Here is a 275,628-nt window from a genome sequence, read left to right as displayed (position 1 = left end):
AATTTCAGCTCAGCACAGGGCAGGGTTTGCAGTCTTGCCCGTGCTGGACACTCCAGCCGGTATTTAGGCACCCCAGGAGTGGCTCTGGGGTCCCACAGGCACCAGATGGGGACATCCAACCTCAGCCCTAGAGCTGGGTGGCTCTGTGGGCACAGCTGGGCCGGGGCTCTGTGACACAAGGCAGCTTGTGGGCTGACCTGCTGCTCAGGGGGACAGCCCTTGTGCCTTGGAGAGCAGGGTGCTCCACAAACACCCAAAGTGCAAACGTGGGAGCAGCAGGGGCCAAGGTGAACCTCCCTTGTGCTCTGCACCGACTGCAGCTCACACACATGGCACCCTCCCTCTGCATCATCCTCTGCTGAGGGGCAGCACATCTGGCAGGGACTGCTCCCTGCTGCAGAGCTGCAGGGACCAGATTTGGCTGCAGAGTGGCTTCATGATGGGAACACAGCTCTGCTGGCCACTGCCCTGTGCCTGGTCTGAAGATACAGACAGAATTATTTGTCACTGCCTGAGCTCTCATAGCCACACTCCCTCCTGAGCAGCTCCTGTGGGTCTGTGGGGTGGTGGCTGATGCCTGGCACAGAAATGTCACCCAGCCAGGACAACCACCCCCATTATAGTGCTGCTGGCTCAGTCCAAACCCCACCAGTACCTGGGGAGCAGACCAAAATCTCGTGTGACTCAGGCCCAGGAGTCATCACCTCTCAGGATCCTGGCTGAGGCAGTCCCCATGCTGTCCCAAGGTGTCCTGTGACCCTGCCTCAGAGGGACACAGAGTGCCCTGTGTCCCCAGAATGTGTGGTGACTGAACAATGTCCCCCCACAGCAAGCCCATGTTCCTGAGCTGGTGGAGCCACACTCTTGGGACTGGAATCCCACCTGCCTTCTCTTGAGGAGATTTTTCAATTTTTGAAACTTCTCAAGAAAATTCAGACATGTGGGACCTGCCTCCCCTGCGCAGAGAGACAAAAAAGGTCTCAGTCCAGAAGGGAAGGAAGGAAGGAGCGCTCAGTGTTCACACAAGGTGAACAAGCCTTGGGGTGCACAGGTGCCAGCGTTCCTCGGGTGAGGAAGTGGTGTGCCATGTTCCCAGGAAGCTCCTGATCTCTGGCTCCATCTCAGGACAGCACGACAGCCATGGCACAGCTCAGCCACACTCTGTGGCCCACAGCAGATGTTTGCAGTGCTCTTGCGCCAGGAATATCCCCTGAGCTCCCCCCAGACCTCCAGCCTTAAGGAAGAGGAGGTGGTTCTTTGTCTTTAATAACCCAAAGGATTTTTCTTCCATGAATTCATCCAGTTCCTGTTGAAATGCTTTGCATCTGTCACATCCTGTGGCGGGGAGCTCCACGGTTTAACTACACCTTGCACCAAGAACCACTTCCTTTTCCTTGTCCCAAACTTCCCTCCGGGTAGTTTCGTTTGGAGCTGTACTCCTGCAGGGGCAGAGCTGTGAGTAATCAGCCTCCCTGCCCTCACACGCCTCCCAAGGCAGGGCAGGTCTGCATCACACCCCTTCTCCTGCCCACGGTGCCATTCCTCATGCAGAGGTTGCTGCAGAGCTTGGGGCACCCCTGCTTCCCTCCCTGAGCCCCTTCCACACCCCTCTGGAGACAAGGAAGCAGGGAGAGCTGCAGGCAGCATCCTCAGCGTGGGCACAGCCCAGCTCACACGGTGCCAGGGCTTCCTTTCTCATCCTCTGCTTCTTCCCTGCTCGTTTCCAGCAGTCGATTTTCTGCTTTCTCTGCTCCAGGCGTTTTGAAATCATCACTTAGCACAACCCCCAAGATTCCCTTCCTGAGAGGAGATGCACCACTCAGAGTCTATCACTGGGCTACCAGTGTTAGGACTGGGTTTTTTTGTGTTTTCCCTGTCCTTTCCTGAGTTCCCTTGGCTGTCCCCTGCTCAGGGACATGGACCAGCAGCCCCAAAGAGCTCGGTGCTGGTGTCAAACACAGTCACTTTGCTGGCCCTGCCCTTTTCCAGATAATTTGTGGACAAACTCAGTGGCTCCCCACAGGTAACATCCCCTAGCTGTGAAAACAAACCCTTTATTTCAGCCCTTCCTTTCCTGCCTGTAACAACTGCTCTGCCTGGCAGGTTTTTCCTCTGGCCCTCCCCTGTCCCTGAGGGGCTCTGCTGGGAGGCCTGGGTGGACATCTCACAATCCAGCTTTCCTTCCCCATCCCTGCAGGGTGGTCCCTGATCCCCCTGGCCCAGAGCAGGAGCCTGGCACAGGGTGTCAGGGCTGGTGGCTCTCCCCAGCATGGCCTGGGGAGGAGCTGGGGCGTGGGCTGGTGAGTCAGGGCAGCTGCAAGAGCCATTATCTCATTAATAATGGAGACTCATTAATAATGGACACGTCCTTCTGACACTGCAGCCACCCTGTGGCTGGAGGGAGGAGGTGAAGCAATGGCTGCTGGCACACAGGGGAGCTCTGCTTTCAGCAGAAGCAGTGGACAGGCAGAGTAACCTTGGACAGGCACTGCCACTTGGGCAGGAAGCTCCACACGGCCAGAGCTGGGCTAACCCCACAGCTATGGGGGATGCTGAGCTGTGCCTGGCACCCAGGCTGGGCTAACCCCACAGCTATGGGGGATGCTGAGCTGTGCCTGGCACCCAGGCTGGGCTAACCCCACAGCTATGGGGGATGCTGAGCTGTACCAGGCTGAGCTGGCAGACCTCAGTCCCACCACAACTGGGATTCCTGGCTGTCATTTTATATTCCATGGCATGAGCTGCTGGGGTTTTTCCACAACAAACTCCTCTTCAGTAAAACACCCTCCCTGCTCTGATGTGACGTGGTGGGGAGAGGAGGACGTGTGGGCAACACCATGAGCTGGCCCTGCAGCCTCTCTGCTGCTGCTGAGGCTCCAGGCACCTCTGGAGCTTTCCTTCCACCTCCACCACTTCTCATCCCTTCTGGCTTTGCTCAGCCACATCTTCCTGCTTTCTCAGCCTTGGCACCTGGCAGCCCCACCAGCCCCAGCTCTCTGAAGCCTCTGGTGATCATTTCTCCCAAAATGAAGGGGGACCCAGGCATGAAAGAGCTCATGGCCATGAGCTTCCCCAGGCTGTAGCACAAAGCCCAGGGCTGCCCAGCCCTGCCCTCCTTCCCAGCAGAGCCTGGAGCTGGTGACCTGCCAGGTCTTTGCTTTAGGTGTCCTCACCGTGCTGTGAGCCCAGCTGAGCCCCCTGGGCTGGGTTTCTGCCCTCAGCAGTGAAACAAGCACCCAGTGGCTCTCACATTTGTCTGTGGCAGAGACACGAGCCCTATCATGGCACAGCCACTCCTGGGTGCACCAGTGGGCAAAGGGATGGGGAGGTTGCCCAGGGACAGGCTCGGCAGCTTGAAGGGGCTCTCGCCTCCCTGCCACCCCTCCTTTCTCTCTGAAGCAAGAGAAGCCAGCTCCTGCAGCTCCTCCTGCGCAGGCAGCACTGCTGCTGTGGCTCCAGAACAACCACTGCTGCAGGAGTTTGCCTGGAGGAGCTGGTGGGACTCCAGAGGTGTCTGATCCCAAAGCAGAAGGTGACTCTCGAGGGGATGTTCCTCCCCTGGCTTCTCACTCCCTCACCTTGCACAGGAGAGCGGCAGCACCCGGGGGTGGCTGTGGGCAGGGGGTGCCCGGGGTGCCCGGGGGTGTGGGGTGCCCACAGGGAGGAGGAGGAGGAGCTCACGTGGAGTTCCAGCTCCATGGGTGGGTGGTTGTGATGACGCAGCAGGAGCAGAAATCCTACAAAGTCAGGCAGGGAGGAGATCATATTGGATCAGTGGAAATGAGTAATCAGCAGAAACCACCAGAATTTTCTGAGCTCTTCTTACTTTTCTCACGTCTTGTTTCCTCCTTGCTGCAGGCAGAAGGTCCTCAGTGGGTGCCTTGTGGATGTTTTGGGCAAGGAGTGTTGTCACTGGCACTGCCACATGGGGTGTGTGTGGCCCTGTGTGGGGCTGGACTGGCCTGGGGACATCTGTCCTTCCTGCCAGAGCTGCAGGGTGCTGAGACACCTCCATCTCTGCCTGCATTCCAGCCAGGTGCCCATGGACTGTGCCCACCTCTGCATGCTCCAAGATGTTCCTGAGAGCAGGATCCTCTGTCAGGGCAGAAATATGAATATCTCAGTGCTCTCACACCAGCTCTGGCTTTCTCCTTGAGCTGTTGGCAGCACCAGCTGGCTCAGCTGGCTACAGGGATTTGTGACAAGTGGGTGAAAGGCCCAGAGGCACCAGCCCTGGGAGAGAAATGGAGATCTTGGTGTAGGAAAGCAAGGCAGGGCAGCAGAGGAGAGAGGGAAGGACCTCAGAGGCTGGTGGACATGAAGCTTCAACCACAAAAACACGGATCCAGGAGGATCCATGCTGCAGCCTCAGAGAGGCGCAGAGGGGCTGATGCCTCCTGCATGAAGGACACCTCTAGGCCCATAAATAACCCTCTTGCAAATAAAGAGCTGACTCTTCATTTATTCTGCCTAGATCTAATCCTATCTGCTTATTTTTAGGCTGTGCTCTGCCTCGTGGTGCAGGCAGGGCTGGAGGCTGCAGCTCCATCCAGACCCCTGGAGCTGACACCGTTTCCCCCTCCCTGGGAGCCCTGGCCGAGCACCTGGCTGGGGTCATCCCCAGCAGGCAGGCACAGCCTCCTCCCCTCCTAAGCACATTAGCTGGGCAGGGAAGGAGGAAGAGGCAGCAAGGACATCCCTGTGGTTATTCAGGAGCTGCTCATGCTGGTGGCGAGCACAGCAGAATGAAAATCTTTAATTTCACAGGCTTTTTCCTCCTTTCCAGTGGCTGGAGCTGCACAGCACACACAGACAGTGGAGCTGCAGGCAAAGTCCACTCCCGAGCCCTGCCTCCCTGCGTGGGAGGAAGTTTTGTGATTAGGGTGCACCTGGGAACACATTCTTGAGCTGCTGTTTTTCTCCCTGTGTTTTCCTTCCCACCAGGTCCTTTCTAGACAGGAAAGAAATCCCAAGAACAGTAAGAATGGAAGAGATTAAATGGAGGAAATGCAACTTTCCTGTACAAACCTGCTGCTGGGGGAGGAACCCCCACCTGCTGTTTTCAGGCAGAGCCTGAGCTGTGGTGCTTTGCACGACTGGAAGCTGTGTTTATTTTCTGAGCAAGCCCTGTGTAACTCCCAGCTTGTCTGGAGCGCTCCCAGAGAGCCCCCTGATGGCTTTAGCTTTCATCCCAATATCCTGAGCGTTAATGTTTGGAGTAGCTGGGAAGAGGCAGAACAGCAGAAGGCTTTGCAGGAGCCAGCAAGTTCAGGGTGAGATGTGGGGTGGAGATAACCCCATTCCAGGGTGAGTGACGCCTTCTGCCTGGATGCTCCTGCCTCCCATCCAGCTCCCTCTTCCCGAGGCTTTCAGCACGTCCTGTTTTGAGCCAGGACCATCATCAGGTGCTTCTCCAGCCCTGGCTGGGGCTGTGCTCATCACACAAGGAGTGTCCCAGGGGACTGAGTCCCACCAGCCTCATGGGGTTGGGTTTTTCCTTAAATACTGCCAGAGGAGGGCTGGCAGAGCTCTCCTGCTGTGGCAGTGGGTGTGGAGAGGGCTGGGCAGTGCCGTGGAGGTGGCTCACCCTGCTCTGTGAGAAGCAGTTTTGCAATGAGGTTGCACAAAGCTGGCTCTGCTGCAGGAGGAGCCAGTCCTGCCTCCCGGCAGGATCCCACACACGGTCCCACAGGACACCCCACTCCCTGCCACAGCTTGCCAGGTTGGTGTTGGCAGGGTGGGGGCACACCCAGCTGGGTGCCAGGGGACAGCCCACCCTGCTGGGACACTTCAGACGCTGAGCACAGCCTGGGACACACACACACACACACACACACACACACACACACACACACACACACCAGTGCTCGACCAGCCGGCGCCTGTTTGTTTTCCTCGTGTAAGGAGAGCCGGGCCAGGGCAGCCAGCCTACTGCCACACCTCCTGGAGAGCCTGGAGTGGTGACAGCACTGTCACACCGCTGCCGGTGCTCCCTGTGCCACCCAGGTGAGGCGAGGGGAGCCCCAGCCCAGCCCGGGCTGGACGGGAGGTGTGAGGTGCCAGCAGCAGGGCAGGAAGGAAACAGCTTGTGCTGAGGGAAGGAGCTGTCAGGAAGGAGGACAAGCCCATCCTGCAAGGAACTCGCTGGAGCCAGGCTATCCTGCCTCTGAAAAAGCAGACTGGAATGGGAAATATGCCTGAGGGATATTTCACACCCGTGGTGTGAGCTGGCCGGGGAGGAGCTGGGGCTGGGGGTGTTGGTCCTGCCCGGTGGGATGAAGATGCTGGGGGAGGAGGGAGCTCTGCCCTGCTGGGATTCCCTCGTGGTTCCTGTTCTGGATCTTCCACAATGTGCTGATGGGAGCAAAGCAGCTGCGATGTGTCCCCATGGCTTTGTTGGACATCGCAGTAAGATGGAGCTGAGAACTCCTGGCATCGGAGCAGTGCCAGCCCAAAGTTCCTCTTGCTGCTTCAGAGAGCACCTGGGCAAGGACTGAAGCCCTCTGCCACCTGAAGGGAGGAAGGACATCTGTGTGCCCAAGGCCACAGCCAGGTAATGCCCTCGCTGCCCAGCCATGTGTGGGTCCCTCCTGTGGCCGTGTCACTCCCTAAGCCCATGTGGCACAGACCAGCCTGGGATGATCCTCCTGGGGGCTTTACCCCAGCCACCCACCCAGCCAGTTCCATGAGTTTTGTCTCTGTGGGCAGGATGGGAGGCAGGCAGGACAAGCAGAGGGACAGGTGGCCTTTGTGGCAGGACAAGCAGAGGGACAGGATGGCCCTTGTGGCATCAGCACTGGCTGGGAGCCAGTGCAGCAGGTGCATGTGGGTCCCCGTGCTGCCCTGTCCAGCCCATACCAGAAAGGGTCCCACAAAGGGACCAAGAGGTGCCAGAGAGCTTGTCCTGGCCCATGGGGAGTTTTGGATCCGGTCACAGACGCTGCCTTGTCCTGCGTGAGTCACTGAAAAACTCAGAGTTCTTTTCACAGTGACACTTTCTGCACACTGTGGGCCAGCCTGGAAAAACCCCGGTGCTGCCATCCCCTCCCTGTGGTCAGGACAAGGGAGCAGCCTCACAGCCTCGCTCTTCTCAATAGCTTGTTTATAAGAATGCAAACACCTCACCGAGAAAAAAATAACCAACTTCATGCCAAGTAGGCACTGGTTCCCCATGTCCTAATCTTGGCAAGAGCTTCCTCGGTTATATTTTCATTTCTGTTTTCTCTGCCCCCGTTCCCGAGGCTGAGCAGCTGCTAAGGGACGGCAGAGCAGAGGGGCAGTGCCGGGAACACGCCTGACCTTGGGATAACGCGGCGGGAGCCCTGTGCTTTGGGACGGGCTGTGGGGACAGCGGGGACCGCTGGGGCTGTCCATCCGAGCCGGGGACACAGGGGGGACCTGTCCCTCTTACCGGTGGCAGGGGCGAGTTTGTGTCCCCTGCCCTCTCGGTGTGTCCCTGCTCTGCCGGTGTGTCCCCTGCCCTCCCGGTGTGTCCCTGCCCTCCCCATGTGTCCCCTGCCCTCCCGGTGTGTCCCTGCCCTCCCGGTGTGTCCCCTGCCCTCCCGGTGTGTCCCCTGCCCTCCCGGTGTCCCCTGCCCTCCCGGTGTGTCCCCTGCCCTCCCGGTGTCCCCTGCCCGGCACCCGCTGCCGGCACAGCGCACCGGGGGCGGGATGGACGCGGGCACGGCGGCACCGGGGGCCGATGCAGAGCGGGGCCGTTCTCTCGGACGGGATCCCGTGCCGGTGCCGGTGCCGGTGCCGGTGCCGGTGCCGGGGCGGCTCTCCCGGGGCCAGCCGGTGCCAGCCGGGCCGGCCGCCAGCCCCCCCCGCCCGCCGGGCGTGCGCAGGGACCGCCCCGCTCCGCCTGCCACCGACCGACCGAGCGGCAGACCGAGCGGCGGCTGCCGCGGCCGGACCGGCGGGATCGGCCCTGCTGGGGTCAGCCCCGCTCGGGATCACCCCCTGCTCGGGCTCACCCCCGCTCCGGAGCCCCCCGTGCCCGCCCGGGGCGGCTGCGCTGTCCCCGCCCGCAGCAGCGGCAGCGCGGCCGGGCACGGCGACCTGCGCAACCCCGCAGGTGAGAGCTGGCACGGGGGTTGCGGGGGGCGGAGGCCAGGCTGGGCTGGCCGAGGAGCGGGGGTGACACTCCTGGGGCGCGGGGGACCTGCGGGCCCGGAGCCGGCGACCTCTGTGCGCGGGTGTCGGGGAGGGCCCGGCCGGTCCCCGCGTCACCGCCAGGGATGCTGGCACCCCGCCTTAGGGACAGGGGTGCTAGCAAACCCCTTAGGGACAGGGGTGCTGGCACCCCGCCTTAGGGACAGGGGTGCTGGCAAACCCCTTAGGGACAGAGATGTCCGGAGACCCCTTAGAGACAGGAGTGCCCGCAGCCCCCCTTAGGGACAGAGATTTCCCGAGCCCTCTTAGGGATGTCTGGAGCCCCCTTAGGGCCAGGGATGCCCGGAGCCCCCTCTAAGGGGCAGGAATGTCCGGAGCCCTCTTAGGGACAGGGATGCTCCGAGCCCCCTTAGGGACAGAGATGCTGGCAGCCCCCCTTAGGGCCAGGGATGCCCGGAGCCCCCTTAGGGCCAGGGATGCCCGGAGCCCCCTTAGGGACAGAGATGCTGGCAGCCCCCCTTAGGGCCAGGGATGCCCGCAGCCCCCTTAGGGACAGGGATGCCCCGGAGCCCCCTTAGGGTCAGGGATGCCCGCAGCCCCCTTAGGGCCAGGGATGCCCGGAGCCCCCTTAGGGCCAGGGATGCCCGGAGCCCCCTTAGGGCCAGGGATGCTGGCAGCCGCCGAGGCAGCAGTGACAGCTCAAATGCGGGAAGCTGCCCGGGAGGAGGGGCTGGGAAAACGAAACCTGCTCCTGCGCTGTCTGCCTGCTCCAACGCTGCCCAGAAATCCTGCGGCTTCGTTTGGCACCGTCCCCTTGTCCCTCTGAGGTCTCAGGCCAGGGGGGTGGGAGCAGACGGCGGGGTTTCTGCAGCCTGGGGAAACCCCCCAAAGCAGCTCTGCACTCTGGGGGTGCTGCTGCAGCCTCCAGGGACACCCCGACACTGGCATGCCCTGAGCTGCAGGGCACCCCTCCAGGGCTCAGGGGGAGTCTCACACCGGGCCTTTCCACCGAGGTTTTGCTGCCACCCCAGGCAGGGGACGCTGGTCCTTGATGGGAATCCTTCTGCCTGGGCACCTCAGAAGAAAAAAAAGTCTCCTCCTGCCCACACAGCAGTGCCATGCCACAGCTAGGGGAGGCAGCCAAGTCCCAGAGGGCAGGGATGGCAGCTGGCAGGGTGACACACCCCTGTCGGGCAAGCAGAGGTCCAACCAGCATCTGCATCAGCCTCTTGTCAGCTGGACCCGGGGGGGACAGGGAGAGGGGCTGCAGCCTCCAAAGTGGGCACCTGGCATGGTGCAATCTGGCTGTGGAGGTTGGCACTGGCTGGGCAGGCAGGGCAGGGCAAAGTCCGTGCTGCTGCTTGTGCCATCTGGCTTTTATCTGCCACCTCTGCCTTGCCTTGGCTCCTCTCCTCCTCCGCAGGGAGCCTGGGCACATTCCTGCCCTGCTGGGGTCTGCTCACAGCCCAGCTGTGCCCGTGCCACACCTCTCTCTCTGAAGGCCTTCCTGCCAGCAGCCAAGCGCTGTTTGTGGAGCTCTGGGAGCCGCTCATCCTCCCTGCTATCAGTTACAGCAGAACGTGTTTCCCGAGAAGAAAATGCCAGGAATCAGCTCGGATTTTAGAGCAGAGGAGAATGTGCTGTGCCACGCAGGGCCCTGGCATTGCGTACCAGGGGCTGCCAGTGCATCTGGCAGAGGCATCAGCAGCTCTGCCCACTTCTCCCCCATCCCAGTGGCTTTTAAAGCAGCTCTTGCTGTCACAGAAACATCTCTTGTTCCAGCACTGCAGAACCACTCTTTGTACTTTGAGCAGGACCCTTGAATGCCAGGCAAGGTGCCAGGCGCCGGCAGCCAAGGCAGGGAGGGAACAATTGGCCCTGGCAGCAAGGAGCTGGAGCAGAGGTGGCAAACCCTGCTCTGCCCGTGGGGATGGGTCCCTACACTGTCCCAGTGCTGGGTGGCAGCTGCCAGGCCCTGCTGCCACCTGGGGCCCCCTTGGCTGCCCCCAGCCCCACGTGTGGGCACCGGAGCGTGGGCACGGGTGTGTGGCAAGTCCCTGCCTGCCACACGTGGGTGTCTGCAGCCAGCCCGCTCCTGCCTCGCAGCCCTTCATGGTTTTGGAGCATGCAGAGTGCCCTGGGGATGTGCTGGGGGGTACAGGGCAGGGAGCTCGGGCACTGAGCTGGGCTGGGCACCACAGCACCGCTCCCAGGGCTGCCTGTGCCACCCCTGCAGTGCCCTGCGGAGATGGCGAGCGCAGAGCCCGGCCCTGAGGATGCAGCCGAGGCTGAAGAGGCCGTGCCCGAGGCCGTGCCCGAGGCCGTGCCCTGTGACAGGACGGAGCTGAGCCAGCGGCTGGCCGTGGAGGAGCTCATCAGCACCGAGGCCAGCTACGTGCACAACCTGCAGCTGTGCGTGTGCGACATCCGGGCACACCTCCGGGACAAGCAGGTGACACGGCACCCCCTGCCAGCCTGGGGACTGCAGGGGAATCTGTCCAGGGCTGTGAGATGCCCAAATCACTGCAGGGGAATCTGCCCAGAGCTGTGAGATGCCCAAATCACTGCAGGGGGAATCTGTCCAGGGCTGTGAGATGCCCAAATCACTTCAGGTGCTCCTTCCACCTTCCTGTGCTCCCCCTCACCAGCCAGGCTCTGGGGTTGGATGGACATTGGTCTGACCCGGTACAGCCACCCAATGACCTTAACCTGGGAGCCCAGACATGTCACAGCATTCCCAAAGCCTCCTGAAACACAGCATCGCTCACTGGGGTGTCCCATGGGGCAGGTAGAAGGTGCCCAGCAGTGTTCTAAGACACCAGCTCCATCTCTGATGTGTCTGGCTTAGCCTGGGACATCTTTGTTCCCTCCAGCTGCCCGAGCTGGACCTGGAAGGACTCTTCTCTAACACAGACGACATCCTCCATGTCTCCAGACGGTTCCTGAATGGGCTGGAGGCCACGCCTGGCCAGGGCCAGGAGCAGCTGCTCTGCATCAGTAAGTGGGCAGTGCCAGGGGCTGCCCCCCGTGTGGGGTGTGCCAGCCCAGCCCCCTGCCCTGCCACCTCCTGCTCCTGCCTTGCCTCTGGGAAGTGCTGGTGCCACCACGCCGGTGCCACCCACGGGGCAAGGCTGACCTGCCCAGCCTGCAGAGTGATGGGGACAGCACCAGGCCCAGCTTTGCAGGGTGCCAGGGGGCAGAGCCCTGGCACGCTTGGCATTGCTCCACTGGCTTTGTCCTTCCAGCAGGCTAGGGATAAACCCTCTGCCTTCCCTTCCACGGGAAAGATCCTCGTGCCCAGCCCCTCGTGCCCAGCCCCTCTCTCCCTCCCCAGGCACGCTGTTCCAGGAGTTCAAGGAAGAGATGGAGGCTGTCTACAAGATCTACTGTGCCAGCTATGACCATGCCCTGCAGCTGGTGGAGAGCTACCGCCGGGACCCCCGGCTGCAGGAGCAGATCCTGGACACCCTCAGTGCCACCGTGTAGGTGCCTCTGCTGAGCCACCACCTCCCTGTCCCTGTTTCACATCCTGGCTTTGCCCTTCTCCTCTGGGGACGAGCTGCCTGCATGGATCTGTCACCAGGCTGGGTGTCATGTCATGGCCACCACCTTTGTGGTGGAATTCCTGGTGGAATTCCTGGCAGCCTGTCCTGGACCCATGGTTCAGAGTATTTATGATGGATGCCAAAAGAAGGGATGGGTGACATCCACAGCCCCCAGGGAGGGCACATCCTCCCCACATTGACCAGAGAGACACGGGCTGGCCCTGGGGGACTGAGCTGTCAGGGGGGGTCACAAACACTGCCAGAAGCAGCGGTGGCAGTGGAGGAGCTCCTGGGGTTCACTGCTGAGGGCACGGGTGATGTGATTCCCAAAAGAGAGATGGGTGCCTCCTGTGGGTGGAGAGACACTGCCAGCACCTTCCCTCCCTGCTGCCCACTGATCCTGTACCCAGGACAAGCACAGCGCTGCCCAGGGAGGCAGGACACCCACCCAGGGCTGGCACTGCCCTCGGGGCTGGCAGGGACACAGTCCCCTGCAGCCAGAGGTGCCCCACAACATCTGGGCTGCTCTCTGCCCCAAACACTCCCAGAGAAGCCGTGGAGAGCAGCAGGGCAGGAAGGCAGCCCCACACCAGCCCTGAGCACTTCCCCTCTCCATCAGGCCTCACACGGGCGCGTCAGACCTCAGCTTCTTCCTGGTGATGCCCGTGCAGAGGGTCACCAAGTACCCTCTGCTGCTGGGGAAGATCCTGGAGAACACCCCCAGCAGTTCCAGTGCCCACTCAGCCCTGCAGGCAGCGGCTCGTGCCATGGCCCAGGTCAATGCCAACATCAACGAGTACAAACGGCGCCGGGAAGTGGGTGAGTGGCCAGGGAGGGGGGCAGGAGGGGGGCACAGTGCCCAGCCCAGCCCCAGTGGTCTCCTGGGCACTAATTCCCACTTAAATCAGTTCAAAGCTCTCCTGCCCTCCATTCAGTCCTGCCTGGTGGAGCTGCAGACTGTGCAGGCAGCTCCTGGAGCTGCTCTGGTCCTGTAAGTGCCACTCTGGGCAAGACCCAAAGGCTGCAGGAGCAGGGTGGCATGGGGGGCTGGGGACAAAACCAGTCTGTCCACATTCCTGGGGCTGGGGAACTGGGAATAACAGTCCTGCCCTTGGGATAGGAGAAATCAGGCTCCCCAGAGATGGGAGCTCGCCTTTCTTTTTGGTTTTCCTTCCCTCCTTTGATGTGGCTTGTGCTTATCCTGCCGATCAGCCCCCGTGCTGCTCACCTTCCCCGCCTGCTCAGCCGTGAACTCTCCTCTTCTGATCTTTTTTCCCCCCTTATTTTGTGTCCTCCCACCCGAGGCAGCAACCAAATACAGCAAGGCCGAGCACCTGACGCTGCGGGCCCGCCTGGCGCGCCTCAACACGCACTCCATCGCCAAGAAAACCACGCGCCTCAGCCGGCTCCTCATGCACGAGGCTGGCATCGTGGCCAAGGTGGGCAGCCCTCGCCGCACCCCGGGCACTGCTGCCCCTCCCTGGGGCGTTTCTGGGGCGTTTTGCTGCTCCTGAAGTGCCTCAGTGGCAGAGTGGGGAGCACGGGGACAGTATGGAGCATGGGGTGGGGTGGCTGGTGCTGCCTCCTGGTCCTCTCCATCATCCCAATGATCACTGGGATAGAGGAATGCAGGAATGCAGGGACACGCCTCACTGCCCACCCCAGAGCATTGCAGGGCAGCACTTTGACCCCCAAAGGACCTGCAGGACCCTTGGGTCCCCCAGAAAAGGGAAGACACGCCAGTGTTCCCCAGCACCACGACCACACCAAGAGCCTTGTTGCTGCCTGCACCAATGTTTGACCCCTCCCCAGATTCATGGAGCCCCCCAGGGTCTGCCCTGCCCTGTGAGCCCCAGGCAGGTGCCTGGCTGCTCTTTCAGCCCCCAGTGATGGGCATCAGCCCTGCCCAGGCTGGTGGCAAGCTGCCTCTCTCCTTCCAGACTGAGGACAAGGAATATGACGACCTGGAAGAGAAGTTCCAGTGTGTGGCATCCAGTGTGGCCACGCTGAAGGAGAACATGGCATCCTACCTGGGCCACTTAGAGGTACCACCTTGAGCACTGGCCAGGGGTTGGCTCCATCCCCTCAGGAGCTGTTCCTGGGATTGTGGAATACTTTCAAGCCCTGAGGAAAGCAGGAGGTGTTGGGAACGTTCAGGGATTTGCAGCTGAGATGTTGTGTCAGGGAGTTGCACAACACCCAAGGATTGCTCAGGTCCAGGGGAGTTTAAACCAAAGCTGAGGCTTTGACAACACTGTCTGAGCTGGTGTCATTTGAGAATAATCCGTCCTTAAACTTATCGTTATTTCAAGGTCTTAAATGATTGGAAAGGCCGGGTGTTGTTCAGCCTGGGAATTCTTGCTTTAATCATGTGTATAAGGCAGAAATGTCCCCAGATCAGTCCTGGCAACAAATTGCCCTTCTGAAATCACCTGGGTCAGCAGCTGCTACGATTTTCTCATGGAAATCCCTTGGGGCATCTGAGCAAAATGAAAGTCTGAGTGCTGGCAAAACATGCAATCCCCAGACACAGCATTATCAGGAAAGCCTCGGGAAGTGGCCGAGGGTTCAGCAGCAATTCCTGGGCTGGAAAGACCTTGCAGGAAAGATTAACGAGGGCTGCCCACGCAGGATTGCTGGGAAGGAGCTAAAGGAGCGTGGTGCTGCCTCCCTTGCAGGCGTTCCTGCTGCCCACCCCGCACCAGTGTGACCTGCAGATGGAGCAGGGACCGGCCCAGCAGCACCGCCGCCTCTCCCAGCTCCTCCAGAGCACCGTCTTCCCCCAGTTTGTGAGTGCTCCTGCCCTGCCCTTCTCCTTCAGCCCTCCCACCTTCTGCCAGGGCACCGTGGGGGCTGGCAGCCAGCAGCTGAGGGCACCCCAGTGTCCTCAGAGTCCCCCGGAGCCCAGCCTAGCAGGCAGAGCCAGGAGCGAGTAACAGGATCCATCTGCAGTCCCTGGCACTCGGAGGGAGGGAGCAGCTCCAGGGGACAAGGGAGGGCAGGGACAGGGACACAGCCAGAGCACAGCTCCTGAGCCCAGCCAGGGCTGGGATGAGCTGCAGTGTGTGCCTGAGGTGCCTCCAGGGACATGGGGAGGGGACCAGAACACCCCAAGGCAGGGGACCAGAACACCCCAAGGCAGGGGCAGAGGGCCCTTAAATGGGCTCAGGGCAGGGCTGAGGGCAGAGGCTCAGCTGAGACTGCTCTGAGCCCTTCCAGGCTCCTGCCCAGCTCTTTCCACAGAGCACAAGTTTGGAATGGTGTCAGGCTCCCTCCCGAGGGTTTGTGTTGGTTGGCATCCTGTGTGCCCTCAGGGAAAGATGTCCCAGGTGCTCCCCCCTCCACACAGACCCCAGAACTCTGCCCAGTGCTGCTGCTCCTGTCTGGGGGCTCACGTGGAAACCGGGGCTCTCCCCTGGCAGAAGCAGCGTGTGGACAGGCTGGTGTGGCAGCCCCTGTGCAGCCTCTCAGACATGCTGGAGGGGCCCCAGCAGCTGGTCAAGAAGCGCCTGGACAAGCTGCTGGACTACGAGGAGATCCAGGAGAGGAAGAGCGAGACGGGCAGCGTGAGCTACGATGAGGAGGCAGCCATGAACACCTACCTGGCCATCAACGACCTGCTGGTGGCCGAGCTGCCCCGCTTCAACCAGGTGGCTGTGCAGCTCCTGGGGCAGATCCTGCGCTCCTTCAGCGCCCTGCAGCTGGACCTGGCTGCCCAGGTCCTGCACCACGCAGAAAAGGAGGTGCAGCAGGTGAGTGGAACCCCTCAGGCACATGGGCTGAGCTGGAGCTGCCTTCTCCAGGCTTGGGAGATCTCTCAGGCATCAGGGCACTGAAGGTTTGCTGTGGCCCACCTGCCCTTGCAGACACACTGTGTCTGTCCCTGTGGAGCATTTGTAAGGATCTCATTTTCTTCCTGCCCAGGAACAGCCAAATTTTCTCTTCTGCACTGTCAGAAACTGTCCTGCTTTCTGTGTGTGGACACTGCTGGTGATTTATTGATGTGCTGCTGTCTGAGAGATCAGTGTGAGCTCAAAGCTCCTGAGAGCCTCTGCCAGGAAGGCAGGGAGGAGAAATACAGCTCCTGGGCTAGGGCACAGCCTCCCTCAGCCCCATCCCCTGGGAGATGTCTCCCAGAACTCCTCCCTGCTCTGAACTCCTCACTGGTGTTTGCAAACATGGGAGGGAGGGCTGTCAGAATCTCTGGGGTGGAGCACAGCCCTGGCCTGAGCCAGCACCAGGAGGAGAACAAGGTGCAGCTCAAAGCCAGAGAGGAGCAGCTTTGATCCCCTGTGCAAGGTGAATTTAGTGAATTTAGGTCTGCTCTCTTGCTCTCTCACCCCTTCCCTGCCTCCTGCCTCCCTTCTGGCCCTGCCCAGAGCTCTTCCTCTCCTGGAGCTATCCTGATCCCAGCCTGTCTCCACAGCTGCCCCATGGGCACATGCCCCTGCCCAGCTTCTGGAAGGTGGTGGAGGACAGCCTGCAGCAGTCGGGGGCTCAGCTCCGTGCCTTCTGCCAGGCCTTTGAGACCGTGGCACCCAGCCCTGGCACACAGGTAGGGGCTGGGCAGGCCAGCTGGATAGAGAGAGGGGTTGGACTGTGGCTGCCCAGTGCAGAAAATGCCCTGGGTGGGAGGCTGGCTCAGGGTGGGCTCAGGGTGGCCACAGTATCCCCCCAAGCCCCTGGTTGCTGGGGATAACCAGGGATGAAAGAGCTCTGCTGGTTCTGGACACTCATCTCCAAAGCTGGGGGTGGAGCAGGGAGTGTGGAGGAGTTTGTGCTCCTAAGCTGTGCCTGGGATGTGAGAAAGGATGCAGAAAGGAGCGGGCTGGAGGGCCTCAGCACCCTGAGGGTCTCATGGAATGCTCATGTGTCTCGTGCTCCCCACCAGCCCCTGACCCCTGCCGAGGAGAGGAAGGTCCTTTCCCTTGTGAGCAAGCACGGCCCAGACAAGCTTTACCAAGTGACCAGCAACATCAGTGGCAGCAGAGACTTGGACCTGACCTTGCTGAGGGGACAGATCGTGGCTCTGCTGCAGAGCTCTGACACCAAGGGCAACACCAGCAGGTGGCTGGTGGATGCTGGAGGTACTGTGGGCACTGTGGGTGCTGTGGGCACTGTGGGCAGCCCCTCCTCACCTGGGCACCAGGGCCGGTCCATCTGAATCATTTCTTTACCCTGGATGAAGCAGCCATGGTCTCCTGGTGTTCCCTTCCAGGCTGTGCTCAGCCCAAGGCCACCTGAGCTTTGCCATCAGCTCCAAGTTCAGGTGTCCTGATTGACTCCCCAGGGGAAATGTCATGGCTGGGGAAGGAGAATCCATGCACACAGAAACACATGGAATTCCCTTTTTGGTGGGGATTTCTCCTGGAGATCCCCTAGTGCTGGACAGGGCTGCTGTGCCATGCCAGGCCACAGCCAAATTGTCATTCCTGTCTCCTCCAGCCCGTGTGTGTGTGCCAGGCAGCAGGGCCCCATGCCCTGTGTGTGTGTGTGTCCTGCAGGTCCCCGAGGGTTTGTTCCTGCTGCCAAACTCCGGCCCTACAGCCCCGTGCAGGTGCAGCAGCCTGTGCTGCAGCTGCTGGGCCTGGACGGTGGCACGGAGAGAAGGAGACATTCCTATGCACCCCCTGAAGCCCCCAGGCCACAGGTGGCCACCTTCACCCCAACATTCCAGGTGAGAGCGGGGGACACCCCTGGGGCCATTTCTAGCAACGCCACCAGCTCCCTGCTAGCCCTGGTGTGGGTGGGAAGGTGGATCTGCTGTTCCAGGTGTCCCCCTTGCTGGCACCAGGGTGAACCTTGGTGGGTGCCCAGTCCATCCACCCATGGCACTGCTGTGCTGCCCTCTGGGAACTGCCACATCCTTCCTCTCTAGGCTCCCAGCTCCAGCCAGGACTCTTCCTTCCTTCCTCCCTCCCTCCTTCCTTCCTTCCTTCCTTCCTTCCTTCCTTCCTTCCTTCCTTCCTTCCTTCCTTCCTTCCTTCCTTCCTTCCTTCCTTCCTTCCTTCCTTCCTTCCTTCCTTCCTTCCTTCCTTCCTTCCTTCCTTCCTTCCTTCCTTCCTTCCTTCCTTCCTTCCTTCCTTCCTTCCTTCCTTCCTTCCTTCCTTCCTTCCTTCCTTCCTTCCTTCCTTCCTCCCTCTCTCCTCCCTCCCTCCCTCTCTCCTCCCTCTCTCCCTCTCTCCTCCCTCCCTCCCTCTCTCCTCCCTCCCTCCCTCCTCCCTCCCTCTCTCCCCAGGTGGTGGCCGGTTTCTCGTTCGCAGCGCGGAGCCCGCAGGAGCTCAGCCTGCGGGCAGGGCAGCCCGTGCTGCTGCTGGAGCCCCACGACAAGAAGGGCAGCCCGGAGTGGAGCCTGGTGGAGGCGGACGGCCAGAGGGGCTACGTGCCCTCCAGCTACCTGGTGACCGTCCCCGCGCAGGACCCCGCGGGCTGGAGCCTGCCCGTGTGAGCGTGCCAGCCCCAGCAAGGGCACGGAGGGCAGCTTGGCACCCGAGGAATCCTCACAGGAGATGCTGGAGGGAGGCAGCCCCCGGCTGGGAAGGGGGTGGGAGGCACCTGGGGGACGTGGCCCAGGGACACGAGGATGGCACTTGGGAGGCACCTTTGAGGTGTGAGGGTGCCAGGTGCTGTGTTGGCACAAAGCAAAGCAGCAGCCGGGAGTGAGGGCAGTGGCTGCAGTGATCCAGGGATCTGCTGAAATCCCTGCAGGTGACAAACGTGTCCTGGGGAGGTGAGGTGGCGTGTCCCTGCTTAGGGCAGGGGTGACAGCAGAGGAGCAGCACTGCACAGGGGTCCTCAGCCAGGCAGGGGGCACGGGGACACCTGGGCACAGCTCCTGGGCACTGGGACACCTGGGCACCTGAGTGCTTGGGCACTGGGCAGACGGGCACTGGGCACCTGAGCACCTGAGAATTTGGCTACCTGGGCACCCCAGTACCTGGGAAAATGGGCACCTAGGCACCTGAGAATTTGGTTACCTGGGAAAATGGGCACCTAGGCACCTGAGAATTTGGTTACCTGGGCACCCCAGTACCTGGGAAAATGGGCACCTAGGCACCTGAGAATTTGGTTACCTGGGAAAATGGGCACCTAGGCACCTGAGAATTTGGTTACCTGGGCGCCTCAGTACCTGAGAATATGGCTATCTGGGCACCTGAGAATTTGGCTACGTGGGCACCCCAGTATCTGGGAAACTGGGCACCCAGGCACCTGAAAATTTGGCTACCTGGGCATCTCAGTACCTGAGAATTTGGCTACCTGGGCACCTGAGAATTTGGTTACCTGGACACCTCAGTACCTGAGAAACTGGGCACCTCAGCACCTGAGAATTTGGCTACCTGGGCACTCAGTACCTGAGAATATTGCCACCTGGGCATCTTAGAATTTGGCTACCTGGGCACCTGAGAATTTGGTTACCTGGACACCTCAGTACCTGAGAAACTGGGCACCTCAGCACCTGAGAATTTGGCTACCTGGGCACTCAGTACCTGAGAATTTGTCTCCCGGGGCACCGCGTGCCGGAGCCGCTGGCAGCGCTGGCTGCGGCCGCCAGAGGGAGCCCCGCGCCAGCTCCCAGTGCCCGCCGGGCCCGAACTGGGAGCGCTGGTGCGGGGAGCGCGGGCACGGCCCGGGTCCGCTCTGTGCTCCGGGACCGACACCGCCACCCCCGGGACCCCCGGGACCCCCGCCCGGGTCCGCTCTGTGCTCCGGGACCGACACCGCCACCCCCGGGACCCCCGTCCCCCTGCGACCCGCACAGATCCCCGTCGGGTTGAGGCAGGTCCCACGGAAGAGGTTTTTGGGGCAATCGGTGTTGGTCCTGACCCAAGGCTCGCCTTGAGAGCGGACGCAGCCCCCTCCCGCCATTCCCGGCGTGTCCGTGCCTCAGTTTCCCCGTGGTTGCGCTGTTAGGAGGTGCTGAGGGGCTGAGGTGGGCAGCCGTGCCGTGGTGCCAGAGGGGACTTCAGGGCTGGCACGGCACGCTGCCATCCCTCACCGGGGCCAGCGGAGCACCCGGCTGGCGTCGCCGCGGCTGCCCCGGGCTCCTGGCGCTGCCCGCATCAAAGGTGCCCGTGCGGGCTGGCGAGCGCTGGCACGCCGGGCCCTGCCCTGCCCTGCCCTGCCCTGTCCTGCCCTGCCCTGTCCTGCCGTGCCGTGCCGTGCCGTGCCGTGCCGTGCCGTGCCGTGCCGTGCCGTGCCCGGGGGCCGCAGCACGCCCGGCCACCCACGGGCTCCCCAGTGCGGGCTGGGCAGGGCTGGCACCTCCTCACCCAACCCTGAGCAGGTGCCAGGCGGGTGGGGACAGCCCCGGGCACTGCCCCGTGTGGGGCTGGGGTCTGCTGTGAGGGGCTCACCCTCCTTTCACCTGTACCTGTGTGCCCAGGTGCCATTGAAATGCCCGAGGAAATGCTCAGCTACACCAAACCTGGGAGGGGACAGCGCTGCCAGAGCTGGGGACGTGTCCTGGGGATGCTCCAGCCTGGGGAAGGGCTGATGGGCTCCTCGGCAAGGGAAGATGAGTAGGTGGGGATGAAGGTCATGAGCAGGGGCTGTGGGTGTGCTTGCCCCCCCAGCCCAGGCCCTGCAGCCACAGGGCTCACCCCCCAGCTCCCTGCAGGTGGCTCCTCTGGATTTTTCCATCCCATCAGGTCGGGTTTCCCTCCCGGGTCACCTTCCTGCCAGCTCGGTGGGGTGCACCAGCAGTCAGCCCCGTGCCAGCCATGGCAGCATTGGGCAGGTCCTGCTGCACAGCCCTGGGGTGCCTGAGACCCTTTGGAGGCTGAAAGGTGACAGTGGCACACGGGGTGTGAGCCTGGGCCTGATCTTCCCCCTGGAAGGAGATCTGGGGTGGTCAGGGATGGGTGGTCAGGGCTGGGTGGTCAGGAATGGGTGGTCAGGAATGGGTGGTCAGGGCTGGGTGGTCAGGGATGGGTGGTCAGTGATGGGTGGTCAGGAGTGGGTGGTCAGGAATGGGTGGTCAGGAATGGGTGGTCAGGGCTGGGTGGTCAGGGCTGGGTGGTCAGGAGTGGGTGGTCAGGAATGGGTGGTCAGGAATGGGTGGTCAGGGCTGGGTGGTCAGGGATGGGTGGTCAGGAGTGGGTGGTCAGGGATGGGGTGGTCAGGGCTGGGTGGTCAGGAGTGGGTGGTCAGGGATGGGGTGGTCAGGGCTGGGTGGTCAGGAGTGGGTGGTCAGGAATGGGTGGTCAGGAATGGGTGGTCAGGGCTGGGTGGTCAGGGATGGGTGGTCAGGAGTGGGTGGTCAGGGATGGGGTGGTCAGGGCTGGGTGGTCAGGAGTGGGTGGTCAGGGATGGGGTGGTCAGGGATGGGTGGTCAGGGCTGGGTGGTCAGAGATGGGTGGTCAGGGATGGGTGGTCAGGGCTGGGTGGTCAGGAGTGGGTGGTCAGGGATGGGTGGTCAGGGATGGGTGGTCAGGGATGGGGTTGTCAGGGCTTGGCTGGACACCCAGCAGGAAGAGGGCAATGAGCTCATGTGGCTCCCCCAGCCTGTGGGTGCCAAGGGGTGAGCTGGGCCCTGCAGTTCCCCCCAGCCCTGCTGCCAGCCTCGATGGCCAGGGGACCTTTCCCAGGGGTCTGTCCCCAGGACAGGGGCTGGTACTTGGCTGCAGGACGTGGCTGCCTGCATCCCTCCCTTCTCCTGTGAATTCACCCAAACTCACGGCACTGCTGCTGCCCTCAGCCTGGAAATGCCCTCTGGAGTCACGGGAGGGCACGGGGCTCTTCCAGCCCAAACATGAGGGGGGATAAAGGGCACAAGTGTGCCTTTAAATAGCCTGCCAAGGACAGGCTCTCCCGGGAGGAATGCTCTGGCTGGCCCGGTGGAACATGCCTGTGCCCGGGGGCACGGGGGGACAGCTGGGCAGGGCCGGCTGCTCGCCAGGAGCCCGGGTCAAGGTTAGGCACGGCCCTGGCCCGCTGCCACCGTGCCACGGCTTGGCATGGGCAAACAGAGCCGTGCAAACAGGGAAGTGCATGCCAGGCCAGGGGTTTGCCGTGCCCGGGGCTGATCCGAGGTGGCAGCTGCCCGCCAGCCCGGCCGGAATTTGGCTGCAGGAGCAGCTCCGGGGCAGCTCGGCTCCTGTCGGGGCTGATTCACATCCTGGACGTGCAGGCATTTGGATGTTGTCCACCCGCGGGTGTGGCAGTGCGTGGCTGTGTCCCCAGGGCGCGGGTGCCAGCCCGGCCGCGTGCCCGGAGCAGCTCTGTGAGCCTGCAGCTCCCTGGGGACACATCCCCGGTGAGAGCCCGGCATGCCCGGAGCATGGCTGAGTGCCCAGGTGTCCGTGTGCCCATCGGCTCTGCTGGGGCACCCCGGGGGCAGGGAGGTGTGAGAAAAAGCAGCTGCCACAAGGTCCAGGCCCAGGCTCCCAATGCCAGAGCCATCCCCTCACCACGGGGTGCTGGAAGGGCAAAAAGAGCGGGGAGGAGCAGGGTGGCTGCCCTGGGCTGGAGGGCACAGCCAGCCCGAGTGGCTTTAGGCACGGAGCTGCCCACGCTGCCAGGCTGAGCTGGCTCCCAGCAGAGCAATGTTCCCTTGGTGGCCCACGAGGAGCAGCCCCCCGGCCACCCTCGCTGGCCCCCCACATGCCCACCGGGACCAGCGTGGCCCGAGGAAGGGCTGAGCCCACGGAGAGCCAGCCCGGGGCTGCGGAGCAGGAGAGGAGCCGTGAACAGCAGCGCTCGCTCCAGGCTGGTGCAGCTGGCACCTGAATTGTCTAATAAAGTGTGAAATTGCTTTCATGCTCTGCTACCTTTGCTGAGCTGGACCGTCATTACAGCCCCCCCTCGCCGCCCGCGCCGGCTGTGCCGTGTCCCTGCCAGCTGAGCCCCGGGCCGGGCTGGCACTGCCCCCTTGGCACTGCCCCCCCGGCACTGCCCCCTGGCACTGCCCCCCTTTCACTGCCCCTCCTGGCACTGCCCCCCTGGCACTGCCCCCCTGGCACTGCCCCCCTGGCACTGCCCCCCTTTCACTGCCCCCCCGGCACTGCCCCCCTGGTATTGCCCCCCTGGCACTGCCCCCTGGCACTGCCCCCTTGGCACTGCCCCCCTGCCACTGCCCCCAGCACCCCTCTGCTGGGGGCTGCGGGTGCTCCCAGAGACCCCTCCCCGCCTCGCAGCCCCTCTGCTGTGCGGGGCATCACCGGGATGGGGGCACCAGGATGGGGGTCACCCCTGGCGTGGGGCTGGGGATGGATCCCTGGCATTGAGCTGAAGTGGATCCCTGCCCTGGGGCTGGATCCCTGCCCTGGGGCTGGATCCCTGTCCTGGGGATGGATCCCTGCCTTGGGGCTGGATCCCTGCCCTGGGGCTGGATCCCTGCCCTGGGGATGGATCCCTGCCCTGGGGCTGGATCCCTGTCCTCGGGCTGGATCCCTGCCCTGGGGCTGGATCCCTGCTGTGGGGATGGATCCCTGCTGTGGGGATGGATCCCTGCCCTGGGGCTGGATCCCTGTCCTGGGACTGGATCCCTGCCCTGGGGCTGGATCCCTGCCCTGGGGCTGGATCCCTGTCCTGGGACTGGATCCCTGCCCTGGGGCTGGATCCCTGCCCTGGGGATGGATCCCTGCCCTGGGGCTGGATCCCTGCCCTGGGGTTGGATCCCTGCTGTGGGGATGGATCCCTGCCCTGGGGTTGGATCCCTGCTGTGGGGATGGATCCCTGTCCTGGGGATGGATCCCTGCTGTGGGGATGGATCCCTGCCCTGGGGATGGATCCCTGCCGTGGGGATGGATCCCTGCCCTGGGGATGGATCCCTGCCGTGGGGATGGATCCCTGCTGTAGGGATGGATCCCTGCCCTGGGGATGGATCCCTGCCCTGGGGATGGATCCCTGCCCTGGGGATGGATCCCTGCTGTGGGGATGGATCCCTGCCATGGGGATGGATCCCTGCCCTGGGGATGGATCCCTGCTGAGGGGATGGATCCCTGCCCTGGGGATGGATCCTTGCCATGGGGATGGATCCCTGCCCTGGGGATGGATCCCTGCTGTGGGGATGGATCCCTGCCCTGGGGTTGGATCCCTGCCCTGGGGATGGATCCCTGCCCTGGGGTTGGATCCCTGCCCTGGGGATGGATCCCTGCCCTGGGGATGGATCCCTGCCCTGGGGTTGGATCCCTGCCCTGGGGATGGATCCCTGCCCTGGGGATGGATCCCTGCCCTGGGGATGGATCTCTGCTGTGGGGTTGGATCCCTGCTGTGGGGATGGATCCCTGCTGTGAGGATGGATCCCTGGCCTGGGGCTGGGGGCTGCCGTCCCGCCCCCGTATCCCGCGGGATGCCCCGGGGTGCGGGGATCAGCTCGGTCGGAGCCCTGCCCTGCGGCGGTGCCCGAGCCCTGCCCGTGCCCATCAGTCTGGGCTCATCCCTGCCGGGCTGCAGAGAGCTCCCACCCCGGCAGGGACAGAGGGACAGCCCGGCCCCCCTCGCCGCTGGGTGACGAATTGCTCCTGAGCCACCCGGCTGTGCACAGAAACTGTTCTGCACCTCTAATAACAACCATCGATCATCCTGCTCTGGGCAGGGGATGTGCAAGGTTTTCCAGGGCTGGGGGATTTTGGGGGGCTCCCCTGAGGGGACACAGAAGCCTCTGCTCCGGGTGTGGCTTCCCTCCTGCACTGCCCACCTGGAGGGCAATCCATGACCAGGTACCCACCCTGCCAGGGGAAGTGCCAGCTCCTCAGGGCTGTGAAAATCTGATTTTGGAGGGAAAAGCAGCTGGGAGCCCAGGTGTGGTGTGAGGCACTGGGTGCTCCCTGCCCCACAGGGTCCCACGGGTCCCCATGCCAAAGGAGCTGCTGAGTGAGGCCCAGGAAAAGGGATTTCTGCAGGGATCAAGATACTTTGCCCCAGGGAAGTGGTGCCACCTTTTTCCAGCTACTGATAAAGTTAAACCCTTGATCTGGTTAAAGATTTAGCCCACAAGGCAAGCCAGGGTAGGACAGCAATGCTGTTAGTGCCACCAGCTTGGTGACACTTCAGTTTTTTCCTAATATCTAACCCAGCCCTACTCTCTGTCAGTTGGAAACCGTTCCCCTTGTCCTTCCACCACTGGAGAAAAGCAGTCCCTGGGAGGGCTCCCTAACCCAGCAGCATTCCCGAGCCCTCCTCCACTGGCATTCCTCCTCTCCCAGCCTGCACAGCCTGTTCCCAAGGCCCCGAGTGCTCATTGAATTGCTTCCCCCAGAGCTGCCAATGCTTCAGGGACTGGAGCATCTGCACACACCACGGGCAGCCTGCTCTGAGCCTGCTCTGAGCCTGCTCTGTGCCTGCTCCATCCCTGCTGTGTCCCTGCTCCATCCCTGCTCCATCCCTGCTCCATCCCTGCTCTGAGCCTGCTCCATCCCTGCTCCATCCCTGCTCTGTGCCTGCTCTGTGCCTGCTCCATCCCTGCTCCATCCCTGCTCTGTGCCTGCTCTGTGCCTGCTCCATCCCTGCTCCATCCCTGCTCCATCCCTGCTCCATCCCTGCTCTGTGTCTGCTCCATCCCTGCTCCATCCCTGCTCCATCCCTGCTCCATCCCTGCTCCATCCCTGCTCCATCCCTGCTCTGTGCCTGCTCTGTGCCTGCTCCATCCCTGCTCCATCCCTGCTCTGTGCCTGCTCTGTGCCTGCTCCATCCCTGCTCCATCCCTGCTCCATCCCTGCTCCATCCCTGCTCTGTGTCTGCTCCATCCCTGCTCCATCCCTGCTCCATCCCTGCTCCCAGCCTGCTCAGCCCTTCCCCTGGGATGCTCCAGCTGCAGGGAAGGAAAAGGCAGCCAGGAGCAAGGACAAGGCCAGGCTGGTGTGGAGGTGCAAATGCCCCCGTTGCATTTCACGAAAGGAAGGGGATGGAGTCCAGGCAGGAGCTCCAGGAGCTCTGGCAACCCCTTGGTAAGGTCTGCAAGCATCCAGAGGGGCTGGAAGGCACCCAGAGGGGCTGGAAAGAACCCAGAGGGCTGAAAATAATCCAGAGGGGTTCAAAATCATCCAGAGAGGCTGGAAAGCACCCAGAGGGGCTGAAAATCATCCTGAGGGGGTGGAAGTCATCCAGAGGGGCTGAAAAGAATCCTGAGGGGCTGTAAAACATCCTGAGGGGCTGTAAAGCACCCAGAGAGGCTGGAAAGAATCCTGAGGGGCTGGAAAGCATCCTGCTCCCCTCCCTGCTGTGTCAGGCACCCCGCTCAGCCCATCGGGGCTGCTCCTTCATCTCTCCCCAAAGGAGATTTGGGGTCTAAAACCTGCCTCTTTCAGGCTGCTCCCGACAGGAGCTACAAGCTGCAGACACGAAGCCTTTTGTGATCCCGACCGCGTCCCGGCTGGGATTTACCTAAAACAGCCCCAGGGAGGAACGGCTGGGCGGGGAGAGGGAGGGAGCCTGCCCGGTGTTTGTTTTTACTAATGAAGCCCCATAATCAAATCATTTCAATTTTAATTGTGAAGCCAGCAGGCAGATTTCTGTCTCCAGATGGGACGTGATAGGAATAGTTGAAGGCTGGGCACGTTCTGCCACTCACCTTAGTGCTTGGAGCAAGGCAGATGGGAGCAGCACTGGGGAGAGCCTGGTGCCCCAGGGATGAGGATTTGAGCTGGAGTCAGACCCAAAACCTCTCCTGCTTGGTTGATCCAGGGAAAGGAACCCCTGGCAAGATGTGCTGCACCATTCCCAGCTCTGAGCAAGGGAGGCAGGAGCTGATTTCCCTGCTTTCATCTCCCAGCTCTGCCAGGATACATGGAATCTATTTGTGGCTTCCACTTACCATCTCATTTTTTGGGTGTTTGGACTTTGGGAAAAGAGGAAAATAAAGAAACTGGGTCATTTTCTATTTATTTGGAAGAGATGAGACGTTAACCCTCCAGCTGCACAGAGCTCTGCTCACGTCTCTGTGGGACTGGCAAACTTGGAACAAGTGATGGGGGAGAGGAGAAGCCTCCTTCCTCCTCAGCAAAGAAAATTTGTCTTTTTCCCAGCTTCTTGTTCAGGCTGGGGGGAACTGGGTGCGGTGGGGATTGCCCTCCCCGTGTAAAGCAGTTACCTCGGGCAAAACACATCAGTTTGCTTCTTGTGCTGGAGAAATGGAGCTGGATTGCTCTGGGAGTGATTGAATCCCCCAAGGAGGGGCATTCCTGCTGCCTGCCAGGCCTCAGCAGTCACCCAGGGGCATGGGGTGGGCACGGAGGGGTGTCAGGGAGGGGGGTTATCTCCTCTCTGCCCCACCAGAGAGGTTTGTTCCTCCCAAAGAGGATGAGGCCAGAGGTAGAGCGTGATCCAGGCAGGGCACACCAAGTATGGAATACCTTGTGCTCCCCTTGGTGCCTTCCCCACAGCCATAACGGGGCAGAGCCCAGCTCTTATCAGGGCTGGCTTTCACCTCCTCGAGCTGCTGCCCTCCCCGTGCCCACAGCCCAGCTCCCAGAGCTGACAGCATTTCTGGAATCCCCTGGAAGGGGTCCAGGTGGGGAATGCCAGGCACAGAGCAGCCACCAGCCTCCCTCTGGCCGGGCCTCTTCACTCTTATCAGCTCTCCCTTCCCGTGCCTGAGCCATCAGGGACACGAGCATCACATCAGAAATAAAGCCATTACCTCACTAAGCAAATACAGATGGAAACCTCACTTTATTTTGTGAAATCGGAGCCCTGGCTCCTGAGGGCTTGAGGTGGCACCTTCCCTCTGCCAGCCTTCCCTTGGCAGGGCGTGCTCAGCCCCAGGGACAGCCTGGGTGAGGAGAGGGGCACTGTCCTGGCAGCCCATGGGGGAGCTCCGTGCTTGGAGCACCCTCGCCCTGGTGGCTCCAGCTACAGGAACGGGGCACATCCAGAGGTGGCAGCCCCTCTGCTGTCCCTGTGTCACTCATCCCTGCTGCCAGCACAGCCCCCCTTGCCCCAGGGCTCACCCCTGGCACCTCGTGCCCCCCACATGTCTGCAGCTCTCCATCCCATCCATCCCATCCCATCCCATCCCATCCCATCCCATCCCATCCCATCAATCCCATCCCATCCCATCCCATCCCATCCCATCCCATCCCATCCCATCCCATCCCATCCCATCCCATCCCATCCCATCCCATCCCATCCCATCCCATCCATCCCATCCCATCCCATCCCATCCCATCCCATCCCATCCCATCCCATCCCATCCCATCCCATCCATCCCATCCCATCCCATCCCATCCCATTCCAGGGCCGATCCAGAATTCTGCTCTCCTTCTCCTCCTCTTATATCTCCTCCCCACCCTGTCCAAATGGGAATTAAATTGAGGCCACTAAACTCGTTTGTGCTGGCAGCCGTGCTGGGGCTGCAGGCAGCGTTTCCCCGGGCAGCGAGCTGCAGCCAGGCTCCAGCAGGGCCCTGCAGTGTGCTGGCTCCTGCTGCCCTGCCCGGCGTGCCCCTGCCTGCCCATGCCCGGCCAGGGCTGGGGCTGAGCCCAGCCTGACCAAAACCTGTGCCCGAGCCATCCCTTCCTCGTGTGAGCCGTGCCCAGCTCCCCTGGGGCTGCTGTGCTGAGCCTGGCCCCCATCCCCATCCCCGAGGCTTCCCCCGGTGTCCTGGGGGCTCTCCCGGTGCAGACCACCGGGGAGGGGATGGACACAGCCCGGGCAGCCCCTCCCCACAGCCCGGCTCAGCCTCGGGGGCTCAGGCAGCACCAGGAGGAGATGGGGATGAGCTGGAGCTGCGGGACAGCAGGGCAGGGGCTGGCGGTGAGAGGGGTGTCAGTGCCCAGCTGGCACTGAATGAGCCTCCGAACCAGGCAGTGCCCCCCCAGCAGGGCTGGTTCCCATCAGGCAGGAGCAGGAGGAGGAGGGATGCTGGTCACGGGTGAATTGTTCCCCTGCCACCCAGGAAAATGTCCCTGGAAGTGCCTGAGGACAGCAAAGGAGGGCAGACCTGAGTGTGCCGGCAGGGAACAGCTGCTGGGAATTTCAATGACCGCCCGTGAATGCTGGTTTTGTTTGGTCCCAGCCTCGGGCAGGCAGCGTTCAGAGCCTGCTGCAGGCGGGGCTCTGCGCAGGGAGCTCCTCGGGAAGGGCCAGGGACAAACCTGAGCTCCAGAGGAGCCCTGCTGCAGCTCCCTGACCCTGCTCTGCAGGGCAGCCACACCTCAGCACAGGGATGGGCAGGAGCTGGGCTGGGCTCTGCCCGGGGCCTCCAGTCCAGCTTTGCTCCCGTCTGACAGAAGGAAAAATGAGGGAAAGAGAAGAGATGGCCAGGAAGTGAGAGAGGTGTGCTTCCTGCATCCTTCCTGCTCAGTTCCTGCACAATTCTTGCACAATTCCTGCACAATTCCTGCTCTATTCCTGCATCCTTCCTGCTCAATTCCTGCATCCTTCCTGCACAATTCCTGCTCAGTTCCTGCACAATTCCTGCTCTATTCCTGCTCTATTCCTGCTCAATTCCTGCACAATTCCTGCACAATTCCTGCTCTATTCCTGCTCAGTTCCTGCTCAATTCCTGCTCTATTCCTGCACAATTCCTGCACAATTCCTGCTCTATTCCTGCTCTATTCCTGCACAATTCCTGCACAATTCCTGCTCTATTCCTGCTCAATTCCTGCTCAATTCCTGCTCAATTCCTGCTCAATTCCTGCTCAATTCCTGCAGGCTCCCCTCTCCCCCTCCCCGAGGCACGCTGCCTTGGGGCAGGGCAGTGCAGGCAGAGTTTTCCAGGGACAGCCTGGGGATGAAGCTCTCAGCTCACCCTGGAGCCCGGGACACGGAATGTGCCCCGTGACTCTCCAGGGCTCCCTGGGGAAATGGAGATGCTGCCAGGCACCGTGGTTTGCAGCCTCAGCCCCGGTGCACGCTGCCAGATCCATGCCCTGAAAATCTCGTTTCCTAGGGATAAACAGGATTTCTTGTTCCTGTTGCTAATGTGATAGCAGCACATTGCAACACAGATGTTTTAATAACACATAGTTCTTTTAATGAAGAGACTTAAGCTAATTTACTTCCCAACATTTGTATATGTCCTATTTGCTCATTTATTCATGCAGTAAATGAAATTAAAGTTGCTAAACATTTAGAAAATTACAAATACACTGGAGAAGTGCACCTGTGTATTAAAATAAGGAGCAGGAGCTGCTTCCCTGGCAGAGAGGATGCCCAAGGCACGCACTGCTGGCCTCCTCCTCCCTCCCTGTGCAGCCACTCAGGCTGGGGGGGAAGGCAGCTGGGCACTGCCAGACCCCATTCCCAGGGATGCTGACAGTTGTGACAACCACTGCATTTTTATTTTTATCATCCCGCCAACGCCGCTCTTTAGATCAGCTTTTATTAAAAATAAATAATGCTTTTAAAGCCAGTGCTGGGGCACCAAAGTGTGACAAAGGCCAGGGAGGAGGCGCTGAGGATGATTAATGTGGTTTTTCCAGTGAAATACCGCAGCAGTTCTCCCGTGCTGAGGGCTGTGGGAAGGACAGAGGCGCTGGGTGCTGTTCTCAGCCTGGCACCTGGGCAGGGGCACAGGTCTGGCTGTGGCCTCACCCCCTCCCAGGCTGGGCTTTGGTGGGCACAGGGCAGGCAAAGGCCAAAGGGATGTGAGGCACAGAGCCCTGCCAGCCCCTTGGATGCATCCATCTCTTCTTTTCCCACTGTCCCCCACACCTGCCCCCCGCAGGCCCAGCTGGGTGGTGACCACAGCTCACACTCAGGGCACAGAAAATGGATTTAGAATGTTCCCTGCCACACCGGGGGCTCAGGGGTGTCACACATCCATCGTGTCACCATCCTGGGCAGAGCCACGCCAGGCACATCTGCAATCACACATGGAGGCTCCTCCCATATCACACCTCCAGGGAAGGTGAGCGAACCTCCAGCACCTTGGGAAAAGCCCCAAGGCTGTGCAAGGCTGGGCCTGCTCCCCCTGGGCTTCCCAGGAAGGGACACCAGTCCTTCCCAGTCTGAGCACTGGTGTGATGGCACAGTGGCCTCTGCTCATGGCCACGGGGACAGGGCTGCAGCTCCTGCCCTGCTGGGACAGCCCCAGCTGTAAAACCCCTGCTGTGATCCAGGCTCGTGGCTGGAGGGCTCCATCCTTGCCCAGCTCCTGAGCCTTTCCCCAATTCCAGCTCACGGCAACCAGCGGGAAAAGCAGCAGGCAAAATCTTAAGCAAACATTTTGGGAATCCAAAAATCTCACTCTCTGAGTGTGGTTTGGCTCAACAGCTTGCTGGGGAACGGCAGGCACTCAATGTAGCTGGGGAGCAGAGCTGCTGACCCGTGGGGCTCCCGATATCTGCTCCATCAGGGAAAGGCACTGCCCCTCACTGCTGTGCTCCCTTAGCCTGGTCCTTCCCCTGCCTTTCCAGGCCGGAGCACTTCCCAAACTGTGCTTTATCCCATCCCCGCTGGGGATTGGGATACATGACAATATGTATATTGTCATATATCCCAATGACAATAACATCCCTAAATGCCGCCCTCGGTGCCAGCGCTGCCAGCCCTGTGCCCCCACACCCCGGCACGCGTGGGCAGCGCGTGGCACGGCGCCTCTCCTCCCTTCGATGCGCACTTGGGGCTGCTGGGATGCCATCTCCATGCCATCTCCATGCCATCTCCATGCCATCTCCATGCCATCTCCATCCCCCGGCTCCCGGGAAACTCGCGGCTGCGGCGGGCGGGGGAGCGAGGCGGCCGCGCTCCTGCCTCTGCCGGAGCCGGGAGCGCGGGCAGAGCTGGAAATAGCCGTGGCTGACACAGATACCTGTGCGGAGCAGCAGGGGCCTGCTCCTGCCGTGCTGATTGCATCCTGCACGGCGATGAGTCAGCCGGAGCGCCGCTCCTCGGGCAGCACGAGGCTGCCCTGCCTCCCGGCCCAACCGCGGCCCCGTTGCCGGGGAAATTGATGCTCCCCTCCCCGTCCTCTGAGCACAGGAGCGGGGAGAGGATGGGAATGAGAGCATCTTGCAGCTTTTTAAGCTCTCGAGATGCTTTCAAGTGCCAGGGAGGCTGTGCGAGCTGTGATTTGCTGCATTATTTCTGTTGCTAGCCCTGCACGGGGAGCTCCTGTGTGCAGAGGAGCTGCTTGCAGCAAAGTCAGCATCCAAAACGCTGCCTGTTCTGGGGAGGGGGCTGAGCCCCACAGCTGCCATCACCCACAAGGGACCAGGGCCCACCAGCCCTCAGCATTTCCCAGGGTCTCTGGGATGGGCCCCCTTTACTCAGCCAGGGGGAACAGAAGCAGCCGGGCACCGAAGCGGGGTCAGCTCACCCCGAGCCCCGTGCAAGAAAGCTCCTCCAGCAGAGCTCTCCATGCAGAGCTCTCCATCCTCCTCCTCCTCCTCCTCCTGGGGCTCAGGGGCTGCCTGGCTGCCGGCGGTTGCGCTGCCAGGACATTAATAAATAATTAGCCAGCAAAGTTCCACCGGGGAGCTCCGTTTGCTCTCCTCTGGCGGTGACGCCTGCCCGGAGTGAGAGCAGCTATTCCCAGGAAGAGGGGCTGCAGGGGGTGGCATTTCCCCAGCCGGGCTGGCGGCTCCCCAGGCTCCTCCACAGCTGACTTCACATTCCAAAGGGATTGGGGGGAGGAGGAGGAATAGGTAAAATCGATGAGAACCTCTTTGGCGGGATAAAAGAACGCGGTTTTATTTATAGCACTGGCTGGAGCTGAAGCGTCTCCTGCTCAGGGAGACAGTGCTGGGGCACTGAGGAGCAGCACAGCAGTGTCTGCCAGGGCTGGGAGATGCACCAGTGCCTGCTGCCCGCCCCCCAGCAGCCAGCCCCACTGAGACCCCGGCCCCCAGAGTGCTGAGGGTGGCTCTGCTCGCCAGCCTGGCACGGGGGGAACACTGCAGAGGGGATGCTGCTCTGAGAGCAGTGTCTGTGCTCAGGGGGTGCCGGGAGCTGAGCAGCAGCCCCTTCCCATCACTCGTGCCCAGGCAGGGCTGCAGGAGCTGAGCAGCAGCCCCCAGTGGTGGCCAGTCACTGCGGGGGATGCTCGGAGGAGAGCTGGTGGCAGGGGAGGAGGGCGTGCTGTGAGATGGAGGCCCAGGGACACACAGAGCCAGCCTGGCAGGCGGGGAGTCACGAGCCAGGAGATGCCCATGGACATCCCTGCCAGCAACAGCTGCTTGGGGAACAGCAAGTCCTTGCTCAGCAGTGCTGCAGATCCAAAGCGTCTCCCTCCACTGCTCGCTGCCTTGGCCAGCTCTGCTGGTGCAGGAGGATCAGGACCTGCTCTGGTGAGCACGGCGCGTCTCTGGGATGAGGCAGTTAAAAGAGAGAGAGGGAGAGAGGCACCCAGACTCTGAGCAGCCTCCGGGGAGAGGCAGGAGGAGCTGCCCTGCTCAGAGCCATCAGCAGAGGAGGATGAGGCCAGCCTGGTCTCAGCCAGTCACCCCAAAGCCCCTCACCCCTCCTGGGAGCAGCTGGCAGCAGGATGGGGGGATACAGGAGAGAGCCCAGCTCCTGGTGCTGTCCTGGCAGGCAGGAATGGGCAGAGAGGGAGCCCAGGCAGCACCACCAGGAGCAGAGGCAGCTCAGCAGGAAGGGATGAGGCAGGGGGGCAGCGAGAGGCCAGCAGGGTGACATGGATGGGCTGTGACAGACACTGGCAGCACAGTGTGAGAGCTGCCAGAGCTGTGGGAAAGCCGAGCTCAGCCGGAGTGAAAGGGACACGAGGGACACGAAGCAGATGGTGCCATCCTGCCAGTCCCAGGCTGGCTGGTGCCCTGTGCCAGGCTGCTCTGGGCAGCACAGGGGGCACCAGCCCTGGAACAGCGAGGGGCAGGCTGGGGCTGCAGGCTGGGACGTCAGGCAGGGCAGAAAGAGCAGGGCAAGGTCTCTGACAGCGTGTTCCTTCCCCAGATGAAGTGAGGTACAGGATGAGCCGAGTGCCCTGGGCTGCTGCCAGCCTCTCATCCCTGGGCAGAAGGGGCCGGCTGGCCCTGCTGTGCCAGAGCAGCCTGGGGAGGAGGACAGGCTGCTTCAGCTGCTGTGGGTGTGCTACTTCTGTGGACAAATGAGTCACTGAAAGTGCCATAAGGAGTCACTGGGCATCCTGGTCCCCTGCTCGGCCCACACAGCTGGTGGGCAGCGTGAGCCATCGTGCAGGAGCCATCCCTCCCCTCTGCTGCCTCTTGCTCCAGGAAATTCCCATCTGTTTCAACAGTGCATCCACAAAACCCCCTTCTTGCTCCTTCACCATCACATTTGTCTCCTCACAGGTTTTCTCTGCAATAACTGTGTGGATTTGCCTCCCCAGCACGCTCCAGGCTGCAGGGTGGGGCAGGCTGCAGCCTGTGCAGCCTCCCCCTGCACGGGTGCATCCCTGCAGCCCTCAGTGCTGGCCACGGGCTCCTCTGACAGAGCTGCAGCAGCCCCTGCTCCAGGGAAAGAGCTGCAGAGAGCCTGGCAGGTGGCACAGGGTGGGGGACCCTCTGCCAGGCACACAGAGGGGCATGGGGGGCTGTGGCACGGCACAGAGTGCCCATGGTGTCCTGGTGTGCCTGCCTGAGGGCTTTGTGAGACACTCTGCAATGATGCTGAGGGAGCCTGGAGCAGGAATGGCAACCTCTGAAATACCAGAGGCTCAGCCCTGCTCCCTGGACAAGCTGGGTCTCAGCCAGGAGCCCACCTTGCCCTCAAAATCCACTTTTGTTTAGGTCCCCTCCAGCCCCAGGGGCCAGTCCCTCAGCCCTGTGGCAGAGAGGACATCAGACTTTCACTCCTTGCTGGCCATGGAGCACAACAGAGCCCTCCTGTCAGCAGCTGAGGAGGAGGAGGAGGAGGAGGAGGAGGAGGAGAGGAGCTCCCAGGTGCACACAGCTAATGAGGCACGGAAAGCATGGAGGGAAAGCAACACTCTGTCCCTGTGCTCGTGATCGCAGGTGAAGGATAAGGCTGAGCAGGGCTGCAGCAGGGGAAGGGAAAGAGAGCTCGTGGAAAGGAGCCAGGCAGAGAAACTCGGTGAAACCCTGGGCATGGCACTGCCAGCCTCTGTGCCCCGAGGGGAGCGGGACCCCAGAAACCCTGGGCATGGCACTGCCAGCCTCTGTGCCCCGAGGGGAGCGGGGCCCCAGAAACCCTGGGCATGGCACTGCCAGCCTCTGTGCCCCGAGGGGAGCGGGGCCCCAGAAACCCTGGGCATGGCACTGCCAGCCTCTGTGCCCCGAGGCCCCCAGCGAGCAGCCGGGGGGATGGAGGGCACTCCGGGGCAGCCTGGGGACACCTTCCCCTTCAGCTGCCCCCAGCTCACCCAGCTCACAGAGCTCCTGGCAGCGCACAAAGCCTTTCCCCGTCCCCAGGGGCCACCGTGCCACCCCCATTTCACGGAGTGCCCAGCAGAGAGTGTCGCCAGCGGCACTGCCGATGTTGTAACTCCGAGGAGAGCCCCATTTGCCGCTGCCCCTCACTGCCTGCTCCCTCCAACGTTTTGCCATCCACAAACAGAGGCAGCTGCAACGTGAGAGCGCGGGCGGGCGGTGGCCGGGCCGGGGTGGCTCCTGCCCAGCAGGCTCCCATTGGCTCTGCCCCTGGCCCACGCCTGGCCTTTGGCAGGCTGGGGTACCTTCAAACCCTGTCCCCTCCTGACCGCTGGCCCAATGACATTACTCGCTCGCTGTTGTTTTGAAAGGACGTTCGCAACATTTCCTGTTATATTTTCCCTCGGTAATGTTATCCCCAGCCCTGGAGCTGCTGCCGGGCGCTCCAGCACAGCCAGGGCTGCCAGGCCAGGGTGGGCACGGGGGCTTAACTCTGCTCCAGAGCAGCTGCCACCTCCTTGAGCCCACAGACACCGAGAGCAGCAGGAGCTGGAGCTCCGGCAGCTGCTCTGGAAGCTCAGGGTCCGGTTGAGGAGCAAAGCTGTGAGCACATGGCTGGATCCTGTGTGTGTGACACGGGCAGTGCCATGTCCCATGCACACCACGGCATCCCAGACACCCTCCCTACCCACCACAGGTGCTTCTGAGGCTGCCACAAGACTGACTTCCGAGCAGGTGGAGACAACACCACTTATAACATCGTGTCCTCCTTCGCCTCTCTCCTGGTGCTTCCGAAGCCCTTTTACGAGTGTTATTCAACCAATTCCTCCAGAAACTGCAGGGCGCAGGGAAGTGGTGTGATCTCCATTTCACAGGTGAAAAGAACCAAAAGGCACAGAAAAATGCTTGGACTGTGCAAAAGTCCAGAGCAGTCGGGAGCTGAAGCTGGGCAGGTTAACAACAACTTGCAGCCACGTCAGCAGCTACACTTCATCCTGCAGATCCCACAGAAACCCAGAAGCAGCAGAAAGTCCACTTGGCCAAGATGCCCCCATTGTGCTGTGCTGTCTGTCCCCCTCCCAGCACACGGGGGTCTGACCCCAGTGCCACATCCAGTTTTGCTGCAGGGCTGGAAGAAGCCCTCACCTGTCTGTTCAGAGGAGAAATGGGGCAGTGCAGGCAGGGCTTTGCTTTCCTCATGCTGCTCCACGCCTGGGGCTGGCTGCTGCCAGGGGGGTGTCCTGCAAGCTGGAAAGGGCTCATCTTCCTCACTGAGAAAGAAAGGGAGGAGGAAATGTGCTTGCACATGGCCCAGAAGGGAAAAAAGGTATTTCTGAAAAACCCAGCTATGCACAACTTGATTTTCGAATGACAATTGACGAGTAATTCCCACGAATGTTACTTCCTACTTGAGTGCAGATGGTGCAAAGGAAATCACGAGATACTCGAGTGCAAACCTCGCCTTTTGTGCAACAAATCCCTCCCAAAGGACTGGCATGGTGAGGCCTGCCAGCCCCGATGGGGCAAACCTCCCTTCTGTCCTCAGCTCATCCCCATCACCCCGCAGCCTCCATCACTTGTATCTTCTGCAAAGAAAGGAATGCATGTCAGATCACTGCTCAGGGGCTCAGCTGGGAATTTGAGTCTCAGTCTTCAAGGGCTCGCACATGCCCCAGAGCAAGGCAATTTCCTTCCTTGGCGCTGCTGAGTGTGCTGTGCCCGCTGTGACTGCAGCTGGGAATCCTGGCAGGGCATTCGGGGCCCAGGCCTCCCACCCATGGGAAGAGAAATTTCACTGCTGGCAGGGCAGCCGGAAAAGCACCTTGGGTAAGTGTTTTGGCACTCAGTAATTAGTACTAGAGTGCAGAGCAATGAGGAAGAGTTGCTTTGTCCCGTCCCAGCAGCCAGGCCACCCTGGCCTGCAGCTCCCAGTGTGACACAACAGGCGCTGTCCCTGACATCTCCCTTTGGTGCAAGGCTTGGGATCATCAGGGAAAACCCAGTGTTGCTCCATTGCGTGGTGTTCACAACACGTCCCGAGCCAAAGGGAGGCCAGGGGGAATTAAAAGAGTGGCTGGAAACAGCTCTGCCTTTGAAACAACAGCAAAGAGAACACGGGCAGGCAGCGGGCCTTTCCTGCCAGAGGAAGAAGCACTTTGTGTTCACCCCTCAGAGCCTGGCACAGAGCTCCCCACCCCGATAGCTCCACACCACTTTGCTCCACCAGCTCTTTCCAGTGACCCTGTGCAGGTCTGGCTAGGCAGTCTGAGGGGAATCAAGGATTTGGAGCCATTAGGCTGCAGGTGTTGCCTCTTGGTTGGTTGTGTATCAGCTAATTCAGGCTGCAGTGCCAAGCCCTGCTCTTTCCCATGTAATTGCTACGGGTAAGTAAGTAGAACATTCATGAGATTTTTGGTCCCATCATTAATTATTTCTGAAAGGGCTTTTAGGATACGCCTCAAAACCCCAGACAGAAAGATGACGTGCGTGACATCAAGATGCTCACAGCCGCAGCTGAAACGAAAACAAGGAAAATCAGAAGATCTTTTGCTCCTTTCTACTCTTTACTGCAGTCCCCTGGTCCCACTTTGTGCAGACCCACCGAGCCTGGAAGTGACCCCCGGCCCAACTGTGGCTCTCAGGGTTTTTATATCTCCAAATATCGCTCCAAGTGGGGTGCTCTGGGGACTGTTGAGAGGCGCCTGGCGCTGTTGGATGCTCCCACTTTTAAACGCTGGCAATTTTAAGGTGCGAGCAGTGGCACTGTTCGCAGTGGGTTCCCTCTGCGTGTGAGCGTCCCTGGGGATGGCACTCCTGCAGGAACCACTTTAAAAGCCCCGCAGAGAGCCTGGACGATCCCCCTGCTCTGACCCGCTGCACCCAGCGCTTGCACATCCAAACTCAGAGCAGCCCAGGGGCCGTGCCGCGCCAGCGGGCGATGCTGGCCGCCCCCCGTGCCACGGGGTGCCACTTCCAAGGGGCACACAAAAAGTGCCGTCCCACGCGTGTCTGCAAAGCCCTCGGGGCGCTTCCTGGCAGCGATCCCCCCCGTGCCCGGCTCCCGCAGCGGCTGCGGGCGGGGGCTGCGGGCGGGGGCTGCGGGCGGGGGCTGCGGGCGGCTCCGCGGGCGGGGGCTGCGGGCGGCTCCGCCCCGGCGCTCCGCGCTCCCCGCCCCGCCGGCCGCCCGGCTCCCGCCGCCGCGCCTGCTGCATGCTCGGTGCTCAGCCCCAGCCGGAGGTGGAAGATGGCGGAGCCGGGGCCGGATTGCAGCTCTCTGCTCGACGAGGATCTCTCCTCCTTCGTGTTCAGTTACCTAGCTGACAGCCAGGTAGGCAGCGCGGGGCGGGGGGGGCTCTGCTGCGCGGCTCCCCGGCGCGCCGCAGCCGGAGCGGGGGGAGCGGACGGACCCCCCCGCTGCTTGCCGGGGCACCCCGGGGAAGAGCCGGTGCTCTGCCGGATGGTGCGGGGCCCGGCTGGTCCGCCCGGTGCCCCGGCGGGGCGCGGCGGTGCCGTTCTCCCCCCGGCTGCGGAGCCGGCCGCCCGCGGGGCTGTGCGCGCCCCTCCCGGGGCTCCCGGGCGGCCGCAGCCCCGCAGCCCCGCCGGCGCTTTCAGCACCACTCGCACGTGGACTCCCGCGCCCCCCCACTCCCCCATCGGCCGGCAGCTCGGGGGGACAGGGGACAAGTTGATGGGTTGCGGTGCAGAGCCACCCCCCCCCCCCGGTTGTTAGGGCTCCCCGAAGTGGGGAGGGGGCGGCGCGGTGCGGGCGGTGGGGGGGGCTCCGCAGGGGGCTGCGCGGTGGGGGCTGACAGAGCCGGGCTGTGGGATGAGTCATGCCGAGCGTCAGTTCCACGCATACGGGCTGGGATCTTGGGGGATGGAGGTTTGGGGAGGGGGGGGTGCGACAGCGACGGGGGTCTCGGTGCTGCGAGTCGCCGGCTCCAAAATGTGGATGGGCTGTGTTTTGGACGGAGCTGGGTATTAAAATCAGATTAAGGCTCCTTGGCAGCTCCGGCGGGATCACGAGAGCGAGCCGTGCTGGCTATAGGGCTCGCATGCTTTTCCATTTTGGGGGCTGCAAGAGAGGCGCTATACAATAAACCGGGCAGGAGCCGGGGCTGAGCCCGAGCACGGCCGCGCATTTCGCAGTCGGCTCCATGAGGCTGCTGCAAGTGGGAAGAGTTTTCTGTAGTTATTTATCATCCCCCCCGACCCTTCACTTTCATAACCACGGATTACAAAATAGCTCAGATTGTGAAGCGGGCGCATTCATCCCAACCCTTGCTCTCTCAGCAGTTCAGCCCCGCGATTGCACGCAGCCCGGGAGCGTGTGTGTTAGTGGGGAACAGCACCGGGGGCTAATCCTGCCGCCGTTTGGGTTCAAAACAAACACGGGCTCGAGACCTGCTAAATCAGATTTGCCCGCGGTGCGTGTGCCAGACAGAACCAGGCAGGGCTCGCCACCAGGCAGATTGATGTAGTCCCGGCACCCCTGCTCGCCTGCACCAGCGCCAGCGCGCTCCGGCTTGGCACGGGACCGGGCGGCTTCGGGGGCAGAGCAGGGGGAGGCAGCCGGGCTGCTTAACCGAGAGCTGCTGACAGGTTGGTTACAGCAGAAGGGTCAGGAAAGGTGAGAAGTGGGCCGAGATTCTGTAAGCACTTTGTGGGGTTTTTCCATTTTGTTGTTGCTGAGGGAGCCATTGGAAGAGGGGAGGCTGGCTGTGCGGGACGCTGTCCCCTGAGTGGGCTGCGTGTGTGGGATGCCATCCCCTGGCAGTGTGGCACAAAGGCTGCAGCTCCCACCAGCCCCACTGCTCCCTGAGCAGGTGAAAGTTCCTGGCTCCACTTCCCTGTAATAACCCTCCTGTTCTCCGTGTGCTAACCATGACATGATAAACCCTTATGGTTGCAGCATGTGCCTGGAGGCTTGTTTCTCTTTTTCTTTGCTTTTTGGTCAGCATTTGATGTGCCAATTTAAGAATCTTATTCCAAAAAGCAACTGCTAAGGGAGGGGGAAAAAAAAAAATCCTACGAATTGTCATCCTTCTCTGGTGCAAGCCCACCATGTTGTGAATATTCCCTGGAAAATTTGGAACTGTGAAATGGCCTGTGCTGAAATGAGACAATGTCGATGAAACGTAGTTGGCCGTGTCCCCTGTTTTCTCTCCCTGTCCCCGGCGTGCTCTGTGCTGGAGGGAGCAGCACAGGTAGCGCTGCTCTGAAATCTGCAGGTGTGGGAGGAGAGCAGCAGCCAGGGCAGCGTTGCAGCTCGCTGCAGCTCCCGTGCAGCCCCTCTGTGCTCTCCGTCCGGCGCCTGCTTTCGATAATTCCATTTCCTCTTCTGTCCCCACGTGCGCTGAGGGGCTCAGGGCTGCCATGGGAAGCAAAGAGAAGACGGAAAAAGGAAGACAAAACAGCCCCCCCCAGCTATGATTTGCATGCGTTTGCTTAAGAAGCGCCTGAAGTTGTAAGCATGTGTTGTGCCTGTACCTTAACCTCTGATGAAACTGGGGGAAGGCTCCAGCCCTGGCTCTGTCACATGCTGCCTTCTAACTGGGAGCGGGAGGCGGGCCGGGCTGGCGCTGACGTCTCTCCCCATTACTACTGTACGAGCCTCCTCTTACAACTGGGTTGCTGACTCCTCTTGGAGCCCCAAAGCTGCTGCCCAAGGAGCCCAGCACGGAGCAGGTTATCCTGAGAGGCTGCGCTGTCAGGAGCCCACGGGATGATGAATAGTGGCTGTTTTCCTTCGTGGAAATGTTGAGGAACTGGGACTCTGCTGCTCTCTCGCCCATGCTGCTCCCCGTCCTTGCTTTTGCAAGGAAGGCACAGCTGCTGCAGGTGCCAGGTGATCCCTTCCCCTCCAGGGGAGGAATCCTGAGTGAGGCTCTCGGGGAAGGTTTGGCAGGGGTATCTACATCAGCCTCTTATTCATAAGGGTTTGTGCTGAGGGTGCCAGCTAACCTCTATTTACATATCGAGGACAGCGATGATTCACGTGGTACCTGCATTGCTACAGAAAGAAAATCAGGGTTTTTCACTTGATATCTGCCTTTCTCCTGCCAACTCCTTTTTTCTTATTTTTTCTATTTTTTTCTAACCAAAAAAAAAAAAGTGATTTTGTTCTGCTGCGCCTCAAAATGTGTCATTTCTGGGCCTGCTTAATCCATTTTGTGCAACTCTGCTGCTCAGAGGTATGAAGCTGGTTGTAGCTGGTTCATCTGCTGGCACCAGGCACTGGGAAGTGCCAGCCAGGCAGCTCTGCTGAGAGCACCGCGGAGCAGCTCTCAGCATCCCTGCGAGAGGCTGGAGCACTGTGCCTCTGACGGCTTCAATTCCTTTAAAAACCCCAAACAAAGTGCAGCGGGGGGGGTGAAAAAAATAATAAAAAAACCCAGGCTGCTTCTCAGAGGGATGTATGTTTAAAGATCACATGAACTGAAATACAATATTCCCTCTTTAACTTCCCAGCCTCCTGCTAACAGCTTAATCCATCGATGAGTGCAGGAGGCACAGCGAGCCCGTGCTGGGTTGGCATTTCTAGTGCTGAGGTGGGGATGCATCTCTAATTTCTGATAGTCCTCACTGAGCTGATTGATATCCTGCTCTTTCTGTGACTTTTCTCGTGAAGATTTGGGGTGGGTTTGGACAGTGGACTGCCCGAGGGCCCGTGCAAAATGCATCCTCAGCTGCATTGCTGCAGCGTGGGTCGAAGGGCTGCTGCAGTGGCAGGGCTGGAGGAGGCTGAAGTTTTCTGGGAAGCAGGGTGGCTGTGTCCTGGTGGCTGTCACCGAGCTGGAGCTGGGGGTGCTGGTGGCTGTCCCCACCACAGCAGAGGCTGAGCTGAGCCAGGGGAGAGAGAGCAGCCGGAGGGAGAGGAGGGCTGGGCTGGAACCTGCCCCTCAGAGCCTGCCCCCACACCTGCCTGCCTTGCCCCGGGGTTCTGACCTGTGTTCCCCACCCCAGGGGTGCCCCACGCCGGGGTTTTCCCCATCCCTGCCCCGCTCTCATGCCGTAATGGAAAGGCACCTCTCCAACAGGTGAATAATTAAGGGCTCAACGAGGGCCTCCAGCAAAGGGAGCTTTGTGAGGGAGAGGGATCTCTCTCACATTAACCTTTCCAATGTCAAAAGCCTTTTTGTAGGGAGGAACTCCACTTACACGAGCTCTTTGGCACGGTTGGCTGTCTAATTAAAAATGCTCTGGGAATGCCCCTTCCAACCCCAAACTCCTGTTTTTGGAGAATGGTTCCAATGTCTCTGGTGCAGGGCTGGGGACAGGGATGGCACAGGCTGGCTCCTGGCAGATGGTTTGTTGTGGTGCCAAGGGCAGGAGCCCACCAGGCTCTGGGATCCCCTTTGGTGGGGCTGGGGGCTGTGGCAGGATGTGGGAGCTGCAGTGCTGTAGTGACAGGACAGCAAGAGTGGCTTCAAACTGACACAGAGCAGGGTCACAGGAGACACTAGGAAACAATTCTTCCCTGTGAAGGTGGGCAGGCCTTGGCACAGGGTGCCCAGAGAAGCTGTGGCTGCCCCTGGACTGCTGGAAGTGTCCAAGGCCAGGCTGGAAGGCGTCCCTGCCCATGGCGGGGGGTGGAATAAAGGAGCTTTAAAGTCTCTTCCAACCCAAACAATTCTAGATCCCATGAAGGACACCATTCCCCCTTGGCCAGCACCGTGGAGGCTTGGGGACATCCCCAGGCTGGGGCAGAGACATTGAGCAGGGCCAGTCTGTGCTGCTGCTGCCAAACACCACCGCCAAAGCCACCACTTCTGCATGCCCTGGGGAGATGCTGCCACCGGGGCGGGGGGCACTGTCCTGTGGGGCCCTGCAGCCCTGGCTCTCAGGGAAGGGAAGGCTGTCCCCAGAGACGCGGCTCCAGCGCGTGTGGCACCGGCCGGAGCCGGGGCCGCAAGGTGCTGGCAGGGCCTCGGCCACAGACACGTTTGCCGGAGGAATCGGCTTCGGGCTCCCGCAGCTGAGCCCTGCTCCATGGCAACCCGGCGCGGGCTTATATTTCTCGTGACTGCTTGGCAGCCTGAAGTGATTTAGCGGGGGGGAACTCTGTCCGCGCCGGAGCCGCCGCCAGCGCGGCCGTGCCGCGGTGACCGCCACGCTCCGGCCGTGTGGGCCCACAGCCCAGGAGCAGGCAGGATCCCACCTCCTGCTGCCTGCAGAGCCACCTTCTCGCCCGGACAAGGGTGTTTTGAGGTGCCTGTGCTTGTAGTAAGGAGGCAGGGACTAAAGGTTGAAGTTAATGGGGCGGGTGGTCAGGTGAGGTAGTGACCTACTTCCAGGGGCACGGGCACCGTAGGCACTGGGTGATGGTCCAGCCAATGTGTTTCCCTTCCCTTATCGCTCGGCCATTCTGCTTTTCAGCACTTTTCCTGAACTCTGGCTTACAAATTATTATTTATTTATTTATGGTGGTTGGTTGAGGGTTTTTTTTTCGTTTTCTTTCAATAACGGGAGCTTCCGAGAAACACCGAAGGACTTTGCACAGATCTGGCTGCGCCCGGGGCCTCGCCAGCCCTGTCCTCATCCAGCCCCGTCTCACTGCACTTCCCCACGTGGAGGCAGCAGCCAAGGCCGAGCTGCTGCATTAAACCAGTTCACTTCTGAATTAACACAGGGAAGGAAAAGTAAAAGCTGGAAGTCTCCTTTGGCCCTGGAAGATCTCGATCCCGCCAGGGGAGGGGTTCTTCATGTGGCAAGGCGGTATGTGCTGGTGGGGGCTGTGGCAGCCCTGGGGACACGGCCCCATGCAGTAGCCAGAGTGACCTTTGATCTCTGCAATGTGGGGCTTAGGGAAAATACTTCCCTTATCTCACTTATCCCAGTGTCCCGAGGCAAAGCCAGCAGCCATGGGAGCTGGGTGGGCACCCCAGCCCCAGAAGCTTCCCTGGAGGGAGCATGATGATGCTGAAGGGTGCCAGGAGCTTTTTCCATCTGTGTCCCCTCTGTCCCCATGGCCCCCTGCCCACCCCGATGGGGACAAAGGCAGGAGAGCCCATGGAGGGCTGATGTGACACTTCTCCCCTCCCCTGGGATGAGCAGTACATGCTTTATATGGATGTTTTTGTGCTGAGGTGGCGCCTCCGGCTCTTGCAGGGACTCCAGTTGCAGGGCAGCAGCGTATCTTCACTGAGATGCATTTTCTGAATTCTTCCCCTGCGGCCGGGGCAGCACCGCAGCCCCTCTGCTGAGCCAGCCACGCCAGCCCCCTCGGTTCCTGTTTCACTTTGCTGCCATTTGGCTCAGAGAGCAGCAGCTCAGCACTGCTGTCCCTTCTGCTCCCCGCTTTGTCTGGGGGGCTGCAGGACACGCTGTGTCCCCAGCATATGGAGGGACAGTGTGGGAAGTGTCATCCTTTCACCCCCGCTGCCAAAAGCTGCCTTCCCCACCTATTCCCCGAGGAACCCTCATTTCCTAATTTTCATGGACGTCAAGAGCAAGGAAATCCTGTGGCGAGGGCCGAGCGTCCTGGCCGGGGCTGCGGGCTGAGCTGGGGCAGCCTGCGATGGAAGGAAGCCCAGCTGCCTCTCTTCATGTTTGTTCTCCTCCCTCCCACGCCCTGCAAGGGGGGATGTGGCTTTCACAAGTGACAGCTGGGGACCTGGCTGCCCTGCCACGAGGTGACCCACGGCTGGAGCAGCCCCAGCTGTCCCCGGGGGTGCAGCATTTTTGCTGAGCGCTTTTCTTGCGGTTTTTAGCCAAGTTCCTAGGTAGGAGGGAGTCGTGTTGTTATTTTTTCATGAAGAAAGTGCATCTGTAGCTGCGGGGTGTTCGGGAGGCTGCCGTGACCCCTTGCATGCATGCAGGACTGGCACACCGGGCTGCAGCTGGGCTGGATTGGAGCTGAGACCAGCACTGGTCACCCTGAGGCCATGGCTGGGCACGTGCCAGGGGACAGCCAGGAGCTGGAGGTGACAAACACGGCACTCACAGCTCTCTGGAAGGATGAAGCAGGGCCAGCCTCTGTCTCTCTTTCCCCTGCAGAGGCCAGTCCCTGTGCCAGCACGGTGTGGTGACACTGGTGGCCACAGAGCTGGTGGCTGTGGACCTTTGCTCCACGTGTGCTGCCAGGCAGAGCCCACACCCCTGGGCTGGGAGCAGGGCCAGATCCCACTGCCCGTGTGTGGGATTGGGGCTTGCAGGCAGAGCTGGCCAGGGGCTCACCTTGGCTGGTGCCAGGTGAGCTGCCAGCCCCTGCTCCTGCCACGCACAGGCTGCTCACCGGGCACCGGCACGGCGGGGCTGAACTTTGTCCAGCTTCAGTCCTGATTTCTTGGCACCTTCCCTGCCTCGCTGCAAATGTTTGCAACTTCCACTGCCCTTGGCTTCCAGCTAATTAAACTTTGCATTCCTGTTGGCTCCCTGCAAACCCAGGCTGCTTCCCTTTGCCCCGGGCTGGGGGACCTGTGGCTCTGCCTGTGCCAGGTGTGTGTGGCTCAGGGCCACCTTCGTGGCAGGAGGATTTTCAAAGCTCCCCTCCTACAGCATCAGCCCCAGAGCTCTGCACAGCTGGAGATTTAAACCACCAGCATCGTTTCTCCTTTCGAGCAGGCTTGCACACAGTCACGACCAAACCGTGCTGATAATGAAAAGAAAAAAAAAAAAACATGCAATTTTTTTTCTTAAAAAGGAAGTTTCTGTTTCTGTGTGGGCCCCACAGGGAGGCTGGCGCATGCGGGTTTCCAGTGCTAGAACCCATTTCCCAGGTAACAGAACTCCAGCCTGTGAGAACTGTGTGGTTTTCTCAGGCTGAAAGGTTGGATGGGATTTGAGCTGCTTTTTTTTTTTTCCCTTGTTGCCGTGTCCTTTTAAGAAGGAATAAGTATGTCTATTTATATGTATTTTGAAAATGAAAGCACGTGGCCCGTGTCCCCAGAAACCCTCACGGTACACGTTGTCACCCAGCTCTGGGGGGGACCCTGCTGTGCTGGTGACCACCCGCAGCAGCAGAACTGGGGAGCAGCCCCTGGAGCTTGGGGTGAGCTGTGGTAGGTGCAGGACACTGCTGGGAATCCTCCGTGGGACCAGAGGCTTTGGGATGTGGAAGTGGATGCAGCAGGAAGGAAGTTGGTGGCTGAGAGGAGAGAGATGTCATGGGGGGAATGTTGGGACACCATGGGTGGGAAGGGCTGGAGCTGCTCGCTTCCTTTGCTCCTGTTGTCTCCTCCTGCCCATGCCTGGAGTGGTGCTGCCTGGCCTGCCTGCAGTGCTGGCTTCTCCCTTCCTCTGCCAGGGCATCTGGGATGCAGAGTGGTTTCCCTGAGGAGAACTGAGGGTCTGCCTGGCCTGGCTGCCTCCTCTCAGTGTCCACCTCAGTGTCCAGCAGTGCCTGCTGCCCAGAGGAGCTGCAAACCCATCTGCACATCCAGCTGAGTCAAAAATACATGAAAGGCAGATTATCAGGGGGAGACTGTCCTCATCTCTGCCGCTCACTTATGGCAGTGCAAGGACCTGGAAATACAGCTTTCAAGTTTCTCTCTGTATTTATGTAACCCAAACGAACTCTTTTTTGGAAAGAGCCACTCTGTCTCATTTAGATACCTAAATATAGCAGCCTCTCTGGAGGGAGGATTAGCCTGCGAGTGCCCTGGCGGGTATGGGACCTTTGTGCATGGCTGTTCTGGGGAGTTTGAGCCTCTTTCAGTGGGGCCTGGGGGGGTTATTCCCCTTGCCATTATCAGGGTGGGCTTGCAGTGTTCTGGGTCAGCGGGGAGCTCATGGCAGTGACGGGGTTGGGAAGCACAAACCTGTGGAGATGTGGACTGCAGGGTTTTTTCTAAATGTCTCCATGCCTTTTGAGGCCAGGGCCCTTCTGTGCCCAAACATGCTGTTTGTTACTGTGCCACCACCTCGCCGTGCAGGGAGGATCTGTGCTCCAAAGCACTGAGGCAGAGCTGAGCTGTGGGGTGAAACCTCCACGTCCAGCCCTGCCAAAGGGCCCCGTGGGGCTGCAGCGCCTCGGGGTGATCAGTCAGGGCTGTTGGGGATGAATCACCCCCACAACGTGGCACTGGGTGGAAAGGCAGGGAAGTGCAAGGGTCCTTCTGCCCGTAGGTGCACCTCAGGTAAGGTGCACCCTAAGGGAAAGGTGTGGAACCAAGCCTTTGGAATGCCAGGCTGAGGGACACCCCACAGGTGCCATTTCCCTTTGCCAGGGCTATTCAGGGACACCCACCCTCCTGGGCACCAGCGCCTGCACACTTCTCTGAGATGCAGGTGTTGGCAGAATCTGGGCACTGTGCCCATCCCATGGACCCACCTCTGCATCTTCACACACACCAGAGCTCTTTGCCTTTGGATGAGCACAAGAGATGGGTCTGACCGTGCGGTGTGGGGGGCTCTCTTGCACCCCTGGCATCAGCCAGGCTTGCAGCTTGCACCAAGCATTGACGGGAGCTGAGTTTCTCAGAGGTGCACAGGGTGACCTTTGCTTTTGTCTTGTAACGTTTCCAACTGCCCTGCAAGTGAGGGTGCCGTGTGTCACTTCCAAGGAAGTGGGGGGTGGCTCTGTGTGTGTGCTGGTGTCCCAGGGACTTGGTGACACATGCTGCAGGAGTCTCTGCAGCTGGCTCCTTTTAAGAGTGTGGAGAGGACGCCACAGACACCCTTGTGTTTCCCTCTGCTCCTGCCTGCTTTGCAGTGCTGACACAAGAGCAGCTCCCTGGCCTGGCTGCAGGGGCTCCTTGGGATTTGGAGACACACAGGAGCTGCCTTGTGTTTTCTGCAGGAAAGCAGAGGGTCCCTCAGCTGTTTGAGCACTGCCTCTGTGCTTTTGGTGTGCTTTTGGCTCTGCCTCCCTGCACACCTCATCCCCCCGCTGCCCATCCTTGCTCCTCCCTGTGCCCCGTGCCCAGCTCAGAGCTGTGCAGGCTCCTCTGCCATCCCCCTGGGGCAGCAGCCACCTGGCTCAACCCTGGGACCCCGGGGATGTGTCAGTGAACACCTGCACGCTGCCTTCACACGGTGCCCTTGGGCAACCTTGCGAGCCCCTCAGTGCGCCGCGGGGACAGGCAGGTCCTGCCTGGGCACTGCCCTGCTCAGGTGGGTGTTGTTCAGCCCTGGCAGGGTGCAGGTGAAACGGAGAAGGCAGAGAAAGCAGAGGAGGAGGAGGTGGCACGGTGGGCTCCGTGCGGAGGGCTCGCAGTGTCCCCAGGATCCCCGAGCTCCTGGCAGATGGCTGCAGCCCTCCCGCCCTGCTCCGAGGAATACAAATGTGCGGCGGATACGGTTACCCGGCCCGGCAGCGGTGTTGGCTTTCATCTGGATCGATATCCCTGCCGGCCTGCGTCTGTGGGAGCGCCCAGCTGGCAGCACAGGCCTGCCCAGGAGCAGCACAGACACTGCCAGGGCTCTGCAGCCCCTGCCCGTCCGTGTGTCCGGCTGCCTCGGCGCGGAGGCAGCGCCGCTTTCGCGCTGTCCGGCTCCGTCATGCGTAAAATGTAATAAATAGGGCCATAAGCCTTTTACAAAGTCTATTTCCACTCTTGGATCCGGGATTTAATGCATGGCTGCTTAGAGAGGCTGAGGATTTCAGGGGTCAGCAAGGCTAATTGCACTGCTGGAATAAAAGGGTGCGTGGTGAGGATCCTGCCCGCGGGCGGGAGCGGGTGCCGGGGGTCCCAGCCCCCTGCCCGCCGCTCTGGCCCTGTGTGCTCCCTGCCAGCAGACTGGGAATGCCACGGCCACGTGTGGCAGCTTGGCAAGGGCTGGGGTCCCCAGGGAGGTCTCTTGGGGCCCGGGAGGCCGAGGCAGCTGGGGAGTCACATGCTGCAGGTGTTCGGTTCCCTGCTGCTCCGCGGTGTCCTGTGTGTCTGCCCAGGCACGGCTGGCTGGAGCGCTTGATCTTAGATTACCTGTAAGCCAGGGAAAGCCTCTGCGGGGCCAAGGGCCAGTGAGGATCAGGGCTGTCCCACTGCCAGCTCAGCCCCAGCCTGCAGCATCTCCTTCAGCTGCAGAGAGGAGCTGGGTACCATCCTGCCAGGCTGTGCCAGCAGGCCCTGATGCCACAAACTGGGATGTGAAGAGATGTGTGTCCTGTGCCGGGGAGACAGCCCCACTGGGAATGGAAACGCACTGCTGGGGGAGAGACCAGAATGGGGGATGCTCCAGTGCTGGGTGTGCTGGGGCTGGGGTCAGGACCTGGGCAGAGCTTTCCTGGAGGTGCCAGGGAGGGGCTGATGGGATGTGCAAGCTCTGCATCAGCAGGACAACCAGCAGCCACCCGCGCCCTGCAAGGAGGGGGACCCAGATGCCCCGAGGCTGCCGGGCGTGCGCCCTGTGCCAGCCGCTCGCTCCTGTGGTGCTGGCAGGGCTGTGCCGCCGGCCACAGCAGACGGGGGACGCCAGCTCCGCTCAGTGACTTCGCTGGCTGATCCCGTCATCTCCATCTCGCGCCAAGTGCTGAAGTCGCCATGGAAACCGGCATGGCAGCAGCCTCGCCAGCATCCTCACTCCCAGCGCCCGGCCGGTGCCGCGCCGGTGGCGGGTGACCGTGCCAGCCTCGGCCACCGCTGCTGTCCCCGTTCCTCCGGGGTGTCAGTCCCGCTGCTGGGCTGGGGGATGCACACGGGGCCCTTCCTGGAGCCGTGGCAGGGCCCGATCCATCAGAGCTCCTCCATCCCGCAGAGCCTCGCAGGAAGCACAAAGCGAAAGCCCGGGAGTATTGCTATTAATAGTACCTGCTCAGAAAGTTATCTTTAGCTGCGCTGCTCCCACCTTCATTCATAGCAGCCATGGCACGGGCCTGACTCTTCGCCCTGCTGCTGGAGTGGCGTTGAGGTAACCCCGGCATCCCCAGGTGCCCCACTCGCCTGGGCTTCCACCACTCAGCAGCCTTTCCTCTGCCTGTGGGGAGGGATGTGCTGCAAACCTTTCCCTGCAGTGGGAAATGGAGCTGGATTTCTTTTCCAGGGTTCATTTTTCTGTGGTGACCGTAACTCTGAACTCTGCTTGGCTTTGCCTCTCCTCCCACGTCACTCCTGTGCAGCAGGGTTGTATCTTGCCAAAGGCTTTCTCCCTGGAGCATCCCTGCTGGAAGTCCACTCTGGTGCTGGGATTTTGCTTGATCAGTGGAGGAAGCAGTGCGTGAAGTCGACTGTTGGGGATGGAGTATTTTCCACTTGTATTTCAGTGGGTGTTTTCATAGGTTTCATGCCGTGGTCCACCCTTCCCAGCATCTTTCATCTCTGGAGCTCACACAGCTCCTGGGAGGGTGCAGGGCTTTGAAAGGGCTTTGAGGATTCAAGGGCTCATCCCACTGCTTTGAGGCAGCATCTCCCACAGTTGCCAGGGAAAGGCTTGTTTCTCCTATTCTTGAACTCGGCAGACACCGAGTTCCTCAGGTTCCTGGGTTAATCTGTTCCTGCCTTTAATGAGCTGCCTCATTAAAGTGTTTTTCCCTAATAACCAACCCTCCGGGCTGGGTGATGTTCAGCTGCAGACAACTGGAGACCTGTAGGCTGCAAAAGGCTGTTCAGGCTGTGTGTGGGGTGCAGGATGAGCATCATCCCTCTTCTCCCACACGGTGCCAAAAAGGCTGTGAAGGGAGCAGCCAAAGCACCCCAAATCTGCCTCTGCTGGGCTGCAGCACCAGATCTACTGCACCCACAAACTACAGGGCAGGCTGTACTGAGGGTGGCATCTGCCCTTGGGGTGCAGCAAACTGGGGATACTGGGACTAACCCATCCTGCTGCAGAGTCCTTCTACAAAATGTTCTTACCCAGGGCTGTGCAGCACAGGGGTTGGACATGGCCCTGGGAGCTGAACCTGTGGGTGCATGCCTGCACCCCTTGGGCTGGGAGGCATCTGCCCAGCCCTAATGAGGGGGTTTCAGCTGCTTGCCTTGGTGCCTGGGAGCTGATCTGGCTGGTTTGGATAAATGGAAGTGGAAATCGCCCTCCTGGGGGCCTGCTCTGTGTGCAGGAGTGCAGACACAGCTCGCAGCCGTGGCCTCCTGGGAGCATCCATCCTGCAGGCATCTGTCCCACCTGCTCCCCTTGTCCTGCAGGCATCTGTCCCACCTGGTGGCTTTGTGGTGGCTGCCCTGGGCGAGCAGGAGGAAGGGTGGGAGCTCTTGGAGCAGTGGCTCCAAAGGAGCAGCTTCAGCAGAGCCTCCGGGGAGGTGGCAGCTGCCACAGCCCCTGTCCCCAGGCCGTGGTTTTTAGGGTGTCAATGATGCAAGGCAGGAAGGTGCCTGCTTCTGGGGCTGCTCCATTTATATTTAGCTGACCCAGTTGCTGAGCAGGGGCTGCTGGTCCCTCCTGGTGCTGCACTTGGGGTGCTGTGAGGGAATGCAGGAGCAGCATCCGGCTGGGAGCGCAGGGCTGGGCTGCATCCTGCATTCCTGCATCCCTGCAGCTTGCATTCCTGCATCCCTGCAGCCTGCAGCCTGCAGCCTGCTCTGGAAGGGCTGGACTGTGCTGGCACCCACCCTGCAGCCTGCCAGCCCCTCAGCACCCCTTCCTCATCCAGCAGCACCCCAGATTTCCCCAGGGAAGGAGGAGCTGTGGTGCCCCAGCAGAGGTGGAGAGGCAGCAATTGCAGCCTGAGGTTGTGCACAGCCTGAGGCAGGAGCAGGCAGTGCTCCAGCCCCGTTCCTGGAGCCATCCCATGGCAGGAACCATCCCGTGGGGTTCTCCTGCCTCTCCAGCCTCAGCTCACCCCAGCAGCATCCTGCTGCTGTCTGCAGTGGGTGCTGCTGGTGTGTGAGGGGCTTCAGGGAACTCCTGGAAAGCTCTGGGCTGCCAAAACACATCCTCTCAGTGCCAAGCACCTGCGAGGCAGCTGCTTCCCCAGGGCAGGAAGGAGATAAAAAGAAAATCTCTTTCAAAGGCAGGGTGGGCTCCTCCCCGGGATCAGGGCGCGTGGCCAGGATGCTTTCCCGAAAAGAGCCGCGATCCCTGCGAAGTGAGGGCTGGAGGGGACACGGTGTTCCCATCCTGCTGTCCCTGTGGCTGCGTGTTTCCAGGGCTGTTGTGGTTGGCACACCTGGAGAAAGGCGAGTCCCCAAGGCAGGTCAGAGCAAAGCACTTGCTGCGGAAAGGGAAATTAATTATGGGCACTTTGCTGCACTCCAAGTGACTGCAAAGGCTGATGTTTCTCCTCTTGGCCCATAAACTAATTGTAACGGCAAAACCTCAACAAAAGCCAGGCTCTTAAATGCTTTCTTAATTAATAATTCTCAATAATCACTTGACGTCAATGACCAATTAAAACTTTGGAGAAGGGAAGTTGTTGAGTGCCCGGTACCTTTGCTCCTCCAGTCGCTGCCGCTCTGATGAATCCTGCAGAAAAGCACCGGGAAGGCCAAGCCCGATGTTTTTAAAGGAAAACATTCAGCAGGAAAAACGTGAATATTCACGTGAGTGTCCGCAGGGACAAGAGCAGGGAAGCTGAGCAGTCACTTGGCTCTGCTGCTCCCTGCTGAGCAGCCAGCAAGGGATGGCAATGCAGGCACCCAGAGGGGTGGCACCCAGGGGTGTCCCTTTCCTGTTCCTCTGGTGTGCTGGGCCCCCAGGGACAGCACGAGTGGAAAGGCATTTTTTCAGGGAGTCCATATTCCAGGGGTCTTTCAGGGAGTCCATATTCCAGGGGTCTTTCAGGTCCTGCTGAATGTCCTGTCCCACGGTGGGTCCTTGGTTTGTCGTGTGCCTCCTTGTCCTCTTTCTCCTCCTCCTTCCCACAGCCTGTCTGAGGTCAGCATCTCCCAGCTCGGCCCTGCCAGGCCTGAAAGCATCACCAGCTGGATTTTATTGGGTGGGAGTTGAGTGGTCCCCAATCCATCCTCTGTTAAGTGGAGCCTCTGGAAAGCTGCCATTCATCTCCCTGCAGTGCTGGTGGCTGCAGCGCAGTGCTGGGAGGGTTAATGTCCTCCTCCTCCTCCTTCTCCTTCTTCTCCTCCTCCTCCTCCTTCTCTCAGCTTCACAGCCATCTTAAAACTGCTGGAGCCAGGGCTGTGCACTCACTCCCTGCTCCCACTCCTTTTACAGTATGGGCTGGCTGGCCAGGGAGCCCGGCCTGCTCCTCCATCCATCCAGCTCTTTTCCTTCTTTGGATGTGCCCCGCTCCGGCTGCCCGGGCACTGCCTCCCCCACGGGACCCGTGCCCCTGGCGAGGGGCGATGGCCAGGCCAGGGGCTGCCACGGCTGGGCTCAGCAGTGCCACGGTGAGATTCCTGCCCACGGTTCTCCAGGGCAGCGCTGGGTGTGTGCCAGGGTGGATGCCAGCAGCTCCCGGGCACCGATGGCTCTGAGTGAGCACTTCATACCTGCAGATCCCTTGGTGGGCACTGGGAAAATCCTCCCGCAGGAAAGGTGGGAGAGGGTCACAGCTGGCAGCCAGAGGAGTGTGGCAAGGAGCTTTGTGGCACAGCATCCCATCCTAGATGGGCACAGCCTGCTCCCAGCAGGGCAGCAGCACTCCTGCAGTGGGGAAAAGCAGTGGGAGCCCTGCAGCGCAGGCAGCAGGGAGGGCAGAGCCTCAGGCAGGCAGGCTCTGCTCCCCCTGAGCTCTTCCCCTGCCTGTCACCCCTCACAGCTGGCCTGGGGCTCCCAGGGGTGTTGCTGGCGGCCGTGGGAGAGTGGCTGAGCCTGTGCTGATGGCCAGGCACAGCCCCAGCCCCGTGTGTGTCAGGACAGCAGCAGCACGTGCTCCTCTCTCTGCACCCCAGTGTGGCCTCTTACCCAAATTCCAGCCACTGCCCAAGGGTTTGTGCCCCTCCTGGCCTGGGGGAAAGCAGGGGAAAGGCCTCTGGGGCTGAGGGGGAGGCAGAAACTGGGCGTCCCTGTGTCCCCTCTGTGCTGCCTCAGCAGATGTCAGCGCAGGGAGGAGGAGGAGGTCACCCAGGGATCACATCTGGGGATTTTTTGGGTTGCTGAAAGTCCCTGCATAGGATGGTGCCTGAAAAGGGAATGAGGGCAGAAGGGGGAGCAGCCCCAAAAGTTTTGGTCCCCGTGGGTCAGTGGGGGACACTCTGGGGATGCCAAGGACCTGTCATTGCAAGTGGCTTTTTCACGAGCCCTGTGCCTGCTCCTGCCTGTCCCTGTGTGGGGACAGCAGCCTGAGATCCCTCGTGTCCCTGTGTCCCTGCAGCCACCAGGCTCACAGCAGGGGCTGTCACCTCTGTCCCTGCTGGGGGATGCCCCTGGGGCTGTGTCCCACCCTGCAGTGCCCAGGTGTGGCAGGGTGGGTGTGCAGCAGGAGTGCCAGGCAGGTTCCCAGTCACCTCCCCAGCGGTGGCACAGTGGGCACCAGGCTGCCTCTGCTGCTGCCAGCACTCCACCCCACTGTCCCCAAGGAGGATGAGGCAGCCCCAGCAGACCCCACAGCTTGGGAGACCCTTCAGAGGTCCCAGTAGCAGTGTGTGGGGCAGGACTGGTGCTGCTGTGGGTCCAGCAGGGATGGTGAATGGCTTAACCCTCTCCTGGCACTGCCAGCCTCCTGCTTGGCCACTGGGGTGGCACTGGGGGGAAGGCTGGGGAGCTGGGGGTGGTTCCTTTGGCCAGGCTGGGCAGGGGGTGGCAGTGCTGGTCACCCAGGGAGCCCAGTGTGAGCCAGCCAGGAGCCTGGGAGGCACGAGGGATGGCAGCAGGATGGCATGCAGCAGGATGGGTGCAGCAGGATGGCAGCAGGATGGGATGGAACAGGATGGGATGGATGCAGGATGGGATGGATGCAGCAGGATGGGATGGCAGCAGGATGGATTCAGCACGAGGGATGGAACAGGATGGAATGGATGCAGGATGGGATGGCAGCACGAGGGATGGCAGCAGGATGGGATGGAACAGGATGGGATGGAACAGGATGGATGCAGCAGGATGGGATGGCAGCAAGAGAGATGGCAGCAGGATGGCATGCAGCAGGACGGGATGGAACAGGATGGATGCAGCAGGGTGGGATGGCAGCAGGATGGGATGTGGCAGGATGGGTGCAGCAGGATGGGGTGCCACGAGTGGGGGGATGGCTGCTGTGAGTCCCAGCAGGGCCACAGCCCAGCCTGCCTCCCTGGCACCCCTCCTTTTCTGCCAGGTGTGCTGATGGAGGCACGCAGGCCTCCTGCCAAGGGATGGGTGGCTTTCCTGTGGCTTCCCTGCTGCCAGAGCACGGGCATGGCTCCTCACCCAAGCAGCCAGTGCCAGTGCTCAGCCTGGCTGCCCAGCCTGGCTGCACTTGCTGTCTCCCTGGCACTGCAGGCAGGGCATTGTCTGCCAAGCACCGGGGTCACACCAGGATTTGTCTCTGCTGCACGTCCCAGAGGAGAGGAGCTGGAGGCACCCATGGCTCCCTGCCCCTCCTGCCTCTCTGCTCCAGCTGGTTTGCTTGAGGAAGATCCCTGATTTTGGCAGTGGGGAAGGCACCCATCCTTTGCCAGAAGCCTGGGTACACTCCCACCCAGGGGCACCCCCTTCCCACCCAGGCCCTGCTCATGCCAGCACACGTAAACCCTGTGGGATGCAGAGTGGGGATTTGGACTCAGTCTCATCTCTCAGGAGACACCCAGGAAAGAGCCTTGTGGGTTATTTTGTGCTTTGCACCCCGTTTGGGCCAGTGTGAGCCTGTGGATGTGTCCAGGCAGCCCCAGGCGTGGGTGAGGGGAGCATCAGTGCAGCCCCTGGCTCCTCTCACACCAAAGGCAGCAGCTGCAGGATAATAAATGAGGAGTCTATAATTAGACCCTGTGTCTGGAGCAGCGTCACGGCCTTGCCAGAGGGTTTTACCACTCACCACAGGCAGGTTTCCCTGCTCCTCCAGCTCCATGCCACCTCTGCACAAAAGCTCCTCCAAGACATCCAGCTGGAAAAGCATCCTGAGCAGAAAAACTGATACCTGCACAAAATCTCAGCCAGAGCAGAGCATTCCAGGGAGCCTGGAAGGAGCTGGCCTGGGGCCCGTCTCGTTTGGCAAAGGCTTTGTTTTGTTGCACAGAATTTTGTAGTAAAGCAAACAGGGATGGAGCCATGCCTTGTGCCACTCAGCCCCGTGCCTGCCCCTGTCCCAGCCCTGCTGCTGGAGCAGCCAGGACAGCTCTCACCCCTGGAACTGCTGCTCCCTGTGGTCCCTGAGCCCTGCCCGCAGCCTGGCTGTGCCACTGCAGCTGGCCTGGGCAGGGGACAGTTCCTGCTGGAGCTGGCCCTGCTGGCAGTGCCTGGGAGCCCGTGCTGGAATTCCAGGAGAGGCTGGAGTGTTCTGTGCAGAGCCAGGCTGGGCTTTCCTGGCATCCCGGGGTGCCAGGCTGGGGCTGGCTGGGAATGAGGGGATTTGCATGGAGATTCCTGCTGCTCTCCTCTGGGATTTCCCCCGTGTGTTGCAATGGCAGGGGATGCTGGCAGCAGATGCTGTCCATGCTGGCTCCTCCTGGCCTGGGGAGGGTTTCTCCAGGCACATCCAACACTGAGCCCTTGCCGTGGGGTGTGAGTGTGGCAGAGGCAGCTGGTGACAGCAGTGTCACCAGCTCTGCCCTGCCTTTGTGGCTCACAGCACCAGGACGTTTCCCTGCACCTCCCTCCACAGGGTTCCTGCCCCTCCCAGGGGTGGGAAATGCACAGTGCTGGGTAAAACTCAGCAGCACTGGGGCAAGCAGCCCCTTCCCACCCTGCACAGCCCCACTCCTCTGCTCCCAGCTGGCACCCTGGAAGCTGCCCTGCATCCTGGCAGTGCCCTAGGCCAGGCTGGATGGAGCTGGGAGCGCCCTGGGATGTGGGAAGTGTCCCTGCCAGGGCAGGGGTGGGACAAGACCTTCGAGGTTCCCTCCCAGTGCAAACCATTCCATGATCCTGTGAAGGGTTCACAACCTTCCCTGTGCCAGCTGTGCCTTGGCACTACGGGGACACCCCAAGGACACCCCAGTGGCAGAGCTGGCTGCCAGCTGAGCTGGGGAGAGCAGCCCGTGGTGCTGGGGGTCAGCGAGCCCCCTGCCTGCCCCCCACACCCCGGGGAGCACAGCCCCTCACCCAGGGCAGGCGTGTTCAGCGTGGGGACACGGCACCCACAGAGCCTGGGCAGCTGCCCAGGGCACTGGCAGCCCTTTGGGAGGAGGAGGAGGAGGAGGAGGAAGGCACCTGACTGCCAGGCACGAGTCCAACTAGTTGAAACAGCTCCCGTTGTGGTTTGCATAACCCAGCCTGGCTGGGCCAGCTCTGGGTGCACACGGTGGCACCTGGGCTGGCAGAGGGGCTGCTGGGCAGGCTGAGGGGCTGCCTGCTCTGTGCCGTGCCCCCCGTGCCCTGCTGCCAGCCGGGGAGGGCAGGGCAGGCTGTCCTCCCCAGCTGTGGCACAGCAATGTCCCTGCGAGTGCCTGGCAGTGCCACAGCCCCGCTCCCGCTGCCCTCCCTCCCTGAGGAGCCTCCAAGGTGACACTGCAGGCTCTGACAAGGGCTCCTGGCCACGTGCCCACCTGGCAGCCCCTGCCCTGGAGGGACAGGGGTGGACAGGAGCCAGGCAGGGCTGGGGCTGGGGCTGCTCACATGGCTGGGCAGCTGTGCCAGGCTCCGGGGCCACACAGAGCGCATGAAGGTGGCACACCAAGCCAGGCCAACCCCTGCCAGCCCTGCACGGCGTTCCAGACCACCTGGAGGTGGCTTTCCCCACCCCAGAGGGCACCCCTGGCTCTGGTGGTCCCAGCCCAGGGGTGGGAGCAGCTCCTGTCACAGCCAGAGCTCAGGGCCAGCCTGCCCTGGGGTCTCTGGCTTTCTCTTGATCCCTGGATTAGCTGGGGTCAGAAACAGGGGGGCACAAGGCTTGGGGACGGGCAAGCTCAGGGCAGGGTGGCACAGCACGTGGAGCAGTTCAAGGATCTCATTTAGTGTAAGGACTGTGCTGTGGGCTTCACCCCGAGTGGTTTGGGAAGAGGAGAGGGGCCCCAACTGGTTTGGGAAGAGGAGAGGGGCCCCCAACTGGTTTGGGAAGAGGAGAGGGGCCCCCAACTGGTTTGGGAAGAGGAGAGGGGCCCCCAACTGGTTTGGGAAGAGGAGAGGGGCCCCAGCTGCTGCCGCAGGGAGCGGCCAGACCCCTCCTCTGATGCCCTGTTGGAGCCTGCCTGGGGTTTTGGGGAGGGGAAAGGTGTGGTCCCTGCCAGGAGAGAATCTGGACTAGAACAAAGCTTTGTGGATGTGGGTTTGCATGTGCTCCTGAGGGAGCTGCTCGCCCTCGTAGGGTTTTTCTATCTGGAGATCTTGGAGCAGTTTCTTTGCAGGGTGAGTCAGTTGTTTGCAGAGTGGGAAGCCCGAGGAAAGCAGGCTGGCAGTAGCAGCTCCAGGCTGTGGCTCCCAGAAACGCTCCCTGCAGAGCCAAAAATGAGGGGCAGAGCCCAGCCCTGGGGCAGCTGACAGTGCAGACCCGGACACAGCAAAGCCCTGTGCAGCCCCAGCAGATCCCCAGGGCAAACAGGCTGTGCTGCTGTGTGCCCAGCCTGCCCAGGGTGCTGCTCGGGGTGCCCACCCCAGCATGCAGCTGGCAGCGTGTCCCTGCACCCCCAGGGCTGCTGGGACCTGCTCTCCTCCCACCCTGCCCACAGAGCTGTCAGTGCTGATGATCACTGAGTGCCAGGGGCTGCTGATGCCCACCTGGAAAACACCCAGCTGCAGCACTCCCCCTCCCCAGCAGCTTTGTGGGCACAGAGCTGTCAGAGCAGAGGCACGAGGTGACCACGAGGTGACCACAGTGGGTGGTGACAGTCCCCTCTGGCCAGGGCACCTGCAGGAAATGGGCAGTAATTGATTTGGGAGTAGCAGGATGGGGTAGGAGAGAAGAGAGGGGGGCCTCACCTCTTGCTGTGCCCAGGTGATGGGGACAGGGGGGTGCCCAGTGCCAGTTTGTGCAGGGCAGAAGCAGGAGCTGGCATGGGCAGGGAGGGCTGGCCAGCAGTGCCCACCCACCTGGCACAGCTGGGGCTTCCACCTGCACTGGGCACACCTGGACAGGCTGGGCAGGGCGTGAGGACAGACCTCAGTGGTTTGGGGGGTGAGGACAGACCTCAGTGGATTGTAAGGACAGACCTCAGTGGGTTGGAGGGTAAGGACAGAACTCAGTGATTTGGGGGGTAAGGACAGCCCTGAGTGGTTTGAGGGGTAAGGACAGACCTCAGTGGTTTGGGGGTAAAGGACAGACCTCAGTGTTTTGGGGGGTGAGGACAGACCTCAGTGGTTTGGGGGGTGAGGACAGACCTCAGTGGTTTGGGGGGTGAGGACAGACCTCAGTGGTTTGGGGTAAGGACAGCTCTGAGTGGTTTGTAAGGACAGACCTCAGTGGTTTGGGGGGTAAGGACAGCTCTGAGTGGTTTGTAAGGACAGACCTCAGTGGTTTTTCCCCCTGCACAGAGCTGTGCACCCTCAGAGCTCATGCATGCAGCTGAATCCTTCATTTTCAGTGGCAGCCGGGCACGGTGGGGCCCCCCCAGCCCCCCTGGCAGGAGGGCAGCTCAGCCCCTGCCCAGCAGCAGAAGGGCTCCTGGAGGGGCCCTGGGGGGCTCGGTGGCCTGGTCCCCAGCAGGGCAGGGCTGTCCCTGCAGAGCTGGGGCCAGGCTGGCTCTGAGGTCAGCCTAATGCAGGCAGATCCTCCTTGTGCCTTCTTAACCCCAGCCTGACCCCTCCCCGTCTCCTGCCTCGGCCTCATTAGCTCTGGGAGGCTGCTGGTGGCACGAGCAGCCGGGCAGTGCCAGCCCACGGTGGGGGGCTCTGAGCCCCCAGGGAAGCAGGGCTGCAGCAGCAGGGTGGGCAGCAGCCGGGCTTGCCCCTGCCCTGCTGCCACCTCGGTGCCAGGGGCGCTCCCAGCAGGGCACCCCCTGCTCCTCAGCAGAGCATCAGCGAGGTGTGAAAGGGCTCCTGTGCCTGGGGAGGTGAGGGATGTCCTGCAGGAGGTGGGCACAGAGCTGGCAGGGGGTGGCAGGCAGCAGGCTCTGCCTGTCAGGTGTGAAAGGGGCAGGAGTGGGGCAGGGGTGACCTCAGCTGTGTGTCACAGGGATGGCACCAGTGCCAGAATGGGCAGGGAGCTGCAGCCCTTGCCCAGCTGGGCAGGGCAGGGATTGCCAGGCTGATCCAGGGCAGGGATTCCCAGGTGGGGCCGTGGCTCCTGGAAAGCCAAGGGCAGCTCTGGAGATGCCCAGGCTGTGGGTAGGGAGCACGGCTGTGGCTGGCCTTGGTGGCAGTGATGTCCCCATGGGCAGTGGCCCTGCCTGCCCCTGAGTGCCATGCTTCCATCTGGGGTTTGCTCTTGGAGCTGGCTGGGAGGGGTGAGAGCTGCCAGTGCCAGGGTGAGCAGTGCCCCTGGAGCTGAGCTGGGCTCAGGTGTGCCAGGCTGTGCCATGGGAGGGTGTTTGCAGTGTCCTCTGGGCAGAAAGGGCTTTGTGTCAGCCTCTGAGCTGGGCACCAAACCTGCCCGGGGCAGGGACAGGGCTGCTGCTCCTCCCTGGGGTCCCTGTGCCCACTCAGTCATGTGGCTGCTGCCTGCAGGGACCTTGGAAGAGGAAGCTCTGAAAATAATCACCCCCTCATGTTTTCCTTTCAAAAGGAGGGAATTTTCATCGTGGGGAGTTCTTGTGACCAGCAGGGCTGGCTAACAGTCATCTCCCCAGTGAGTCAGGGCTTGTCCCCTGCCATGGCACAGCCAGCTCCCAGTGCTGCCAGCCTGGCTCCCAGGGCTCCGCAGCCTTTCCTGCCCCCTGCAGGGGTGTGTGAGTGGAAGCCATCCCAAGGATTTCGGTGTCTCAGAGCTCTGCTGGCCTCAGCCACAGTCCCCACTGCTCCCAGCCCCACCGGGCATCCTCTCAGGGCTGCAGGGCTGGTGCCACCTCTTGCCCTGTCCTTGTCCCACACGGGCTGGGGGACACCTCACAGAAGAAGGTGAGGGTGCTGGGGGAGCCCTGCCTGGTCCAGCTCCTGATCCTGATCCTGATCCTGCTCCTGTTCCTTCTCCTGCTCCTGTTCCTGCTCCTGTTCCTTCCCAGCTCCTGCTTCTGCTCCTTCCCAGCTCCTGACCCAGCTCCTGCTCCTGCTCCATCTCCTCCTCCTCCTCCTGCTCCTTCTCCTGCTCCTGCTCCTGCCCCTGTTTCTGCTCCTGCCCCTGCCCCTGATCCAGCTGCTGATCCTGGTTCTGCTCCTTTTCCTGCCCCTTCCCTGCTTCTTCTCCTCCTTCTCCTTCTCCTTCTCCTTCTCCTTCTCCTTCTCCTTCTCCTTCTCCTTCTCCTTCTCCTTCTCCTTCTCCTTCTCCTTCTCCTTCTCCTTCTCCTTCTCCTTCTCCTTCTCCTTCTCCTTCTCCTGCTCCTTCCCTGCCTGTCCCCTGTCCAGGTGTCCCCTGGCAGGGCTGGGAGCTGATGGCACATTCCAGTCCCCTCTGTGCTCTGTGCCCAGCCCGTGCCAGCTGCTGTCTGTTGGTGCTGCCTTTGCTTTGGGGAGACAAAAAGGGATTTCCTAGAAAACCCCAGCAGTGTTCAGCCCGGGGTCTGTGCCCTGCCTGGCTGGTGCCATGGCGTGGGGACAGGCACAGGGCTGGCAGCAGCACTGGCACAGCTGTGTTTGGGGGCTGGATGTGTTTGCCAGGCTGCCTGCTGGCAGCGTGGGCTGCTGCAGCTGCCCCAGGGGTGCAGGGTGAATCTTAAACTATGTCATGGAAGGTACAAGTTGGATATCAGGAAAGAAATTTTCACCAAAAGAATGATAAATCACTGGAATGCTCTTCCCAGGGAGGTGGTGGAATCACCATCTCTGGGTGTGTTTAAAAAAGGCTGGACATGCACTTGGTGCTATAGCCTAGTTGAGGTTTTAGGGCTTAGGTTGGACTCATGATCTTAGAGGTCTCTTGCAACCTCATTATTCTGGGATTCTGGCATTCTGGGATCTGGGATTCTGGGATTCTGGCATTCTGGCATTCTGGGATCTGGGATTCTGGCATTCTGGCATTCTGGGATCTGTGATTCTGGGATCTGGGATTCTGGCATTCTGGGATCTGTCCCACCTGGGCAGGCACAGTTCTGAGCCCGCTGAGGGTGCCCAGGTGTGCTGGCACTGCCTGGGCAGCCCTGGCAGCCGCAGGGACACGGGCAGGGCTGTTTCCATTAGGGGGTGTTGAGAGAGGAGGTGTTCCTTGGGAACAGCCTGTCCTGCTGTGTCTGCTCCTTGCACGGGGCACGGCCACCACTGCCCTTGCCTGGTGCCTGGCACCACTGGGGGGGTGCTTTGGGGTCTGTGGGGCTGTTTTAGGGTCTGTAGGGGCTGCTTTAGGGTCTGTAGGGATGCTTTAGGGTCTGTGGGGGCTGCTTTAGGGTCTGTGGGGCTGCTTCAGGGTCTGTAGGGGCTGGTTTAGGGTTTCTAGGGGCTGTTTTAGGGTCTGTGGGGGCTGCAGCCCTGGGCTGCTCCTGGAGCTCAGGCAGAACCAGAGTGGATCAGTGATCTGGATCCTGACCCCATGAGCTGAGGGGTGTGAACGTGCAGCCCTGTACCCTGGGCTATACTTTGCTGTGCCCTTCTTCCTAAACCTGCCACACCTTTGTTTGAAGTATTCCAGCAGAATGTTGTTTATCCAGGCCATTATTACCAGTATCTCAGGCTCCTTTTTTCTGTCCTGTGACTCAAGGACAGTTTAGTGCAATTTCTTCCATCTTTCCTGCATATCAAAGTTATCCTGGCAAGTTCATGTTTATTGTTTGCGGTTAATGTTTAATATTTCCCATTACTGGCATCTCCTGCTCGATCTTAATTACACCTCCTAATGTAAGACAAAAGTCAGGGAGTGAGACTGTGCTCGGGCTGGGCTGGGGCTCAGAGCCTGCCACTGGGCACCCCTTTTCCCACCCAGCACCCCCTTTTCCTACTCTGCACCCCCTTTTATTACTCAGCACCCCCTTTTATTACTCAGCACCCCCTTTTATTACTCAGCACCTCCTTTTGCCACCCAGCACCCCCTTTTCCTACTCAGCACCCCCTTTTCCCACCCAGCACCTCCTTTTCCCACCCACCACCCCCTTTTCCCACCCAGAACCCCCTTTTCCCACCCAGAACCCCCTTTTCCCACCCAGAACCCTCTTTTCCTACTCAGCACCCCCTTTTCCCACCCAGCACCCCCTTTTCCCACCCAGCACCCCCTTTTCCCACCCAGCCCCTCTCAGGCAGTGTTGGGACGGTGCCTGCTCCACGTGTGCCGCCGAATCCCAGAATTTTTTCGCTTGGAAAAGCCCTCGGAGGTGCCCAGGTGCAACCTTTGAGCCCCAGCTCCGAGCCCAGGCCGTGCTGGCACAGCGTGCCCGGCGTGCTGCCCCGCAGGGACCAGCACAAGTTGGTTTGGAGTGGCTCAGCAGGGAGAAGGAGCTGCTGTTTGCTCAGTGCAGGTTCTAAATGAGGTTTTGCCTCGTGCTGGCCGGGCTGAATCGTTAAAATGGATTAGTAGAAAGTTAAAAAAAAGCAATTAAAAATTAACAGGGGGCAGAGGGCGGAATGCCTGGCAGGACAGCGAGGTGTCTGCTCTGTGCAGCCTGGGGGGTTCCTGGGGGGCTCCCCCCAAACCTGGCAGGGGGTGAGCCTGTGCCTGTGCAGGCAGGGTCCCCTCACCCCAGGGACCCCTCGCCCTTCACCCTGGGGCTCCCTGCCTGTAAATATCGGGGGTGTCAAGGGGTGACAGGGCCAAGGCACAACCCGACACCGCCTCTCCCTCATTCACAGTGACATTTTGTCAAATGCCACTGTCAGGGGGGTTGCTTATCTGCTGGCACACGCTCTGGTGACCTTCACAGCTCTGGCCAGGTGCCTCCTTGCTGTATTTACACTTATTTATAGCTGTCTCCTCCATGGCACCTCTGCCCTCCTCCCTGGTGCTGGAGCCAGGCTGAGCCCCACACATCCCTCTGGGCTGGCACGGAGCTGGCACAGCCTTGGGCATGGGCAGGGGCTGGCAGCGCCTGCCAGGTGCTGCTGGTGACCCCAGGGGGCTGTGGGGACAGCAGGGTGCACTCCTGGGCTTGGTCCCAGTGTGGGTCATGTCCCCAAAGCTCCTCACGGCTTCTGGGGCAGCTCAGGAGGGTGCCGGGGGTCTGCAGGCAGCCAGCCCTGCCTGAGAGTGGCTGTGCCCAGTGTCACAGCAGCCATGCCAGTGCCACACCAGCCCAGTGTCACAGCAGCCAGTGTCACTCCAGCCAGTGTCACTGCAGCCAGTGCCACAGCAGCCCAGTGCCACAGCAGCCCAGTGTCACACCAGCCAGTGTCCCCAGCCCAGTGCCACAGCAGCCCAGTGTCACTCCAGCCAGTGTCCCCAGCCCAGTGTCACAGCAGCCAGTGCCACACCAGCCAGTGTCACTCCAGCCAGTGCCACACCAGCCCAGTGTCACAGCAGCCCAGTGTCACTCCAGCCAGTGTCACACCAGCCAGTGCCACACCAGCCAGTGCCACAGCAGCCAGTGTCACTCCAGCCAGTGTCACACCAGCCCAGTGTCACACCAGCCAGTGCCACACCAGCCAGCCCAGTGCCCCCAGCCCAGTGCCCCCAGCCCAGTGCCACAGCAGCCAGTGTCACACCAGCCCAGTGTCACACCAGCCCAGTGTCACACCAGCCAGCCCAGTGCCCCCAGCCCAGTGTCCCCAGCCCAGTGCCCCCAGCCCCGTGCCCCCAGCCCGGTGACACCGTCCCAGGGCAGCTCTGTCTCCCTCAGGGCTGTAATCCCGTTTGAAGCAGTCTGTGATTACGGATTTCCCTGATAAGCCCAGACAACCCTGCAGAAGCCCTGCCCGAGGATTTCCTTCCCTTTCTGGAGTCCCGGTGAGGGTGAGGAGGGAGGAGCTGCCGTGGGGCCAGGCAGGGCTGGTGGCAGCAGCCCTTGCTGTTCTCAGCACTTGCCAGCTGCTCTGCTGTGGGTGCCAGCCTGGGCGCTGCTGGCTGGCCTGGCAGTGCCCGCAGCACGTGGGGGTGTGTTTATCCCTCAGTGCCTTGGGCAGGCTCCTGGCAGTGCAGGAGGAGCTGAGTCCCCCTTTGCTGCCCCTGGGGAGGGGGCTGCTGTCCCTGGCTGCTTCCCTTGGCCCCTCCGAGGTGCTGCCTCTTTCCTTCCCTTTTCCCGTGGCATGTGGGTGGCAGGGCCACTGCAGGGCACCCCGTCAGGTGAGGCTGCTGCCAGGTGTTCCCCTGGCCAGCGGCACTTCAGAGGCTGGCCCTGTGCAGGCTGGTGAGCCCCAGCCCCACGAGTGCCACCCCCTGTGCCCGCAGCCCGCGCCACCATTCCTGGCCCTGACTTCAAGGGCTTGGACCCAGGGCTTGTGCAGATAAGGGTAATTTCTGGCAGTGCTGGAGGGAGACAGAGAGCACCTGCAGGTCTCTGTGTCACGGTCAGGGCGCTGTCCCCAGCTCCTGAGGCAGCTGGGCAGGGCAGACAGTGAGCTCAGGGTGCTGTTCCCTGGCACCAGGGCTGCTCCTGCTGGGCTCGTGGGTGCAGTGACCCCAGCCAGCCTCCCCGGTCCTGCTGGCTGCAGGGGTTTGGTTTGAGCCCAGGTTGACACTGGAAAGGAGGAAAACATTTCCTGTCTCCTTAATCCAGTGTTTGAGTTAGAGCTGGCTTGGGGAGGAGTTCGTGTCCCTTCAGAGATAAGACCTCACGTGCCAGAGCTCACACTGCTCCAAAGCAGAGGGACACAAAGGGACACATCCCACCTGCTGTCCCCAGGGTGTCAGAGCCAGCACCGAGCTGGGACATCCTTGGATGTGGCTCCAGCCCAGGACATGTCCCCAGAGCTTCTGGGGCCACCAGAGACATTGGCCTGCATTGAACACCCTCCTAGCTGGGCAGGGAGATGGAGCTACCCCTGTGCCAGCTCCTGGTGCTGCCACAGCCCTGGGAGGGACAGACTGGGGACATTGCAAAGGGAGCACCCAGGAGACAGAGGATGCTGACCCAGCAGGCAGCAGGAGCTCTCCTGGCTGCAGCAGGGGCTGGCCAGGCACTGGCAGCAGCTCCCTGGTGCCAGCCCTGCTGCAGCACCCCCTGCCCAGGTGCCCGGGCTGGAGATGCCTCCCAGCCTCTGAGCGTGTCTCCATGGGTGTTTGCTGGCTGCACACCAAGAACCCATGGCTGCTCTTCCTACAGAGTCCCGAGTAAAATTAGAACAAAAGTTCACTCCTCTCCCAAGGCAGCAGGAAGTGCAGAGGGTGGGAAAAGGGAGAGTCAGGGCAGATGAGGTCCTGTGCCCACAGGCAGTGTCCCCATGGCTGCTGCCACCCCAGGCTGGGCAGGGGGCTGGCCCCTTCCCCAGGGGCTGGGGGTGCTGGGCTCCCTCTGGAGCCCAGGTTTCTGGGGGCTGGGCTGGGTGTGTGGCACTGCCTGGCAGAGGGGGCTGGCTGTGGGGTTGGGGTGACCCCACCAGCAAAGGCTGTCCCCATGCCTTTCAAGGAGGAGAGGAGGAGGCTCCACACAGACAGAGCTGAGCTTTGGGCATTCCTGACCCGTGGCAGGCAGGAAGCTGGGAGCATCCCCAGCGTGGCACTGGCAGTGGCAGTGGCAGGACAGTCCTGCCCCCAGTGCCCAGCAGCCTCAGACTGCAGGAGTTTATTTTTACCCAGCCCTGTTGCCAATGGGGACGTGTCACATCTGTGGAGTTGATCAAAAGACACGCCGAGCACTGGTGTCAGCTGCTCCTTGTGATCTCAGCACCAGGATCTTTTCCCTGGTGGCATATCAAAAGGAGCAGGAGAATTTGGCTGCTCTGCTATTTTTAATTGCACGCACACACGCACACACAGACACACGTATATCTGTGGATGTATGGCTTGGCTAAAAATAAAACCCTTTGCCTGTGTTCCCATGGGAAGATTTGGGGAGAAGGGGGAGACAAAGTTGTCACAAGACTTTTTCTGGAGCAGGCACTAGAGCAGGGACAGGAAGGCAGGGACGAGCCACAGCAGGTAAGGGACACATCTGAAAGGCCAAAGGACATCTGATCCCAGAGCAGCCCCTGAGGGACAGAACAAGGGGAAAGGCAGCATCTGTGCCCCCAGAGCTGGCAGTGGGGACTCCTGACCTGCTGCATGTGCTCTGACACCTGGGATCGAAGGTTTTGGCAGGGCAGGTTAGAAATCCCCATGCCTGGGGGCCCAGGGAGGAGCCTCAGCTCCCAGAGCCCCCAGGGGTGCCCGGTACTCCTTGTGGCACCACACCTGTGGTGTCTGCCTGACCCACATCCCTGCAGCAGAGAGGTGAAGGGAGGTGCTGGGAGAGCATCCCCCAGAGCTTTGGGGCAGCACCAGCAGCTCCCTGCAGCCCCAGCCCCACTGCAGCCCCTGGGCATGGCACTGGCTCACCATCAGGCCAGAAAACCACTCTCCCTGCCCTTGCTCTGCCCTCCGAGGTGCTCTCCCTGTTTCCCACCTCCCCTGGGATGGGGCAGGGTGGGAGGCAGGTGAGAAGTGCAAAAAGGGAGTGAGTGTGTGCAGGGCAGTGTCCTTTGGAGTGTCCTGAACGTGGTGGGGAGCGTGGCAGACAGGCTCCTCAGCCTGGGGGAACACAGCCAGTAATCCCAGATTATCCCAATTTGAAAAACAAAAAATGAGGAGAGAAAGAGAGAAAAGCTGTCTCTCCCATTGCTGCAGCTGGGTTTGAAATCCCTCTTCCTTCCCACTGAATGATGGAGGAGACCCTTCCAGGCTGCTTCAGGAGGAGGGGCCCCCACGCCCCCCTGCAGCCTCTCTCACATGCTCAGATGTTTGCCTGCTCCAAAATCCATTTGCTCTGTAAATAAACTTGCTTCCCTCACTGCCAGAAGACTCCCCTTGGGCAGGCAGTGCTGGGAGGAGTCTCAGCAGACCTTTCCCCTGTGTTTTACCCTGGACACTGAGGCAGAACAGGCACAGTCCAAATGCCAGGGCAGCAGCGGGTGCTGGTGCCAGCCCTGGCTCCCTTGGGTGCTGGGTGCAGCTCTGGGTTTTGTGGCTGGGGCAGGTGCCAGCTCCTTTCTGTGGTTAAATGGAGATTTTTTAACTCACATCACCCCGAGTGCTCTCAGACATCCTTTCATTTCCACGCTCCCCTCTCCCTGCAGGGAGCGGGCTCTGGGTGGCCTTGGGGGTGCTTTGGGGTCTGCACCTTCCCCGAGGGGTGTCCTGAGTGCTCCGGGGCTGTGTGGTGGGACAGGAGAGCAGCAGGTGTGAGCTGCTGTCCCAGGTGTCCTGTGCTGGTCCCCAGGCCACCACTGGATGTCACTTGTAGGGCACCAAGGGCAGGAATTGCCCCTAAGATGAAGATGGCAGTGTTGGTTGCTGTGCTGTGCCCTGAGCATCTGCTCACTGCCAGGCTCTTCCCGTGCAGCTCCTGCTGTCCCCAGCTGTGCCACAGCTGTGGGGCAGCTCCAGTGCCAGGCTGAGTGGGTGAAAAGCTGCCCACCACGCCGTGCCAGTGCCTGGAGCAGCATGGGGAGAGGGTTTGGAGCAGGGCTGGGAGCACGGGGGTGGATCAGTGGGTGACAGCGGGGACGCTGCTGTCCTCAGCTCCTCTCCTCGGGGCTCAGGCGTTTCTCTCCTCTCCTGTGTGCAGTATGAGGTGTCTGGCGAGGAGCACCTCTACTCCGACTTCCCCGAGATCGATCTGTCCCAGCTGGACGCCAGCGACCTGGACTCGGCCGGCTGCTTCGGCGAGCTGCAGTGGGGCGGGGAGCGCTCGGAGACCGACTCCAGCCAGTACAGCACCGACGACTCCGAGCTCCTCCAGGTACCCACCCCGGCGGGGGCAGGGGGAGGGAGGCTGGCAGGAGGGAACACACACACGGCTATTAATATCTCCTCCCCAGCTGATTAGTGCTCCATTAATTTGTGCATCGGCTCTAAATGGGGTAAGCGGAGTAGGGCTAATGAGGAGGAGGAGGAGGAGGCTGCTGAGGCAACCCTCCTGTGCTGGATTATTCACTGGAATTGCAGCCGGGGTGCAGCGTGTCCTGTTCCATTCCTGGAATGCCAGGGCGGCAGTGCGGGGGTCTCAGCACTGGAAAAATTCCCTTCCCAGGAGCTGGAAGCAGCTGCTTCACCCTGTTCCTCACAGCAACCAGCCCATTCACCCTGCTCCTCACAGGAACCAGCCCCTGCACCCTGCTCCTCACAGGAACCAGCCCCTGCACCCCGTTCCTCACAGGAATCAGCCCCTGCACCCTGTTCCTCACAGGAATCAGCCCCTGCACCCTGTTCCTCACAGGAATCAGCCCAATCACCCTGTTCCTCACAGGAACCAGGCCCTGCACCCTGTTCCTCACAGGAACCAGCCCCTGCACCCCGTTCCTCACAGGAATCAGCCCAATCACCCTGTTCCTCACAGGAACCAGGCCCTGCACCCCGTTCCTTACAGGAATCAGCCCCTGCACCCTGTTCCTCACAAGAACCAGACCCTGCACCCCGTTCCTCACAGGAACCAGCCCCTGCACCCTGTTCCTCACAGGAATCAGTCCCTTCACCCCGTTCCTCACAGGAACCAGCCCCTGCACCCTGTTCCTCACAGGAACCAGCCCCTGCACCCTGTTCCTTTACAAGAACCAGCCCCATCACCCTGTTCCTTTACAAGAACCAGCCCCATCACCCTGTTCCTTTACAAGAACCAGCCCCATCACCCTGTTCCTCACAGGAACCAGCCCCTGCACCCTGTTCCTTTACAAGAACCAGCCCCATCACCCTGTTCCTTTACAAGAACCAGCCCCATCACCCTGTTCCTTTACAAGAACCAGTCCCTTCCTCTGTTTTGCCAGCTCTGGCAGCCCCTCTGTCGCTGGGTCCCTGCCCCCTGTGCCAGCAGGCTGCAGAGCTGGGGCAGGGGATGCTCCTGGGCACAGGCAGGACTGCTCTGTGTCCCTGTGCTCCTGTCTCTCGTCTCCTGGAGCTGTGAGGACAGGGCACAGCACAGGCAGGTTGGAAGCAGGGAGATGCAGAGGGCACCGGGCACAGAGCAGGCTGGCAGCCCCCTCACCCTGCCCAAAGCTCGTGCCATGCCCTGGCAGTGCCTGTCCTTGGGGCTGGGGTCTCTGTGCCCTCCTGAGCAGCACCCAGGCCTTCACCCCCTTGCACAGGGAGGTTGTGACCCACTGGTACCAGCTAATTACCAACCCTGGGTTACATTTGGGGAGGAGGAGGATTTCTATTTAAACAAGGAGATGAAAAAAAAAAAAGGCTCAATATTTTCTAACCTGCCCATAATAACAACCCTGTGGCTTTTATGCTGGGCTGATGCTGTGCTTGAAAATGGTCCAGCCCAGCTGAGGGACCTTCATCACGAGATGCATATTTTCCGTGAACTTCCTGGGGAAAAGATAAACAGAAAAGAAATGCAAAAGCCAGGCCGATGAGGAGCAGTGGAGTATGATGAAATGTATCCCACTGAACTTGTATGCACAGCAATCTCGTGCCAATAACAGGAGGAAAAGAAACGGAGCCAAAAATGGAGTATCCTGCTGCCTTTCCCTGGAGCCTGCTCCAGTAACTGCGAGCAAGGTTAGGGCATGGAACAAAAGATGTTTAATTTTCAAACAAGAGGAGAGAAACACGGGAGGCTGTGTGCAGGCAGCAGTCCTGCCTGTGAGCCTGACTTTACCCCCGTGCTAATTTTATCCCTGATGGTAGCCTGCTTCTCCTTGGACATGGTTTACATTCAGGTTGTGATGGAGGAGGACCAAAAAGAAGGAGCTGCTGGCTCGCTCCAGCCATTCCTCAGCTTCTGCACTCTCTTCTGGGCTTCAGCACTCTGTTGCCAGACTTGAGGGAACTCGTGGGGCTGGGTGGGACTGGGAGGGCACTGGGAAGGCTGGAGGTGCCTCAGCAGAGCCAAAGCCCAGATGAAAAGAGAAACCCAAGCCAAGCTGGAGCAGTGGGCAAGGAGGAGGCAGGAGCAGCCCCTGGTCCTGCCTGGCCCAGGGTGAGATGGGCCTTGCACTACAGCTCCCCTGACCCAGTTTTTGGGTGAACAGCATGATCTGGGGGTGCTGATGGGAGATTTGGGAGGGACTGGGGCTGTGCTCTGGACAGGGTCTCACAGAGCACTGGGTGCAGCTTTAAGTGTGAGGGCTGAGAGCCCCTGGGCAGCTGGAGGTGCCTTGTTTGGGGGCTCTCAGTGAACACAGAGCTCAGAGTGGTTGTTGTCACCAGCTGTGGCTTCAGGCCAGCGGTGCAGCCCGGGCAGAGCTTCCCCTGTGCCCTCCTGGGAGGCTGTGCCCTCGTGCCCACTGGGCAGCCCTGGCTGAGCTCAGTGCTCGTGCACTTGCAGAGTCAGGAGGATTTGGGCCAGGAGCTTTCTCCTGACAGCTCCTTTGTCTGCTGCTGTTTGCCTCGTGGTGGGCTGGGGGGACTGTGGGGAGAGGAGATGCTCTGGTTCATTCTTTCCCTGCTGGGGTGCAGGTGGACAGACTGACACTCCTCTCACAGGTCTCTCAGTGGGGTCACTGGGAAGTGTGGGAGCTGCTGTGGCTCTGCTGGTCCCTGTCCCCTCTCCAGCACCCCGGGGACCCTCTGCCCAGCCTAACCCCCCTTTTCTTCTCTGCCTGCTCCTTTCAGATAATAGACAGCGAGAACGAAGCGCTGCTGGCAGCCCTCACCGAGACTTTGGATGATATACAGGGAGATGACATGGGCCTGGCTGCCTTCCGAACTATGGAAGAGGGGGACACGCTCAACCCTGCCACCACCTCACCTGCCCCCTCCCCCAAACCCACCGCCCCGGTCACGGGGGGGCCGCCCCCGGCCCCCGAGTGTGATGAGCTGTCTCTAGTAAGAACCCACTTCCTACTGTTTAAGGTGGATTTGGATGAGCCCCAGATAAGCCGGCTGCATGGGTATGATAGGAAGCCAAGGTCTGAATTTTTTCATTCTAGGCTTAAAACTCTCTTTAACCGTCAATACCAAAGCATATACTTGTATTGTATACGTATACATGTTCTGCATCATTGCTGTCACCTCCATCACCATCCTCACGGGAACCAGCTGTGTGTATACAAACCTATCTCTGGACGGGGTGGGGGCGGGTGGCAGGGGGCTGGGGGCTGCTTTGGCACACCCACTCCTGCTTTTAACGCCATGTGCAGGTGTGGGGCTGCCCGGGGCTCTCCCTGGCTCATCCCAGCCCCGTGCCCATGGGCAGTGGTGGCTTTTCCCCCTGGCTCTGCCCTGGGCTGAGCTCCCTGCTGTCACAAGAGGGGCTTGCCTGAGTGTCAGCCCCTGCCCTTTCAGTGGGAGGGTTTGACCCTCCCTGTGCCTTCCACCAAAGCCCCTCAGGGGCTGTGTGGCCTCCAGTCCCTCCAGATTTGGTGGCTGGAGCATCCCTCTTGGTTCCCTGCAATGCTGGGGCTCCCCTTCCTGGCCAGGAGCGTTTCCTGCCATGCCTGGGAGGTTCCCTGGGCCAGGACACCCATCCTGCTCCCTCCTGCGCCTCGCAGTCCCCCCCAGAGCCCCCAGCCCGGTCCCGGGGTGTCCCCAAAAACGCAGCGAAGGGGAGGAGTGACATCCAGTGGTGACAGCGTGCATTTCCACCGCCCACGCCCCGCGCAGGGGTATATATCACACATGACCTGTATGTGTATATATAGGATGTATACGTTGCAGGGGCGGGGGGGAGCGGGAGCTGGGCGCTTCCACCCACAGGAGCCTCTCTCCTAAAGCCCCGGCTGGCATTTCCTGGCAGACCCTGACCCGGGCACCCCTTTTCTATCAGTCCCTACCCCCAGATCTGTCTCTCCTGCAGTCCCCGGTGCCTACGCAGTCGTCTTGCTGTTGAGCTGTTGTCGCCTCGGTTGTTAGCGCCACATGGGCACAATCTCAAATGTTGCTGCTGGGTGTGGGGTCTGGGTTTGTTTTTTTTTCCCTCCCCCTGACCAAAATTGGGGTTGAGTAGAAGGATAACGTGCTGACCCTGCCATCAGAAGCGGTGGCACTGCGGGTGAGCTGGGGAAAACCCCACGGTGACACGGTGCTGGGGGAGATCCTGACAGATCCCACGGGGATTTGCATCTCCAAAGCACCTTGGAAGCTCGTTAATGAGTCGAGGCCCTCTCTGGACGTTTAGGCTAAATGAGCCTCACACCGGGACTCAGCGAGCTGTCCAAACCCATCACTCACACCAGTGTAAAGCCTCTGTCACCTCAGGGCAGAAGTGATGGAGTGAGAAGCTGGGATGCCACAGCAGCCCCTGTGTGTCTGACCAGGGTTGTCCCTGGGAAGCAAATTCCCTCCTGCACACTGCCCAACCTGCCTGGGGGTCCCTGGGCTGAACGCTGACCCCCACAGGGCTGCTCACAACCAGGCACCTGCCCCACAGCCACGTGGGGTGGGAACTGCTTACCTGACCCTCCCTGCCTGATATTTTTTTGCCCCATTTTTGGGTCGGATGCTCGGGGCTGGATGTGCTCACGCGTGAGCCAAGGGGCATTTTCTCCTGCCCTCGCTGCGATGCCGACTCCTCTTCTTGCCCCTTCTCTTTGCAGCTGAAGAAGCTGCTCCTGTCTCCGTCGCCTCCGAGCTGCGAGGCCCAGCGGGACGGGAGCGCCCGGCGCCCAGGGACCCCAAAGTCCCGGCCCCCACGGCCCTGCTCCAAGGTACCGAGCCCCTGCAGCACCCACCTCCCAGCCCAGAGGGTGGTGTTGGGGAGCGTGAGCAGCCTCTGGGCTGGGCAAGGCGTTGGGACAGGCAGGGACTGTCACCCGCCGTGCTCCCACCCCTGCCTGATGCAGTCTGGGCTCTGCAAGACTTTAGGCTTTGTGCTGTGCTAAGAAGCACCTTGATCTCACTTGCACCCAGGGGGGTTCAGCTTCCCTGAGCACCCCTTAGTGAAAGCCCCATGTGCCCCATCACTGGTCACCCCCTTGCCCCTCCCTGCTGACTCTCAGCCCAAGCCAAGGCCTTTGGCCAGGATTCCCTGCCTGTCACACTGCAGAGCCCACCCAGCACCTGAGCTGGTCTGAAATCTGGCAGAAGGTGCCACCAGAGATTTTCCTGCTTTGCTAATGGTAACTGTGCAGTGCATTAGGCCTGGCCAGTTAGATTGGGTGGGAAGAGCAGCAGATCCCTCCTGGGGAGAAGGAGCATCCCTGCCTGCAGGAGGGGCGGCACTCGGGGCACGGGGCTGACCCCAGGGAGGTCGGGGTGCTGGTGAGCCACAACTGGGGGCTGTGAGGGTGTGGGGTGGCTGTTCACCTCCCCCCAGGGTCGTGGCTGTGGGGCTCAGTGCTGACTTTCTCCTCTCTCCTCTCGGAAGGTGGAGGGTCCCCGGGACAGGAGGGCGAGCGTCCCGCAGGCACAGAGCCGCAGCTGCACGGAGCTGCACCGGCACCTCACCTCCAGCCCCTCCTGCTCCCAGACCAAAGCCCCCCAGGCACCCGAGGAGTGCCCCGGCAGCAGCCACCACCCATCCCCGGGCGACTGCGCCCACCACGAGGACGACAGTGACTCCAGCGAGGACTCGCTGAGCTCCGGCGACTCGGTGGCCGCCCTGTCCTCGGCGGAGGATGGCCCTGGCAGCCAGTTCTCCTGCGAGGGGGAGCTGCACTCGGTGGTGGAGCTGATCCGCTACATGCACACCTACTGCCTGCCCCCTCGCAAGCTGCCCGCCCGCGACCCCGCTGACAGCAGAGCCCAGCCCTGCAGCAGCCCCTTCAAGAGAGCCAAACCGGACTGTGCCCCCGCGCCGGGCAGCGCCCAGAGCCGGCCGGGCTGCGCCTGGCAGGCAGCTGGCAGCTGCAAGAAGCCCGCGGCGTCCTTCTCCATCCTGAAGGAGCTGCTGGCGCGGGACCTGCTGTGTGACGTGAGCAAGCCATACCGCCTGGGCAAGCCCGTGTACGCCGCCCTGGCGCGGCCGCCCGGCTCCTGCTCCCCGGTGCCGCCCGACGGGGAGGATGCCAGCGGGACTTGCGCGTCCAGAGTGAGAGCAGCAGCAGCAGCAGAGAGGGGCGAGCCCCGGCAGAGCCCCGAGGCGGAGGCGCCGCGGGAGCTGGGGGCCCTGGAGGACGATGCTGGGAGGCAGGAGGGCACCGCGGGCGCGGGGAAGGTGGCCCGCAGGCAGGACAGTGCTCTTTACGCCGTGCGCCGCTCCAAGAGACTCAACCCCGAGCTCGGGCACTGGCTCTCCTTCCTGGAGGAGCCCCACGCCGTGCCCCTGGGCTGCAGGGAGGCCGCGCCGTGCCCGGTGCTGGAGGGCTTCTCTGCCGAAGAGCCGGCGGCCGAGGTGGAGGTGGGGGGCACAGCCCCGTCAGCAGAGCCCCAGCCCCTCTGCCTGGGCTCCCTGGGGGATGGAGAGGTGGCCACTGAGAGCCGGCGCTGTGCCCTCCTGGAGCAAACAGGTGAGAGGCTTGGGGACTCACTCTGCTTGCTGTCCCCAGCGTGCCCGTGCTGCCCGTGCCATCCCTGCCCTGGGCGAGTGATGCTGGCCGGGTGCTGGGTGCTCAGCTGGCAGCAGAGCTCTGAGCAGCCCCCCGTGTGCTGGCTGTGGGGTCCCATGCATGGGCAGCTGGGGGTCTGTTCTCTTTTGGGGTGCTTTTTCAATCTGTGGGCATCTCCTGCCTCAGTTTCCCCGTGGTTATAATGAGGTGGAGGAGTTGGTGGGGCCATAACCCAGCAAAGACCAGGTTGCCCCATCCCTGTGGGTTCTCCCTGAGTCTGGGCTCTGGGGTTCAGCTGCAGTGGTGCCCCAAAACCCCAGCAAGTTGCAGGTGCAGGAGTGGCTCAGCCCTGGCAGCGTGAGCCGTCCCTCTCAGGTGGGCAAAACCCTCAGGGGTACAGCCCCACTGGTAACCTGCTTCTCTCCTGCCTTTCAGAAACACCCAGGTGTCTCACGCTGTCCTTGGCACAAACGTAAGTGCAGGTGGGGCTGAATGAAGCAGTCTGGGGCTGGAAAGTGCCTGGGGTTGTGTGGCTGGGCAGGGCCTCTGCAGCCAGCACAGGGAGCTGTGTTTGCAGAGCACAGGGAGCTGCACTGCTGGGCACGGCTGTGGGGTGCCCCAGGGTGTGAGGAGCTGGGAGAGCCCCATGCCCAGGGCAGGGCATTTTGTGTGTGCCCTGGAGCTGCTCACCCCCCTGCCCTTGTGGGGTTACTCTGTCAGGCACCAGCTGAAGTGGGAGGGCTCACTTGTGGGAAGTCTTTTCTCAGCTTGCTTTTGGGTTTTGGGGCTGTGGTTCACCTAAACACTTGCCTGGTTTTCTGCTCTTCTCCAGTGACCCAACCTTTGGGAAGAGAAACTTTGAGCCAATGCTGACCGTGGAGCTGTGTGGGACAGCAGGTAGGACATGCTTTGAAATCTTTAGTTTTGCAAAAATGTACTCTGTGACGGAGCTCATTTACCCTAAATTCAGCCTGGAGGCATCAGTTCCAGCCTACCCAGCCGAGGGGACACCTTCATCCCCTTCGCAGTGCAGACACAGGAGACTGCTGTGCACTGCCACATCCGAGCACCAGGAGCAGCTCTGGGGAATGCGTTTGGGGTGGGAGGAGATGTTCAGGGGGCCCTGCATGGGCCAGGAGGGAAGGGAGAGCCCTCTGGTCCTTCTTGTTCCCCCAAGGGCTGCTGGATGAGGCTGTGGGGGCAGCCCAGGGCTGGGGTGGGGCAGGGCAGGCCGGAGGGGCAGAGCTGACTCCTGCCCTTTGTCCGGGGGCTCCAGGTCTCACACCGCCCACCACCCCGCCATACAAACCCGCCGAGGAGGACCTGTACAAGCCAGACATCCCCCAGGAGGCAGGGAAGGAGGAGGGGCTGGCCCCCAGCCCCGGGGACGCGGCAGCCTCGCGGAAAGCCCCCAGGAAGCACCCGGAGAGGACGGAGCTGTTGGCCCACCTGAGCCGGGCGCGCCCGCTCCCCGAGCAGCAGGGCCTGCTCAAGCGGCCCTTCTCCCGCTCCTTCGGGGACCACGACTACTGCCAGGTGCTGAAACCCGAGCCTGCCCTGCAGAGGAAGGTGCTCAAGTCGTGGGAGCCCCCGAGCCAGGTGGAGACGGAGCACAAGAGGAGGGTCCCGGCCGCCCACTACCAGGGGCTGGAGCTCGGCAAGGACGCGGGCACTGAGATGTTCTGGAAGGACGGCGCCAAGCAGCTGAGAGACCAGGAGATCAGAGCCAGCTTAACGAAGCACTTTGGCTTTCTGGACAGTGCCCTCGACGACGACGACATGGTCTTCTGCAAGACCCCCGAGTACGACACCGTCTTTGAGGACAGCTGCAGTGAGAGCGGCTCTCCCGTGGAGGAGGATGAGGAGGAAGAGGAGGAGGAAGAGGAGGAGCATGGCGACAGCAAGCTGTGCCTGAGGAGAAGCGCCCTTTCCAGGAGCAGTTTGCATTACTGCTCCCGGAGCAGGTCCAGCTCGGGCTCCTCGTGCTGCCGCTCGCGGTCACCTGCCAGCAGACGCACCTTCAGGTAGGGGACACGGGGACACTGGCACTGCTTTTGTCCCCTGAATTTTCAGCGTGGTGCAGGGCACCCCCAGTGCTCTCTGCTCCGCTGAGAGCCCAAGTAGTAAAGATGCTAATTAATGAAAGAAAAACTGTGAAAAGAATTGGTGCTGCAAGTCGTAAAGATGCTGATTAATGAAAGAAAAACGATGGAAATAATTTGTGCTGCATCAGTCACTGCTGCAAGTGTCAGCCATGGCCTGAGGAAGCAGTGGAGGACTGAAGCAGCCAGGGGGTTCCATGGCAGGGCATGGGCAGGACCCAGGCCTGGGAAGGGGCAGGACCCTGGCATCTGTGAGAAAAAACTTCTCAGTGTCCTTTCCAGTGAGTCCAGACCCCAGTCTCTCCCTGGCTCCCAGTGCCCCCGAGTGCCCACCCACTCCTGTGGGTGTCTCAGCTTCTCACTGATGTTTGAAGCTTTCCCAGCAGCTCCCCCAGCCCTGGGCTGACCTCCTGTCCCTCCTTGCAGGTGTGAGAACGGCGAGCAGTGTCAGGGTGGCAGCGGGCAGCGGGGCCAGCTGAAGAAGAGACGGGAAAAGGCCATCGTAAGTGAGGGGGGACCCACGGGGACACAGCAAGCCCAGCCCTCGGCTCATCTGCTCCAAAAAGCAGCAGTGGAGCCCGTTAGCCCTGGCTTCAGCATCCCTTGGTGCCAGGCCAGTGTTAAACAAGGACAGGGGGTGGTGGGGGGAGGGAAACCCAACGTGCAGCAGAAGCCGCCAGCGATTGGCAACACACGGAGTCCTTGGCACAGGGATGCCCAGAGCCTCCCACGCTGGTGCCTCAGTGCACTTGGCACTGGCAGCTTGTGGGGTGAACTGGGGAATCCCTGATGTCACAGACATCCTCGTGCACCATGAGCCTGTGGGCACAGGGAGGGAGCTGGGAGAGGAGTGGCCACGTGGGAGAGCAAATTGGTGCTCCCTAGTGTTGTGCACACACACTCTCACACTCACACATGCTGCTTTGGCACTTTTTCCTGCCATGCAACTGGATTTTGCCCCTGGCAGTTCTTGGGACTATATTCCACATTTGCCAGGAGAAGTAGAAGAATGCAGGAGAATTTTAAAAGAGAAGAAGGGACGGTGGCTGCTCCAGCCTGGTTATGCTGTCCTGGGGGTGACACTGTGACCTGACTCCAGATCCTGGAGATGTCAGGCTGTGTCCATGGCAGTGTTTCCCAGTGCTGGCTGCAGGGGCTCCTCCACAGCCCAGCAGCAGCACAGAGGTGCAGGGTCCAAGCCTGAAAGCTTTTGGTTGCTTTGGCAGGGGGAAGGCCGGGTGGTGTACATCAGAAACCTCTCCAGCAGCATGAGCTCCAGCGAGCTGAAGAAACGCTTCGAGGTGTTTGGTGAAATCGTGGAGTGTCAGGTCCTGACCAGGACTAACAGGTGGGTGGGCAGTGAGCTGTGGCCCAGGGCTCCAGCAGCTACAGGCAGCTCCTCTCCTCAAACCCCACAGCACTGCCAGGCAGTGCCACATCAATCCCTGGCTCAGCCGAGCCCTCGGTCTTGGTGCTTTTCTCAAGGAGATTCAGTGTGTCCAGAGCTCCACGGGCATCTGTGGGATGGAGGAGTGGAAGAACGACGGGCCAGGGGTGTAGTGCTGCATCTCAAGGGCTGTGGGGCTCATCACATGTTGAACTTTGGTTCTCAGGGGGGAGAAGTACGGCTTCATCACGTACCGCTACTCCGAGCACGCCGCCTTATCGCTGAAGAACGGCCCCTCGCTGAGGAAGAGGAACGAGCCCTCCTTCCAGCTCAGCTCTGGTGGCCTGGGGCGCTTCTTCTGGACCAGATACGCTGACCTGGGTGAGGAAGCAGCAGCTGCTTTGTCTCTTTTATCAGCACAGAGCTGTTACAGCACACTGCACCGCTGAGCCCCGGTCCCTCAGGGATCCCAAACGCCTTCAGAGCCTGCAGGAGAAGCCCCACTGCCTTTCCTGGGGCTCATGGGGCTGCTCGTGGCTCAGACAGGTGGATTGGGGAACTGGGGAGAAGGAGAGAAACTGGTGTGAGGCCTCAGGGTGTGCTGGCTGCAAAATGTAGCATCACAGCCTGAGGTGCTGGGTCTCAGCTGAGCGCAGCCCTTCCTGTGTCTGCTGAGTTTCTGCACGGTGCTGGAGGCTTTCCAGCAGAAAACTCCCTTCCCAGGCATTAGAGAAGGCAGTCAGCAGCGTTTCATTAGCCCAAGAGGTGATGTGGGTGGTTTGCTGCTCTGCAGGACAGATTCACCAGGCTGCACATGCACTCTGGAGCCAAAGTGGCAGCACTGAAATGTGCTGTGGTCGCATTAATCCTTTCAGTGCTTCAGCAAGGTCTCAGTGACTGTGTCTCCAGGGCTGCAGCCTGAGCTGAGGGCCAGGAGCCAAACCCTGTGTTAGCTCTGCAAGAGAAATGTGTCCCAGGCTTTGCCCAGCCTCCTTGCTTCAGGTGTTTCACCAACGCTGCATGTTTATTTCTGTACCCTCTGCAGAGGCTGAAGGGTTCTGGATATTACTGATGAGTGAAAGACTGAGGTCCAGAAAATAAAGCCCCAAGTCTTGACTTTCCTCCAGATACCCCATCTGATTCAAGTACTCCCTGAATTTTTATCACCTTGCAGTATCTGTTCTGCTTAGAGCAGCCATCCCTTGACTTTGATTGTGGGCACAAATGTCCATTGTTCATCTAAATAATCCCAGAGCCTCCCATTTTGGGCACAGAGAAATTAGGAACCAGGTAGCACCCCATGAGGAAGATGGTGACTGCGCAGTGCTGTGGGGAGGGGGTCCAGAGCTGTCCCCCCTGCCTAAGAGAAGCCCCCTCAGTGCTCCTCACCTGATTTCTGCAGAGCCACAGTCACCCCCTTCCTGCACAGCACAGCTCATTCCTAAAACCCTGCTCATCTCATCGCAGGATGAGAAGGGCAGCCTCCAGGCAGAGGAGAAATGCAACCACACCATTCAAAAATATACACCCAGAAAGTTAAGCTGCTGTGAAATGAGGCAGCCTTGGTTCTGCTATGGGCTGAATTCCCTGGGCTTTCCAGGGGCACTCTTGTTCAGCTCCTGGCACAGGGCTGGCAGTGGAGCAGGCTGGCACAGCTCCTCTGGGATGGCCCTGTGTCAGCCCCTCCAAATTCAGCTGCACCCAGCAGATTTTTTCACCCCTGGCAGTGAATGCCAGTTGTGTGTGCCCTGCCCAGCTGGGCCTGGCTGCAGCCCCTCTGCCCCAGCTCTTTTCAGTGTCACCATCACCGCAGTGTCCAGCCTGGCTGGGCAGTGAGCAGTGCCCTGCCGTGCCTCGGTTTCCCTCCCCATGAGGCAGACAGGACGCTGATCCCTCCCTGACCCAGCTCTGTCCCTGCCACCCCCAGATTGCGGCACGGACGAGTCCTCCCCAGCTGCGGTGAAAAGCAAGTACGAGACCATGGATTTCGACAGCTTGCTGCAGGAGGCCCAGCTCAGCCTGCATCGGTAACAGCCTTAACCTTGGAGGAATACCTCAATACCTCAGTCAAGGCACTTCCAATATGTTTACGTTTTCAAAGAAATTATTCAAGTCTATGGCAAGCGAGAGAGCGAGAGAGAGCGAGAGCACGCCCGCGAGAGAGAGACTGCTGTCCCCTGATCGATGTTTACATTGAACAAAGCTGCTTCTGTCTGTGAGTCCCCATGGTGTTGATGTCTCACTGCCACACGTTAGTCCCCCCCTCTGCTTCTGACTGGTTGTTTTAGGGTGAGCCTAGGAGCCCCCCGGCCCCTCTTCCCCCTCCCAGCCCTCCCCATGCTCCCGCTGTGGAGTTGCAGCTGTGTTCACCATAACATTTTTTTGTCCGTAGTGTGTGATGATGAAATTGTTCATTGTGAATAGAATCAGGATTATAAACTAATTTTTAATAGAAGAAGAGAAGAAAAAAAAAAGTATATACTTAAAAAAAATGTATTTATGGCTCAGATGTACTGTAATTCAGATTTATTGTACCGCTTCCTTGATTTTTAACTATGCACTGTAATGAGGCACTTGCCACTCAGCAAATGGGGGGTCAGAGCAGTCACAGAGCTGACATTCCCCTGCCTCCCCTGCTGGCAAACCGGGGTGCTCGGTGCTTGCCCCGGGGTCACCCACTTTGCTGTCAAAGCCATTCTTCGTGCTGGCGTGGCCCGAGCCCCCAGCATCACCCCCGTGCTGGGCTGGGTCCTGGTGGGTGATGGATGCAGCTTTGCAGGCTGCAGAGGGTGGGAGAGGGATGCACTGCCTGCAGCCAGCGCTGCTCCGGCCTCCGCTGCCTTTGGAGCCTCCAGAGAGGGGCTGGGGGCTGCAGCCAGCCAGGCCTGACCTGCTGGGTCCTGCTGCCACAGCCTGGGAGGGAGATGGATGTCTCCAGTCCGTGTGGAGGAGCTGGCTCCTCTCCAGCTCCTTGGATGGCTGGGAGACTGGCCAGGCCCTGTGGCTTGATCCACACTCGCTTCCACACCCTGCAAAGCAAGCGGGGCAAGGAGACCTGTCTGTGCTTCCCACTGGGCAGCCAGCCCCAAATCCAGCCTGAAGCCCAGCCCCAAATCCAGCCCAAAGTCCAGCCCCAAGCCCAGGGAGGCGGGGTGGGCACACTGAGCACCCCCCAGCACCCTGCCCCGTAGCTGATAAGCCATACACGTCCCAGCACCTGGATCCGTCCAGCGCCCCGGGGCACAGCTCTGCCTCTGGCCAAGGGCCCTCGGCGCTGCATCTAAGTGGAAAATGAACTTGTGGACTTGCCCTCCATGTGTGGGTGTGGTGGGAAGGGGACACAGCCCCCCACCGGCCGCAGCAAAGCCCACCACCAGCCGGCCAGAGGCACTGTTTTCCCAAGGGAGCGGGAACCTCGCTGCTCCTCAAGCCATTGCCACCTCCTCCTTTTATTTTTGAGCCCCAGAGACCACTAGGGATTCAGCCATCCTCTGTAGATAGAATATTATAGCCTTAACTCTGCCAATAGATAGATTAGAGTCTCCTGGGGCCTCCCCTCCCCGTGGCCTGGGGGTTCTCTCCCCGGTTCCCTGGGTATGTTCCGTCCTGCAGGGAGAGCGACCAAAGCCTCGGAAATGGCACAAGATGTGACGCCAGGAGCCGCAGCCCTGCCAGGGTCGGCCCCTGGAGCGCAGCTGGGCTCTGGCAGGAGCAGCAATGCCGACACCAGCACAGTTCCCTGGCTGTTCCCTCGGGAGAGCCGTGGTTCTGACAACACCCAGCCCGGCAGCGCCGGGGCCCGGAGGCCACCGCGGGGTCCCCGCCCCGCCGCCGGTGACGAGCACTGCCAGGGAACAGTCCTTGTGCCATTCCAGCCTCAGCAGTGAAATCTGGCACCTCTCCCACCCCAAATCCCACGGTTCTCATCCCACCTTAGCGACCACGAGCAGCTCTGGCCGAGACTGAGCATCTGCTATTGGCAATTGCCTCATTGTAGCTTTGCCTTTTTCTGTCCTAGTATTTCCTCACGATGATGATGATGATGTTTACATGTGATTGCTATAGAGCTTATGTAGAATGTATATAGCGACACATTTAGGGTGGGTAGTACTGTCCTGTGCTGTGCTGATGTTTTTCAGAAAACGATCAATCCAAAAGAAAAAAAACCAACCAACAAAAAAAAAAAGAAAAAGAGAAAGAAAAAAAAAAAAAAAGAAAAGCAAATAAGTGGAATTCTTCCATCTCCCACTCAGCTGGGGGCACCCATGGCTGGGCCCTGCTGGGGATGCATCAAGGGTGGTGGAGGGAAGGGTTAGTGCAGAGCTGGGGGGCTCCAGCCCACGCCAGGGGATCACTCAGTCACTTCCCAAGCACTGGTTTTGGCAGAGCCAGGCCCAGAATTTCCCAGTGTTTTCCTGTGGCTGGGTGCCCTGGGTCGGCCCCAGCCCTGCTGCTGGGTCCCGAGGCTGGTGCTGGGGAAGGGGAGGGCTGGTCCTGCACAGAGCCCATCAGTACTGCAGCCCTAGGGTAGGAAGAGATGCAATAAGTGGTCTTTGTGGTGCCTGAAGCCTATAAGTGGGGTTGAGTTTTCTATTTTTTTTTTTTTTTTTTTTTTTTTTTTTTTTTTTTGGTTTTTACTTTTTTTCCTTTCACCTGGGATGGTTTGTTTTCCCTCCTCCCCCAAAAAAATCTTTCTTTTCCAGACTTATGCACTATGCTCAGAGCCCCTTGGGCTGTGTGCTGCCTGCCCTGGGGCTTCCCCCACCTTTTAGGACTGGGTGACAAATAAATTTCCACTTGATTTTTTTTTTTTTTTTAATTTTGTGGGTTGTTTTTTTTTTTACTCTAAAGGTGTCTTTAGCTCACAGTGCTCGAGTCTGCAGGAAGATGGGTCGGGCACAGGGGCAGGTGAGAGCTCCCTCCTGAGCTGCCTAAGGTTTGGATGCTGACAGGGAAATGGGGCAGGAGCAAAGCAATGCCCAGGCACTGCTGCCAGGGAAGCCAGAGGTGCCCAGAGCTTTGCAGGAGCTGCCAGGGACTGGGGATCCCCCCTTTCCCAAGGATTGCCTTTCCATCCCACCCAGCCTGTGGGACCCCTCACAAGGCCTGGGGCTGTGGGATGGGCAGGAGAAACTGAGAGCAAAAGGGTTTATTCTGGTAGGCAATAAGTCAGGAGCAGATTTATTTTTTTAAAACTGTGTAAGTATAGAACGTCCCCCAGCCGTTTCCTGCAGGTGCTGTGGGCAAATGCTGAATGTGTGAAGAGTTTTCTGATAAAATGCCCCTTTGCTTGTTTTGCACAGGTTTGCCCCAGAAAAACTCGTTGTTCAGGGCGGGGCAGCAGGTTTCTGGCTGGAATCCAGCGTGTCCCTGAGGCTCCGCAGGGAGGAGCAAACGTTTCTGAGTGTGTGGGCTGAATGCAGAGGACAATCCCGGGTTTTAGGGTGGATGCTGCCCCAAAGCAAAGGTTTCTCTCATTTCCTCAGCACAGCTGCCTGGGCTGCACATCCTTCAGGAAGCAGCAGCTCAGTCACCTTGCTGCAGTCCTGGGTCTGACCTCAGCTCTGCGCCGTGCAAATGAGTTTTGCGATTGCAGATCTACACGGTTTTCTCCTTTTTTGGGGGATTTGTTTTTTCTTTCTGGAGGTCTGCTGGGTCCTGAGGTACCGGTGTTGGAGCTGAACCCGACGCCCGTTCTGTTCTAAGTCCATCCCTGACAATCTCAAGCAATACAGAGCCAAATGCAGCCTTGGTGTTTCATTTTGGGGTTTCATTTTGGGGTTTCATTCCTCTTCCCTCGCCCTCCCCGGGGCCAGGGGCAGCAGCAGGAGCTGGGGAGGGAGTGTGTGAGTGCATGTGAGAAAGAGAGAGAACGGTTCAATTGATGCATTTCCTGAGAAAGGTGTAAGAATTTCACCTAAAAAGGGGCACATCTGCTTTGTTATTTATATAAAAAAAGCTAAATTCTGTGGTTTTCTTCTTTTTTTTTTTAATGTAAAAGGACACTGCTCATAATTATTAGGGGCCAATTCTGCCTCTGTTGCTCATGCTGAGTAAGCACTACTTAACTCTGCAATTTTCTACTTGCAGAGTAAGTAAAAGCAGCAGAATTGATCCCTCTATGATTAAGAATCAAGTTTTTAGTATTTTTTTTTAATTGGTAGTGTTTTTTTTATATTTCACTTAATTTTTTCCCCCAGTTCCGTTCTGTTGTGTCCTTATTTATGTAATATACTTTAACCTTAAGAGATGGCATGGATTCTTATGCCTTTCCTTTATTATTATTGTTATTATTTTTAAAAAAAGAAAAGAGATTTATTTCTAGTGTGATTTAACTGTCTACCTTCTAAAATGAGAGAACGTTTTCTTGTATTTTTACATTGTCAGATTCTATAGTTTCATAGATAATTTAACCAAATCGCTCAATGTATTCTCTATATCTATCCAGTGGGTATAAAAGTTCTATTTTAAATTGTGTAAATACTTCAGAACTGGCTTCTTTTTCCAGACTCCCCTGCCGTGGAGTTTCTTGTTTACATCAAAAAGACTGTAGAATCTCTACGCTCATGTACTGTAAATAGTGAAGTGATCTGCCTATAAATAAACGATAACATATATACTATAAAGTGGAAAGAACAAAAAAAGGAACTGTGTGGACTTCATTTCCCTGCCTGCTGAGCTGTCCTGGCTGCTTCCTGGAGTCTCAGCTCCCACCTGTGCCCTGAGCAGGGGCACCTGACACCAAATCCTGCCTGGGCTCTGCTGGCGCAGGAGCTGCCTGGCAGGGAGCTCAGCTGTGTGCCCCACAAGCTCTGCCCAGGGGCTCTGCACCTCAGGTAACCCCCACAACTGCCCAGGCAGCAGTTATCACTCCCAGCCTCTTGTCCAGCTCCAGCCAGGAGTCTTTGCACAAGGGAACAGCTTTGACTCCTTTGCCCTCTGGCTGCTGCTCCTCCCTGCCCACAAGGATTCTTCCCAGCTTTCCTTCCTGCCTCTTTTCCTGAGCCATCACACCGGGCTGGACCTTCTGCCATGCTGCCCTTGAAGTGTCCAAGCTCCCAGCCTCGAGCTGCTGTGAGGACTTTGTCCTGTTGTCACTGAAAATGGGGAATTAAACTCTCTAACACTGTAATTTCAATATTAGAATTGGCATTTCTTTATTTCATCCCCAGGCATGCGGGGCATAACTCCCAATTACACACACCACACCTTGCTGACAGACCAGCTTTAATCCATGTACCTTTTGCATATCCGATACATTTCCCCAAACCCATTCCTATATGCTAAACATTCCCTGAATTTTCTGCATGTTTCAATCCCTTCTCAGAGTTCATTTTCACTGGCGTAGGGTTCTTTTGAGGGTCCCGGTTGGTCGTTTGGGGAACATCCCATTCCTGCAATTATTCTTTCTTGGTCACAGGCCTCCAAAAATTTCTTTGAATGCATCCCATTGCTGTTGTTATAAATACATATCATATTGTTGGCTTTTCACAAATACTAAGATGAATGCTATATGCATAATGTTAAAATAACTTTGCTTTTAATCTGCTATTAACAAAAAAGTTAGACAGAATAGTAGTGGTAGCTGATATAAGTGAACTGTCTGTTTGGTCGGGATAACATCCAGTAACATGTCACAAGGACACTGCTGTTGGTATGCCAGCTATCAGCATCTGCAGTCTGAAGGGAAGTGTGGACCAAGGCTCAGACTGGAAGTGATAAGGAGAAGGAGCCAAAGCCACAGCCAAGAAACACACATGCTCTAAACAGGGAACCCAAGGAGGGGCCATGCAAAATAGTGCCTGGAATGTATAAACCAGTTTATGGGAAAATATGGATATGCATAAGGGTCTATGAGTATGCAACAAGCTGATGTAATGGCAAAGGTATTTAAGGGTTCTCCCCGAAGGTAAAGGTGTGCTCCTCGCTGAGTGCCAAGACACACCCGATCGTAATCTTTGCTTTACTGCCTCAGCCTCCTACTGTCCTTTATTAAACTTTTTACATTTTCTAAGGAGAGTGAACGTGTTGTTCACACTGTGGTCTGACCAAGACATTGATACCGGCATTGCTCAGGCTCACACTCCTTACGGCTGCACGCAGCACAAAGCCCCGGCCGGCGAACCGAAAGGAATTCCCAACATTTCAATAAACACGGCTTGTCACAACTTTTTTTGTCAATACCGACTCAGGCACAGCCCCTGGCCACGCGGCCCCGGGAGGAAGGAAGCTGGAAAGAAGACGCGGCACACCCTCCCTTGCAGGGGGAGGAGGCAGCAGCCTTGAGCCCGCGGGGTGAACTTCTCTCCCTGCGGCCGCTCGCGTTCAGTTTCGTTTCCCGGCAGAGCCCTCCCTCTCGGCCCTGCCCCGAGCTGCCGCCATGGCCCAGGCGGAGGCTATGGCCGGGCTGAAGGAGGAGCTGACGTGTCCCATCTGCCTGGACATCTTCAGGGACCCCACGATCGTGGACTGCAGCCACAGCTTCTGCAAGGAGTGCGTCAAGCAGGCGCTGCGGGGCCAGCAGAGCCCTGCCCGCTGCCCGCTCTGCCACTCGCCCGTGGGCGAGCTGCGGCCCAACTTCCACCTCCGCAACATCGTGCAGAGGGTCCTGGACGCTCCCGCGCACCACGAGCAGGAGAAGCAGGACGGGCAAGGCGAGGGCAAGGCGGAAAGCTCGGGCCAGGCAGCGGAGATGGTGCCGTGCGATTTCTGCCTCCAGGAGCCGCAGCCCGCGGTGAAGACGTGCCTGAGCTGCGAAGCCTCGCTGTGCCAAGGGCACCTGAGCAGGCACAACAGTAAGGACGGGCAGAAGAGCCATGTGCTGGTGGAGCCCTGCGACGGCCGGCTGCTGGCCGAGAGGAGATGCGCCCAGCACGGCAAACTGCTGGAGTGCTTCTGCCAGAACGACTCGGCCTGCATCTGCGTCCTGTGCTCCGTCATCTCCCACAAGAACCACAGCATCATCAGCTTGGAGGAGGCTTTCAGCGAGGCGCAGGTAAGAGGCTGCTGGGACCGTGGCACTGGCCTGGACTGCGCCAGGAAAACCCCAGAGAGCTGCCACGGCACAGGGGCAGCTCCTGAGCTTGGGAACTGCGCACCCAGCATGGGGCTAAGTTGCGCTCCTGGGCTTTCATTCTTTGTTTTGTCCCAGGTTCTCTCCGGCTATGGCCCTTGGGATATAAAACAAGATGTTATAACCGCGTTTTTCCCCTCCTGAGGGAGGAGTTTGGCCAGACTGGTGGGACTGAGTGCTCCTGCAAGGTTTTAGTCCTTGGTGCACCTCCAAGGCAGAGCTGAGCCTGAGCTGCACTTATGCAAAGATAATTAATGACAGAGTAACAGAAAGAAAGGTGCCAACAGGGGAAGTAGCTTGATCTATGGCTAGTGCACATGAAGAGTTTTCAGCTTCAAATTGTCCTTTTTGTGCTTGTAATTGTGGCGTTTGTTCAGGGAGAAAACCTTCCAGTGAACCTTTATCTGCTGCTTTGTCCTGAGAGCATGCAGTGAGCAGACCTTTTGCAAGTCTAGCTTAACCCCTGTGGATAAAACTGCTGATCTCGTGCACTATAGCAGTCCTCTCCTGATATCTCCTTCCCGTGATACTTGTAGGTATCTTTTCCTGGAATACTGGAATCAGTGAAAAACCATGAAGCTGCCGTGGACAAAGCCATAGCAAATCTGCTGGAACAAAAAGAGAGACTAAAGGTTTGTTTCAAGGTCCTCTATCACCTTGTGGTGCTTGCTCAGTGGTAAATAATGAGGTAAAGTTTTCTTTTGCCCTTCCCCAGATCGTGGATTCTCAAGCTTTGTTAGTTCCTGGGTGGTTTCTCATGTATTTTTGAGATTTCTCCTTTGAGGAAGGATGATGCAGAACTTTCTTATCAGTCTGGGAGGTCCATTCTTAGTTAAGCCTGAGAGGCTGTGCCTCCTAATGAGTGGCTGGTGTGTGGCTTTTTGATTTTTCCAACCTTCAACTTTTAGTTACATGCCTCATCCCAGAAAAAAAGATAGATTTTTTTTCCTGAGTAAGAGGTAGTGTGGAAAATGTCCCTTACAAATTTGAAATTGTTTTCTTAATAGACTGATGAGAGCCAGAGGAGGGAACAGCTGGAAAGCCTGTTCAAGGACATCTATAAGGAGCTTGAGAAGAAAAAAAGAGAGGTCCTGAAAGTTCTCAGTGACTACGAGGGGGAACAACTTTCTGAGATTCAGAGAGAGATTAATAATCACAAGAGGTTGAAGGATTCTGCCAGCCAGGATGTTCGGAGGCTGGAGGCTCTGGGAAATCAGAAGGACACACTGCTTTTCACCAAGGTACCTGTCAGCATCCCCCTTCCCAGAGACACAGAGCTGCAGGGCTGGCCTGTGCCTGCACTGTGCTGATTCTGCTCTCAAAATGTCTTTCCAGGGTTTTTCGGAGATCAGAGGCAGGTAAGCTCTTGCTGAGGTTCAATGTCTTTATTGGTGCCGTGGACGAGGGACGGAGCGCGCTGTCAGTGAGTTCACACACAGCCCGGGCAGGCAGGAGTGGGGCTGTGCTGAAGGGCAGGAAGCTCTGCAGAGGGATCAGGACAGGCGGGATCCACGGGCCAAGGGCTGCAGTGGGAGGTGCAGTGAGCCAAAGGGCCAGGTCCTGCACTGTGGTCACAACAATCTCGTGCAGCTCCAGGCTGGGGAACAGTGACAGGAAAGCTGCCTGGCAGGAAAGAAACTGGGAATGCTGTTCAGTGTTGGCTGAACATGAGCCCAGGAGTGCCCAGGTGGGCAAGAGGCACCTGGGCTGTCTCAGCAATAGTGTGGCAGCAGGAGCAGGGCAGGGACTGTCCCTGTGCCGGCACTGGTGAGGTGACACCGAGAGTGCTGTGTCCAGTCCTGGGCCCCTCAGAGGAGAGAGCCCTGGAGGGGCTGGAGCGTGTCCAGGGCAGGGAATGGAGCTGGGGAAGGGTCTGGAGAATCCCTGAGGGAGCTGGGAAGGGGCTCAGCCTGGAGCAAAGGAGGCTCAGGGGGCCCTTGTGGCTCTGCACAGCTCCTGCCAGGAGGGGACAGCCGGGGGTCTGGCTGTGCTCCCAGGAACAGGGACAGGAGCAGAGGGAACGGCCTCAGGCTGGGCCAGGGCAGCTCAGGGTGGGCACAGCAGGAATTTCCCCATGGAAAGGGTGCTGAGGCACTGGAAGTGCCCAGGGAGGTTTGGATCCCCATCCCTGGAGTGTCCCAGGAAGGGCTGGAGGTGGCACTCGGGCTCTGGGCTGGGGACAGGGTGGGGATGGGGCACAGCTTGGATTTGATGGCCTTGGAGGTCTTTTCCTGCCTCTGTGATTCTGTGGTTCTGTGATTCCTTCTGTGTGTTTTAGGAAATGCCAGCCCCTTCCTAAAAGGAAAGGTCTGCCAAGGCCACCCATTACTTTGGAAAAACCAAAAACAGATAATATTATGAGGCTTTTCCAGAAATTCATCTCAGACATGGAGGTCTCCTTTAGGCAGCCTTGGGTACAGGTAGCACCTAATGGTAAGTGCTCATTTCACCATGTCAAAAGCAAGATGGGGAAGTCAATAAAACATGCTGTAAGAAAGGACTGTAATGAGGCACCAAGTGCACTGAGTACCTCTAGAAGTGCTAATTCCTTACACTGTGTGCTTACTCGCACACGTGTGTGCAGCAAAGGGAGCTGGTCCTGGCGTTCAGGGCTTTGGGGTGTGCCTTGAATGCACCTTGCTAAACCAGGCTATGGATGAAGAGACTGGGAAGTCCCAGGAGTTTTGTGGGAGGTTTAAGAGAAGACAATAGAATACCTCTGTGGCATCCCTTTGATTCAAAAGGATGTTGAGAACTCATCCCAGCAGTGTCAGGGTCGGACATAAGTAACCTACTCTTCCATAAGTAACCTACTCTTCCTGTGTAAATACTTCTACTCTTTTGCAATGCTTTGTAAGCTTAGCCTACAGTGCCAGAGCTGTGCACAGTGGATACTTGTCTGACTGAATTGGTGAAATTAGGGTTCCCTAGGTACTGCCCTCTGGATGTTGCTTCAGCCCTTGCTGGCAGCGGGCCTCGGGTCAGGACAGAGACAGATTCCAAACCTCCACAATTATCTGGTAATCGTAATGTGTTTTTTCTCTTTAGGTCCCTTCTCATTTGGTGGTGGTACAACATACCATGGATCCACATACGGACCTACCTTTAGTTTTCCTTACAACTAGACTAATGAAATATAAATTCATTGGCAACCATAATGCTAACAGTCATAGAAAAGAGAGAAGAGCGAGAGAAAGCCCAACCAAAACTATCAATGCACAGCACGATTGCTCCCCCATCACCTGCTTTCTGATGTGCAACCACTGTTCCTGAGCAGCAATTGGCTCTTTGTGGCCATCTCCCCCCAGTTCATACACTGGGCATGGTGTTCTGTGGTGTGGAATATCCCTTTGGCCAGTTTGGGTCACCAGCCCCAGCTATGCTTTTTGTGCACCTCCTTGCTGGCAGAGCATGAGGCACAGAAAGCTCCTTGGCTCACGTGTACACTGCTCAGCCATCGTTGTGTTACCAACATTATTCCCTGCTGAACCCAAAACTGCACCAGCTGCTGAGAAGAGAATGAATTCTCAGGAATGAAGTTCTCATGATTAGAATGAATCCCAGCCCAAACCAGGACAGGACTCCAATACACACAGTGCCATCCCAGAGCTGCTGGGAGGAGGATACCAGCAATGAGAGCTGCTGGAAGCTTGGAATTGTTTGTGCCTGGTTTGAATGCTCCTCTCTGCTCCTTGGGTCGAAGATATCAACAGTAGAAGAAACACTTTTTTCATGATGTGTCTGTCAAGGCTGGACATCCTGCTAAGAACTTCAGGTTTATAGAGACTGGAACCATCCCTTTCAAGTATCCCATCCATGCTGCTATCAGTGTGTTGAAGCTCCTGTAGTAATGTGGGGACACGGTGCTGTTTTGTATTTCCATGCCTAGAAATTGTGAGCCTTGCACGGAAGCTGTGCTAAGCTGGCATGTCATAAACTCGGTTGTGGGCTGCTGTGAGGGGGTATATCACAGCACCCTGCCTCTTCCTGCAAGAGCTCCTGTCTTATTCGTTCTGTTCATCATAATGGAAATACCATTAAGTTGCTCGTTTTTTGCTCAGCTGTTTCAAATACTGTGTTGGGTTCATGTTAATAAAGTCATATTACCAGCTTGTTAAACACGATGGCAATTTATTTTATCTAAAAGCTGACAGCTCAACATTAACTGCTACAGAACTAGGCAGCAGCGATACTGATCTTTGATCTAAGGCTTGATCTTTGATCTCTGCCGTCTCTTTTCCATCCTGCACATCCAGTGCAGACGCAAAGCTGCCCTGGGAGGTGAGGAGAGACTGGGCAGCATTCCCTGCTGGACACTGAGAGGAAACTTGCCGAAGTGGCTGCCGCAGTGTAGGAAAGGGTGGAGCCGGCAGAGGGAACATTTCTCTGCCGGGCCTGGAAGGGGAGGGCTTGGAGAGGAGGGCTGGCGAGACCCTTGGCCGGGTGCCTGCATCTGGTTTTAGTTTCGGTTCTGCGCGCTTGCTGCAGCCATGGCCGAAGCTGGGGAGGGATGCGTAGGGGCTGGCAGCCTGAGGGCCGAGCTCACCTGCCCCATCTGCCTGGAGCTGTACCGGGAGCCGATGTCGCTGAGCTGCGGCCACAGCTTCTGCCGGCTGTGCATTGAGGAGGCGCTGTACTCGCAGTGCCTCTGGACCTGCCCCACATGCATGGCCGACCTGGGTGTCACCCTGGAGCTACACAACAACTTCAAGCTGCGCAGCATCGTGGAGGCATTTAAGGCCACCACTTCCAAAGGACAACAGGCTCGAAGAGAAAGCCTCCAGCAGGACGAAGGCACCGAGAAGGGGAAAACAGACGTGGTTCCCTGTGAGCAGTGCCTGGATGGACCCCAGCCAGCTGTGAAAACCTGCCTGATTTGCGAGGTGTCCTTGTGCCAGGCCCACCTGAGCAAACACAACGCCAGGGATTTCCATCAAGAACATGTCCTGGTGGAGGTGGGAGCAGGCAAGGCGGAGGAGAGGAGGTGCCGGCATCACGGCAAGCTGCTGGAATGCTACTGCCCGAGGGAGGAGGAGTGCATCTGCGTGCTCTGCTCCATGGCTGGGGCCCATAAGGGCCACGAGGTCATCACCCTGAAGGAGGGACACGACAAAGAGCTGGTAGGGAGCTCTTCCCTGCCCATGGCCCCTGCCCTGGCCGCGAGGACGGGGGAAAGCCGCAGGAAGGGCGGTAGGGCTTCCACAGGGAGTGGGGATGGATGTGAGGGCTGCCCCGGGAAATTTCTCTCTCCCAGCAAGGGACTGGTGCATTGTGCTGGAATTTGCTTTTCATTCCCTCCGGTGTGTTGCCAGAACAGTGTGAACAGCTAAGCAGGGGGAGAAGAGCGGGGAATGGTGTTGTGGGGTGGCCGGGACAAGCGCGGCTCAGTGCCTCAGGGTGTGGGGGTCCCTCAGGGCGGCTCCCCTCAGCGAGCGGCTCCGCTTCCCCTCAGCAGCCCCGGCGCTGCCAGCCGCCCTCACTGCGCTGTTCCTGGCTGGAACTGAGAAGTATTCCTGCAGGGATTAGAAAATCCCTTCCTCCACAGAGCCTGGGGAATGCCATGATGTTGAACTTTGGGTGGGGAAGGGCGTTTCCCCTCTCGAGGTCCTTCCCTTGGGCTCAGTCTGTGTAGCACAGTGGGATCAGGCTCTGCTCCCCAATAACCAGTGACAGGATGAGGGGAGGCAGTCTCAAGTTGTGCCCGGGAGGTTCAGGTTGGACATAAGGAGGAATTTCTTCACTGAGAGGGTTGTTAAACATTGGAAGGGGCTGCCCAGGGAGGTGGTGGAGTCCCATTCCTGGCGGCATCCAGGGAACGACTGGACATGGCACTCAGTGCTCTGGGCTGCGTGACAAGGTGGGGATTGGTCACAGGTTGAACTCGATGACCTTGGAGATCTTCTCCAATTTCAGTGATTCTGGGATTCCTCCCTCTGCCACAAATTTTGTGGAGCCAGTGTCCCAGTAGATACAAGAGACATGGGGTCTCCATATTCCTGCCTCTGAGTCCAGCTGCTGTCCTTGAAATGCTCCAGGATCAGCTGAGACCGAGGGGAGTAAATGCATTCCCTGTGCTCACTCACTGCCTTGTGTTTGAAATATCTGGGCTCAGTTTAGAGCCCAAGCAAAAGCCCTGCAGGAACCCAGTGCATGGGCAGGAAATGGCTCCCTCTGGACCTCAGGACAGGTCACAGCCTCCTCAGGAATTAGCAGAAGCATCCTTTGCAGTTTTATGAACTATATGCAAACTAACTTCCTCCTCCAAGTTATGTATCAGAATTTCAGGGCTGCCAAGCAGAAGTGGGATGTGTGAGACAATCGCCATTTCACCAGCTCCACAAACTGGCCGTCTGGTTTGAAGCTGTTCCTGCTGGGAAGTTCAGTGCTGTCTTTCCTTCTGCCAGGTTAAACTCTCCAGCACCATGACAGACCTGCAGGAATCTAAAAGTGATTTAGTTACTGCCCTAGAAGAGCTTCAGGAAACCGAGAATCAGATCAAGGTTAGTATCCAGATTATTGCTAATTCATAGCATCTTTCCTTCACAGTTTCCCAGCAATAAGTGATGGAAACTATACTGTTAGAAGCAGATGAATAGACAGGGAGAAGAGTGGTTTGAGAAACTGCCAGAAGCCAAGCTTCATTGCAGCCTTCCAGCTCCTCCACAGGAGGAACCAGCTGGGGGATTCCACCCTGTATTGTGATTGCACAGACAGGTTGCAGGACTGGCAGCCCACAGACTGTACATAAGATTATGTTTTCTTAAAGATTTCTACCTGTTTAATAAAAGAAAAGCAATTTATATCTACAAGTGGGATTTCCGGTGTGTACCAGTAAGCTCTCACATTGGTATTCCATTCAAGAAATTCATCTGACTTGATATATCTGACTTACTATATCAGGATTAATTTTGAAAAGCCTCTGTTGAATCAGATATTCCAAGCAAATGTTTATTGTCTGCTTCCTTCTAAAGCCAGCACCAGGGACAGATAGAATCCTAATTGATAAGCAGAGGCACTAAACTGAAGGGTGGAGTTTCTGAGCCAGTGCCCCTTTTTCTCATCTCTTCATTTAGAACGATACCAAAACACTGACTTCTGACCTAAAACAGCTGTTTAAAAGTATAAGGGCAGAGCTTGATAAGAAACAGAGGATGATGCTGCGTGACATTCAGTCTTATGAGGAAGAAAACCTGGCAGTTGTCACCAACACAAGGAAGGAAATGCAACAGAAGAGAGACCAGGCTGAGCAGAATCTTCAGGCTTTGCAGATGATAAAAGAGCAACCAGATATTTTCCTCTTCTTCAAAGTAAGCAGTGGTATTCTGCTTTTCTTTGTGGATCTGCCTATTTCTCAGCCAGGTGACCTTCCTGAAAATCACACTAATGATATCTTTTTTCTTTCTCTTTTTTCTTTTTTCTTTTTTTAATAATCCTCCAATCCTCTTGGTAGGATCTGAAAGAAGTCACAGACAGGTATGTTCCACTTCATAACATTTATTTTCTTCCTTGAAAAAAATATGGTGTTGATAACTGGGATCAAACCCCACCACCCTATGCTGCAAAGCTGCTCCATAATCCAGCTGAGCCCGAGGGCACCACATCCACACAAGCATGGATGGAGAGATCCCTGCCTGCTGTTACACTTGTTCCTTTAAATTTTGGTTTCCTGGCTGGATTCTCATAGAAACCACTGGCTTTTATTACCAGAAAACTTTTTATCAGGGATGAAGCCCCTAGGGTTCAGTTTACAGTAACACTGTCCTGGATGCACATTGGTGACTCCCTCATCTGAGTTCCCAGGGAACAGCCTTGGGCAGCAGAGATAACCCGCTCATTTCCCAGCAAGTCTGAGTTGTGGACAAGCTTGGTAGCTAGAAAGATTAATTATTATCTTTAATTTATAACTTACCACTTCCTATGTGGTGCCTGGGTGTCAGCTGTAATTCAGTGGTGCAACAGCACACCAACAGTTCCAGATCCAGGAGAGCCTTTGCAGCAGCTCTGCACGCCCCAGCTGCACGAAGGGCTGGCTCAAACATCTTCCTGGAATTTGAGGTGTCACCTCGGAAACTTGCACAGATTAAAGCTGAGCTCAAACTCAGGTTGTAAGGAGAGCTTGGAATCACTGTGTGCCTCAGGGCTGCAGCTGGGTCTGTTACTCACAGCTGTGCTGCAAGTCACATCCTAGCCTGTAGGATCAAGGTAATTTTCCAGAAACCTGGACACCATTTAATGCGTTTGGCATTCTTGTTCTGGCATTGCTACATCAGTAAGAGCCTGCCTGCAGCAAGTCAAGGCCCTGTTCACACATGGGGATTATCAAAACCTCCTCCTCTCTCATTATCAGCATTTGAAAGTTCCAGTGCAGGTTGGTCAGCATAAGGCATTGCCAAATAAATAACAGTATGTAGGAGTTGGAATTCAACCTTCACAAAGGGCTGTTAACCCAATAATTCATGTTGCCAAAGCCCTCTCCTCTTTGCAGACTGTCCTAGTGAAGAATTCTGTTACCTTTGGATGCTGGATGGTTTTCCTTGGTGCAGTGATTCTCTGTGCCCTAGGATTGCGAGTCTGGATCTGGTCACTGAGGATGTGAAGGTGGAGGCAGTGCAGCTGAATGACAGGCTGATGACCCAGTATGAAACCCAGAAAAAGAAGTTTTTGTTGCATCTGGACTATCTGCTGAACGATGTGCGCGGTGAGCGGCCCCGACCCAGCCCCGCTGACACCGTGGGAAACAGGGACCTCAGTCCTTGGCAGCTCCTTCCACTGGGGTGTGAGGGGCTGATGTGGGGTCCTGAGAGCTGTGGGGAGGGGGCAGGGGGCAGGTTTCTATGGATAACAAGGAGGAGGTCTGCTCCTAAGCAGTGCAAGGCAAATTTCTCCTCTCTCAGATGTGGCTTCATTCTCCCATCAACTTCCCAAGTTCTGGGTGCTCAATGCCACTGTCAAGAAACATCCTCTGTGTTTGCCCAGCCCCATCCCCTCCTGGTTTATCTCTGACCATGAGATCCAGGGGGACAGTACCCAGCCTTACACTTGAGTACATTGCCAGCTTTGTTAACCATTCTTCTATATTTTTTTTTAGAACAATATCGCCAAGGAAATGAGGAGGAAGAGGTAAATCCTTTTCTTTACTTATAAAATGTTCCCTGCAAATTTCTCTAGTTGTTCATTTAAGGGCTGTATCTCCTGCACTTTGCTGCTTCAGTTTTAAGGAGACCTAAGCAGAGTCTTGAAGGCTGTCCTTCACCTTAAAAGAAGGGACTCAGATCTAGTCACATCTCTTGTTCTGCTATTAACGAGATGTGATTTGTGTTTTACAAGGCTCTAACATTCAACACCATTTCTTTACAGTGAGGCTTCACCTACTGATACCTCTCTGGAATGTAAGTGTTCAAAAGTACCATTTATTCCTTTACTCTGGCTTGGGGCTGTGAGTCTTGCAGAGAAAATCTCCCACCTGACAATGTGATCAGCATTTTGTTGCATGTGCCTCCTGTCCTTGCCAGGGCGTGTAGCCTCAGGGCAGAAATCTCTGGGAACTCACCAGGGAAATCATTTATCCTCAGCCTGAGGGACACACTGGGTTTGCTTCAGCACTCAGGAGAACTCTGATCCTCTTCCAAGGAAAGACCATGGAGGGGATCCCACCAGCTGGGCAGGAGCTGGAGCAAACCCAGTACCTGCAAAAGTTCCCTAAAAAAATCCAAATGTTGCAGAAGATAAGAAAAGTGTGAACAGTATTTCTCTGCAGATAGCACTAGTCCAGTGCTCAAATCTCATGGACACAGCAGGGCATCTTTTCTCCAAGCTTTTTAAACTAAATGTTATTTAGAAGTTAACAAAATATTTTTTAAATTGTTCTTGTAATTGCTGCAACTGAAGTTCAGTTTGCAAATTATTATCTTCTTAATTCGTAAATTCAAAAGAAAATCTTACTTTCTTCACCACTTTTTAATTTTTGGAGCAAATCTAGAGATATATTTTTTAATCAGTGTATATATCCTTGTATTTCTCTTGTGAGCTCAGTCAGTGGCTGTGCTCTACACAGAACCAGACAGTCACTCAAAACAGGTTAGGGAAAAAGAAGGTTTTTTTCTGAGACAAGACAATGCTCTACTTGGAAGCAACTTGTCAAATATGTTATAGAATATTACTTTATTTTACAGTAAGTGAAACTTTTTCATCTTGTTTATTCCTACTGCAGGAAAGCATTGTTGAGAAGGAGCAACATACACACTTGTTTTAATTTTGATTCTCTTAGGTCCAGATGTAACAGAGATGTGAAAAACAGATGTCAGAACTGAGATGGAAAGAAAAACTTGAATATTATCCAAAATTATCTCTAGTAATGAGAACCTGCCACATGTTTTGATCTCCCCTCCTACCTTGAATTCAAATAAATTCTGTAACACATGAAATTTTTTTTTGTAAGTACTAAGAATTAACACAAACCTAATAAAATCTACTGCTGCTGCTGCATTGCAAACTGTGGACTGTGATATTTCACAGGTCTAATTACAATTCTGTGCAATGATTTGTGGTGACTCTGTTGTCACTGTGGGGCTGAATAACCAAATAAATGGCTCTAGACTCTAGACTGGAGGGTTTCATACCATCACCAGGAATTAGTTGTTGAGAGCATTTTTTGTGGGTAGACTCCCAGGAAATCAAGGCTGAAGTTCTCTGTGCTTTTACAGGACTTGTGGCTACAACTCTGTTCTGTCACTTGTGATAATCAACACACACCTGATTTCAGGGATTAAAAATAAACACAGCAGTCCATCTCAGATTTAGGGTAACATCTCTTCCTGCTTTACATGGACTCTCCAGGCTGTGCATGTGCTCAGCCCTGGCTCTGCTGCACCCATCCATTGTCAGCATCACAGAAAGTGTGTGCCCAAATTTTGGGAGCTGAGCGGTCGCTCAAGGTGACTTTGCAAATACTCCTTCCTGCTCGAAGGCAGCAAGGCACAAAGGGCAGCACAAAGCTGCTCTGAGCCACTCAGATGAGGGAAAGGAATGGAGCCTGTCCTTCAGCACTTTCCTGACCCGGCCTTCTCTCTGGCTGCCAGCTGAAGGAGCTGGGAGCAGCCAGTGCAGGTCAGTGCTGCTGCTGCAGAGTTCCTGCAGTGCTGCAAACCCCTGCAGACAGCAACCCTCCCTCAAACCTGGGATCTGTGACCCTGCTGCAGGCTCACAAAGCTTTTGGATGAAAGTGAGAATCTAGGAAGGTGGAATTTTTGAGTTAGATGCTAAGTTGATGGTGCAGTTTAATTCCCCCATACATTTGCTTGTTTGCAAAGAGACTCAGTGGAATTTGTGATTTTTTTTTTAATGTTCTGTGCTTTAGCCTTGAGGAAGCAAAGAGCTGAAAGACTGGATGAAAGCAGGGTAAGAAAACACACAGAATCCAGCAATTATTCGACAGCCTTCTAACACACATCAAAATTGAAAATTTTATCACCTAATTACTTCTTGACTGTAGGTGACAACATTGGACCGTGACACACACTGAAAGTGCAGCGATTCTGCACAGATGTTTGTGCAGAACACTCTTTCTTGATTACAGTGTAATTGTGACATGCATAGTCCTGAGATAAGGACAGAACTTACTTCTTTTTGATATCTTTATGGCTTAAGTATTTTGATTACCTAAGAACTCTGATTCATTGCATCTTTCCTTTTGTATTACGCCCTCTCACCTCCAACCACTCAATTTTTACTTGGCATTTGTCTCATCCTTGATGGAAGCCTTTAAAAGCAGCTCATTTTAGCTCTTCTTTTTTGGTTTTGCCAAGCACTGAATGATGTGACTGAATTAAATTAAATGCATTTCAAGCATTAGGATGGGCCTCTTCCTGTTACTTAGTCTGATGGGTTTTATAAGTCAGACTTGCCACACATAGGCCTGTGTGTGTGACATTAATTATGGCCTTCCAAGGCCAGCAGGTCAGGGTGGGAAGGAAGGTTTGTCCCAACTCTGACAGAACTCGCAGATGGGAACCAGGCAGTTCCATCTTCTCCATCTCCAAAGTTAATGCAAGAATGTGCAAATTCAGGCCCAAATCTCAGCGCACTGCAAGCTGTAGAGGGAAGGAAGGGCAAGGAGAGTAAATAACTCATTTTTAACCACTTTCAGCATAACCCAGCCATCCTCCCGTGGAGCTGTACCCAGGGCACTGGGCAGGGAGGTGCCAGGAGGACAGGACTGAAGGCAGGAGGCTCCTTACTCAAGGCTGGGAGCCAGGTGGCACAAAGAGGCTGAGAGCCAGGGGAAATCACAGGCTGCCTTTATCTGCTGGGTGATAACGCTGAGCTGAGAGCCTGGGAAAGACTGGGAAGAGCCAGGGAGAGCCACTGCCTGTGGGGTTTATGGACAGAGGGCTGATAACAGCATCACAGGCAGAGCAATGTGCCACCAGGGCACGGCAGGGCTGGACAGGAGCTGCTGGGCAAAAGGCGAGGAGGGAGGGCTGCCAGGGCTGCCAGGAGTACCTGCTCCGTGCAACAAAGCAATTTCCAGGGTTCCTTTGCAGTCTGACCAACTGCTCTGTGGAGATTTGATGTTCCAGAGATGATGTGGTGGTCTGGAGAAGCAGAGGGTTTGCCAGGCTGGCTGAGTGGGATGGGCAGATGGCACGTGCTGGTATTTGTGTGTCAGCAAACCCCAGCTCCTTGGCAGGAGATTCTGGAGCGTGAGGAGCCCAGAGGCACATTTCTCCAAGGCCAAAGGTTCCCTCAGCACAGAAATATATTAACCACAAAGCTAAATATACCTCTAGAAGAGGAAGGCACTTGGAAATGAAATTATTTAATTACCTTAAATAATTGCTTGGATTTTTTCCACCTATTTAAAAAAAAATCAGTATAAAAGTAAGAAGGAAAAAAGCCTTCTTTTTTTTTAGGTCCAGAAAAATGCTTGGGATTTTTTTCTTTTACTATCATGTTCCAAGAAGATATTATTTCCCTGTTCCTTCCATGAAGACATGATGTATTGGATGATCCAAGTTTTTCCACAGCCTGTGCTTCTAGAACAAGAATGAAAATGCTGGAACACCCGTTGCTTGGGTTCGTGATTTTTTATTAGGATTCTGCAGAGTCCCTGCACAATAGGCTTTGAATGCTTTTGTCATAGATGTCACTCCTGCCGAGGATTTGCTCTGGTTGTCTTGGAGTCACCATATACTTCAAACTCAATTAAAACTCCTGTGGAAGTCCCTAAAGGGATTGGGAAGCCAGTCACTGATGCTTTTGACAATGGACAGGGGAGAGGGAGGGAGCTCTTCTATTTCCATTGCAATTGCCTGTTCTGGTTACCATGACATCTAATAGACCCTCGTGGAGAAGGGAAATGTTTTCCATGAAAATATTCAGTATTTCTACAGGAAGATTTACAGCATTTGCTTAACACTGCAAGAAAAGAGCATGAATTCTGCAGGCTTGAAGTTGGCTTCATTTGCTCCGTGTATTGATGGGGTTTTTTGACAGTTTGCATTCAAGGTTCCACCTGGAATGCAAATATTGGGCAATGTTTGACTTCAGATGAAACGTCTGCTTTTCTGTGTGAAGGGAGGGAAGGCAGACAGGGCTGGCCATGGCCCCTCCGACCTTGAACCTCCAGCCCAGAGACAAGAGCAGAGCACTCAACAGAAACCTGGGATTTTTAATAGCCACGTTGCCAAGGATCCTTCATCCTTCCCAGGTGTTAATGAATCCCACTCAGTTCAATGAATCCAGGTTTCATTCAATGAATCCCAGTGGTACCCCAGGGCACAAAGGGGCCAGAGATTTCCACGCTTCCCCACCTGCACAAAGTTCAGTTTCACTTCACCTCACATTATCACCTCGCATTATCAACCCTATACCTTCCATTTAAAAGGGATCAGTGCAAGGTAAAGGACCAGGAGCAGCCTTTCCCGTCACTCCCCACCCGGAATCCCCTCGGAAGTGCCCCGGGCCCAGGGGTGGAAGGGGCGCGGCTCTGCCCGGCCCTCCCTGCCCGGAGCGGGGCGGCGCTGCGGGCCCCGCCGCGGGCGGGCGGTCCCTCCGTCTGTCCGTCCGTCACTCTGTCTGTCCGTCACTCCGTCTGTCCGTCACTCTGTCTGTCCGGCACTCCGTCTGTCCGTAACTCTGTCCGTCGGTCGGTCCCAGCCGCCCCAGGTCCCCGGGGAGCCGCGGGCGGTGAGTACCGAGGGAAGGGGGCGGGGGACAGCGGGGCCCGGCTCGGACCCTCCTGGGCTGCTGCTCGCAGGAGGAGAGGAAAATGCCCATGGAAGCCATAAGGAAGCTGGGTACAGGCAGCGGGACCCCGGGGCTGAAAGTGGATGTGGCGTGAAGAGCCGAGCTGTGGCTCTCACTTCCCTTCCGCTCTGCCGGGACCCTCGGTGCTGCCCTGGCTTCCGAGCGCTCAGAAAACTGCGGGTTCGGGGCCGGGCTTCTTCTTGCAGGCTTCTATTAATTTTATTAATTTTTTTAAAATTAAAACACGACAACAATTGCATTATCAAGCGCAGTCCCGGTGCGTTTCCATTGGGATCGGACGGTCTCTGCCAGCCCTGTGGGTGCAGCCCAGCTGTGATGGGCAGTGTGCGATGCCCTGGGCTCAGCTGGCAGCTGCTGCCCGAGGAAATCCCTTTGGGCAGCTCTGCCTCAGCCCTGTGGATGCCTACCGAGGAAATCCCTTTGGGCAGCTCTGCCTCAGCCCTGTGGATGCTGCCCGAGGAAATCCCTTTGGGCAGCTCTGCCTCAGCCCATCCTCAGTGCCCAGCGCAGCTGCTCGGTGTTCCACCTTCCCCTGCTAGCAGAAGGGGTGGGAGAAGGGCCCTAACACAGGAATAACTTGCTGGAAGCCTTGGCAAACTCTCCCTGAGAAATCCGGGTGGGATGGAAGCTGCTGGAGGGATCTGCTCCGGGCAGGGCAGGGCAGCCAACACTCTCAGCTGCCCTTGGGAGGTGACACAACTGCCCTGGAATAGCTGGCTGCCAGCAGGGATTCCATGGGGTCTTCCCCAAAAATGCTGCTGCTGCTCAAGAAAAGTGAGATCCCATATTTAGAGTAGGAGCAGCTCCCATATTTCACAAAAGAGAGGTTTTATTGTCCAGCTTTGCAGGTTTTCCCACATGAGTGGATGGCTGCTGGTTACTGTGCCAAAAGCAATGCAGCTCTGTTTCCACATGTGTTCCTTAAACGTGGTTTTCATTATTCATGTTATTTCCAGTCCTTTGTTGAAGTAAATGTTTGTGGCTTGAATGTTTTGCTGGAGGATATGAAGGATTCTGTCCAATTCCAAGGTGCAGGCAGTGTTGTTCCAGTGCTTATCTTGGTGTTATCATGGTAATATTGAATTTCCTTGTTGCTCCACAACAGTAAAGACATTATTTGAAAAAGGTTGTTGTCCAACAAGAGAAAGGTCAAAGATTTAGTTGTCAGAATGATGTGATACACTTTCCTGTTGTATTCTTAGGGGGTGCATTTTCTAAGGGCCCAGCTCTGGTTCAGTTTGTGTGGAACTTGGATTTCTGATTCACCTTTACAGTTATCCAGAAATTGTTCATGTCTTTTAGATTATGGATTTATGCATTAGTTTTTAGTGCTCCTGTCTAGCAAGGGGTACATGAGGGTGGAGGGTGACCACATACAGTGAGAATTTAAATGTAGAAAAATAAGGAAAACTGAGATGGGTGTTGTAGAAAGAATACTTTTGAGTCAATTTCCACTCTGAAATGCTCACATCTGAAGTTTCACCTTGTAGTTGTTATTTCAGCAGGTGAGTGAGCTTCACAATCCAGTTTTCTCTTACTCTCAAGGTCACTCTGGTGTGCCACAGACGAATGAAGTCCAAGCCAGCCCTGGGCTGCAGGTAGTGCTCCCCAAAAACAGAAGCCAGGCAGATGCTGCCACATCATGGGATCAGAAAGAAGGGCCCAGATGGGCTCCAGAAATAGCCTGGAGGTCTGATGACTTCTAGAGACTGCAGGACCTCCCTGTATCTTCATTTTATGGCAGTCCGTTGATGACAGATACTGGAAATTTCCTCAGGTCTGTCTTGTAGTTTTTTTTATCTTAAGTGAAGTTTGTCACAACGAGACACTCCCTGAAAGGCCAAAAGGAGTGATAAAAGTGAATTCTGGGCTGTGTGTAAATAGCAGCTTTCAGAATAAAAACCACAGCAGCTCCTTTTTCATGTTATATGTACAGAACGTCCTTCAGTGTCCAAACCATGAACCAAAGGTGTTTTCTCAGGATTGGTTGTTTTTAACGTGTAAGAATAAAATCCAGTTTTATTAGACAAGCCAGGGCTAACGGTTACAAAATTGACACAGGGCAGCACTTTGAGGCAGAAGAAGGTGAAGTGAGTGTTGGAAATTGTATCATTTCCTACTGTCCTGACATGGCAAGGGGCAGGGACTGTGTGCTGAAAGGTCCTTTTCATGCCACGGAGAGAAAGCTGTCATGCAAGTCAGCACAAAGAGCCAGTATGTGCTCAGAGCTCTGGAGCCAAAAAGGTTTTTACTTAGAACATTTCCCTACTGTCTGGGCACGACTGAAACCCAGGCACCCCCTCCCATGCAAATGTTTTACAGCAGCACTAAACTGAGCTGTCTGGGGTTTATCTTGGCACATTTCAGGAAATTCCCAGGTTTGGGTGAGCTGCCTGCAAGTCCTGGAGGAGGGACAGAAGGAATCGAAAGAATTTTCATTACTGAAATCTTTACTAAAATCTCAGAAAACAAACTCATTGCTATACATAAAAAGTAGCCAGGCTTGATTTTTTTTTCCCTTCAGCTTTTGCAGCGTTGATTTGCTGAGCTTTGGGTGGGTGAGAAGCCTTTTGATTTGTAACTCTGTGCTGGTAAAACAAATAAAACTTCTTGAGCAAATACAGCTCCAAAACGTGCTTTTGCAAAGTAGAGCTGACACAGGCTTTTGTAATATTCCCTTGATTCTCACTGTGTATTTAGGGGGCTTGTGAGGGCTGTAAATCATCCCTGGGCACGATTTGCAGTCCTGTACAGGTGGGTGAGATTGGAAACCTGCAGGGTAGGGGTGGGGGTCTCCTCCAGGTGTGATCCCTGTATCATCTTGAGCATGTCCCTTCCTGCAGGGCAGGTTCTTCATGTAAAGATCCTGACTCTTCATGTGGCACTCATGCTCTGGGCTGGGGACAAGGTGGGCATTGAGCACAGCTTGGGCTGGGAGGGCTTTTCCAGCCTCCGTGATCCTGGGATATTGCAGCAGGGAGGGATACAGCCCCTGTCACACAGAAAATCCATCCCTGCTGGTTTGGGGTCTGCGTTTGGAACCCTCCTTTCAGTACCAGCTCAGGCACAGCCAGCAAAGAGTGGCAGGTTTGGTTATTTGGGAGGGTGCAGGAGCTCACCCACCAAAGAGACGCTCCCTGTCTGGGTCTGTGCTGAATGGAAACTCCTTTGGGGGTCCCAGCATGGAGCAGGAGATGAAACAGAAGCTCCTCCCTGCTATTTTCTGTGTGTTCACTTTAGGTATGTCTGCAGCTCCAGGAACAGGGACACCACGGTTGGATTATTGGGTGGAATTACTTTCTGATTGGTTCTAGAAGTCTCTGAGGAAGCCATTGTCAATATTAAGTTCTGTAGTTGGTTCTGCTCTTGTGGGTTCCTTCTGCTCAGGCTGTCCCAAGGCAGTAGGCACCACACAAAGTCAGTCACTCCTCTCATTTCTGCCTCCCATACCTTTGGGAAACTCACACTGCAGGGATGGTGGCAGGGAGTGTTTTAATCAGGAAATATTCCTGTACCAACAGGGCTGTCCAGCCCTGGCACAGCTGCCCAGGGAAGTGTGGAGTCCCCAACCCTGCAGGGATTTAAAAGACTCGTAGATGTGGCACTTGGGGACATGGGTTAGAGGAGGCCTTGGCACTGCTGGGAGCGGCTGGACTGGGTGAACTCAGGGATTTTCCAGCCTCAGTGACTCCACAGCTCTGTGATGCTGCAGCTGCTTGAGAAATGGTGATTAACTGGGCACATTCTGGGGCAGACTCAAGTGGCATCCTTAGCACTGCCAGTTCCAGTAGCAATTTATCAATTGGTACAATTAATTCAGGCCGATTGGACAATTAATTGGGCAATTAATTCAGCAGTGAGCGTTCATGGGCAGGAGTCTGGCTGGTGTTTGCACTGCACGGAGAGGGCATGAGCAGCACATCAAATCCACGTTGTCACTGGCACTCAGGGACTGCAGTGCCACAAGGGGAAGCCTGGCACTGACACTTCTCAGGGTTTCTTGCTGGGTCTCACCCCAGACCAGTGAGTTCCTGGCTGAAATGGCCTCCCTGTACTGGTGGTATTGGGGCTCAAGGAGTTTTCTGGAGAATTCTGGATGTTTTCTGCAGGTGGGAGAGCTGTCTAAGTGCTGGCAGTCACTTGGTGAGCTCAAGTTTCATTAGGGTTTGTCTCATCAAGAATTTGCTCTTTGCCAGTCAGGCAGTATGTTCCCAGGGTTAAATCATTGATATAATTACCCTGTTTTACTGTGGGCAGTTTGGTCTAGAGCACCAGTTCCAGCAGAATTGTCCCACCTCCCTATCATTATGCCCATTAATATGTTTTCCACTTCTGTGCATTATTTTGATCAGATGCAATTTCCTTGTAAAACCAGTTTTGCAAAAGTGTGAAGTGGGTTTTTTTGCAGCATGTCATTGGCTGTAAAAAAGCCACTTCTTAGGTAAAAAACCTTTACAGTATTTGGCAGGTGAAATCACTGCATTAAAAAAAGAAAACCAAAAAACCAACCAACAAGAGATGTAGACTGAGCTGTGCTTTGCTGGAAATGTCCCACTTGCAGTTAATTTCAGCAGCTGAGCTGGAGTGGCTGTGGCACTACAATAACCCCTCTGTCTGGCTGTGCAAGGTGGAACGGCTGCAGGCAGAGATTTTCTCAGGGAAGCTGCAGAAAGGCAGTGCTGCTGCATTCCTGTCCATTTCCCAGCCCTGCCAGCAGCAGGTGTATTCCACAGGATGTCAGCTTTCCTCCTGGGAAGGGTCATTCCTTGCTTCACAGGGATGCAGTGGGGTGGCTCCCTTGAGAAAATCTCATTTTCTTAATTCCCAAGCAAGCTGTGAGGTTCCCACTTTGCTTGGAAATTGCTTTCTCTCTGCTGAACTGAGAGTTTCAGCTCTTGCTTTTCATAAATGCTGTGTTCAAGTCTCACATTGTACATTCATTTTTGGTTTAATGGTCTTTCTTTGTGTTTTCAGTGAGTCCTGCTGATGGCAGCGACGGCAGAGACCAACCATATCCATGAAGTGATGGAAGGGCCAGAAGGAGATGATGCCAAGTGCAGTTTCCATCACACAATGTTCCTGGAACCCCAAGAGAAGAAGAGGAACATGAAGGCTCTGCTGGTTAAACGAGCAAAGGAAACTTGCAGCTGCACCCCGGCCAAAATGAAAGATTGTGTTTTGGGGTTCTTCCCCATCTTACAGTGGCTTCCCAAATACAAGCCCAGGGAGTACCTCCTGGGGGATGTAATGTCTGGTGTGATCGTGGGGGTCCTGCTGGTCCCACAGTCCATTGCCTACTCCCTCCTGGCAGGGCTGGAGCCCATTTATGGCCTTTACACCTCCTTTTTCTCCTGCATCATCTACTGCATCTTCGGCACCTCCCGCCACATCTCCGTCAGCATCTTCGGCGTGGTGTGCCTGATGCTGGGCCAGGTGGTGGACAGGGAGGTGGAGAGGGCTGGCTACCAGCTGGAGCCAGGCCTGGAGGGGCTGGGGAATGGCACCAGGAACGGGACAGAGCTGCTCTGTGACAGGGGCTGCTACGCCATGGCCGTGGCTGCCACCGTCACCTTCATCTCGGGGGTGTACCAGGTAAGGGCGGCTGGGGCTGCTCCACGCCTCTGCTGGCTTGGCTTTTGGGTTTTTTCTTTTTTAATGCAGTGGTTTTGCCTGCCAGGTCCTGTGAAGGTTTGTTACCTAAGAAGTGGCTTTTTTACAGCTGCAAAAAAAAAAAAAGCACTTCACACTTTGGCAGAACTGGTTTTACAAGGAAATTGCACCTGATCACAATAATGCACAGAGGTGGAACACATATTGATGGGCACAGTGATAGGGAGGGGGGACACTTCTGCTGGAGCTGCTGTTGGCCTTGTGTTAGAGATAGAAATGAGACTCGACATCTGATTTTTTATGCAGAATATTACATTTTTTATTATGGAGAGTTCATTTTTATATGGTATTGGAAGGTACTGTGAATATAATTGGTTAGTAATCTAGTGAAACTCGGTTCATTGGTTGGTAAGGGTTATTGTACATGTCTGTCAAACTTTTCTTGTTTTTTATCATTTACATATTTTCTTCTAGTATTCTAATATTCTTCTAATTTTCTTCTAATCTTCTTCTATACTAATATTCTAATGAGATATAATTTTTGTTTTGTAAGTACATCTCGGTTTTTTTCACAAGAATAGATTGTTACGCAAATTGATTTTCATTCTTAGAATTTGTTTTTCATGGAAACTCAACAGAATAACTGTTAATTCAGTTAAAATAGTAATAAGGCCTGATTTTACAAGGCCTTCCTTTTGTAAAGTTTTACCTGCACCTCTGCTCACCACCTTCCTCACTGTGGCCTGAAACTCTGTTTATTTTTTTGGCATTACACCCCATTTCATTGGGCCAAAACGTGGTGCATCAGCTCCTAATTCCAGTCCTTAATCATTTGCCTTTAACAAGGAAAAATTTGGACAGTAAAAGTATCTCCAGTTTCCTTTGTAAATGTGCTTTTAAAAATTTGCTGTTTGCCCATTTGAAGCCAAAACAATTCTATTGTATGGAAAGGATTCTACTGAGAGGATACAGTATATTTTATATTTATATATCTCTACTTATTTTGTACAACTCACTGCTTGCCTAAATTAAAGCAGGTATCCTTGTTTTTAGAGTCTTATACATTAACCAGAATGGGATTGTTTTTAGCAGCACTGCAGAGCTGTGGTATTTGAGTTTGTGGGTTCACATTCATTTGTTCTCATCTGTCCAGGGTTACAGCCAATCAAAATTTACAGGAGGGGAACAAAACATGTTTGTGACACTTTAAAAGGCAGGTTTTGGACACAACCTGGAACTTTTTGTACTGCAAGTTCTGTTGAGTTATTTCAGGAATATTCTGGGCCTCCCAGGCTATGCTGGATTTTGGGTTTCATCTTTCATCCCTGTGGGATGGGTGCAGTTTGTGAATTGCACTTAATAGTCTTTGCAAGTACAAATACAATAAGTTTCTTTATCTGAAGAAATCAGATTAGTTTATCTTCAGTCCCTCTGAATATTAGGCATATTCTCTACAGGCCAACACCCTCAAATTTATTTTTTTTCAACAAAAATCACATATTCTTTGTAGCAGAAACTTTACATGAAAAGAAAATCTTCTCACAGCAGTTAATACTAACTAGGTAAGCTAATTATTATTGCTGTTTTACACTTAGAACAACCTTGAATTAATTTTATCAAGGTTATAAGGGAGCCTTTGAAAGCTGTGAGCTGATTTAGCCAGTCCAGGTTGCAAACCTGCCTTATCTTCAGTAATTCTTTGAGATTCTCATGGAGTTCCCAGTTATCTCTGGTTTTATGATCTGCAGCAGAGGAGTTTGCAGTTCATAGACTTTCTGAGTCAGAGGCACCAAACTTTCTGCAGTGCAAAGGACACTTGTCACCCCCCAAGCTGTGGGTTTATTGCAGGCTCTGAACTCCAGTGCAAGGCAGACAAAGGCCACCAGGAAAGTTTTAGATCCTTGTGAAGTTCACAGAGTTTAGAGGAACTGCAAGACAAATGGCAAAAGCAGGCAGTATGTCAAATGTGGGGTTTGGTTTTTTCCCTAGATTTTCTTCTTTTCTTTTTTCCCCACCAGGGTAATTAGTAGAGCAAACAATAAACATTTGTTCAGCGGATGAAGACCCCCAAAAAAGCCTGGTTTGAATACTGGGGACTTTCCTCCCTGCTCAGACCATGCCTCATCCTCCAGGGCTGTGCACAATGTTGGGTTTTTTATCCAATTGACAAAATCTGTGGGATTTGTGTCCTGACATGTTGTCTGTGGTTGGTTCCTTCCAGGTGGCCATGGGTTTCTTCCAGGTGGGCTTTGTCTCCGTGTACCTCTCGGACTCTCTGCTGAGTGGGTTTGTCACGGGGGCCTCCATCACTGTCCTGACCTCACAAGTCAAGTACCTGCTGGGCCTGGACATTCCTCGGAGCGGCGGCGTGGGCTCCCTCATCACCACCTGGATAAACATCTTCAGGAACATCCACACCACCAACATCTGTGACCTCATCACCAGCTTCTTGTGCTTCCTGGTGCTCATCCCGGCCAAAGAGCTCAACGAGCGCTTCAAATCCAAGCTCAAGGCTCCGGTTCCAGTGGAGCTCTTCGTGGTTGTGGCAGCCACTCTGGCGTCTCACTTTGGGAAGCTGAGAGAGACTTATGGCTCCAGCATTTCTGGCCACATCCCCACTGGGTTTCTGCCCCCGCGCCCTCCAGTCTGGAGCCTGATCCCCAGCGTGGCGTTGGATGCCATCCCCATTGCCATCATTGGCTTTGCCATCACCGTGTCCCTGTCGGAGATGTTTGCCAAGAAGCACGGCTACTCCGTGAGGGCCAACCAGGAGATGTACGCCATTGGCTTCTGCAACATCATTCCCTCCTTCTTCCACTGCTTCACCACCAGCGCAGCCCTCGCCAAGACCCTGGTCAAGGAGTCCACGGGCTGCAGGACCCAGATGTCCGGCATGGTGACCAGTCTGGTGATCCTCTTGGTCCTCCTGGTGATCGCCCCTCTGTTCTACTCCCTGCAGAAGTGCGTCCTCGCCGTCATAACCATCGTCAACCTCCGCGGGGCCCTGCGCAAGTTCAGGGACCTGCCCAAAATGTGGCACCTGAGCAGGGTGGACACGGTCATCTGGGGGGTCACCATGGCGGCCACGGCGCTCGTCAGCACCGAGATCGGGCTCCTGGTGGGGGTCTGCTTCTCCATGCTCTGCGTCATCTTCCGCACGCAGCGCCCCGAGGCGCCGCTGCTGGGCTGGGTGGCCGAGTCGGAGACCTACGAGTCCCTGTCTGCCTACAAGAACCTGCAAACCAAGCCCGGGGTTGTGGTGTTCCGCTTCGAGGCCCCCATCTACTACATCAACAAGGAGTGCTTCAAGTCCACCCTCTACAAGCAAACCGGGGTCAACCCCGTGTGGGTGAAGGCGGCCAAGAAGAAAGCAGAGAAGAGGAAGCTGAAGGAGAAGGAGGCGGGGTGTGGGGACAAGCAGGGCAGCGTCCCCGTGGATTTGGGGTCGGAACCTGTGGGGTTTCACAGCATCGTGATCGACTGCTGCGCCGTGCAGTTCCTGGACACGGCCGGCATCCGCACGCTCAAGGAGGTCTGCAAGGACTACGGGGACATCGACGTCCACGTGCTGCTGGCCCAGTGCAACCCTTCTGTCAGGAGCTCCCTGCTCCGAGGGGAGTTCTTCAAGGAGGGGGAGGACCACCTGCTCTTCCACAGCGTGCACCAGGCCGTGGACTTTGCCCTGGGCACGCAGCGGCACGGTGCTCTGAAGAACTAGCTTGGAAAGAGGGAGAAGGGAACAAGGCTGGGCCAACAAGTCTGTGTGTCTGTGAAATCAGTGTGTGTGTGCTCTGGTAGCAGGGCAGGGTGGTGCCAACCCTGCAGGCTCCGGATTTACCTGCCTGGGGTGGTGATTCCATGGGAGGTGCCAAATGAAGGCGGTTCTTAACTTGATTGTGGCCAGTCTGCAGATCTTAAATTTCCGTGGCGTTGTTCATCTCATGTCTCCTCTCTGGAGCTTTCTGTGTCTCAGTTCCACTCTGAAGTTGTGATCAAGCCTTTTTTGCCACCCTGTCCTTGTGGATGGGGTGGGATTTTGGAGTAGTCTGGACATCCTGTGCAGCTGAAGAATGAGGCAACTTGTTTCTCATCCCTCATTCTGGCATTGCCTTCCATCACCACACCCTGGTGTTTGCCCAGGAAAGGCTGCCAGGGACTGTTTGCTCTGCTCTTTACTGGCCACTGCTTGAATTTACAACCTCCCCGAATTCCAGATAGAGAAATCAAATCTAAACATGCAGGAAGATATCTTAATGAATATCTTCTAAGCAGGCACCTCTGACCTGCAGAGGTTTTGGCACTGCCTCCTGGCTCAGCCAGGCCACAAGGACAAGGTTATCTCATTTCTCCACAGGCCTTCACCTGCCTGTGCCCATGGAAATGCTGCCTCTCCACCTTGATTTTAATGATTTTTTTTTTTTTTCACAGATGACTCTTTAGAAGTCTGATTCATTCCTATGGTCAGTCAATTGTTTTCCTAATATTTAGGAGCTCTTTAGAACTGTGAGCATTAGATATGGAAAATATCTAGCTCTTTAATTTTAGCCAAAAAAGTCCCTTCTAGGCAGTTTTTTATGCCAGGTAGAGAGAATCACAGGCACCAAAGTGAAAAGGGACAAAGAGATGATCCAACATCTGCCCAAATGTGTCCATGTCACACAGACTTTGTGCATGAATGCAGGATTTATTGGCCATAAACCCTTTGCTCTGTCCTGGACTTTATGCAATGGGAGTGCACAGACCATTGGAAAAGGAGCCAGGAAAATTCTTTCCTGGACTTTTTTTTTTAACCAGGTCAGTATAAATAGAGCTTTTACTTTGATTTGAAATTCTGTGGAAGTGAAGAGTGCCTGTTCTTCATGCTAAAATACAAAGATGGGATTTTTTTCTGCTTTCCTCATAGCAGTAGAATACAATTGTGAAGGCAGAATTGAGAGATTAACAGTTTTTTCCTGAATGCCAGCTATGCACAGCACACATCCCTGGAAGAGGGTGCTTTCCTCCCAGAGGAGTTTACAGTCTGAATTTCAGGTGCTTCACAGCTTTTAAAAGGGAAGGGTGCTGGGAATAGACAATATTCTCATCCTTAATAATTCAAAAATAATGAGTCAGAAGTAAAAAAAAAAAGTGTAAAATCCAGTATGAATTGTGAAATGTTTACTAAATAGAAAGAGATTTTGAGTTTAAACTGTTTTGTTGTTTGCTTTTTTTTTGGTTTTTTTTTTCTAAGCAAGGACCAGTAACTGTTCTCCTCTTTCTGTGAAAGCTGAATGTCATGGATCACTTCACCCTGGGAGCCTCAGAGAAGGATGAGGCAGCAGGAAGATGAGTCCTTTCTGTGTTAACTGAATTTACTGCCTTTTTGGGGACCCAGAGCAGCTCAGAAGTGCTGGGGGAGGTGAGGGGTGGCTGCAGCACAGCTTGGAAAGGGAGAACCTCACTCATACCCACCCATTGCACCTCCTAGAGCTGGCACTGGTGAGGAAAAGCCTCCCTGGGAAAAGTCTGCAGTGTTCAAACCCCGCAGATGTTCTGCCTCAGCCCCGAGGCTTCTTTGTGCAGGAGATGAATCCCAAATTCTGCTGAATTTTTCCTTTGCTGCCTTAACCTCCTGCAGGAACATTTTCATTCTGGGCCGAGGATGCTTTGTGCAGGGTGGGGAGTTGTGACCACGGAGTTGGCATTGCCAGGAGGATTGGGCTGAGCTGTGGAAGGGCAGTGGGCAGGGTTACATTTTTGGGCAGTATTTCAGTTTTTAACCAAACCTGCTTTGTGTGCAGAGCCCCTGGGAGGGCAGGTTTGCCCAACCACAGTGCCATGGCCTGGGGGAGTCCCTTTGCAGCTCAGTTTGTTCACATGGTCAGAAAGAATCTCTGGAACTTTGAGCAACAGCCTCCATGCAGCTTTTTAATGCTGATTTTAACTCCTCTTTTGCCAGAGGGCAGAGCAGCGCTGAAAGTGCTGACCATAAAGGACAGCACGTGGTGGTTGCAGGTGTTTTATTTGTTATTTATTTGCAAGTGTTCCTCCCTTCCTGCAGCTGCTTGTTCTCTCCCCTGAGGCGTGGGCAGGACACAGGGAGGGGAGGAAGGAGCTGCTGCCCAGGACACTTCAGGGCAGGGGGGGCACAGTGGGGCAGAAGGCAAATACAAACTGCTCTGGCTGATTCTTTCCCCTTCCCCTCTCTCCCATGTTCTGTCCATGCTGCCCAGGTGGAGATTTTTTCACCTGTGACCATGTTTGTGTAACCAAATTCCAAATGGGAGTAAATAAATAACCTTTCTTTAGTACAAGATGGGTTTGCAAATCCATTCCTGCCTGTGCCAGGAAGGGAAGAACAGCAATGTTCACTCCAAGAAGGACCCACTTCCTGCAGCTAGTGGGATGTGTATTTGTGGCTCCTGGGTATTTATTGACATAAAAGCATAATAAAAGAGCCATAAAATTATTTGTCAGATAATTAAATTAGATTATATCTAAAAGATGTGCTGGACATTACCTGGAGCAGGCTGCATTTGTCCTCAGTGCTGTTTGTGCAGCCTCCAAATTCCATTTCCAGCAAAACACAAGAAACTATTAAAATGCAACAGCAAAAGCAGCCAGGCAACCAAACAAAATACTTCTAATGTTCTTATTTAAAATTAATAAGTATCTATTAATGCAGGCTGCCCTGGCTAAATGGGAACTGAAATTAATGCCATTTGCCAGAGTTCAGTGCAATTGGGAGTTCTTGGGAATTAACTAGAGATTAAAGCTTATTATGGCTGGAATTTCTTACAACAGTGGGTTTCAGCCCTGTTCCTCTTAGGCCTGGAATTGTATTTTAGCAGTGACATGAATCTGATTTGAGCCTACTGGTGAGCAGCACGTTTTTTGTTTATGGACCTTTAAAGTAATCCAATTTTATCTTTAGGAATTGGGGATCACTGATTGGAAACTTTTCCTCTGAAGCATTTGTTTTATAAAGGAATCCATATATTTATGTGTTTGTGTTTTGCTGCTGTGTGATGGATGCAGCAGCTGGGTATCTCCAATAATGCTTTTGTGATATTCCTGGCCTGGCCTGGAAAGGGCTCTCCTGCTTTCTGCTGCTTTAAATGAACAGTGGTGGGCGTGTGCCAGGTTTTTAAGGGGAAATCTGCCATGCTCACTGCTTCCTGTGCTTCCCCCATCCCCTGGATTTGTGGATTTGGGAAGAGGGTCCCTCAGAACGATTGGGTTTGGGTTTTTCCATGAGTCTGGAGCAGGGATGTTCCTCCCAGGTGCAGCCCCCAGAACCCAGGCCAGACTGGAAGCTGGTACAAATCAGTTCAGCTCTATTCCCAAATGTCCCAATCAGCAATTATCAGTCTGAGTGAAGAATTAAGAGATCATTAGCACGTTCATTAATGCCAACAACAGAGCATTATGGATATGAACTCTCCGTCTCAGCTGTACTGGAAATCTCTTTAGCACTCTCCTGCTGAATGCCAGGCTCTGTTTTTCCCTCCAAGTGTTTCATTGTCTGAGTGTCCTGACACCAAAACCGTTCTCAGGGAAAGGGAAAACACAATTCTTCTCACTTGCTGTGCCTGTGTTGTGCCACAGTGGAATGCAGTATGGAGATTGTTTACCCAAGGTGAGGATGTTTTGTTTCCTTGGCACTGTGTGTGTGTTGGGCTGTCACGAGAGAATCAGAGATGGTGCAGCTCTGTGCAGCTGAGAGCAAGAGTGAGTGCATGGCAGATTGAGTTTAGATTAAATGTCTGTAGATAGCATAATAAAGTCATTAATTAACCTTCTGATAGTTGGAGTCAGATGCATCATTCTCTCTCCCTCACCAATGTTGGAGTTGTGTTTGATTTACAATACAGCACCCTCCTGTGCCCTGTGCCAGGCAGCAGCACCTCCTGTGCCCTGTGCCAGGCACCAGCACCTCCTGTGCCAGGCACCAGCACCTCCTGTGCCAGGCACCAGCACCTCCTGTGCCAGGCAGCAGCACCTCCTGTGCCCTGTGCCAGGCAGCAGCACCTCCTGTGCCAGGCACCAGCACCTCCTGTGCCAGGCAGCAGCACCTCCTGTGCCCTGTGCCAGGCAGCAGCACCTCCTGTGCCAGGCACCAGCACCTCCTGTGCCAGGCAGCAGCACCTCCTGTGCCCTGTGCCAGGGAGCAGCACCTCCTGTGCCAGGCACCAGCACCTCCTGTGCCAGGCACCAGCACCTCCTGTGCCAGGCAGCAGCACCTCCTGTGCCCTGTGCCAGGCAGCAGCACCTCCTGTGGGCCAGGCTGAGTTCCTGAGCTGTGGAAATGGCCACGCTTGGTGCTGCTAGTGCTTTACAGCAGGTGTAGTTACAGCACCTGCTGTTGCTCACTCAGCCTTGCAGGATTGCTGCCGTGTGTTTCTGGAGATAAATCAGGAACAGGGTGCCAGGGAGGTTTAGGTTGGATTTTGGGAAAGGTTCTTCCCCCACAGGGTGCTGGGCACTGCCCAGGCTCCCCAGGGATGGGCACAGCCAGAGCTCCAGGAGGGTTTGGAAAACCCTCCAGGGATGCCCAGGGTGGGATTTTGGGGCTGGATTTGGTGGTCCTTGTGGGTCCCTCCCCTTTGATTCTGTGATTCTGTCCCACCTTCTGTGGCTTGCTCAGGTCATGGCCAGGACGAGCCAGAAAAAGCTGTGAGCAGCTGTGAGGGCAGTTCTGGGCAGTTCTGTGACTTTGTGTCTGCAAAGGTGTCCTTGAGTCGTGGAGAAGGCTTTCCTGGCTCAGCCTTTACCTGAGGATGCCTTTCACCTCAGGGCACCTCTGTGCACAGGCTGCAGCTCTCGTGCAGCTGCCAGCAGAGCAGGAGGAGCGCTGCGTTGTGGGAATGCCTGCAGGAGCTTTCTCCTGAAAAGCAGAGAGCAGCAATGCCTCCAGCCAGCCCAGTCTGGCTCCCAGCTGAGGTGACCAGGCTCAGCCAGCAGCACACTGACCTGGGCAGCTTTGGGCTCTGCCTGACCTGGCATTAACTCTTCCTTGCCATCCCTGCTCCTGTGGGACCCCCAGCCCCATCTGCTGCCTCTGGGGGTGCTTGGGAGAGGTGTGCCAGGGCTCCAGCCTGCCCAGAGCTCCCACAAACCTCTGAGACCTTTGGAACAGCTGCTGCAGCTCCTCCTCGTGAAGAGGCTTCATCACCCCTTGTCCCAAAGCTGCCACCACCCCTGTGACAGCATCCCAGTGTTTGAGTGGTGTGTGAAATCTGGTGGAGGATCCAGTCCTGTCACAAGGTAGGAGATTACATTAGGCATTGGGAGAAAATTCTTCGCTGGGTGGGAAGATCATCTCATTCCAAACACCTTCCCAGGTGCTCCGAGCCCTGTCCAGCCTGGCCTTGGACACTTCCAGGGATGGGGCAGCTGCTCTGGGCACCCTGTGCCAGGCCCTCGCCCCCTAAGGGTGCCAAAGAGCCTGGCTGGGTGCCAGTGCAGCAGGAAACAGAAATGTATCTCCAGGTTTTTACTGCCTGGGCTCAGCTGAATCTGTTTGCAGAGCCTTTGCAGCCTTGCAGAGATGAGCTGGACAATCTGGAAAAGGGCACTGGGAATGTGCCATGCAGGGAACAACACAGGGACAGCAACAAGGGGCAGCAAAAGGAATATTTTTCCCTCCTTGTTGTGTAGAATGCTCCCCAAAGCCTCTATATCTGATATGCTTGGCTCTTTTTCCGTCTTCCAGGAGTGAAAATGCTCTTTATTGCTGTTTATTGTTGTTCTCCTGGTCCCTCAGCCCCCCAGGAGCAGGGGCACTTTTGGCCTCTCACTATTTGTGTTATCTTTGCCCTGCTGGGGCCCCTGAACATGAAACTGCCCTGCCAGGGAGCAGGGGATGTTTCCTGGGATGTGTTATCTCCTGCAGAAATGTAAATAATCCCTTTCCAGGAAACAGCTGCAGAGGTTCTGTTCAGCTTTTTTGTCCTCGGGTGCTTCTGTTGTGTTTTGCCATCTCAGCAGTGGCACCACTTCTGGGCTTGTCTCCTTTTCCTTGTTTTTCCCTTAAAAAAGATGATGTAAATGCATTTCAAGAGAAGCTGAACCAGCAGCCATCCAAAAATGCTGACCCCCCCCCATCTGAAGGTAAGGAAAAGCATCTCTGTTAACCTGGCACCTTCACCTGGCACCTTCACCTGGCACCTTCACCTGGCACCTTTACCTGGCACCTTTACCTGGCTCACTTCCTTTTTTGTTTTAAATAAAAATTGTGATCTAAGCCATGGGGAGCAGTGGGAGCAGCCATGTCCTAAGCCAGACTCGTCCATGACCTGAGAGGCTTCCAGAAGCCAAATAATGTATTTATTGGCTTAAATAATATACAATATTGTATTGATTGTATGCACAATATTGTATTGATTGTATACATAAATAATGTATTTACACAAATGTATTTACAAACCTTAAAGCAAACCAAGCCCCTTTGTGCAGAGCACTTAAATCTGTTCCCAGGAAAACTGGAGGTGCCAGCTTGTCCTGTAAAACAGAAGGGATGCACTGACACAGCAGCACAAACTTCAGTTTGCTGCATTTGCCTGTTGCACAGTGCCTGGATGGCCATCCCAGAGGCAGGAAATTCCATGGATTTTGCTCACTTTGGGCTAGAAAACAGCAAATTCCCCTCCTGCATTTCCTCGTGCCTGGAGCTTGTTGGCCCTGCTCTGTTTCTCTCCTGGCTGCAGCGTGGCAGAGATGGATGTTTCACTGCTCACACACCGTGCCAGGAATAAAAACTTTGGATTTCATGCTCTGGGAAGCAGGGGGGGTGTGTCAGTGCAGGCAGGGTCCTGTCTCCACCTGCATTGTCCAAAACCTTCTGTGCACCCAGCCTTGGCCAGGATGGAGCTGAGCGTGGAGTGAGTTTATAGTGGCAATAAAGAGCAAGGCCTGAAGATGCTTTTGGAAACAAACTGTTTCAGCTGGGCTGACCTTGCGTGGGGAGCATGCCTCAAGGTCACCTGGACTTCCCTGGTGGGTTTATTTTTCCTTTTTTTTTTTTTTGGTGATGCTTTTCCCACAGCGAACGTGAAGCTTTTGTATTTCTGCCCTTGCCTCACCTCACGCAGAAAAAGGAATTCCAGAGATGTGCACAGTGCCAGCGAGGGTGTTCCACAGCCCCTCTGCTGGGATGGAGGACGTGGAGTGGCCTCTCCTCAGTGCCCACAGCTGGGATTGCCACAGAGAAGCAGCGGGGACAAGGAGCTTGGGAACTGCGAAAAGTGTGGAATATCTTAAATTATAGAATATATTGAAATAGGTGTTTATTGTTGGAGTATATAAAAGCAACTGGGAATTTGAACACAAGAAAGGGGAGGAAAAAGTTCCAAGGAAGGCTTGGAGGCAGAAATCTTGGGGAGGGGGAAGAGCCGGGCTCTGTCAGGGCTCCCCAAGCTCTGTCAGGACATAAAGGAAATCTCAACAAATAAAAGAGCTCCAGAATTTAGAAATGAAGATGGAATTGGGAAGGAAAAGCAGCAGCAGGTTGGAGGCTGAAGGTAACCTAAATCCTGCCATGGGTGGAAAAAATGCTTCACCCAATTTTGTGGTGAACAGGGCAGAGATCCAGAGCTGGATCTTCCTAAATAAGATCAAACCCAAGATGGATTGTGCTCTGCTGTGTTTCATCCCAGGGAACAATCAGACTTAAAAGTCCAGCCTGGCCAGCTCTTCAATGGCTGACTCATCACTTCTTCACTGAATTTCAAGATGAAGGATTCATGGAGAAAATGGAAATTTGGGTCATTTTCTGGGGAAGAAGATGGAAAAAAGAAAATGAGCGAGTAGAGACCACGTCATCCAGGCCAAGGCACAAACTGAGCTGTAGGTAGGAACAATTACAAAGTGCCTGAAAGGAAAGACAGAGTCTGTTACTGAGAGCAGGGGAAGGGACAGGGGAACTCTCAGTGTTGCACCTGAAAATACATGAGCTGTGGAGGAATGGCAGAGAAAAAAAAAGAGTTTATATAAATAGATAAAAAGATTGAGCAGCTGCCTCCCTACCATGTGCTCTCATTTTCTCCTGCTGCCAGAGAACACGGATGTTCCTTATTTATTTACTCCTAATTACTGAGATCCAGACTTCCCCTGATGAGATAAATGCAGCTCAGGATGCTGGTTTTCCCCTTCTCTTCCCTCAGGGTGTCTCCCCAGCATCTGCATCCAAACCCTGAGGAACTGCAGCTCTCCATCCCCAGCCCAGCCCCCTCTCCAAGGTGCCTGTGTGGCAGGAATTCATCCAGCTGCACAGGGCATGGCACATCCAGCAAAATCTGGACTGGGTCAGTGGGAAAGAGGTGGAAAAGAAGGGGGCAGAGCAGGGGGAGTGTGTGCTCAGAGGTCTGGTGGAGGTTGCTGGCACAGCTGACAAGGGCAGAGCAGTTCCAGCTGGTATTTATGAGGCTGCTCTTTCCATTCAGGGATGATGGACAATCCTTTTTTCCTGGCTGCTGCTGCAATTGTTCACCTTTACCTACCAAATAATACCACCCTGCTCTTTTCCCAGTTGTGTTTCTGCACAGCAAAGCCCCTTGGTATGTGTGCCAAAAAGCTCTGCAAAATGTGGATTGTGCAGATCGGACACATCCAAAGTTCTGCTGTCTCCCAGAAATAACCTGAGTCACCACAGCTCTGCTCTCTGCTTCACAGAGCCTCTGTGGAGGAAAAACTACCAGGAAAGGAAAGTCATTCTGGAGCAGCTTTGTTCTTGGTTTTGGGCACAAAAGCTTGTCCAGAATAGCTGAAAACCTGAGCAGAGGAGCCCAGAGGGACTGAGCTCGCCCAGTTCAGAGCGAGGCAGAGCAGGGAGGTTTCTTTCCATCACTGCCCTTGTTTAGCAAACACTTCTCCAGATCCAAGCAATCCCCTTATCTGGCAGGAGCACTTCTCTAAGCCCCCTCAATCATTCCTGGTGTCCAGAACAAGTTGTCAGCCAAAATACTCTCTGAGGATGGTGTTTGTTTTCCAAACACAGCTCTGCTCGGTGGCAGAGCCTGGACAGAAATAAAAGAGACATGGCTTGGCTCAGGAGCTCAGATCCCAAGGGAGGTGGCACCTGGGCCAGGTTTTCCTCTGCCCAGGGGTGCTGCCAGGTGGAGACAGCTCTGTGCCCAGGGAGCAGCTCCAGGTGCTGAGGAAAGCCCCAGTGTGCAGCCAGAGGTAAGACTTGGTGATGTGTGCAGGGCAGGAAAATGGGATTTCTCCTCATCCCAGTTCAGTTCCAAACCACGGCCACGCTGGGTCTCCCCTCAGGAGGGTTTTTCTTTCTGTCTGTCGTTCAGTTGTCACAAAAAGGTGTTTTGGTGCAGCTGCATTTTGACTGACAGACTTGGGAGGTGTCTCTGTTACTTAAAAAGCAGGGTGGTTTCATTCTGCACATGGGAGCCCCTGTTTGATGCAAGCCACTAATGCAATTAAAATTAAGTAATGTTGAAGGAAACATTAATTTGCAAATTTTCTCCCTTACCCACATCTTGATTCCTAAAGTATCCCTTGGAATATCTTAACATTTCCCAAAGAAGTTTTTGCCTAAGTAGCAGTGTCTTGATGGCAGAAGGAGTTTAAGTGAAATTGAGTGAAATTTCACTGAAACTCAGTGAAGTTTCTGTTTCAAAACAAGAGGGATGGGGAAGGAGCATGGTGGGGGCCCTGTAGCTGTGCCCCTGATTTGGGGGATGTGGTTAATCAGCTCCAGAAGTGACAACAAACGAATCAATGCTTTTGTTTGATTTGGCTGAGATAATTTAGCTTTATTTATTTATTTGCTTGATTGTTTGTTTATTTATTTATTTATTTACTTACCTGCCCATGGCACGAGCCCTGGAGCTCAGCAGAGCCCCTGTGCTCGTGCCTGCAGCCCCTCACCCCCCTGCTCTCCCACCTCAGCTCCCCTGTGCCCATGGAGGACACGTCCAGCCAGGAGCCAGCAGCCAGCAAAGCCCCCCTGGGCTCCCTCCGGCGCCACGAGGCTCCTGCCACCTTCATCAGCCTGGAGGAGCAGGATCCCGGAGGCTGCAGCAGCAGGGAGCTGATGGTGGAGCAGGCCAGGGCTGCCTGCAGGTGCAGCCTGGGCAGGGCGCTGCGCCGGCTGCTGCCCGTGCTGGTGTGGCTGCCCCAGTACAGCCCCCGCTCCCAGCTGCTGGGGGACGTGGTCTCGGGGCTCCTGGTGGGCGTGGTGGCCATCCCCCAGTCCATCTCCTACTCCCTGCTGGCCAACCAGGACCCCATCTACGGCATCTACACCAACTTCTTCTGCAACATCATCTACGCGGCCACGGCCACGTCGCGCCACGCCAGCGTGGGCTCCTTCGGGGTGCTGTGCCTCATGGTGGGCCAGTCGGTGACACGCCACCTGCAGCTGGCAGGCTACGGGGACAGCGGTGCTGCCCTCGGGGACAACTCCAGCTCCCCCAGGAACGGGACGGAGCCCTGTGACCGCAGCTGCTACGCCATCACCGTGGCCCTGTCGCTGAGCTTTCTGGTGGGCCTCTACCAGGTACAAACGTTCGCTCTGGTGATGTTTCCTCCTAGGAATGTCTCTGGTTTGAGATCTCTAAGTGTTGGGTCAGATTTAAGAGTCCTGAGGAACGTTTCTAGACCGTGACATGCTTGAATTTGTGAATGCAGTGATTTTAAAAGTGCAAACAGCTGAACGGGGGCTGTTTTCCTCCATGGGACAACCAGGTCCTTGGATGTGTCTGAGACATCCTCAGGATCAGAGGAGAAGGGAAGGATCTGGGAACCACCTTCCCACCACCTCAGTCCTGCAGCTGGGCTGCTCAGAGCAGGTTTGGGGCAGACAAGGGCCACCCTCAAGGACCCTGGCAGTGTCCCCACTGCCTAGGCTGAGCTGTCACAGCAATTCCAGCCTTTTCCACTGGGACAGCTAAAATTCAGGGCATCCCAAGTGAGTCACACCCAGAGCTGCTCTGGTGGGGCTGCTCGTGAGGAGGCAGCAGCGGGGATCTTGCGGGATTTTCTGTGTGGCATCCCCAGCCACAGGGGAGTGTTACAGGTGGGTCTCTCTAGTTTTCCATACTCCAGATTAAGTCCTGAGGACAAATTCCTCCCATGGAATGCTCAGCATGTCCCCAGACAGAGTGGCCAGAGCTGCTAAAGAGGCAGCAAAGTGACATAAGTTGCCAGCCACCCCTTCCAGCCTTTCTCACCCATGCTAAAGCTGTGGCTGCTTTGCTTTTCAGATCCTGCTGGGGGTTTTACAGATGGGCTTCGTGGCTGTCTACCTGTCAGAGCCCCTGCTGGGTGGCTTCGTGACAGGCTCCAGCCTCACCATCATCACCTCCCAGATGAAGTATCTGCTGGGCCTGAAAATCCCCCGTCACGAGGGCGTGGGCTCCTTCATCCTCACCTGGGTGGACCTCTTCAGGCACATCCACAACACCAACATCTGCGACCTGCTCACCAGCCTGGTGGCTTTGGCCGTCATAGTGCCCGTCAAGGAGCTCAACGAGCGCTACAAGGGGAGGATGAAGGCCCCGTTCCCCATCGAGCTGCTGGTGGTCGTCGTCGCCACCCTCATCTCCCACTACTTTGACTTCCAGCAGCGCTACAAGGCCGCTGTGTGCGGGGTCATCCCCACGGGCTTCAGGAAGCCCACCGTCCCAGACTTCAGCCTCTTCCCCAGCCTGGCACTGGATGCTCTGCCCATCGCTGTCATCGGCTTTGCCATGACCGTGTCCCTGGCAGAAATCTTTGGCAAAAAGCACGGCTACGCCGTCAGCGCCAACCAGGAGATGATCGCCATCGGCCTGTGCAACCTCATCCCCTCCTTCTTCTACTGCTTTGCCAGCTCTGCTGCCCTGACCAAGACTCTGCTGAAGGAGTCCACAGGGAGCCAGACCCAGGTGTCCGGGCTGGTCACCTCGCTGGTGCTGCTGCTGGTGCTGCTGTGGATCTCCCCGCTCTTCTACTCGCTGCAGACCTCCATCCTCGGCGTGGTCACCATCGTCAACCTGCGCGGCGGCCTCAGGAAGTTCCGCGACGCCCGCAGGATGTGGCAGCTCAGCAAGCTGGACACGGTGGTGTGGTGGACAACCATGCTGTGCTCCACGCTGGTCACCACGGAGATCGGGCTGCTGGTGGGCGTTTGCTTCGCCCTGCTCTGCATCATCTTCCGCACGCAGCGGCCGCGCGCCACGCTGCTGGGCAAGGTCAGCGGCAGGGAGGTCTACGAGGACCAGGCCGCCTACAAGCAGCTCAGCAGCATCGCCAACGTCAAAATCTTCCGCTTCGAGTGCTCCCTCTACTACGCCAACAAGGATTACTTCAAGGCCGTGCTGTACCAGAAAACGGGGGTCAACCCCGTGCTGCTGGCTGCCAGCCGCCCCCGCCCGCGGGCACAGCCCGGCCCGGAGCCGGGCAGCAGCAGGAGCTGCTGGCCCACCAGCTGTGGCTGCCTCAAACAGGCTGGCAGCAGGGCCGAGAGGCCTCCAGGAGATGCCCGTCCGCCCTCCACAGACATGCACACCCTGATCCTGGACTGCGGGGCCATGCAGTTCATAGACACCGTGGGGCTCTCGGTGCTCAAGGAGACACAGCACGACTACAAGGAGGTGGGCGTCCAGGTGCTCCTGGCCAACTGCAACCCCTCCATCCGCCAGCGGCTGCGGGAGGGAGGCTGGGCTGGCCGGCCGGGGGGCGCTGGGGGCCAGCTGGCCTTCCACAGCATCCACGATGCCGTGCAGTTTGCTGAGCGCTGGCACCGGGGGGACAGCAAGGACACTCAGGCTGCTCTCCCGGAGCCCGAAGAACAGACCTTCCAGGTGGCTCTGTAGCCCTGGGTGCCAGGAGAGGGGAGCACGGGCGGTGTTTGTGCCCTCGGAGCGAGCAGGAGGGGCTGGGATGCTCTGCCAGAGGGGCAGAGGTGGGGAGGGCTTGGGGGGCTGAACTCGGGATGGGGCAGAGGTGGGAAGAGTTTGGGGAGAGATGAGCTCGGGATGGACAGAGTGGGAAAGGTTTGGGGGGGCTGAGCTCAGGATGGGACAGAGGTGGGAAAGGTTTTTTGGGGATGAGCTCGGGATGGGGCAGAGGTGGGAAAGGTTTGGGGGGGCTGAGCTTGGGATAGGACAGAGGTAGGAAGTGTTTTCTGGGGAGGCTGAGCTTGGAAGATTCTCGGGGTGGAGCAGAGGTGGGAAGGGTTTTTTGGGGCTGAGCTGGGGATGGGGCAGAGGTGGGAAGAGTTTGGGGAGAGAGGAGCTCGGGATGGAGCAGAGGTGGCAAGGGATTGGGGGGGCTGAGCTCGGGATGGGACAGAGGTGGGAAAGGTTTGGGGGGGCTGAGATTGGAAGATTCTCGGGATGGAGCAGAGGTGGGAAGGGTTTTTTGGGGCTGAGCTGGGGACGGACAGAGGTGGGAAAGGTTTGGGGGGCCGGGGGGGCCGGAGCTGCGCCTGCCCCGCGTGGCCGCTGGAGGGCGCCAGTGAGCCGCAAGCGGGGCCGGGAAATCGGGAAGGGACCCCAAAAACTCCTGCGCTCATCCCAGCCCCTCCCTGCCGGGACAGGCACCCCAAAAACTCCTGCGCCCATCCCAGCCCCTCCCTGCTGTGACAGGCACCCCAAAAACTCCTGCGCCCATCCCAGCCCACCCCTGCCGGGACAGGCACCCCAAAAACTCCTGCGCCCATCCCAGCCCCTCCCTGCTGTGACAGGCACCCCAAAAACTCCTGCGCTCATCCCAGCCCCTCCCTGCTGTGACAGGCACCCCAAAAACTCCTGCGCTCATCCCAGCCCCTCCCTGCCGGGACAGGCACCCCAAAAACTCCTGCGCCCATCCCAGCCCCTCCCTGCCGGGACAGGCACCCCAAAAACTCCTGCGCTCATCCCAGCCCCTCCCTGCCGGGACAGGCACCCCAAAAACTCCTGCGCTCATCCCAGCCCCTCCCTGCCGGGACAGGCACCCCAAAAACTCCTGCGCTCATCCCAGCCCCTCCCTGCCGGGACAGGCACCCCAAAAACTCCTGCGCTCATCCCAGCCCCTCCCTGCCGGGACAGGCACCCCAAAAACTCCTGCGCCCATCCCAGCCCCTCCCTGCTGTGACAGGCACCCCAAAAACTCCTGCGCTCATCCCAGCCCCTCCCTGCCGGGACAGGCACCCCACAAACTCCTGCGCTCATCCCAGCCCATCCCTGCCGGGACAGGCACCCCAAAAACTCCTGCGCTCATCCCAGCCCATCCCTGCCGGGACAGGCACCCCAAAACTCATCTCAATCCATCCCCCACCATGGCAGGGACCCCAAAACTCATCCCAATCCCCCCCTGCCATGCCAAGGACTGTGAGCACCATCCATCCCCACCCCAAAAGAAATCCTGCTGGAGGGAATTGTGTCTTGGAAGCCCAGGACAGGAAACTGCTGTAAATAAAGTGTGTGGAAAAGGAATCCTATGGCTGTGCTCAGGAAAATGCCTTTTTGTGCTTAAAAATTGATTTTAAATGGATTTAAAAATGATTTTAGATGGGGTGCCCGGCTGCTTGCAGCGCCTGGGGCAAGGCTGTGCCAGGGGGGCTGAAGGGACCAAAGCTCTCCTTGCAGGGAGGGCTGGATGTTTGTGCTCCAGGTGCTCCAGGTGTGGGTGGGATGCAGCTCCCAGGAGCTCTTTCCAAGGATCCTCTCAGGCCATCCCAGATGAGGAAACTCCCCAAGGAGTTCTCTCAGCCCCAGAACAAAGGGGAATGGGGCACTTCAGGGGGGAGAGTAAAAAGCAAGGCAGTAAAAACCTGTTCCCTGACCCCCCTTCCCCTTTGAACAGCACTGCCACCATCTCCTCTCCAAGACTCTTCATGGAGCAAATGAAACTGTTTTAGTTAGGCTTCAGAGGTATTGATGGTCCCAGCGGGGTCATAAAGGCCCAGCAGGAAATAAAGCCAGAGCTGGTAATGCCTTGGCACAGCCTGGTGCAGCCCAGGGCAGAGACCCTGCAAGGGGACACAGATCTTCAGGTGGGCAGTGGGGACAGTGCCAGAGACACCCAGCACATCCCAAGGGACACCCAGCACATCCCAGGGGACACCCAGCACTCCTCAGGGGCACCCAGCACATCCCAAGGGACACCCAGCACATCCCAGGGACACCCAGCACTCCTCAGGGGACACCCAGCACATCCCAGGGAACACCCAGCACTCCCCAGGGGACACCCAGCACATCCCAGGGGACACCCAGCACTCCTCAGGGACACCCAGCACATCCCAGGGACACCCAGCACTCCTCAGGGACACCCAGCACATCCCAAGGGACACCCAGCACTCCTCAGGGACACCCAGCACATCCCAGGGGACACCCAGCACATCCCAAGGGACACCCAGCACTCCTCAGGGACACCCAGCACTCCTCAGGGACACCCAGCACATCCCAGGGACACCCAGCACTCCTCAGGGACACCCAGCACATCCCAAGGGACACCCAGCACTCCTCAGGGACACCCAGCACATCCCAGGGGACACCCAGCACTCCCCAGGGGACACCCAGCACTCCTCAGGGGCACCCAGCACATCCCAAGGGACACCCAGCACATCCCAGGGGACACCCAGCACTCCTCAGGGGACACCCAGCACTCCCCAGGGACACCCAGCACTCCTCAGGGGACACCCAGCATATCTCAGGGGACACCCAGCACTCCTCAGGGACACCCAGCACATCTCAGGGACACCCAGCACATCCCAGGGGACACCCAGCACTCCCCAGGAGACACCCAGCACTCCTCAGGGACACCCAGCACATCCCAAGGGACACCCAGCACATCCCAGGGGACACCCAGCACATCCCAGGGACACCCAGCACTCCTCAGGGACACCCAGCACTCCCCAGGGGTGACAGCCACCTCCCCTGTCCCCTCTGGCAGCCCTGCCCTGCCTGCCCAGCTCTCCCAGCCCCAGCACTCCTGTCCCACACTGCCAGGGCACTCAGAATTGCTGTTTTTTTATCACTTTCTGTGAGAGGCCCAGGGCTGGAAATGTGGCAGAGGAGGGAGAGGGGGCACTGCCCACGGTCAGAGCTGTGGAGGGACAGCCTGGGGTGCCCTGCAGCGGGCAGGTGAGGGCAGAGGGGCAGCTCCTGCTGCTGGAGGGGCTGAGGACAGCAGCCCAAGTCCCCAACATTCCCACGGGGACCATCCCCAGGAGCTGCCTCTCCGTGCCAGAGCCAGGGCTGCACCCCAGGGCCCCTCCTGGAGCCTCCCCAGGGGCTGGGGGGAGCCCAGGCAGCTGGAAGGAAATGCTGTCCCCCCGGGCAGGCAGCTCCCCTCTCTCCTGCCCGTGCCCCTGCCTGCCTGGGCTCCATAAACACCCAGCAGTGGCACGGAGAGAGGATTTGCTGCTGGGGCTCTGTCAGCCGCAGCGGGAGCTGACTGTGCAGCTGGTAATTATGGCTCAGCAGCAGCTGGACAGCTTGAAACCCTTCTGGTGCTCTGAGATGTTCCCCCGGGGGAGCTGCAGGAGTAAAGGTTGTGCTGGTGCTGATTGCTTCCCCTCTGCAGAGAGCTGGAGACACGGATTGCTGCGCCCTGGGCTGCTCTCCTCTCTCCCAGGGCCTGTTCCTGGAAATAAAACAGCCCCTGGAATGGCAAGAAGTTGCTTCTGCAGCTCTCTGACTGCTCTGAAGGGATTCATGTGCTTATCTGCCCTCGAGCCCTTCCCCAGCAGCAAAACTCGGCTGGGGAGAGCCACGAGCCAGGCTGGGGCAGGATGGCACGGGATGGGCAGCTCTGCTTGGTGCCAAATGAGGAATCCCAAAGGCAGGGGGTGTGGGGTTTCACAAGCAGCACAGCACTGCTGGGGTTGGTGCCTTTACTGCAGCATCAGCCTCAGCACGGGCTGAGACAACTGGATGTGGCAGCAGCTCAGGCCCTGCCAGCAGCAGCCAAAGATTTCCTTGTCCAGAGCATCTGAAAAACTTTCTAGCCAGCAGCATATTGCTAAAGCTCACAGATAATTCTAACCAATCCCTAAAAGCACAGGAACCCCTGCTGCACACAGTGCTTCTATTAACAGTACCCAACACTTCATTATTGAGCTTTAAACCTTCCCTTTCTGCACTCTTAAGGTCTCAGCCCAGCCTAAAACTCAGGCTGTTGTTTCATGTCATAGTGTTTGCTGTTGTTTCATATTGCTTGCTTCACATTTATTGTTTCATACTGCTGGCTTGCTGCACTGTTGTAACTTTTCTACTTTCACACCTTGCAGCTGCAGGCAGCTCTAATTCCTCTGCTCTTTCTGCCTCCGAGGGCTGCTTTTCCCAGATTTCTGAAAGGCTTTGGCATTTCCCCCAGCAGGGCAGGCGAGGGCTCTTGGTGACCGAGTGTCCCCTGCCACAGGGTGGCCCCGTTGTGTCCCCCCCCTGGGGCTGTCCCACACCCTTGGCTGTGCCTGCTCCACAACCAACCAATCCTTTCTATTCTTTATAATTTCCCCCCCTTTTTTTGGTCACTCCAGCAGCTGCATTTTTGCAAACACCTGTGTGTGGCCCCGGAGAGAGGGGCAGCAGCTGCTGCTGCTGCTGAGAGGTGATTTCCCCCTGCTGAGCCCTCCCCTCCCTGTGCCCAGCCCATCCTCTGTGCCCTTTCAGCTCCAACCCCTGCTGTGGTTGGGGAGCTGCAGGATGCCTTTCCCTTCGAGGCTTTGTGCTTACTGCAGTGCATTTTGCCCAAACCAGGGTGGAAACTGCAGAAAGGAGACGTGAAAATGGCTGAAGGTTAAACGTGGCACAAGAGGTGAGTTAATTTTGGGTGGGGAGCTCCCGGTGTTTGTTTCCTGGAAGGGCAAATACTGAATTGTCTTCTGCATTTATTGGACCCAGGGCTGGTTGTGTGAATCCAGCTGTGCCTTTGAGCCCCAGCCAGAGAGGGGAAAAGCCCCGAGTCTCTTTTACCAAAGCCTGGCCTAAACCTGTGGGTGGCACAGCTCTGGGCTGGGCAGCTCTGGCTCAGCTCCTGTGCTGCAGATCCCTGGGTGCCAGCCTGGAAACATGAGAGGAACGTGAGGAAAAACCATCCTGGGAAGGAGCTGAGCTCAGGACCCCTGCCCTGGGCAGGTTGGTTTCACCTCTGGGGCTGGCAGGAAGGCTTTGCAAACCACTGCAGGCTCTTCTCACCTCTTTGAACAGCTCTGAATAAAGAATTCTCCTTCTTTTTCCATTTTTTTTTTTTTTTGATAGGGAATTAATAATCAGAAATGATGTTGCCTCACCTCGCAGGTAAAGGATTTGGGAAATTGGTTTTGCATCTCACAGAAGCCCCAGGCAGCAGAGCCCCTGCTCACACAGAGCCCAGGCAGCTCAGGGGACAAAGCCACAGCAGCAGCCTGAGGTTTCCAGGGGTCCCCACAGGGTCCCCAAAGGCCAGGGGTGGGCAGGGGGAGATCTCTCTGCAGGTTTATTTTGGTTTTCTGCCCAAGCCGAGTGGAACTGGCTGCGTGCTGCCATGGAAACAGCAGCAGGGTTTGCAGCCATCTCCAGGGAGCAATGCTGGGCCTGGCTGGGGAAAATCAGCCAGAGCATCCCCTGGTGCTGGGGGCTGAGGGAGCCACGCTCAGCCAGGGCAGGCCCTTTGCCACAGGGCTGAGGGGGCACAAACACCACACACAGCACCGGGGAGCTCTGCATGGAGCAGAGCTGGTGTCAAAAAAGCAGTGTGGAAACTGCTTTTTTAGGTGCCAGCAGGGAAGACACTTCAGGGGGATCTGCAAGGGTTAACCTGGCAGCAAACATCTCATTCAGCCCAGCAGAGAGCAGAAAAATTACTCGGCTTTAATCTATTTTGTCTCCAGAAATATTCCATAAAAGAGGGGGGAAATAAATTCAGGGGGGGCCTCGTGGGCATCCTGAGAGCAGAAAAAGAGGTGAAATGAATCCTATCAATAATCCATGATGAATGATTCACTCGGCTCTCTTATTCACAGCCGCATCAGCTATCTGCATTCACAGGGAATTACACACAGCCTCATCTGCACGGGAATCCAGCACTCATCCCTGTGCTGCCAGGGGAGGGAGGGAGCTCTGCAGGACAGAAGGACAAACACCCAAGCACCCCTCAGCCCTGGGGGGGTGGCAGGAGATGGATTTCTGCTTCCCTCTTCTTTTCCTTCCAAAACTTCCTTGCTGGAGCACAGAAACAAGTGCAGATTGTTCATTAGAAATAGGATTTTAGGAAAAAAAAAACCAGTTAAAAGGATGGGAAGTTCTGTCACACTTGTGTGGCCTACAGAGAGAGATTGAGAGGACTCGGAGAGCTCTCCCAGGAGGAGTCTCCTCCTTCCATTTCTGAGGGATTGTTCAGGAGTTTCCAGCCCAGGGATTGTAAAGGTGAATTTGCCTCCAGCTCTGGCTCTCCAGGTGATGCTGACATCGTTGTCCCTTGTTCCACCTTTGGTCCTGAGGTAACAAATTTCTCCAGGGGTCACTCTGAGAGGGTCTTTCAAAATAATTCTGTGTCCCTGCAACGACAGCTGAGCCAACATTGTCTGTTGTGAACAGCGATTTTACACTGCTGAAAGTGACCCCGATGTTCTGCTTTAAAGCTGAAAGCCAGACCTGCCTTGAGCAGGGATTTAGGTTTGTGTCTGCAGGCAGAGCCGTGAATGACCTGTGGGGTCGGGTCAGGTGCTCTGCAGCCAGGGAGGGCAGGGCTGGATTTTTAAAAAACCTGTCGGTTTGGGAATCACCAGGGTGACCTTCCTCTCCCTGGCCATTCAGTTTGGAGCTGGTCCCCACCTCGGCTTGGCTGAGGAGTGTGGGAATGTGCATTCCTGGCAATCCCGAGAGTTCTGGGCGTGAGTGATGTGAGGAGAGGAGGTGGTGACAACAGAGAGACAGAATTCCGTGTAAGGACAAGCATCAACCCAGCTGGCGCTGGAAATCAGCTGCAGAGCAGAATTTTTTCTCCTGCCTCTCCTCTGATGTCCCTCAGAAAATCCAAGCCTGGGGAATCCCAGGAATTCAGCTGCTGCATCCCGATTTTCCAGCCTAGCTCTGGGTGCCAATTGCTGCTGCATCCCAGGATTAGCGGGGGATCCTCGGAGAGGGAGGGCAAAGCTTGCATTTCAAAAGGAACAGAAGGAAACTTCTTCCCCGGGGGAGTGGGAGGCTGCGTGATCCAGCAGTGGGTAAAACCCTCGGAAAATCAATGTATTTTGTCTCCCTTCTGGATAGAATCCCTCCCGCGTGGGCCAGGAGAGCAGGGCTGCTCAGAGGGAGCCCACCCAGGGCTGCTCTCCCTGTTTTTCTGCGTTCCTGTCCCTCCCTGCTCCTGGGGGGCAGCGGGGAGGATCCAGGGCAGCGATGGAGCTGCACCTGCAGCAGCAGCAGAGGATTCCTCTGCAGAGTGGCTGTGATTCAGTCCCGATGAATCACTCAGCCACTCTCCTTCCCAACCAGATCTTGGGATTCATCATTGCTACAGCAGGAGGAGGGGAGGAAAAACAGGGGAAAAAAAACCCCAAAAACCTCCCAAACTCCAGTGCTTTATCTCCCTCTCTAATACTTTCTAATTTTCCTGTTTCAAAATTTAAATCCATTTTTTTTAGGCATGCCATTGAGGTGGAATAAACTTTTGCCAGTCCTGGAGAGGAAGCTGCGTTGAGAGGGGGTGGGATGGACCCTGGGGACAGCACTGGGGACAGCATGGTTCACACCAGCCAGGGGTGGAGGGGCTTGGGCTCTGCCTTCTCCAGGCCCCAAACCCTCCCCTGAGCAGCTTCACCCCTGCCCAGGGCCCTCAGCCCACCCAGGCATTGATAGGAGAGCACACAAACCCACTCTGCCTCAGTTCTCCCCTCCTGCAAACTCGGCGTGGGCTCAGCTCAGGGCTCCACACTCTCATTTTTCCCTTTTGTGCCATTTTTTCCCTTTTGTGCCATTTTTTCCCTTTAGGGCTGGGAACTCCTTGGGAGGCAGGTGAGGAGCTGCTCTGAGCACTCAGGTCTTGCCAGGAAGAATTGTTTGCTCCATGAAGAATTTATACATCAATTCAGCATTAAAGCTAGGGGCTGCACTAGTGAGTAGCTACCACTGGTGTCTACTGTGAGTAAATAGGAATAATGTCACATCAGTACCATGGAGAGGAAAACGCAGGCAAACCAAAATTGTTTCAGGAACTCTTTAACAGCTCCACCCAGACCAGCTTCATTTACTTTGGTTTTGGTCCTTTGAATCTGCGAAAATCCACACTGTGACAGGGTGTTTCTTCATGGATTGGATGGGGTTTACTTTTGTTAATGTTATTCTTTCTCTGTCTTTCAGTTTCTATAGTGATGGACAAACACATGCAGCACACACTCCTGGGTGGTGTTTGCTGCACTGCCCTGAAAATAACACCACATTTTTGAGAAATCCATTGAAAAATCTTTGCCAAAACCCCCCAGATCTTAAAAAAACGAGTCCTATCAAACAAACTGATAATGTGTTTAATACGCATTTACTTTTTTTGATGTATTTTGTCAGCAAGCAGCAGGTATTGCACTTGTGTGGGTGCTCTGGTTTCTCCTGCATCCACACACAAGTGGAGATGTCCCTTTTCCAGGGGCAAGGACCTCAGCTGTGGTTAAAGGGCACGGAAATGCTCTAAAAAAAAATAAATTACATCTCTGACCCTGAGTGTGCTCTGGATCCTTCTGTGAACGCAGTGACCCAGTGATCTCTGAGAAATCCCAGCCCTGCAGTGACTGTACAAAGGCCCTGCAGCCTGAACCCCCAAACCCCGAGGTGCAGCTCCAGTGAAAGGTGAAGGTGCCACACCTGGAGAAGGAGCTGCCCAGGTCCTGGCTTGATGCCGGGTTTATTTCAATGGGGATTTCAAAAGCTCAGCTGATGAGCTCTTTGTGGTGTCCTGCTCTGCCAAGACGGAGCTTTGTTAAGGGTGTCAGGGCCAGATTTCAGCTGCCAAAGCTCCGATAATGTCAGAGGAGCTGGACTGATGCTGCAGTGAAATGCCGTGCACTCGTGCTTGGAAATACCGCCCATTTTCTGTTTGTTTTGAGAAATCCACTGAAAGATCTTTGCCAAAACCCCTCAGATCTTTAAGAAGCGGTTCCAATCGAGCAAGTTACAGTGAGATGGGCTTGCTCCACTTCTCTTCTGCACACGAGCAACCAAACCAAACCAAACCGCCGGTCCCTGGAGGCGCTCCGAGAGCGAGGGAGAAGCATCGGCGAGAATCGCGCGGATAACGGGAGAGCTGCCCTGCCCACCGCGCTCGCACGGCTCCGGGCTCTGGGGGGGACGGCCCCGGGCTCTGGGGGGGACGGCCCCGCTTTCCCCGGCGGGGCGGGGACGGGGCCGGGCAGCCCCGCTCTCCGTGCGGGGCGCGCCGGGGGCGGCGCTGCCCGCGGAGCCCGGGGCGGGAGAGGGAGACCGCATCCGCACCTGGGGAGGAGAGAGACCGCAACCACACCTGGGGCGGGAGAGGGAGACCGCAACCGCACCTGGGGTGGAGAGAGACCGCATCCGCACCTGGGGCAGGGGAGAGAGACCGCATCCGCACCTGGGGAGGAGAGAGAGACCGCAACAGCACCTGGGGCGGGAGAGGGAGACCGCAACAGCACCTGGGGAGGAGAGAGACCGCAACCACACCTGGGGTGGAGAGAGAGACCGCAACCGCACCTGGGGCGGGAGAGAGACCGCAACCGCACTTGAGGGAGGAGAGAGCCCGGATCCACACCTGGGGCAGGAGAGAGAGCCCGCATCCGCACCTGAGGGAGGAGAGAGCCCGCAACCACAGCTGGGGCAGGGGAGAGAGACCGCAACCGCACCTGGGAGAGGAGAGAGAGCCCGCATCTGCACCTGAGGGAGGAGAGAGCCCGCATCCGCACCTGGGGCGGGAGAGAGACCGCAACCACACCTGGGGAGGAGAGAGCCCGCATCCGCACCTGGGGCAGAACAGAGCCCGGATCCGCACCTGGGGCAGGACAGAGCCCGCATCCGCACCTGGGGGAGGAGAGAGCCCGCATTCACACCTGGGGCGGGAGAGACTGCAACCACAGCTGGAGCAGGACAGAGCCCGCATCCGCACCTGGCGCGGGAGAGTAGCCCCGCATCCGCACCGGGGGCAGGACAGAGCCCACATTCGCGCTGGGCAGCGCCCGCAGCCGCCCTGCTCCGTCTCCAGCATGAGCGGCCGCGCCGGGGGAGCCGCGGGGCTCTGCCCCGGCCACGGTGAGCAGCGGGCGGGGATGGGGGAAACCCGCTCCGGGAGCGGCTGTTCCCGGGGAGAGCCCCTCGGCAGCGCGGGGGGGATGCGGGCGGGGATGCGGCTGCCGTGCCGGGTGTCACCCACCGTGTGCGGTGCCCGGTGTCCCCAGGGTGCGGTGCCGGACATCCCCCGGGTTCGGTGCTGAGTGTCCCCCCAGGGTGCGGTACCCCGTGTCCCCCACCATGTGCGGTGCTCTGTGTCCCTCGTGTGCCGTGCCCGGTGTCCCCTGTGTGCCGTGCCCGGTGTCCCGCGGGTTCGGGCAGAGCCCCGGGCGCTGGCAGCGAGCAGGGATGAGCGGCTCCCTGGCCAGCGGAGCGCTGGAATGGGCAGCACCGAGCCGCAGGACAAAGGGGAGCGAGGATGGCACAGGGCAGGAGCCCCTGGCACGGGGCACGGCCGGGCGGGGAGGCTCGGCGGGCTCTGCGCGGGTGGGAAACCTCGCTGAAGCGAGCACGAATGGCTGTCCCCGGAGGGTTGTGGCGCTTGGGGACACGGTTCAGGGTGGCCTTGGCGGTGCTGGGGGAGCGGCTGCAGCCGAGCACCTCAGAGGGGTTTTCCAGCCTGAACAATTGTGCGATTCTGTGGGGAAGAAGGTGTTTTCCAGGACTGGGCAGCTCTGTGCCAGGGTCCAGAGTGCAAAGGCTCGGCTCACGCTGGGGCTCCCCCAGCTCTGCCTCCGTTCCGAGCTCGTGGCGCTGAGGCTGGAGCATTTCCTTGCTGCTGAAGCTTGCTCGGAACTACTCCGGGGTGAGGGAGGCTCCAGGAGTCCTGCCCAAGGCCGATGCTTTGATTCAGGTGCTGGGAGTGCAGCCGGTTTGTGGCTCCCACTCGGGGACAGACAGAGCTGTGTCACTTGTGTCACTCCCTCAAGCCCTGGGCATCTCCCCTGGCTCCAAAACAAACTTCACCCTCAGAAACTTGATAGAAGGGTGAGTAACTAAAACATTACCCAGCTGCAAGTTTGTGCTGCTTGAGGGCATCGAGGAGGGAGCCAAGCCCTGGTTTGCCAGCTTCAGAGCCTGGCATGTGCCCTGAAATGTGTGATGCCATCGTGACTTCATTTCTTCTTAAAACCAAAATGTGTTTCTTGAAGGAGGAGGGTTTTTCTCTGTCCCCTTTTACTGCAGTTGGGTGGTTTTGCTTGGCAAAGGCAGGGTGGGGCTTTTTAGGAGATCGTTTGGATTTTGTGTGTGTAGCAGAGGGTGTGGATGGCCTGGCTGAGGTCACTGTCCAGGGGTGTGCAGCAGGTGTGCCCAGGAACCAGGGAGCATTCCCACCAGGAATGGGGACTGCTGAGATGGGCTGGGAGCAGCAGCGCCTTCCTCCCCTCTGAGATCTCCCTCTGCCTCTTCCCTGACCTTGGCTCTGGCAGTGCTGTCCAACAACGCCGTTAAAGAACAAACATGAGTCAGGCTGGGTTTGCTGAGGTAATAACTCCTTCCACACCGAGGTGTGTTTGTCTTATTTCCTCAAGCAGGCTCTGTCTGGGGACAGACAGAAATAGTTGAGTTTGCCCAGGACTTTGTAAACACTGATTTAAAAGTAAGAGTGCTCTGACTGAGCCTGTTGGCTCATTCTAGGAAGTCTCCAAATCGTACATTCAGCTCCTCTGTGCCAACTGTGCTCCTGCAAGTGCCAGCAGTGCTCCTGCCTCTCCCCCTCCTCCTCCTCATCTCCATCCTCTGGAGCCAGCTGGCATGCCTCGAGTTTTCCACGTTTGCTCCCCTTTTCCAGGTATTCCGGGAAGTCCCAGGCAGGACAAAGAGCAAGGGACAGGTGCCAGCCAGCACGGGCTGAGCCCTTGGGGCTGGAAATCCCTGGAACCTGTGGAAGGAGCTTCCAGGGGAACTCAGGGGAGATGCAGCTGGATGTGGGGTGGAGGATGCAGGAACCTGGTGGGAGTGGGGCTGAAGGGGAGCTGGGAATTTGAGGACAGCTCTGTCCTGCTTTCCACTCTCCTCTGCTCCTGCAGACAAGGAGGGGACAGGGTGAGGAGCCCAGTGTCCTCGGTGGGGACAGAGCCCCTGTGGGCTGTGCTTGCTGCAGGAGCAGCGGGAGGGGGTGGCAGGAGTGCCAGGAGGGGGTGAGAGGCAGCACCTTGCCCTGCACATCCCACGGTGACACTGCACCCCTGGAGATGCTCCCTGAGCGTGTTTGAGGGAAGAGCAGAAGAGAGCCACCCCAAGACCTGCTGCTGTGCAGGGAGGGGAGGCAGGATTGCCCCCGGGTGGGTTTGTTCACAGAGGGAAAATGGAAATAATCTGTCCTTCCACTGAGGAGCCCCCCTGGCTTCAGCTGCCTGGGCATCCACAAGGACTCGGGCTGGGTCGGGTTGGATCAGCAGGAATTTCCCCATGGAAAGGGTGCCCAGGCACTGGAACTGCCCAGGGAGGTTTGGATCCCCATCCCTGGAGATGTCACCTGGAGGTGGCACTGGGGGCTCTGGGCTGGGGACAGGGTGGGATGGGGCACTGGATGGGCTGGGAGGGCTTTTCCAAATGATTCTGGGATTCTGTGGCTGCAGTGAATGTTGGTGTCAATCCTGAGAACACCGTGGCTAAAATCTGGGGGGACAGTGCCAAGTTTTGGGGTTAAAGGAAATCTCTCATGGGAACACTTCTAATTAAAATCCACTTAGGGCTTCCCTGCCCATTTGCAGAGCAAGGCACTGATGAGTGTCAGGTTGGAGATGTCCCCTGTTCTGACCTTGTCATTCCTGTCCCTCATTCCTTAGGGAGTCTCTGAAAAAACCTCTTTCTAAAAAGAGCAATACCCGATTAAATGGTGCCAATGTTTCTTTGTAAACCCGGGATCCCTGAGGAAGCAGAGTGTGAAGAATTCATTGTGGTGCAGGGAAGGGGGAAAGAGCTTCGTGGCTTTTGCATGTAACTCCTTGCACTTCTGTTTCCTGGCATTCCCTGGTGCATTTTTGGTGGGACTACCTTTATAACATTATTATTTGTCAGGGAGACATTTGCCTCAGCTGGGGCAGAGGGTGGGAGAGGGATGATCCATGTTCTCGTTCCCTCAGCTAACGCCAATCCAAGCCCAGGATTTGCAAAGCAGCCGACTTTAATCTGGCCTTGCTGTGTAATTCCATTAGACTCATTTCTATTAGAGCCCATAATGTGATCCAGGCCCCCTCAGCCCCGGGGAGTGGCTGCAGGGAGAGACACAGGGCCTGGGGGAGAGCAAACTGCTCTGCAGGAGCACGAACGGAGCTTGGGCAATTTGATGTGATTAGGGAAACAATTAGAGAAGATCGCTGGAGGTGCAGTGCCCTGGGGCTCCTGAGGAGATGCTGCTGGGTGCCAGCTGCTCTGGAGAGTCACCCTGGGCACAGGGTCCTGTCCCCAGCCTGGCGCGGGGAGATGGGCGTGAAAAGCCCCTCTCAGCCCCTCTCTGGGTGATGTTGGATGATTTTGCCCTGTCCTGTTTTTGTCCTGGCTGGTTTTGCAGCAGGAGGGTTTGGTTATTCCCAGCTGGCTTTGCAGAGCAGTGCCTGGGTTTGGCTGGCAGCAGGGGCTGGAGCTGTTCCTGCACCAGGCAGAGCAGGGAGATCATTCTCCTGCTCTGGCTCTGTGTTTCCCCGAGCTGAGGCAGCAGTGCAGAGCCCTGCCTTCAGGGACTCTCATCCCCACTCCTCCCCTGCCCTCATCTCCAAAGGCTCCCACCCACAGGTTTGTTTGGCATCAGGGAGCTTTGCTCAGAGCCAACACCTCAGAGAATGGGGTCTGGGAGACCCCATCCCATCAATCCCATCCCAATCCCATCCCATCAATCCCATCCCATCCCATCCCATCCCATCCCATCCCATCCCATCCCATCCCATCCCATCCCAATCCCATCAATCCCATCAATCCCATCCCATTCCCATCCCATTCCCATCCCATCCCAATCTCATCCCAATCCCATCCCATCCCATCAATCCCATCCCATCCCATCCCATCCCATCCCATCAATCCCATCCCATCCCATCCCAATCCCATCCCAATCCCAATCCCATCCCATCTGCAGCCAGGCTCCCCTGCCCAGCCCAGTCCCCAAACCCTCTCCTCTCTGCTCTCTGTGCTGTGCCCACACCTTCCCGAGGCTTCCACCTTGGTGCTTGGGGGTCCTGAAAAGCACAAAAATCCCACATCATCCCTGCCAGCAGCTGAGGTGCTCTCAGAGCACCCATGGAAGGCCCAACCCCCTTCCCCAGGTGCAGAAGGGGTGCTCTGGTGTCATGAATCCCCATTTTGGGGTGTGCCAGGGCTGCTGTTCCATCGGGAATGTCACAATTAAACCTTCCTCAGAGGTCTCCCCGAGAGGACTCGAGGGGTGCAGCTGCAGCTCAGCATCCAGCACAGGAGCTCCTCCCTGCTCATCGCCCCAGAGGCTCTTCTGAGGTGTCCTGGCTCTTCTGGGGCTCCTCAGCTCAGCCACAGGGGCTGGGCTGGGCCCTGGTGGGGAAATGATTGAGGGGAGAGCCAGGCTGGATCCACAGGGACCAGAAAAGCTTGAGGAGGGTGTTTGGGGTGATCTGGCTCTTTATGGCTGCTCTGACATCCCTGAGGCCAAGGCTGCCCCCATTGAAGCCCCTCTCAGAGCTCTGTCTGGCAGAACTCAAGGCTGCAGCTGATTTTAGATTTGCCAAGGCAGTGGAACATGTTTTTTCTTCATGGGCCCTCCATGGGATTGTTACAAAAACATGTTTTCCCTAACAGGAGAAACTGCCAAGCAGAATTTTTATCATTCAGCAGAGAAGGGCAAAAGGGAAATAAAATAGAAACCCAAACCCAGTCAACACTGTCCCCAGAAAAAGAAGGGAAAGTTGCAGCAATGAATATAAATTAGGAATTAGAACATGTAGGTGTCTGATAAGGGAGGCCAAAGGAATCTGAAATAGCAATGAGCAGGGGGTTAAGGATGAAGGTAAAGCATCTTCCAAGAACAGCAAGAACCACCAGAATGTTGTGTCAGTAACCTTGCTGGGCTGAAATGGTCAGAACAGGGGAAGACAGAGCTTGAACCCTCCAAGGAACAAAATCTGCTGAGCTATCACCAAACTGCAGGTGAGAGACAGCACTGGGCAGGGGGCAGAGGGGGAATCTGACAGCAGAACAGGTCCTGGGGCAGGGGCAGCACCCAGAGCCCAGGCTGCTTGGGAAAGGAAGGGAATGATGTTCCCTCTCCCTTGTGCTGGGGAAAATGAAGGGAATGAAGTTCCCTTTCCTTTCTGCTGTGGGAAATGAAGGGAATGAAGTTCCCTCTCCCTTCTCAGGGGACAATGAAGGGAATGAAGTTGCCTCTCCTTTCTTCTGTGGGAAATGAAGGGAATGAAATTCCCTTTCCTTTCTGGTGTGGGAAATGAAGGGAATTAAATTCCCTTTCCTTTCTGCTGTGGGAAAGGAAGGGAATGAAGTTCCCTTTCCTTTCTGCTGGGGAAATGAAGGGAATGAAGTTCCCTTTCCTTTCTGCTGTGGGAAATGAAATTCCCTTTCCCTCCTCGTCCTCTTTGCCTTCATCCCCTCCGTGTCCTTGGCTCTGCCTTCCAGGCTGTGCTGCACAGGCACCCACAGGCACAGGAGATTGAGCTCTGCACTCCCAAAACCTCCCAGTGGGAGCCAGGCTGGACAGCCCAGCCTGCTCTGCAGCCCAGGGCCAGCAGGGAAGTGCAGAGCAAGCACCTCCTTGCTGGTCTGGGTCTAGGAGCCTCCCTGGTCAGCAGAAAATCATGGAGCTGATAAAAACTAATTGCAAAGATGCCTTTTATGAGCGCCTCGTTTTCCACGGGCTCTGCTTGGCTGAGCTGTTTTATTGATCAGATCCCTTCTATTACAGCTCAGGGAGGAAAACAAGCAGCCCTTCTGCACTTGTGTTTGCTTTTAATAAAATACAGCAGAACTTGCTGGGGGATGATGATTAAAGCACAACCAGGGAATTGGGAGCTGGAGGAAGAAGGGATTTCCTTCTGCCTGTGCAGCTCAGGATTTTCCTGCTCCACGGAAGAGCCATTTACCATGGAAATGCTAAATGGGAGGAGAAATCTGGGTTGTTCACCTGTGGGGGACAGTCTGGGGTGAGGTCAGGGCAGTGTGAGCACAAATATCTGGGAGAGGGGAAACTGTGAGCTCAGAGATGAAAAGCTTGGAGCAGAGGAAGGGTTTCCAGCAGCCAGGAGCTCCTGTGCCTGGAATTCTGGCCGTGAGGAAGGGCTGTGAGCACAGCCCACTGTTTGTTATTAGCGATCAGGCCACTGGTGGCAGCAGATTAATTCTGGATTAAGGTTTCTCTGTGGCTCATCCCTGGTTGTGTGCATCCCAAGGGCTCCCTGCCCTCCCCTCCTCTCCCTGGCAGAGGAGCTGAGGTCTTCTGGCCCTGCAGTGCTTCCCAGGCAATTCCTTTCTATTCCACACCCTCCTTTTAGCAAACTTCTGATCCCTCTCTGCTTGCCCAGACATTTATTGTTCCAGCTTTTGTTTATTTAAAAAAAAAAAAAAACACAAAAAAAAAAAGAATCAGCAACGAGAGCCCAGATCAAGGATCCAAAAATAGGCAACCCAGGAGAGACTGAAAGCTCCAGTCTTGGCTCGTGGAAGCATTTTTAGGGGATGAGCACCTAACAAACCCCAGCTTTGGGTTTGTTAGGTGCTCATCAGCAGAAGGAGCAGCCTGGGGAGAGGTGGCTGTGGGGTGGCCCTGCAGCAGGACCCACTGCCAGGATCCCCCAGCAGCCAGGGGAACCTGCAGGGACAGGTCTGCATCCCCCAGGTGCAGATGGGACACGCCAGGAGCTGGGATTTGCCTCCTCTCAGCCTCGGGTGGGACCTGCCTGATCCCACAGCTCCTGAGGGAGCAGGGAGGAGCAGGGTCAGTGCAAAACCCCTTCAGCCTCCTGAGGCTTTCTCTGGGGCTCTGTGCTCATCCCTGGCTGTCTGCTGGGAAGGATCTTCCCGAGGAAATCCATGGAGCTGCTGAGGATGAGCTGTGCCAAGGCAGGAGTCACTGACTGCTTGTCACTGACTGCACAAGGAGAGGATGGAGAAAAGGCCAAGAGGAGTGGGAAAAGCTGGGAGAATTGGGATTGCTCAGCCTGGAGGAGAAGCTGTTCCCTGGCACAGGTGCCCAGAGCAGCTGGGGCTGCCCCTGCATCCCTGGCAGTGCCCAGGCCAGGCTGGACACTGGGGTTGGGACAGTGGAAGTGTCCCTGCCATGGCAGGGTGGCACTGGCTGGCCTTTAGGTCCCTTCCAACCCAAACCATGCTGGGATTCCATGATCAGTAAGGGAGGTGCTGCATGGAAAAGGACCTGGAGGTGACAGCCAGAGAACAGGGAATCCCCAAACCCCCCAGCTGGTGCAAAGCCTGCAGCGGTGCTCACCAGAGGTGGGATGTGGAGAGCAGGGAAGGAATCCTTCCCCCAGTGCTCTCCTCAGGTTTGCACTTCAGGAAAGGCACGGGAGGGATCTGGGAGCTCTCAGGAAGGAGCAGAGCTGGGGCAGGGGCTCTGGGTCAGGGCCAGCCCAGCCAGGGCTGTCCTGGGGCTGCTGGGCAGATGCAGCAGAGTCTGCAGCACGAGGAATCTACAAACTCCCAGTGGCAGCAATGAAATGCAGCAAGGAAGATTTAGGAGAGAACCTCTAAAAGTCCCTGCATGTGCTTCCCTGGGAGCCTGCATAACGAGGATGTGGAGCCTCCATCTCCAAGTGTCACCCACAGCAGGTTGAAGTATAGCTGCCTCTGCTGGAACTGCTCCTCAGGGTCCCTCCCAGGGTCCCTCCCTCCACCTGATTCCTCTCTCCACGGCCTCAGAATCTGCTTTACAAAAGCCTGGAAAGAAACACAGAGCTGAAACAACTGCGTGATGGATTTTCTTGGTAGTGAGTTGGTTTTTTAAGTGACAAATGGGAGCTTCCTGTTGGAAAAGGCTGATTGCAGTGCAGTGTGACCTGCTGTGGAGAAGCCAGGATCACAGAGAGAAGCTGTGTGCTGCATCTGCTCACTTGGTGCTGCCCTGAGCTTTTATTGGGTCTGCAAAGGTGGTGCTGGCAGAAGATTTTGGTGCCCTTTTCTCTTCGGATGTTCCCCCTCCAGATCAAAAGCCTGATCAAACACAATAAACCAAAGGTGCAGATAACAGGGCAGGAGATTGTGTCAGCTCAGGGCTTCCTGCTTCCCTGTTCAGAGCCCTGGTTGTGCTGACTGCCTGTGAAAGGCGTGACGTTAGCAGAGGCTCTCCTTCCCCCTTCCTGGGTGCTCCAGGATGAATCCCCAGCATCTCCAGGCGTCCCAGCAGCTCCCCCACCCCTGGAGGCAGGGACAGGGCCAGGCTTGGCACGGACAGGGTTCATCTGGAGGGACTTCTACAGGAATGCCAGGACACAGGGAATGGCTTCAGCTGGCAGAGAGTGGGTTTAGGTGGGATGCAGGGAGGAAATTCCTCCCTGGGAGGGTGCCCCGAGCAGCTGGGGCTGCCCCTGGATCCCTGGCAGTGCCCAAGGCCAGGCTGGATGGGTTTGGATCACCCTGGGGCAGTGGAAGGTGTCCCTGCCATGGCAGGGTGGAATAGATGAGTTTTGAGGTCCTTCCAGCCCAAACCATCCCACGTTTCTGTGGTTTGGGCTGGTTCTTTTCACAGCAGGCTCCTCCTCACCCTGTGCTCAGCTGGCTCCAGCCCCAGGGCAGTGGGAGCCACTGGGGGCACTGGGGCTGCACTGCTCGTGGCATTCCTTCCTCCAAAACAAGCGCCATGGTAAATTAGTTTGCACTCTCTGTCTCCCCGAGAGATGGGTTTATTTTTTATGGCACTAAGTAAGGGTTTGTGAGAGCACATCTCTATTTCTGTCCCGAGCAGCTCATGTGCAGAGTCAGGGTTTGGGTACTCACCAGGCACTCTCTGCTCATTGTGATGTCTCCACACTTCTCCCTCCTCCCTCACTCCCAAAGCAATTAACAGGAAATTCAGCTGCTGCCTGAATGGACACATTTCCAGCAATCTTCCTTAATTCTTTATTTACTGGAAAATGAGCGGGGCGAAAACTGCAACGTCAGTTCCTCCTCTGAGGCTGGAGCTGCTCCTGCTCCCACCCAGCCTCTCCCCATCCCAATCCCTGAGTGATGAAGAGCAGGGTGGGGGGATCTGACTGCTGAATTCCTGGAGGGAGCAGCTCCCAGCAAAGCTGAGCTGCTCAGGCAGAGCTCGGGGCCGGGTGTCCCTCCCTGCCCTGACACTGATTTGTGCTCAGCCGCTCAAACTCCACTCCTGATGGCATTTCCTGCCAGGCAAAGGCCAAATTCAGTCTGCTGCTTTGAATGAGGAAGGTTTGTAGCAGGGGGGAGGCAGCCAGGGGCCTGCCTGAGCCAGGGGAACAGAGACTGATGGAGAACATGAAGGGATCTGCTGTCCAAGCTGTGCCTTCCTCCTCGAGCAGAGCCCTGAGCGATGCTCCAGGGATGAAACACGGGGAGCACACAGCAGCTCTGCCTCGCACAGAGGAGACCTCTGCGATCCCTCTGACAGCTCCTGCTGGGCTCTGCACAGTCCCACGGAGCCTTCACAGCTCTGAGGACATGGGGCACCTTGCCCTGCTCTCGGCAAACAATGGGAGATCCCGGAGCAGGAGGAAGAGGAGGAGGAGAGGGAAGGAGGAGAAGGAGGAAGAAAAGGAGAAAGACAAGAAGGAAGAGGAGAAGGAGGAAAAGGAGAAGGAGGAAGAGAAGGAGAAGAAAGTGAAGAAGGAAGAGGAGGAGGAGGAAGAAGAAGAAAAGAAGAACGAAAAGGAGAAGGAGGAGGAAGAAGATGGGCAGGAGGAGGAGAAGGAAGAGAAGCAGAAGGAAAAGGAGGGGAAGGAAGAGGAAGAGCAGCAGGAGGAGAAGAAGGAGGAGAAAAGGGAAAGAGAAAAGGAAGAGGAGAAGAAGGAGGAGGAGGGAAAGGAGAAGAAGGAAGAGGAAAAAGGGGAGGAGGAGGAAAAGGAGAAGTAGGAAGAGAAGCAGCAGGAGGAGGAAAAGAAGGAAGAGGAAGAAGAGGAGTAGGAGGAGGAGAAGAAGGAGGAAAAGGAGAAGAAGGAAGAGCAGGAGCAGAAGGGCTGCACCAGACAATGCAGAATGAGCCAGGTTTGGGGAGGTCAGTTCAAACGAGGCCATCACATCTGGGATTTCCAAGGCCAGGGGAGGGATGGATGCAGGGCAAGGTCCAAAATCCCAGTGGGACACGTGCACAGGTCAAGAAACCCATGAATTCTCCATGCCAGGGAGAACCTCACCCCAGCAGCTCCTCAGTGACCCTGGGGAGCCCCAAGCTCTGCCAAACCCTACAAAAACACGTTTGTGCACCCACTGGGGTGTTAGGAAAGCCCTCAGGGAGGGCAGGGGTGCAGGCAGGTTTGTTACAGAGCATCCAGCCCTGATAAATCCACATTTAACTTTAACTGTGCTGTGAACCATGTGCTCTGCAGCATTTTTAATGATTTTTAATGATGATTTATCCTTTTTCACTGTTATTTTAGATTGTGTTGTGTCTGGAGGAGCTTCCAGGAGCAGCTGAGGATGGTGGAGTTGTTTCAAGGCAGGCAGCAACTCCTCTTGGGATGAAAATCAATAAATTGGTACCAGCACACAAAAATCCCAGCTCATTAATTATTATTATTATTATTAATTATCATAATTAATTTCATTAATTCCTAAGGGATTCACAGAGAGGGTGTGACCACAGTGAGATGGATCTCTTGTGCTGGTAGAAATTATATTTAATTGGAGTGAAGGAAATAGAATTAATTAATAGAATGAATGCAGTGGGAGAATCAGCTCTCTAGTCAAGGTGGGTGTTTTATTCCTCAAAGGAATAATTTCTTTAAAGGGCAAGTCAGGACCCACTAAAAAGTGCAGCACTGCTGGAGTCAGGGCATTTCAGGGTAAAACAAACTCCAACAGGAAGGCATGTGATGATAAATGTGTATGGGGGATCTTAAAGGATTGGCGAGAGCAAGAATGAAAAATAGAAATAAAAAAAAATCCAAAATGACAAATTATTCATTGTGAGTGACTGGGAAGTGGCTTGGGAGGCTGCCAGAGCCCCCTGATTTCCTTGCCAGCCCTGGGAAAAGCATCCAGGTAAAAGAAATGGCTCTCGAACAGCTTTTGCTTGGGAGCAGAATCTGTTTTTATTTCAACAGCAGTGACATTCCTTTTGTCACATCCAGGCTCTTTTGTTCCCTTAAATGCTGCAGCTTTGGGTGGAAGGAGTCTGGCAGCCACACCTGGAACTTGTTTTCCAAAAATAACATTTACTTTTGGCTAATTTAATACTTTGCAACTTCTCAGGAAGAGTTTTTCATTTGCTTTCTGAGGGACTGTGTAAATATGAATAAAAGTCAGCTGTTTCACGAGCAGGGAAGAAAATAAAATATATATATAAAAAAAAAATAAAAAAAAAGCTCCTTTGGCAAACACCCACATGGAAGTTTTTAAAAGCAGCCTCAAACTGCATCTGTAGGCTGCAGCTACTCCTCCAGCCCTGAGTGGCAAACAGCAATTCACCATTTTAAAGGCACTTTTTGGGGTTTTTATAAAAATTTGCAGCGGTGCTGTGCTGTCCCCAGGCATCCCTGTGCTGCCGGGTGTGAGCCTGGACACGAGGAGGGAATTCCAGAGGTAAGGTGGCAATTCCCTTCTGCATCTCTTTTATGGGAAACTTGCCAAGTTTTGATTTTCTGTGGCACAGTTTGGGGTCCCTGCAGCTGTTTGGGGCTGGGCACACTCAGGCCTGTAATCAGGGTTTGGCACAAGTACCGAGACCAGGACAGAAAGGAGCTTCAGCAGGTGAAAGCAAAGGAATTTTGCTGAAAAATGCCCCAAAGCACCTTGAATTCAGAGGATTTCCAACCTTCCTGGCCAGCAGAAGCTCTTGCCCTGCCTCAGATGAAATGAATCCACAAAGAACAACCTTTTATATCTTATTTTTCACAGAAACTTCAGGCCTTTCTTAAGCTGCTTTGCCTGGTTGTGACCAACCCTTTTTCTTGTTTAAAACCACAGAATTTCAAAATAAAGACCTTCAGGGATGCTGCTTGTGCCCTTTCCAGTCTCCCAGCCCATCCCATCCATAAATCCCTGCAGGCTGAGCATGCTGCAGCCTCCAAAGTAATTTAGCACAGGAGGAACCCACCCTGAGTCCAGGTGAGCTCGAGAATAAGGAACCTCTCACCCCTGGAGCTGTGGAGATGGCTCAGTACTGACCTTTACACTGGAGATTTTCACATGTAGATGACTTTTAGATTAAAAACCATGAATCACAAACTCTGACAACATTCAGATTCTTTTCTGTGCTGATTTCTGGGCCATTCATTGCAATTTTTTGGTTGCTGCTGCAGCTGGTTTTGTTCACTTTCAAGGGACATAAAAGTCACAGACTGTTGATTCCTTTGTCCTGTTGAATTATCTTAGGGACTAAATCAGGTTTTCATTGCTAATCCTTGCCACTGTAAATTCAGCACTAATTAATCACTAATTAGTGATTAATTAGCCCAATATTCAGTTAAAAATCTGCTGCTTCCATGGGGATTTCTGATCAATTTGTTTGCTGGAATATTCGTGGTGGCTGTAAGAGGCAGAAAGTCAGAGACTCTTTGTGCATGGGAATAAAAAGTAGAAAATTCTTCTCACGAGCAACATGGGAGCTGCAGAATGCTTTCAGCAGGATTTTTTGAAGTTTCTTTTTGATAATTTCAGAAGGAAGTGGAGTGGGGCAGTCAGTCCTGCTGGGCTGGGGAGGGTCTGGGTGAGTGAGCTCTGAGGAGTGCTGGCCAAGTAGAGCCAACTCTTCCTGCTCTCTGACAACCCCTAAACTTCTACCACAAATCCACAGCTCCCAGCTGCCCCTTTGTCAGTGTTTTTGGAAGCATTTTCCTTCTCAGTTTTTGCACAGCTGTGACCTCTGCCCCGAGCCTGCCCATGGGGTTTGAGGTGCTGCAGGTTTGGGACCTGGTGCTTCTTATCCCCTTCCATTTCCATCCCTCTGCTTCACTCCTCTTTCTGCTCTGTTAAAACCAGGAGATTTTGCCCACCAAACCCTGTGTGGAGCTGAGATCACAGCTGCTGTAACTCAGCCCAACCCAAGAGATTTTTTGGAGTTACACAGGGGCAGAGAAGGAGCCCCAGGGCAGGAGATCCTCCTGTTCCTGCCCCACTCCAGCTGCAGATCCATAAACTGGGTCTTGGCACCGGGCTTCAAAGCAGGAGCTGATTTCCTGCTTGTGTTTCACAGCCTGCAGACCCAGCTTATGGCAGCAATAAAAACAAACCTGAGGCTTTTAATTGTGACACAACAAAGCTGTGGCTGTGCCTGAGCCCAGATGGGGAGCGGCACGAGTCCACCACAACAGCCTGGGCAGGAGAGGGGCAGGAGCAGGAGCTGGGGCACTGGGAAGGACAAGCTGTGCTCTGCTGATGCCTGAGAGGCTCCCTGGAATGGAGGCTGGACTGGTACAGGAATAAAGCAGGGATTTATTCAAAAGCCTTCAAAGGTTACACCTTGGGCAGTGCAGGAGCCCGGCCGTGGCTCCACCCCACAGGGACTCCTGGCCACGAGTTCTCACTCTTGGATCAGTTCTGCTCCATTCCCACACTGGGTTCAGTGTCCCATTCCAGCCCCAGGTGCTGCAGTCCCACCCTCCCAGGCTGCTCTCCTCCATCCCCTGGTGTTGGCACTTTTTGGGCTGCAGCTGCAGCGGTGTCCTTGGTTCTGGGCTGGCAAAGGATTGTTCTGTGTGCCTGAGCTGTGAGGAGAGCTGCTGGCACTGGGTGTGGAGTGCAGAGTTCTGCACCAGTGCAGTGCAGAGTCTGGAAAAAAGCTAAAACTGAGGGCATCATCCCCTGCAGCAGGCTGGGAGTGACCAGCAGCAGCTGCCCCAAGGCAAAGCTGAGGGATTCCCACATTCACCAGCATTCCCACATTCACCAGCATTCCCACATTCACCAGCATTCCCACATTCACCAGCATTCCCAGTCTGCATGGACAGGAAACAAACCATTTATCTGACACAGACAGCACAGCTGGTGCCTTTCTGGGGCAGCACTTTCCACACCCTGGTGCTGATGTGAGGAGGAGAAAAGCTGGGAGGTGTTTTTAGGAAAGAAAATGTCTGTTCTGAGGAATTTGGTGACTTGTGAGCAAGGAGGGATCAGAGTCGGGTGGTGAGACAGGACTCAGCCCTCTCTTCTTGCCCTCAGCCATTAATTGACATCTCTTACTGTATTTTTGGTCTCCTGAGGGAGCCAGGCTCTCCGCTGGGATGTTTTCCTGTGCTGAGGTTTGAGTGCAGCTGGAGGCTCGGTCTGGACAGCAAAGCTGGCAGGAATTGCTGCAGGTGGAGCTCACGGTGCCCCTGTCCCAGGCAATAACCTGCAGGTTGCCAGCTGCCCTCTCCCCTCCCACAAACACAGCCTGGCAGGGCAGGGAGCTGCTGCAGATGTCTCTGCTGGGGGACAAAGTCACCCCGAGGAGTTTACTGCTGTAAATCTTTGATCCAGGAGGACACAACTGCCTGGCCGTGCCCTTTCCTGGGGAGCAGCCCTTGGACTCTGCTGCCTGCTGGGGCTATTTTGGTGCTCAAGGATGAAATTTAAGCTTTGCCATTGACAGAGTGAGCTGATGAGAGGCTGAGGAGGCTCAGAGGGCACGGCTGGGGGCTGTGAAGGCCAGGCTGGCACCCAGAAAAGGCTGTTTGACACGAGGAGTGGCTGCCACTGTCACCCCAGTGCCACCTGAGCCTGGCAGCCCTGGGGAGCACGAGCCCCTGAACTCAGCCTGTGCTTTGGGTGGGCAAGCCAGGGGCTTTCTTTAGCCTTTAAACAGCTTTTGAAGTGTAAAGACATTTCTTCTGTGCTCGGTGTTTCAAGCTGGACTCCATTTCATTTTTCAGGATGTGTCACGTCGGTTTTAATTTCTCTGTTTAAGCAAAGTGCTCCATTTTCCCCTGCTGGAAAGAGGCTGGATTAAATCAGCGCAGCAATCTGTCCCTGCTGACAGCTGAGGGACTCCTTATCAGCTCTGTCCTTCCTGGGCAGAGAAGGGACAGCACAGACAGGGCAGGCAAGAGGTGCTCTGGGGGGAAATAAATGGCTTTATTTTCCCCTATATTTCCTATATGGGGGAAATAAAGCCGTTTTTTCTGGGAGTGAACAAGGTGAATCACTTTGGTATTTCCTGTTCCTCAAGTGTTGTCATGGGCAGGATGTTCTCTTGGAGGGTTTTGGACTTCTCTGCAGTGATGAGCAAGAAATTGTCTTTGGATTGAGGTGACTCTCACTTCAAAAATAGCAGTTTAATGTGGGCTGGGGAGATCTGGTCCAGGTAACCTCTGCTAACAACTTCTTTTTCTCTGGTAATGATGGAGCTATGAGGAAAATCACCACCCCAAAAGTGAAATTGTAGGGAATCGAGCCACAGCTCTTTTTTTATTCAACCCCAGTTCAATTTAGCAGCTGTTCACTACAGAAAGTGAGGAGCCTCTGGAAATCATGGATTTAATGGTAAATGCAGTCTTTTTTCATGTTAGAGTGGTTCTGCTGGCCTCAATCAGGAATCCCCCCCTGGATGGGAGCTAAATGGCTCCCTGCACTTCCAAGAACTGCACGAGGTGGGGAGGACAGCAATTTCCAGGGAGTTTCTAAACATCTTCTGCTCTGTGTTACCCCATAAAAAACGTGTGGCTGCCAGAAAACTGCACTGAACTCAGCCCTCATCACTGCTCACCACACTGTGCTCCAGAAAGCTGGCACAGCATCTTTATAAAGAGGGTTTTTTATCTCACAGTTACAAAGAGAAGGACAAAGTCACTCCGTCATCCATTTTGCAGGAGAAATCAGAATTCATTTTAGGCTGATTTCTCACAGGGTGAAGCCACACCAGGTGTTTTGTCCTAGGGAAGAACTCCAGAGCAGGAGCACAGGAGAGTGGATTTTTGGGTTTTTCCTCCAGGTTCAGCTTGGAGGTCAGGTCTCAGGGACACAGAGGTGAATCTCTAGACCTCTCCCCCCTTTCTGTCCAAAACACAGCAGCAGTTTTGAATCAGCAGATTGCAGAGTGCCCAAAGGATCAGCTGAAGCTTTAAGCTGCAAACATGGGCCAGCCAAAATCTGCCCTTTTTGATAAAAATATCCTTTTGACTCCAGCAAATTTCCCTTGCAAAATGATGTCTAATACACCCATAGACCCTGAATTCCTCCTCGTGGCAAGCCCTGAGCCAGGTCTGCAGAGTGGGGGGCTCATTTGCATTGCAAAGCTGGCATCAGTGTCTGGGAAGGCTGAGGCACTTTTTTTCTGATTTTCCTTTGAAGCCAAGTAACCACAGTGGCATTATTTGCATCTGGGCTGGCATGAAGAGGCTGTGGTGGTGCCTTTATCCCTGGCTCCCTGGAGACAGCACAAGGGGTAATCAACAGCCTCAAGTGCTCCGAAACTGAGCCTATTTTTTCCACTGGATTAGCAGCAGCAAATGCACAAGCACATTATTAAGATGGTGCATTCATTTCTTTGGAGTCAGGATGGAATTTTGATAGAGTTAAAAACCCCATTAATATTTACATCACTTAGTGGTGCTGGAAGTAAGTACATTTATTTTAACTCAAGCTGCAAAGCATTTAGATCTTTGTAATTACAGCACTGCTATTAAGTATTCATAAGGCTGCACAATAGAGTGTCACAGGAAACCTGGTTTAATTTAGTGGTAAGTCAATGTTTTAGGTTTGTGTAAAAACAGAAACTAATTTACCAAGCCTTCTTGCTTGTGTTTTCCCACCTGGGCTTTGCAAACTTTCTTCAGCCTGGCTCTATTCAAGCTACTTCTTGTGCCTTTGCAAGTTGGGAAGTTGTGGGGAAGTCTTGCAGGTGTGCAGGTAGTTTGGAATGGGGGAGAGCTGGGAAGCTGCCTGATGGAAAAGGAGCTGGAGGTGCTGGTCCAAAGCAGCTGAGCAGGAGCTGGTGGCTGCCCAGGGGCCAAAACACCGAGGGCATCTGGCCTGGATCCTCCAGCGGGGGAAATCTGCATTTATGGAGATCCTGGAGCTAATCCCTGTGTTCCTCTCCCCCTGCAGGATGAGCTCTCTCCTATGGACGTTGAACTCCCAGCTGCCTGTGCCTGCTGCCTGTGATGGAAGAGCTGGATGTGAATGTGAGGTAGGAGGGGGACTGGGCTGGGCTGGGCACTGACCCTAAAATGCATCATCAGGGGAGCATCTCCTCTCTGCCTGCTGGTAAAACTCCCTGCTCATGCAGCAGGGCTTGGGCTTTCCTGGAGCTTCTCTGAGGCCCTGACATCACCCTGGTGTTTGGAGAAGTGTCCTAGACGAGTCAGGGATTTCTTTTCAGTGGAAAATGTTATGAATTTTGAAAAGGTTGCAGTGTGATGTTGGAGAGACATTCCTGGAAATTTTTGACAGTTCAGTTTGGAACTTGCATTCATCACAGCTCGAGGGAGGTGGCAGACCTCGTTTTCTCTAATTCCAGAGTAGAAAAATAAATGACCCACGAGTATTTCCTATTTATATTTTATTGGATTTTTTAATTTCATGCGACTCGGTGATTGTTATTGGTACATCTATTACAGGCAGTAGGTTAATGAGATCCTGTCAAGTGGTTTGCAATGAAAACCTCAGTTTGGTTACAGCAATCCAGAGGGGCCAAGCTCTGCCTGGCTTGGGCTCTTACCAGGGGAAGTCACAATTGTGCTGTGCCTTTGGGACTCTGAAAACCTGCCCAGGCTTTGGGTAAGGCTCCATCATTCCTGCTGAGCATTCCCAGGAATGAAGCAGAGCTTCTGGAGGTCTGACAGCCTCTGTTATGTCATGGGAGCTAAATCCATTCTCTTTTATTTTTGGAGCACAGGTGACCCTCATCTACACCAGTTCTGCATGGCATTTTTGCTCGGCATTTTTCTGCCTTTTTTTCCCTGCCGTTTTCCCTCTGCCTCTTCTCCTCACTTCCCTCTCTAGCTTTTTTTCCCCACCCCCTTTTTCCTCGACTTTTTTTTCTGCCTTTTTCCCCCCACTCCCTTTTTCCAACCCCTTTTTTCACCATCCTTTTCCCCCCACCTGATTTTTCCCACCTTTTTTCTTTAGCCTGCTTTTTCTCCTGCTTTTTTTCCCCATCCTTTTTTCCCATCCTTTCCCTCCCTGCCTTTTTTTCCCCCCACCTTTTTTCTCCTTTCTTTCCTTTTTCTTTCCTCTTTACCCATTGCAACGATTTGGGAAATGGCATTTAACTGAGAATCTGAGCTTTGCTCAAAGCTGGCACCTGATTTTCCTGGGCTGGCTGAAGTTTCCCTTGGAAAATCTCCTTCACGCTGATCGGGGAAGATGTGTGCTAATGTCTTTACAAACAATTCATGAATGGCTTTGAAGTGGCTTTTGATGCCTCCAGCAGCCTCAAGGGCAAGGTTGTTACAGACCCCGGACGGGTTTGACTCCTGAACTTTAGGGTCGTAGATAAAGGGTCAGCACAAAGCCTGTTGCAGAACCAGTGGGGAAGGGAAGAGGGCTACAGGCAGCCAGGAGTCCGGGACAAAAGGAATTTTGAGATTCCCCAGTGGAATATCTCCTTTTATTCTAACCAAGTTGCAGGACTCCTCTGTCTCCTTTATGGACCCTGGCTTTTCCCACACGTGGGAAATATTGATCCCACAGTTGTGTTCCAGGCAGATTTTGGGATATTGTCCTGAGTGCTTCACACTCAGTAAAGGGTTCTTGCTTCCTCAGGCTGTTACAGTCTGGATAAACAGGTGAAAAAAAAAAATCACCAACACTTTAATGCTGGTAAACAGCTTTTACAAAACCCTTTTAATTCCAGCTGCTGCTGAAGGCAGACTCCCTTGGCTAAGTCAACTTTGCAAAAACAAGGTATTATTTCAGTTTGCCACAGCAGTAATTGCTTTTTATTTTTAAGCCGAGCCCCCAAACCCGCTGAATTTTAGATTGATGTTAATTGCTTCCAAACTTGGCTTTATCAGCTTCAGTTTTCTCACTTTGCTGCTGAAGGTGTTTTTGTGGCTTGGAAAGTGCAGAGCCCTCCAGCAGTTCTGTGTGCAGCTCATTAATCTTATCTTGACTTTGAGGAATGAGCAGCAAGGTGAGGGAACAAGGAACCACAGCGCTTGGACTGGCTGGGTTTGTTCTGAAGCAAAGGCAAAATCCCATTTTTTAACCCAAAGCCGTGGTACAGAGGCACGGGGAGCACTGGGAATTGTGTGTTTGGGGAGTCCCAAATCCTGGAGATTGCTGTGCTGGCTCCTTCTCCCTGTGGAGCTCCTGCTGGGTTGGGCTCCTGGTGCTGTGCACAGGCAGGGAAGGTCCTTGATCTCCTCTCCCCATCCAAACCTGGGAGAAACAGGAGCAAGAGTGATGGAGGGAGATTCAGGGACCCAAAGGCCCATCCCTGGAGCTCCAGGATGTCCCAGAGGAGCTGGACCGTGCCCTCACCCCCTGCTCAGGACACGCCAGCCACTCCTGAGCTGGGCTGAGAGGTTGCCACCAAGCAGGCACCAAAACGACCCAAAGTGTAGGAAATGGAAGGAGCTGAGCGAAGTGTTTGTGTGCTCTGAGTGCCCTGGCAGTGGGGATTCATGGAAAGCAAACAGCTGAGGTTGCAATAAAATGTTTATTCTTGTGTACACAAGCCCTTTTCAAAACCTCTCCAGCTCCTACACTTGGAGCCATTAAATCATTGTTTATCTCAAGTCCTTTGATCACTCTTGTGTTTAGGTGAGAAATAGCAGGCTATAAAATGTCATTTAACAGGCCACAATCAGCCTGGAGCTCTCTTCCTCCTTCCCTTTCCAAGGGAAGATCAGCTCTAATCCTTCTGTGCTATCAGCAGCATCCAGCCAGAGAGGGATTTGCTCTTGTATTTCTGCAGAGGTAAATGAACTGATTGGGAAGATTTTCTGCCAAACTCTGTCTTCTCCACCTGGTCCTCCGGGCTGGGGAAGGGGCTGGAGCTCCCAGAGGGGCTGAGGGAGCTGGGAAGGGGCTGGAGAATCCCTGAGGGAGCTGGGAAGGGGCTCAGCCTGGAGCAAAGGAGGCTCAGGGGGCCCTTGTGGCTCTGCACAGCTCCTACCAGGAGGGGACAGCCGGGGGGTCTGGCTGTGCTCCAGGAACAGGGACAGGAGCAGAGGGAACGGCCTCAGGCTGGGCCAGGGCAGCTCAGGGTGGGCACAGCAGGAATTTCCCCATGGAAAGGGGGCTCAGGCACTGGAACTGCCCAGGGAGGGTTGGATCCCCATCCCTGGAGTGTCCCAGGAAGGGCTGGAGGTGGCACTCGGGCTCTGGGCTGGGGACAGGGTGGGGATGGGGCACAGCTGGCACTCAGTGCTCTGGGAGGGCTTTTCCCACCCCAGTGATTCCATGAAATCCTATGAACAGCCAGCTGAAAGAGGCTGTGGGGTGTGCCAGGTTTATCCTCGCTGTGCCTGGAGGTGCTGAGGTGGTTGGGTTTGGGAGGAATCCCCACACGGGGAGCACTCAAACACCAGGGCCATTCCTGAGCCTGCAGCCACAGAGCATCCCCCACCTGCCAGCAGCACCAGGGCAAAGCAGGAGGGCACAGGGAGCAAGGAATGATAAAAAGGCTCACTCTTGCATTTTGTGCTGCCAGCCAAGCATTTCCAGTGGCCAGCTTGGGGGAAAAGTTCTGTTTCCTAAAGGGTCCCTCCAGCCCAGGCGCTGCTCCATGGGGGAGTCATCAGCCTGGCTATTTTTCATATTGTTCAACTCTTTTCTCAGTTTCTAGGGAAACACTTTAAAGCACTATATTTATGGGAACATCTTTCCAAACACCTCCGCCAACACTTAATTAATGGAGTTTTTGAGCCTGGCTCCAGCTCCTGCAGATGAACAGTGTGCTCTGATGGCAGCTGTGCAGCACGGGAGACACAGGCTCTGCACAGAGCTGGCCAGTGCTCAGGGGCAGCTCCTGCTTGTGTTTGTGCCCATCACTCTGTGAGCCTTCATCTGCTTTTGTTAGAGCAGTCTGTGCACGTGGGAATTCCCTGGACCAAGAGCTGGGCCACTGAAATGAACTTTTTGATGTCTTGCATGGCATTTTTAGCATCAGTGTCTGTGCACAGAGTGCAGATCTGGAGAAGGCTGTGGAAGGATGTGAAAACCATCCTGAAAACTGGGATATCCTGGGGCAGGCTGGGCTCCAGGGCTCGGAATGGGCTGGACCTTGTTGCCAGCTTTTGCCCAGGGCAGCTGCAGTGCTTTCCACAGCACCTCTCCTGATTTCCAGGGCTGACCCTCAGCATTAGGCTGGCAAAATTCCACTTCTCCCCATGTTTGCAGTGCCCTCTTTGCCAGGGTGGCTGTTTCCAGGGATCAGGGACCTCTGCAGGTGATCACCGTCCTGCTGGAAGCCCCTGCCCTGCTTAGCCCCAATTAAACACAATTAACAAACGCTCCCAGAGCTTGCCAGGCTGGAGAAAGGTGCTGCTCCTGCCTCCTGGGTGGCACCAGCCCCACCTGAGCTGAGAGCCTGCCCTCCCCACCCTCCAAGCACCTGGGCCTCCTCTCCTGTTCATTTGGAGTGAGAAATGTGGCGAGGGCTTGGTGGGGAGCACTCAGAACATGCACTTAGCTGGGGATGGAGGAGGAGGTTCAGCTAAAACAAACCAAGGAATTTGAGTGTTCTGCTCTTGAGTCAAGGGCATTCCATGTCCTTGCCCAGAGAGGACACCTGTCTGCAGCCTCCACACCAGTGAGGGCCATAAAAATGAGCTGTGAACATTTCTGTTTCTGGCTGGCACCACTGGAATTATCTTTAACAAACTTTGTTTTATATAGGAAAGCTCAAAATGAGCTGGGAACTGTTTTTTTGGCGTGGCTTGGAGTCACACAGGGGGTCAGGGGGAGGTCTCAAATAAAATGTATTTTAGAAATCAATGTTTTATCCTGGCTGTGCCAAGTCTTCCATTAGCAGAGGTAACTGCAAGGAACTTTTTTGAGGTTTGAAACTGGGAAGCTCTCCAGGAAATATCAGAAGTTAGACAGCCAATAGCTGTATTTGTCTTTTGCTGTCCAAGGTGTAAACAGGCAGTGGGGAAAGGGCACAGCCTGGATATTTTAATACCCAGCCTCATTCCAGGACCCTTCCAGGGTCTTGAATAAATGCCTCTCATCTAACAATATTTCCCTGAGTGCAGATATTGTTTGAAAGGCAGAGCAGGACCTTCATGGTTTCTGATTTCAACATCTTGCAAGTCCTGGGCTTTGGGCAGAGACAGAAACAAAGGTTGGAGAAAGAGAAGTCAGAATGAGAATGACTGAGAACTGCCAGAGGGGTTTTGATCAAGTGGTAACAAATCTCTGGGCATAGGGCAGCACTTATTTCGGGGGGATTTTTACAGGAAAAGGTAAAAAGAGACAGGACATTAAATGCTTTGAGCCCAGGAGCAGCAGCACAACTCCTGAAGAGCTGTGGGCTCTGTGCACCCCAGTTCTGCACCTGGTCATTGCAGGAGGCAATAATTCTCAATTCTGGGAGAAATCTGGGCACTCAGAGTACGTTTGGTGTGAGCCTAAACCTTTCTTTTCCCACTCTGTGTCACGGGTCTGCACCCAGTCCCTCCCTGTTTCTGACCTCCTGAGGTAAAGCTCGAGTGGTGCATGTGTGTAATGGTGATGTCTGTGAGGGAAAATTATCCTGTACAGTAGCCAAATTGCAAACATTCCTGTGCAGAAATACACCCTGGGCTCTGCCCTCAGCACTTGGAGAATGTGGAAGGGAAATGAGTGACAATTATTGAGAATATTGGACATGAGGTGCTTCACTCCATCAGCTCTCCCGAGCACAGCTCTGTGCTGTTTGTTGGTGACCAAACCTTGTGGGTGACAGGAGAGAGGCAAAACCACCTAGAAAAGAGGGGATAATCACATTATGATTATGGAATATGCACCAAAAGTCAGGATTGCTGTTGTGCTGCTTTCATCACCCTCTGTTCCTCAGGAAGCTGCTGTTGGTTTGGCAGAGGCTGTGGGCTTGCTTTGGAGGAGCAGTTCTAATTGGGAACTGATCAAGGCATTTCTGATTAAACACGCGTTTGATCTTTGGTTTTATTCAGCATTTACAAAGAGAAATGATTGTTACAACATCTCTGCTGTGCTGTGTAGTGTGTCTAAATCCCTGCCTAAGTCAGAGATTTGGGTTTTTTCATTGTTGTGGAGTGTTGGGCAGCTGCATTAAAGCACTCTGGCTGTGCACAGAGCCCCAGCTCTCCCAGCAGAGCTGCTCCATCCCTCTGAGCATCCTGGTGCCTCCTCTGGGCTCTCTGGGCAGCTCCAGCTCCTCCCTGTGCTGCACATCCCAAAGAGTTGTGTTGGTGTGAGAACACGAGGGGAGTGTCCAGCACCCCAAGGGGACAGCTGGATTAAAGTCTGCAGATATATATAAATACATGATAAGGAAAAAAGATGAATCCAGGGTGCTGCAGAGCCCAGGTGGATGTGCCAGGGTGGGATTTGGTGGCACAAGGGCTCTCCTCTGGAAGTTGTTAGAGGATGCCAAACAAAGTGCTTGCAGCAGCTGCCTCTGCTCCGTGTAAATACTGTGATCTTAATCTCATGCTGATTTCATGAGTTAATTTTAGCTTACATTCCAGGTGACAGTCTAATGGGGTTTGAGGGCTGTGCTCACACGCATCAGCCCTGCAGCAGTATCTGCTCACTCGTGGGTGTGAATTATGTAATGTGGATCTGCTGCCTGGCATGGAGCAGAGCCAGGGCTCGCTGCTGCCCCGCAGGAGGGGCACACAGGGGGCTCTGCTGGGCCCCTCGTGCCCTGCAAGGAGAGCCCCAGGGCTCAGGCAGAGCCCCCCAGGCCTGGCTGTATCTCCTCCCTCATTCCCCAAGGGCAAAGTCCTGCCTGTTGGCTCAGGCCATGATAAATCAGCTCCTTGTCCTGGAGGAGTGCTCAGCCCCAGATCCAATTTCCACGGGCAAAGGCAGAATTGTGCTGCTGCCAGCTGGGGAGATGCAGGGAGCAGAGCTCAGGGGTGGCTGGGCTGGGCACTGGGAGCTCCCTGTGCCCTGTGAGAGCCTCACCTCCAGTCCTGGGGGCAGGTTGGGCACCACAGAGGGAAAAACATCTCTAAAGCTTGGGAGAGCCTCCCGAGAGGAACACGGGGATGGGAAGGGCATGGAGGGGCCATGGAGGAGCAGCTGAGGGGATGGGAGATAGAGACTGAGATGGGAAAAGGAGGCACTGTTTTAAACTAAGATAAAAGGAAGACTTAGATTAGGTGTTAGGAAGAAATTCTTGACTCATTCTAGTGAAAGGTGGCCCTGCCCGTGGCTGGGGGAGTGAAGCTGGATGCTCTTTGATATCCCTTCCAAGCCAAACCTTTCTGTGGTTCTGAGATTCTATGAAAATCCAGCAGCAGATCCCTGAGCCCTTCTCCAGGCAGAGCATTGGTGCCACAGCCACAACACTGAAAGGAGATCCAGGGCAGCATCCGAAATTCTTTCAGGGTCTGCAGCTCCAGACTCTGCCCTGGGACAGGGACAGCACCCAGGAAGGGCAGGGCTGTGCCAGGCAGGGGCAGGCTGGATTTTGGGAAAGGTTCTTCCCCAGAGGGTGCTGGCACTGCCCAGGCTCCCCAGGGAATGGGACGCTGCTCCAGGGATGCCAGGCTGGGATTTCGGGGTGTGCTGGGCTGGGTGATCCTGGGGGTCCCTTCCAGCTCAGGAGATTCCAGATTCAGGCCCGGAGGCTGAGCTGGAGCAGGGCTGGAGGTCCCCCGTGTGTGGCAGCCCCAGCAGGTCCCTGTCCCCAAAGTGGGGATGCTCCAGCACGGACTGCGCCAGCCCACACACGGCAATTTCTGCAGCATCCAAACAGCCTGTCTTCTGTGCTTCATCTTGACAGACAATTGGTTTTAATCAGCGTTATCAGCTGCTTAAAACACTTCATTCTCTGGAGCACTGCAGCTTTCAGCCTCCGGGAGAGCCGAGGTGCAGGGCTGCTGATGGTATCAGGAGTTTTGTTTCAAACCAGCACAAAAGGAGAAAACCTCATCCCTTCCTTCCCACCCCACTGCCACAATCTATTTGATTTTTTTTTTTTTTTTCCAAAAAACCACACAAATAAGCGAATCATATGACCGGGTTATTTTGATACGTGGAGTGCTGTTTATTCCCGGCTTGTCAATACTTTAATTAATTTCAGTCTGTTTCTAAAACAGAAGTGAAGGACAGAATTGACTGGGATCTGCTGGGAGCTGTCCTGCCATCTGCACGGGCTGAAGCGAAGCAGTGCAGCATTTAAAGGCATTAAAGGAAATTAAATGCTTCTGGATTGATGCTGACTTGTGGTTAATATTTTAGAAAAGGATGTGGTAACAGCTGGAAAGGCAGAGATCAAATCACCACTTCCCTATTGTCATGTTTCTGTACTGAGCCGCTTTATCAGGTTTACTCATAAACAGCTTATCTTGATTTTTAGGTGCTTAAGACCCAATGATTTTTTTATGCCTAGGAATAATCAGGGAAGCAGGAAAGAGGAGAGGCCAATGACAGCTTATTTGTGGTTATGAAATACTACAGAGGGAAAAGCCCTGGCTGGAAACGTTCAACCCAAGCCTTTATTCCCCACACCCGAGGGAATGTTAAATCAAGAGAACTCTTTCCGAGGCTCCCACTGTGTGAGTTTGGATCTCAGGGGTTTCCCCTCTGCGTGCAGTGGGATCCAGGGAATGTGCCTGCTCTGCCCCCATGACTGATCTGTGCTCTTTAACTGCTGCAGAAAATATGCAAAAGCACTTGAGCTCGTTTAGAAAAGTTGGGGTGTTTACAGGAAAGTGAAAATTGAGCTTGAAAGAGTAATTACCCTTCTTTTCACTTTCACATTAATGACTATGCAGAAGAGCTTTTTAAATATGTCCATATGTGGGTTTTAAGCATTCATTCCCCATCAGTATTTCACCTTTCTCCTTAAGTGATTTCTGTATTCCTGCTAACCAGCAATCATTTTGCCTGAATCTCGTTTCCTCATAATAGCAAACCCATCAATCTCTGCTTTATTAAAGAGGGAAGCAAGCTTGGGAGCCAGAGCACTCCGATTTGATAAAAGATGTTATGCAAACCATTGATTTCAATTTACAGCAATATCCACTTCTTCCATTATTAACAACTTGGAATTACTAAGACTGAATAATTAACATGTATTCCTGATGATGGATTATTCCAAAGGCAGCAAGAGCCCAGATGAAATCCTCCTGCAGCCCAGCGAGGCATCTGCCCGTTGGATGTTCCCCAGGGGAGCAGTGGGAAATGGCACGAGGGAAACACTCCCAAAAGTGATTTCAGAGCCAAAGTTCCTCTCCCAAATGTGCCAGGGGGAGTTCCTGCCCTGCTGGGCTCTGCTCAGACCTGGTGGTGACCACTTCTGCCCAGGGATGCCACCACCCTCAGGACAGGGTGGGAAATGTGGATTTACAACTCTCAAAGGTGGAACACCCCCAGGCAATGTCTGGAGAGATGTCTGGCTCATTTCTGCACTCCTCTGGTGTTTCCAGAGCTTGTTTGGGTGAGTAAAACTCAACATCTCTATGTGCCAGGAGTTTCTAATCCCTTTTAGCTTTTCTCCAGATCGGGAGAGCTCAGTGAGATAAAGTGCAAAAAGCCTGGGATGTGGTTTAGTGCATAAAAGGTGGCCCCAGGGTCAGTGAAGGTAACACAGAATAACAGTTCCATTTTTCAATTACCTGAGCAGCCTCACAGCACTAATCCTGGGTGTCCAACACTGGCTCTGTAGGCTGAGAAGAAATTTCCCTGCTGAATTAGTGTCAAGTGTTGCTTTTAATGCCACTTTACGTCCAGCCACACTTGATAACAGGAAAAACCCCGTTCTCACCTGTGTGATGTGAAGTCACACAAGCAGGTTTAGGATGCAGTTTATTCAGGATATATCGTTAGAAATAGCTTTAGGGAAAAATAACTCAAAATTTTGTAGTAAATCAGGTTAATGAGGAATTTATTGCATGCTGGGTGTTACCTTCTGCTTTGCAAGCTCTGAAAACAAAAAAAAAAAAAGAAAAAGAAAAAGAAAAACCAAACACTTTCTTTGATACAGCAAATTATTTGTAGAAATGAAGATTTAAAATATGGCTGACATTGTGGGGGGGATTTTATGTTATTCTTCCTTTTTCTTTTCTTGCTCTTCGTTAACTGAAAGAAATTATTATCTCAGAGTAGGGGAAAATTAGGCACTTGGAAAGAAAAATATTTCCTTTCCCTAACTCTGGAAAAATTACTAAGTAAAAAGCCAGACAGTTTTGTGTTTTGTAGCACGGAATGAAGAGAGAAAAAGGCAAAACATTATGTAGATTTTGAAACTGAAGCTGTAAAAGACTTGTCTTGAGGAAAGTTTGAACCCATTAGTCCTTGTCACATCACATCAGGAACTGTAGTGACAAAGAGTGATGGGTTCAGAATGGAAAAGGGGAAATTGAGGTTACAGGTAAGAAAAAATCCTTCCCTGTGAGGGTGGGGAAGGGCTGGGGTGGAATTCCCAGAGCAGCTGTGGCTGCCCCGTCCCTGCAGTGTCCCTGGACAGGGCTTGGGGCCTCCTGGGATAGCAGAAGGTGTGGAATGAGATGAGTTTTAAAGTCCCTTCCAACCCAAACCATTCTGTGATTTTATGATACTAAAACTTTTGGAAAAAAAAAAATGTCCTGGCCATGTGTGGCTTATATATGTATTAGTGTGATAAAAATATATTGTAGTTTAGGCTTTCACAAAATATTAAAATAGAGCCTGTGTAGTGTTTGCTTTTGCAGGATACTTTTATTTTTGTAACTAACTGACAATAGTGAGAATAACTTAAATAAGTTTGTAGAAATAGCTAAAACTGTCTGTATGATTAGACAACACTGAAAGAACCACACAGATAACATTAAAAGAAAGGATGTGAAAAAGACTTCTACCACTGACTTTGCCACTGTCAATAATTCCCCATTTGTAGTTGTGAAGAAATGGCACAGACATTGTAAGGAAATAACATATAAATTGTGAGAAAATTATATACACAACTCCCAAAACACAAATCTGCGTTATTGCATGAGGGGTCAGGAGTCAAACAAAACTAAAGAATTCCCAGAACACGTGAAAGAACTCAAAGGAATATTTGAATATGTATAACCTTCATAAATATGCATCTGATCAGTGCAATGAAAAAATATATAAGGAAAGTTGTTTTAACTCACTGGTATGATCTGGGCAGTTTGCCGAGCACCCCAACTGTACTGTAATTTTGAAAAATTTTAAGGAGTGAGTCCTGTTTCTCCCACTTTTGTCTCTGGTTCCCCCCAGTTCAAGTGAGGGCTTCGGCATCGCGGAGAAGATCGTGCTGCTCTCCTTCATCTCCGCCGTCATCCTGATGGCCATCCTGGGCAACCTGCTGGTCATGGTGGCCGTGTGCCGGGACAGGCAGCTCAGGTGAGCCCCCCTGGGACACAGCCCCTCCTCATTCTGCAGGACAAGCTGATCTGTGGTTAGCATTAATCCAGTGATAAATAAAATTCCAGCTGGCTCCATAAACCAGTGTGGGCTGACTGGCAGAGGTTCCAGCCTGTGACAACTCTCCTGAAATATGAGCATGTGGCTGGCTCAGAGCCTGGGGCTGTAGGGACCAGAGCAATGGCTGTGTAGCACTGGGAGGTTTTGAATGGCCTGTAAAAGCTGCTCAGGAGCAATCAAACAGGCTGTTCGGCTGATGGAACAACGGGATCTGTCATGGGTTGAGTCCCAGATGCACGAACATCGTGGTGTTGAGATGGCAACCTGCTGGTCATGATGGCCAACAAAACTGGGGAACCTGATGGTCATGATGGCCAACCAGACTGGGCAACCTGCTGGTCATGATGGCCAGCTAAACTGGGAAACCTGCTGGTCATGATGGCCAGCTAAACTGGGAAACCTGCTGGTGTTGATGGCAAACTAAACTGGGCAACCTGCTGGCCATGGTGGCCAACCAAACTGGGCAACCTGCTGGTTGTGGTGGCCAACCAAACTGGGCAACCTGCTGGCCATGGTGGCCAACCAAACTGGGCAACCTGCTGGTTGTGGTGGCCAACCAGACTGGGCAACCTGCTGGTCATGGTGGCCAACCAGACTGGGCAACCTGCTGGTCATGATGGCCAGCTAAACTGGGAAACCTGCTGGTGTTGATGGCAAACTAAACTGGGCAACCTGCTGGTGTTGATGGCAAACTAAACTGGGCAACCTGCTGGTCATGATGGCCAGCTAAACTGGGAAACCTGCTGGTGTTGATGGCAAACTAAACTGGGCAACCTGCTGGTCATGGTGGCCCTGTGCCTGGACGGGCAGCTCAGGTGAGCCCACCCAGGGGACACAGCCCCTCCTGACGAGCTGAGGGCAGGAGCTGCCCCTGCCTTGCAGGCCCTCCCTGCCCTCGGCTCATCCCGCAGCACTGGCACCGTTTAAATTCCCATCCTCATCTTTTTAGCATTCTCGGTGTAGAAAACCAGACAAATCAGGGAAAAGCACAGCTAAGCAGCAATTCCCAGCTTGGCCTCTGGCCCTTTTCCGTCTCAGATTTCCCCATGAGCTCATCAGCAGCACACAGACCAAGGTCTGGTTGTGGTTGTGCAGCACCAGCACAACTTAGCAAATGCTGTCCATGATTTGAGGGGGTCACAGGCACAATTCCTGTCTCAAGGCTGCTGCTAACCCTGGGAATTGTCAGCCCAGCCTCAGGAGCAGAGAGAGAGAGATTTAACAGCCTCTATTCATGTGCTGCGTGGGATTTTTAATGGATTTAATTCTATTTTATTGTTGTGATTTAAAAAGTACTCTTCAAGTTAAAATTACAGCTTCAGTCTAGATTATTCTCAGTGCTTTCTGGAAGGATTTTCTCCATTTACAAGTTAAAATAAAATCCCCTTCTTCCACCCCAGAGTCTCCAGTGCAAGCTGTGAGGCTGAGCCACCTGCAGAGGCCTGTTAGCATCCATTTGCCTCCTCTGGGTGAGCAGAAAGATCTGTTTAGGCCAGGAAAATGGTGGATATTTAGCTTTAAAAACCAGGAGCAAGCCAGGGGTGACCATATAAAGTGAGGAGTGTGTTAGAGAGGAGCTTTTAGTGCAACAGAGCAGATGAAACCCACATTCAAGCTGGAATCTCTGTCCATGTGGGGAGGCTGCTGCACTGAACCCACCCTGATTTTGTGATCTGCCTTGCAGGAAAATCAAGACCAACTATTTCATCGTTTCCCTGGCCTTTGCTGACCTGCTGGTGTCGGTGCTGGTGATGCCCTTTGGAGCCATGGAGCTGGTTCAGGACAACTGGATCTACGGAGAGATGTTCTGCCTGGTGCGCACCTCCCTGGACGTGCTGCTGACCACGGCGTCCATCCTGCACCTCTGCTGCATCTCCCTGGACAGGTACGAGCTGCACGGGGCACTGCTGGACGGCTCTGCTGAGCTCTGGGCTGTCCTGAGCTGCCAGAGGGCAGAGATGGACCTGCTGGGAATGGCAGAGCAGTAAATCCCTCCCAGGGGATGATTTCGGAGAGAATCCTGATGAGGGCAGAGAAATTTGGAGTGGGATGAGATTTTTGGGGAGGGCCTGGGTTGTTGTGTGCACAGCTCTGTTGGCAGCACTGGCCAGGTGTGGTTCTGTTCCTCCTTTGGGGTAAAGACACCTCGAATGTGTGCAGAGGTGGGAGCTGAGCTGGGGCATTGTGAACAGGGATTGTTCCAGCAGAGAGGTTCCTGGGATGAGGGGAACAGCCTCAAACTGCACCAGGGCAGGCTCAGGGTGGGCACAGCAGCAATGTCCCCATGGAAAGGGAGCTCAGGCCTTGGAGCTGCCCAGGGAGCTTTGGAGAGCCCATCCCTGGAGGTGTCACCTGGATGTGACAAGGTGGGCATTGGGCACAGGTCTTCTCCAGCCTAAATTTCCTGGGAGATCGTAGAAACTTTCCTTTCTTTCAAACTTTTCTTGCCACCTAAAAGTAAAGCCCAAAGCCTCAATAATTTATGGTGAGCAATTCTGTTTGACTGCTGTCTGCAGATTTTTGGGTAAATGGCAGAACTTCCATATGAGTTTTTCACAAGATAAACACTCAGTAGAAAACATTTTGGCTATTCTGATAATATTTTAGAGGGGTTTTTTTTGTGGTTTTTTTTTGAGTTCTGTGTGGAGATTTCAATCCTTTGAAAACCCTGTTACTTCGTATTGCTAACAGGGCCAAAATAACCATAATTATTCTTGTTATTGTGACAACTGATATTTAAATACGTGGCATTTCAGTACCTTGAGAGTGTGAGCGCAGCCAGACTTCAAAAAAAAAGTTGCTTAACTTCTGTACTGATGGGCAGCAGTGCTGTGGGGAGGGAGGCAGGGCAGCAGCACAGGCAGTTTTTTATCCAGAAAGAAGCTGACATCCAACAGCCACAGCTCCTGTCCTTATCTGCAAGTTTAGATGGCTGGAACACAAATGGGAAGCTCGTTATCTTCAAACCATTGACAAATTGCCGCTCTGAGCCAATTACCAGGAAAGCAGATGTTGGGCACCGTGCTCTGGACACGACCTTGCTCTCTGAAATGCTGGAGTTTGATTCTCCAGGCTCTTAATTAAATAGAGAGGGTTGTGGAGAGAAGGGAAAATGGGATTTCAGCCCCAGATCTGCAGCAGGGGATGAGGAACCTCCTGAGTGAGGGCACAGAAAGGAGGTTCCCCCTTTCCCTGCCCTCCTGGAGACCCCCATGTGCAGAGCTCCTGCCCCATCTGTCCCCAACATCCTGGGACAGCCTGGGCTTGGAGCTGATGCTTCAGGGACACCCCTCCACCTGAGCCCTTGGCATTAACTTGAATTTCTGTGACATTTTTTAGTTGGTTTGGGGTTGGTTTTTTCCACAGCGAGGACTGATTGAGAGCAGTGTGAAGGGGCCAGAACAGATGAGGAGAAGGTGGTGGATGACCCCAAAAGGACAGAGCAGGAGGATGAATGAGAGGTTTTTGTGGAGGGAGGGATGACTCAGCCCAGCATCGATCCTCCCTGGGCTGCAAGGGCAGCACTGCTTCCTTCCCAGGACTTAATTCCATTTTTCCAGCTGTTTGCTCTTGTGTGCATTCAGAATTTATGGGAGTGTGCTGCTTCTAGCTGGTAGTTTTTCTGTGATCTATTTCCTGCCTTCTGTTTTATTTCAGGGCATGCAGGTGTGAGTTTTAAGGGGTTTTTTAAGAAAACTGGGTGGTTAATCTGATCCTAGAGACTCAGTTTGAAAGTCATTCCCTTCAAGATATTCACAAAGTGTTACTTGAAAAGACTTTTATCTGATAAAGTCTTGTAGCTATTTCCACTGCTGCCTCTGGAAAAGAAGGAAACAAGCTCTGAGGCTTGAATTCTCAAAGGCATTGGAGAAAATCTGGAGAAATCACCATATAATAAACTGATTTTAGTGCTCAGACTCAGGGAGAAAAGTACTGCAGCCAGCCTCTGCCAGTCTCAGCTGGAAAAGGGATTTTTCCAAGGTAGCAAAGGTATCTCAGGGCTCACTGAATCCAAAGTTTGCTGCCACTGCCTGAAGCTTCTTCATAATCTCTTTGATATTCTAATATATTAGAGAGATTTAGCCTTGAAATATTTGTTTATTGCATGTTTTATGCATACATGTCCATTCTTTGTGCCAGTGCAATAAAAAATAATTGCACTGCAGATGAACAGACCCAGAAGCTCTGACGGAGTCTCCAAATACAGCGGACCTGTCAGGAGAGGCAATTTTCTCCTCCAATATTTGCAGTCCAATTTGCAATGCAATTACTTCCCAAAGTCTTTGGGGGCTGGGGAAAACAACAGAGAAGCAAACAGGTCCCAGATGTCTGCGGGTTTGGGTTTGGATGCACATCTGGCACCTCTTTGTGCAGCTGGAGCATCCTCTCCCTGCCCCTGCCCCGTCCTGGCTGTCCCAGCTCCCCCAGGGCTGTGTCCCTGTGGCTGCTCTGTTTGCTGGAGTGTTTCAGACACCTGCACACCACAAAGCAGCCCTGAGCATGTCCTTTGATCCCAAAGTGATCCTGCACTCGGGCACAGCCCAAAATCCCTGCTAAGCCCGGGCTAAAGCACGGCAGATGCACCCGGAGAGTGACAGCTGCTCCTCGTGCTGTTTGCAAACATTAATTAACGTTAATGGCCAGCAAATTAGCTGAGCCCCGTGGGAGAGGTGATGCTGTAAAGCCTCCCGAGCCCTGTGGTGACATCCTGTGACAGCAGCCCTGTCCCTGTGCCAGGGCACAGAGCGTGGGGGATGCGGGTGGGCACTGCCCTGCTCCCGGTGCTCCAGCCCAGCATTCCTGCTCGGCCCCTTCCCGTGGATCACAGACGGGCACGGGGCACTGCCTGGTGCCCAGAGGATGCCCAGGCTGTGGCTGGGAGCACAGGGTGTTTGCCCAGGCTGGAGGGAGCTGCTGTGCCCTGCAGTGGGACATCCCCGGCTGCCCAGAGCCACGGGGAGGTGTTAGTGGGGAGAGTGATTAAACTTTGCCTAGCTGGCAGTAATTAACGGCTACAGCCTGATTAAATGCCCCAAATTCCAGGTGGACAGCTCAGGCAGGGACAGCTGGGCTGTCCCCACGGCTCTGAGAGGTGACACAGCTGTGGGGCTGTCTCTGCCAGGCAGGACCCCAGCCCAGGCACAGCAGAACGCAGCTCTGACAGCACTGAGGAAAATCCCAGAGCAGATGGCCACGGCACGGGCTGAGGCACGCTCTGCCCTTTACTCACCTTTGCAAACCCTCCAGAAATATTTCATTCATTTTGCCACCCTTGCTGCCAATATCCCTCCACACCCCTCAGCCTCACGGGCACCATCAGGAGCCCCCTCTCTCTCCATTTGGCAACATATATTTGTTTGTGTTGCCTGCTAAATTTATCCAGCTCCAATTAACTGTTCTCTTTAGCATTTTTCTCAGTGTAATTATCTCAACACCAGCAGGCCGTTGTTTTTCTAATAAGAATTTAATTTTGTTAGATATAATCATTTTAGGACATTTTCTTTTTCTGGACCAATGATGCAGAACTTTGTTTTCTTTGGCACAACGAGACCCAAAGCTTATTTGCTCAGTGGGAAAAAGGAAAATAGAAAGAGCTGTTCTTTCCAAAAAAATGTTAAAATCTGGTTATACAGAGGCCAGAACCTGTTTTCACTGAAATATCAGCAACAGCAGTGTTGGATTAATTTCCCAAAGGCGCAAATAAATTGAAATTGTGGCTCCTTAGGTTCATCACTTGGTCAGGGCTCAGCTGGAGGCTCTGTCCCAGTCTGGATTCCCTGAGGGACAAGGACAAGGACAGTGACCTCCCACTGACACTTGCACCCTGACTTTGGGAGAGAGCCAGCAGCACCCACAGTTTTCCCATCCTTTTGCCTTCTTTTATCCAGTTTTCCCATCTTTTTGTCTTTTTTTTTCCAGTTTTCCCATCCTTTTTATGCTTTTTCCAGTTTTCCCATCCTTTTGTCTTCTTTTCCCCCCACTTTTTCTATCTTTTGCCTTCTTTTTTCCTCGATGATTTAAAGGGGGTGAAATATTACTCAGTGTGAGTGCTCAGTGAGTGTTCTGTGGCTCATCCTGGCCCCAGGATGATCCAACATATGCTCTGTACATCATTTTCCATATGCACATGACACCAAATGCTTTGAAGTGTGGGCCACCCCCAGAGGCAGGCTGTTAATAAGGCTGGGGGTGGATTTGTCTGTCTGTGAGAGCTGAAGAGCTCCTTGCAGGGTGGTGCCTGCAGGCTCCCGGCTCCAAACTGCACTGCAAACCAGGAGATGCTTGAATTTCTCTCCAGGGGCAGGGAATGGTGTCCTGCAGCTCAGTAATTCCATTTCTGCCGTGCCCAGGAGGCAGGAAGGAGCAGTGCTGTGGTCAGAGCCTCAGCGGGGCTGAGGCAGGAGCTGAGCACTCCAGGGCAGTTTTGCACAGCCAGGGGATTGAGAGGTGTTTGGATAAATCAAAAATTCCCTGCCAAGGCCCACAGCCCATTGTGCTGCTGGCAGGGAGATCCAGGAGCTGCAGAACTGTGGAACTGGTTCCCAGCTGGGACCTCCCAGTGCCTGGGGGAAGATGGAAAAAGAATGCCAGGACAAGGGAATGGCTTCCCGTTGCCAGAGGGCAGGGATAGATGGGATTTGGGAGGGAATTCCTCCCTGGGAGGGTGGGCAGGCCCTGGCACAGGGTGCCCAGAGCAGCTGGGGCTGCCCCTGGATCCCTGGCAGTGCCCAAGGCCAGGCTGGACAGGGCTGGGAGCACCTGGGACAGTGAAAGGTGTCCCTGCCATGGCAGGGGTGGAATTAAATGATCTTTAAGGTCCCTTCCCAAGTCCCTTCCTGTAGTTCAGAGGATTCCACACCTTCCCTGTGATTCTGTGATTTCTGCAGAGCCATAAGGCCAGAGAAATGATGGATTTCTTCTTTTCAGCCACCTGTGAAATGTTAGCACTCGATTCATTCCTGTGGCAAATGTCTGATAAGGAGAAGGAGAAGCATTATAATAACCTTTGCTTTGTTGGAAGAGCTGCGGCTCTGGGAAGGGATTCCTGTGTTTCCCCTTCAGTGGAGAATGTCATTGCAGAGGAGAGGAGGTTTCACACCAGCTGCTCTGCTGTAGGGAACAGGGAAGTGAACATTTGCGAGGAACTTGTCTGATAATAGAGAGAATTAATATTTAATTGGGCCTGGACATGGCATTAATCATGTGTATGTATTGCATTTTATGTTCATCCATCAGGCTGCCACAGCAGCACGTGACAGAATTCCTTGGGAGCCCAGGAAAACAGCTCTGCCTTGGGATGGAGCAGGAGTACAGAGCCTGTCTTTATTCCAGCCTCTGACTAAAACTATTGACAATCTCACAGATATAATTACTTTTCTCCCAGTGAATAAATAGCTGCTTAAATACATACATCAAACCTGCAGCTCCTGCCCCAGCTGTGACTTCCAGGCCTTCTGGTGGCACCCGCAGCTGTCTGATGTCTGATTGCTGGGATGGAAACCCTGAGGAGTGGCTGCTGTGCTCCTCTGCCTCCCTGCCCGCCACACAGCTGTCACCCACACCCTGCTCAGGGCACTTTGTCACCCAGAGCAGTGACAGGAGGAGCCCAGCTGGGCTGCCTGAGCACGGGGGAAGTTCTGGTAGCAGCGAAAGTGAAATAAAATAAAATCTTCTGACATGAAAGTGGAGGAAAATTGCCGCTGAATCACTGGGAGGGAAGAAATATGAGAGCTTAAGGTGTCATTTTTACAGGCATAATTTTTACTCTAATGGCCTTTAATAGCAGGAACAATTCAGTGTAATTCTTTCAGCTGCAGCAGGGAGAGGAGCAGAGAAATGTGATCACTCAAACTGCTGGCAAGAATTGTTTTCCTGCTGCACTTAATTATCAGTGTACAGTGGCTTTCTCTTCCTGTTTGCTTATCCAACTTGTCAAAGGCTAGCTGCTGTCTTGGCTGGTTTCATCCTCTCATTTATTGGATTTCTTCTTTTGCCCTTTCTGCAAAGAAATGGAGTCTCTCGTGCCTTGGCTTTGATGCCTTTGATGTCCAGCACTTCCAGTGGGTGACTTTGAGATAAGAAACAATGAAATAGTTTAAATTTATTTTTTAATACAGATCCTTTGTGTTGAGAGTCAGAGGAGCAGCTCTGAAGCTCCCTCTGTCCCAATAAACCTCCCCAAAATTGCTGCTGGAATTCCAAGGTCATTTCGTGGACAGGGATCAGCCCCAGGGGAGCTGGAGCTCCACCAGAGGAACATTTCACCTAAATGTGAAATGCTCTAAAAGAGCAGCTCCTGGCAAATCCCATTTTGTGGAAGTGCAGCTTTCCAGAGGAACAGGCTGATTTTTCATGCACGCAGGAAACCAGAGGAGAACAGAGGAATTATCAAATTGCAGGAGTTGAATGCCTGTTTCAGCGTTTTTCCCCTGTGACATTTTGAATCTTGTTTCAAAGAGACTTTTAAGAAATGTTTTCTTTTGACACTTTGATATTATTTCAAGCCTCTGTGTGGAATATATCATCTGATTTTATCAAAATACAGCAATTTGGTTGACTCCACATGACTTTAAAAAAAAAAAAGCCTTAGGAAAAAATGGAAATTCTTATATTTTTGTGCCTGTTTAGGACAAAGCTCTTGGTCCCACTCAAATCTTGATGAAATAAATGCACAACTCAAAGGGCAGCTCTTTAATACACACATGTGTGCTTGCTAATTTAATTCTTCTAATTCATGGTTCTGCTGCCCTTATAAAATTTTTTACAGAATCCAAAAATCTAAAGAGCAAAAAATATTTTATTGGAAATCTGAGACTGATTGTTGGGTCAGGACCAGGGAAAGTCTGCAACTGGATATTTGCTGATCTGGTCTTCTCAGAAATAAATGATAATTTTAGAGCCCACAAAGAATACATAAACACCAGTGAATAGAAAAAATCTGAACAGGTACACACAAAAACACCTTCTAACCAATGAACTGAGCGCCAGGAAAACTGCCAGCCAACTGGGGTTGAACACAAAGTCTGTGAACACTACAGAAAAAGGAGTTATGGAATAAAGAACTGGCTTTTCTGCATGAAGAATCTGCCTTCTGACCCCGTTTTTGCCCTGCAGGTACTATGCCATCTGCTGCCAGCCCCTGGTGTACAGGAACAAGATGACCCCGCTGCGCATCACGCTGATGCTGGGAGGCTGCTGGGTGATCCCGACCTTCATCTCCTTCCTCCCCATCATGCAGGGCTGGAACAGCATTGGCATCATTGATCTGGTGAGCAGCCAAGCAGGGACACCAATCCAGTGTGCTGGATGTTCTCTGAAAAGCCATTTTCAGGGAAAGGGGAAAAGAATGAGAAATTTCTTGTTGGCAGTGCAGAGGGGCTGCTGAGTTTCTGGAGGGGTCTTCAAGGGGGGTTGAGGTGGCTCTGTCCTGGAAGGACTGACACAGGGACAGGGGTGGCCTGGGAGAGGATTTTAGTCACATTCACTCCCAGTTCAGTGAGGAGTCCTTGGAAAAGAGGCCAAGCCCAGGTGGCCCCTGAACAGCTCAGGAGTCCTTGGTCCCCTCAGCCTTTGCAGCTCTCACTAAAATAAAAGGCAGGATTATTCTCTTGGTAGGAAAAGCAAGAGCTTGTAGTGCCAGGACAAGGGAGTGGCACGCTGCAGAGGGCAGGGTTAGATGGGATATTAGGAAAAAATCCTTCCCTGGAGGTGGTGAGGCCCTGGCACAGGCTGCCCATGGAGGTTGTGGATGTGTCCAAGGATGGCTGGATGGGGCTTGGAGCAGCCTGGTCTAGTGGAAGGTGTCCCTGCCCATGACAGGGGGTAACACAGGAGGATTTTTAAGGTCCCTCCATGTTGGAGTCCTGGACACTGAGAATTTTAGACTTTCTGTGCTGATAGACTCTGACAGTCAAGAAAGAACGACATTTGACCTGAGGCTGTAGACAAAGCTTCCTAAACTGATTGACAGCACTGAGGTTATGAACGTGTAGCTGACACCTCCCAAACCAACCCTGTTCTCTGATCCCTACTTCTTCCCTCCTTCCTTGCCTCACCCTCCCCTCCACACCCCAGATCCAGCAAAGGCAATTCAACAAGGCCTCCAACTCCACCTACTGCATCTTCATGGTGAACAAGCCCTACGCCATCACCTGCTCCGTGGTGGCCTTCTACATCCCCTTCCTGCTGATGGTGCTGGCCTACCACCGCATCTACGTGACGGCGCGGGCGCACGCGCGGCAGATCCGCCTGCTGCAGCGCGCGGGGAACCCGGCCGAGCCCCGCCAGGGCCCTCAGGAACCGCGGCCAGGCCCTCAGGAACCACGGCATGGCTCCCAGGAACCACGGCAGGGCCCTCAGGAACCACGGCAGGGTCATCAGGAACCACGGCATGGCTCCCAGGAACCACGGCAGGGTCATCAGGAACCACGGCCGGGCCCTCAGGAACCACGGCAGGGCCCTCAGGAGCTACAACCTGGCCCTAAGGAGCCATGGCAGCACCCCCAGGAGCCACGGCCTGGCCCCCAGGATCCACGGCCAGGCCCTCAGGAGCCACGGCAGCACGCCCCCGACCAGCACAGCAGCCACCGCATGAAAACCGAGACCAAAGCTGCCAAGACCCTGTGCATCATCATGGGCTGCTTCTGCCTCTGCTGGGCCCCCTTCTTCGTCACCAACATCGTGGATCCCTTCATTAACTACACGGTGCCCGGCAAGCTGTGGACGGCCTTCCTGTGGCTGGGCTACATCAACTCGGGCTTGAACCCTTTCCTCTACGCCTTCCTCAACAAGGCTTTCAGACGTGCCTTCCTCATCATCCTCTGCTGCGGCGACGAGCGCTACCGAAGGCCTTCCATCCTGGGCCAGACCGTGCCCTGCTCCACCACCACCATCAACGGCTCCACGCACGTGCTGAGGTGAGTCCGCCCTTGTTGGCGTTGTTGTGAGGGTCCCAGGATGGGGAAGAGATGATTCTGACTCCATGTTTCTTAGAAGGCTGATATATTATATTATATTAATTATATTATATTATATTACTAAAAAAATAGAGAAAAGGCTACATCAGAAGGCTAGACAAGAATGAGTAATAAAAACCTGTGACTGCCCAGAGAGTCCGACACAGGATTGGTCATTAAGTAAAAACAATTCACATGGAACCAACCAAAGATGCACCTGCCACATTCCAAAGCAGCAAAACTCAGCGAGAAGCAATCAGATAATATTGCTTTTCTTTTTTTCTGAGGCTTCTCATCTTCCCAGGAGAAGAAATCCTGGCGAGGGGATTTTTCATAAGATATCATGGTAACATGCCCTGATGCCTTCAGAGGCTGCCTAGAAGGCCACCCAGGCTACCGTGTTAAAGGAATAAAGCAGGGATTTATTGAAAGCCCTTCCCAGGACACACCCCGGGCAGTGCAGGAGCCCGGCCGTGGCTCCACCCCACAGGGACTCCTGGCCACGAGTTCTCACTCTTGGATCAGTTCTGCTCCATTCCCACACTGGGTTCAGTGTCCCATTCCAGCCCCAGGTGATGCAGTCCCACCCTCCCAGGCTGCTCTCCTCCATCCCCTGGTGCTGGCACTTTTTGGGCTGCAGCTGCAGCGGTGTCCTTGGTTCTGGGCTGGCAAAGGATTGTTCTGTGTGCCTGAGCTGTGAGGAGAGCTGCTGGCACTGGTGTGGAGTGCAGAGTTCTGCACCAGTGCAGTGCAGAGCTGGGAAATACCAAAGCTCAAACTGAAGGCATCAGCCCAGGCTGCCCAGAGCCTGCAGCCACCAGCAAGAGGAGTTTGTACAGGGTTGCTTTCATTTTGCAATGTCTTGGTGGAAGGCGCAGCAATTATTTATTAGAATTATCCCTGAAATTTATTAGAAAGGAACGGGGCAAAAGCAATCCTGAGGTGCTCAGACAGCCTGGGTTTGTAGGGAGCAGGTGTGAGCAGTTCCTGCAGAGGTGTGCCCAGGAAAGAGCTGGGAGAATGCAGAAGTTGTGCGTGAATTTTGGCATCGTTTGGTCTGAAGGGAGCAGCTTGACCCTGTGGATGCTGCCTGCTGCATCTCCTTTAGGAAAGGGACCAAAAGTTTCTGCAAATGGGGAGGTTGTGCCAGTGGGATTTTACAGCTGCTTTTTGTCCCCTGGCAGGGAGAGCAGTGGCAAGAGGGACAGGCCTTGTGCTGAACAAATGACAAAAGTTAGCACAATAATGAACTGTAAATAGCTGGGGATTTCTGGGTGTTCAGGGCTCTGTGCAACACCAGCCTGAAAAGAGCCTAAATCATCTGAAAAATGCTGTGCTCCCCTTGAAACATTGTTTGCATTTCTTCTGTCATGAGTAGATATTTATTCAACACAAACCAACAAACTCCTGCCTCCATGAATTATTGAACTCTTGTACAGCACAAGTGGATGGGGAGCCAGGTCAGCATTGCTGGAATTCCTGGATAAAACAAGGCGTGAAATTTTGCCACAGCAAAGAAGATGACTTTGGGTGAAATGTATTTGAGCAGTGATCAGAGCAGACGAACTCTGGAACACCTGGGCCAGGGAGGTCACTGCTGTGTTCCCATTTCCTCTCAGAAGTGCTCAGAGCACTGCATTGCTCTCTTCAGAGAAAGCTCTAGTGAGAGGTTTATTTACCACTCGTTTTCCAGCACGGAGAGGGCTTCTCCAGATGTCAACAGGATTTCTCCAAAGGAAAACACTTCCTGATTTTTCTCTTGAATGATCCAAGAGAAACAAAGCGGGAAAAAGCAGAAATAAGCACTTTGAGGGGGTTGGAACTGCAGTGAGCCCCAGGGCTCCCTGCTGCCTCTGGAACAGGAGTGCAGCACCTCAGGCTCCACTTTTTAGAGGTTTAACAGCTCCATGGATCCAGGGGAATAAAAATAAATCCCTGGTGGTAGGAAAGTGCTCAGAGCTGCTGTGGAGCAAAAGGATGAGTGATCACAGAATCCTGGAACCACAGAATGGTTTGTGTGGGTGTTTGAATGGTTTGTGCTGCTTTTTTTTGAGTGGTTTGTGCTGTTTTTTGAATGGTTTGTGCTGCTTTTTGAGTGATTTATGCTGTATTTTGAATGGTTTGTGCTGCTTTTTTTGAGTGGTTTGTGCTGTTTTTTGAATGGTTTGTGCTGCTTTTTGAGTGACTTGTGCTGTTTTTTGAATGGTTTGTGATGTTTTTTGAGTGATTTGTGCTGTTTTTTGAATGGTTTGTGATGTTTTTTGAGTGGTTTGTGCTGTTTTTTGAATGGTTTGTGCTGCTTTTTGAGTGACTTGTGCTGTTTTTTGAATGGTTTGTGATGTTTTTTGAGTGATTTATGCTTTTTTGAATGGTTTGTGATGTGTGGCTCTCAGGCAGGGCTCCCCCACAGCACAGGTGGTGCTGGGGGTGCAGCAGTGACCCCACCCCACCTGTGAGGGTGGGATTTCACGGGCTGCAGCTGTGGCTCAGCTCAGGAAATGCAGAGCTTGTCCCTCAGAGCTGCTCCTGGAGCACCCAGCAGGTCTCTCAGGATCTGGGCTGACAGGTAAAATATCTCCTGTTCTTTATCCTTCCCTGGGCACTCAGGCAGGTCAAGAGACCACGGAGCTCCCCAAGGCAGAGCAATGCACTCAGGGGTGGGAAAGGGTTAAAATTTCTGACTGCCTGGGAGTTTTCATGATCCTGCAAGATGAATGAGAGCTCTGACAGGTTCTGTCTCCTTCAGGACAAGTTCATGGGCCCCAGGTGGGTGTTTGGGGCTTGCCCTGCCCTCCTCTGTGTCCCCAGACTCCCTGTTTCACCCTGGGCTTGCATTGGGCATTTTTGGACATATTTTGGAGGCAACTGTGGAGTTTTTGTGCTGGTGGCACATCCAGAGCTTTGGGGTCCGAGTTGCCCCTTCTCCAGCAGTTCCTTTATTCATGGCACCATCAGGGAAGAACTTCCCCCCCTTGCCAAGGTGCACATTCCACTAAATTCTTATTTTGGAAATTCCTGAGCAAAAGCTCGAGAGGCACAGCAAATGATGAGCATCTAAAAATGGTGATTTCAGTGATATTTCATTCGTCTTGCCCAGGGCAGGGCAGCCAGAGGTTGCTCAAGATGTGTTTTCCACTGCAGAGGTTGCAGGCCAGGGATCAGCTCCCCGTGCCAGCAGAAGTGGCTCCAGACCAAGCCCAAGCTGAGGGGATCTGATTGCTGCCTGCAAATGCTAATGTTCTTAAATAGTCAAGAGGTAATTTGATTTTCAGCTAAATTTCATTAGCTGCCAACCTGGAAAGGAATTCTCTGAAAATACGAGGGATGATTAGACTCAGTAACAACTAAAAAAATAGTTTTGTCATTTCTTGAACGAGCTTTCTTAATTTCTTAATGAAGCTTTGCCAATATTTACAACCAAACTTATGTTCCACCTTCCCTGGCGTGGTTTTCCAGCTTGGCATCAGTGCCAGCCTTTCAGTGCCATTCCCTGGGACTGGGGCTCTCAGGGCACAGGGAGCTGGGACCATCTGGGGTCCCTCAGACACATTTGGGCTGAGCCAGGGGAGATTTGGGATCTGCTGCAGGCTCCAGGAGCAGAGGAACCCCAGGTGCAGGAATGTGGGTGTTCACCCTGTGTGAGGGGAGCCTCCTTTCCCCAGACCCTGCTCCCCAAAGAGCAGGGACTGCTGGAGCCTTGTCCCAGCTCCAAAAACGCCCCCCTGGAGGGAGCAGAGAGCTTCTGATAAGAGAAAAGCTTCTTGTAATTGTGCTGAGTGAAATCAAGATATTTATCTTATTTCCTACAAAGGAGAGAGGGGATTAGAGTTTTACAACAGCACAGCTTCCTTCAATTTTTGAAAGATAATCTCTTTCAATATGCCTGGATGTTGGAAAAAGAGATTACAGTGAAGCAAAGCCCTTTTTGTTATTTGGCCCCACGCAAGGCTTGGGATCAGTTTGTGTCTGGTGGGGAAGCTGAGGCTCTGCAGGGCCCCTCAGCTTTGAGATGACTGAGATGTCCCTCATCTTTGTCTGCCTCTAACTGTGGGATTTGTGCTTTGGGCAGTGAGGGCAGCTGTGCCAGCTGGGGCAGGGTCTGCCTTGCAGCTGGAACTGGGGATGCATGGCCAGAGCAGAGCCCCCAGCCCCAAAACCCTGCAGCTGCAGTGCCTGACATCTCCTGCTGGCACAGACTGAGCCCCCAGCCCCAAAATCCTGCAGCTGGAGTGCCTGACAGCTCCTCCTGGCACAGACTGAGCCCCCAGCCCCAAAATCCTGCAGCTGCAGTGCCTGACAGCTCCTCCTGGCACAGACTGAGCCCCCAGCCCCAAAATCCTGCAGCTGCAGTGCCTGACAGCTCCTCCTGGCACAGACAGAGCCCCCAGCCCCAAAATCCTGCAGCTGCAGTGCCTGACATCTCCTGCTGGCACAGAGCCCCAAAATCCTGCAGCTGCAGTGCCTGACATCTCCTGCTGGCACAGACTGAGCCCCCAGCCCCAAAATCCTGCAGCTGGAGTGCCTGACAGCTCCTGCTGGCACAGCCCAGGCCTGGTGGACACCTCCCACTTAAATAATGGAGTGAACTTCAATAACTGCATTTAGATAAAACAGCCATCCCTTAATGCAGCACCTATAGGATCCAACTCCCAGTCCTTTGCCAGGCTCTCCACTCATTCCAGAGGTCCAAAACAGGATTTAAAACTAATTTTGGTGCCTGAATAGACTCTATTATGGATAGAACTTTGCTCTCCACCTACTCTCCTTCTGTTTCAGCTAACCTTTGAATGTGTTGGGCTGGTTCTCTCCTCTCCAGAGATTAATTTGGTTTATCAGCCAAGTGTTTTCAGACAATGCAAATCAGCATGTGCAAAGAGCTCCACATGCCTTAGGGTTAGAAATTCTATGGAAACCTCAGCAATTATTGTCATGCTCTGTTCTTCCTCGTGGCAGCAGTATCTACAACTCGGAGCTAATTGTGTAAGTGCATTTTAATTTTAGGTTCACTTCTTTGTTGTTCTTTTCAATAATTCTCTTCCTTTCTGATTGCTAGAGGAGAATTTATTTAAGCATTGAAGGCACTACCCCATTGAAAAGTCACAATGTGGAAAAGCTTCCCTGTTGCTGTGTTAAAATTGCTTTTAAGGCTTTTGGAATGCCTATGGGAGAGAAAACCTTGTTATTCCCAAGACATTTTGGCCAGAAATTTGGCATTTCCAGGAAGATGTTGAGGACTTTCAGCATGTCTGTTGTGCTATGGGGTTTTTTAAACAATTTGTCATTTTTGAGATCCTTTCCATTGCCTGTGGGGTGAGCCCAGCTGTGAGCCCAGCCCTTGGGCAGCTCTGAGCATCTTTCCACCTTCAACTTTCCATTGCAAACCAGGAAATTGGCATTTGAGGGTTTGGTTTGATTTATTTGGCATAGCAGAGGCGATCCTTGCCACCATCTGCTGCTCGGTGCATCCTGAAGGGTGACCTGGCCTGGGAAGTGATCCAGAGCCAGCCTTGCTTTGGGTTTGCCACCAGTGAAGCTGCACTTTTGCTGTGGGAGTGTGGGAATGGCATCCTGGCCTGCCAATATTCCACCCCAGTTCAATCCAGCTGATTGAGGCTGCTCCTGCACGAGCTGATGATTTCCAGTCCTCGCTTCTGCATCCATCTGTCTGTTCTGGGGCTGTCACAGCCCCTCCAGGCAGCCAGGAAAGAGCATTTTGAAATGCAGGTAACCAGATTTCGGAGGCACTTTGGGGGCTCCCCAGGGGCTCCCAGCCAGGCCTTCTGCTGGCTGCCCTTAAATTGGTTTGGAAGGCACAACCACATTCCAGAGGTCTGGAATGAGTTTTGCACAGCAGTGCTTGGGATAGGCTTGGCTGTGTGACCTTTCCTTGCTCTGGGCTGGGATCAGGAGCATCGCACGGTTCATCTGGAATTCCTCCCTCCCTGTGCTGCTGTTTCCCTCAGAATTCCCATCTTGCTTCACTCAGCCTTCCCTGGCACTGGTTTCAAAGTCAATCACGTCCCTGAGTGTGGATTGTGTCTGCCACTGTCACTGACAGCCCTTCAGAGCTGTTCCTGCAGATCTGGCAGAAGGGTTGTTAATGAGGCTGTTAATTTGTGTCACTCCACTGAGCCATCAAAGCACTTCGGAACGGCAGAGCATGCGGCACTAAAGAGCTTTTTGCTTTATCTCTGAAGTGTTTGTGTTATCATGGAATCCCTGAGGCTGGAAAAGCCCTCCAGGATGGAGTCCCAGCTGTGCCCCATCCCCAGCGTGTCCCCAGCCCAGAGCACTGAGTGCCACCTCAGGAATTCCTTGGGCACCTCCAGGGATGGGCACTCCCAACCTCCCTGGGCAGCCCCTTCCTTTGTTTTTGTACTTTGCCCTGATCTGATGTCACAGCCCAATGATGTAACATCCACGCAGGAGCCTTTTCCTGCTCTGAAATCCTTTTCTCTCAAAATGAAGTCTAACAATTCCTTTAACCTCCGTGTTTTCCAAGCTCTGAGTCCTGGCAGTGTTTTTTCCACTTTCCCTGAAGTGAAGCCACTTCTGGAAAAACACATAAACAACAGTTTAAGTGCAATGCTGAGCAATTTATTGTGGAGATTTATTTAAGAATTGAAGGAAAAAATATAGATTTATCCCTTTGCAAAGCTGCGTGAAACGGAGCAGAGCCAAACAGGCAAACTCAAGAAAAAATCAAGAAACTGCTCATGTCTCACATTAATGTTATCTATGAGTAACTTCATCACAGATTGATCTGTCAGTGCACAGGAGCAGTCCCAGTTTCCCCTGATATATTAAAGGCACATTAATGCATTCAGGGAGATTCATGCCTTGTGCTGCTTTTGTGACAGGCTTTTACAGCACCAGAGTTGGTGTTTATTAGCACTGAAAGCACTTCATAACACTTGGATCCAGCTTTTGAGACAAGAACTGCACAAACCAACTGCTCTGCAGGCAGGGAAGCAATTAGGAGTGACACTGCCACGAGGGCTGCCAGGAGAGCTCCAGAGAGCTCAGGGAGGGATGTTTTATCCTGCAGGAGTGTCCCCCCACCTCCCAGGCAGGGATGCAGCCCCTGGGCATCCCTGGAAATCCCTCCTTGGGCACAGCCCTGTTCAGGAGGGAGGGACAGCAGCACTGAGCTCTGCTCCTGGGACAGGGACAGCACCCAGGGAAGGGCTGGGGCTGGGCCAGGCAGGGTCAGGCTGGATTTTGGCAAAGGTTCTTCCCCAGAGGTGCTGGGCACTGCCCAGGCGCCCCAGGGATGGGCACAGCCCGAGGCTGCCAGAGCTCCAGGAGGGTTTGCACAGCCAGGCTGGGATTTTGGGGCTGTGCAGGGCCAGGAGCCGGGCTGGATGGTCCTGTGGGAGCTCAGGATATTCCATGATTCTGTTCTGTGAGAGAACCCCATAAAACACCAGCTCACAGAACTCAGGGGAATGAATGATGCACTGCAGTGACAAACCAATTCCTCTGTTTTTGAAAGGATCTTTGTCCTTGATAAATTTTAAAACAAGCCCATAAAATCCTTTAAAATAAGCTGCAAGCTAAATTAATTTCCTTAAAACGCTCTTTCCCCCTATGCTTGGCTTCACGTGTGTTTGCCTGGCAAGACTTGGCTGTAAAATTGTGTCTGCTCACCTTGGAGTTCTTCTTGTCCCATAATGAACAGTTGGGCACACAGGCTGCTGGCTGTCCTGGAGCTCCCTGCCCTCCTCTCCTCCCTCGTGGGCTCTCCTGTTTGCAGGCACAGCACACACAGTGTAGCTGAGTCTGAAACAAGAGCCTCAAGCTCTAAGGGACAGCTCTACATTATCCTCTCACGGAATAAGGAAAGCTGTTTAACTCTGAGGAATTGTAGATGCCTGAAATTTGATTTCTTCCAATGCAGGACTGCTGTTTTATAGGAGAATTTTCCTTTCCACGTGCACTGTTTCAGGCTCTTGTTGGTCAGGAGAAAAGTGCAGATGAGGGAGGGGTTACAGCTGTTTTAGGAACCCCTGGAATTCCCAGTTCCACTTCAGGGGATTGGTGAGAGACCAGCAGCCCGCAGAGGGGGATTGTGAAGCTCATCCTGCAGGCAGGCACAGATCCAGCGTTGCTGAAGATGAAGTGGTGACTGCTGTCCTCCTGCACTGCAGGCTGAGTCAGGGAGCTCAGCTATCGCTCTCCATCTGTACCTAAAAACCCAACCCAGCATTTCCAGCACATTGGAGCTGCCAGAAGACTCCAGGACCACCAGCCAGGGATCTCCAGCAGCTCTGCACTGCCTCCATAAATCAGGTTTTTTTAGCAGTGATCATGGCTGCTAAAATCATGGGGACAAATGAAGTGGCCAAGTTACAACTCCCTGGAGTTTGGTTTAAAGCCAGATGTGGCTTCCTCCTGAGAGCATCCTCAGAGCAGAGGGGTGGCTGGTGCTCATGGAATAGCTGGGAGGAAGGCAGGACCCAGCTCCCAAATCCCTTCCAGAGCACTGCTGAAGAGGTTTTGGAAAACAGGCTCAGCAGAGAATTCCTGCCTAAAACCCTATGGGGAGATTTTCTTGAAATGCAGAATGATTCCCATAATGGTTTGTGGAGAAAAGGCCTCCAGCTGATGGCTCAGATGTTCTAACACTGAAGTCAGGCTCCTTCAGTGGGAGGTTTGGGGATGTAGCTCTGACTGATGCCATTGACTGCTCAGTGTTTATGTGGGGCTGTTTCCTGATTAACCAGCGCTGTGTTTTTTCCTTTTTCCCTCTTTAACTCCCTCACTGTGTCTGTCTTTGCTCCTTCCTGCACTAAAAGTGGCTGTTCCTCTGTCTCCAAGCTCCTCCTGCTCTTCTGCAGCAGACCAGCTCCTGTCTAGCCATGACCATGCTCTGTAAGTCCCTTCTTTTATTACTGCACCTCTGTCTGTTCACTGTTTATTGCAACCCCCTGTGAACCCTCCTTGAATTATGGCTTAACACCTGTGGGGTGGAGGCAGCAGCCCCAGGGGAATGGGATGTCTGGCAGGGCTTTGGGAGTGGGCTCCTGCTGCAGGGTAGTGTGGATAAGAGGGATTTTCCCCTTTGGGATGGCTGATCTCACTCCAAGGACCAGGCTGCAGCACTGCAGGCTCTCCTCAGTGGGCAGCACACAGGGAGAAGCAGGATACAGAGAGAGGGTTTGGATATTAGGAACAATTCTTCCTTGTGAGGGTGGGGAGCCCCTAGATCCCTGGCAGTGTCCAAGGCCAGGTTGGACCTGGTTTAAGTTGGTTGAACCTGGCAGCTCAGAGGCTTCCCCTTCCCTCAGGGGTTCCAGCCACCCTGGGAATGCTCCAGGGCCAGGCATGCAGCTCCAGAAGAGTGGAAGAGTGCAGAACTGGCTTCCTCCTCAAAATGGTTTTGCAAGAGGGCAGGGAAAGGAGCAGGGCTCGTGGCAGGACTGAGAAAGTGCTGGTAGTCACAGTGTGGGACTGGCAGGACACAGGGAATGCCCCTCTCCCTTCAGTGCCACACCCCCAGGCACCCATCCCTTCTCCTGCAGCCCCAAATCCTGGGCACACTGCACAGCTCCCACTGAACCTGCAATATCCCAACAGATTTGGGGCAGGCAGGGGCTTCCCTCTCCTTTTCCCCTTCAGTGCTTTTGGTTATTCCTCATCAGGCACGCAGATTTCAGCGAGGCAGCAGATTTTACACCTGCAGAGTTCAGGGCAGTTTCTATTCCCTCCATCTGGAATTTTCACCAGGGAGGTTCCCTGGGAGGGCTGGGCACGCGGGGAGGCAGAGCTGAGCTCAGGCTGCAATCTGCTCCCTGGAGCTGCTCTGCAGAGCAGCCAGCACTGGGGGAGAGCTGCCACCATCCCTCCCAGGCCTGCAGGAACACAGAATCATGGAATGGTTTGGGTTGGAAGGGACCTTAGGGCTCACCTCTTCCACCCCCTGCCACGGGCACCTTCCGCTCTCCCTGTCCAGCCTGGCCTGGGACACCTCAGGATTCCTCACGTTTGGGATCTCAGGCTTCACTGAGCACTCAGAGGTCTCCATTGCAGCTGTACCCAGCAGTTATTCCCTCAGTCCTTTGTGTCAGCTGTCTGTGAAATGTCCTCTGTGGGTGTTTCTGTCTGCTCTCACCCCTCTGGAAGCATCCCTGTGTCCACCCCTTTGTTGTGATCCATCTTGGCTGCAATTTTCCCAAAAAGCTGCACTGGAGAGAGGCTGCAGGTGTGTGCTGCTGGGTGTGCTGCTCTCTCTGCTCTCCAGTGGAATTGTTGCCTCTGCCTGGAACAATCCAAGCTGAGCTGCTGCCAAACCCTGTGACCCTTGGACACAACACCTCTCCCCTGGTTCTGCTGGGCACAGAGAGGAAAATCTTGATTTTCCCTCATATCTATGCAAAGTAGTTACAAAACCTTACCCATATGGTCTGGAAGGATTTTACACTTCCCTGGTCAAAGTGACAAATACCTCCCTCAAGGTCAGGACAGCAGCAAAATATTCAGATTCAGGAAGCAACAAAGAGCAAGGACAAAAAAAATCAAAATGCACTGGAAAAAGGTGCTCTGGGCCAGTTTTCCCTGGTCTGGAGACAGAACTGGGGTGAGAAAACTGTTTTCTCTTCTTCTGCTCCTCTCTTTGTCCTTGTTTATGTCCCCAGTTGATTTTGTCACAGTTGCTATTGATGAGATCCTCGGTGAGGTTGCAGAAAAGTTATTGGAGATTGTGCTGGGGTTTTTTTGAGGCTTAGAAGCCCTGAGAGAGGAGTTGTCAGTGCCTGTTGTATGGGCACAGCTGATTGAAGCACCTCAGGCATCAGAAAAAGTGTTTTCACCTTGTAACTCAAACCTTTCCCCACAATCATCCTTGGAGGCTGCAGGATGTGCCTGGAAGGAGAAGGAAAAACTCCTTTTTGTCTTTTTTCCTACATCAACAACCCCTTGGTGTGGTAAGGATGGTCCCTGCTGGGAATTCTGGCTGTAGTGGTACAAGAGGTGTCTTGGAAGGAGGTTTCAGCAGCACAAACCAGGGGCTGCCCAGCTTTCCAAAGCATAAATCCTTCAGTTTTGGGGAACAGAACCAATGGAAATAGCCACCCTGGAACAGGCTTTCTGCAGGAGGGGCAGGAAGAAGGATCAGTGCTCCAGGATGACCTGAGCTGGATTTGTGGCACGTTGCTGGGCAGGTGCAGCGGGTGCCCTGCCAGTCCCACGTGCTTTCCTCAGCGCCAGGAACTCCAGGGCTGGGCAGCAGCTCTGGCTTGGATCCAAAGGGAAGGAGAGAAAGCTGCAGTGGGGGAATGAGGAAAGAGAGGGAGGCTTTCCCTTTTTTTCCAGTTACACCCCAGAATAAAAGGGGAAACAGGAACAAGTGTGTGTGAGTGTGTGAGTGCTCTGCATCCCAAGGGCACGTTCCAGCAGCACACTGCAGCCAGCACCTCTGAAGGCTTCTCCAGACACCCTCCCTGGGACCTTTTCCTGAAGATTTCAGGGATCTGAGCTGAAGCTGCTCCTCCATCCTCGTTCCTTCCCCCCGAGGCCGCGGGAGCAGCAGGAGGAGCAGGGGGGACAGACGGAGCCTCGCGTGGTGCCGATGGCAGCGCCATTTCCAGAGCTATCAACAGTGTCATTGTCATAGCTCTTGGAATGGTTCTGCCATAAGCACTGGACTGCCTGCTCGGAGGGCCTGGCCCCACTGGAATTCCCCTCCGTTGGGATGGAGCCGGTTCCTGAAGGATGGATGGATGGAAGTTGGCCCTCAGAACCTGAGTCTCCAACAATCACCACGCTCTCCTGAGCCACAAATCCCCGCAGAGATGGCTGATGCATCCAGAGCTGCCTGCTCGGGCCAAGAAGAAGCAGAAAGTTCGTGGAAATGTTGGGAGCAAACCAGTCAGGCTCTGCTTGTCTGTCTTTGGGAAGAATTGTGCTTTCACAGTGAGGTTGGGTGAGTGGGGACAAGGTGCTCATCCCAAGCAGCCCACCCTTGGATGGTTGTTGTGGAACTCCTGTGCTGCCCTGCAGTTCTGTTCCTGCAGGAACCACAGCTGGAGAGAAGATCCTGTGGCAAAATCATCACAAGGGGAGCTGTCCAGCAGAACAGGAGCAGCAGGAGCTCTGGGGTCACAGGACAGGCCCTGCCTTGGCTGCCCTTTGTCCTTGCTCCAGGAGTTTCCCTGCAGAGTTCTGTGTTCTGCCATCCCAGGATTTTTTTGGCAGAGAAGAGGAGGAGGCCAGCAGCTCCAGGCCTTGCTGGGCAAAGAAATCATCGTGGATGTGCCAAGGAGGTGCCCAGGAGGTGCTGGGGAAGAAAATGCCCTGTTCCCACCAAGCCCTGGCAAACAGGGGACCATTCCCTGCTGGAATTCCCATTCCATGGGCAGCTGATCCCTTCTGGGGCTGCCTCAGGCCGTGGGTGTGCAGAGAGGGGCCAGGTCATGGGGAAAAGCTTTTGGAACAGGAGCCAGCTGTAAAATGTTGACAAACCCAGATCTCCCTGTCTCCCATGAGTGATTCCTGCTCCAGAAGATCCCACAGGGATCTGAGAGCCCCAGCAAGGGGAAATGTGTTTGTGGCTCGAGGTGTGCAGGATCAGGGATGGATTCTGGTCGTGCAGAGTCCAGGCATTTGTGACAAACCCACAGTTTACTTGGCCAACCCTCTGGAGACATTCTAAGAACTAATTAATTCTTTCAGTTTCTGGATTAAACTCCTGTGCAAAACATCCCATCAAACAGAGACCATTATATGGTGTGTTAGTGTAATTAAATAAAGAGAGAACTGAGCTCCAGAGATGCCCACAACACTTAATTAAGATTAATTAAGCAGCATGAATTACAGCTGGAGAGGATGAAAGGGAGCAATTCAGAACTGGCTCAGCAAAGGGGTGGGATGCTGGGTTGATAAATTGTTTTTCAGAAGCCAAGTTGATTGCAAGGGGTTGGGTTTAGCCCTGGAGCAGCCCCAGGCCAAACACAGGGATCCCTGTGCAGCTGGAGCAGGGAAGGCCTGGATTTCTGGAGCATCCTTAGCACAGATAAAGCTCTGCCAAGATAAACACAAATTTCCTTCCCTTTGTCTCCGAGGCAGCAGTGTGATCTTCATTCCTTAGAATCAGAGAATCCCAGAATGGGTTGGGTTGAAAGGGATCTTAAACCTCATCCAGTTCCAACCCCAAAACACCTCCCGCTGTCCCAGGCTGCTCCATCCCATCCAGCCTGGCCTTGGGCACTGCCAGGGATCCGGGGGCAGCCCCAGCTGCTCTGGGCACCCTGTGCCAGGGCCTGCCCACCCTCACAGCCAGGAATTCCCCCCCCCCAAAATCCAACCTAAGCCTAAAATGGTTTGAAGCCATTTGCTAAATTACTGGGCAAAGCACATCTTTGGTTGCCTCAACATAACACAAAGATTTGTGCTACAAAATTTGGTTTATTTTGTGAGATCAGTTATTGCTGTAGGAGAGCCCAAACTTCAGTCAGTTACACTGGAAACTTGATGGGTGAAAAGCAATTTTCTGTTCCATTTGCCACATGTATCACTGCTTTGCTTTTCCTCAGGAAGGAGCAGACATAAATCTGAGCAGATTTTATTTACCAAAGCAGGGACTAGGGCAGAGATTTATGGACTGTGTCATCTCCTCTGGAGTAGAAAATACACAGGCCCAGGGGCAACCAGGGGATGGCACAACCTTCAGAAGTCTGAACTTGTTTGTTTGCTCTGCACGGCAGATTTGATGGCAATGCATAAAGAAATGGACAGGTGGGGTCTCACAGGTGGCCCTGAAAGACACTCAGATCTGCAGGAGGACCAGAAGAAAGCACAAAATATCAGGAATAACCTCGTGTAAACAGCAGGGATATGGAGATAAAGGGTTTACACACACACAGGCCTTGGTTCCCTCCTCCTGTGCTCAAAATCAATTCATTGATCAGTGGAACTCTTCACGTCATGTCCCAGTCTGCAGGGAGTTTCTCTAAGGAGTGATCTCCAGAGGAGTTGCTGAGAGCTGGTTTTACTCTGAGTAAAAGAAAACCCCAAACCCATCAGAGAATAAATAAATTCTGCTTGACTATGGTCCCTTGTTTTTTGGGTTCCCCTCATCCTCCCCATGAAATAAGCTGTGCCTTATATTTGGAATTCTGCCCCTCCTTGCCCTGGACAGGGCACATTCAAATGTTGAGCTTGACATTTTTCTTTTGGGCACCTTCAGGACATTTGAGGCTCTGTTCTTTAGGATGCTTAGGGAAAAAAAAAAAAAAAATGTTTTCCTCAGTTTTTTGTTCCAGAGAGGTTCAGAGGGTCCCTGAAATCCCAGAGGGAGCAGGGCCTGGCACCACCTGCACAAATCCTCAGGGGTTTAATTGGAATAAAATCCCAGGAGAGGCTGAGGTGGGGTAACAGCAGCAGCACAGGAGGTTTGGGGACAGGGTGACAGGAACTGGGCACTCAGCAGCCTCTGAATCACAGCACGATGAAGCAGCAGCTCCTGTCAGGATCTGACCCTGCTGGGAGAGCTCTTGGCAGGGAAGGGGATGAGCCAGGGGAGCATCATCCTTCCTGAGGAACAGGGGAAGGAACACAGCCACAGGCAAGCTGTGCTCCTTGGCTGGGAACCTGCACAGCCTGAAACCACAGAAACTGCCCAGGAAGGAGGCAGGGAGTGAAATCTGAGTACAGGGAGCCTGAAATCCCAGCCTGCTCCAAAGCAAGGCTGTGCAGGGAGAATGTGGAGATTTTATCCAAATTCAGCACCCACTGCCAATGCCCCCATCTGTGGTGTGACATTTAATCCTGATAAAAGGCTCACAGAGGATGAGGAGCGGGGAGCACAGCTCACCATTAATTAATATTGTTCACAATCCCACGGGTGAAGCTGTACAAATTCACACCCAGTGGGTTGTAAGGGAGAATGTCCAAAGCCAGGAATGTGCTACTTTAATCACATCATAGAATTAGTAATTGGAAAACCTGGACAGAGAAGGAAAGGGGAGAAGAAACTCACACTGAACACAACACAGTGGAACCTGGTGTTTGCTCTCTCAGGAGGATGGAGACCTGAGGAAAGGCAGCCAAATAAACTTAAATTAAAGTTGTGATAAGACTGATAAATAAGATTTAATGAGCTTATCCTACAACAGGTCCTATTTGAGATATTAAAAGCATCACAAGGTTATTTATTATTAATTTTAAATGTTTTTTCTTATGAAATATAACAGGCTTTAATTTGACTATTATTTAACTGCTATTTTGTTATTTCATTTGTATGTCATTATTCCATTACAAGAAAATACAATTCTCAGCCCTTAAATGAAATACCTTAAAGTAAGCACAGCTTCCCAGCACCACCTTGGGGCTCACAGAAGCTCCCAGGACACAAACTGTGGATTTGGCAGGACGGAAGGCAGGGAGGGCTGGGTGAGCCATTCCCGGGGGAGCAGAACCCCCCCGAGCCCGGAGGGTGGGAGGGAGCCCCAGCTGCTCCGAGGGCGTTGGTGGCATTTGCTCCTGAGCAGCCCGAAGGAGTGACAGGAACAATGTGCACATGCCAGCCTTTTGTTACCAAACACGTGCTGCTGGGCACAAAATCTGGTTTTGACACCTAAAAAAAAGCTCTGCTCTTCACACACAAAGTAGGGAAGGAGGGGGGAAATTTTTTTGCCAGATTTCAACGAGCTGTAATTCCATTTTCCACTGGGTATTTCAGTGGGGAAAAGCCACCCATTCCCAGAGGGAGAGGGTTGGTAAATACTGAAAAGGAGGTTTGGATCCCCATGCCTGGGGGTGGCACTCAGAGCTCTGGCTGGGGACAAGGTGGGGACAGGGCACAGCTGGGACTGGATGGGCTGAGGGGGCTTTTCCAGCCTGAGATTCTGAGATTCTCCCACTGTGGCACATTTGAGACCTGACAAACTCCACTGAGCAGCTCCAGCTTTTGCCACTATTTCACTCCACAGCTTTAACAAATGTAGGTTTTTTTCCCCAGCAAATAAAAGATTTAATTATGGCAGTGGTGAAACCTCCATTAAAAAAAATTATCTTCCATTTGAATATTATTAATTGATGCTGCTTGTGTTTCATTAATTGAAGCATTTAAAGCCAGCAGCCCACTGTGAGCCCTCCCACGTGGGGGTGGCTGGAGCTGCTCTGTGCCTGAGCACTTCCAAGAGCTCCTCATTATCACATTTGGGGCTCTTATGGCTGTTGCATTAATTATGGCGCAAAAACGAACTGGAGGCCAAAATCTGGAGCTAATTAGTGCCTATAATGGAGTGCCAAGCTTAACATTAACGAGGGAGAAATGGAAATGGGGAGTTAATGGGAGAAAAAGGGGAAAGGGCTCCTCTTCCCCACATCCCCTGCATGGCCTCTCTCATTTGTGGACTTGTTTATCCTGGTTTATAATTAGCAAATGCATTTCACTCACTGCAAACAAGGAGCCCCTCGTTGATTCTGAAATTTGCATAATTCCTGTCCTTTGGTGCCCAAATTGCTGCTTCTGTTGTGGAAACATCAATTTCTGCAAGGTGAAAATGGCACAAATCTAAAGCAGAAGCAGCTCTGGGCCATCCCCACTTTGGTTTCCATCACCAATTCCTCTCCATAATACCCAAATTCCAAGGTTTTTCAGCTGAAGTTGAGCAAAATATCCTACAGTGGAAAACAGGGAAAATTATAAACATCCAGGTGGAGCAGCTGAAAGCAGAAAAAATAGTGGGAAAGGGAAAATTATCAAATTTAGCAATTGTGGTGAGGGGATTGGAAAGGACCACAGAGAAATTCATTAATAGAGCCTGGCAATAAAAAAAGATAAAAAAGGAGGATGGAAATGAGCACCTGCAGTCCCAGGGAAACAAAATTTGGGTGGAATTCAGCAGGAGAAAACCAAAAGGAAACCAGATGCTGAAGGGTTTGGACATTTCGTTTCAAGATCCTATTTCAGGTTATTATTTCACTGCACTTCTAAACATCCTCCTCGAAAAGGATCCACAGCTCCTGCAAAGACAAAAACAAAGGGACTGGAGGGGGTTTAGTCTTGGTTTGCCAGAAAAAAGAGAGATGATGGAACAATGGGGAAAAAAGGAGAGACAAACATATTGGGAAATGCTCTCTTTGTTTCCTGAGACTTGTCAGAGACAAAAAAAAAATCTCCTTTTAATCTTTTTTTTAAATGTTCCTCTTATTCAAGAGAAATAAGTATTTACTCACTTGAGAACTGCTAATTTTAAATGTGGATTTCTGCAGAAATCCTCCCGAGTGCACTGGAAGCTGGTGATGTGGGCTGGAGCCAGATGTTTCATAAAACCTCTGCCTGATATTTAGCAAAGAATGACGAGGCCTGAGTTCAGCTCCCAAGGTCGGAACAGCATTATTTGATTTAAAGATAATTAAGAGATTCAGCTTAACTGCTCAGGAGTGGGAAAATAAACACTTGTCATGAGACAGAGAGAGATTTGTGTCTAGATGTGACTACAAAGGACTCTAAAATCAACATTGCTGTCAGAGCCATGTAAATAATTCAGCAATCCCAACGTTTTCCCAAGATCTGGGGTTTCACATTGGGCTGTAACGGGATAATTCAATTTATTCTTACCCTGCTCTAATGATTTGATGGTCAAGTGCAGAACTCACTGCAGGGATGGGAGCAGGACAAATTCAACCAGAGGTTACAGAGTTACTGGGAAGCTTTTAATTTTCTGGAGTCTGTGAACCTGGGAATGCTGAGAGAGGTGTGGAAGTTTCATATGCAGCTGCATTAAAAGCAAATGTTTTGTGAAATTCCATTTCATTTGGCCTCCATTTTTTCAGCAGAAGATGGAAATAGAGCAATGCATTTTGTTCCCAGTTCATTCTGACATTTGGTGGAGTTCAGATTTGAGGGTTTTGCTCTTTCAAAGTGGAAAAATATCACAGATTAAAATAGGGAATTCCAGAGATTCTTGGATTTTGTGTCACACTTTTCTCAGTTCTCTTTACCCATCATCTCCCAGTTTTCCAAAAATATGAGAAGTCCCTTTCCAGCAGACAGGAGGAGGGGACCTTCCTGATGTCCTGGAGAACGCGCTCAGATTTTGTTCCTGGCCCACTGCAGCTCCATCTGTGGGATCTTTCTGGTGCCACCCAGATCCAGCCTGCACTTCCAGGAGTTGGTTCCTGGGGCTTTGTGGCTGCCATAAAACACAGAAATTAAAAAAATAAACCTTTTCCACCCATTCCTGACCCAGGAACGGAGCAGGCACAGGCTGGGATAAAGCACAAAAATCACCTGGAGCTGCTCTCTTCCCCTCACTCCTAGAGTGGTTCATGAATTCCGTTGTTTTCTAATTCAGAATTTATAATTCTGGAACTGAGCAGATGGTGCAGGGCTGATTTCAGGGATGTGTTCATTAAAATAACCTCTGCCAAGTGATTGTTCACCACAATCCCCACTGCAGATCAATTATTTTTCTTGCTCTTGTTATTCCCTGTGGGAGCAGCAGAGCTCTGAGGAATGGGCACGATCTGGAGGGTGAAGTTCCAGCAGTGGTGCTGCAAATATTCCAGAGGAAAATCACTTTGGGAGAGAAAGGAAAATGCAGGGAAAGATCAATTGTGGAGCAACACAATTGTCAAAGCTTAGAAAAATTTCAATCCTTCGTTCAGTTTGGAAGCTCAGTTCCATTTAAAATGTGGCTCCAGCCAACTTTTACCTCAAAACCTCTTCTACCTTCCACTATTTTAGGTGGTTGAGGAGAAAAAAATGTATAAAAAAACATTATTGAGAACAGGATTCTACTCAAGCCAAATGCAAATCTTCCCACTTTATCCCTTTTTACATAATTTCATCTTGTTTTCCTCTGGGTGCTCCTGCAAATAACAAAAGGTTTGTGATACAGTGGGAGCCATCATCCTCACCTACTTGCCTTTTCCTTGGAGATCTGTTCCAGGTGGGATGGTGGCTGTTCCTGGGGGAGTTTCTGGTTGTAGACGAAGGAAGAAAAGTGCTTGGAATTGTTTCATTTGGAGCTGGGCTTCAGCAACTGGAAAAGGAGGAAATGGAGACACAGGCAGTGAATGTTCACTGCCAAAATTGTCAATATCAGTGGGGAGATCAGTCCCTGATAAAAGCAGCAAAGGGTGTTGAACATCAATTGCAATCTGCTCGTTTCTGCTTTTTTCCTTTGTGTTTTTGTGAGAACAAAAGCAGGGCTGTAAAATCCCAGCTTTTATCCAACATTAAATCACTGCCCTACAACTGGCAGGAGGCTCTGAACTTACATTTGAAGGGAAAGGCTGCAGGGCATGGAAAACCCCACGGAACACAAAGGCCTGGCAGCAGAGGACACCCTTAACAGACTCCTGGAGATGTGGGGAATATTTTAGGAACGATGTGCTGGTACCTGAGCAAGCCATAAGCTGGCACTCCCTGTGCCAGGGATGCTCTTTCCTCCTGTCCTAGCAGTCCTCTTTCCCCACAGGGTGAACAGCTGGAAGTGTTGAGCTCACTGCCAGAGGCTTCAGACAGACACTTTGTGCCACAGACACCCCGGGACACCTTAATGACTCCTCTTTAGCTTAATGAACCTCTAACAATCGGCACCGCCTGCTCTTGCTGCTCTTGCTCCACTCTGGGACGGCTGCAGAACACGGAGGAAGGTTTGGATCCTTGGGTGTCCCAATCCCTGTGCATCTGGAACCTTGGATATTCCAGTCCCTGTCTGTCTGGATCCTTGGATATCCCAGTCCTTGTCCATTGGGAACCTTGGATATCCCAGTCCTGTCTGTCTGGATCCTTGCATATCCCAGTCCCTGTCCATTGGGATTCTTGGATATCCCAGTCCCCGTCCATTGGGATCTTTGGATATCCCAGTCCCTGTCTGTCTGGATCCTTGGGTGTCCCAGTCCTTGTCCATTGGGAACCCTGGATATCCCAGTCCCTGTCCATTGGGATCTTTGGATATCTCAGTCCCTGTCCATTGGGATCCTCGGATATCCCGGTCCCTGTCTGTCTGGATTCTTGGATATCCCAGTCCCTGTCCATTGGGATCTTTGGATATCCCAGTCCTTGTCCATCAGGAACCCTGGATATCCCAGTCCCTGTCCATTGGGATCTTTGGATATCCCAGTCCCTGTCCATTGGGATCTTTGGATATCCCAGTCCCTGTCCATTGGGATCCTCGGATATCCCAGTCCCTGTCCATTGGGATCCTCGGATATCCCAGTCCCTGTCCATTGGGATCCTTGGATATCCCGGTCCCCGTCCATTGGGATCCTCGGACATCCCGGTCCCTGTCCATGGTGCTGAGCTGCCCCGGGTGTCAGGGCTCCCTCCGTGTCCCGCCTGTGGCAGAGCCTTTGGCGTTCCCGAGGTGTCCCGGGTGGATTGTGTCCCAGTGTCCCTGTCTGACTGGTCCATCAGTTCCAGCCCTGTTCTCTCTTCATGCCCGTCTCGTTGGAGTCTGTTCAGTGTGAGGTCAAAACGTCTCTGCTTGTCTCTGACATCCAGTCTGTGACTCGTTGGGAGCACATTTTAAAATTCCTGATCCTTGTCTGAAGTGCTGGAGTTCCAGGGGATGTTTGGGGGAAACACCTGCACATTCAGTGCCCTGGCCACGCTGGGAGCCAGCATCCAGCTGGGAATTCCTGCAGGAGCATCCTCCAGCCACACTCAGGCAGTGCAGCCCACCTCAGACACCTGAAACCCAACAGCTCTTGGTTTTCAGGGGTTGCTTTGACTGCTCCACACTGGAGATTTCATTCCCAAAGCAGAGATTCACAGTTTTTAATGTGGGATCTGGATATTTGGGAGAATCGCTCTCTTAAATATACTTTGGGGTTTGCAAGATCTCATTTTCCATTTTCTATCAGTTTGGCCTTGCCCTGGCACTGACAAAGGTTTGTGTTCCCCTGCCAGGTACACGGTTTTACACAACGGGCACCACCAGGAACAAGAGAAGCTTCCCATCCACACTGACCCTGAATCCCAAGAGTCCTGTTTCTAGTCCTGGCCCAGAAGAGGAGGAACAGAGGCCTTTGAGGATATCCCAAGGATTCACAGACAGCAGGCCCTGAACATCCATCCATCTGCATTGTCCTGGTGCCTCCTGCAGTGAATTCCCAGGAATGCCCAGCTGTGGGAGCTGGCTGGGAGCATGGGCAGAGTCAGGACTGCTGTCCCTGTCCCTGTCCCTGCAGGAGCAGCTGGAGCTGTGCCAGAGCCCTGCTCCAGGACCAGAACAGCTCCAAACCAGCCTGTGCAGGGACTCCTGCTGCTCCTTTCCAGCTGCTCCTTCCCAGCTCACCCCACCCTGGAGCTCCCAGCTGTGGGGTGGCACCGAGCTGCTCCCTCCCTGCTGGCTCTGCCTGGAGCCCGGGCACTGCCAGGGGAGGAGCAGCCCCACGTTTTCTCCAGGAGAACAAGAGGAAATGTTTGCTGCCCTTTGGTCCCAGCCCCAGCGCTCTGGAATGCTCTGGTGGGGTTTCCTGGCCAGGGAGGACCCCAGGGTGAGCAGGAGCTGAGTGGGACCAGCCCAGCTCGGAGCCATGGCCCTGCTCTGCCGTTCCCAGGGGATGGGACGTGCCCTGGAGCCCAGAGCTGTCCCCATCCCTCCCCGAGCAAACTCTGGGCATTCTGAGGCAGCAGAAGCTTGGCCAGGAGCCAGAGCCAGTGGATCACTAAGTGCCATCTTGGAAAAGAACCACCTAAACCCTTTTCTAGCTACATTTGGAAGAGACACTTCTACTTACCTTTGCCACCGTTATTTTTCTATTTGTTGCTGGTCTCTTCCAGTCGAGGCAAGAAGTTTTCCAGACTCTCCAGTCTCACATCTGCAAAGCTCTCAGTCCTCAGCTGCTCCCTGCATGTCGCCGTTGCCACGTTCCTCGTGGGCTGCTTCCCCCTTTGCATGGAAAGGGTGGGCAAGGCTCTAAACTCCACGAATTTGGGAAAAGGATTGTCATGCAGGATCAAGACCACGAGCCTCGACCCTTTTTAGGTGAAGATCTACCCCAAGATGCCACCCTGAGCCTAGAAAATACAATTGTACTTTGTCATATCGTAGAACCATGTACAGATATTTTTAATGTACAAAGCTGACATTATTTATTATTTTTTATCAGGAACATGTGGTTTTTTCATTAAAAGCTTCTAGACCAAGGAGCTTAACATTCTATGTATTATTATTTAGTAATATTTCTGTTGCTATGTGACAGGTATTTACTGCAAACAGACAAATCACGCTCAGAACAAACAAAAATGTTGCTCAGTAGGAGAAATATTGTGCATGAGAAGAACAAGTGGCTTCCTGGCCATGGTGTCTGACTTCTTTAAATACTTCTTCCACAGCAAAGTCACTGATAAAGCTTCACGTCTTTTTCCTGTAGGATTCAGAAGGACACTGGGCAGAAACAGCCCCAGTTGGAATGCTGAGGTAGAAAATTGCTGGTTGTTGGAAAGACACAAATTATTGGTGTTTGTGGTGGAAGGTGCTCCTGGTTCACCTCTGGAACCTGGTTGGCAATGACCTATTTTTACAGGGTTTTATCTCAAAAAAATTCATGTAACTTTTGACACCAGAGCTGTGGAGTGAAAAAAAAAGCCAAAAAAATTGGAAAAAAACCCACCCAGGGCTGCTTCAGTGCTGTGATCCTCCCCTCTGTGGAAGTGCCCACAGGGGTTTGTTGGGCTTTGGGCACACGAGGCTGCAGAACAGCTTGGCTTGCTTTCACTCCAAGTGCCAAATTTCTTAAAGAAATCCTCAAAAAAAGCTTTTCTCTGCCCCCATTGAAGGGCATCAAATCTTGGCGTGAAATTTCCTGGAGTGAGATGGAACCAGCAGCACGAGGAAGGATTCTTTGGTTCTGCTTTCTCCTTCAGGCATTGTTTTCTCCTTTATTTTTATGTGCATTAGGAAAAGATCTCTTTTTAATTTAAAATAAACTCCCAGTTTCCCCAGGGAAACATTCCCAAGGCTCTGTCAATGGCAGCAGTGGCTCACCAGCCAAAATGGTCAAAGGCTCTCACTGGGAAAAGGCTCCCCCCTCCCAACTGGGTGAAATTCCAAACACCAAATGTCCATGTCCTGTGTCACCTCCAATCCCTCCCTGGGCTCAGCAAACCTGTCAGGAACCCCCTGGCAGCTCCTGCTCCATCAGCCAACGATCCCAGACAGCCTCTGTGACCCAGGGATGGCACCGTGCCACCAGCAGTGGAGAACTCCCCTGGAAGAGGAGGGGTCTCATGGAGAGCCCACTCTGGATTCCCCTGGCTGCTCCCAGTCCAGCTCTGCCCACCTTGGCTGCTGGTGCCAGTCCTTGCCTGTGCCCAGTGACGTGTGCTGCCGTGGCTCTTCCTGAAAATAAAAGCTCCTCTCTGGACGTGGCAGTGACCTCCAGCTTGGGCTCATTTCTGTGCTGCTGGCACTGCAGCCCCAGGTGGGAGCAGGTGGCACCTCCCAGCTGCCCCACAGGAGGCTCCAGGAGCTGGAACAGGGAGGGGAATCTGCCCCTCTGCTTTTCCTGCAGCTCCTGCCAGGAGGGGACAGCCGGGGGGTCTGGCTGTGCTCCAGGAACAGGGACAGGAGGAGAGGGAACGGCCTCAGGCTGGGCCAGGGCAGGCTCAGGGTGGGCACAGCAGGAATTTCCCCATGGAAAGGGTGCTCAGGCACTGGAACTGCCCAGGGAGGGTTGGACAGCCACAAGAGCCCCCTGAGCCTCCTTCTCTCCAGGCTGAGCCCCTTCCCCAGCTCCCTCAGCCCCTCCTGGGGCTCCAGCCCCTTCCCAGCTCTGTTCCCTTCCCTGGACATGCCCCAGCCCCTGCAGGTCCCTCCAGCCTGAGGGCCCAGAACTGGACACCCCTGGAGGTCCCTCAGCAGTGCCAGCACAGGGGACAGTCCCTGCCCTGGTCCTGCCTGTCCCCCTGCTCACAGGAATGTGTTCATTCCCAATTCTGATTAATTTGCAGTCCAGGAGCCCCCACCTTGTCCTGACCCCTTACCTGGAGGATTCCCAGGTCCCTGTCGAGCTGCTGATGGGATCAGAGCCATCCAAAGGGACTTGTGTGAGAAATGAAAGCCTGGACGTCCCCTGGATGTGGAGCAGTGTGGATCCCCTGCTCCAGAGACACTTTTAGGGCAAACTCTGCTCCTCCAGGGGTGTCTGTTCCACCAGAGGACCCTTCAGGGAGGACGGACATTGGGAATGTGTCACTGAAAACCTGCAGAGCTGACAGGTAAACGATGCTCACCTCTGACTCAACGTGGCTTTGATTTGACCTCATCTGCTCCTCCTGTGCCCTGCTGGCTCCAGAGCTCTGGGAACAACCAGCAGTGCTGTATTAGCTACATAAAGGCTGGTTTTGCATTTCCAGATACTCTCAGTGCAGGGATTGCTGACAGATGTCTTCAGCCTAAAGCTCATCTCACCCAAGGTCGAGGCTTTAGGATGGAGTTCACTCCCAGCTGGCCCTGCTCAGCAAGAGGAGGGAGAACCAGAGGTGTTTGAGGCACTTCTTTGTGTCAGCCTGGCTTGATAACGTGCCCAGAACCAAGCAGTGGGGCCCAGCCCGTGCCCAGCCCATCCCAGCACTGATGGAAAGCAGGAGCAGCTCCAGCCACGAGCTGCTTTGGGAGCAGGCAGCCCACAGGCACGGAGCCATTCCCAGCCAGCTCTGGGAGTGCTGGAGCCAAGGAGAGCATTTCCACTCTGTACCTGGCGGCTGGGAGCCCTTCCCCAGTTGAGGATCCCCTTTTTGAGTTCCTGAGTGACCTCTGAGCACTCCCAGGCCAAAAGGCAAGAAATCTGTAGGGGATTAATAATACAAACTCCACAAAAAAACCCGAAGCTTTTAGTTCTTCCACTTTTTGTATAAACCTTCCTGAATAAACCCCCAGTTTATCTCCTGCCAACACCCAGGGAGTGCTGAGGAGCTGAAGGGAGCTCTCCAGGTGATGGCCCTGGCTCTGGCTGTCCTGTTGTCACATGCCAAGTGTCCCTGTCCCACCCTGACAAGAGCTTAAGTTGGAATTGCTTAACTGGGAACTGAAAGTGGAAATCCTGGACAAGGGGATCCTCACACCCTGAGCAGCCTGGAGAGGGAGCAGGGGCAACATTCCTGTCTCCATCAACCCCTCACAGCTTCTCAAACAAAAACCCTTTCCTTTTGAAACCCAAGCACTGATTTTGCCCTCCTAAAGGAGAGGGAAAGCAGCCCCAGCACAGTGAGCACAAGGCTCATACACACCCCAGCCTTTCCCTGTTTACCTTCTGTACTATTTAGATGACATTTCCAGGCACCTGAGCCTCTCCCAGCTGGGATCTCTGCTGGGATGCTCTTCCAGGAGGAGCTGTGGGAAAAGCAGTGCCAAAGTGACCTCAGGCTCACTCCCAGCCAGTGGAACCACCACCCCCTGCTCATTTCTCCTCAGGGGCTGTGAGAGGAGCCCCTCTGGCTGTGCTCCTGCACAGAGGGACACCAATCCCACCCAGACTGCACTTCCCAGTGTGGCTGAGCCAGAGCTGACCCAGGGAAGAAATTCCTGCTCCATTTTCCCCAAAGCCAGGGGGGAAGCAGGGCAGGAGGGGGTGCAGTCACCTCTCCTCCAGCATTCCTTACCTTGCAGCTTCAGTGCTGCCCAGGCTGCCTTTGGAGCTCCCTCTGGTACCCAGGTGCCAACATCCCTGCTCCCAGGGGTTCTGGAGGATCCAGCCTGGCCCCACAGGAATTCCTGTGCTGCAGGAGGAGCAGGAATGTCCCCTCCCCTCCTCCTGCCACACAGCTGGCACAGCAGGGAGGAGAAGCCTGGCACAGACACATCTGGGATGCTCCAGGGAGAGGAGAGCTGAGCTGGGCAGAGCCAGGGAAAGCCTCCCCTGCCGTGCTGATGGAATGAAAGTGCCCAAACCAGCCACGGAATGGAGAGAGGAGGAAGCTCAGAGCCAAAAGATCAAATCCCCAGCAGACCCCAGCTCCTCCTGCCCCCAGCCCTTGGGAGATGGAGACATGGATTCACTGCTGGAAAATGGGTGTCACATTTCAGAGGGCAAAATTACTGCCAAGTTCAATTGCTTCCAGAGATACTGAATATAAACAAACACTTTATTTGTGTGAATACTTCTGCAAAAGGCTGCAGTGAGGAGATACCAGCTGGAGACGTGGTGCAATACTCCAGAAACTCAGGAACATTTTCTGGACTAAAATGGAAAATCTGACAGAATCAATGACTCAGAGGACTTGAAACACTTCTAGAAAGGGTCACAATTGTTTTGCTGAATATCATTGAATACATTATCTATAGTTAATTAAATAGAGGAGTTATAATAAACCATTGACTGTGATCCTGCATTAAAGCAAATTTAGTAACATTCACATTCTCTGGTGTTTAGTGCTCCATCTCCAGCACAGAGTAGGGCTGAGGAAATGCTCCCACTAGGCACCATTCTCTGCCTCTTAACTCATGTCTTTCTAGTTCCACATTATCCCAAAAATTCCCACAGAGAGGCTGAGAAAACCAACACTGCCCTGGCTGTGTGGAGCAGCTGCACCTCAGTTGTACAGAGCTAAACATCACAGAAATCCCCATTAGCCACATTTACCCCAAATTCAGAGACTCACCATCAGGATGATGAGCAAAATTGGATAAAATGGTCTCAACTGTACAGCTTTTACCTCATTTTCTAGGCTGGTAACACCAATATTAAACAAGCATGATGAGAGACCAGGCCAGAGCTGGGAATTGGCCTCTGCCAGCCCTGGGCACCCCGGGAGGGCCACACCAAAATGTGCATTTCACACCTGCACTGGCAGCAAATCCCCACCAGCCACCTGTGGGCACTGGGAGCACCTTTCAATACACCACACACACACATTTGGGGGCAAATAGCAGCAGTTTTTACTGTCCACTGGAAAATGTGCACTCGGGGGGGAGCCCAGGCCAGCCCCAGAGCTGTCACAGAGCCTGTGCTGCCACAGGCAGCTCCACATCCCCTTCCCTGCCTGCCTGGAGGCAGAGCTCAGCTCCCAGGCAGCCAGAACAAGCAGAGCTATGTTCAAGAGGGTGGAACCAACAATCAGCAACTTGATTTCCACAGTACAGAGTCAAATACACCATGAAATTAAATCCAACAGTACAAAATGCTTGAGAACATTCTGTTTCCAAGGTGCTAAACATGGGGGCTTCCTTCCCCCCCAAAAATGGGTTGAATATCTCTAGAAACTACCACACATCACCAAATTCTCTACTTTTTTTTTCTCCTGCTTCTGGCCTTCTTTGCAACAGCTGGAGAATATTCTGACCCTTCCAAAAATGCACACAAGACACCAAGATTGTGCTCAACAGGTTTACTCAGACTGGACTCTTAAATGCTCAAGAAAAAGGCACAGATTAAAAGAGACTCTGATGACTCTTTTGAACACAGCAAATGGAATTGTTGTTTGTGAGGAAAAAAAAATACTGCTATGAATTGTATGGGTTGAAAAGTTCAAATCTTCTTCCCCTTTCCTAATTATTGGCCTTCATTAAAATGGAACTTAAATTAAATTGTATAAACATATGAAATAAAGTCTCAGTATTAGGAAGTTTTGTTTTTGTTTTGTTTCCTCTATGTACAACTCTTAGTATACAATTTGTACTTTCCATTTTACATTTAACTACATCCTCCTGGCCACGGGGAGAGCCGAGGGCTCCTCGGTGGGAAATGCTTTGCATTTGGAAAAAAAAAATCCTGCTTTTTCTTGGCCAGCAGTGCCAGGGGGAGGGAGGGAGGGCTGGGGACACCCCTCAGATGTAGTCATCCTCCACGGGCTCCCCGTTGACATCACAGTAGTGGATGAAGATGGCCACGACCCTCTGGAACACGCCCTTCCTGACCTGGCGCAGCTCCGAGATCTCCTCGCCGATGGTCTCCATGCAGATGTCAGCTGAGAGCTGCCCCTTCCTCCTCGGGGCGTAGATGGTGGCTGGGCAAACACAGCAAGGAAAAGGAGATGTTTCTCCCAAAAATATTCCCCCCAACCAGGCTGGTGCTGCATTCAGATTTGGCAAAAGAGGCAGAGAGGAAAAGCCTCCCCAGAGTGTTTGAGGAATGTTCTGTGCTGCTTTCCTCAGAGCTTTCCACAGCTCCAGTCCCCATGTCTGGGAGTGGAATGAACCCCAGAGCATCAGAAAGCCTCTCCCTGAGGCTCTCTGACACAATTCCAGGTTATCCATCACTTACATGTTGTATAAACAACAGCAGTTGTTATAAACTGCAGATAAAGCAGCAGCGCTCTCCCGAATTTTCATGGCTTTAACACCATGACTCTTTTAACATCCTGACTCTTAAATGCTTATCAATTCTTTGGTAATCCAGACCTCATATTGAACTACAGGCATCAAGCCAAGCTAAAATAAAATTAGATTGCATCAGTCCAAAAGAAAATTTTAAAAAGAAATTAAAAAATAAAACCACAGTAAGGTATAGCCAAAAAAAATAAATCTCTTCCTCATCCTCTTGAGATTCCTAAACTGGAGCTGGGTAAGAATATCCAAACCAGGATCAATTAAAAATACCTCTAATGAAGGTAGAGGTATTTTTAACTAGGATACTCCTAATTAAGTAATAGAAGAACATTATTTTTCTCTGCTAGCAAGATTTTTAATTGAGCCCCAGGCACTGCCTACCACCATACCTCAGCAGACAAGCTCCTCAGTAGGAAGAGCCACATCTGCAATAAATTCTAACCCACATTATCCCCATGCCAGAGTTTCCAAGTCCAGTTTTGAACTTTTATATCAAATTTCTGTGAGTTGTCTCACTTCTCTCCAGCCCACCTTAACAACAGATCTACCAAAACCAGCCTAAGGAGCAGCAAAGTGAGGAAGGAAGGGAGGCACTGCCAAAGAAGCAATCCTGTGAAGAGCCAGAGCAGGTTACTCACTCCTCTCATCGTCCTCAAAGTCGTATCTGGCGTAGCTGTTGGGCTCTGCTGTCCTCAGGGACCTCAGCCAGGGGAAGTCTGTGATCATGGAGTAAGGAGCACCATCCACGATGCCTGCAGAGGGACACGTGAGCAGCCCAGAGCAGAGCACCAGCCCCCCTCAAATTCTCACTTTGTTCCCCCACTTCCCTCACGGGGAATATTCTCAGCCCTGGTGATGATGCAAAGCTCTTCTCTCAGCAAAGGCTGGGCAGGAGCCCTCAGCTCCCCACAGCTCTCACCTTCCAGGGTGTAGATGTCCCTGCCCCAGGGGTACTTGGGGTATTTCTTCAGGTCCTCCTCAGTCCTGGTGGCCTCGGGGAAGAACTCGTATTTGATCAGCTCTCTGGGGAGGAGGAGGAGGGACAGGTCACAGCCAGGAAACGGGCAGGTGGGAGGGACAAAAAGCAGAGCAGAATCCTAATACCCAGCCTTCCTTCAATGAGCCTGAATCCATGGAGGAACCATGGCAAGACCATGGCAAGACCATGGCAAGACCATGGCAAGACCATGGCAAGACCCAAGACTCTCACAGAAGCTCAGCTCCATCACTTCACTCTGGACAGCAACCACAGCCAACAGGGACAGGTTGAGAACTGCTGGATGAGATCCACTGACACAATTCCCTGCTGCTGGGAATGTTCAGGAGCTGATTGAACATCCCCTTGCACAGAAACCAACACTACTTCCTGAAGCAAATCACTCTTTTAAAAATGACTTGTTTTCAGCTTTGAGGATATTTCAACAACTTCAATGTACAACTGCATTATTGCTGGATGAATGTGAGGTTATTGCTGGGGAATTTATAGGATTTTTTTATATGAGTTTACAGTCTGCTTTATATGCAATGAATCTTGACACTGGATTTACACTGCACCACCCAGAATTCAACCTTCAGCAGTAGTAACCAAATGTTTTTTTTAAATTAGGGTGAAAGAATAGAGCAAGTCTGCAGCTGCAGCTGCTCCAGGACACCTTGGCAGAGTCCCTGGAGGGCAAATGCTCCCCTGGGGAGGGTCAGGGCTGCCTGGCAGGGCAGTACTCACTGGCTGATGTTGGCTATGGTGTCCCAGGGCTGCCTGGCAGGGCAGTACTCACTGGCTGATGTTGGCTATGGTGTCCCAGGGCTGCCTGGCAGGGCAGTACTCACTGGCTGATGTTGGCTATGGTGTCCCAGGGCTGCCTGGCAGGGCAGTACTCACTGGTTGATGTGGCTATGGTGTCCCAGGGGACCCTGGCAGGGCAGTACTCACTGGCTGATGTTGGCTATGGTGTCCCAGGGCTGCCTGGCAGGGCAGTACTCACTGGTTGATGTGGCTATGGTGTCCCAGGGCTGCCTGGCAGGGCAGTACTCACTGGTTGATGTTGGCTATGGTGTCCCAGGGCAGGTCAGGGCTGCCTGGCAGGGCAGTACTCACTGGTTGATGTGGCTATGGTGTCCCAGGGCTGCCTGGCAGGGCAGTACTCACTGGTTGATGTGGCTATGGTGTCCCAGGGGTCCCTGGGGAGGTCAGGGCTGCCTGGCAGGGCAGTACTCACTGGCTGATGTGGCTATGGTGTCCCAGGGGTCCCTGGGGAGGTCAGGGCTGCCTGGCAGGGCAGTACTCACTGGTTGATGTTGGCTATGGTGTCCCAGGGGACCCTGGCAGGGCAGTACTCACTGGTTGATGTTGGCTATGGTGTCCCAGGGGACCCTGGCAGGGCAGTACTCACTGGTTGATGTTGGCTATGGTGTCCCAGGGGACCCTGGCAGGGCAGTACTCACTGGTTGATGTGGCTATGGTGTCCCAGGGCTGCCTGGCAGGGCAGTACTCACTGGCTGATGTGGCTATGGTGTCCCAGGGGACCCTGGGGAGGTCAGGGCTGCCTGGCAGGGCAGTACTCACTGGTTGATGTGGCTATGGTGTCCCAGGGCTGCCTGGCAGGGCAGTACTCACTGGTTGATGTTGGCTATGGTGTCCATCCAGCTCCTCACCCGCACCTTGTTGCGGACGTTGGGGGGGTTGCTGAACTCGTGGATGATGCAGATGTGGTAGGGGTAGGGGCCACTGAAGATCTTCTGCTCCAGAGTCAGCGTGTCCACCTGGGGACAAAGACTTGTGAGCACCACCAGCACTGGCATGGGCTTGCAGAGTCACGAGCAAACAGATATTGCCAGGGAAATGCAGCAAGGGAGAGAATTTTAACAGCACAAATAAATACAGGGCTGAGGGGAGTGGAACCTCCCCAGGGCAGCTTTGTCAATTTATCTTCTCATGTACTGGAATTGGATGGGAAATGTCTAATTTCTCATGTCTTTCCCAACTCCAATGTGGAAATAAACTCCATAAAATTACAGAATGGTCTAAAATTACTTTTTTTTTCCTCAGATTTTTGTTACAAGGAGGGGATCAGGGGTTTTATTTCCATCTATTTTTACCACTGTCCTTCAAGAGATGTGGTTTCAAAGCAAAGCTGATTTTATGTACAATCAACCTTCCCCTGTTGGCAAACCAAGACAGGAAAGCAGGCGAGGAGCAGCACCACAGAGGGGTAAAATCAAACATTCCCAACCCTCCAGATCTTAAATGCAGCCCTCATAAATCCTCACCAGATGATTTAAACAACTCCCTACGTGTCCCTGTTTCCAGCTCCTACAGCCCAAGGGAGGAAAGGGTGGCTCCCAGTCCCACCAGTGTCCTGCAACACTCCAGCACCAGGAGGGGATGGAGCCTTCAGAATCCCAAACTCTGCTGCTCCTCAGTCCAACAGGACATGGGTCAAGGATTTCAGATCCCTGTGCCATGCTCTGCTCACACACAGCTACAAGGAGCACCCAGCTTCTCACAGTGAGTTACTCAGTTTGAAATGAACTCAATGCCCCTGTCCTAGGGTGACTTTATGATGTTTGCATCCCCAATCACCTGTTCTGCCCATGCTGGGTATGAAGTTCTGCACCTTTAAGAGTGCAGTTTACAGCATTCTCTGATGCAGTGAACACTGGAGATAGTGAATTTTAATATTTAATCTAGCAGAGTATCTTAAAATCCCAGCAGCAGGTTCAGCAATAAGAGCCCTGCTGGGCTGAAAACCCAAATTTCAGAGGTGTGCTGCTGCACCAGCCCTGGCCCAGCTGCACAGCCCCAGGCAGAGCTGCAGGGTGCTCCAGGCTGCCTCTGTACCTGCTGCATGGGACGCAGGTAAATGATCCTGTTCCTCTCTGGGGGCATCCTGAGGATCTGATCCAGCACCTGATCCATGTTCAGCTTCTTGCACTGGGCGTAGTCAAAGCGATTCACAACGGGGGCATTCTCCACCTTCAGGTGCTTCAGCACACGGCACCTGGTAGCTGGGGAAGCAAAGAAAAACCTCAGGAAATTCTCCTGGCACAGAACTTCAAGGCTGGCAGGTTCAGAAGAAGGCAAACAAGCAATAGAAGTTCCAAAAGATTACATAAATGCATCAGATATAGCCCAGCTCTTCATTTTCTCCATATTAACATCAAACTTTTCTGCTGTGATCCTGCCAGAAGTGGCCTTTTAAAATGCCATATCAAATTTCATCTAATAACCTTTTTCTCCCTGTTTCCTGTCACTGAAATGGTCTGAGGACTGCCACAACTTCCAAAATCAGCTCAAACATGGAAGATTGGGAAGCCATACAACGGAAAATAAAATTGTTTCCTCTCTAGCAACACTGCTCATGTAAACAAAATTTCCTTTGAAATCAATGTGTGCTCTAAGTATTCTGGACTAAAGAAATAATTCCTTTATTTCTGCTAAGTACACAGATCTCATTTCAGAAGAAAAATTCTTCATTTGGATGGTGCAGAAAACAATAAATGACCCAATTCAGGAGCAGTCACACCCTGGCACATGAAACTAATGCAAGCTAAGTGCCAGCACTGAAAACAGATTTTTATCATGTCAAGGAGCAGAAGTATCATCCTGTCAGCTAAAAAACCTAAGGGAGAATGAAGAAATGAGAGAAAAACAAGGTACTCAAACTCATTTCATCAACTTCTAATTACTGTATTACCACTCTTCAATAAACATCTCATCTCCCTAATTGTCAGATCATTTCAGCTGTTGATTTTCAGATATTAATCTTTATTAAAGCTGTTATAAGAGCCATTCAGAGTGGGAAGCAGCAATATGTGGAGCTCTAATTCAGCAGCAATGCAGCTGATGAATACAAAATGAGCAGTGGCCTGACTTGAATTCTTTCTGGAATTTCCAATAATGCCAGAGGGAGGAGGCAGCCCTGACTTGAAGCACATACCATGGATGAACATCATTTTGGGGCAGTCTTTCAGCACCAAATCTGTTATTCCACAGTTGGTCAATGTGATTCCTACAAGGTTTTTGGATTTCAAAGTCAGTACCTGAGGAAAATGAAAAAAAAAAAGTATGAGAGGGTAAAAATGAAAGAGAAATAAATTGAATTTTATGAGAACCAGGAGGATGTGAATGAATATAATGCAGCTTCAGCTCCCAACAGGTGTTTATGGTGACAGAGCTGCAGGGGTGAAGGAAAAGCCCTTACCTGAACATGATCATCCTCAATCACAGGGTCACTGGTACTGGTGGATTTGTCAGCTGTCCTTTTCCTCTTGGTGGTTTGCCTTGGCTTTGGCTTTGCTACTTCTGCAAACAAAAACATTTTAAAATCTTTCCTCTGCTCCGTGTCAGGACAGCTGAGAACAGCCCACGACAACTCTTCCCCCACAGGTAAATCCAAACACCTGCCTGGCTTCAGAACAAATCTCTGCTTGCTCAAACCCCACTGCCAGCTTGGTGCTCAGAGTTATTCCCAATAAATAACTTTACAGGTGAACACCCAGGAATGCTGAACCTACACCACAGAAAGATTTGGAGCCAGGAAAAGAAAAGATTCATGGTTAGGTTACACTTGAATCTCTGCAGGAAACAGACCATCCTTGACAAATACAGGACCCAAAATAGCTTTAATGTTTAAATAGTAGAAATTATCTCAAACTGCTGGAAAATCTGTTCTTTGTAACTGTCACTAAGTTTTTGCTAATATTGCAAAGGATGCCCAGGTATAAAATCCTTTAATGCTCCCAAGCTCTACCAGGGACCTCAAATTCCTGCTTGATTTAACAGATCAGTCTTTGAAAAAGAATCACCACAAGCATTATTTCCAACAGGAAGAGGAAAAACTGCCCTAGAATTAATTTTCTGTCATTAACAGAGCAAAATGAGAAATTATTTGACTAAAACTAAGCTCTCTTTATTAAAACATATGTACACAAATATCTCCAATTAATCACTGGTCCTAAGGCAGAAACCAGACACTTTAAATTTAACAGCAAGATCTCTCCTTGAAACCTGAGCTGCATCTACCTGCAGAACATCTGAGATGATTTAGGTTTTGTTACCACGTGGGAGCATTAAACAAACTGGAAAAACACCAGGGTATGAAGTGTTTGAATCATTCCATGTTAACACAGGCAGGTATTTGCCCTCCATCTTCCCTGCCTCCAACACTCACAGTTGTGTAAGCAGCACAATTCATCTTTCAGTTTCATTTTACCTGCCAGATATTCCCAGCAAAGAATCCTGGATATGTGAGGTTGTGCCACACTAAGATGGTTATTTTGGAAACCAAGTATATTTGGAAGAAACAGCAAGTTCCCCTCCCACATCTGTTGTTTTCTCCCTTCATTCCAGCCCTTCAGGGGTTTTATTTTATGGCAGATGAACAAAACAATCATATGAAGGTGTTTAACAAAAGGACAATTTTCAGGAAGTTTGATCTCCCTGCCTTAAACACTTGGAAGCAGAGCCCAGTGCAGGTCCAGAAGCCTGGCTCAACTGTAATTATGACTTTATTGGCTGATAAAGCACCAGTTATAACCTTTGCCTTCGTGTTCAGATCTAAGTGTAGCTGCTGCCTTTGCAGGGAGCATTTTAATGGAGAGACAACTTCTGTTTCAATGAATCACAGCCTCCACAGGCAGGCAGAGTACCAAAAAACTGCATTTGCTTTTTGAAGGAGTAAAATAAATACTGGTCAGAATGTATGAAGAACACAGAAAGATCTGCATGGAGCAAAAAGTCAGGGCACTTTCAGAGAAACCTGATTTTCCCTGGTGATGGCACCTCTGCTCCATCAAGCTCTGACCCTTTCAAACCACTCAGGTTTAACCCCTGACTAACAAGCTGCACATCAGAGCTCCTGGGGGAGCTGCAGTTGCTCAGAGCTGTCTCTTGGCAGCTCTGCATGTACTCAGCTGTGACTCTGGGTGTGAGTCCTACCTGGCTCTGACACCAGAGGCACGTGGGACAGCCTGCTCCTGGCCCTGGTCAGGGGTCTCCGTGGATACTCCTCCTTGCAGTCCAGCTCCCAGCCCGAGGGCTGCGTGCTCTGCTCCTGGCTGCCAGCCCCACAGGCACTCCCACTAGTCCTGTCATGCCCAGGCTCTGCTGCAGCCCCACAGTCTGGCAGTGTCCTAAGTGCAAAGTCTGGCCCGTCCCTGCAGGCCCCACTGGTGGAGGGGCTCTCCCCATCCCACCCCCCGCTCGTCCTGCGCTGCGCCTGGGAGCAGCAGCGGGAGCAAAGCGAGCTCTCCTCGGGCTCCCTCTGCCTGCATCCATCCCTCCTGCAGGGAGAGCAGCCACACTGCCTGCACTCCTCTCCAGCTGCTGGGCTGGTGCCAGCAGAGTGGCTCTGGGCTGCCTGGGCACAGTCAGGGCTGGGGGAAGCAGCACTGCAGGAGCTGGATGTTGCCGTGGGTGCCGGGGCGTTGCTGCAGCTGCCGTAGGAATCCTTGCTCTTGCTCCTCTCTGGCATGTCACTGGCTGCTTTCATGTCAGCTTTGATCTGCTCACTGGTCACCTGGCAGCCCTTCTCACAGCTGCTCTCCTCCACGGGGAACTGCTTGGCCTGGCCCCCGTGGCTGGTGCTGCATCTCTTCCGCAGGGGGGTCTTGCCTTTGCCGCTCACTGCGGGAGTGAAGGGAGGGAGAACCATGAGACACCTCCAGCAAACCCGAGTGCTCCTCTGCTGAAAGCTACTGAAAACACAGGGCAGCCCAGAGGCCAGTGACAATCTCCCCAGGAATGGGAATTACTAGTATTTGTAGCTGTTGCTGCACATTTTTAACATCTTGCAGCTACTTTTGGAGAGATGTGCTGGAGGGTTTGCCACACAAATCAGAGATTGTCCAGAGCAGCTCACTGCTCACACAGGCACAGCAATATGAAATACACACTGAGAACAGAATCAAAGAATACAGAATAGATTGGGTTGGAAGGACCTTAAATACCATCCAGTACCACCCCAACCTTCCACTGTCCCAGGCTGCTCCAGCCCTGTCCAGCCTGGCCTTGGGCACTGCCAGGGATGCAGGGGCAGCCCCAGCTGCTCTGGGCACCCTGTGCCAGGGCCTGCCCACCCTCCCAGGGAGGGATTTTTTTCTAATATCTAATCTAGAGAGCCTTCTGTTTTCTTAAATATGAGGAATACATCTGAGGAATCAGACAGGACTGAAGTTCCTGTTTCAGCAGCAACTCTCAGCTCCCCCTCCTGGGTCTGGGCAGTGCTGCCTGCAGTAACAGCAGGCTCAGCTCACAGGGGAATAAAAAACCACACAAATCATAACAGAACTTAATCCCAGGATCACTGAGGTTGGAAAAGCCCTCCCAGCCCATCCAGTCCCAGCTGTGCCCCATCCCCATCCTGTCCCCAGCCCAGAGCACTGAGTGTCACCTCCAGCCCTTCCTGGGACACTCCAGGGATGGGGATCCAAACCTCCCTGGGCAGCCCCTGCCAAGGCCTGAGCACCCTTTCCATGGGGAAATTCCTGCTGAATGTCTGTATGAATCCTCTCAGCTCATTGCACTACCCCATGCCCCAAATCCCCAATATTGGCCATACAGAAGTTGATGCAATCTCTCTCCAAACACAGATTCTTTTCCCCCTGAAACCAGAACTGACATCCACACTGTGGGCTCACAGGCTTGATAAATTCTGTCCACTTGGGATTCCCAAAGAGAAGCTGCAGGTCTCTGATCAGTGCACCACCACTATCTGTGTTTCTGTACAAGACCTGTGACTGCTCAAACACCTCCTTCCCCCTTCACTCCACATTCCAAACCAAGCTAGAAATGAACCTGACCCACACGGAAAGGCTGAAGCTTAGGAAGGAATGCTGCACACCTGAAGGTTCTCTGGTTTCCACAGGATCCCTGCTCTTCTCTTCCCCATCTGAGTAGCTCTGTGCAATGCTGCTGGAGATGCAGGCTCTGGAAGTGCCCAAGTTTTCCTCCTCATCCTCACTGTCTGAATCATGGATGGTAATAGGAGCTGCTTTTACAGCAGGTTGAATTCCACTTGGTCCTGAGAAGGAGAATATCAGCATTTCATGTAAAAATTAACCAAGCATGGGTTAAAGGGCTGAAAATCTGTCAGCACTGCTTGAAAACTGGTAAGGAATTAATTGGAGTCAATTTAGCCACTCATTCTGTGGGTCCCTCATTAAAATATAAAGGGGAGAAGGGCAAAATACTGCATTTCAGCATGAAAGCATTCTGGTTTGGAAGGGGACGAGTGTCACACTGGAGTGTTACTTCAGGTTGTTGGGATATTCAGTAGAAAATTGTATTGTCCAGCAAAAAGTGGCAATAAAAGAATCAAGACTGCCTTGTGTCACTAATTAAATTAAATTAATACTGGAACAAGTTGTGCTGGCTTGAGAAAAAGCAAAAGCAACCCAAGTGCTGCAGTGAAAGAACTAAGGCCATGAACACCAAGAAAGCAACAGGACAAGTTCATTCAGGCCTTCTGGATTTTATTATACTGAGCATAAAAATCAGGCTTTAAGCTCAAGGTATTGCCCTGCATATGCAGAGAAAGCTCTGGGCTGCAACAGAGAATAAATTCCCTCACAGCACTAAGCTGTGCTAACATCACTATTCAAAATCAGACAACCCTGCTGAAGTAAAACATCCAAAACCAGACTTAGAGTGGAAAATGAATCCCTCAGGGAGACACCATGAGGTGATTTCTTCCCCAGCCCAGTTACCTGCTTGCTCCTCATCCACCTCCATGGGAACAGCAGCCTGGCTGGGAGCTGGCAGCTCGTCCTGGCCCTGCCCAGCAGCCTCCCCTTCCTCCTGGGCCACCTCCTCCATCTCATTCAGGGCTGCAAAGGGCAACAGGAGGTCAGGAACAGGAAACAGAACACACTGAGCCCTCAAACACCCACAGGAAATAATAAAAACTGCCTTGGTGAGCCTCTGGGTTTCACAAAGTGTCTCTGTAGCCAAAGCCCAGCCTAACTTTTGGGGCTCAGTTCACTCAGATTAAAGCTCCCCACCAGGAGCTGAAAGAGCAACGAGCTTTCAGTGCAGATTCCCACCTTCACCAGGAGCTTATGTGAGTGGGAATGCAGATAAAATCTACCCCAAAAGCTCCCCCAGCTGCAAATCCCCCCAGAGCTGCCCAGGGTTACCCTCAGCCCCAATCTGCTGCTCCTCAGCGGGGCCCTCCTGGCGCAGCTCGTTCTCCTCGTTCTGCTCGTTGGGGTGCTGGTGGTTGTTGTGGTGGATGTTGGGGTTGTTGTTGTTGTTCTGGTGGTTGTTGTTGTTGTCATTGTCATTGTTAGAGTTCTGATTGCTCACCAGGGCAGAGGAGACCCCAATTCCTGTGCCTGCACTTAGGCCCACCCGAGCACAGCCCTGGAAACAAAGAGCAGAAATTCAGATTGGAAAACGTGGAGCTGTTATCTCAACATCCCCTAAAGGCAACAGGAAAACCACTCTGCTGGAATGTCTAGGATAGCACAACACTGGCAGGGAAACTGTCCCTCAGATTTCCTGAGTGCAGAGGCCTGGCAACCCAGAACAACTCCTAATGAAAGGGGAAGTCCTCAAAGCACTTCATTTAATCTATTAATTGTGGTAATCTGTTAATTTGCTGTGGGGTGACGACATGAATACAAACAGCAATCAGAGCCTTCCCAGCACACGAGGTACCATTAATGGCCAAAGGAAGCAGGTTTTACACTTTCCATTGCCTGCCAGGAGCTTACCAAGGATTTGTGTTACAGTGTGGGAGGGGACAATGTGAAGAAATTAAATTCCTAATCTCTGAAAGCACTTCAGAAGGGAAACACTAACCCCATTTCAGCCAGCAAAAAATCATGAAAACCTCTTAGTATTGCAAAGAGAGGTCTAAGAGGAAAAACAATACAAAAAGCAGCAGCACAGTGAAATATCAGCAGAGACCTTGAGAGACTCAGTGAGTTTTACTTTTGATAGAATCAATGAGTTTTGTTTTCTGGTCACACATTCATTCCCTGCCACTGCTCCCACCTGCAGAAGCAGCACCACTCTCCCCAGCATATCATGCTAAAACCAACTGCAAACCAAAGTCATTTATTACCAATCTCTTCAATTAATGACAGCTTTGAGAAGAATGCACTGGTGTGCCAATGAAACAGAAACAAGTAAAATCCCTGGCAATCAGAAAAAGCCAAACCATTCCCTGGAATTTACCTTTGGAGGCTCTCTAAACATCTGGTCCAGAGAAATGAACTCCAAGCTTGGCAGTAACTCGATGAACTGACTGAAAGAGTCCAGCTTGATGGCATGGCATCTCACCAGGGTCAGGTCAACCAGGCGGGTCCACCTCGAGTGGTCTGGGAACACAAGAGAGGCCTTTCCTGAGGGATTCCCACCTCACTCCTTGCTTATCACCCCATTTTCAGATCTGAGAGCAGCATCCTCTGGATCTCCAGCCTGCTCCCAGCATCACCATGGCCCCAAAGCAAGCATCATCTACTGTACTTACTAACAACAGAACAAGCAGTACTAGAGCAGAGAAATTCTGGTTTAGCACAGAAATTCATATAATAGCTCTGAAATTTCAAAGGTGTGCAATACCTGTGATCCAATTATTTGGGTTATGTAGATGTGGGCAGTTGTAAATGACCAGATACTTGATGAAAGAAAAAACTTCATTTACAGCTTTCATACCAATATCTGTAATAATTCCTGGGTTTTCAACCACATCAGCCAAGCCGTACCTCACCAAGTCCGTACTCGTCATTTTACCTATAAAAGAGAGGAGCAGACACAGCAGTAAATTTGCCTTTTATAGCAGGATTTTCTAACTTCTTACTGATCAGATCATTCCTTCAATAAAGCTCAGCTCTCCCAGTTTCAGGGAGTGAGGAAAACCAGATTTGGCTGTATGAGATCAGCAGCCTCAATACATGCAACATTAATATTCTTATTAATCACTGGAAAACACAGCAATTTCTGTAATCCTTGTGCTTTTTATGGATATAAAAAGTGTCATACACTGTAGTAAAAACTCATCAACGTAGCCTAGGTGAAGAGTTTCAAACTGTGGGAATTCCAGTTCAGCCATCTTCAAAGCAGAAAAAACACCATCTTTGGTCAAGGAAGGCTGGATCCGCACTTCGTGCAACCTGCAGGGAATTCAGAATTGCTCCTATCAAAATTCAGGCCAAAACTCAGAAAACACTCCAGAAAGTGCCCTGCTCCAATAAAACAGACTCTGGCAGGACTTAGATGGTATTTGCAGTTATTTTAATCACAGAACACTCTTGTTATGCAAAGTTTGTATGTGTATTCCTTAAAGTCTGATGGTTGTTCTGGCTCTTGGATGTCATTTCTAAGACATTTATGTTGAAAAAGGGGAAGCCAAGAGAGATCTGAAGGGAGGTACCTTCGTGCAGCAGTAATGATGAGGTAGCCAAGATCCACTTCAAGTGCATTCTTGCAAGCTCCCAGAACTATAGTGTGCAAATTCCTAAAACCACCTGGCAAATAAAGAACAGCCTTCTTACACTCCAGCCTCACATCACAGCCCTCAGCCCTACACATTTTCACCAGTGAAGTCTTAACCTTTTTCAGCAAATCAAGAAAACAAATATTTGCACCCAACTCCTCCAATCCTGGTTCTGCTCATCAACAAATGTAGCTCATTAAGAGTTAATTGCAGTTAGAATATCAAAATTATACCAAATACAGAGCATGTTTAGCACTATGACCATAGTTCTAAACACTTAAAAAAGAGTATGTTACAGACAAAAAGCCCCCAGAATTTGCTAAAGCTTTAATTAATTCATTTATTTTGATTTAGGTATGAGGGAGTAGGAGTTTCCCACCAGATCTCCAGCTGTCTTCTACCACGTGCTGGATAAGTCCTCCAAGAAATGGAACACGGACCAGCTCCAAGTGCTCCAGATTCCTGGCAGAAGCCAGGCCTGTCACCAGGGGAACATACTTCAGAGAGTTTGTGGGTCCTGCACACAACAAGGCCAGAAAGACAGAGCAGATTGTTCACTTCTCTCTGAATTATCCCATGGAAGAACCAAAACACATCCACACAAATCCCTCTAGAGCAGGAAGTCAACAGAACCACACAGCACCAAGTAAGGGACAGGACAGGGAGAGATTTCTGTCCAACACCACAAATCAAACAAGGGCTGCTCTCAGAATGTGGAATTCCAAGACTTTAACAGAACCAGATTTCCTCCATGCTCTACCATCCCCTTCAGACAGGAAGAATCCCTCTTACCAGCACAGTTCCTCATGACAAAAGCACGCAAGCTGATACAAAGGAAATCTTTAAAAGGCTGTGGTTTGGTGAGTCTCACCCACTTCAAATAAAGGTGCCTCAGCATTGGGATACAAGGAATCTCAGGGACATTCACCCCTAATAATACATAAACAAAACAAACAAACATTTTAAACAAGCTTTAAACTAATCCTCTGCATGAAAAATTCCTGGCTTTCAAAAGGAAGCTTTTCTGTGCTTTGTGGCAAGTGAGAAAAGCTGTGAACACTTGAAACACAAGTTCTTCACCTTGGTTTGTCAAGAATTCTTTAGAACTTGCCCTCTGCACCTGCTATCAAATATCCAACTAAGATCTCCAAGATGCCACAGCCCAAACTCCCTCTCCTCCATAGAATTACAAATCTGCAGAGTTTCAAAGCCCTTAAATCCACCTGTGTTGAAGCCAACTACTTCACCACGACCACACTCACCTACTAAGTGCAAAGTCTGAATTTTAGCTCCTATAGGAATTTTCAGCTTGTTCTCAGGAGGAATTGGAAAAGCACCATTACGATTACGAAACTTCCCTAAAATGTGGACTTGGGGCATGTATGTCCAAATAGCTTCCACCAGCTCTAAATGAGAGGTCTCAACACCCTGGATAAAAGGAAGCAAAGCAAATGCTCTAACACCAGTTCAACAACAACATCCTCTTAACCATGTAAACTACAGAATGCAACGTTATTTCACTTTTCATTTCTAGCAAGACTTGTCTGTTTAAAAGCAGAGGGATCAGAGCTTTAATTCCTTGCTGGGCTTAAGAGCACCTGGGATTCCCAGTGGTGCAACTAAAAATAGTTGTCATCAGCAAACAGGGTCACAATTAACTCCTCCCTGTGCAGCCAGGCCTGAACCAAAGCCCTGGAAGCAGCAAGTCCCTGTCACAACTGTTAACAGTGCTGAAGGAGGTTCTCTCCCAAGTCCAGCCACTCACCAGCAAATTTGGACAGGCCTGCAAAGCCTCTAAAACTCCAGGAATGCTGAAAGCTTCGTGGCCACGGACTCGGCGCCTTTCCAGATACCTGGGATGAAGACCATAAAGTTGTTCAATGTCTGGCATCTTCCTCAGCAGCGTTAGGAAGCTGGAATCAGTGAAACCTAAGACAACAACAACACATTTGGTATTGGTGTGGCAGCAGACACTCGGCTCTGAAGGGAAAGCCAAACACACTTCTCTCTTTGTGTGGCAGTACAAGTTCTGTGATGTTGAAAAGATGCACTTGGTGAAGCAATAGCTTTTCTTTTACTTCCACATTTTAGAAATCATGACCTAAATACTCCTCTGCCTTGAATTTTGCAGGTTTGCTACAGGTTTCCTTCAGAGGAGCTGCATGGCTGCAGGGTTCACTGTGCTCTCTCCCTCCTCACATGAAGCTTTGTGGGTCTATTTTTCCTGGAATTCCATTTATCAAGTCCATGGATCAAAATAATCCCAGCTGGATCCCTTTATTTCAGTTTACTATTCACCACAGCTCACATTTCTCACAGAAACAGGATGGTTTCTTAAAGCAAAGGTTTATTTTATTCTAGTGAAAGACAGCACATAAAAAGGATTTTAACTGGGTAAGTTACTTGTATTTACACCAATTTCAGGTTAGGTCTAAACACCTGCTTAATAGCAGCCATAGTCAATCTCAACTTGCAAATCCTCTCATTTTCAGAATTCCCTCATTTTAGCTGTGTCCCCCACCAAATCTCAGCAGTGCAATTTAAACCCAACAGAAATCCTGGTACTCACAGGGTTCACCCAAACAAATTTATCTATTGATCTGCAGGTGACTCGAGGTGTGACATCAAAACTTATCCTTACATTGTTAAGTGCTGGCAGATGAGTTGCTCTCTCACTCCACTGTATTTTTTGCTGCCTGCATGCAAACAGCCTCTTCATGGCATAAACTCCCTTCCAACAGTCAGACAAACACAGATTGCATTGACAGCTGCCTACAGAGCACTCCCATCACAGAACCACAGCCTGAACTGGCTTGGAAAAGACCTTTGAGACCATCAACTCCAACCTATGCCCTAATACAGCAACATGCCAAATCTGTATTTCCAAGCAGACAGAAACTTGGCATGCCAAGGCAAAGGAAGGGAGATGTGGTGCAGGTTTACTGAGCAGGGGAGAGGCAGGGGCAGCTCACCTGTGGGCATGTACTCCCACCAACGCCCCGCACACAGATCCACCACCTTGACCACGCGCAGGTACAGCGTCACCGCCTCCTTCAGCTTCCGCGACAGGCACTCCATGCACATGATGTCCTGCAGGGGCAGGTACCTGGGGACAGCACAGAGAGCCCTGCTGCAGCTCCAGCCCTCCCGAGGCACAGCTGGCTGCAGCACTGGGGCATTGCTCACGTGGGGTTCAGCCGGAGCGTGGCTGAGCGGTGACTCAGCAGCTCCTGACACCGAGTGTGGAACTGACACACAAATGGAGTGTGGAATGCACAGATGGCTTGGGTCTCTGCTGGATCATGGAAACAGAGTGTTTGGGCTGGAAGGGACCTTAAAGCCCATCCAGCCCCACCCAGCCTGGCCTTGGCACTGCCAGGGATCCACAGCTGCTCTGAGCACCCTGTGCCAGGGCCTGCCCACCCTCCCAGGGAAGAATTTCTTCCTTAAAGTTAATGTAAACCAACCCAAACCCTGCTGACTGAGCCATTTCCCTCAACAGGTCTGACTGAGTTACTTTCTTCTTCTAGCACATACTGCAAGCTCAATTTCCAAATATTTTGGAGAGCTGCTGTTTGCCAAGAGCTAGAGGGTGAGGCATTATGTTTTGGATAATGGGGCTGAGAGAACATCTGGGAGAAGGACTTTGCTGCAGGGGAGGTCACATCCTCATTCCAGATCCTTCCTGCAGATGCAACAATTCCCAAACAATCACCTCAACTGTGCCCCGCCCAAAGTGTATTTCTGCTCTAAAGTCAGTATTTATAACAGAATCAAGTCACTTATTTATTTCTTCTTCATTTGAACATTCATGACACTCACATAAATTAATTTTCACTTTCCAAGTGAATTTTGGAGACTGAAAAAAACCATCTGTCATCCCTTTTTCTGCACCACTCCACCCGTGGTACATCCACTGCTTACTGTGTCACAAACAGGTGAAGTCGGAGAAAAAACAAAGAACTCTGAAATAAAGCACTGCACTGATTCCTGCCAGGCTGCTCACCTAAAGATGTGGCAAAGCACTTCATGGGAGAGCTGGTTCATGTAATCTTTTGGCTCCTCAGCTTTGGTAGACTCTGCCCCTTCCCTGCTCACTGCCTTCACAGTTTTCCGCCGGGGCCCCATCTCTGCTGCGAGCTCTGCTGGGAGGAAACGGGCACAGAGTCATCAAATCCAGGCACCTGAAACACACAGGGACACAGCAGGGAGGCAACAGCTGCAAAAAAATCAAAAGTTTTGCAGTGAAGCTGCAAAAAACCGAGCTGTGGTTTGATCAGACAGAAGGGCTCACACAAAAACTGAGGGTTCTCAGCAAACCCCCTCAGCTGAGGGAGTGATGAAGAAACATCACCAGAGATCTGTTCTTTTTATGAATAAAAAACCTTCAGAGATGCCACCAGAGATCAAGGCAGCCTCAGGGAAGCTGTGCAGGGATCACCAGCTCAGCACCAACTACAACATTCCAGTGCAAAATAAAAGTCTGTCCAGCAGAAAAATGATTTATTCTTCTTTTTGGAAAAAATGGGCTCCTGCTGATCACTCTCCAAAAATGCCCCATTAAAGCCCTCAAACCAGCTCCTCTTGGAGGTGAGCACAGCAAGGAAAATGTTGAGGCTGCTGAGCTGGAGATCAAAGGCACAGCAGACTGGGAGTCACTGGGAGAGCGTGCAGGCTGCTCTGCTCCTGCCCGAGCTGTGTCCTCCCTCTGCAGCTCTCACAGCTCTGGGACTCCAGTGCCTCACCTAAAAACACCCACAACCACCATGGAAGCACCAAATCTGCAACTCAAGCCAGGATGAACTCACTGCTGACAGAAAATCACCTTCCAAGGATGCTGAGAGATGCTGTCACGGCTGGATCTGGCAAAGATTTATTTTATTCCAACACAGGAATGAGGAGGGCAAAGCATCACCAGCTCAGGGAACCTGTCAAACAGGCTGGATGCCAAAATTCAGTGGATTGAGGAGAAACAACAGGTTAAAAAGGGCAGATTTTGGAAGAGCTTTCAGCAAGGCCTCACTGCAGCCTCCCCGTGAGGCCAAAATCTGAAATACTGACAGCTCCACTGTGATCTAACTTCTGCACAACACATGGTTCCCACATTCTGGGTGCATTTTAGTTGCTACCTGCGTGTTGCCATGGTTTGATTTTAAAGGGGGATATTCAAAACATAAACCCCCACCTGGAGTTGTTGTCTGACTGGATCTCTGCTCCTCTGGACTGGGGGAATTCTCCAGCCGGGAGCCAAGACCCTGTGCTTGTTCTTTTTGGGCTGGAAGGGCTCAGTTTGGGGTGATGGACCTCACAGAGCCCAAAATGAACTATTTATAGATTGAATTCCAAGGAAAACATCAAGCCCAGCCACCTGAGATAGCTCAGTTTGAACAGAGCATTGCAACACAACCTCAAACCTTCCAGGCTGGCACAGCCCCGAGCTGGGAGCAACCCAGCAGCAGCACGGGGGCAAAAGGCAAGAGAAATGGAAACGTTAACAAGCAAAGCAGGAAAAACCCCGCAAACGGCAGCAGCACAGCCCGCCCCTGCCGCGCAGGGGAAAGAAGGGTTTGTCCCCGTGAGTCTGCACTTTCTGCACAATTAAAATCCTCGCGGGGTCATCCTGAGCTAATGAGCGCAGCTTTGACACCTCATCCTACATCAGCGAGCTGACCCCGTTTCAGAATAAACGACAAACCTCCACAGCACAAAGAGCTTTATGTATTCCATAAAAACAAGCAAAAAAGGGGATTTTGCGGCCCCCACCTCAATTTATTCCCGACAATGAGCGCCGCACGAAAGAACAGCTCGACGTGCTGTACTCCTGATGAATAAACACCCCACGGGCCTTAAAAAGCGCGAAGAACCACGGGGAGACTCCGCAGCAGCGAAAAATGAACAAAAAACGAGCAAAAAACGAGCAAAACGCCGGCGAGAGCAGCCAGGGCCGGCCGGGGCGGAGGGGCGCTCCCGGAGCGGGGAACCGCCAGCACGCCGCGATCTGTGCCGAGATAAGCCAAGGAACACCAGGCTCCCCCGCCGCCCGTCACCGCCGCTCGCTCCGGGGCGCCCCGGGGCCTGTGACAGCGGCGCCGGCCCGAGCCCGCGGCGCCGGGAGGCGGCGGCGGCCTCCGGCTCCCCGCCCCGCCGCCGCGGGGGCCGAGCCGGCCGCGTCGCCGTCCCCTGCCCCTCGCTGCCCTCACCTGCCCTGGCGCCCTCGCCCCGGTTGTGGCCGCGGGGCAGCCCCGGCCCCGCTCCCTGCGCGGCCCCTCCGCCAGCGCCGCCGCTTCCTGCGCCGCCGCTTCCGCTTCCGGCCGCGCTTCCGGGCCCGCCCCGCCGCCGGCAGGGGGCGGCGCCGCCCGCGCCCGCTGAGGGCGCTGAGGGGTCCCGGGGCTCTGAGGGGTCCCGGGGCTTTGAGGGCTCTGAGGGGTCCCGGGGCGCTGAGGGGTCCTGGGGCTCTGAGGGGTCCCGGGGCTCTGAGGGGCTCTGAGGGCTCTGAGGGGTCCCGGGGCTCGGTTCGGAGCTGGGCTCGTTCTGCACTGAGCCACGGGGATGGCAGCCAGTAAAGTGCTCGGCAGTTAGAGGGATGAGAGTCAATAAAAGCGCTCGCACAGGGATGAGAGTCAGTAGGAGTCCTCGGCAGTTCCAGGGGTGGGATTCAGTAAAAGTGCTCCCTCAGTTACAGGAATGGGATTCAGTAGAAGCGCTCCCTCAGTTATAGGGATGGGATTCAGAAGCTCGTACAGTTCCAGGGATGAGAGTCAATGAAATGCTTGGCAGGTCCAGGGATGGGATTCAGTAGAAGCCCTCGCACAGTTCCAGGGTGGCTGTCAGGAGCCCTGGGCAGTTCCAGGATGGCTGTCAGGAGCCCTTGCACAGTTCCAGGGTGGCTGTCAGGAGCCCTTGCACAGTTCCAGGACGGCTGTCAGGAGCCCTGGGCAGTTCCAGGATGGCTGTCAGGAGCCCTTGCACAGTTCCAGGGTGGCTGTCAGGAGCCCTCACACAGTTCCAGGGTGGCTGTCAGGAGCCCTCGCACAGTTCCAGGGTGGCTGTCAGGAGCCCTCGCACAGTTCCAGGATGGCTGTCAGGAGCCCTCGCACAGTTCCAGGATGGCTGTCAGGAGCCCTTGCACAGTTCCAGGACGGCTGTCAGGAGCCCTGGCCCGCTGCAGGCCGGCCGTGCCCAGCCCAGCACCCCGTGCACGCAGCCCCGAGCGGCCGCGGCTCCGCGAGGTGCCCGTGGCAGGGTGGGTGAGGTGGGTGTTCAGGTCCTTCCAGCCCAAAGCACTGCAGGGTTCCAGGTTCCAGGATCATCCAGTCCGGCTCCTGGCCCCAAAATCCCACCCTGGGTGTCCAAGCCCTCCTGGAGCTCTGGCAGCCTTGGGCTGTGCCCATCCCTGGGGAGCCTGGGCAGTGCCAGCACCCTCTGGGGGAGAACCTTTCCCAAAATCCAACCTGGCCCTCCCTGGCACAGCCCCAGCCCTTCCCTGTCCCAGAGATCGGAGCTGCCCCTCGGGAGGAGCTGCAGAGCCCAAGGAGTCTCCCCTCAGCCTCCTCCAGCTGCACAACCCCAGTGCCCTCAGCTGCTCCCCCATGGCCCCTCCAGGCCCTTCCCCACCCTCATGCCCTCCTTTGGAGGCTCTCTGCAAGCTTTATAAATTATTTTCCCTGGACAGTCTTCATCCTGGCCCCACATGTGTATTTGCAGCATTGTGCAGGTCTGCACTTGAGCCTTGTAATCGCTGTGTTTGGGTGGATCCCAGCAGAAATCACAATTCCCTCAACATTTTAAGGTCATGTTTCATGCAAGCCCCAAGGGACTGGGTGACAAGGCTCACTCATCACCCAGCAGACTGCTGGTGAGTTGTTTTTTGTGAATAACAGCGTGCAAAGACTCAGATGCTGGTTCAGTGACAATCCCAGAGGAATCCACAGCACTCTGTGGCAGAGTAGGAATAACAAAATGAATTCTTGGCAATCCCTGTGAATTCTGGATGTGTCAACAGCATCGCTGAGGTTGGAAAAGGCCCCAGAGGCCACTGAGTCCAACCTGTGACAGCAACACAGCATCAAAACCAGCAAAATATCTGAAAAACCAGCCCCAAAAATGGGACCAGTGAGGGTTCCTGTGGGAAGAGCAGAGCCTGGTCCAGCAGAGCTTGTCCTGCCCTCCCCCAGCCCAAGGCAGGGGACACAGGGGTGGCAGCAAGAGGAGCTGGCCTGAAGGACACAGGAGACACTAAATGGAATTAAGGAATTTGGGCAGGGCCTTGGGGTTGAGCTGTCATTGGAACAGTCACAGAATGTGAACGGTGAAGTGGTCACAAGACAGACAGCAGAAACCAAAACCACCCCATTTGTTCCTAACAGAAACCCTGTGATTTATCCCACACATCAATGGCTTGTGAATCTTTGAAGGCTTTGGGGTTCCTCCATTTCTTTCTCCCTCCACTGACATATGTGGGAAAATTTAGAATTTGAGGCACCCCAAGATATCTGAACTGACAGCCAAAGGAAAACAATCAGAGATGCTGAACAGTCATCAATAAAAATTCTGTTCTGGTCTTGACCAGCTGCAAAACAAACGAGCACGTTGCTTTTGTTGTTCCTCATTTACTGCTGGTGGAGGCTATTTGGACACACACAGTTTATATTTTAGGGGGATTTCAGAATCCTGGTTCTCAGCACAGGTATTACTGAATCAAAAATGACTGAGAGAATTAATGTCTTCCTTTAAAAACTCAAAATTTTGTACCTCACAAACTGTCAGTGCTTAGCAGCATCCCTAGGAGATGTTTTTAAGCTTTTCTCTTCTGAAGGAATGAATGTTCTCCATCCCAGTGATGGTAAATCATGGAATGGTTTGGGCTGGGAGGGAGCTCAGAGGTCTCACTCCCCCCTGCCATGGGCAGGGACATGGCCACTGTCCCAGAGCTCCATCCCTGGCCTTGGACACTCCTGATCACCAAATGAGACATTAATTACACAGCAAGCAGGGAGCAAAATCTCAACATTCCAAAATTAAAGCTTCTAAGAGAAGATCTGAGCAGCCAAAGCCCTCAGGTGCACGAGCTCAGGTGAGAACGGTGCCAGGGTAACCCCAGCCAGCTTTATTCCAGCACTGGCTTTGCTCTTGCAGGGATCCCACTGTCTGACTTCCAGATTCCATCACCTCTTGTCTTACAACAAAGAAAATGTTTTGTAGGACCTGAGGAAAGCCCCTCCTTGTCCCTCACACGTAAATACATCAGCTATAAAGACACAGCAGGAATTTAAGTACCTTTCCAGGGCAGAGTTTTGCACTCTGATCCTCCCTGAGTGCAAGATCTCTTCTGTTTCCTATTCCACACCAGTATTTCATTTTCTGTCTCGCAGAACCCGACCATCAGCGTGTTCAGGCTCTGCTGGTTTTCCCTTCCCCACATTTCCCTGGCACTGCTCCATCCCTCAGCCAGCCCGGCCAGCCAGGCCAGCCACTCCAGCAGCGTTTTCTGCAGGTGTCCCTTGCAGCAATTTGATGTTCTGTGCTCTGGCATGTGGCAGGAGCTGCTGTGAGCTGAGGGAAAGCAGGTGCTGCTCTCCTGCTGCTGCCGGCTCAGGGATTCCCTGTCGGGAGTGGGCAGGGGCAGCCTGGAGAGCAGGGAATGCAGGGGGTGCTTCACACCTCCGGCAGCTGCTGGAATCACTCCTGGGGCTGCAGGAGAATTTTGCTGCCTTAGGTTTGGTGCACAAGCACAGCCCATGAAACAGCCCAACAACCCACAGCAGAGCGTGGGGATATCCATGAGGCTGGAAGGCAGCAAATATCCACAAATCAAGGTTTTTCTGACATCACGAGGAAACCTCAGAGATTCCCTTTGTTTTCTCAACCTGACCCATGTTTTCTCATTTTTATCTTTTTCAGTCAAGGTGATCTGTTCTAGGAACTTCTTTAAGTTGAAGCCCCTGAGCTAGGAGGAACTTTTCTATTACCTTCCTCATTTTCATTTAATTGCTGGGACCTGATTTCCAGATAAACAGAATTCAGGATAGGGATTTCTTCCGTGTCCAGCTGTTCCAAAATTTTGCTCCAATAAGGGCAGTCATTCACAATTTTAATTCTGGGAAAATACATTCCCATGACCAAATATTGAGTAAAAGACAAATTAGCTTAACGGTGAAGATAATCAGGATGTAAGAACAGGACATAAATTTCTTTAGGTTCTGAAATTTGTCACGTGAAAAGATTAATGACTGCTCACATTTAAATGACAGGATTTAACAAACTTCTACAGTCTTACATTTTACCAGATTAGTCTCATTTAAAGAAAAAAAAAAAAAAAAGAGCCAGACTGGGGGGTAAATTGCAGTATATGAGGCCATGGAGTGGGATACAACTTTTGTATCCCAGCTTTAGATTTTTACCTCTGGACTCAGCCCCTGCTCCACCACAGTTTTCTGTAATTTGGGAAATACTTGTTAGTCATAGATGCAATAAACTCTCTAGAAAGTTCACCATGGACAAAAAATAAAAGAGTGAATGTTTATTTTAATAAACAAGTACACTGAGTAGCTAAACAACAGACAGGAACCAGAATTGTACAGAGAGGGATGAAAAATAAGCACTCAAAATTCAGCTACAAAACTGGGAGAGTCAGAGCAGTGCCTGGGAAAGCTGAAAAGCTTTGGGAAAAAACAACTGCTGAAGATTCTGGGTAAAGGAAAGAAAACATTTGAACAACAAGGGGGAGAGACTTGGGGCACGGTCAGAGATTTGAACTTCAGCCATGGAGACAAACATCCGAGGTTGGTGGTGGGCAGCAGCAGGAGCAGCTCTGCTGCGGGGACAGGAGTGGCAGCCCCAGCTCGGGAGCAGGGAGAGCAGAGCTGGCACCCCAGGGCAGGATGGAGGAGAGGCAGGCACGGGCAGGGCGAGCTGTCCTCAGCACGCCCCTGCCTGCTTCACGTGCAGGGCCCCTCCGCTCTTCCTGCAGGGAGAAACACGGCGTTGCACACACAAAGCTGCACCAAAACCCTCGGAGCCCTTTGCTGACAGAGGAGACACCGTAATGTTCACACAGACATCAGGGCACTCATCTGTAAACAGCTTTCCTTGCAAAATTACACATTTCATCCATAAACCCAAGACACTTCCAGCGCCACTTCTGAATTTGTGTGTGACCTGCGTTGGGTGCAGGTGCTTTGTCAGGTCTCTGCTGCTCGTTGGACTCTTTCCTGTCCAGCTTCACAGTTTCTGCTGGAATAGGAAGCTGCTCACACAAATATCAGGGTATTTTTTAGTGCCTGAACCTTACAGTACCTGCAGCAGGTTCCTCACACGAATTTGAATTATTTTTTAGTGTCCAACTTCACAGTGCCTGCTGTAAGTTGCTCACACAAGTATTTGGGTCAGTTTTTGGTTCACTATTTTACACGTCCTGCCAGAATAGGAAGTTGTTCACACAAATATCTAAGTGGTTTTTTAGTGTCCAACTTCACCATTCCTGCTGGAATAGGAAGTTGTTCACACAAATATCCAAGTGGTTTTTTAGTGTCCAACTTCACAATTCCTACCAGAATAGGAAGTTCAGACCTGAATGTCTGGTCATTTTTTAGTTGCCTATTTTGCACTTCCTACCAGAATAGGAAGTTCTCACCCAAACATCACCATCAATTGTTCTTTAGCTCAGTTGCACATCATCAGTGGGAGGAACAATCAAAGATAAAGCACAGGAGCAGAGCAGCACCAACCCTAAAGAACCCAGCACTTCTATGGGGTGGAAATCCCATCTGCTGAGCCCACGGCAGCTTTTGTGTCCCCGGGGGTGTGGGCAGCTGAGTACTCACAGCACAGCCTTGCAGAAGGAGCATTTGTTGTTGTAGGTTTTGCCGTCGGAGCCGCAGTAGGGTTGGTAGAGCCTCTCACAGTAGATGGGCCTCCCCCTCTCCAGCCTCTTGTACTCGCTGCAATCCACCTGCAATGAGGGCAGCCCTGAGTCCCACACCCTCGGGGCCACACAGGGGAAAACCTCACAAAAAAAGGCTTTATAATACCAGGCTCAGGCCTGCTGGGGGGGCTGGCTGCAGCTCATCTGCTTGCACCCGTGAGGAAAGTCAAAAGAATGAAAAGTCAGTTAACACAACGTGAGAAAAATTGGTTTGCACCTGCAAAACCAAGAAATTGGTGCAGTGAGAATCAGTGAAGAAGATGTGTAAACAATCCAAGAGTAAAGAGGTTTGGTGGAGGCACAAAATCCCATTTAGTGACCAGTGAACTCACAGTGTATTGTTATCCAGTCAGGTTTAACAGAGTGCCTTTAGAATTGCTGTAAATATGAGCTAAGTGAATAAAAACTGGCTTTTTCTGCATGAAGAAAAGGAGCCCTGTCTGCTTCACTGTGACACCTCCTCCATGCACATAAAACATGAATATATCCAATTTTGGGGCAGCACAGCCAGGGAGGTGACACCACCTCTGTGGGCAGAGGCTGAGCCCCAAAAATGAAACATTTCTGCTCAGAGGTGAGAGTGGGGCTGCCTGTGACAGGGATGGGGTCCTGGAACAACACAGAGGAGCAGAGTGTTGGGGTTTTTATTATCTGATCACAACAATGAGTAAATCCAGGTGGGATCAGTTCTCATCCAGCCCTTCCCTGGACACTTCAGGGATGGGCTCCACCTCAGCCCTCCCATGCCTGACCATGGAGAAATTCCTGATAAATTCTGCAAATACAGCTCCAGCTCTGTGTGTGGATGAATTTTCTCTCCCCACCACTGCCCACTCTGCCAGGACCTTCCTGCTGACCCCAGGAAGGATTTTTATTCCTTGGTGCCTCACTTTTCCAGACATTGACCCCAGAGTACTCAGAGAGAATGAAAATCTCCAGGTACCTGATTTAGGAGCTAAAAGTCATCAAAAAAGCCTTATAGGGTCATCATCATCAAATAATTTATTTAATTATTTTAAATCTAGATTTCTCTGGGTTAAAATTTGTCCTTGCCCAATTTCTTGCCCAGAATGCCAAACAGGTGAAAAGACCTGGAAGTTATCAGGTAATTCTATGGAAACCCCATCCCAAACTCAGGAACTTTCACTGAAACCTCAATAAATTTGCAGCATTTAATTAAAGTTTAACATGCTTATTTTCTGACCTCATGTTATTATACTATAATTTTTTACCTCTTATTCTATATTTTTATCCAGGAAAAAAAAAAAAAAAGGAAATCACTCACCTCATTCTGTGTGGCAGCATCTGCAGTGGAAACTGAGCCACAAAAGAGAAAATGAAAAGCCACAGTCAATGAACACTCAGGTGCAAACCAAGATGATTTCACTCAGCAGCTCTGAATCTTTTACCTCCTTAATGTCAGCACAGTGCAGTGATTAGTGAGGTGTCAGAACCTATTGAGCAGAGGGGGTTTGGTGCTTTATTTACCTCAGAAACTTCTGGCCCCTGTTGGGACAGCCTCTGCTGGAGGGGGAACGTTGTTCACCACAAAACCACTGACAGCCCAGCAGCCAGTATTATATTTACTGTTATCATGTTGTTTTATGTTTAATGTCCAGGATTAACTGCTGCTTGAGCACGGGTTTAATTCCATGGGTTTAATTCCATGGGCTGGGGTTTAATTCCTGAGTTTACCAAGAGCTGTGTGTGGCTGTGAGCAAACCACACGTCCCTTCTATATCTATGTTTCCTGTCAATAATGAGAATTAAACACAATATTGACTGTGAATAACAATGATAACACAATTTGGCTCCTAATCCCACGTTAGGAAGTGTTCCCCTTGTTTCAATATGGATTTTAAGGTGACTGGCTCCTATTTTTACCTCGTTCCTCTGGAACAGAGCCCTGTCCTCAGGTGGGGCTTCAAGGAGCTCCTTCCAAACAATGCTAATTACACCTCCCACAAAGTAATCAGCTGCCTGGCGTGGCTCCATGCTGCTGACACATTTCTTACTTTCCTTAGGAATGTATTTGTGCCTCTGCTGTCCCATAATCACCATCCTGGGGCAGCCAGGGGTAACAGTACCAGGGAGAGATTTCTGGGCAGAAGGAGCAGGGATGTGCTCTGGAGCAGAGCTCTAGCACTTGTTTCTTTAATTAAATTTGGATTTTTTTTTTTTATATTTAATGGTTAAACTTTCCAAATGTGCTCTGGAGCAGAGCTGTAGCACTTGTTACTTTGATTAAATTTGGATTTTTTTTATATTTAATGGTTAAACGTTCCAGATGTGCTCTGGAGCAGAGCTCTAGCACTTGTGGTTTTTTTAATTAAATTTAGATTATTTTTTTTTATATTTAATGGTTAAACTTTCAAAATGTGTTCTGCAGCAGAGCTCCAGCAATTGTCTTTCTGAATAAATTTGGCTTTTTTTGATCTTCAAAGGTTAAACTTTGCACAAAAACTTCCTTTCATAAACCTGTTTACACCCTCACATAAATACAGTTGTTCAGTATAAAGAAAATGAGCAGAAATAAAGCTCCAGGTTGGGTTTCCATCTCTATCACCAGAGGGTGACTGAGATTTCATTATTCTGGAATTGGATTTGATTTATTCCACTTCCCCCCAACCATTCACGTCTGATTTTTTCTCTGGTAAACTTTTAGGAGCCACTCTGCAAACGGAGTGAATGCAAAAAGGGTGTGGCTCAGAAAGTGCTGATTCATGAAGTTTTCAAGCAGACAAGATAAACCAGAAAGTTCAAGGAAGAGATTTCCTGGAATTCTAATGGAAGGAATATTTATTTATTTTCCTGCAGCTAATGGAACACTGAATTATTTCCATCACATTTCATTTAAACTGCAGTTTTTTCATAAAAAATTTGGGGTTGAGACAAATTTCAAAGCAATTTCTTCAGAGCTACTCAAAAGATTCTTTTGTTTCATAATTTTGCATTTAACATTTTCATTATTTTCCTTCTTTAATGCTCATAGTGCTTTTAAACTTCTATACTACCTGCAGAGGTGTGGAGTCTTTCAGTTATTTTAAATGCACTTATTTTTCCCTAAAAATACATTTTTTGCTGCAAGTTTTTAGTAAAAATAAAATGGCCAAGTAAAGGCTGAAGAAATTCTTCCCAGATCCCTCTTTTTTAGAGCAACATGCCCCTCAAATCTCTCTGCAGCCTGGAAAAATAGGATTAAAAAGATGCAATTCCCAGCTGTTTTATGTGGCCTGAGCATCACCAGCTGCCCCCTGCTTGGTCAGCTGGGCAGGGCCAGGACCTCACCAGCTCCCAGCTCCCTTCTCAGCTGGAAATGCAAAAATAAATAGATAAAACCAGGTGGTTCTGAGGCATCACAGCTCTTCTGAGCCACAGAACACAGCTCTGAGCTACACCCATCCAGGAGCAGCTTCCACCCACCCCAGCCCCAGCTGGGCAATAAACCATTATGGTGCTAAATAACAGGATTTTAACTAGAAAATCCCAATTTCTCCTTCCCGCGCAGTGCAGGAAGCACCTGAGAAGCCCCAGGGGGGTACTCACATGCCAGGCACAGAGCTGCCAGCCCCAGCAGCACCAGGGTGACCTTCATGGCTGTCCCAGAGCAGCTGAACTCCCAGTGTCCCCAGTGCCCCCAGTGTCCCGTGGCACCATTTATAGGCAGGAGCTGATGAAATGGCTGCAGTAATTAGGGAAGGTGGTGCCAGGGCAGGGTCAGTGGGATGTGTCCCGGGCACGGCAGGGCTGCTGATGGAGCAGCGATTGTCCTGCCTAAGCCCAGCCTAATTAACTGTTCCAGCCCCAGCAGGCAGGCTCTGACTCAGGGCTGGCTGCTCTGTTATTGCCGTGGGGACTCGGGGAAGGGCAATCCTGCCTGGGTGTTTGCCAAAATGTTCATCCCACAAGGGTTTCATTCTGATTTTTTGGAGCTGCTTCTGAGCTGAGCTGCTTGTGGCCACGCACTGAGCCCTTCAGCTGCTCTGGGAAGTCTGTGTTCTGCTGGGAGCCTTCACACCCAGCCCAGAGCATCCCCAGGGCTCCTTTTCCTTCCAAATGTGCCCAGTTTGGGTCAGAACCGATGTTTTGGGAGAGGAGCAGCAGAGACTGGCCAGGAAAGAGAGGAGCTCCCAGCCCCTGAGCATCCCCTGAGCTCCTGCCCAGCCGTGGACACAGGGGAGATTCCTCTGCTCCACTTCCCCATTTCCAGCACAACACGAGGGATTCCTTAAACAAACCCTGCCTTTGTTGGTGGCTTACCCCAAAAGCAGCAATTTCTGTCCTTTATGACAGAGTTCTCCCCATGGGACTGAGATCCAAAGTAAGCCTTGGGCACCTCTAACTCATCCCAAGAGGGATATGAATCATTTTGTCTTAAAGAATACAGGTAATTAATAAATGTTTAATTTCTCATCACTTAAGAGGACGAAAACCATAAATGCCATCAAATCCAAATTCCAGGATGGGCAAAGATCCGGTTGGAGCTGAAAGCCTGGAATTTTATTTTTGAATGCCCTTCAGTGGTTTTGTTCTAAATTTTTTCTTTTTCCTTCATTTGGACACCTGTTCCTGCGAGGCTGAGAGGACAAAAGGCAGGGTGGGGTTGCACTGGGCTTGCCCTGGATCCCCTGCTTGGGGCTGTCGTGACTTTGTGTCCTGGGGAGCTTTTCTCCTGCAAGGAGCATGCAGGAATACTCATGGGGAGTATTCAGGACACGACTGTGGCTGAGGGACAATGATGAGCAATGAGGCAACAGGAGCAAAACCCAAACTGTGCCGGAAGCTCCTCCTGATCTGCAGGGGTTGGAGCACACACAGCTCCCAGAGGTGTCCTGACCCTAAAACTGCAGCCTGGCAGATCCTGAGCCTGGAATGAGGAAAGGGCCCAGCCCAGTGCTCCCAGTGTCCCCTGGGGTGCAGCCCCAGCACGCATCCCATCCCATCAATCCCATCAATCCCATCCCATCCCATCAATCCCATCCCATCAATCCCATCAATCCCATCAATCCCATCCAATTCCAAACCCACCCCATCAATCCCATCCCATCCCATCCCATCCCATCCCATCCCATCCCATCCCATCCCACCCCATCCCATCCCATCCCATCCCATCCCATCCCATCCCATCCCATCCCATCCCATCCCATCCCATCCCTCTCAGTTCATGTAGAGATTCTCCAGCTCTGCACTTGAATTCCAGTCCATAATTCCCAAGGTGTCCCTGGCGAGGCTGGAGCTGCTGCTCTGGGACAGTTCTGGGCTCCCTGGCAGGGAAAGGCACTGGAATGCTGGAGCAGAGCCCGTGAGGGAGCACCAAGTGCTGAGGGGGTGAAACACAGAGGAAAACTTGGGAGAAGGGGTTGGCTCTGTTTGGAGAGGGAGGAAACAGAGGAAACAGGAGCCAGAGCCCTCCTGGAGCTGCAGAGTGAAAGGAAGCGGGAACAGAGCAAATTGCAGGGAGAGAAATTCCAATTAGATGGGAGCAAAACAAATTTCACAACAAGAGGAGTCAGCCGTGGAAGGAGGTTAGCCACAGAGATCCCTGGAGATAGCACAAATGGGTCTGTCCTAAAGGGGCCAGCAGGGCGTGACCTCCGAGGGCCAGCCCCTGGAACTGGGTCTGCCATTCCCACAGGGGAATGCCGAGTGTTCCTGGCATTTTCAGGGGCATGGTGGTGTCTTTGTCCTCATAAATTAGTGTTTGACAAAGCAAACGTGGGCAGTGAAGTACCACAATGGAAAAAAGTTCATTGGAAAACAAATGGTGGGATGTGTATAGGGACAGCTGCTTCCCAAAGCTGGTGAGTAAGGACTAATTACTGAGCTCATTCTGAAATTTAGATTAAATATAGTAAATAGTTTATATTGAAGAATTGTGAGTGCAATTTTGACCTCATCAGCAAACCCGTGAATACCTGTAAGTTAATTGTGGAACTCCTGTAATTTTATACCTTTGCCATTATATCTTGTTTTTTTCCCAAATTCTTATCCCTCAAAGTTGATCTTTTGACGAAGAAAAAGCAATTCCATGCTGTTACATGTGACACAAGATTAGTGCGCATTTTTCTGAGGGCAAGAAAATTTTCCCAATTATTATTTATTCCAAATTTGCGATTGCTTTTGGTTTTGGAGCCCTGGTTGGAGCACCACTGGGATGCCAAAAATGCTGCTGCAGCAGGTCATTAGCTAAGTGCATGGCAGGATGTTCCCTGGCTGCATTCCAGAGCAGGAACCTGCTCCCACTCATCCGTGGAGAGCCTCCCATGCGGGGCATCCACAGAGATGACGAGCAGCACGTGGAAAAGGTGAAAAACCACTTTGTCACTGCGAGGGAGGCTCCAGCCAGGGCTGCTGCAGTCACAGGGTCCTCCCCTCCCTGGTATCCCGGGTGTTTTCATCCCCAGCCCCAGCGAGGGTGGGTGGCTCAGGGTTGTCCGCCCAGGTGCAATTAAAGCATCAGATTTTGAAGTCTTGCTCAATGCAGGGTTTGAGAACCAAGGGCTGCCTTTGTTCAGGCTGGGCCACAGCCTTTGGGTGTTTGCCTGGGAAAGGAGATGATGCCCTCAGTTTGAGCTTTGGTATTTCCCAGCTCTGCACTGCACTGTGCAGAACTCTGCACTCCACACCCAGTGCCAGCAGCTCTCCTCACAGCTCAGGCACACAGAACAATCCTTTGCCAGCCCAGAACCAAGGACACCGCTGCAGCTGCAGCCCAAAAAGTGCCAACACCAGGGGATGGAGGAGAGCAGCCTGGGAGGGTGGGACTGCAGCACCTGGGGCTGGAATGGGACACTGAACCCAGTGTGGGAATGGAGCAGAACTGATCCAAGAGTGAGAACTCGTGGCCAGGAGTCCCTGTGGGGTGGAGCCACGGCCGGGCTCCTGCACTGCCCGGGGTGTGTCCTGGGAAGGCCTTTCAATAAATCCCTGCTTTATCCTGAACTCTGCCCAGCCTCTGTCCCCTGCAGCCTCTGAAGAGAGTTCCCCGTTTGCCACCCCTGTGGGAGATCAGAGCCCTTCTTCAGCACTGTGGGTGTCAGGCCAGGCCAGAGCCCTGCTGAAGGTCTCGTGTGTTGTCTCAGAAACCAAAAATAAACCCAACAGGCTGTGCAAAGGCTGGAGCTGAGCTTTGTTTTCCTTGCCCCTCCTGATCTCTTTGGGACACAGTGCCAGGAGTGGTTCTGGTGTCCTGCAGGCAGCTCAGGGATCCTTTGGTTCCTGTGTCAGACTGATGCCTCAGGTTTGAGCTTTTCTATTTTTCAGGTTCTGTGCTGCTTTAGTGTGTGGGGCTGGGTTCACATCAGGGGATGGTGAGCTCTGCACAGAGCAGGGACACAAAACAATTCCTGCTCCAGCTGGGCACCAAGGACAAATGATCCCAATCCCAGCCCAGGAGCACAAACCCCGTGGGCTGCAGAGAGAAAAACAAGGATGGGACTGCAGGGGCTGCAGCTGGGATTGGACACTGAACTGCAATGTGCACATGGAGCAGAGCTGAGCCCAGGGAGAGACCCCGGCAGCGCTCGTGCATTTTGGGGCCATTTGGGTTCATCTTGGGTTCCTTTTGGGACCATTTGGGTTCACCTTGGGTTCATTTTGGGACCATTTGGGTTCATCTTGGGTTCATTTTGGGACCATTTGGGTTCATCCTGGGTTCATTTTGGGACCATTTGGGTTCATCTTGGGTGCATTTTGGAACCATTTGGGTTCATCTTGGGTTCATTTTGGGACCATTTGGGTTCATCTTGGGTTCATTTTGGGACCATTTGGGTTCATCTTGGGTTCATTTTGGGACCATTTGGGTTCATCTTGGGTGCAGCCCTGGCTGGGCTCTGCTGCTGCCCAAGGTGCATCCATGGAGGAGATCCTTTAATCAATCCCTGCTTTATTCTTTAGCTCTGGTCTCTGTTCTAGCTCAGCCTTCACAAGGCATCAAGACCATTGCTGGTTCCGAGCTGATTCTTCACAAAAACAAAGTATTAATGGCTTAACACTTCCTCTGAATGGGCTTTGAAAAGCACTGATCTGAAATCGCCTTAAGATGCAACTTCCAGGTGTTTGGACTTTGCCCTTCTGTCACACCAAAGTCAATCAAACTGACATTTCAAGAAAGGCCTCAAGGTGTTTTCATGGTTCACAACAGGGCTGGAGGATGTGCATTGGTTTTCCCTTTGCTAAAAATAAAACGTTTCCACAAGAGAAGCTACAACTTAGGAAGAAGAGGGGTGGGAGGAAGATCAGCATGGAGGAGGGGTGGGTATGAAGCATTAGGAGCTGCAATCTGTGTTCTCCCCCAGAACCCCTGATGAAACTTCAGCTTTGTCCCCCTTCTGCTCTCAGCAGGTGCCTGCTTGCCCAGCTCAGGGGCTGAAGCTCTTGGAGAACAGCAAATTCCTCCAGCGACCAATTAGTGCCTCATTAAGGACACCGAGTCTTTATCTGCCAGCATTCCTCGAGCCAGCAGCACCCACAGAAAGGCCCGGGGGGAATTAGTCAGGCTCTGCTCAGAGCAGATCTCGGAGGTGTGGTGGCAGAGCCCAAAGCCAGGGGGTGAGTGATGGGGATGAGTGGAAGGCTGGGGGAGCTGCCCCTTCCCAGGGAACGCTGGGGCCTGGGAAAAGCACCAGGGCAGCACAAAAATCTGGGGTTTAGACACTCAATGACTCTTCTCTCTCAGGAATAAATTAAATCTAAAATTTTATGGCAGAAGCTTGGATTTTGCCATCTAAAGGGGTTTTTCGGGGGGTGTGGGGGGAATTTTGTACATTATGCAGCCTCAGTCTGTGCACTTGGCATTTCCAGAGGTTTCCAGATTATTCACAGTGCAAAAGGAGAGGAAAGAAGGAAGAGAAGCCCAGGGGCCGACTGACACCTCAATTGTTGTGTTCTTGGATGGATGGAGCACGTCAGAACGTGATCACCTGTGTGTGGAGCCACCACAGCGAATATTTTTTGCTTTTTATCCAATCTAGGCAGAGATGGGAGCCTGACAATTCCAGAGGAGACATTCACAGGCACTTGGGTCCATGGAGGGCCCAGGGAATGGATAAGTGGGGATCAAAGCCAGCTCTATGGCCTAGGGAGCAGGCACCTGCCAGGAGCTGATTCCAGCAGAGAGAGGGGCAGCTCCGAGCTGGGCTTTGTTATTTCCCTGAATAAACTCAGCCAGTGGCTTCCCCCTGCAGCCTCTCTCATTTTCTGGCACAGAAAGGCATGTTCTGAAAGGCAAAGGTCAATTTAGGCTTTGTCAGGATACAAAATTTAGCTGGATATTCCAAGAATGGGGACTGGGCCCAAGCTCAGGAGAGGTTTCAGGATTGGTTTCAAGGGTGCCAAGGGTCAAACCCTGAGGGTCAGGAAGGTTCTGTGACCTCTGAGCCTCAGAGCCCTCCAGTCTGGGCAGGTGGGTTCAGTTCAGAGCCTGAGAGCACAAAGCAGCCCAGAGCTCTCCCCTCGTGCAGAGGGCTCAGCAGATCCTGCTGTCACACCCTGCTCCCTTGGCTGGGCCATCCTCTGCATTTTTACAGCCTGGGAATTTGCTATTATTAATTAGTAATAATTCATTTGCCCTGCAGACATTGAGACAGAAACAGTGTCTGATCCTCTGGTACAAAAATGAGCAGTGACACAAACCATTCTTAAAAGACCCCAAATAAACCAAATGTTCTTGTTTTCAGGTGTATTTATTATTAGCTCCTTTGTAAACAAGCACATAAAGTTGCCTTTATAGCTAAAACAAGACATGTAAACTTAATATTAATAAATACCAACAGGACTTTTAAATAAATTATCAGCAGTTTTCTGAAATATCAGATACTTCACACATTTCAGTGTCTGAATATCTTAAATTACCACGCATGGCTAAGACTGGGAAACAGGAAGCATGGTTGCATTGAAAGGCTTTAATGTCAGTGATTCAGAGGGTAAGGCCGGAATCCTCAAGGATATTTCAGAGGATTTTGTCCTCCTGGAAGTCAGGGCTCAGTGTTTTGCCAAAGGATCCTTCTCTGGCAGTGTCCAGGGCAGGCTGGATGGAGCTCTGACCCCCTGGAGCAGTGGGAGGAACAGATGAGCTTCAAGGTCCTCCCAGCCCAAACAACTCCAGGATTCCATGAAAAATACAAAAGTTTCAGCTCCTGCTGCTGCTTCCTCCCAGAGCTGGGCCCTGGCTGTGCCAGGAGAGTTTTCCCTGAGGTTCAGAACACACAGTGGGGCACGCTGACAACGTGGGCTACAAAAATCTCTGCTCTAAAAATCTGATTTTACGAGATCATTAACAGTCACACACCCCCAGCTCCCTGCTGGGCTCTGGGGGATTCCATACAAATAAATATTAAATAAGCAAATAATTAACCAATCCAATAATGGACTATTCAAACAGTTCTTTCAGGAGGTGACTTTCCAAATAAGTTAACACATGCAGTGGTTTGAATAGCAACTGCCATCCACTGGCCTTGCAAAACCATAAATAAATAAATAAATAAACAAACAATACTAAGTAAATAAAATAAATATTAAATAAATAGTAAATAAATAAATATTAAATAAATAAATAGCAAATAAATAAATAACTATTAAATAAAGGCACAATAATAATATAAGGACATACAATAATAGCTGCCAGCAACATGTCAAAATCATGTTAATGTAACATGATGGATTCTAAAAGTATAACTCAAATCTGGGGGATTTTGGAGCTGCCAAAATCAGGACCACATTCAACTGTTACAAAAAAAAAAAAAAAAAGTTATGGCTTCTTAAGGACCTCAAATGGAAACTTTTCTTCTAATTGTGCTTCTGTTCTTGTGCTAATTCATTCTTTGCTTTCTCTAGGAGCACTGGGCCACCCTCCTTACTGGTTATCTGTGAAATAACATCAGAAATGTCATTTCCATGTGAGTTTGCACCCGAATTCTCTCGGTTGTGCTCAGGAGTGGCAGCCCAGCCTGGCTGGATCCTCACCTGCATGCTGAGGACCACTGGCTCCAGGAGCTGAGGTAGCAGCAGTCCCTGGCCTGCACCCTCACCTCTGCTGGCCCGGGGGCCGGCAGCCGCAGCCACTGCTCCTCCGTGTCGTACACCTGGGGACACACAGGGACAGCTCCGTCAGCGGGGCGGGGGACAGGGCCACCACGGGCCACCAGGGAGGGCCACTGAGCCCCCAGCAGAGCCTGGTGTCCCAAAAGCTCCAGCGGGCCCCAAAGTCCTGGGGCTCGGGAGAGCCTGGGCTCAGCAGAAAGAGCTGAAAAGATCGGGTACCACTGAGGGGTGTCCAAAGTGACCCAAACCTGCTGAGAGGGTGTCCAAAGTGACCCAAACCTGCTGAGAGGGTGTCCAAAGTGACCCAAACCCGCTGAGAGGGTGTCCAAAGTGACCCAAACCTACTGAGGGGGTGTCCAAAGTGACCCAAAACCCACTGAGGGTGTGAATGACTCAAACCCACTGAGCTGGATGTTCTGGATGACTCAAAACCCCAGAGCTTGGAGTTCTAAATGCCCCAAACCCATTAAGCTGGATGTTCTGGATGACCCAAACCCCCCTGATCTGGATGTTTTGAATGATCCAAACCCCCTGAGCTGGATGTTCTGAATGTCCCAAACCCCAAACCTAACTCTCATTAAACAAAGGGGTCATCTTTAATCTGGGTTTTTCTCTTTTTCCTTCTGCTCCCAGAGCAGGAACCCTGAACCCAGGAGCTGCTCCCCCTCGGTTCCCTCGGTCCCGGCTGGGGCTGCGCTGGCTCAGAGCATCCCCAGCCCCTCCGGCAGGAGCCGGGGCTGAGCCGGGGGAACGGCCCCATCTGCTGGACGGGCTGGATCCCATCCCCAGCGGGAAACACGCCCCGGTGCCTTTGGTTTGCCCCGGAAAGCCGGGATAACCCGGGACAACCCGGGATAACCCCTCCTGCTGCCTGCCCTGTCCGTGCCGGACCAGGACGGGCAGCACTGGGGGCACTGCCCGCTGCCCTGTGGGCAAGTGGCTTCCCCAGCTCTTCTCCAGGGCAGGACATTGTGTGTCCAAGAGCAATTTAGGCACACATTGGAGATTTAACCCTGAGGCAGTTAATTAATCCCATTAATTAACTGGGAATCGGGGGGCAAAGACCAGGCTCTCCATGGGAATGCTTCCAGATGAGTCACTGACCTCTGGATTCCAATTCACCTATAAAGCCTGAGCTGCCCAGGGATGAACAGCACAGGAGGAAATTCGTGTCACAGATCCTGGGGTTCTGGGTTTGGAAATTGGGATTTTCCCACATGAGGCCCTGCACAGCCTCCTAATGAATTAGTAAACACAGCCATGCAATGCTGGACAGGATTTTCTGTCCTCAGCTGCCTCAGGGATCTTCCTGCTCATGGACCTGGGAAAGGCTTTGTCTGCCACGATAGAATTTGCCACTTTTGGGGCTCAGCACCATTTTTTAAATCTTAGTTCATTATTCTTACATACAAAACTTAAATTATTTCTACTATCCAGACAAGAAAATTGTGTGACAAATATTGTGTTTCTACCTGGTATCTGTGTGGCTTTTTGCTTTTAACTTTGACCTTGAAAATCAAAGGGAAGTAGGAGTTTGGGGTGCTCCAGGTCCTGGGGTATGTCCAGGTCACTGTTCCATTGGTGGCCACGTACTGGCACTGGGGAGGGTCAGGCTTTACTGCAAGAGAGAACACAGAGGGAATTAATTCTTGTTGGCAGCTGAATGCCAGCTGTTGGAGTGTTAGTGGTGACAGTTTTATGGGAATGGGCTTGGGGAGCCCCAGGTTAAGAGAGGAGTAGCCTTGAGGTGTGATAGCTGCCTGGGGTGCTTTTCATGGAAAACTAAGCACATTCCTAGACTCAATCTGGATAAGATCCTTCTTCTTTTGGCCTGGAGGGGTGCAGAGGGCTCTGCTGGACACATAGGAACATCTTCAGCACCTGCTGAATTAATGCATTTAGGAAAACCTCTGTTTCTGCAGGATGCTGCCTCATTTTCCTGTGCCCTGTGGCCTCACCCCAGAGCCCTCTCATTGCTGTGCCTTTCTGTGAGCCTGCCCTGGCTTTCCATCTGGAATGGCTGAGGAGGGCAGCATCCACAGCCCGAGCAGCTCTCAGAGAGAAACCTGCTGGGTTATCCTGTGCCCTGTCCCCTCCCACCCACATCCATCCTCTGGGGACACTCGGGGACCTGTGGGTGCTGGGGCACTGGAGGTCACAAGCCAGGAAGATGCTGCTGCTTCACTTCCTCATCCTCTTCTGTCCTGGCATCCCCTGTTCCTGTAACTGGGGCTTGGTGGACATTTACAGAGCATGGGGCAGGGATTCCCAGGGCTGAGCATAAATAAAGCTCAGCATCAGCCCCCACTGCTGGGCTACTCACTGATGTCCCTGATGAAGAAGCTGGCAGTGTAGTTCTCATACAACACCTCATCAATGGCCTCCAGGACGATGTCAATGGGCTGGTGCTCCTCAGCAAAGGCACAGAAGCTCTCCTTGTGGCACTGGGCTGTGTAGGTGGTCAGGGCCCCCTCGGTGACAGCCACGGGGCTGCTGCAGGACACGTCACCCTGGGGGCTGGAACAGAGCAGGGAGAGGCACTGGGAATGCTGGTTGTGCTGGGAATGGGCTGCCAGAACAGCAGCAGTGTCTGGTGAGGAAATGGTTTGGTTTGCATGAAGTTTGCCTGCTGCAGAAAAGGGTCAGTGGGAGCTGCCACATTCCCAGTGCTGGGAGATGGATTAATGTCAGTTCTCAGCCTCAGCAGGAGGAATTAACATTTAAAATTAAACCAGGATCTCTCAATCCCACCATCCCATGGCAAGCTCCAGTTTCCTCCAGCCTCAGCAGGAGGAATTAACATTTAAAATTAAACTAGGATCTCCCATTTCCACCATCCCATGGCAAGCTCCAGTTTCCCGCTTTGTCCCTTTGCCCTCTCCCAAACCCTGCTGAAGGAGTGAGGGCTGAGAAGTCTCCACTGGGAAACAAACACCAAAAGCTGCCTCAGCACCACCTGAGCCTGCCCTGGTTTTGCTCTCAGCCAGCTGCAGCCCTCGGCAGCTGTTTCTCCTCTGGCAGGCTGGGGTGACCTTTGCTGGAGCACTCCATGTTTTGGAGAACCCCCGGGGCAGTGGGAGGCAGGAAATCCCCCCAGGGTTCCCAGCACAGGATTCTGCAGGGTTCCTCAGGCCAGCCTTGGCAGGGCCATGTGCTCTGCAGTGGGGGCAGCCTCCCACTCCACCCTGCACTGGGAGCTGTGGTTCTTTCTGCCTTGGCTCCACTTCCTCTCTGCCCTCCACCGACTCTTTTGCTATTGCTTAAGTTACCCAGTGGCTACTCCAGCCCATTTGGCTCATTTCTTTCTCAAGGCTTCATTAATTTCTGAGTGATTTCCATGCCCTTATTAAGTTAACTTGGTCCCAGTAATGACTCAAAATATTTTGGGGATGTTCATACTTGGAAGAGAGATCTCCCCCCATCTGCATGCCCCAACAGCCTGAAATCCTACAGAGTAACACCAAGGGCTGCTCTGTGGGGCTGGGAAGGAAAATACAAACTCTTACCCTTCCAGGCTTCTGATGGTGAACTTCACATTTGGGTTATATTCTGTCATCCAGGAACACGTGAAAATTCCAGAGTAGTTCTTTGCCTCACACTTCAGAAATGTCCTGTTGGGCTCTGGACAAAGACAGAAACCAGGAGTTATTTACTCTTGTTTGCCTAAATGGCCAAGGCAGAGAGAAACAATTCCTGAATTCACAGATTCCCTGGCAGCACCATGAGGGACTCAAATATGAGTGAGGTTCATGCAGAAAATGCAAAATATCCCAGGCTTGTCTCCTGAGTGGAGAGACCCAAATGACAGCACTTCAAACCTGCCAAATCCCAGAATCTGGGATCTCCTGAGCTGGAAGGGACCCACAAGGATCATGGAGTCCAACTCACAGCCCCAGAATCCCACCCTGGGATCCCTGGAGTGCTGTCCAAGCCCTCCTGGAGCTCTGGCAGCCTCGGGCTGTGCCCATCCCTGGGGAGCCTGGGCAGTGCCAGCACCTCTGGGGAAGAACCTTTCCCAAAATCCACCCTGACCCTCCCTGGCCCAGCCCCAGCCCCTCCCTGGCTCCTGCCACGTAGCCCTGGTTTTCCAATCCAGGAATTCCTCCCATCCCTCCACCCTATCACCCTGGAGAATCCCAACCAAATCCCACGGCCCCATCCCGTGCTGCTCATCCCTGCACTGCCCAGAGCCACAGGAGGGAGGATTTCCCTGCCACAGCCAGCAAAGCTTTGCACAGAGCACCATTCCAAGGACATTCCCAGCTGCTCCCAGAGCCCAGCTGAGCAGGACACGGGGCCGTACCCTCGAAGGCTCTGAGGATGTCCCTCATCATGTGGCCGCTGGGGCTGATCCTGGCGATGAGGAGGAGGCTGGAGCTCAGCACCCTGTGGCTCTCCTCGCTCACACAGCTGTAGTTGCCGGCGTCCGGCAGCTCCTTCACCGCCACCCTCAGGGTCTTCCCTCCTTGTTCTCCTTCCTGGAAGGGGCTGGAGTCCTTTCTCCAGTACACTGCCTCCTCGGGGCTGGCACAGGTGAGCTCCACCGTGGTGGCCGGGGCCTCGGCGTCCCACTGGGAGTCGATGACAAACACTGGGAAGGGAGAGGAAACCTCAGCAGCTGCTCCCACGGACCAGGAGCTGGGGCTGAGCCCTTCCTGCAGCTCTGGCTCAGCCCCAGCGAGGCTTTTCCACAGAGGAGGAACTCTGAGAAAACTGTCAGATATGGAATCTCCACTGGCAGAGAACACTCAGCTCTGGGAGGTCTGGGAGTCTCCCAAACTCCCGTGGACACGGGCAGAGGGAATCTTCAAACTCAAAGTTTACTCTCAATGCCAACAAACTGATCTGCTACTTTCAGCATCCAGGGAACCCCATGGGTAAATATTCAGCCCTCCTAGGGAACCCCATGGGTAAATATTCAGCCCTCCCAGGGAACCCCATGGGTAAATATTCTTTTTAATGTAAAGGTAAGTCATTGAAAGAGGACAATCTGAATTTAGCCCAATTTTCTAATAAATTATTCAAAAGAATTGTTTATTACCTATCCTGTATTTTTACAAATGGATTTACATTTGAGTTCCTTACCAGAGAAGTTGATAAACTATTTATAGGTTTTACTCAGAAATACATTTTCTTTTACACAATTTATTCTTCCCTTGTTTGTTTTAGGGCTGTTCCCTTAGTCACAGTTTTTGCACCCAGGCTTTGTGACTGAGACTTTGAACATGAGCAGAAGGAATAGGAAATAAAACAGTTGCTAATGCAAATATTGCAAATATGCTGTTGGAAGACATTTTAGGACTTTAACATATTTTTCCATGAACTCCAATTAATTATGGTCAAACAAATAAACATTTAGCCTTGGCCTAAGATACTGGAGTTAACAGATCCTTTGCTAGCAGCCACAATTATAATTCCAAAGGTTTAGGTCTGGCTAAGTAGAGACTTCCTTACCATTTTCCTGCAGCTTCCACTGGGATCCTTCCAGTAGGGCAGCAAAGGAAAACAAGGACAGTAAGGCACAGAAGAGGTGAGACATCTGTAGGGGAAAAAACAACATTATTAAACTCCACTGAGGCTGGCTGAGTGTGCTCCAAAGTCAGGCTGGGGCAGGGCAGGGTGACAGGGACACAAAATGAGTCCCAGTGAGCTGAGGAACATCTTCCCATTCTCAGAACTCTGGGGTTCCATAAAATCTCAGGTTTGTGCTGGAGCCATGCTTTTGATCCCCTTGGGATTCTGATCCCGAGGCAGTTTAGAGAAGGAATCACTGAGGGAATTGTGTGAGTGGGTCGGGGCTGCTCCCCCAGGAAAGGTTCCTCGAGCAGGAAAAGCCCTGCTTGGCCCAGTGAGGCCAGTTCCATGGAGAAGGCACTGGGTGGAAGGATCAGGGGGCTGCCCAGGCACTTTGGATCCCCAGCCCTGGAGGTGGCACTGGGAGCTCTGGGCTGGGGAGGGGCACGGCTGGCACTGGGTGAGCCCAAAGCTCTTTCCCAGCCTGTGGCATCACCTCCACCCACCAGAGCCCAGCTTGGCTCAGCCCACCAGCAGTTCCATTAGGGCAGAGGGCTGAGCAGAGCCCCCAGGGGCTGCTGAGGGGCTCTGCTGGGTTCTGTCCCCAGCTCTGGACAGGTGACAGCAGGGCCAGAGCCCAGAGCAGAGCTGCTGCCAGCTCCAGCTCAAGTCCTAGCTCTAGTCTTAGCCCTAGTCCTAGTCCTGAGCTCTCACAGTCTGAGCCTGTGAACAATTTCAGGCAAAATTCCTCCTGGGTTCAGTGCCCCAGCTCTGTCTGCAGCAAGGGCTGGCAGTGGAGATCACTGCTGCTCCATGTCCAATATATAAACAGATATTTCTCCTGAATTTGTTCCAAAGACCACCAAAACTCTCCATAAAACACCAAAAACCTTTGCCAAATATTGTCATAACTACTGGGTGCATAAAAACTCTAATAACAGTTATTTTAGTTATTTAATAACAGTTATTTATTAACTTCCAGACCTTTTCAAACTGGAGAGTAAACCAAATTAACAGAAGCAGAATCTCTTCAAGAAAGATGAATATCATTTTCAAAGCCTACTCTAACTACAGTGGGAGGCTGAATGCAGGTGAAAAACACAAAATTAAGTGGTTTGAGTTGCTTTTTTTCCTCCCAAACCACTCTTTTTGTAATGAAAGAGGAGTAGCCCTGCTGATCCCTTGCGAGCAGAGTGTGTTCCTGAGCAGATCATTCCTAGTGCAGCTCCTGCTGTTCTGAGCATCCCAAATCCTGGTCACAAATCATCCAGTGCCCTTTGGATTTGTAGCCAGCTCTTAATGGGACCAGGAGCCACAACAAAGTGTCTGGAGAGTGTCCAGGAGAGGCGGAGAGGCAGCAGCTCCTGTTGTGCTCAGACAGGGGCACAAGGCTCAGGGAAAATCCAGTTATTATTGGACAGAAATTACAGAATAATTTAGGTTGGAAAAGAGCTCTAAAATATATCCTATCCTATTAGCAGTGCTAATAACTGCTTCATTACACTCAGATTTCAGGCAGGATTAGCTGGAATTTCCAACAGAAAGATTCATTTGGCAACTTTCTGAAAATGTCTGGTTTCTGTCACAGAAACATGAAATTCATCACCACACTTCATAAACCTGAAACTGAACTTCAAAACACCAAAACAGCAGCTCAGACTGGGGGAGAGCAGTGGGATTTGTGCCTTCTTTTCCATTCATCACAGCTAAAACCTCCAAAACAGAAAAGTTTCTCCTGCTCTGAGGGAGAAGCTGCATGATTCAGGTTTTTGATGAAAACAGGCAACAGTTGGCATGGAAATGATTCACACTGTAGATGTGGGAGAACATCCCTCCCCCTTCTCCACATTTTATTGAAAACTTAATCAGAAACAAACTCACACTCTGAACAACACCAGTGAGTGCCTGAGCACTTCAGAAATGAGAATATTCCAGCTCCAAATGTTCAGGGAATCAGGGAATTGCAATCATGGAACAGTTTGGGTTGGAAGGACCTCAAATCCCTTCCAGTGCCACCCTGCCATGGCAGGGACACCTCCCACTGTCCCAGGCTGCTCCAGCCCCAGTGCCCAGCCTGGCCTTGGGCACTGCCAGGGATCCAGGGGCAGCCCCAGCCCAGCAGGAATTCCCAATTCCCAATCTCCCATCCAGCCCTGCCCTCTGGCAGTGGAGCCATCCCCTGTGTCCTGTCCCTCCATCCTTGTCCCCAGTCCCTCTGCAGCTCTCCTGGAGCCCCTTCAGGCCCTGGGCCCCCCCCAGAGCCTTCTCCTGTCCAGGTGAGCCCCCCCAGCTCCCCCAGCCCGGCTCCAGCCCTGGAGCAGCCCCGTGGCTCCTCCGGGCTCTCTCCAGCAGCTCCAGTCCTGCTGATGTTGGAGACCCCAGGGCAGAGGCTCTGCAGGTGGGGTCTCACCTGAGCACAGGGGCACAGGGTCCTGGGTGTCCCCTCTGTGTCCCTCTGGAGCTCGAGGGCTGGGCTGAGCCCAGGTTCCTTCACTGGGAATCCACAGAGGATTCCTGGCAGGAAGGACCTCTGGACCTCAGCCGGGCCAGCCCCCGCTCAGGCAGGAGCCAATGGAGCAGAGCAGCCTCAGAAAGGAGTCTGGCAACGCTCCCAGCCCAGAAACACCAGCCCTGGTCCAATAAAAGGACTGTCATTGCCTGGTGACACTGGGTACAGCTCCAGCAGTATTTACATGTGCACATCATGTGCTCAGCTTTATCAGGATATCAACAGGAAAATGTCCCCAAGACTACTTCAATCACTGTCAAATAAATAATGTTAAACTGGCATTAGAGTAAAGAAGAAATGAGTTCTCACCATATCCTGGGGAGCCTCTGGCTGGACTGCAGCTGAGCTTGGCTCTGTGAGGTGCAGACACCAAGTTCTGGTCCCAAAGTCTGCAGAGGAAAAGGTTCCTTATAAATACTGCCTGCCACCGCAATACCACAGCATTGCAACACGTAGCTGCAGTTCCTACTTTACATTGGGCCACAGCTACAGCCAAAGAAAAAACTATTTGGGAGTCCCAGGTAAACTTCGAGGAGGAAATGAAATTATGAGATTGTAAAGCGACCTTTAGTGATTTGCCAGTCATTTCCTTTCCTCACTGGTTTTCTGCCTCTCGGTCTGTCTCTTCATCACTGAGGAAGAGTGAAGAGATAATAAACTCCCAGAGTGTCTGATGGGAAACACAGAAAGAAGACAGAAAGAGAAAGTTCAATAAACTAAAACTCCTTCTACCTGATAAGCATGAGATAATTACGTGACCTCTAATCCCAGCTCCCACATCAATCAGCAGGAAAGGGAATATTAATTTTTAATTGCTGGTTTTGAGTTGTGTTTGTTCTATGAATTGAGACTTAAGTCAACCAAAAAATAAACAATTAGTCCTACCTTAGAGATACCTGATATTTGCACATTATTATGCTGCAGTTTTTAAATAGAATCTGAACCTGGTGTTCCTTTTAGCCCTCGGGCATAAGAAGAGCCCTGTGCTCCACGTGGCCTTTGAAAACGAGGAAAGGCTGCATGGATTTTTCTTTTATTGTTTGTGAAGTAATTGAACACAAGTCTCATTATTTGCCAGGCAAACACTGCTTATAAAAGAAGAAAAAAAAAAAAGGTTTGAAACTCAACCTGACACACTTGAGGAATTAATGGAGACACAGCTCAATTCCAGTGCAGGATTCCCACAGTGCAGGGATTATAGTGCCAGAATCTGTTCCTTTGCTAAAGAATCCCAGAATGGTTTGGGCTGCAAGGGACCTTAAAAATCATCTGTTCCACCCCTGCCATGGCAGGGACACCTCCCACTGTCCCAGGTGCTCCCAGCCCTGGCACTGCCAGGGATCCAGGGGCAGCCCCAGCTGCTCTGGGCACCTGTGCCAGGGTGTCACAGGGAACAACTCCCAATTCCCAGTGATCCATCCATCCATCCGTCCATCCATCCGTCCCTGCCCTCTGCCCTGGGAGCCATTCCCCTGCCCTGTCCCTCCAGGCTGGGCCAGACAAGAAATGTGGCTGCAGTGGGGTCACACTCACCTGTGGTGGCTGAGCTGTGACCCCTTCCCATGCCAGGGGACACAGCCCCAGGCCCTGGTGACCCCCTGCCCATGGCAGAGTGCCCAGCTGCTCCTCAGACACGGGAATTCCCTGGGCCAGAGCTGGGCACGGGCGGAGCACCGGGGAGGGCAGCGCTGGGAGCAGCTCTGAGCAGGGGAGGAGAGCTCCTGAACAACCCCAAAGCTGCTCCCTCCCACCCCAACTGCTGAACAACCCCAGAGCTGCTCCCTCCCACCCCAACTGCTGAACAACCCCAGAGCTGCTCCCTCCCACCCCAAATGCTCAATAACCCCAGAGCTGCTCCCTCCCACCCCAAATGCTGAATAACCCCAGAGCTGCTCCCTCCCACCCCAAATGCTGAATAACCCCAAAGCTGCTCCCTCCCACCCCAAATGCTGAATAACCCCAGAGCTGCTCCCTCCCACCCCAAATGCTCAATAACCCCAGAGCTGCTCCCTCCCACCCCAAATGCTGGCTCGGGGGGCTCATGGGGCCGTTCCTGACACAGAGCTGGGCAGCAGCCCCTGCCCACCCGAGCCCTGTCAGTGACAGAGTGGCAGGATGGAGCTCTGGGCACTGCCAGGGGGACCCAAAGCTCTCCAGGTGACAGGGGTGTCCCTCCTCAGCCTGGTCCCTGCCCCGGAGGGCAGCTCGGAGGAGGCAGGGCTGGGCACCATCCTCCAGCTCCCCTGCTGGCCTCACCCCGGAGCCCATCCCGGGGTGAGGAGCAGGAGCAGCTCGGGGGCAGTGACCCCTCCCCTCCTGCAGCACAAGGGAGACACAGCCTGGGCACAGATCTGATCCCAGTTGAGACAGTTTGCAGCATCCAAAACCCCTTTTGGGGTTACAGCGAGGCAGCAGTGGCAGGCTGGGAGCTGAGGTCAGTCCCAGACACAGAAATGTGAATTTCTGTCACGTTTCCTGCTCTGTCACCATCCCTTTGCTGCTTCCATGGCTGCTCCTCTCTCTGGTCACTAATGCAGAGCTCAACACAGCTCCTCAAGTGCCTGCTCGCTGCTGAAACACGGACAGCTACTCCTTAACACCAATAAACCCCTAATAATCCACTCCAACAAATGCACATTTTCAGTGTGTGCCTGCAGCAAACCCTCCCTTGGCTCAGCTCTGCTCCCAGCACACATGGAGGGAGCCGGTGCCCAAACTTTGTGCCAAGAATCCCAAAAACCAGTCCTGGAGCACGTTCACCTCTGGGTGGAACTTCCGTGACGGGATGGTTTCCTGTGATCCACCAGAGGAATTTTTAAATATTAAAACACAGAGATTGTGAAAAGCTCTTTCGATGACAGCCTGGTTTTCCACTATGAGCTCACTGGTTCTGCAGGGGAAATTTGGAGGGGAGCAGCTTCTCCCCCCATCTTCTTCCTCTGCTTCCCCTCTGACACTGACAGAGAATGTGCAAACCCTGTCCAGGCTTTATTTAATGCCAAGGAAAATCTCCTTTTTGGCAGAAAAGGCCCACTTGAAAACAGGTTTCTTTTCTTAACATTTTTGCTTTGTGGAATGACAAAGAAATCACCCCAATCCAGGAAAAAACCCTGTGTAACTCAGGGAAAATGAATCATTATAAAAAGTGTATGATTCCTCTATATGGAATCCATTTTCCATGGATGTCCATTGGCAGATTAATGGCAAAGACCAAAATCTAAAAATCCTTTTATTCTAAAAATCCTTTTATTCTCAGGATTTTTAATGCAGTGGCACTGAGAAGGGAACATTGTTCTTTATCTGTAATTCTATATATTCTTCTATAATTCTTAATCTGTAATTCAGTCATTTATGTGAATTCACCAGGAAATACTCTGTAAATTAGGTTACCAATGAATTTTCCTACAAAATTCCCATTAAGCCACTCCATGGCACCACTGAACCAAGCTCCAGCCTTGAGAAAAATACAAAACAACACAGGGGAAAAATAGATCCAACTCCTACCAAGAAGCAAAAAGCTTTACGTGCCAGAGATGAATTTGGTTTTGGTACCACTGGAGCAGCCGGCCAGGATGGGGGTGTTGGGAATCCCCCCCTCCTTGGGTGGAGGGACAGACGTGGGCAGGAGCATCACTGAGCCCTGCCCTGCTCAGGCCAGGCTGCTGTAGCTCCCAAACTGCAGCTGGGAGCTGTGCCCAGGGCAGGAGGGATCCGGGATCCGTGGAGCAGGAGAAGGGAAAAGGGGATTTCACCTCTTGGTGCTGCCCCAGGAGCTCGCAGTGGGTAACCCCAGAGCTTTGGGTGTCTGCACAAACCCCGGGCTTGGAGGCAGCACCAGGGGGATAAAAGACCAGGAAGAGGCAGAAGTGCCTTGCACAAGGATTTGTAAAGAGAGGAAAAGCAAGGTGTGACATCTCCAAAGGGGTTTAAGAGCCACATCTCATTTTCTACAGTAAATGACTCTCAGAGTCAATGGGATTTGGGTGCTTCATTCCATGAGATGCTTTTGCAACTCTTTACAGGTGCTCAGGGAACGTGGGGCAGGGATCCAAGAGGAACTGGTATTTCTGATTGATTTATTGCAGAATCAGAGTTATCCATCCTCTCTGGCCCAGGAACAGAGGAGGCTCCTCCCAGGGCATGCACAGGGAGATGGTTCAGTGCTGCTCCAAATTGTAGTGCAGATCCCTGCTCCTCCTCTGCCATCACAGACCTGACACTGGGATTAACCTGACTTGATATAAACCTGACACTGGGATTAACCTCACACTGGGATATAAGCCTGACACTGGGATATAAACCTCACACTGGGATAAACCTGACTTGATATAAACCTGACACTGGGATTATAAACCTGACATTGATTTCATTCTCAGGTTTATCTCAGTGTCAGGTTTATATCAATCTAACATTGATATAAATCTGACATTGATATAAACCTGAGACTGAGATTAACCTCACACTGAGATCAATCTGTCATTGATATAAACCTGACACTGAGATCAACCTCACATTGATATAAACCCCGGCACTGAGACCAATCTGTCATTAATATAAATCTGATACTGAGATCAATCTTTGATATAAATCTGACATTGATATAAACCCCAACACTGAGATCAACCTCACAGTGAGATCAATTTGATATTGATATAAATCTGACATTGATATAAACCTGACACTGAGATCAACCTCACAGTGAGATCAATTTGATATTGATATAAATCTGACATTGATATAAATCTGACACTGAGATCAACCTCACAGTGAGATCAATTTGATATTGATATAAATCTGACATTGATATAAATCTGACACTGAGATCAGTCTGACACTGATACAAACCTGGTATTGGTATAAACCTGACAGAGAGATAAACCTGACACTGAGATCAATTTGACATTGATATAAACCTGACACTGAGATCAGTCTGACACTGATATAAACCTGATATGGGTATAAACCTGACAGAGAGATAAACCTGACACTGAGAGCAGTCTGCCAGCAGCCAGCTGGAGGAGCCAGCTGCAGGCTGGGCTCTCCTCTCGAGCTGCACTGGTTTTTGGGATGTTGTGACTGAACTCCACCAGCAGCACTGCTTGGGCCGGGTTACGGCGCTGCGGGTGGGGAAATAACATTGCAAACTGAAAGTCAAGGGAAAAGCCCAGCAAATTCATTTCATTGACTGAAATTCAAGCAGCATTTTCTTTGTCTGACAGCTCCTAGAAAAGGAGTTTTCAGACAAAGCCCAGCCAGGCCAGTCCAGGACCAAGGAGAGTTTGGACAACGCTCTCAGGGACAGGGTGGGGTTGTTGGGGTCTGCAGGAGCTGGGCTGGTGATCCTTGAGGGTCCCTTCCAGCCCAGGATATTCCATGATTCTGTAATTAAAGCTCTCAGGGATCTACCTGGAAGAAAAAGGATGTTGTGGCAACTTCCTATTTTGCTATTAATTATTAATGTATAAATATTTATTTCATGCTAAAGCCTGGGGATCCATGCTGGGAATGGGATTCAGGAGTTCACAGGAACACTCAATGCCCAGGCAGGATCCAGGCTTCTTGTTACATCATTTTTCATCTGTCAGAAAATTCCAAGTTCCTCAAGGTGGGGAAAAGAAACTTTAAATTATGTAATAAGAGCTCTGACGCCTCCCATGACTGTGAGGGAATGAGATCATACAAGACCTATTTGGAAAGCAAAAACTTTTCACTTCAGCAAACCACTGAAGCATCCCTGAACTTCTGAAAGCCAAAGAAAATTTTGGAATTACTCCAGGGCTGCTGTGACATCACATTCACTGCTGCTGTTACCAACCCTTTAAAACCAAAATTCAGGAGCTCAGACAGGGCAGGGTTTCCAGGACCCACAGCAGGAGAGGGGAACTGTGGAATGGCAAATCCTCCTCCAGCACCAACCCTTTGCTGCTACCACACATTTCTGGCTGGGACAGGGCACATTTTGGTGCCAGTACCTCAGGAACTGGGACAATCTCCATGGTCCCTTGCTGGTTTTCCCAGCTTGTACCGAGAGAGGGTAACTGAGAGCCATTTAAAAGGTTTTATTCCATTTCCAGTCTCGATGAATGGTGAGACACAAGAGATGTGAAACTCAACACCATTCCATCAGAAGCCAACCCATTTCCTGGTTCCAATACCTCAGAAATGCTTTTCAGCCTATTAGCTGCTGCCACACAATGCTGCCAATACCTCTGACAGCAATCACCTATATTTTCACCTATATTTTAACCTAAATTTAACATCAATCACCTAAATTTTAACCCATATTTTAGCCTGTATTTAACACCAATCACATGTATTTCAACCTCTATTTAACACCAATCACCTATATTTTTACCTATATTTTAATCTATATTTTTACCTTTATTTAACACAAATCACCTGTATTATTACCTATATTTACCACCAATCACCTAAATTTTAACCTCTATTTAACACAAATCACCTAAATTTTTACCTATAATTAGCACAAATCACCTGTATTTTCACCTATATTTACCACCAATCACCTGTATTTTTACCTCTATTTAACACAAATCACCTGTATTTTGACCTATATTTACCACCAATCACCTGTATTTTAACCTCTATTTAACACAAACCACCTGTATTTTTACTTATATTTTCACATATATTTATCACCAATCACCTAAATTTTAACCTCTATTTAACACAAATCACCTGTATTTTTACCTATATTTAACACCAATCACCTATATATTTACCTATATTTTTACCCCCCATGGTCCCTGCTCCAATGCATCTCTCACAGCTCTAATTCTCTAAAATATCTGATCTTTTTGCAAGGCCATCTTTTGCACCTTGTCTCCAGTTCAATCCCTCCCTCAACAAAGTCATTCCTATTCCCTGAGCCAGCACACCTTATCTGAGTGTGCACACAGATGCCAAAGGCTGTGTGAGCCTTCAGGCAGGGTTTGAGATCCTTCCCAAATCCCTTCCTCACATCTCCCCGGCCTGGGCTGTCCCAGGGCTGCTCCAGCAGCACGTCCCTGTTCCTGCAGCTCAGTGGCACCGGGCTGAAGAGCTGGGAATAATTCAGAGCCAGGAGAAGGCTTTGCATGGGGGAACTTCCAGCGAGGACTTTCCCAGGAGAATGATGAAACCTGAGCACATCTGTTCCTGCTGGGGCCAGCGAGGATGAGGATGTGCCTGCAGTTGCTCATTTTGGGAATTGTGCTCCCTTGCTCCTCCCTGTGCTCTGACATCACCCTGATTAAACACAGGAGAAGTGTCCTTCACCCAGGTGGAACAACTGACTCATGCCAGTAAATTCCTGGAGCTGAGCAGGAATCCTGTGATTTCCATGAGGAGATGTGGAAAAAAAACCCCTCAAACAAGTAAAGGATGTGTTTCACATTTAAAATGCTCATGGATTTGTACTTTGGGTTGTTTTTTGCCAAAAAAATGGAGCATGATGCCTTTTTTTGGGATGATCCTGTACACAGGGCTATGGAAAGACAATTCAAGTAAAACTCACGGCTTTTTGCACATCTGGGAGCTCATTTGATCCTGTGCCAGGAGAGGAGATCTCTGCTGGGTTCTGCTCTCGTTATGGGCAGGATATGAAGGGATGAAACGTGCAGATTTCAGGGAGAAGAGGATGTTCTCCTGGCCAGTAAATAAATGAGCCCTGCAGCTCTCCCACAGCGAGTGTGGGCTCTCCTCTGCCACTTCCCCACTGCTCTGAAGGATTTGGGGGACAATCCTCACAATTTCTAGCTGGAAAACAAATGAAACTCACTTCCCAACTCCACAGGGCAGAGCTGCAGTGCACAAACATTCAAAACCCATTTGTTTAAAAGCTATTTTAGCCACAAACTCACCACTCCACTTTCCCTATATTTCTGGCTTTTCCTGCAGGTGAGATGGCCAGGACACTCCTGGCAGTGCTGCAAACAAGCCCCAGAGCCTGGTGCAGAGCTCAGGGAGTGACCCAGGACTTCCTTTGATCTCCACCAGAGCGGGGAGTCAATCAAGAGTGGCTTCCACCACAAGGGACACGACTTCCTTCCGTGGTGACAGCCACTGCAGGGGCTCAGCTGCAAACCCAGCTCTGCCTCTGCCTCCCCTGGGCTCCTGGCACAGCCCTGCTTTACCTGCCACACTCCAAACTCCTCTGAGGTTACAAACCTGATAAAAGAAAGGCTTTATAAACCCCCAGCTCAAGCCTCACTTCAGCTAAGTACAGCTGGTAACCAGGTTAAGTCCCTGTGAGAAGGAATGGAGAGGATGAGAATCAGTTTAAATAACCTGTTCTAGTAAGAAAAACAGTCTGCACCTACACAAAACCCCATAAGAATCCATGAAGAAAATATGTAAATTAACCAAAAATAGAGGGGTTTAAGGAACATGCACCTCAGCCATTTACTGAGCAATAAATTGTCAGTGCATTGCTAACCAGTGAGATTAACACAGTACCTCCTAATACTCCTGTAAAAATACAGCTATGCAATAAAGATTCAACTTTCCTACATAAAAAAAATAAAATAAAAATAAAAAAAAAAACCAAGAGTCCCATCTGTTTCTGTTGCAGCACTCTGAGGGAAAGCTGGGCTGACTCCCCACCAGTTCTGGGATTTCTGAGGCGAGGGAGAGCAGCAGGAAAAGCCCTGCATTGCAGAATCTCTCCAGGAACACACCCGGGACAAGTTCAGCAGTCAAACACTGAGATTCTTATGCAACACTTGTTTGCACCTGCAATAAAAATAATATCAGCTTTAAACACGCTGTGTCAATGTCCTCCACCTCTAATTAATGCCTGAGATTAAGAACCGCTTGAGAGAGCTTTAGTCTGGCAGTTGTAACCATAAATACTTCTGTCAAAGGAATTATTGTTTGTCCTGAGCATATCAGCTTCAGTCCTGACTGACATCAGTCCTGGGGAGCTCAGCAGAAAAGCACTTTCACCAGGGAGAGAAAGGATGAACCAGCCCAGTATGAACCAGTTAGTGTGTGCAGAGGGCACACGGGGAGGAGAACCCTTCCTCGAGCAGCTGGGTTTAACAAACTCAGGGTTTGTTAACAAACTCAGGGTTTGTTAACAAACGAGGGTTCCGGGCATCCCCGTGGGAGGCACTTCCTCCTGGTCTGCAGGGAATCCCCTGCTCCTGCCAGGGCAGGCTGTGCTGAGCCTGGCACTGCTCCAGGGGCCCCAAAACTGCTCCAAGGACACCCAAACTGCTCCAGGGATCCTGGCACTGCTCCAGGGACCCCCAAAACTGCTCCAGGGACACCCAAACTGCTCCAGGGACACCCAAACCTGCTCCAGGAGCATGGCACTGCTCCAGGGATCCTGGCACTGCTCCAGGGACCCCAAAACTGCTCCAAGGACACCCAAACTGCTCCAGGGATCCTGGCACTGCTCCAGGGACCCCAAAACTGCTCCAAGGACACCCAAACTGCTCCAGGGACCCCCAAAACTGCTCCAAGGACACCCAAACTGCTCCAGGGAGCCCCAAAACTGCTCCAGGGATCCTGGCACTGCTCCAGGGACACCCAAACTGTTCCAGGGACCCCCAAAACTGCTCCAGGGACACCCAAACTGCTCCAAGGACACCCAAAACTGCTCCAAGGACACCCAAAACTGCTCCAGGGATCCTGGCACTGCTCCAGGGACCCCAAAACTGCTCCAGGGACCCCCAAAACTGCTCCAAGAGCATGGCACTGCTCCAGGGATCCTGGCACTGCTCCAGGGACCCCCAAAACTGCTCCAGGGACCCTGGAAGCACCAGAGCCCCGGGATGTGGGATGTGACCCAAGCCAGCCCCATCCCTGGAGCCCCCACCCAGCCCTGCAGGGAATTCTGCACCAGGGGTGGCATTCCCAGGAAACCCAAACCTCTGCACTGCTGCAGGGCTGGGAATAACCCGGGGCAAAGTTTATTCCAGGCTGGGAGGTGGCTCCACACCCGTGCTCACAAAGGCACAGCCGGGATTTGGGAACAGCCAGGTCCTGAGCAGCCCTGGCTTCCCGGTGGCACAACTCTGTAATTACCATTTAATTACAGGGGCTGCACCTGCACGGCCCGTGCCTGACAGTGAATTGTTCATGGAGGAGAAATGGGGAGAAAGGAACCCCACAAATATTGTTATATCTGATGCACAAACATCTCTTCAGAGCGCCTGTGGCTGAGCAGGGGAGAGAGAACTTCACTGACTTGCAGATTTATTTGTATTTAATAAACCAAAGAAAAGGAAGGATGGCGATGAAGAAACCCACAAATTCTGCTGAATCACCTTGATTTCTGTGAGGGAATGAAGGTGCCATCACCTCACACTGCACTGCTGCCCAGCTCAGAGCTGAGCAATCAGAACAGAACAGAAATGTGCTGGAAGAGCAAAGCTCCGACTGCCTGGTGCAAAACCACGTGTGAGAGAGAGCAGAGAGCTCTGTGGGACTTGTCTGTCGTCACTGCAGACACAGACCACGAGACTCCTCACCTCCACTTCTCATTTTACACAAAAGCCCCACCGTGCCTGGTGTTGAAATGCAGCAGAGAGCAAAGCAGCTCAATGAACCTTCCTCCCCACCCACTTCAGGGCAGGAAAATTTCATGCCACTTCTCTTAAAAGAACTGAGATTTTCAGTTGCAAGGGGAATCCTGGTCAAAACTAAAGAAAAATAATTGAAAATCCCCTTTGTTGGACCTGGGGAGGGGGTGGAGTCCCCATCCCTGGAGGGGCTCAAGGAGCAGCTGAGGTGGCCCTGGGAGCTCCTGATGCTGATCCCAGCCCCAGGCAAAGCCATCCCAGCAGGGGGCTGAGCTGGAACCCCCAGGATGCCACTGGAGCACATGGGGAATAAAACAGGCACTATCCCGTTAATTAATTTAAAATGAAATAATTTAAATTCATCTAAAATCAAATAAATTTTAAATTATTTTTAAATTAATTAATTTAAATTCCAGGTGATGCTCAGGCTGTTTGTAAATTTCCAATAATTATCAATAAATCCCAGCAGTGTGGATGCACAAACACCCAGGAGAACTCCGCTCTTCAGAAAAATTTGGGCTTTGCTGAAAGGGAAAAGTGCTGAAATTTGTTCAAATCAGGTTTGGGCAGCTGAAATGGCCACACAGAGATAGGAAAGATTTTAGATTTCCTTGGGAACAGTTTCAAGTCTCTCCATAATTATTAGGGGAACATGAGGCACTCAAAGTTGTCCTGATAGATTCGGGGAGGGAGGCAGAGAGAAGAAATAAAGAAAATCAGAAAAACAAAGAAATAAACAGAAGGAAAAAAAAGTAGAAACATTTAAAGTAAAATTTCAAAATCTACTTTTGAGGAATCTTATTTTTAAATACTTAAAACTGCTAACAGAACCCATTCCAATCCATTTTGCCTGTGGTTCCAGCCTTGATCAATTCTGATCAAAAATTCTTCCCAAATGCTTGGATCTCCTTTCCTCTACCCAGGACTTCCTGGGGCAATGAAGCATTTGGTAAAAAATAGAAAATTCCACCTTCACTCCCAATTTCACTGCAAAGAAACTCCCTGGCCCTGAGTTTCGGCAGCGTCTGTTGGTTGTGTTCCAAACCTGCTGGGGATGTAAAACCACAGAGGGAAAGGGGAAGCAGGGCAGCATTTCTCAGGTGACCCCAGCACGCCCTGAGGCAGGAGCTGGGCTGTCCTGGCAGGACCAGCGAGCCCAGCAATTCCTGGGGCTGGAAAAGCCCCCCAGAGCCTGGAGTGCAGCCCCCAGCCCAGAGCTCCGGGTGCCACCTGCAGGGATGGGGCTGCACAGCCCTGGCACTGCTGGGCACCCCGTCCTGCAAGGAACTGCCCCTGGGTAATGCTGGAACTGCCCCTGGGTAATGCTGGAACTGCCCCTGGGTAATGCTGGAACTGCCCCTGGGTAATGCTGGAACTGCCCCTGGAACTGCTCCTGGGTAGCCCTGGAATTGCCCCTGGGTAATTCGTGTGTGGCTGCCTGGATAATCTGGGAATTGCTCCTGAATAATCTGAGAATTGCTCCTGGATGATTTAGGAATTGCTCCTGGATAATCCTGGAATTGCCCCTGGATAGTCCTGGAATTGCCCCTGGATAGTCCTGGAACTGCCCCTGGATAATTCATATGTGGCTGCCTGGATAATCTGGGAATTGCTCCTGGATAATTTGTGTCTGGCTGCCTGGATAGTCCTTGAATTGCTCCTGGATAATCTGGGAATTGCTCCTGCATAATCCATGTGTGGCTGCCTGGATAATCCTGGAACTGCTCCTGGATAATCCCGGAGCTGCCCCTGGAGGGAGGTGATGCTGCAGCCCCAGGCTGGATTTGAGTGTGGATCCCCTCTCAGCCTGGCACTGCCCCCAGGGCCCAGCCCCCCATTCCCAGATTTATTTGGAAATCCTGACCCAGCTTGGCTCTGCCTTGCTCAGCTGGCTCCTGCTGAGCTCCCTGGCCGCCCCTCCTTGGCAGAGCCTCCTGGGCTGGCAGGGCAGCTCCAGGCAGGGCAGCTCTGAGCTGCCAGGGGCAGGCAGGGCAGCTCTGCTGCCAGGGGTGCCAGGGGCAGGCAGGGCAGCTCTGTGCTGCCAGGGGTGCTGGGGCAGGGCTCCCAGGGCAGCTCTGTGCTGCCAGGGGTGCTGGGGCAGGCAGGGCAGCTCTGTGCTGCCAGGGGTGCTGGGGCAGGGCTCCCAGGGCAGCTCTGTTATGTAAGGGCCCAGCCTGGCTGCACAACTTCCCCAGAACAGCTGCCAGACCTGGCCTGACCTCAAAAGCCACAAGCCTGAGAGCAGCTGCTGTCCCAGCAGAGCGAGCCCTGGCCTGGCCACTGTCACTGTGCTGGGTGTGCCCAGGGTGGGCAGCTCTGCTGGCCCAGAGTCCGGAGCTGGGAAAGCCCTGCCAGCCCCAGCTGTGCCATCCCCACCTGCCCGGAGCCCCCCGTGCCACCCCCAGGTGCCACCCCCAGGGATGGGCACTCCACACCTCCCCGGGCAGTTCCAGAGCCTGGCACCCTCTCCATGCAGGGATTCCTGTCCAGCCTCAGCCACATTCTGCATAGATTGCTCTGGGTTTACCAGTACAGACCACGATAAAGAAACTGATCTTCTTCATCTGCTAAGGAAACCTTTTCAAATATGAATTCCCAATGCTTCCCTTTGACATAAACCCCACCACGTTCAGCTGGACACTGATCAATCAATTCTTGTCACGTATTTTCCATGCCACCACAGTCCTGTACCTGTGCATGGTGACTGGCACCAGTTTTGGATTTGGTTTCCAGATGCTGAAGAATTGCAGTTATCTTTCTGCTCATTTAAATAACAGAATATTTAACTGAGAATAAACAAAACCTTTGTGTTTAACTCCCCAGGTCAGGATTTCCCTCCTGTTATTTATACCTGAGACTTGAGGAATGGCAGTAGGAGTTAAAGTGGAGATTAAATACAAGCAAGGAGGATTTTCACTTCATAAGAAGCAAAGCTAAATGTACACAACTCAAAATTCTCCTCAGTGCTTAGCTGGTGGCAAAGTAAAACATCAGAATAAAGTCTGAGGATGATTATTTTCAATAGAATTTGTAATTTGACAGAAAGGCACCAATTCTGTGATACAAGCTGCAGCTGTATGACTTCCATCCCCCATATCCCAGCACCCCCTTCCAAAGGAAGTCATTCCTCTGGGCTTTTACCCACAGCTGGAAATGGATCTGTGGTTTCAGTCAGTTTTGGCGGCCGCTCTGGCAGGAGCTCGCAGCGCTTTCCAAAAGCAAACCCAAACTGAAAGCACGGAAGTCCCAGCGTGTCACGCTGCCACTGTGTCACCAGGAGCCTCTGGGCACCCCCAGAGGGGCAGAGCCACACTCGGGGACGGCAAAGAGGGCGAGGGGGAGTCATGGCCACCATGGCAATGAGAGGTTTTGTGCCCGAGTGCTCACCAAACTCTGCCTGACAAGAACTGCTCTGGGCTGGCCTCGCTCCCTGTGCCCACCCTGTCCCCAGCCTGGCAGCCCCTGCTCCCTCTCTCCTCATCCCTCTGGTCACAACCTGGGCTCCATTCCCGTGTGGAATGGCTGAAATTCCAACCACACCGAGTCTGTTGTTCCTTTTCCTTCCCTCCACACTCCCTTCCCTCGAGGGCATTCAGCAGAACCTCCTCTGCTTTGAGGGAAATTAAAATAAAGTTGCATGAAACACTTGACTTGAATCATGGACATTGCCTGAAATTTATACAGCTTGCACCCATTTTTAACTTTTCCTTGTGCTTAATGCCAGGCCTTGGTTTGCCCTGTGTTTTATCTGCAGTGTTCAGCCAGATCCTCCCAAAGCTCGGTGATTTCCAAAAATGCCCAAGAGAAGCTGCAGTTTATCCAAACTTTGTGAACATTTTCTCCAAACTCTGACCTCATTAACACTTTTGATGTCACTGCTGGGATCAGAAACTTCAGCTGTGCTGCTGACATTCAAATTGGGCAATGAATGCATTTCCCACCGTGACTGCAAGTCTCGCTTCTGGTGCCAGCAAAACTCACATGACCCAGTGCAAGTCTGCAAGGCCTTGGGGTGACATCAAAACAAAGTCCTGCCAAGGCTTTTTTTAGGAAATTAAAAATTGTTCAAGGCCAAAGCGTGGCAAACTTCAGACCAAAAGGACTGAACTGGGGGATGAACCCCAGGAACCTGCTCTGGACAAGGGCATTGGCTTTGGGCACCCCTGCAAAGGGCACACAGCTCACGTCAGGAGTTGAACTGGTCTTTTCATCCCCCTGGTCTTTGTCCTGCTGCTCTGAGACAGCCCAGCCATGCTGGTTATCCTCTGGGATAACAGATTTGGGAAGAGGGAAAAGCCCTGCACTCATGGCAAAAATGGAATCAGATTTTCTCTCACTGTGGCATTTGTGTTGTTTTGGAGGAAAAGGCAGAAATGGAAAGAGGAATGGGGAGCACGGGAGGAGGGAAAGGACACCTTCCACTGCCCCAGGGTGTTCCAGGCTGGCCTTGGGCACTGCCAGGGATCCAGGGGCAGCCACAGCTGCTCTGGGCACCTGTGCCAGGGCCTGCCAGGGAACAATTCCTTCCCAAAATCCCATCTAGCACTGCCTGGCAGTTTTCAGCCATTCCCTCTCATCCTGGCACTCCTAACGGGCTCTGACATTGAGAGACACCCAAAACATCAGTGCTGTCCAAGCTCGGTGCGCCAAGAACTAATTTACAGCAGAAAAGGGCACCACTTCCCTCTTCCACTTCTGCAACTCCCTTCATTGTTTTAATAACCTCATTCAATCATTTCCACCTTCCCTCCAAGAATTTCACATTGACACTCTCGGCACTCTCACACTCTCAGGGGGGATTTACCAGGGCCTTTGATATTGCACAATTAAAATACTGAAAGACTGAGATACCTGACTAAAGGAACACAAACACACCATTTGTTTCTGTCATGTGCTCCAGTTACAACCTCAGTCTCTTCTTTTAGGCAAATCACTTCCAAAAGGGGAAAGAAATCCTACAAAGAGTTTCCCCCGTCGAGGATGACATTGTGTCTTTTACCTCTGAGTCAGAAATTCACTCCCAGCTTTAATCTGCAGGGTCTGATCTGCCAGGGGAGCTTCATAGAAAGTGCAGCAGCTTCAGGGCACTCTCTGATGGATAAATCCCCATTAGAGACTCAGACCAGGGGTGAGCTCACTGGCAAGGCTAAAGCTCCCAATTCATCTCAGAATGAACAAGCTCCAGAGCAATTCCTTTAAAAAATGTACAATCAGTCATTTTCTTCAGTCTACTTCCCCTTTTTGTTATTTTCCCTGTATTCATTTCAGGTTTTTGGCTGAATCAGAAGCCTCTGGGCAGTTGTGCCCATTCCCAAGGCTCTGCTGGGCATCCACCCTGCAGCTCCTCCATGCAAAAAAGGGCTTCCAGGAGGCAGAGCCTGAACAGAGACCTGGCTTTGCTCCTTCTTGGGGCAGGCTCAGGGTGGGCACAGCAGGAATTTCCCCATGGAAAGGGTGCTCAGGCCCTGGAACTGCCCAGGGAGGTTTGGAGTGCCCATGCCTGGAGTGGCACTGGGGGCTCTGGGCTGGGGCACAGCTGGGACTCCATGGGCTGGGAGGGCTTTTCCCACCTCAGGGATTTTGTGGTTTAGTTTAACACCAAACACGTGTGCACAATATGGCCTGAGCTCCGTTCCTCTGAGAGAAACCAAGGGCACAAACCAGCAGGTCGAGCAAAACCAGCACCTCCTCCTTTTCCCAGAGGTTTTCCCATTTATTGGGGTGCACGAGGGCAGAATGAACCAGAACCCACAATGCCCCCCAGAGCAGGGGCCCTGGGGGCTGCTGGAAGCAGAGCAAGCCCTGTGAGGTTGGGGTTCCCTGGTTCTGGGCTTGCTGAAGGTCCTCCTGCTCACCCCAGGCAGGTCCAGGGAAAACCCTGCAGGCTCAGAGTTCCCTCCCTGTGCTGCTCCTGACCCCAAACCATGCCCAGGCACACAAAGTGCTCGCCTGCCTGCTCTGAAAATGCTGCATGGCAGAGGCTTCTCCCTTCCCCTCTGCCTCCTGTCCACAGCTTGTCCACATCCTTGCCTAAAAAACCACCCCCAATTAAAGCTGGCCCTGCTTTGCCAATCCCCGGGGCAGTTGTTGGGTGCTCTTCTCATCACCCAGCAGCAGATCCCACACACATCAGCAGATCCCACACAGACACAGCCCCAAATCCCACAAAAACACATCCCCAGCAGATCCCACACAGACACAGCCCCAGCAGATCCCAAACAAACATCCTCAGCAGATCCCCACAAACACATCCCCAGCTGATCCCATAAAGACACAGCCCCAGCAGATCCCCACAAACACATCAGCAGGTCCTACACAAACACAGCCCCAGCAGATCCCAAACAAACACATCAGCAGATCCCAAACACATCCTCAGCAGATCCCACACAAACAGCCCCAGCAGACCCCACACAATCCCCGTAGATCCCACACAAACACATCAGCATGTCCCCACAAACACAGCCCCAAATCCCACACAAACACATCAGCAGACCCCACACACAGCCCCAGCTGCCCTCCCCTCCCCTCCCCTCCGGTTTCCTGCTGCTCTGTGCATCCCCTGCTCGGGCCCTGCAGGGCTGCTCTCCCCCAGCATTCCCAAGGCACACTCTCAGTTCTGCAATGTCTGCTCGGGAGGCTTGCAGGCTCTGACAGTTTTGACAAAATCAGCGTGGTTTGAGGAGGAAAACAGCCCACACACACACGAGCACGAAGCCATAGACATGGCATCATCTTCCTGAGGTGAGCAGAAATTCCACGTTTGCTCTCAAGTGTTTATGAGAAAGAAACCCTTTTCATTGAAAAAGCTTCTTGTGGAGACTCATTTCAAACAGAGAGTGAAATCAGCTCTCAGCTTCTGAACCCTCAGAGCTCAGATTTTGTGCCATAAAATTTTCCAGCCTGGAGGTGGCTCTCCCAGGGTCAGCATGTCCTCAACCACAGCCTGCAGTCCTCTCTTTTGGAGCCTTTTTGGTGCATCCCACAGCCTTCAGACACTGACACTTTACATCCTCTCTGCCCCAACAACCTTTGATTAGAAGGTATAATAACCAAAAATGGCTTTAAAACACCAAAATCACTTATTTGACAGGGTATTTTTTTAAAGCTTTGTTTTCTTCACGTTATTGGCTTGCCATGAAGTGGGGCAGGGGAGCACTGATGGGTGAATCTTTTCTCTTAAATCTTCTCCTGCTTTTTACTATATTGAAATCCAGCCAGACTTACCCAGGTTGGAAGTCCAGCCTTGCCTTGGGGAACTTCTCTGGAAGAGCACCAAGGAGAAAGCCCTGCTAGAAACAGGAAATTTTGGGTCTTGTCCAACCAGAACAACATTTCTGGGTCTGAGAGTCCCAGGAGAGCCCTGAACCAAAACGATTCCTCCTCACACTCCCCTTTAACTCCTCCTTTGCCCCAGATTTGGGCAGCACAGGCTGTTTACCTCCCCCAAAACAGGTGGGTTTGGAGCACCTGTGTCCTGTTATCCCTGAGCAGGGAGAACAAAGCAGAGTTTGCACACAGAGCAAAGCGAGACAAGCAGGGTACAACGAGATTAAAGAGAAATATTTTACTTTTAAAAAGGGCAAAGCAGGAAAACCTTGAGTTCCTCCCTTTGGCTGCTGATGCTCGAGGGCTCAGCCACTAGAGGGAAATGTAAGATAAGGGAAAAGGGAACTTCACCTCTCCAGCTGGGGCTGTGCCTTTCCAAAACCTCAGAGAGCAGAGTTCAGTGACAAAATGTATTTAGTTATTTTGAAAACTTGGGATTGGGAAGAAAGGAAAAGCTGCAGGGAAGGAGCAATAGTCAGAGAATTTATCTTTGAATGCTCCTTTTTAAAGTGCAGAAAGAGAAAGGAGTTGTATTACATTAACCCTGATAAGACTTTAAATGGTTGCAGAGATGTTCTTACTGGTAAAAGCGAAGCCCTTTGGGTGATAAAATAATTTAATTTCCTAGGCAGAATTAGGAAATAACCAGCTGGAGAGAATCAGTGGAGACAGCCACTCACTGCAGAGGAGAGGGAAAAGCTCTGTTCAGTGACAGGTCTTGCTCACAATGTAAGAATTAATCAAAAGGGGCCAGAAATGGAATTACCTGGGTCTGCTTTAACACCACCCGAGCATGGCAGTGAAATGTGATTCCTGTTCTGGCTTTGGAGGGAAGGTGCCACATGGGATGGCTTTTCCTGTTCACACCAAACCCCACTCCAAAGGACCTTTCTCCTCCCACCACGCAGCTTTTAATCACTTTCACAATGTCCCTTATGGCACCAGTCTGGGAGCTTCACTTCTCTGGTGTTCCTGGCACCGTTCCCACTGCTCACACAACACCCAAGCAGTGGGTGCTGCTGAGGAGCTCACTTTGGGGTGCAGATTTGTTCCTGCACTCACAAACAGCCCTGCAGCTGCCCCTGGGCGAGTCAGACACCCCACACTGGAGCCAGCTCAGGGGGCTGGATTTCAGGCTTTGCTCAGCAGCTCCTGTCCCTGCTGTCCCCAGGCACCTCTCAGGAGTGCTGGCTCCAGCAGTGCCTTGCTGGGCTCTGATTTATCCCTCAGAATCCCGGGGCAGTGCTGGAGGCAGCTCCTCATCCTCACGGAATGCAATCAGGTGATTAAGGCTTGCACCGCGATGCACAAAGATTCCCTGCTCAGCAGACAGGGGCAGCTGCAGGGTTGGCTTTGCCACCTTTATGGATGATGCCAGCCTGCATTTCCCATCAAAGGCACTCAGCCACCCCAGGCTCCTGCGGAGCCTCTCCAGGAGCTGTTCCACCCCAGTTCCCCTCAGCCCTGAGCAGGTTCCTGGGGGATCCTGTGGCTGCTCCTCCATCTGCTGCACTTGCACCAGTGACAGCACAATGATTCATCGGGTCTGGCTGAGGAGATTGGGAAACCAGTGCTTTAAAAGGCACAAAGATGTTATTTCTACAGGAATTCGGGTTGTCATCTGCTGTATGTACCACCTGCCACGGGGAGGATGTTAAATATTGGAGAAGTGGTTTGGTGTAATTTGGGTTGTGCTCTGGCTCAGCCACAGGGGAAGGTCAGATTTGTGCTGTCCTGCATCCCCTGAAGGCCACCAGGCCAGGTGATTGTGTTTTCTGTGCTCCTGCCCCATTCAGGAGCAGAGCTGGTGACAGCAGGGACGTGGGGAGCAGCTCCCTGTGCCCCTGCAGGGACTCAGCCTCCCCCCAGGGCTGCTTCTCCAGGAGCAAATGCACTTTAAGGTTCTCTCACCCAGTGGGGAGCAGTTTTACTGCCTGACTTTGCCATAAAGTCACATTTTCCTCAAGCCAGGTCTCCTCCAGAGCTCCACCAGGAGTGTGTGGGGCCAGGTAAGAACTCACTTCCATCTCTGTGCAATCCAGCCTCACAGTGCTGCTGGCAGAAAATCCAGCTTCATGAACCTAAAAATACCATTTCTTTCCTCAAACAGGTTCAGTTGGGGCCTGGAACTGAGGGGTGTTTACTTTAACAGGGAGTTTGGAGCTTGTGGCAAGGCCAGTCCTCCAAGCCCTGCCAGCAGTGACATCCCAGAACTTCTGCCCCAAAGCCTCTGTGCCAGCTCAGAGCTGGGAGCAAGGTTTGATCTATAATCCTAAAGTTAATTAGGAATTTCTGGACCTCTGGGACAAGCTTCATTACAAGAATTAAAAATCTAAATCTTCAGCAGGAAATTGAAGCGCTGGGAAACGGTCAGTTGGTAAAAATGGCTCTGTTGGTACAAAGGGAGCAGGGAATAAATCCTGAGCACTTCTCCCTGGCTGAAGGAGAAGAAAGGGAAAGATTTGGTGCCAAGCTCGAGGTGCTCCAGGTCCCCAGCCAGCACTTTGCCCCCAGGGCTGTAGCTCCTCTCCTTTGAAGGAAACCTTGCTCCACCAGAGCCTCCCCTGTGAAGGAAACTCTCTTTGGCCAAACTGGAGTGATCCAGGACTGAGGAGAGTGGAATGAATTCCTGGTTCCCTGCTCTCCCCACAGAGCCTGGGAGAGGAGCAGCCTCTGCCAAAACGTGCCAGCCTCTGTTCTGTCTGTGCTTCCTGAGCTCCTGGGGTGGGAGCACTGCACATGTCCCCAGTGCTGCCCCGGGGGTGCTCAGGGTCCTCTGCTGCCCCACCTGCCTCAGCTTCAGGGGAATAAATGCAACATTCCCGTGGATCCCACAGAAACCTCAGGCTTTGTGCAGAGCTGGCTCTCTCACTTAGTGACAGCTCATGGCCTGCCACTGCCCACCAAGGTTTTCAGGAGTAGTTTGTTTCATTCTCCTTTCCATTCCTCTCCAGAAAATCAGGAATAAAATATGGAAGTGCTTTCTGCTGCTCTGCTTCTCCCAAGGAAGAGATGGGAGTAAGGCTGTTCCTTCACATGTCCCTGGACAGGACAAAGAGCATTACAGCTGTTCTAGTGAGGAAAAAACTGCCCAAGGACAGGTGAAACACGGCCTTAACCCCAGCACAGGAACTCCCTGGGGAGCAAAAACAGCACAGGGGAGCTCTTCTGCCATTGCTGTGATGAGCAGAAAGTTCTCTTGTGCTGGGGCATCCCCTGGCAGGAATTCCCAGCAGCTCTGGTGTCTTACAGGGAGTGGAGTAAGGGAACCAGAGCTCAGAGAGATTGCTCACGAGATGAACACTCAGAGCCAGGAAGGGGACAAGTGAAGGTGCCTTTTCTCCTTTGCTCTGTGCTCAGTTCCTGTGATCAATCCCTGTGATCAGTCCCTGTGCTCAGTGATCAATCCCTGTGATCGATCCCTATGCTCATTAATCAATCCTTATGCTCATTAATCAATCCTTGTGCTCAGAGATCAATCTCCATACCCAGTGGTCAATCCCTGTGATCAATCTCTGTGCTCATTAATTAATCCCTGTGCTCAGTGATCAGTTCCTAATCAATCCCCATGCTCAGTGATCAATCCCCATGCCCAGTGATCAGTTCCTGTGCTCAGTGATCAGTCCCTGTTCTCAGTGATCAATTCCTGTGTTCAGAGATCAGTTCCTGATCAGTCCCTGTGCTCATTGATCAATCCCCAGTGGTCAGTCCCTGTGTGCTCTCCCTTGTTCTCAGTGATCAATCCCTGTTCTCAGTGATCAGTTCCTGTGTTCAGTGATCAGTCCCTGTTCTCAGTGATCAGCTCCTGATCAATCCCCATGCTCAGTGATCAATCCCCATGCCTAGTGATCAGTCCCTGTTCTCAGTGATCAGTTCCTGATCAATCCCCATGCCCAGTGATCAGTCCCTGTGTGCTCTCCCTCTCCCAGACAGCAGCAGTGCTCCTTTCCCTGGAGGAGCCCACCCTGGAGCAGCCCACCCTGGAGGAGCCCACCCTGGAGGAGCAGCCCACCCTGCAGGAGCAGCCCACCCTGGAGCAGCCCACCCTGCAGGAGCAGCCCACCCTGCAGGAGCAGCCCCGGCCCAGGAGCTCTCCCCTCCCGGGGGCTGGGAGCTGAGCTGGGGCAGCAGGGGCTGCACAGGAGGCCTTGCCTTGGAGTGCGCCCCGGCGGTTTCCCAGCTGCAGCAGCTCTATCCCCACAGGGCAGAGCTGCTGACATGTCTCTCTCCTGCTGGTCCCCTGCCAAACATCAAAAGCACTTTTCATGCAGAGCAGTTCAACAAAACTGACAGTGTGAAGTGAGGGAGGCCACAGATGAATGAGAATGGCACCAGATCTAAAACCCACTCGGAGCTGTTGAATTCCCCCCAAGGAAGCAGGGGGAAGCTGCTTCTGCTTATTCTGGTTCATTTGGTTCTGTTCTTTGGCTTTTTTCCTAAAATCTGCATTTTGCTTTAAGGCAAAGCTGCAGAAATTGGAGGTGGTGCTGAGCAATTCCTCTGCTCCCCTTCTCCTCAGGCTCATTTGGTTTGTTTATTGTTATCTCCTGAGCTGCTGTCAGCTCGAAGGGAGCAAAGGCTTTGTCAGCTTTTAATTTCCTCACATGGACACCCCTCTTCCAAAACCACAAAAAGCAGCTTGGATTTTAGGGACAGAAATGGCAGAAAGGAGCAGTTGTTGTGTTCTGTAACATTCTCCCTCATAATCCCCTCATTCCTCACCAGCCCCTGCAGACTATTTTTCCTCATGCTATTTGATTGGGAAAAAAATCTCAAAACTATTCCTAGTCACTTGAGAAAATAGCTGGCTGTGTATTTTGGGCATTGATGTAAAAGTGATGTACATTTTCCATCTCTCCACTAACCCCACCCTCATCCCAGAGCCACCCGAGGGTTGCTGCCTCTGTCCTTTCTTCCTCTGCTCTTTGTGGGACATCCTGAAATTTTTATTTCTCTCAGGGCTGCTGGTACCACTTGGAAAGCTCCATTAACAGAGGATTTGTCTCCCTTGTGCCCAAGGATTTTTTTCCCTTGGAATTTCTGTCCCCTTCAAGCCCTTTTAGTCTTGGTTTGGTGAGTGCAGCCTCTGCACCAAGGAAGTTTCACACACTTCTGCAGAAGGATCATGAAACTGAAACCTGCTGGGGTTTTGTGCATCAAGGAGGTGCAGAGCCCCAAGAAATGTCCCAGACAGAGGCTGGGGGTGATCAGTGGGGTCTTATCTGTCTGTGATTTTAACCTAGAAAATTCCTTCCCTATCTGAAGGAGAGAACATTTGAAATTAGCAAATGGAAAGCTGTGGGAAATGCAGGAAGGTCTTTGGAGTCAGGAGGAGATTGTGCTAATACCAAACTTTGAATTCTTCATTAATACAGGATTAGGTACTGAAAAATCTCAGTTTGAAAAGAACATGAGCAATCTGCACTTCTGTGTCCCTTTAGACACTGCAGCTCCCACTCTGAGCAGGGATGCTGGAGATGCTCAGAGGCTCCTGCATTGCACTGACCCTGCTTGAAGGTCACTCCCCACTCCCTGCTGGGATGGACCAACCAGGGCTGCCACAATATGCCTGAAATATCATTTCAAACATCCTCTTTGCTCCTGCTGTTGCCTCCTGGAATAAAGCTGCAGTTAGTCAGTCCTGTCCTCCAGGGACACGAGGTGCCAGCGCAGGGAAGGTGATTTACAGAAGGCAGATGAGAAAGGTTGAATAAATGTCTCATTTAGGGCCTGATTGTGCTATTGTTATTCACAAAGAATCATTGCTTATTCCCACCAGGACCTACTCTTGGATTAGCCTTGGCCTTAGCAGCAAAGGCCTTAAAAAGTCATTTTTGGCAGGAGAGCCCCTCTGCAGTGCGGCAGGGCCGGACTCTGCTCAGGGCCAGGAGGAGCCGGGGCTGTCACAGCTCCCTGGGAGCCCCTGCACGGGCTGCCACCTCCACTGCAGAGCACCTCCAACATTCCAGGGGGAAATGAGAGGAGCTGATCAAGCTGAGAGTGCTCCTGAGTCATTGCTGCAGGTGCTAAACCATATCTGACTGCTCCCGTCAAATGATTGCTCCCATCCTCTCTCACCCGAAAATCCATCTCTGCTGGGATGGATGCTGGGAACTCAGCTCCTCATTACCCTCAGATGCCTCTGCATTCAGTCAAGAGGGAAACATTTCTTCTTTTTTTCCCTCTGAGCATGAAACTGGGGGAGTTTCTGAAGCAGCAAAGGCTGTGGCAGCAGCTCTCACAGAGCCCAGCCAGGCACCCCCTCCATGGCTCTCCTGAAGCAAGGAAGCTGTGAAATCTCAGGGAGGTGCAAAGCCCACCTTGCAGGTTCATCAACGCCAGTGCTAACTGAGCTCATGGACCTGGAGCTTGGAGCCAGGTGGGGATGGGACAGGAGGAGAGGGAACGGCCTCAGGCTGGGCCAGGGCAGGCTCAGGGTGGGCACAGCAGGAATTTCCCCATGGAAAGGGTGCTCAGGCACTGGAACTGCGCAGGGAGGGTTGGATCCCCATCCCTGGAGTGTCCCAGGAAGGGCTGGAGGTGGCACTCGGGCTCTGGGCTGGGCACAGGGTGGGGATGGGGCACAGCTGGGACTCTTCCAACCCCAGTCATTCTGGGATTCTGGGATTCAGCAAAAACAAAGAGGAGCCTTCAACAAGCAAGAATCCCTGGGCATGAGGCCAGGAAAATGTGTGTGTGATCCCCGTGCCATCCCTGCTGCAGGGCACAGAGCCAGCCCTGGCTCACTCTGGGACACTGTGCTGGGACACCCCAGGTGTGCTGGGAGACCTTTGCTGGGGACAGCCTTGGGTTGCTGCTGAAATCCTGGGGGGGAATTTGGAAGAGATTCCTGCAGGACTGGACAGCTCTTTTATAGAATTGAGTCAGCCCTGTGGGGTCTCCCTCGGTGGGGATGTTCCAGAGCAGAGGGACACAATCCTGTCCCTGAGCTCTGGGCTGTTCCAGAGCAGAGGGACACAATCCTGTCCCTGAGCTCTGGGAGGTTCCAGAGCAGAGGGACACAATCCTGTCCCTGAGCTCTGGGATGTTCCAGAGGAGGTGGACACAATCCTGTCCCTGAGCTCTGAGATGTTCCAGAGGAGGTGGACACAATCCTGTCCCTGAGCTCTGAGATGTTCCAGAGGAGGTGGACACAATCCTGTCCCTGAGCTCTGGGATGTTCCAGAGCAGAGGGACACAATCCTGAGCTCTGGGAGGTTCCAGAGCAGAGGGACACAATCCTGAGCTCTGGGAGGTTCCAGAGGAGTTGGACACAATCCTGTCCCTGAGCTCTGGGATGTTCCAGAGCAGAGGGACACAATCCTGAGCTCTGGGAGGTTCCAGAGGAGGTGGACACAATCCTGTCCCTGAGCTCTGGGAGGTTCAAGAGCAGATGGACACAATCCTGTCCCTGAGCTCTGGGATGTTCCAGAGCAGATGGACACAATCCTGAGCTCTGGGAGGTTCCAGAGCAGAGGGACACAATCCTGTCCCTGAGCTCTGGGATGGCTCTGCTGGGACCTGTGGAGTCTCTCCCAGCCTGAGACATCCTGGCATTCTGGGGTAGAGAGAACCACACTGATCTCCAAAATGTTTTGGCTAATTGAGCAGGAAGGGCTCAAGAGAGACGGGGACAAAATTCCTAGTCAGGTGCTGAAAGGCTTTTCAATTTATCTCAGACTTTAAAAACCCAGCCAAACAACAAGGGAGTGTTTATAGAGAGGTTTCTTTGTTTCCTCTGCTGCTGCTCTGCTGCGACTTAAGAAGTTTTAATCTCAGCTGTTCAGTGCTCTCAGAGCCAGACAGCACCAGCCCATTCCCATGGAAATTCTCGTGCCTGGAGTGTGGAGCCAGTCCAAGCCTGGCAGGAACACGGAAGGACTCACAAAGACTCAGAGAAATCCCAGGTTATTGGATTTGCTAACTCATTGCACTTTCATTTGCTAATTAACAAGCTCGAGGGAACGAAGAAAAGCCACCACCAGTTAAGATTCTGACCCCCTGCTGCTGCCCTGCTGCTCTTGTTTGCTGTTTATTGGATATAATCCCAATTTCTCCGTGGTTGCTGAGCTGAATTTTGGAGTTTTGGTCAAATTCTTTGAGCAGGGCCCATTCTGAGTTATCCATCCTGCAAAACCCTTCGTGCAGGGCTGCAAAGCTGTCACTAAACATGGAATTAAACATTCCCTTCAGTCACACTGCACCAACCACTGCACATTCCCCTGCCAGGAAGCAGCTTCTGCTTTCCTGGAGATGGGATGCCCAAGGAACCTCGGTGGAGGCCAAAGAACCCCTGGAACCATTCCTCAGGGAGAAAAAATCAGCTGATGTGCAGCTCAGAAACAGCACTCAGGTCACAATTAAGAATCTTTGTGTATTAATGAGGGAATTGTAGCCCTGTTGGCATTCAGAGCTAACTGGCTCCAAGTGAACTCTGTTCCTTCCAAGCTGAGCCTTTGCTAAGCAGCACAAAACAGGCAGGAGGTGCTTTTTGTTCCTTTTGTCCCCACAACTGCTCCCTGAAATCTGCCTGAGCCATCTGGACTTGTGTTTCCAAAGTGCCCCTTCAGAGGAACACTCAAGCAGGTTTTGTTTTTCCAAATCCACCAGAGCTCATCCAAAAGAACAAATAAATATGCAAGGAGGAAGCTGGACTGCACATCAGAGCAGCTCTGCTCTCTGGGAAATCCCACCCAAGGACCAGAACAGCTCTTGGAAGGATAAATCTCCCTCAGAGCTCCCTGCCAATAAAATTAGATGTGACTTACTGATGGACTGAGTCACTGAGCAGACTGAGGGCTTGAAATGTTTTCCTGTTCTTAGATGGAAAATGCTTTATAAATTCAGAATATTTTTTACTTAGGTGACAGAATATGTTTCCATAACACTTGAAATGAAAACTGACAATGGGTTGATAGAGAAATACAAGATTTTGTTTGAAACTCAGATTAATTTCACTTCATGGAGTGGGAAACTGCAAAGCCTTGATTTCCAAAGCTCAGATTCCTTGTAAAAATCCCAAGATCCATTAACAGCTTGCAAGCTGTGCAGATCCTGTTGGAACAGCTGGGATCAGCCCCTGAGCTCCTGAGCATTCTGAGGAAAACTTGGGGCTTTCAAAAAGGCTCTGAATAATGGCAGTGGTAAATACTTTACAATATATATATATATATATAAATAATAACAGGGCTGAAATAAGTGGCCATTTCTGGAAGGAGGCCCCAGCACCTTTTTGGAGTGGTGAGCTCTGGAGTGGAGCAGTTTGGGACAGGGAACAGGAGGAGCTTCAAGCCCTGGGTGTGTAAAAGCAAAGCCAAGAGAGATTTTGGCACCAGCCTCTGGATTTGTGTGGAAAAGGCTTCCAGGGACAAGGTCTGGAGCAAATCCTCCAGGACCTCTTGCTTGGGGATGGTTCTGGTTGCATTTCTGGCTGTTACTGACAAGAAATAAAATCAGGCAACAACCAAAATCAGGTGCAGCAAGCACCTTCCTGGGGTTTGGGTGCTGCCAAAAGCCCTCCTGATAAAATGAGGCACGTCCAGGGCATTTGGCCTGGTGCTCCCAAGCCCTGTGGTGCTGCTGAAATCTTCCTTTGCTTGGCCTCCTCTGGTGCCTGAGGTTTCCTGGAGGTTCCCATGGCATTGGGAAGAGCTGCAAACACATCTGGAGCAGTCCCTTCCCTGCACACTCAGGATTTCCTGTAATGATGGGATTTTAGGTTCCTTCCAACCCAAACCATTCCCTGCTCTGTGATATGGAACAGTTGGGTACAAAAATGGCTTTTTGAAGCCCACTTTGGCCACGAAGGAAAACAGGATATTTCACTCCTTTTCCCCCCATCCCTTCCATTTCCAAATGTTCTTAACATGTACTTGTTTCTTGAGTTCTAACTCTGTAAAATGCCTCAACAGATGAAAATTAGACACAGGTTAATGAGACAAGCCAGAGCCAAGGAATTCTAGAGCCAATACAGACATCAGTGTCTACTTACTGCAGCCAGGAGGCATTTTCTTGTTTCTCTCTGATGGATTGAGGGCTTTTTCCCCTGATCACAATTGAGGGTAGAATCTGTTAGATTGAAATTAGAATATATTAGCTTGCAGCACCCCTCAGTTTATTGTCAGGATGAGATTGTTAAGCAGTGATTCAGATTGATGGGTTTGCAGCAGAACCTGCTGCACAAAGGAGAGGCAGAGGGAAAATAAGAAACAATTTTAAAGGGAAAGCATTTCTCCTAAGCAGCTCAGCAAACAACAGAGAAATTATTTAAACCATTCCTTAATCTGGAATTTATATTCCCTCCTAGGGCTATTAAGAAAAAATGACAAGAAGGATTTTAAAGGACAAGAATTGATTTTAGCTCCTACAGTTTGCCTTTAGGATGTGCCCTTCCCACAGCACACACTCAGGATTCAGACAGACACTGCCCTGAGATAAACATTTCTGGAAGGGGATTTAGCCAAGGTTTCTTCCAGTGCTCAGCTGAGTTTCTGTTTCTCCTCCCAGTGATTTTAACAATTTAAATGTGGCTCTTCCCATTGAAAATGCTGATTTAAGTAAAACCTAAAAACTTCTGTAAAGTTAGGAAATCTATCCTTGCATGTCTCAGTGTGGGTTAAAAATCCATTTTCAGATGATTTTAAAGCCAGTTTAAATCTGTTTCAATAGAAAAGATTGATCTAGACAGATCTAGAACACCAGCAGCTTTGCTTACAGGCAAGCAGCACATCAGGGGTTTGTCCATCCAGTTGTTCCCTCTCATCCCACCTCTCCATCCCCAGGAACTCGCTCACTCCTTGTTAATGAGCTGCAGGAGAAGGAAAAATCAGCCAAACAATAAACATCTGGACTGCTCATGGCCTCAGCAAGTCTCACTCGAATCAGCCACTAACAGTTCCCAGAAGAATAAGATTTACAATGTTTTTCTTCCTAATGGTTTTCTTCTTTTCCATCTAAAACTTGTGTTCATGGATTAAAGCCTAATAAATAAATTCTCCTGGAAGTGATGATTAATCAGTTATGAGTTACTCAGATCTTTTGGCTGAGCAACGTTTGCTGAAGGGAAAGAGCTGAAAATCCTGTGTCTGAGCTGAGCTCTGCTGCTGACCTGCTCCTTTGGCAGAACCCTGTACAGGTTAAATTCCAGCTGCAGAGCTCAGGGAACCACAGAAAAATGGAATGATCAGGTTGGAAAAGCCCTCCAGGATCACTGAGCCCCAGCTGTGCCCGATGCCCACCTTGTCCCCAGCCCAGGGCACCAAGTGCCACCTCCAGGAGCCCCTTGGGCACCTCCAGGGGTGGGGATCCAACCCTCCTGATCTGCTCTGCAGGATAAACTCTGAGAATTTTCCATTCAGGAGTCAGAGTAGTTCCATATTTTCTGCTTTGAGATGTTTTGCTGCTGTACAGCTAAATATATCCACTGAACACAGGAATTACTTTGAACAACAGAAACATTTAATCACTTCAATGATAAAAATGCACTTTTCTGTCACTCTCCTCACTGCACAGAAATTAGAGTTGGGGAGAACTTCAAAGCCAAGAGTTTCTCTCCTTTACAAATGAAGTCTCTTGGCCTTGCAAGACTTTTCCCTGCATTTTATTTACTGCTGGTTTATCCCAAAGGAGACAAAGGTGACATAAATTACAGAGTCCCAGCACTTAGTCTGGAGGATAATTGGTGAAGTCTCCTGTGTCAGGAAGATTTTCCCAGCCCTGTCACCAAAATGTCTGTGGGATTAGTCATCAATCATTAATCATTAATCAGCACAGCAAATACCAGAAATAGAAACACACCAAGCTTTGCTCCTTTTTCACTCTTCCT

The 275,628-nt window shown here is 53.5% G+C and overlaps 10 protein-coding genes and 2 long non-coding RNA genes across 25 annotated transcripts; 8 read left to right on the top strand and 4 right to left on the bottom strand.

Annotated features, from left to right (window-relative positions):
- Positions 1-7,690: 7,690 nt before the first annotated feature.
- On the top strand, positions 7,691-19,152 carry ARHGEF37 (Rho guanine nucleotide exchange factor 37). Of its 2 annotated transcripts, none has more exons than XM_064387795.1 (13): positions 7,691-8,077; positions 10,352-10,567; positions 10,989-11,112; positions 11,450-11,597; positions 12,280-12,479; positions 12,969-13,099; positions 13,601-13,705; positions 14,339-14,449; positions 15,083-15,412; positions 16,087-16,215; positions 16,552-16,747; positions 17,165-17,337; positions 17,899-19,152. In XM_064387795.1, the coding sequence occupies exons 1-13, from the start codon at positions 7,703-7,705 to the stop codon at positions 18,106-18,108; spliced, it is 2,448 nt and encodes an 815-aa protein (XP_064243865.1). In that variant the 5' UTR covers positions 7,691-7,702; the 3' UTR covers positions 18,109-19,152. The 2 variants fall into 2 exon arrangements, with proteins under 2 accessions (XP_064243865.1, XP_064243866.1); XM_064387796.1 differs by having other exon boundaries at positions 7,944-8,077; positions 10,317-10,567.
- LOC135280067 (uncharacterized) lies at positions 18,799-19,361 on the bottom strand. Its single transcript, XR_010347144.1, has 3 exons — positions 19,148-19,361; positions 19,029-19,092; positions 18,799-18,917 (listed from the first exon to the last, which is right to left on the bottom strand). It is a non-coding gene; the product is annotated as an uncharacterized LOC135280067 (long non-coding RNA).
- An 18,644-nt stretch (positions 19,362-38,005) lies between these two features.
- PPARGC1B (PPARG coactivator 1 beta) lies at positions 38,006-83,492 on the top strand. Its single transcript, XM_064388150.1, has 12 exons — positions 38,006-38,183; positions 68,359-68,532; positions 71,349-71,561; positions 73,271-73,381; positions 74,041-75,121; positions 75,596-75,632; positions 75,993-76,057; positions 76,437-77,184; positions 77,689-77,764; positions 78,489-78,610; positions 78,876-79,030; positions 80,577-83,492. Exons 1-12 carry the CDS (start codon positions 38,100-38,102, stop codon positions 80,678-80,680), a joined length of 2,970 nt encoding a protein of 989 aa, XP_064244220.1. The 5' UTR covers positions 38,006-38,099; the 3' UTR covers positions 80,681-83,492.
- Positions 83,493-86,480: 2,988 nt separating this feature from the next.
- Positions 86,481-91,841, top strand: LOC135280345 (E3 ubiquitin/ISG15 ligase TRIM25-like). Its single transcript, XM_064388152.1, has 6 exons — positions 86,481-87,644; positions 88,259-88,354; positions 88,730-88,963; positions 89,058-89,080; positions 90,001-90,155; positions 90,771-91,841. The coding sequence occupies exons 1-6, from the start codon at positions 87,030-87,032 to the stop codon at positions 90,845-90,847; spliced, it is 1,200 nt and encodes a 399-aa protein (XP_064244222.1). The 5' UTR covers positions 86,481-87,029; the 3' UTR covers positions 90,848-91,841.
- Positions 91,842-92,144: 303 nt separating this feature from the next.
- On the top strand, positions 92,145-98,214 carry LOC135280346 (E3 ubiquitin-protein ligase Midline-1-like). 3 transcript variants are annotated; one of them, XM_064388155.1, is made up of 8 exons: positions 92,149-92,842; positions 94,127-94,222; positions 94,796-95,029; positions 95,173-95,195; positions 96,284-96,420; positions 96,811-96,842; positions 97,080-97,111; positions 97,933-98,214. In XM_064388155.1, exons 1-7 carry the CDS (start codon positions 92,213-92,215, stop codon positions 97,080-97,082), a joined length of 1,155 nt encoding a protein of 384 aa, XP_064244225.1. In that variant the 5' UTR covers positions 92,149-92,212; the 3' UTR covers positions 97,083-97,111; positions 97,933-98,214. The 3 variants fall into 3 exon arrangements, with proteins under 3 accessions (XP_064244223.1, XP_064244225.1, XP_064244224.1); XM_064388154.1 differs by having other exon boundaries at positions 92,152-92,842; positions 97,990-98,214; XM_064388153.1 differs by lacking the exon at positions 97,080-97,111 and having other exon boundaries at positions 92,145-92,842; positions 97,990-98,214.
- Positions 98,215-101,573: 3,359 nt separating this feature from the next.
- On the top strand, positions 101,574-115,384 carry SLC26A2 (solute carrier family 26 member 2). Its single transcript, XM_064388151.1, has 3 exons — positions 101,574-101,909; positions 106,965-107,582; positions 109,822-115,384. Exons 2-3 carry the CDS (start codon positions 106,977-106,979, stop codon positions 111,316-111,318), a joined length of 2,103 nt encoding a protein of 700 aa, XP_064244221.1. The 5' UTR covers positions 101,574-101,909; positions 106,965-106,976; the 3' UTR covers positions 111,319-115,384.
- Positions 115,385-121,572: 6,188 nt separating this feature from the next.
- LOC135280038 (sulfate transporter-like) lies at positions 121,573-124,979 on the top strand (the record flags this gene model as incomplete). Its single annotated transcript, XM_064387747.1, has 2 exons — positions 121,573-122,097; positions 122,804-124,979. Coding segments are annotated over 2 exons (2,118 nt in total), but the record flags the coding sequence as incomplete, so codon positions are not given.
- Positions 124,980-128,641: 3,662 nt separating this feature from the next.
- On the top strand, positions 128,642-133,183 carry LOC135280263 (uncharacterized). 2 transcript variants are annotated; one of them, XR_010347293.1, is made up of 3 exons: positions 128,646-129,323; positions 129,767-129,805; positions 130,510-132,470. It is a non-coding gene; the product is annotated as an uncharacterized LOC135280263 (long non-coding RNA). The 2 variants fall into 2 exon arrangements; XR_010347292.1 differs by lacking the exons at positions 129,767-129,805; positions 130,510-132,470 and adding an exon at positions 132,479-133,183 and having other exon boundaries at positions 128,642-129,323.
- Positions 133,184-134,471: 1,288 nt separating this feature from the next.
- HTR4 (5-hydroxytryptamine receptor 4) lies at positions 134,472-201,945 on the top strand. 4 transcript variants are annotated; one of them, XR_010347289.1, is made up of 9 exons: positions 134,472-134,758; positions 151,871-151,952; positions 163,133-163,258; positions 165,024-165,224; positions 172,454-172,607; positions 173,414-174,255; positions 183,093-183,168; positions 193,725-193,902; positions 195,161-201,945. XR_010347289.1 is itself a non-coding variant. In XM_064388059.1 (8 exons), the coding sequence occupies exons 2-7, from the start codon at positions 151,927-151,929 to the stop codon at positions 183,151-183,153; spliced, it is 1,410 nt and encodes a 469-aa protein (XP_064244129.1). In that variant the 5' UTR covers positions 134,472-134,758; positions 151,871-151,926; the 3' UTR covers positions 183,154-183,168; positions 195,161-201,945. The 4 variants fall into 4 exon arrangements, 2 of the variants coding, with proteins under 2 accessions (XP_064244129.1, XP_064244128.1); XM_064388059.1 differs by lacking the exon at positions 193,725-193,902; XR_010347290.1 differs by lacking the exon at positions 183,093-183,168 and having other exon boundaries at positions 134,475-134,758.
- Positions 200,321-221,227, bottom strand: FBXO38 (F-box protein 38). Of its 3 annotated transcripts, none has more exons than XM_064388057.1 (22): positions 221,164-221,227; positions 218,970-219,105; positions 217,936-218,069; positions 216,729-216,892; positions 216,226-216,391; positions 215,756-215,893; positions 215,343-215,480; positions 214,901-214,994; positions 214,510-214,640; positions 214,090-214,260; positions 213,703-213,845; positions 212,658-212,883; positions 212,229-212,348; positions 211,364-211,543; positions 209,461-210,147; positions 207,725-207,825; positions 207,461-207,563; positions 206,362-206,528; positions 205,138-205,283; positions 203,443-203,546; positions 203,162-203,275; positions 200,321-202,201 (listed from the first exon to the last, which is right to left on the bottom strand). In XM_064388057.1, exons 2-22 carry the CDS (start codon positions 219,089-219,091, stop codon positions 202,023-202,025), a joined length of 3,528 nt encoding a protein of 1,175 aa, XP_064244127.1. In that variant the 5' UTR covers positions 219,092-219,105; positions 221,164-221,227; the 3' UTR covers positions 200,321-202,022. The 3 variants fall into 3 exon arrangements, with proteins under 3 accessions (XP_064244127.1, XP_064244125.1, XP_064244126.1); XM_064388055.1 differs by having other exon boundaries at positions 218,970-219,147; positions 221,164-221,200; XM_064388056.1 differs by lacking the exon at positions 221,164-221,227 and adding an exon at positions 220,727-220,883.
- Positions 221,228-225,467: 4,240 nt separating this feature from the next.
- Positions 225,468-230,576, bottom strand: LOC135280034 (ovomucoid-like). The gene is made up of 4 exons (XM_064387743.1): positions 230,433-230,576; positions 228,172-228,203; positions 226,786-226,913; positions 225,468-225,926 (listed from the first exon to the last, which is right to left on the bottom strand). Exons 1-4 carry the CDS (start codon positions 230,479-230,481, stop codon positions 225,881-225,883), a joined length of 255 nt encoding a protein of 84 aa, XP_064243813.1. The 5' UTR covers positions 230,482-230,576; the 3' UTR covers positions 225,468-225,880.
- A 5,980-nt stretch (positions 230,577-236,556) lies between these two features.
- On the bottom strand, positions 236,557-263,874 carry IL12B (interleukin 12B). Of its 5 annotated transcripts, none has more exons than XM_064387788.1 (10): positions 263,703-263,839; positions 246,515-246,619; positions 246,259-246,338; positions 243,381-243,465; positions 242,230-242,517; positions 241,433-241,547; positions 240,250-240,443; positions 239,399-239,544; positions 237,849-237,967; positions 236,557-237,749 (listed from the first exon to the last, which is right to left on the bottom strand). In XM_064387788.1, the coding sequence occupies exons 3-10, from the start codon at positions 246,259-246,261 to the stop codon at positions 237,746-237,748; spliced, it is 954 nt and encodes a 317-aa protein (XP_064243858.1). In that variant the 5' UTR covers positions 246,262-246,338; positions 246,515-246,619; positions 263,703-263,839; the 3' UTR covers positions 236,557-237,745. The 5 variants fall into 5 exon arrangements, with proteins under 5 accessions (XP_064243858.1, XP_064243860.1, XP_064243859.1 ...); XM_064387790.1 differs by having other exon boundaries at positions 246,515-246,581; positions 263,703-263,823; XM_064387789.1 differs by lacking the exon at positions 246,515-246,619 and having other exon boundaries at positions 263,703-263,833.
- Positions 263,875-275,628: the final 11,754 nt, after the last annotated feature.

Source organism: Passer domesticus, chromosome 13 (assembly GCF_036417665.1).
Source record: "Passer domesticus isolate bPasDom1 chromosome 13, bPasDom1.hap1, whole genome shotgun sequence".
Taxonomy (NCBI): domain Eukaryota; kingdom Metazoa; phylum Chordata; class Aves; order Passeriformes; family Passeridae; genus Passer; species Passer domesticus.
This window is presented reverse-complemented; position numbering and strand designations above follow the sequence as displayed.

Coding starts and splice junctions, on each gene's coding strand:
- ARHGEF37 (XM_064387795.1), top strand. CDS start 7,703: ATGCAGAGCGGGGCCGTTCTCTCGGACGGGATCCCGTGCCGGTGCCGG. Junction 11,598..12,279: donor GACACCCTCAGTGCCACCGT/GTAGGTGCCTCT, acceptor CCTCTCCATCAG/GCCTCACACGGGCGCGTCAG. Junction 16,748..17,164: donor GTGGCTGGTGGATGCTGGAG/GTACTGTGGGCA, acceptor TGTGTCCTGCAG/GTCCCCGAGGGTTTGTTCCT.
- LOC135280346 (XM_064388153.1), top strand. CDS start 92,213: ATGGCCGAAGCTGGGGAGGGATGCGTAGGGGCTGGCAGCCTGAGGGCC. Junction 95,030..95,172: donor ATATTTTCCTCTTCTTCAAA/GTAAGCAGTGGT, acceptor TCCTCTTGGTAG/GATCTGAAAGAAGTCACAGA. Junction 95,196..96,283: donor CTGAAAGAAGTCACAGACAG/GTATGTTCCACT, acceptor TCTGTGCCCTAG/GATTGCGAGTCTGGATCTGG.
- LOC135280034 (XM_064387743.1), bottom strand. CDS start 230,481: ATGAAGGTCACCCTGGTGCTGCTGGGGCTGGCAGCTCTGTGCCTGGCA. Junction 226,914..228,171: donor ATGCTGCCACACAGAATGAG/GTGAGTGATTTC, acceptor CCCTCATTGCAG/GTGGATTGCAGCGAGTACAA. Junction 225,927..226,785: donor TCCTTCTGCAAGGCTGTGCT/GTGAGTACTCAG, acceptor TTCTCCCTGCAG/GAAGAGCGGAGGGGCCCTGC.
- HTR4 (XM_064388058.1), top strand. CDS start 151,927: ATGGAAGAGCTGGATGTGAATGTGAG. Junction 165,225..172,453: donor TGCTGCATCTCCCTGGACAG/GTACGAGCTGCA, acceptor TTTGCCCTGCAG/GTACTATGCCATCTGCTGCC. Junction 174,256..195,160: donor GGCTCCACGCACGTGCTGAG/GTGAGTCCGCCC, acceptor TTCCCCTGCCAG/GTACACGGTTTTACACAACG.
- IL12B (XM_064387786.1), bottom strand. CDS start 263,810: ATGTTGTTCTGGTTGGACAAGACCCAAAATTTCCTGTTTCTAGCAGGG. Junction 239,545..240,249: donor CTTCTTCATCAGGGACATCA/GTGAGTAGCCCA, acceptor TCTCTCTTGCAG/TAAAGCCTGACCCTCCCCAG. Junction 237,968..239,398: donor AAAAGCCACACAGATACCAG/GTAGAAACACAA, acceptor GTGTGTCCCCAG/GTGTACGACACGGAGGAGCA.
- FBXO38 (XM_064388057.1), bottom strand. CDS start 219,091: ATGGGGCCCCGGCGGAAAACTGTGAAGGCAGTGAGCAGGGAAGGGGCA. Junction 214,261..214,509: donor TGATGAGTTTTTACTACAGT/GTATGACACTTT, acceptor TCTCTTTTATAG/GTAAAATGACGAGTACGGAC. Junction 211,544..212,228: donor GGTGGATGAGGAGCAAGCAG/GTAACTGGGCTG, acceptor TCTCCTTCTCAG/GACCAAGTGGAATTCAACCT.
- PPARGC1B (XM_064388150.1), top strand. CDS start 38,100: ATGGCGGAGCCGGGGCCGGATTGCAGCTCTCTGCTCGACGAGGATCTC. Junction 38,184..68,358: donor GTTACCTAGCTGACAGCCAG/GTAGGCAGCGCG, acceptor TCCTGTGTGCAG/TATGAGGTGTCTGGCGAGGA. Junction 73,382..74,040: donor CCCCACGGCCCTGCTCCAAG/GTACCGAGCCCC, acceptor TCCTCTCGGAAG/GTGGAGGGTCCCCGGGACAG.
- LOC135280345 (XM_064388152.1), top strand. CDS start 87,030: ATGGCCCAGGCGGAGGCTATGGCCGGGCTGAAGGAGGAGCTGACGTGT. Junction 88,964..89,057: donor ACACACTGCTTTTCACCAAG/GTACCTGTCAGC, acceptor ATGTCTTTCCAG/GGTTTTTCGGAGATCAGAGG. Junction 89,081..90,000: donor TTTTCGGAGATCAGAGGCAG/GTAAGCTCTTGC, acceptor TGTGTGTTTTAG/GAAATGCCAGCCCCTTCCTA.
- SLC26A2 (XM_064388151.1), top strand. CDS start 106,977: ATGGCAGCGACGGCAGAGACCAACCATATCCATGAAGTGATGGAAGGG. Junction 107,583..109,821: donor TCATCTCGGGGGTGTACCAG/GTAAGGGCGGCT, acceptor GGTTCCTTCCAG/GTGGCCATGGGTTTCTTCCA.